Here is a 277,149-nt window from a genome sequence, read left to right as displayed (position 1 = left end):
CACGAGTTCCGGAGTCCGAAGAAATTCAAGCCGCCGGAACGTGAAAGACGTGACGCTTTAACCCGTGTAAGGGTCGTGGTTAGTGGTTTCGGAACATCGTTTTCCCGCGAACGCGAAAGGAAAATAACGAAACCGAAGGTTGAGGAAGTGCGAAGAGGCGTAGCCAGGAATTGCTTCTTTGGAAAGTGGAGGAAGCCAGAGAGAAAGGAGGAGGGAGAGGGGACGTGCAGTGATGTCGCAGAAACTTGTCCAGCCTTTGGGACGGCAGGTAAGATGAGGGGAAGAGGCGAAAACTTTGCTTCTTTTTTGCCTAAGTAAATGCCGCATTATAAAAGGAAGGACATGAGTTGGTGAGGCCATCCAGGTTACCTCTCGATTTGCCGCAGCCCACCCGCTAGTGTGTCCTGGGAGTGCTTATTTCAAGACGTTAGCGAGTACAAGCAGGCTGCGCCATTAGGCGCGGAAAACTGCGAGACGAGAATTCTGAGGCCGCTGGAGTTAAGAGACTTTCCATTTTCGTCTGCCACTAAAACAACATCTTGTCTCGACCGCTCCGTAATTCAACGTAATTACGTAAGATTTAAGATGAGAGCCATTCGAAATAGCTAGTACATTCCTAAACATTTCTTTTTAAAATTTTTCGCAATCCTTTTTTGTACTGTGATAAGCAAGAGACGCAAGGCAATTACGAAACTTTCTAGGCATTTGAATTCAGTTCCTAGCGTGCGGTTTTAGACGCAGCAAGCAACAATGGCTCCAGCAACTTTTTCGACTTATGGCTGTTAATAAAAACAACGTTATCGTTTAGACACTAGATAATCTCCAGATCATCACAACTTAATCAAGAAACTTAACACACGCACAAACCAGTGCTTTCGTTTGTTTTCCTTCTTGTCTTGGTTCCCTTTTTTGGACTATCTGTGTTTTAAATTTGAATCCCTTACATTTGTACTATGCATATTGCCATTCCTTACTCGTTGCTTGCTGCCTTTAGGGCTCACTATCATTATACTCGGTGATGTAAAGTGAATTTAATTTACATCCTGCGTAGGAGATGAACGAAGCACTTGATACTTAAAGATTCATAGTCATTAGCCCGAACTCAAAAGGTTACCGCTTTCATCAAGCGTTTTTCCAGCCCACCATGCGCTAGTTGTGGCTGGACAACATCATAGAGCTTCTGTGGCGTTCCTGTTCGTTACAGTTCGTTTATTCATCTAATATTTATTTTACCTATTAATTTGCGTTGTTCATCAGTGGGAAATTAGTAATGTAACCATTTTCATCCTGGAGAATAAAATTGATCAAAACCAGCAGAAAAAGTAGAAAAAAAAAACACATGCCAGAGGTGAGATTCGAATCCAGACCGTCGTTACAGCGATGAAGCCGCGCCCGCATATACTCCTTAAAGGGGTGGAGACACCAAATTTTGAAGCTATAAAAAGCCTGCTATGGGGTTCCTATGTATGCAAGGGCACTCACAGCCAGGTGTTGGACGCAACAAACGTTTACAAAATATTTTAATTCGGTTCCAAAGATTACCTAAATGCTCACTCTCACGATCTAGACCCATCGCTAGCGCCATCAACCATGACGTCACAAGGGGTGTAGAAAAATAGTTTTAGTGACGTCATACCAAAACACAGTGACGTACGATGAGCGGGGCACAGCCGCGTGAGCGCAGTCGACGCACCAGCGAGCCGCGTTTGCTGCTAACCGCCACTCGCTCGGTTTGCGGCGGGCCGTTGCGAACAGCGTCGCAACGTCCGATTGCAGCTCGTTGCCTGCGTCCGGCCTGCTAGATGTCAACGGCGGGCCGCTCGCGGCAACAACGACGGGAAGCGGCAGCGTCATGATGACATAGGGCGCACTCCTTGGAGCCGGGCGGTCTGCGCCAGTCTTCGTGCCGAACGCCGGCGTCTGAAGAACGCGATAGTATTGTTTGTTCACGTTCATAGCAAACCCTGGGATATATGAATATCAAAAATGCATCGTTTCTGACGATCGTTGGCAAATACCGAGTTCCTGGTAGAAGTGATGACTGCGATGCAAGCAAATTTCATCAGCCGGTTTTGTGCTGCTGCTACCTGGTGCGGTTCGCCTGCCGTCTGCTAGCTCTGTTGCTGAAGACGTCGTGGAAATCGAACATATTTTTTATTATGGGACGAGTTCACAGTAAAGGGGTGCCGAGCGGAGCACGTTTCTGAGCGCTGGCCTAAACGCTGGCCAGTCCCGAAGCGCCCTCAGCTGCGGAGTCGATATGCGAAAGCAGCTAGGCCTAGCGACGACTAGGGCAGTCTGGGACCAGCGCGCAGGTCGTCGGCCGGCGTTGCCGCAGGCAGTGTCGCTGCCGAAAGATCCACTTTAAACACAGTCATGCTGTCGTATCTAAAATCTAGAAAGCATCCTTTCTGGTAGCATGACTGTTTTGTATTTTCTTGTGCGGACGTGAAGTACGCCGAGTCTGCCGGCCGGTAGGTCAGCCTGGATACCGTCTGCCGACGTCATAAAAGCGAGCTAAAGAGTGTTCTTGACGTAAATAATACACCATGGGACAAGATATGTGAAAAAAGTGTCATTTTTGAGGATCGCTGACCAATACTGAGCTGCTAGTAGAGGTAACAACTGTGATATGAGCAAATTTCTCACAACCGCGCCTAGCAGCTGCCGCTGGCGCGACGTTGGGGTCCGGCTCGCCTGGCGCCCGCTAGCTCCGCTGCCGAAGGCGTCGTGGAGATTGACCATACTATTATTTTATTGTGAGATGATTCTGTTAACACTACAGCTATTTGTGAAAAGTAGGCCTTTTATTATAGCGCAGGCAACTTCCGAAGCGCCGGCCGCTTGCTAAACAGGCTATAGGCCTAGCGACGACCACGGCAGCCAGGCAGCAGCAGAGCTCGTCGCCCGGAGCGCCCGCGAGCGGTGCCGTTGCCGAAAGCTCCCAACATAAGCAGACATGCTTTGTCGCTGCTCGAGTATAGCTGGCAGTTCTGATAACAAGGCGATCTTGTCTTTTCTTGTGATATTTGTACACCATCCCAAGCAGCGCTCAGGTACTGCTGCACGGCAGCGAAGTGTGACACCGGTTGTGGGCGCAGCTTGGGTAGAGCGGCGCAGCGATGCTTACTGGCATTTTGCAAAGTGTTTCGCATCCTCACGCGAACCCGCGAAGGCGATATTAGCGTGCGAACAAAAAAAAAGTAGATGTCCTCACTCATTGGAATCAGATCTGTCAGAATCCGAGCTGCTGGGACTAGACGTGCAGTTGTTTGTTTTCATGCGCTGGTCAGCACGTGTGTGGGAAAGCAGACGATGCAGCAGTAGGTGCGTCACAACTTCTGTGGGCCCACGTGACCAAGCGAAGCAGTTGATCTTCCCCCTCTGTGACGTCACTGTGCAACTCGGCGTTCCGAAACCGAAACCGAAAATCGTTCACCTAAAAATGCTATAATAAATTATTCACTGTTAATATATGAATCTTTGAGTGTGTATCATGCTTCCTGGAGCCATAAGAAACGTTTGGAACTAAGAACGCGCGAACCACAAATTTGGTGTCTCCACCCCTTTAAGTAATACGCACATAAAGCGCCTTCAACAAAGGACGTATACCAGACAATGAATTCATCTTCATTATTATTCTGCATTAGAGTTTGAACGGGGAACACATGTCAACAAAAATAGCGCAGGAACAGAACAAGGACAAGAAAGGACACACACGAGCGCTAAGTGTGTGTACTTTCTTGTCCTTGTTCTGTTCCTGTGCTATTTTTGTTGACATGTGTTACCAACAAGCCCAAGCTGCCACCCTAATGAACGGTGAACCTTTTATGAAATCGCGTTTACTGCCTCAGGGTATAAAATGGGTACGGATATATGTAGGCAAATGTTTGCGAATGTAGTTAAATTTGTTGGTCTTCTGTTCGTAGCAAACATGGCGAAAAGTTTGGCAAACACACACACTAGGCCTAGGAACAGCGAAAAAGAGGAGGACAAAGAAAACGCGCACTTTATTGCCGCTGCCCTTTTGCTCGCTCTTGGCACTGCTTTTAGAGACGGGAGCCAAGTGATTCACATTGCTATACTAACGATGAACGTGTTTTTCTCTCACAACAAAGCAGCGGATGCGAACGTCGTCTCGCCGAGGGCCTTGACACGCAATAAACTCAAACCCCGTTGTTATTTCACTAATCTTCAGAAAGGCGGAAAGACAACAAGAGTCTCCGGTTCCTGTACCGCATTAAGGGTTCGCCACAGCTCGCGCGCTTCTCATCCCCGGAAAAGATGTCGGCGGGATCAACAAGCGCGTGTTCTTCTCAAGTGCCGAGCCGCAGGCTATAGGAGGCATCGTGAAGAGCTCTACTCTGGAAGAAAGAAACCAACTCGTGCGTCGATCCGCTAATCTGGACACGATCACTCTCCCGCCCCGCCACGCCCCCCGAGCCATCGCGATGCTATGCGAGAAGCGCGCGAAAAGTGGCGTCGAAGCGTCATGATCGATAACGGCTCACGAGGATTCCAGGGACTCGGCTCCGCGCTTGCGTGTGGTCTCCGGTTTCGGCTACGAGTTGATCGGTGCAATGGCGAAATGCAGGCGCTGAAAGGCTATGGTAAGGGAGATGGAGGCGGGCCCGATTAGCCGTGATGGATTTCGGGGTAAATTGAAGAGGATACTTGCATTTACACGCGTCAGTGCTTTGCGACTTCTCCTGGGAGATGAATTCTCTTCCGCATTCGTGGAGTTTTCTCGTTGCTTCTGTCAGCATCGGAGGCTCTGCGACCGCCTTCAGTCTATAGGTCTAGGCCACTCTTGTTCCAAGCCGGCGCTTTGTTTGTGTTCCGATTTTTAGCGCACGAACAGCACACATATTGTTTACAGTAGAGGTCCTGCTGTGACCCTGAGTTGCTCAAAGCGGCCGAACTGTGCTCTGCGAATCAAAGAAAATCGATAGCTGGCACTACAGCCTCTGAACGTCCCAAAGTGACTCAGGCTATGAGAGACGCCATAGTGAAGGGCTCCGAAATTTCCGGAGCCATTCACTGCGGCGTCCCTATTAGCCCGAGTCGCTTTGTTAAAGGGACACTGAGGAGAGCACTACTAATATTTTTTTTATAGTAAAATCCGATAGTTCGGCATGTCATGGCTTTGTTGCCACTTGGCCGGCAGCGAAAGATGCATTTATTTCTAAGAAATTTGGATTCGAAGTTGAAAAAGTTTTTCCCGCCGCTCTGATTCAAACTTGGGATTCGTCTATGACGACAGAGGACTAAGAGACGTGAAACATGACGTGCACATGACGTAAAGCAGACTCCGTGATTTCTGGCTACCAGCAGTGCGGCCTAGCAGCAGCCGAAAAGAAAGCTACCGCCGGCCGCACGTTGAAGGCATCTATCGGCTATTGCGGCCGTCGCTACAGTCGCTTCGATTACGTTTGCACTGGCTTTTTGCCAGCGTTACGATGGATCTCGTTCTCGAAGTCGTCAACGAAATTCTCGCAAATAGACACCTTTAGCATACCGTGTACCTTGTTACCGCTAGCGGAATACCGGGAGCCCGCCTACCGCCGGAAAACAGGAGCTGATTTGTCCCGATGCTTCAGGAGCGCGCGTAGCAGCCGGGCACGTGGCGCCATCTGGCGACGTCAAGGAGATTTGCGCATGCATTGGCTGCGCCTCAGTGATGCATGGTTCCTCGGTTCCTGGTGTTGCTAGAACCATTCGTTCTAGCAACACTGTTTTGTTCTATGATCTCATCACGCTTGTACTTGCGAGTTTGGCCTGTGGCGGCGATACCTGTATTTTGGTTCTTGCTCTTTTCTACGTTACAAGAGCTTTGTTGTCAGTATGAGTGGCGTTTTTGTAATCAGGAGCTGGTATTCTGTCGATACAAGCCAACTTCAATTTCTCCTCAGTGTCCTTAAACCTCACAAACCAACCAATCTCGGCATCAATGACAACGCACGTGCGCATTCTGCGTGTTGCTCTACAAGTACAGTAGAAAAGATGCCAATGGTCATTGATAGCAAGGAATTCATACGGAATTTTTTTTTGCGTGGTGCTGATTAAAGAAGAGAATAAGTTGCGTAATCGTGTTGAATTTCACAGAAAGTAGAAGGGAAGAGAGCCACATGCCTCCGATGGGATCTGAACGCACGTCCTCGCATGTTGCGGGTGGACATGCGGACCCTACGGACTAAGCTGCAGCGGCGGCTTTCTTACCTTCTACTTCGGAGTGTATTTGTGCTGCTTGAGAGCGCTCTTGGGAGTGTTCTTGAGACTGTTCACTAACGAAGTCGGTAATCGCAGCTGTGGAGTCGGAACACCCTCTCATAGTCGAAACGTCCCGAAGACAGCGATTGATGGGGAAGGATGGCAACTGTGTCAGAGTCCTCTTATGCTACACCTTATAGAACAATGATGAGTAATTGAAGTTGCATTCTAGTGGCTCTCACTGGATAGGGAGATGTGACAAGCTAGAAAGTACCAAACAACGAAACACAGGTGCAGCAATAACCGGCAGATTTCGCAATTGTACGCGATCCCCGAGGCTATGCTACAGCGTCATTCACTTCAAAACCGCGGCAACCACTCCTCGGCGTAGACCTCACGAGTTTGAACCTGGCGGAGGAAAAATTTTGAAATGCCGATTTTTCTGTCATAAATGCGTCTTTTGCTAACAGACAAGGGTTATCACATCCAGAAAAGGCCAGTCAATTAATTTTTACTGTTAACAATGATTCCATAGATATCTCATCAGTGCCCTTTTTGCCTACAGACATGCGAGCAGAAAAGCATTCGAAATGCTTCACTGCTGAATGCTGCAGCCAACGTTCCAGCCAAAGGTACGCAATTCCCTAAAGCTGTCGTTATCTAGGCGCTCCAGCGACTGGCGGCAGATTAGCCTCAACTAAAGTGAGTGCACATCTTATTACATTTTTGAAGACAAAGTGCAAATATTAAAAAAAATGTAGTTATCGTGGGTGCTATCGCGTAAAGTTTACTTTTAAAATTTCACTCTCAGTGTCAGTCAAATACTCCAAACAGAAAGTATTGTTTAAAAAATCATCAAACATCACTTAAAACACCACTGAAGTGTCCAAAATGAGGAATTTAGGAATTATTATTTTCTTTTTGCCAGCACTGCAGACTTTCCTAAAATACGTACTATTAATCGATGCCTGAATGCCACAAGAACTTTCACGTTCGTATTTTTCTTCTGGACTTTTGCAAACTTCCAGTGGTATATCTTCTTCAAACAGGCTCAGTTGAGATGACAAAGGTTTTAATTAGCCCGGCACGGAAATCCAAAGAACCTCATCGTTTCAACAACAGCCTTTCCCGGCTTAGGTACACGTACATTTTTATAACGCACGATAGGTATCAAAGTAGACACAAGTAAAAGACAGTGAATCTCAGTGAGGACAGGATCCTCTAAGTTGTCTATGTAAACATAAACCCGGAAACAACGAGCTCATCGAGGTGGTTTGGTTTCTTGCGTCGCACAGGTCGCTGACCTTTGGTACAACCACAATGTTTACCTGATCACCCCTCGGGTGGATTGAAAGAGATTCAATTCACCGCGGTGGCTTTTTTGCCTTTCAATGCGAAACACTATCTCTCAGTGCACTTGAACTCCGCTTCGTTGATTGTGCGGGCAGGACAGCTGCGTTGGCGTGGCAGTCTGGAAGCCGACAGTAAAGCTTTTGCCGGATCTTGCAATAACGCCACGTCTCGGGATTGGAAAAACACAGCAGATATACGCCGGCAAAGCAGACTATACTAACAAGATATTCTCCTTTGGTCAAATGTTTGGGGAATACCCCAAGGTGGAGTAGATTTGTAATATAGGAATAATTACTCATTGACATCCACCCGAGCGCAGTCATACGGCTACAAAGGAAAGCTATACAGCTTTCTCAGAAACTTCGCAGTTAAAGAAAAATTCGTCCTGGTCTGTGGTTAGAACCCGGGACCACCGCTTCATCGGACCAGGCGCCCGGTAGTAGTATCGAACCTCACAGTGGTATTCGCCGTAATTGCAGCTGCTTTAGCAGAGCGAATTTTTGGGCCAGCCTTAGTTGACTGTCCAGAATCCAGACAAAGTTCGGAGGTTATTGCTGGACCAGCTTCCACCATCTTGCATCGAGATAAAAGAAAATGTTCTTGCTTTTAGAATTTCACAACTGAATTGTCGCTGAAGTTTGACACGAACGACATTCAAGCAAGAAGCTAGGTTTTCGTCTAGGCTTGCAGAGACGCGAAGTTTGTCTTTGGTTCAAGCCAGGGTCGATGATGCTTGATAAACTCTGTCTGACATGAGAGCTGTTGGAAGTAATATAGACTTGATTGCACTGGGTGATTTCGCAAGCCTATTCCGGTTGGAAAGTAAAGGCGCCAAAAACAACACGCACACAAGACAAGAGAACGGAGCAGAGCGTTCTGTCCCGTTCTCTTGTCTTGCGTGCGTGCGTGTGCGTGTGCGTGCGCGTGCGTGCGTGCGTGCGTGCGTGTGCGCGCGCGCGCGTGTGTGTGTGTGTGTGTGTGTGTGTGTGTGTGTGTGTGTGTGTGTGTGTGTGTGTGTGTGTGTGTGTGTGTGTGTGTGTGTGTGTGTGTGTGTGTGCGTGCGTGCGTGCGTGTGTGTGTTTTGAAGCCTTTACTTTACAATAAATTGCCAACTAGCCCAGCAAGAAGTTCTCTATTCCGGTTAAGCACTGTGCTTTGTGCGCTTTCTCTATTGTCTGTCAACGCGCGTTAAAGAACCCTACGTTGTCTAGCATAATCCGGAGCCCTCTGATATAGTGTAACTCATAGCCCATGTGTTGCTTCGGGACCTTAAGCCCCATAACTTAAATTTTTAATTTAATTTGATCTTACACAGTTCTTATTCGTACCTATATCATCCCGAAAATAAATTCTGATTAAGGGTTATAAATCTACGCTGATAATGTACTCCTTGAATGGTTCAAATTTTAAACTTTTCTGAAGGGTAAAGCTGCATTTCCAGTTCGATATGATATATTGCCTTCATTTACGAGAACCTTCCTGCGGTTTCTCGCCAGGACGCCTAAATGAGCCGATACCCGGCGGTTCATAACTTATCGCCAATTATTTACCGTCGTTGGTTCCGCGCTAATGGCCGTGCTTGTGCGCCATACTCTCCGCTCGTGTGTTTGTTACATTTAATAACAGCGGCCTGTTAATATGCCGATAACGAAAAACTTTAGAACAGCGGTGTGGTGTTTGGGAACTCGCCCTAAGAGGTGATATATCAAAAAAGCGCAATGATTCACAGGTCATTTTTCTCTCCTCAAGTTTGTGAAAATCAGTTAGAGGTGTTCGCGCAGAAAGTAATCTAGGCTATGCCAGGCACAGGAAACAGGGAAGGGATGAATGGAAGTGTTTTGCGGGCTAGCAGCTTCACTCAAAAGGTTAACAACAATAATGAAGCCAAGAGTGTTTGAAAATAAAATTCACTGAGCGTAAAGCTACTGAAAACCAAAGGAAGCTATAGGCACGTGATTAAAAAAGGCACGAAACACTAATTCAGGAAGGCGGTAAACTCGGCCGAAACAAGAGGAAAATATCGCATGCAGCAATACCGAACGTCCCATTGATGTTTGGTGATTCCTTTCCCCTCTCTGCAGAGTAGTGAACCGGTACCTTCTTTCGTTCCACCTTTCCATTCATCCTCCCCCCCCCCCCCTCTTTCCCTCTTTCTCCCACGCTCCTCTGAACCAGCAGGAATCACCTTAACCCTGCCATTTAGTGCACTACTCCAGACGTACCAATCCCGCGCAAGAATCTTGTCTTGCATTGTTTCGTCTTGTGTGAAGCACGGAAGTAACTCGGGTAAGCTCGGGTTAGTTCGGAGGAGCGTTGTGCAAGCTGCAACCAATAGGAGGAAGCTCGGGTAAGTTCGGAGGAGCATCGCGCCAGCTGTAGCCAATGGGAGGAGGGCGTCCCGCCAGCTGCCGCTGAGTGGAGAGAGGGTGTGACGTTTAAGAGCTGAGAAACGCGGCTCCCGGCTCTTTCAGATGCCAGAAGAAAAAAGAGGCGTAGAATGAACACACGCTTTCGCATGTCTACTCGGTTTAACTACGTTATAATCCTACGTACTTTTTCTGACCGGACACACATACCAGCAGTACTTGGTGTAATAAATCAATCACATTATCACGCCGCTCTGAAACACCCAAAAATTTAGAAATGTTTCTATCAATACCGCTTTTCATTCACTTCTGAGGGAGAAAGAAGAGGGAATACCTTAGATTTAAATTTTATATTCACAGCGTTTCCAGTAGTCATTGCTTTGTGCCCGTTGCATAAACGCTGTGCTTTACTTCATCTGTATAGTAATGTCATCCTTCGTAGGCTGCCCAGCTATTCACTTCCCTCGATTCAGCAAGACAACCTCACGAGAAAGAAGTTACTGCTTTCAAAGAGAGGCACGAAGGGTAAGGTCCTGCTCATTTGCAGTAGCTGACTGCTCGTGAATGCCTAGTGCCTTGTCGTCAGCTCAGCGGGAATCAAAGGTCCGGCGCCGATTCGGCCCATTATTGTTGACACCGTGCCGTCGCATTCCTCTACGCGCTTGGCCGTTTGTCTTATTCTGACACCCTCTATCCCCATATGCTTCCTCGATGCGCGCGCTCGACAGTCAGGTACGAATGTGCGCGCCTTGTCCACCAAGTACCGTCCCCACTCTGCTGCGTACCTTTCGTCCAGTGATTAACGACCGTGCTCCACCAATTCCGTCCCCCGAACCTCCTGTCAGACTTTTTCGCTTACAGTGTGCTCGATAAAGCTGTCCCCAACACGCGCTCTTTTCCGAGCTCAATTTGTTTCTCAAGACACGTGGGCTCTGTGCAATTGCGTCGGTGCCCGCGGGCAATAAATAAGGAGCCGTGGCTTACGCCATTCCTTGCACAGGTGAGGACGCTAGGCGCGATGCCTGCGTGTTCTTTATATGGGGTTACTTGTTTGGCACGAGTGCGAGAGAAAAATGGGAAGAGGGAAAGAAGCATTTGTTGTTCCAACGTCTTGATGCGGTGAACACTTAATCTAGGCAGCCAGTAGCAGGACTCAGCAATTACAGCCGGCCTGCGCGCTCCCAGACGACGGAGTAAGTGGTACCTTCCTGTGCTACCGTTCTGCGCGGTAGCAGTGGAACGCATTTTGCGTAATACCAATAAAGGCACCATGACCAGTTCCGCCATATCCCTGTGGTATATGTTTTCGGGCTGTTTTTTTTATTACTTGGTCAACTGTTTGCGATGTTGCGTACCTTGAGGAGCATTTCGGGATGATTTTTATCCGTATTTATTTTCTTTCGTCTGCTTTCTCTTGGTCAACTCCATCTCTTCCGTCGTGAAGGTGAAATACGTTGCTGTCTGGGTGAGCAGGCGTTGCATACAGCGTCGGCTAATGGCATAAAAACACAAAAGGACGGACCCGGAAATGAACCTTTCCGATATAAGGCTCTTGCTTTCTTTGCTTTTAAAATTATCTGTTCTGCTTTTGTTTAGCGATAGCCTTCGCATTCCTCGAGGAGATTGCTTGTATCATATTGCAAAAATATGGACCCAGAGTGTTTCATACAATTGCACTCGTGCCTTGTAAGTATTATAAGGCCGCATGCATGATCTATGAATAACTATAAGCTAAAAGTAATAGGGAATAATTTGTAGTTTGTAATTATTCTTTTCGTACTTGGCATAACTGAAGATTATGCCCGCTTGGTCACTTTACACGTGGGGAGAGGGATGAAGGTAGCCAAACAGAAGTGAGAAAGTTCAGTCCAGTTCGTTCTGCATATGAAAGGTGCTCGTGTGGTCATCTGTAGTGTACAATTTCCGGTAGCAATAAAACGAAACAAAACTGATCTCAGAAACTCTCGTACTTCGCTACCGGCGACAATCCACGCTCGAGCATTAATTTTTATCGAAGGTTTTATTCCAAGATGTTATTTTTCGCTGCTTTCGGCACTTCTTGTTACTTTTCTTTTCACGCAGCGGTTCAGTACAAGACCGCTAGGCCCGCAAGTAGTTTGTCCCATTCACAAGTATTTTTTTCCAGGTGCCTTCATTTCCAAAGCATGTTTTGAGCTGTGTAGCGCCCAGCACTCCAGGCGATTGTGGAACAGAAGCAGAAAAGTTGCATCCAGCATGCGGCCTCCGGCTTTGCTTCTCTTATCTCTTTTTCTGAGAAAATAAAGGTCAAAGAGAAGTCGGAAGAGATCGAAGATGGGAAGGCGGAAAAGGACCTAACCGTCATGAAAAAGACGCTGATGTCTAACACACGTCCCATGGGCGTCCCAAGCACGCTCGCGGCGGCCTTCCCACACGCGTTCTGCCGGGCTCCCAAGTGACAGAGAACATCCCCGCGTGCGCGCACGCATCCTATCCGCTCGCGTTTCCCATCCCTGGGGCAGGGGCACCCAACATGATCACGCACAAGTGGGCGCACCGCGAACGACGCGCTCGAAGAAATACCGCCGCTGTAATAAGAGAAACCGAGCGAATGCGACTACCCTCCGATGATCATCGAGCGCCGATTATGTTCGGCGCGCCGAGCACCCGCCGAGGTGGTCGCGGCGAGCACTAGCGGAAATTGCGCACCTCCGGCGGCGCCCACGTTGCCTGCGGATACGGATCCTCGGGAGGTGCTAGAGAGCCGCGCTTCGAACTTGTATCAGAACGACGTACCGACGTAGCAAATGCGCCTTCCTTCCGGGGCAAACCGCTACCACCGCCGCTCCAGGTTTTATTAAAGCCGATCGTGTGCCGAGTCGGCTTCTATTTGATGTTGCCGCTGGGTGCCTCTTGCCTGAGACACATGCAGTAGGAACGCATCGGCATACTATTTCGAGCCTTTGCTCTGATTCATGGATGAGGAAGGTAGAATTGTACTGATAGGTGGGGGTTGGGGGGGGGGGGGGGGGATAGTTTTGCGCTGTAAAGTCGCAAAGTTGCACATGAGCTTTCTGAGGGGCACCGTAGGGCATGGCATCGGAACAGTTTCAACCAATCACGGCTCTTTAAAACTAGCTCTGAAGCGGCAGGCCATATTGGTGTTTTTCATTGCGTCTCCACCGAAATGTGACCATTGTGGCTGGGATACCTTCAACTAGGGTTCAGTGGCCGAATTCCGTAGCTGTGAGTCCTCATAACACTCCTGGCGCAGTGGTTCAGCGGTTAAGCGATGCGCCACTGCCCCGGAAGGTGGCTGTTTCTAACACAGCAACCGGTGAGGCTTATGAGACCCAGGTTGCCCTTCCCGAGCACCATTCCGCGACCAACCATTGATTTAACTGCCACCTACAACGGTGGGCTTGTTGTGATGACGTCACACGGTCACTGACTAAGATTGGAGGTGGGCCAACTTCTGTCGGCTATGGGAGGTGGACCCCGGGAGGCTTAACGCTGTCACGTTAAATTGGATTACAAAGCATTTATTTCGTCAAAAGGCAAAATGCAGATGATGCGTGCTAGGTGGCTATAGGTGCAAATCAATGGTATGCACCGAAAATTCGAAATTCCCGCGGTGATTTTCAGTGTCCAGCGCCACATGCCATGTGGTGGCACTAGTGCGAACTATATAAGCGCTTGGTCAAATTTTTTAGGGGAATCCCTCAAGGTAGAGTAAATTTGTAATAGGGGAGTAATTACTCATTGGCATCCATCCAAGCGCAGCCATACGGCTACAAAGGAAAGCTATACAGCTTTCTCAGAAACTTCGTAATTAAAGAAAAATTCGTCCTTGTCCGGGGTTCTAACCCGGGACCACCGATTCACTGGAGCAGTCGCTCTACCAACTGAACTAACCGGGACGTCAAGCTTATGGTAGGGCGAGAGCGAATTGATCAATAGCTCGAAGTGGGAACAGTGTTGGTCAAATGTTTTAGGGGAATCCCCCAAGGTGGAGTAAATTTGTACATTTAGCTCAGTTGGTAGAGCGACTGCTCCGGTGAAGCGGTGGTCCCGGGTTCGAACCCCGGACCAGGACGAATTTTTCTTTAATTACGAAGTTTCTGAGAAAGCTGTATAGCTTTCCTTTGTAGCCGTATGGCTGCGCTTGGGTGGATACCAATGAGCAATTACTCCCTTATTACAAATTTACTCCACCTTGGGGGATTCCCCTAAAACATTTGACCAACACTGTTCCCACTTCGAGCTATTGATCAATTCGCTCTCGCCCTACCATAAGCTTGCCGTCCCGGTTAGCTCAGTTGGTAGAGCGACTGTTTCGGTGAAGCGGTGGTCCCGGGTTCGAACCCCGGACCAGGACGAATTTTTCTTTAATTACGAAGTTTCTGAGAAAGCTGTATAGCTTTCCTGTGTAGCCGTATGGCTGCGCTTGGGTGGATGCCAATGAGTAATTACTCCCTTATTATATAAGCGCTTGTCGAAATTTCCTGTGCTTAGGGGTTTGAGGATTTACTTCTTTGATTTTACCAAATCAAGCTGAATAGAAGAGAAAGTTGCACATGCTGAACATATGTCCTTTGACAAAACCCGTTTCAAGTCTGCATCCCAAACACTGAGGTGACGCGTCTGTTCTGTGCACCTTAAAACGAAAATTCCAGTGTCGTCGAGCGATTGAGTATGCTTACAGGAAATCTCATTTTCAGCCAATTCCCTCAGCCAGCGTAATTTTATACTGCAGTATTGCGATCTCCTCCACACAAAGGCAGACCAGAACGCAGACTTGCATTCGTGGTTATCTGTCAACTTTTCCAAACCCGCTACCTCACGGCTTCGTCTGCCAGAAACCTAAAAAATATCTTTAAAAGTCATTGTCAAGCTGAACGGGTAATATATAACTTTACCGTCCATGAGTGAATGAGTTCTCAAAGACTCAATGGTACACATTTCTTTTACTCGCATAGCACGCAAAGAACCATTATAGTTGAGGCTTCTAAACGCTCTTCTTACTTGTTAGCAATGATCATTCAGCCGGAAAAAGCTTAGAAAGCGCCAAACGTTCCAGAAATTGTTGCTCAATATTTACTTGAGGTGAGATCTCGGCTATTAGTCACAGTTATAGCACGACTTATAGAAACACATGAAAAAAAAATTGCTCACGAGCTTTAATTGACACAAGGTAGTTGAAGAAATGCGACTTCGCCTTGATCACAAGGAGCATTTTCAACACGACAATGTTCAACTTCGCGTTCGCAACAAGTCGACGCTATACAGAAAAACTGTGGCTCAAAGCAAAGATAAATACAAAAGTGCAAGGTCATTGCAAAAGGTCAACCGGAGGCGGAGAATACTAACCGGCAAAAAACAAAAAGGAAATCAGATTGTGAGGGGCAAGTCTGATGCACCGTGCTCACCCTGAACGCGTTCTGAAAGGAGCTAGCGACGAGGAGGTTGATTACCCAAAGGGTGGGCTACATATGCAGTCACCCAAGTACATAACGCTTAACGACTCATAATACCATTCTTACGCCTACCTCATCACCGTTCATATTGTAATTACACTTAGCTACTGCAGCCTTTTTTACCACCTGGCTCTACTGGCTTGGCGCTGTAGGGGAGGAAGAAAAGCGACTTCTGGTCGCCCAGGCGGTCGACATGCTCGGCCTGTAAATTATGGCCAAATAAAGGTCTTCTACTACTACTACCATGGCGTGCATGCATGATTGTATGTGCGTATTTGTGAGAAAGACCGGGGAGGGGGGATGCAAGGTAGAATGGCCAACACTAACACTTATTAGCTAAATATGCTATTTTGTCAGAACATCACGACGCAGAGCCCGTCGTCTACGTTAATCAGGCCAATTTTTCTTGATTCAAGAGATTAATGGCGCCAGCACTCAGGATGAACTCCAAATCACAGAGGCTCGCTAAAAGTCACGCTGCAAGGTGGACATCCTTAAATGCACATTCTTTCTCCCTGGAAACCTCCTCGAGTTAGCCCACCAAGAAGAAAGACCCCTACGAGCACGCACTTTTTGGCTGTCAAAAGAAGTTAGCTGAAAAAGAGATTTAAAGGTAATTAAATTATGCGCCATACTTACCAGAACAGTTCTTGTCCCAATATATCGGCGCAAATTTTTAGAGCGTGCTTCAGTTTTGAAAATTACTCTAAAGAAAGCACCGGGTCTTTACCGCACAAAACTGCAAATTCCGCGCCGTCATAGTAGGCATACTTCTCATATGTGATCGTGTCTTAAAAAGGCCAGTTATTGAACACCACTTTTACAGTCGTACTACTGTTGTGAAATATTTAAACGCACCTACATTATTCCAAGCATCCCTTTCATTGTCACACACATATAAAAGCGTCCAGGAAGAGAAATACTGAATAGTAAAAGGTGCTTCTAAGACAGCGCGAACGCTGCATCAACTCCTTCCCCCTTTTCTCCAGCAGAACCAGGAGCAGGTTTTATATTAATTTTATCACCAAACAAATAACATATAAACCGAGAACAGGTTGTATGCTAGTTTTTACCAAAGTTGGAAGCAATTTACAGTCTCGTGCAGATAATAAGAGGATAAAATCACTGGTCTTTTCGTAATCATAATTGTCAGCAGAACTATACGGCCGATCACAACTCAACCGGTTTGTTCCTTTGCGTCCTTGACATTGGTGGCTGCGGTCGGTGCTCTAACAAGCAACATACAAGCTTCGAAAAATAGAATGTGGTCAATTCCGCGGCTATCCTATAATTTCTGAGCATTTCGCAGAGTTCTTGCAACGCTCTTACCACTCCGAGTGCGCGCGCGAGCGACAGTGAGTGAGTGAGTGAGTGAGTGAGTGAGTGAGTGAGTGAGTGAGTGAGTGAGTGAGTGAGTGAGTGAGTGAGTGAGTGAGTGAGTGAGTGAGTGAGTGAGTGAGTGAGTGAGTGAGTGAGTGAGTGAGTGAGTGAGTGAGTGAGTGAGTGAGTGAGTGAGTGAGTGAGTGAGTGAGTGAGTGAGTGAGTGAGTGAGTGAGTGAGTGAGTGAGTGAGTGGGTGAGTGAGTGAGTGATGGTTTATGGAAGTTTAACGTCCCAAAGCGACTCAGGCTATGAGGGACGCCGTAGTGAAGGGCTCCGGAAATTTTGACCACCCGGGGTTCTTTAACGTGCACTGACATCGCACAGTACACGGGCCTCTAGAATTTCGCCTGCATCGAAATTCAACCGCCACGGCAGGGATCGATCCCGCGGCTTCCGGGTCAGCAGCCGAGTACCATAACCAGTGAGTCTTGAGAAAACTAAACTGCCATCACCGGTGCATTCACACTTGGCGAAAAAACTTGATTAATTTCTAAACAAGAGCATCGAAGAAGACGCTGACCTCAGTAAAAGGGCGAGCTACCCAGGAATACGAACAAGGGAGGCTAAACAAAATAAAAACGAAGTCTGGGGCGAAAGCTGCCATGTCAGCAACCGGCAAAGCCAGTTGCCAGCAGACTAACTTACGCTAATGTGATGCGCGCCAAAAGAAGAATTTGCGTCCAGCACCCATGTAAAGAGGAATAAGGTGCCGACTAAGAAAACAAAGCTAATAGTTCCCGGGTTAAAGTGATTTGCGCACGACAGCACGGTGGCTCTTCCGTCGGCTAACTTCTGTTTATCCGTAGTAGCTGTTCTAACCGTAAAGAAAGAAGATGGTTCGGCTCGAGGCGCTGACCAGCTTGCGTGTGGGAGGAGTGTTGTGCGCAAGACAGCAAAGGCAGCGCGTAGCTTCCGCTCTGTCGAGCCCTTCAGCAAAAGTCCGGTTCTGCAAGAGTTTGGCAAGATGGGCAGCGTTACTACCACCACGTGGATAGGATAGGATAGGATAGGATAGGATAGGATAGGATAGGATAGGATAGGATAGGATAGGATAGGATAGGATAGGATAGGATAGGATAGGATAGGATAGGATAGGATAGGATAGGATAGGATAGGATAGGATAGGATAGGATAGGATAACTTTATTAGCTCTAGCACAAGTGCTTTTATGCGGTCAGATGAGTCCATCCGCAACAGTCGGTTGCCCCTATTCCAGGGCTCCGCTGGATGCTGCCGTCAGCTGAGCTCGCCGTATCAAACCGATCTGGTCATTGCAGCAGTCGCTGGAGAGCAGACCCTCCCATTGCTCCGCACTTGGGTTCGAAGCCCACGAACCGTAGACGTCTGGTGATGCCGCTGTCTGCGCGCTTCGCGCCTGTGGGACCCACACGGCTTTGTATGCATACGCGTGACCGTCACAGAAATCGGAACATACCTCATAATATAAGAATAAATAGGTACTTTAGAATTGCAAGAAATCAGGAATATAATTGAAAGTTAAAGTACGAAAAAAGCATAATCGATGCCGAAATTTAGTAGTCAAGGTAGCTCTAAACCACCTCTCCGATTCTAAAGAATCGCGACAAAATTCGTTCGTCCAAGTTGCGCCGCTCTACGATATCAAATCTTAAACGAAGGTCCTCATCAGCATCCAAAGGAGCATTGCGTGTCAAATAGATCAACAAGAATAGAAAATTATAGGGGAGACGTAAGCTCCACTTGAGGTTATGGCGTGACAGGGTGATTAATTCCCATATATACAGAAGGTCGTTCTCTGCATTAATAGATCCCTGAGAGACCTCATACCTCCTGACGCAGTGGCGCCGCAGTTAAGCAGTGCGCACTGCCCTGGGATGGCAGGTGCTCCCAGCGGTGGGCCTTGCGCGACCCAGATTACTCTTCCCGAGTGACCAATCATTAATTTAGCTGACACCTGCCACGGTGGGCAGTTTGCTCACTATCCGGTGGGCAGGTTGTGATGACGTCACAAGGTCACGTGACCTGGGTGGCCCACCTGCCCCCTAGGTTGCCCTGTGGGCACCACCTGCCGGATTCATGCTAGTGATTTATCGCTAACAACGCCGACAACGCCGACGCCGGATTTTCTTCGTAACGGGGTCTTTCTTAACGCCATCGCGTCAGTAACATTTATTCGATAAATTGTCGCACACACAAAACTCATAAAGCGGTTAGGAGACACGTCGAGGGGGAGAGTTTTGGATTAATTTCGGACAACTGGAGTTTCTTTAGCGTGCACTAAAATTCCAATACTTGGAAGTAAGCGTCACATGCATTGAGCTCCCATTCTCAGTGAACCCTAGCAAACGTCGTTCCGAAACCGCGGCGAAGCCGATGGCAAATCTGCATTCGCAATCCGTTTAGGAAATGATTGCGAAACACTCTGAAAAATTTCAAAATTTTCCCGTCTGAATGGTACCCAGTAGAACAAAAATATAGCGGGACATCTAAGCACCGCCGTAAAGATCTTTCACTCGATCCTCCCCACTAATTTCGCTGAGCTTCTCGTGCAAGTTCTAGAGCAGGCATGTCCTGCGGCACTTTTTACAGGCGCCCACTTAACTAATTCCACAGAGCAATAGTAATGGTCGGTAATAGCAACCAGCATGCAGTGACCGAACGCGCCGTGGTTTGCACGCGGGAAGCGACCGAAGTAGCGCGCTTGACTGGCGCTACGAGCACAAGGGCGCTCATGCCGGTTGCCACTCAGCGAGTTTGCGAGGTTCCACTGAACGTCGTCAGCCGGCCAGCGGGCCCTCAGGCGGTACGGAGTATGATCGAGAGAAGGACACCCTGGACTCGACACGTCGCGACGGTGCAACAAATAGCCGCTGCTCGTATTGCAGGCGCGGCGATGACACGCAATTTGCCCGTCGCCGCCGACAGGCATGACCGGGTTTGTCGCCGGGCGAACCGGCTGCGAGGACATGTGTCCGCTGGGTAATCACAGAGGGCGCACCCGTCGCTTCTTGACGTTTCGACACGGCAGAACTCTGTCAGTTTGTTTCTCCTTTTTTTTTTATGCACCGAACTGCATACTGTTTCATTTTTATATAGAGTTCGGTGTATGGCAATCGGAGAGTCTCTTGTTCTGAATTTTTGAGGCCCGTGTGCTGTGCGATGTCAGTGCACGTTAAAAAGCCCCAGGTGGTCGAAATTTCCGCAGCCCTTCACTACGGCGTCCCTCATAGCCTGAGTTGCTTTGGGACGTTAAACCCCAATAAACCAAACCAATCTTATTATGAATTTGTGACTACAGCTATCGCTCCCCGCTTTCTCTCCCTCTACCTGTCCACTCCCTGTCTTTTTACTCACGCTAGTCGCAGACCAAGTGCTTCAGGTTTCGATGGCAGATGCTGCGGCTTGCAGCATCTTTTCCTTCGATTGTTACTCTGTTAATAAAGAGTCACAAATAATAATAATAATATTAATACAGCTATCGTGTCACGTTGAGGGCCGTCAAGTTACTTTTTCGGGTTTTTATTTCGACGATGAGCGCCAGTTGACTTAAGCACTATCTAAAGTGCCTACGCGAATGCTGATCATCAGACCACCGTAATATTCAATTTTGCCGGCTGCCTCACAACCGCACGGTGTGGCTGCCGCTAAACGTTCATCATCATCATCAGACTGAACACGCCCACTGCAGGAAAAAGGCTACCCCCATATTTCTCCAATTAACCCTGTTCTGTCTGTGCCAGCTGCGGCCATCCTACACCCGCAAACTTCTTAATCTCATCCACCCACCTAACTTTCTGCCGCCCCTGCTACGCTTGCCTTCCCTTGGAATCCATTCGGTTACTCTTAAGGACCAGCGGTTATCTTCCCTTCGCGTAACATGCCCTGCCCAAACCCATATCTTCCTCTTGATATCGACTAGAATGTCATTAACTCGCCTCTGATCCCTGACTCACTCCGACCTCCTCCGTTAGAGCAGTGCAGAAATGTCATCACATGCGAAGGCAGAATTTGCGACTCCGGCATGCGCGAGACTGGTTTAATCTGCTCCCCCCAAAATTAAGAAAACATTGACGGGCATAACAACACGAAAAAACCACAACAAGACATGCTCATAACACAATGCTATGTCCCGTGACGCCGAACAGCTAATAACGATTGACAGCGGTCATTTGAAGCGCAGAGTTTAAAGGGGGCAGGTGTAAATTGTAACGGCAAGCCACCGGCTATCCCAATAACAGATGTGCTGGACGAAACCTTCTGCGTTAAAGGTGGAAAAGATGACTTATGAAAGGAAAGTAATTTTTCACTTTCAAGAATGAGATACAGCTCACAAAGCCATCGAAAAAAACAGAAGACAGCAACATGACGAACCATACTCGTTGTGCAATCATGGGCTCATTTTCTGTTCTACGGTCCTTTCGACGCAGGTAATTTATTCTGTCCCCGATGAAGCGCATGTACTAGTGCAGAAGCGATTCACTAACAACGTCTCCATTAAGTAATGCTGCTCGCAATAGGCTTATAACAAGAAATGAAAACAAGCAAATGTACCATTTCTTTTTTTTTATTTTTCGTTTCATCACGCTTCCACAGTGCTGAATGTGTCTCCATCTGTGCGCCTACATTCTCACAGCTTTCTTGCGTGCAAACTACTAATCTCGTGTCTACCGTACAAGTACCCAAGATCAGTTATGAACACGCCTTGTACTCTTTGATGCATGTACTCGAACACGCACACACGCAATTGACCGAAGAGAACTGACTCGTTTATCAAGGCCGTTAATCACACTACCGCTGCTCCAACTCCACAAAACAGGCGGCGGCGTTTGAAGAATTGCTTGGGAGATGTATTAAGCGAGAGACGCGGTAAGTTTCTCCGTGGGAGCCCCGCACGAAAGGCGACAAATTGCAACGGCTGGGACTTCAAAGCAGCCACCGCTCGACTAAAATGTCAGCCTGTGTTCCCACTGCCACCGGCTCCACAGTGTCGGGTAGCCACGTCGGTGGAAGAGCAGCAAGACCCAACTTTATAAGCAGCACCAACAATAATGGTCTATGCGGCTATGAAACATGGCAGGCAGGTATTAAATATAGGCGGCGTATTCACGTATCAGCACGTCGCGATCTATGAACATCTTTTCGGAAACGTACACGATTTGTCTCTGACTAGTTCCTGCCCTTACAAAACGGGTTTAGGCAGCCTTGAACGTTCTGTCGTGGACATTTGAAATTTTTCTTCGCACGTAAATATTCACCAAGTATCGTACTAATGTCCATCCGTCTTTCTATTTGAGTTTACACATCTGCCTGCACAAAGTAGATTTTTTTTTTATGACACTCAACGAAAATATTCTTGGATATTGGATTGGAGAAAAAGGTGAATCATGTTTGTTGGTCCTTCCTACAGCGGTCGGAAAAGCCTTTGCTAAATTATCAGTCTGGGCATTCGAAAATAGTTAAATGCGGCATAGCAGTGTCTTGTTTAGGATCTGCACTTACTAAATCATGTATTCATACTTTAGGCAGCAGTTTCGATACGCAGGTTCAAAGGCTAAGGTCAGCGGGCTTCCCCAAAGATGTGATAGCGCTTGCTAGCAACAAGATCCTGAAGAAGATGAAGTCGTTTGGTAGACATGAAGCACAGGAAAATTCCGGTAATGATAGAACGAAGTATGCGGTAATACCCTACATTCATCAGTTATCCCATAGGCTTAAGCAGGTTGGCACTAGATATGGGGTTAAAGTGCTCTTTTCGGTCCCTAATAAACTAGGAAAGGTTTGTGCTATTGTTGGCAAAAGAGCCAGGGAACATAAGCAAATAAGAGGCAAAAGAAATAATGCATGCCAGGTGGATCATGAATCACCCTTTGTGCCATGTGCAGAGGGAGTGGTATATGACATACCTTTTAAATGCGGCAAGAATTACATTGGGCAAACCGGGAAATGCATAAATACACGCTTACGTCAGCATAAAACCTCTTTGAATGGTGCTGCTTCATCAAATCTGTCCCTTCATTACAGAGATTGTCATCTGAACAAACCCGGTGTGTCTAATAAAAAAGCATGCTTTCCACTGCTTAACAGGGCAAAGATTAAATTCAGACATCCAGATCAGCTGACTAGGGAGTTGTGTGAAGCCTATCACATTCACAAGAACAGCGACACGTGCGTTAGCACACCATCTGTAAACTTACATGAATGTGAAATTTTGTATCTAGATTCTTAACTTTCTTTTGCGTGCTTTTTGCGGGAAGCGCAGGCGCTTTGGGTTGTCAGTTGTGTGCATATAATCTGTGTTTTTTCAAATAAACTTTCAGTTGTTAGTAGCGCTTGTCCTTGTCTTCCTTCTCTGTTTCTTGTTCCTAGTCGCAGCGCTGGTGAAATTTTAAAGATGTACCAACTAGCTCAAACCACCATTTTGCTCCAGTTCAACGAAAATGTAGCTCAATAACACTTGCTGCAGAACTGGTTGGCTCATATTTGCTCCTTATTACAAATAAATGTTGCGCACCACAGAAACAACAAGAAAGAGAGAGGCAAGACAAGCGCTCACTGCCTCAAGAGAAGGCACAGGTGATGAATGCTTTCCCAGTCCTGTGCCTCTCGTCTCTTCCGAGTGTTTTATGTATGCATGTTTCATGTATTCCTAAAGAATTTAGAAAATTCTACGCGCTGTCTTTTCTGGGCTGCCCTCGCCGATCGCAGTACATATATGTCCTGTTCTTCCTCTACCGTTCATGACCAACCGTGATTTTGTCATCATTGTCGCTTTTTCTGTCATTGTTATTATTCCCGTTGTTTTCGTCGTGTTATTGTCATCGTTGTGTGTCGTCGTTGTACCTCTGTTTTACAAGAATGCATCACTGAAGGCGCCCACCCCAGCACAGCGAACACGCCGGCCCGAGGTGCTCACGGACCAAGGCCTTCAGCGCGCGCCACGGGAAGAGCGCTAAGCGGGCTGCAGCGTGCATTCACCTGGGCGCCCGCCCACGGTGTCATCATCGCGCACAACTCGACGGGGACGCCCTCATTTGGCATGGCGCATCTTCCCTGAGCTCTCGGGTTGCGTCACTGAGGCGCATCCGTTTCTACTGCGAAGCACCCCGAGCGGAGCTCATCCAAACACGGGTATGCGGAACGCGCGCAGTCGTAAAACCCACCGGGACACCCATGTGTGTTTTCGTGTACGGGCCACCGCTGGTGTCCAGACACGAACGTGATGATGAATTACGTGCTGTTAGGAGCCGGCTGATTACAGGGGCGGACAGGGAGGCGTAATCAGCATTTGCAGTTTTTATTTTTTTTTTTTTTTTTTGCGGCGATGTTACTGAACGCGCGGCTCTGTAGCTCAAAGGTGTCGACATCGGCGTCTCGAGTACCACTAATCGTTTCTTCTTCTCTTCCTCCAACAACCATCCCACCTTTCCCCTCCATCCGATGCACCAGTCTGAAGCGACGAATTCATAGTCGGATTCGTAAAACAATGTCTGACCTTGTAACTGTCGCCCGCAGAGTGGGTTTCATTCTTTATTAGTGCGAAAACATACAATGTAGCCTCTCCCATATCTCTCTAAATTAACTCCGTTTTTATTAACCCACAATTCAGTGATATTTGTTTTCTTCATTTATTTTCTCTTCTTTAAACCTTGCATATATCAGCGCAAATCCTCTATAATCCTTTAAGCTAGAGTTATTTCTTTGCCTCTCGTCATCAAACCGTGGCCAAGTCGGCTCTGAGGGTACGTGCTTTGCTAGAAGAGGCCGACAGCAACAACTCGCACATCAAAAGAGTGGAACCACCTTCCCGCTGCCGTGGATTGCATACCTGATTATGCAGTCTATCGTCAGTCTCTGATTAGGTTGATTTTGGGTGACACCACGAGTTAGTTTTTTGCTTCGTCATTTTCTTCGTTTTATTAGCGCAGTTATTGCAGTTTTCCGCGTCTCACTTGCATTTTTTTTCTTATTTCACGTGGAATATTTTTGGAATACTGTATTTTCTCACAGATGTTACATTTCTTTTAGTTTTATAACACACTGCTTTTTATGTGTAGATTTGACACTTTTTACCTGTTTCTTTTGTTTATTCCCCCTCCCCCTCTCGCTTGTAATTCCACGGTTCTTGATTGGTTTATTGGGGTTTAACGTCCCGAAGCAACTCAGGCTATGAAGGACGCCGTAGTGAAGGGCTCCGGAAATTTCGACCACCTGGGGTTCTTTAACGTGCACTGACATCGCACAGCACACGGGCCTCTAGAATTTCGCCTTCATCGAAATTCGGTCGCCGCGGCCGGGATCGAACCCGCGTCTTTCGGGTCAGCAGCCGAGCTCCGCAACCACTGAGCCACCGCGGCGGGGCTCCCACGGGGCTTGAGGCGGCCAGAAATAAATAAATAGACAAACACAATAGTTTGTCCTAAAGTTCCAAGTTAGGCTCTTCGCTAGCAAGAAACTTTAGTGTGACTCGTCTTCATCTGCCTTCCTGTGTGTTGTGTTGCTTCTACTTGAAATTTTAATTTATTATTATCAGGGGAGCATTCATCGCATGAGGCGCAGCACACTGCTAAGTGTGTGAATGGCTTCCTTCCAAAGAGGCCATCCATTATCTTTTAATCGTGTGTGGAGGCATCGCCCCGTCTGACCGATATATCCACACACATGCCGCGGGAGAATAAACGGGGTAAACCACTCCCATGACGTTAGCATTGAAGGATAAGAGCAAGCGGAAATTGGGAACGCCGTCCGTCAGTGGCCAGTGGCAGGAAACCTGCCGTCTGGGCTACGAACGAACTAGAATATAACGAACGTAAGTATGCCACTGCGTATATAACGAACATTCAAGTGTTAACCTTGGAGATAAGGAACTTTCCAGTGATAACCTCGGATGTAACGAACTATCGTGTGTTGACCTCGGATATAACGAACCTAAGTGCACCGCCTCGGATATAGCGAACTTTAGTAGGTCACTCTCGGATGTAACGAACGTTCGGCAACTAACGCATTCAAACGATCCACTCAGGATCACCTAACAGTTTTTTTTGTTGTGTTCTTTCTTCGTGCGCTGTCTGCCCATCAGAATGAATAACCATTGACAAGCCCCAATCTCTTACAGTGTGTATGCAGAGCAGTTCATGTCCCCAAGTTGAAAACGGGCTGTACGAGCGACGCCTTAGGGCAGGGCTCCGGTTTAATTTTAACGCGGTAGCATAGAGGCTCCCGTTCTACCGAAGATCCGGCGGCGTAGTCGTCGTCGGCGTTGTGAGCGAGAAATCCCCGGAGAAGCAACATGAGTGCGGCACATAGGTCACGTGACCTTGTGATGTCATCACAACCTGCCCACCGGATTGTGAGCAAACTACAACTACCAAGATAACTACCAAGATAACTACCAACATAACTAACTACCAAAAGAATAAAAAATTACATTACAAAGATTACAAAAAATTACATGAACCTTTGGCGGCACCTAAAGATCCGGCACAGCGGGCCGGTGCAGACACAGGGCTCGAAGCTTAGTATCACGTCACATACACCTGCGCAGTAAAAAGGCGTCTGCGATTTCGGCAATCTCATTGCGCTTCGGGTCTCATCCCCAAACACGCAAGCAAACAGGGGGTCAACGTGGCCTCGCAGGGACTCGGCGAACCGCACAACCACCTGCGACAAGAAATCGTGACAGGCCAATTAGTAATGTGGCGGTGCCTTCCAATGCTTTTACATCATCAATAACCGAACGTCACCGGATCGCGCCCACCTCGTATACTCGCTGCTCGAGGGTCTGATGGAGATTAATGGGAGCGCCGCGGGAGGCGGAGCCTGTGCGTCTTCAAACTCCATTTCTCATTTTGCATACACGCAGCATCTATAGAAAAGGCGTGACATAATTCCGATACGGAGCTTTTCGCGAGACCGTGAACTCTCTTATCGCTCAGAATATTTGGGAAGAGCGAAGCGCGAAGAACCAGTTTAAGCAACCTTGAGGCGCGTCTACAGCGTCCACGGTAAAGCATTGCGCGATACACTGCTGCATGCGCTGGCTGTTTGGATCGATGGTTTTACAGCTAGCGGAACAGGGGTCTGCGGATTGCGAAGCAGGCATTAGAGTTGCTCCTACTGAGTCTATATGTAATTATGCGCACAAGATTGTTCGTTTCACGCATGAGGTGTCTAATGCTTGAAAAAAATTGAGCGTGGGCGTAGAACACCGTGTGTCTTAGCTTTCCCGCACCCTTACACAGTGACTGAACTGCAGCATCTGCGAACAGTCTCCTTTTCCACATCACCACTCTTCCACGACATCAATCGCGACGTGTACTGGCCAGAGTATCCCATTTCTGGGGAATACATTCCATGATCTTGTAATGCCAGAGCATACACTCAAACCAAACCTCAGCCTAACCCGAGCCCTGACTTGCCGTAGGAACGAACTGAACTACTCCACTAATGAGAACCAGCTTCCGCTGGTAGATGGGACCAAGGCGGTTGCCGAAGCCGTTAGATATCTCGACTGAGGACCCCGCCCGCGCAAGAAGTGACCACGCTTATTTTCGATTTAAGTATATTTTCTCTCCATTCCTCTACTTGCTTACTATACCTCTCTGTCCACAGATGGTCGAAATTATTCCGGAGCTCTCCACTACGGCGTCTCTTTTTAGAGCGCAGCTCTTTGGCGTCCGTTCCTGGGTTTCGCGTCGTCGTCTAACCAGCTCCGCCCCCCTTTCATCCCCCCAGCGCTAGCAGCGACCGACTGATACCGCTGGATGCCGCTGACGCCGCTAGAGAGTCAAGATAACGTGACTGCATAGAACACCGTCGCCGCCATGCAGAAAGAGGAGAAAAGGGTCCCCCCCCCCCCCCCCCCCCCCCCCCCCCCTGTTCTTGTGTGGCGGATAGGGTGCTCTTCAGTTGCCGACGCGCCGGTTATTTCACGTAGGCCCCGGCACGTCGACGAATACGTGACCACCTTCCCACGGCTAGACCTGGTTCTTAGCGCTGCGGAAGCGAGGGTATCATATTGTTTGTGTCGGCATCGGCGCCGTTGTCCCTGAAACCAACTCCGCAGCTGGGGTTGACTCACTATCGAAAAGGTGAAACAGCTTATTTGCTGCGCTCAAATTTCGCATTAGGAAGTAACGTAATCGTCGGTAATTTTTTTTTTTCTCTTCTTATTCACTCCCACCTTCATTTGGTTGCCCACAGCACCCGCCGATGTGGCTCAGAAGTTAGAGCGCTCGGCTGCTGAGCCGGAGTACCCGAGGTTGAACCCGGCCGCGGTGCCGGCGTTTCGATGGAGGTAACCGCATTAGGCACCCGTGTGCTGCGCGATGTCAATGGACGTCGAAGATCCCCACGTGGGCGAACTTAATCAAAAGCCCTCGACTAGGGCAGCTATTTCTCTCCCTCTTTCAGTCCCGCCTTCCCCTTCTGAATTTCTTTGGAGGAGAAATTCGAGGCCCGTGTACTGTGCGATGTCAGTGCACGTTAAAGAACCCCAGGTGGTCGAAATTTCCGGAGCCCTCCACTACGGCGTCTCTCATAGCCTTAGTCGCTTTGGGACGTTAAACCCCATAAACCAAACCAACCAAACCTTCTCACATTTTGACCCCTCCTTTAGCGGCAGCTGCCCACACTGTAGTGCAGTGTCTTCTGACACTTATCACATGGTGTGGGCCTGCCCCTCCAACCCCGCTATTCCCCCCATCCCCAACCCAACCCGGGAGGACTGGGAGGCGACCCTGCTCGGCTGCCACGACTTACAGGCCCAACAAGCCTTAGTCGGGCGCGCCCGGGCGGCGGCAACCGCCACTGGGGTCCCATACTAGGGACCTCCACCTAGTGTTTGTAAGGATCGGTCCCTTACGGGCTGATCCAAACATACCTCCTGCTCATTCGTAATAAATGTTTTCACCACCACCACCACCTCTCGGCGCGGTTGAGATGCCCACCAAGAAGTGACACATTTACTCCGTCTTTCATTTCCTAATGAAGAATGAAAATTGTTTTTCGAGGAAAGCGAATGACACCTTTCTCACATCTCCGTGGACACCTGAACCGCGCCGTAAGGGAAGGGAGGAAGGTGGGAGTGAAAGAATAAAGAGAGAAAGAGGTTCCGTAGTGGAGGTCTCCAGAATAATTTGGACCACCTGGTGGGGATTTCTAACCCGCGCTTACAGTAGGGGACCACCCTGGAAGATATTTTTTTTTTGTGTAATAAAGTTGCTTCCATCCATCCATCGCAAGCACACGGGCGCCTTACGCTTCGCTTCCACCGAAATGCGGCCGCCGCGGCCGCGACCCGCCGCGGTGGCTCAGTGGTAAGGCGCTCGTCTACCGAGCCGGAGTACCCGGGTTCGAACCCGACCGCGGCGGCCGCGTTTCGATGGAGGCGAAATGCAAGAGGCGCCCCGCGTGCTGTGCGATGTCAGTGCACGTTAAAGAACCCCAGGTGGTCGAAATTATTCCGGAAACTTCCACTACGACACCTCTTTCTCTCTTCCTTCTTTCATTCCTACCTTCCTCACTACGACACCTCTTTCTCTCTTCCTTCTTTCATTCCTACCTTCCTCCCTTCCCTTACGGCGCGGTTCAGGTGTCCGCCGATATATGTGAGGCAGATACTGCGCCATTTCCTTTCCTCAAAAACCAACCAGCCAACCAACCGCCGCGCCCGTGTGCGAACCTGGGAACTCCAGCTCAGGCTCAATCTGGCTGTAATTTGACACATGCGGTGGCATTTAATTGTTCCCCTTATCAGATATCCAGTTTTGGTAGAGTAATTGCCTCATTCAATCAGAATTATAAATCTGCAGCAACGGAGAGCCAAAACATGCAGCATACGCAAGAACAATACTGGTCCATCTCGTTTCCTTTTGATAAACTGCCACTCTAAATTGGTGATTGAGCTCAACTTCTTCCATGGTGACTGGTCGTTCACCAAAAGGAAGTGAAACTGCGCCACCAGAACCATTGCTGCATGAACGGTTTGGGTTAGGGACTCGGTTCTAATTCAGTTGCCCATGTTGGATTTCACCGAAGGGTGGCCACTACCAGCCGTGCCCTAGAGCCGGCAGGTTTGTATAGATAAAGATGTCTATACTTTTGTAGCGTAAAGGTTTTCTGTTGGGTTTAGTGGCGGATAAGCATCTGAGGCTATCATGCACCAAGCTCACAGCGGAAAGAGGCATACGGAGGGGTTGACGACGACGCGATACAGCTCACAACTAGAAGTCTGCTTGTCATTCTCACATGTGGCCCACACCACATAGTGTACAATACAATGCGCCCACATAAGCAGGTTGATGTCAGGGCCACACAGGCAGGTTCATGTCTTCATTAACTTGACATGATTTAACCGTAGCCTCCTAAATACATAAAGAATGATATGCTCGAATATTGCGAACTGGGAAACACGGTAGTCTGTAGCAATTCGTCAGAAACAATTAGCAGTGGCACGCGCTAATGCGGCTGGCGAACCACCATCGCCCTCGTGCGCTCGCACTGTCTTATGTCACGGGACAATAGGTTGCACGTGCCTAAAATTATAAAAGGGCCCGCTTGGTAAGGCTCGGGGAGGTTACTCAAGTCAGTGCAGCAGCAGCAGCTACGAGGATGCCTCCTTGGTTGGATGCGGCTTGCATGACTTTCGAATACAACAAAGGTGAGTGTGCTCCTTGCTGTATGAACGCCTGACGCGAAGCACTGTTTCTACGCCGACCAAGCTACCAGCCCGGATTTAAGCACTTCTCTAGCTATTCCCCGTCATTGCGAGATTTCTAGCCACATATCAAGCGTTCAAACGTGCTTCTGACACATGCGCGCAGCAGCGAATGTGACACGTCGGCATTCCATTTTGCGTCGCGCGCCACGTCATCAGCCATTGGACACTAAACGGTGGGCATATGCGTAACGCGTGTTAGTATCGCTTGATTTTTTTTTCGACTCCCCTCATTTCGTCTTTTTTCAGCCACATCTTTAATCCGGGCAGGGCCATTCCTCGGCACTACGGCCTCCGGACTTATTCGAACAAAGGATGGGGGGGAGTGGGGCAGCGAAGTGGAAGCAACAGCATTCGACAGTGTGCACATATAGTTCTGCGGCTGCTGTGTTGTTGTGCGACTGAGAGAAGGATGAAAAGGAAAAGTGCACGGGCCTGCCAACTGGCTCAAGCCGAGCCACCACCGCTGCCACGTGCAGATAGAAGAGGGTTGAAAGATAAGAGGACAGAGTAAAAGAGAGAGTAAAGACGCGCGACCACTCTAGGAATTTTCATAATGAAAGGCAGATTCCTGAACGCGTCTTACATATTGTTTGAGCGGCGCGTTACCCTTTGGAACGCTTGTACGTGAATGATGTGCGGTCCCCACCACTTTGCTTAGCGAAGAAACGCGTCCACTCATCAGTAAGTGAGTGTTCGTTTTGTCGCCCTTCCTGAAATTCACCTGCGCTGAACGAGTTCATATTTACAGCACTTTACTCACTTTATTCGCTCGTTTGCTCGCCTTGGCGGACACCACACATGGCTGGCTGCTTGTCTGTTGTTGCATGGCGGCGTTTTAGCTCGCTTGCAATTTTTTCTGCCTGGTGTTTGGGACTTACACCGATTTAAGCCCGTTATGCCCCTGGCGACGCGGGCCGAGCTCTGCACTTTGATTCTTTTAGAGCACAGCTCTTTGGCGCCCATTTCTGCGTTTCACGGCGTCGCTGTCGCTGTCGTCCGCTGTAACCAGCAGTGGACACCTTAGTCACGCTTTAAGCTGGGAAATCAATGGAGCGGGAGCTTGGAAAGGAGAGGGAAGGCGCATAACTGCCCTCTTGGAAGAGTGGACACCTCAATCGCGCTTTTAAGCGAAGTGGCGGTGGTGACAGATGTGCGCTGCATGCGTTGGCATTGACAACGTTATGCCATTATAAGGAAAGGAAGTGAGCATAACTGGCTCCCTCGGTGAGTGGATGCCAGAATTGCGCTTATAGGTGCGTGGGGTGATAAGAGAGAGATATGGGCTGCAGGCATTGACAACGTTGGGCCAGAAACGCGGCGCTGAAGCCATAGGCCTTCGGGGTTCATTGTGTTATTGCCGTTGGCATTAACAACGTTTTAAACTCAAATAACTTTAAGGAAATGAAGTGTGCATAACTGGCTCCCTGGATCAGTGGACGCTTGAATCGCGCTCATAAGGTAGTACGTGAGGAGATGAGAGAGAGATGTGGGCTGCATGCGTTAGCGCTCACAACTGTGAGCGAACTCTCGCGATCAAGCATTAACTGCCGCCTGCCAGGGTGTCAGGGTGGGTGGGGACTTTAATGTAGATATAAAGGCAAGCAGGAATTTTTTACCACTTATGCGGGAGACCATCCTGGTTTGGTTTATTGGGGTTTAACGTCCCAAAGCGACTAAGGCTATGAGGGACGCCGTAGTGAAGGGCTCCGGAAATTTCGACCACCTGGGGTTCTTTAACGTGCACTGACATCGCACAGTACACGGGCCTCTAGAATTTCGCCTCCATCGAAATTCAGCCGCCGCGACCGGGATCGAACACGCGTCTTTCGGGCCAGCAGTCGAGCGCCGTAACCACTGAGCCACCGCGGCGGGGCGAGGGAGACCATCCTGTTCCTCTCGCTCGTAACACTTCCCACGGCTGTGACAACCTTGCGGAATACTTGCATAGACCTCGTCTTTGAGAACCAGGCATTGGTGCAGCAGGTCGAGCATATATCCATCCATTTCTCCGACCATAAAGCTTCCTTCATGACAATCAAGAACTGTTAGTGGAGTGTTCCTTGAAGAAGGAATATGTGTGAAAAATAACAAGTTTTCTATAATTGTGCATACATGCCTTGCTCGAATTTTTCGTCCCAGCCTATTGAAAAGCTGAAACAGCCGATGAGCTGCTCCCCAATTTCGCAACAGCAAGTAATGTAATCGTCGACATTTTTTTCTTAAATCCACCGCAAGGCATTAACTCCGTTTATTTTGAGCAAAGGAAAGGCGCATAACTTACTTCCTGTGTTAGTGGACACCTCAGTCGCGTTTTCAGGTTCGTGCCAGTAGTGTCAATCTCCAAAAAAAAAACATGCTTTCGCACATTTCGTGCTTAACTATGTTAAACCGCCAGCCAGTTTTTTCTTGTCTTCGCAATGGCGCGTAAAGTCGCTCTACGGATAGCAGATAGCATACTTGGCAGCTCTCGTCGCCGCCGCGGTGGCTCAGTGTTTATGGTGCTCGGCTGCTGACCCGAAAGACGCGGGTTCGATCCCGGCCGCGGCGGTCGAATTTCGATGGAGGCGAAATTCTAGAGGCCCGTGTACTGTGCGATGTCGGTACACGTTAAAGAACCCCAGGTGGTCGAAATTTCCGGAGCCGTCCACTACGGCGTCTCTCATAGCCTGAGTTGCTTTGGCACGTCACACCCCATAAACCAACCAACCAACTAGTTCTTTTCTTGGTGTCGTTAACATGGTATTAGATAATGATTGGCATGCTTTTTTGCCCTTTCGGTAGACTTCTCTTCCTTTCGCTGTCTTTTTTTTGTCGGTGGTGGTGGTGGTGAAAACTTTATTTGAAACTGGGGAGTTTGGGACACCTAGGTACTTGGGCCCCCGCACGGCCCCACTGCACTCATACGTTCATGTCCCGGAGGCTCATGACGCTGGCAGCCCGGCCTGCGGCGATGGCTTGCTTGGCCGGGTCGTCAGAGCGCAGTAGGGTCTCCCATGCCTCCCAAGGGGTAAGGTGCTCCAGGCCCCGCGGGGGAGGATCCGCCGGGCAGAGGAAAAGGATATGGTCGAGAGTGGCTTTGGGGTGGTGGCAGAGGGTACAGGAATGGTTTGTGTGGACTTGCGATAGCGCGAGCGTATATAAGGGGAGGGTAAGGTGCGTGTTTGGAGTCGCCTCCATTGTCTGATGGTAATTGTCGAGGGAGGGATGGGGTGGGGGGTAGAGTCGACGTTCGGCTTTGCAGGCCTGCGTCATTTCACTGAATGAGTGCGTGCGCTCCCGCAAAAACCTCAGATCGGAGGCCGCCGGTGCCCGGTTGAGAGAACATCGGGCTAAAGCGTTGGTGGCCTCGTTTCCGGTATTCCCGGAGTGCGCAGGCACCCATATCAGCTCCACGTGGCGGGGCGGGTATGCGGTGATGGAGTTCAGTATGTGAAATAATGGGACGTGAACTCTCCCGCGAGCAAAATTTAGTATGATAGTTTTAGAATCAGAAAGTATAAATCGGGCCTCCGTGCGTGTGATGGCCAGGGCAATGGCGGCCTCATGGGCCTCCTCCGAAGTGGCTGCCGGGGATATGTGAAGAGTGGCAATCGGTTGGAGGGAAGGGTTTGTGATGGCTACAACCGCGTCCTCGCCTGTGTATGCGACGTCCAACCATACGGCATACGGTTCCGTGCCATAGTGTTTGTGGAGCACCCGAGCACGAGCTCTGCGTCGGGGTTCGTGGTAGGTGGAGCGCATGTTTTTGGGGAGAGGTTTGATAAGTAGTTCGCGGTGGATATGGCGGCATGTTTGGCGGCTTGCGCAAACTCTTGGGTGCATTTTTCTCACACGATTTTCAGTTCATTGCCGCATGTATAGACATCTCTCATCACCCGCCGCGGTGGCTCAGTGGTTAAGGCGCTCGTCTACCGAGCAGGAGTACCCGGGTTCGAATCCGACCGCGGCGTCCGCGTTTCGAGAAAGGCGGAGCGCAAAAGGCGCCCGTCTGCTGTGCGATGTAAGCGCAGGTTGAAGATCCCCAGGTTGTCAAAATTATTCCGTAGACCTCCACTACGGCACCTCTTTCTCTCTTCTTTCGATCTCCCCTTCCTCCCTTCCCTTACGGCGCGACTCAGGTGTCCACCGACATATGCGAGACAGATACTGCTCATTTCTCGTCCTCAAAAACCAATTTTCCGGGTTACTCGCAGTGTCGCTTCATTGCGTGCTTTCTACACATTACGTATGCATGTTTCATTAACACAATGCTTGTATTCTGACAAATGCTGCACTCAATTTTTTTTTTACCGCCGATTCTTCTCCATGCTCAACAATTTCCCTATTTTGCTTTCGTGTGCACCGCGGACGCTTCTACATTGCCTTCTTTTCTGTTTGATTTGCTCTTCTTTATAGGCTTCATTCCTCGCTACTTTGCATGACTCAGACCGAGGATGCTTGTCTATTGTCATGCCTCACGCATTCTCGATTTCTCAGTACCCTGCATGAATGCTGCTGAGGACGCTTCCAAACTGGCTTATATTCTGTTTGCTTTGCCCTTCTACACATGCTTAATTCTTCGTTACTTTGCATGAATGGGACAGAGAGGATGCTTGTCTATTGTCATGCCTTCCTCGGTGCTTTCTCCTTTTCCCCCAATATGAATCTCTCTGGACAGTGCATGAATGGTGGTGAGGACACTTCTGCACTGGCTTCTTTTCTGTTTTCTTCGCCCTTCCACAGATGCTTAATTGGCCAACGAATGGGCCAACGCCTGCATGCCGGCAAAGCATGGCTGCATGGTGTCTTGTTCAATGGCTTACATTCTTTCATGCTTACTTCATTTTACACTTGCTTCCCTGCTTGCTGAATTGTTTGCTTGATGCCGTGCTTGCTTCCAATTTGGCACGCTTTCTTGTACACATTCTCCCTCGTCCTCGTCTTCTTTCCAGCTACCATCAACGCCCGCATGGTGGAACGAAATGTCTGCATGGTGTCCTGTTGAATAGCTGGCATTCTTCTGTGTTTCCATCGTTTCCCACTTGCTTCCCTACTTGCTGAATTGCTTGCTTGCCGCCGAGCTTGATTCCACTTTGGCACACTTTCTTTCATACTTTCTCCATCTTCCTCGTCTTCTATCCTGCTTCCATCAAAGCCCGCAAGGCGGCATGGCATATCTGCATGGTGTACTGAAAGCCAGATCCTGTGAATATATCCCAATTGCCGCCTTCTCACAGCTCCCGGAAGCATCAGTGGAGAGAACAGCATGATGAGGAAAATGCTGTAAGTGCTGCATGGTGTACTGTTGAATAGCTGGCATTCTTCTGTGCTTGCTTCGTTTCCCACTTGCTTCCCTGTTTGCTGAATTGCTTGCTTGATGCCGTGCTTGATCCCACTTTGGCACGCTTTCTTGCACACTTCTTCTTCAACATATGAAAATGGCACACTTTCTCCCTCTTCCTCGTCTTCTTTCCTGCTTCCATCAACGCCCGCATGGTGGCATGGCATGCCTGCATGGTGTCCTGTTGAACAGCGCTGGTATTCTTCTGTGCTTGCTTCGTTTCCCACCTGATTCCCTGCTTGCTGAATTGCTTGCTTGATGCCGTGCTTGATTCCACTTTGGCACGCTTTTTCGCCCACTTTCTCCCTCTTCCTCGCTTCTTTACTGCTTCCATCAACGCCCGCATGGTGGCATGGCATGCCTGCATGGTGTACTGTTGAATAGCTGGCATTCTTCTGCGCTTGCTTCGTTTCCAACTTGCTTCTCTGCTTGCTCAATTGGTTGCTTGATGCCGTGCTTAATCCCACTTTGGCACGCTTTCTTGCACACTTCTTCTTCAACATATGAAAATGGCACACTTTCTCCCTCCTCCTCGTCTTCTTTCCTGCTTCCATCAACGCCCGCATGGTGGCATGGCATGCCTGCATGGTGTACTGTTGAATAGCTGGCATTCTTCTGTGCTTGCTTCGTTTCCCACTTGCTTCCCTGCTTGATAAATTGCTTGCTTGATGCCGTGCTTGATTCCACTTTGGCACGCTTTTTTGCCCACATTCTCCCTCTTCCTCATCGTCTTTCCTGCTTCCATCAACGCATGCATGGTGGCATGGCTTGCCTGCATGGTGTACTGTTGAATACCTGGCATTCTTCTGTGCTTGCTTCGTTTCCCACTTGCTCCCTGCTTGCTGAATTGCTTACTTGATGCCGTGCATGATTCCAATTTGGCACACATTTTTGCGCACTTTCTACCTCTTCCTCGTCTTCTTTCCTGCTTCCATCAACGCCCGCATGCTGGCAACGCATGCCTGCATGGTGTGCTGTTGAACATTTGGCATTCTTCTGTGCTTGCTTCGCTTCCCACTTGATTCCCTGCTTGCTGAATTGCTTGCTTGATGCCGTGCTTGATTCCACTTTGGCACGCTTTTTCGCCCACTTTCTCCCTCTTCCTCGCTTCTTTACTGCTTCCATCAACGCCCGCATGGTGGCATGGCATATCTGCATGGTGTACTGAAAGCCAGATCCTGTGAATATATCCCAATTGCCGCCTTCTCACAGCTCCCGGAAGCATCAGTGGAGAGAACAGCATGATGAGGAAAATGCTGTAAGTGCTGCATGGTGTACTGTTGAATAGCTGGCATTCTTCTGTGCTTGCTTCGTTTCCCACTTGCTTCCCTGCTTGCTGAATTGCTTGCTTGATGCCGTGCTTGATCCCACTTTGGCACGCTTTCTTGCACACTTCTTCTTCAACATATGAAAATGGCACACTTTCTCCCTCTTCCTCGTCTTCTTTCCTGCTTCCATCAACGCCCGCATGGTGGCATGGCATGCCTGCATGGTGTCCTGTTGAACAGCGCTGGTATTCTTCTGTGCTTGCTTCGTTTCCCACCTGATTCCCTGCTTGCTGAATTGCTTGCTTGATGCCGTGCTTGATTCCACTTTGGCACGCTTTTTCGCCCACTTTCTCCCTCTTCCTCGCTTCTTTACTGCTTCCATCAACGCCCGCATGGTGGCATGGCATGCCTGCATGGTGTACTGTTGAATAGCTGGCATTCTTCTGCGCTTGCTTCGTTTCCAACTTGCTTCTCTGCTTGCTCAATTGGTTGCTTGATGCCGTGCTTAATCCCACTTTGGCACGCTTTCTTGCACACTTCTTCTTCAACATATGAAAATGGCACACTTTCTCCCTCCTCCTCGTCTTCTTTCCTGCTTCCATCAACGCCCGCATGGTGGCATGGCATGCCTGCATGGTGTACTGTTGAATAGCTGGCATTCTTCTGTGCTTGCTTCGTTTCCCACTTGCTTCCCTGCTTGATAAATTGATTGCTTGATGCCGTGCTTGATTCCACTTTGGCACGCTTTTTTGCCCACATTCTCCCTCTTCCTCGTCGTCTTTCCTGCTTCCATCAACGCATGCATGGTGGCATGGCTTGCCTGCATGGTGTACTGTTGAATACCTGGCATTCTTCTGTGCTTGCTTCGTTTCCCACTTGCTCCCTGCTTGCTGAATTGCTTACTTGATGCCGTGCATGATTCCAATTTGGCACACATTTTTGCGCACTTTCTACCTCTTCCTCGTCTTCTTTCCTGCTTCCATCAACGCCCGCATGCTGGCAACGCATGCCTGCATGGTGTGCTGTTGAACATTTGGCATTCTTCTGTGCTTGCTTCGCTTCCCACTTGATTCCCTGCTTGCTGAATTGCTTGCTTGATGCCGTGCTTGATTCCACTTTGGCACGCTTTTTCGCCCACTTTCTCCCTCTTCCTCGCTTCTTTACTGCTTCCATCAACGCCCGCATGGTGGCATGGCATGCCTGCATGGTGTACTGTTGAATAGCTGGCATTCTTCTGTGCTTGCTTCGCTTCCCACTTGCTTCCCTGCTTGCTCAATTGGTTGCTTGATGCCGTGCTTGATTCCACATTGGCACGCTTTTTCGCCCACTTTCTCCCTCTTCCTCACTTCTTTAGTGCTTCCATCAACGCCCGCATGGTGGCATGGCATGCCTGCATGGTGTACTGTTGAATAGCTGGCATTCTTCTGTGCTTGCTTCGCTTCCCACTTGATTCCCTGCTTGCTCAATTGGTTGCTTGATGCCGTGCTTAATCCCACTTTGCACGCTTTCTTGCACACTACTTCAACATATGAAATTGGCACACTTTCTCCCTCCTCCTCGTCTTCTTTCCTGCTTCCATCAACGCCCGCATGGTGGCATGACATGCCTGCATGGTGTACTGTTGAATAGCTGGCATTCTTCTGTGCTTGCTTCGTTTCCCACTTGCTTCCCTGCTTGCTAAATTGCTTGCTTGATGCCGTGCTCGATTCTACTTTCGCACGCTTTCTTGCCCACTTTCTCCCTCTTCCTCGTCTTCTTTCCCGCTTCCATCAACGCCCGCATTGTGGCACGGCATGCCTGCATGGTGTACTGTTGAATAGCTGGCATTCTTCTCTGCTCGCTTCGTTTCCCACTTGCTTCCCTGCTTGCTGAATTGCTTGCTTGATGCCGTGCTTGATTCCACTTTGGCACGCTTTTTTGCCCACATTCTCCCTCTTCCTCGTCTTCTTTCCTGCTTCCATCAACGCATGCATGGTGGCATGGCTTGCCTGCATGGTGTACTGTTGAATACCTCGCATTCTTTTGTGCTTGCTTCGTTTCCCACTTGTTCCCTGCTTGCTGAATTGCTTACTTGATGCCGTGCATGATTCCAATTTGGCACACATTTTTGCGCACTTTCTACCTCTTCCTCGTCTCCTTTCCTGCTTCCATCAACGCCCGCATGGTGGCACGGCATGCCTCCATGGTGTGCTGTTGAACATCTGGCATTCTTCTGTGCTTGCTTCGTTTCCCACTTGCTTCCCTGCTTGCTGAATTGTTTGCTTGATGCCCTACTTGATTCCACTTTGTCATGCTTTTTTGCCCACTTTCTCCCTCTTCCTCGTCTTCTTTCCTGCTCCCATCAACGCCCGCATGGTGGCATGGCATGCCTGCATGGTGTCCTGTTGAACAGCTGGTATTCTTCTGTGCTTGCTTCGTTTCCCACTTGATTCCCTGCTTGCTGAATTGCTTGCTTGATGCCGTGCTTGATTCCACATTGGCACGCTTTTTCGCCCACTTTCTTCCTCTTCCTCACTTCTTTACTGCTTCCATCAACGCCCGCATGGTGGCATGGCATGCCTGCATGGTGTCCTGTTGAACAGCTGGTATTCTTCTGTGCTTGCTTCGTTTCCCACTTGATTCCCTGCTTGCTGAATTGCTTGCTTGATGCCGTGCTTGATTCCACATTGGCACGCTTTTTCGCCCACATTCTCCCTCTTCCTCACTTCTTTACTGCTTCCATCAACGCCCGCATGGTGGCATGGCATGCCTGCATGGTGTACTGTTGAATAGCTGGCATTCTTCTGTGCTTGCTTCGCTTCCCACTTGCTTCCCTGCTTGCTCAATTGGTTGCTTGATGCCATGGTTAATCCCACTTTGGCACGCTTTCTTGCACACTTCTTCAACATATGAAAATGGCACACTTTCTCCCTCCTCCTCGTCTTCTTTCCTGCTTCCATCAACGCCCGCATGGTGGCATGGCATGCCTGCATGGTGTACTGTTGAATAGCTGGCATTCTTCTGTGCTTGCTTCGTTTCCCACTTGCTTCCCTGCTTGCTAAATTGCTTGCTTGATGCCGTGCTTGATTCCACTTTGGCACGCTTTTTTGCCCACTTTCTCCCTCTTCCTCGTCTTCCTTCCTGCTTCCATAAATGCCCGCATGGTGGCATGGCATGCCTGCATGTTGTCCTGTTCAACAGCTGGCATTCTTCCATGCTTGCTTCGTTTCCCACTTGCTTCCTGGCTTGCTGAATTGCTTGCTTGATGCCGTGCTTGATTCCACTTTCGCACGCTTTCTTGCGCACTTTCTCCCTCTGCCTCGTCTTCTTTCTTGCTTCCAGCAACGCCCGCATGGTGGCATGGCATGTCTGCATGGTGTACTGCTGAACAGCTGGCATTCTTCTGTGCTTGCTTCGTTTCCCACTTGCTTCCCTGCTTGCTAAATTGCTTGCTTGATGCCGTGCTTGATTCCACGTTGGCACGCTTTTTCGCCCACTTTCTCCCTATTCCTCGCTTCTTTACTGCTTCCATCAACGCCCGCATGGTGGCATGGCATGCCTGCATGGTGTACTGTTGAATAGCTGGCATTCTTCTGTGCTTGCTTCGCTTCCCACTTGCTTCCCTGCTTGCTCAATTGGTTCCTTGATGCCGTGCTTAATCCCACTTTGGCACGCTTTCTTGCACACTTCTTCAACATATGAAAATGGCACACTTTATCCCTCCTCCTCGTCTTCTTTCCTGCTTCCATCAACGCCCGCATGGTGGCATGGCATGCCTGCATGTTGTCCTGTTCAACAGCTGGCATTCTTCCGTGCTTGCTTCGTTTCCGACTTGCTTCCCTGCTTGCTGAATTGCTTGCTTGATGCCGTGCTTGATTCCACTTTCGCACGCATTCTTGCGCACTTTCTCCCTCTGCCTCGTCTTCTTTCCTGCTTCCATCAACGCCCGCATGGTGACATGGCATGTCTGCATGGCGTACTGCTGAACAGCTGGCATTCTTCTGTGCTTGCTTCGTTTCCCACTTGCTTCCCTGCTTGCAGAATTCCTTGATTCCACTTTGGCATGCTTTCTTGCGCACTTTCTCCCTCTGCCTTGCTTCTTTCCTGCTTCCATCAACGTCCGCATGGTGACATGGCATGTCTGCATGGTGTACAGCTGAACAGCTGGCATTCTTCTGTGCTTGCTTCGTTTCCCACTTGCTTCCCTGCTTGCAGAATTCCTTGATTCCACTTTGGCATGCTTTCTTGCGCACTTTCTCCCTCTGCCTTGCTTCTTTCCTGCTTCCATCAACGTCCGCATGGTGGCATGGCATGTCTGCATGGTGTAATGCTGAATAGCTGGCATTCGTCTGTGCTTGCTTCGGTTCCCACTTGCTTCCCTGCTTGCTGAATTGCTTGCTTGATGACGTGCTTGCTTGCACTTTGGCACGCTTTCTTGCACACTTTCTCCCAATTCCTACTCTTCTCTCCTACTTCCACCAGCGCCTGCATGGTGGCATGGCATGACTGCATGGTGTCTTTTTCAATGGCTTGCACTCTTCCATTCTTGCTTCGTTTCAGTCTTGCTGCCATGCATGCTGAATTGCTTGCCGGAAGCCGTTCTGGCTTCCAATTTGACAAGCTTTCTTGTATACTTTCTCTTCTCCTCATAATCTCTCCTGCTTCCAGCAACGCCTGTATGGTAGCACGAAATGTCTGCATGGTGTCTTGTACTTCCTTTCTTGCTGAATGAATTGCTTGCTGCCGTGCTTGCTGGAACTTTCGCCCGCTTTTTTTTCCTCTCTACCTCGTCTTGTTTCCTGCTTCCACCAACGCCTGCATGATGGCACGGCATGGCTGCAACGCGTCTTCTACTTTCTTCGTTTCGCACTTCCTTCCCTGCTTGCTGAATTGCTTGCATGGTGCCGTGCTTGCTTCCACTTTGGCACGCTTTTTGCATGCTTTTTCCCTCTTCCTCGTCTTCTTTTATGCTTCCAGCAACGCCTGCACGTTGCCATGGCATGTCTGTATAGTGTCTTGTTCAATGGCTTGCATTCTTCCGTCTTGCTTCGTTTCACACTTGCTTCCCTACTTCTTGAATTGCTTGCTTGATTGCCGTTCTTGATTCAACCTGGCCTGCTTTCTTGTACACTTCGCTTTCCCTCGTCTTCTCTACTGCTTCAACCAACGCCTCCATGGTGGCACGACATGGCTGAATGGTGTCTTGTGCTTGCTTCGTTTCACTCTTGCTTCCCTGCTTCCTGAACTACTTGCTGGCAACCGTGCGTACTTTCACATTGGCCCGCTTTCTTGTGCACTTTCTCTTTCACTCGCCTTCTCTCCTGCTTGCACCAACGCCTGCATGGTGGCACGACCTCATTGCATGGTGCCTTGTTCATTCGCCTGCATTTTTCCGTGCTTGCTTCGTTTCCTACTTGCTTCCCCGCTTGCTGAATTGCTTGCTTGATGCCGTGCTTGATTCCACTTTGGTACGCTTTTTGCCCACTTTCTCTCTGTCACTGGCCTTCTTTCGTGCTACCAACAACGCCTGCATTTTCGCACGGCATGGCTGCATGGTGTGTTGTTCAATTGCTTGCATACTTCGGGGCTTGCTTCGTTTCACAGTTCCTTCCCTGCTTGTTCAATTCCTTGCTGGCTCCCGTGCATGCTTTCACATTGGTCCGCTTTCTTGTGCACCTTCTCTTTCTCCCATCTTCACTCGTGCTTGCACCAACGCCTGCATGGTGGCACGGCATGACTGCATGATGCCTTGTTCAATGGCGAGCATTCTTCTGTGCTTGCTTCGTTTCACAGTTGCTTCCCTGCTTGTTGAATTGCTCGTTGGCTGCCGTGCATGCTTTCACATTGGTCCGCTTTCTTGTGCACCTTCTCTTTCTCCCATCTTCTCTGGTGCTTGCACCAACACCTGCATGGTGGCACGGCATGACTGCATGATGCCTTGTTCAATGGCGAGCAATCTTCTGTGCTTGCTTCGTTTCACAGTTGCTTCCCTGCTTGTTGAATTGCTTGCTGGCTGCCGAGCATGCTTTCACATTGGTCTGCTTTCTTGTGCACATTCTCTTTCTCCCATCTTCTCTCGTGCTTGCACCTACGCCTGCATGGTGGCATGGCATGACTGCATAATGCCTTGTTCAATGGCGAGCAATCTTCTGTGCTTGCTTCGTTTCACAGTTGCTTCCCTGCTTGTTGAATTGCTTGTTGGCTGCCGTGCGTGCTTTCACATTGGCCCGCTTTCTTGTGCGCTTTCTCTTTCTCCCATCTTCTCTCGCGCTTGCACCAACGCCTCCATGGTGCCACGGCATGACTGCATGACGCCTTGTTCAATGGCGAGCTTTCTCCTGTGCTTGCTTCGTTTCACACTTGCTTCCCTGCTTTTTGAATTGCTTGCTGGCTGCCGTGCATGCTTTCACATTGGTCCGCTTTCTTGTGCACCTTCTCTTTCTCCCATCTTCTCGCGTGCTTGCACCAACACCTTCATGGTGGCATGGCATGACTGCATAATGCCTTGTTCAATGGCGAGCAATCTTCTGTGCTTGCTTCGTTTCACAGTTGCTTCCCTGCGTATTGAATTGCTTGTTGGCTGCCGTGCATGCTTTCGCATTGGTCCGCTTTCTTGTGCACCTTCTCTTTCTCCCATCTTCTCTCGTGCTTGCACCTACGCCTGCATGGTGGCATGGCATGACTGCATGATGCCTTGTTCAATGATGAGCATTCTCCTGTGCTTGCTTCGTTTCACAGTTGCTTCCCTGCTTGTTGAATTGCTTGTTGGCTGCCGTGCATGCTTTCACATTGATCTGCTTTCTTGTGCACATTCTCTTTCTCCCATCTTCTCTCGTGCTTGCAGCAACGCTTGCATGGAGCCACGGCATGACTGCATGATGCCTTGTTCAATGGCGAGCATTCTTCTGTGCTTGCTTCGTTTCACAGTTGCTTCCGTGCTTGTTGAATTGCTTGTTGGCTGCCATACTTGCTCCCACTTTGGCCCGCTTTTTTCGTACACTTTCTCTCTGTCGCTTGTCTTCTTTCGTGCGACCAACAACGACCGCATTATGGCACGGCATGGCTGCATGGCATTGTGTGTTGTTCAATGGCTTGCATCTTTTTCACACTTGCTTCCCTGCTTCATGAATTGCTTGCTGGCTGCCGTGCGTGCTTTCACATTGGCTCGTTTTCTTGTGCACTTTGTATTTCACTTGTCTTCTCTCCTGCTTGCACCAACGCCTGCATGGTGGCACGACCTGACTGCATGGTGCCTTGTTCAGTGGCTTGCATTCTTCTGTGCTTGCTTCGTTTCACACTTGCTTCCCTGCTTGTTGAATTGCTTGCTGGCTGCCATGCGTGCTTTCACTTTGGCCCGCTTATCTTGTGCACTTTCTCTTTCATCATCTTCTCTCCTGCTTGCCCCAACGCCTACATGGTGGCCCAACCTGACTGCATGGTGCCTTGTTCAGTGGCTTGCATTATTTCATGCTTGCTTCGTTTCACACTTGTGGTCCTGCTTGTTGAAGTGCTTGCTTGCTCCCATACTTGCTCCCACTTTGGCCCGCTTTTTTTGTACACTTTCTCTCTGCTGCTTGTCTACTTTCGTGCGACCAACAACGACCGCATTATGGCACGGCATGGCTGCATGGCATGGTGTGTTGTTCAATGGCTTGCATCCTTTTCACACTTGCTTCCCTGCTTCCTGAATTGCTTGCTGGCTGCCGTGCGTGCTTACACATTGGCTCGTTTTCTTGTGCACTTTCTATTTCACTTGTCTTCTCTCCTGCTTGCACCAACGCCTGCACGGTGGCACGACCTGACTGCATGGTGCCTTGTTCAATGGCGAGCATTCTTCTGGGCTTGCTTCGTTTCACACTTGCTTCCCTGCTTGTTGAATTGCTTGCTGGCTGTCATGCGTGCTTTCACTTTGGCCCGCTTTCTTGTGCACATTCTCTTTCCCCCGCTTCTCTCGTGCTTGCACCAACGCCTGCATGGTGGCACGACATGAGTGCATGATGTCTTGTTCATTGGCGAGCATTCTTTTGTGCTTGCTTCGTTTCACACTTGCTTCCCTGCTTCCTGAATTGCTTGCTGGCTGCCGTGCGTGCTTTCACATTGGCTCGTTTTCTTGTGCACTTTCTATTTCACTTGTCTTCTCTCCTTCTTGCACCAACGCCTGCATGGTGGCACGGCATTACTGCATGATGCCTTGTTCAATGGCGAGCATTCTTCTGGGCTTGCTTCGTTTCACACTTGCTTCCCTGCTTGTTGAATTGCTTGCTGGCTGTCATGCGTGCTTTCACTTTGGCCCGCTTTCTTGTGCACATTCTCTTTCCCCCGCTTCTCTCGTGCTTGCACCAACGCCTGCATGGTGGCACGACATGAGTGCATGATGTCTTGTTCAATGGCGAGCATTCTTCTGGGCTTGCTTCGTTTCACACTTGCTTCCCTGCTTGTTGAATTGCTTGCTGGCTGTCATGCGTGCTTTCACTTTGGCCCGCTTTCTTGTGCACATTCTCTTTCCCCCGCTTCTCTCGTGCTTGCACCAACGCCTGCATGGTGGCACGACATGAGTGCATGATGTCTTGTTCAATGGCGAGCATTCTTCTGGGCTTGCTTCGTTTCACACTTGCTTCCCTGCTTGTTGAATTGCTTGCTGGCTGTCATGCGTGCTTTCACTTTGGCCCGCTTTCTTGTGCACATTCTCTTTCCCCCGCTTCTCTCGTGCTTGCACCAACGCCTGCATGGTGGCACGACATGAGTGCATGATGTCTTGTTCAATGGCGAGCATTCTTCTGGGCTTGCTTCGTTTCACACTTGCTTCCCTGCTTGTTGAATTGCTTGCTGGCTGTCATGCGTGCTTTCACTTTGGCCCGCTTTCTTGTGCACATTCTCTTTCCCCCGCTTCTCTCATGCTTGCACCAACGCCTGCATGGTGGCACGACATGAGTGCATGATGTCTTGTTCAATGGCGAGCATTCTTTTGTGCTTGCTTCGTTTCACACTTGCTTCCCTGCTTGTTGAATTGCTTGCTGGCTGCCGTGCGTGCTTTCCCTTTGGCCCGCTTTCTTGTGCACTTTCTTTTTCATCGTCTTCTCTCCTGCTTGCCCCAACGCCTGCATGGTTGCCCGACCTGATTGCATGGTGCCTTGTTCAGTGGCTTGCATTCTTCCATGCTTGCTTCGTTTCACACTTGTGGTCCTGCTTGTTGAATTGCTTGCTTGCTGCTATATATGCTTCCACTTTGGCCCGCTTTTTTGTACACTTTCTCTCTGTCGCTTGTCGTCTTTCGTGCGACCAACAACGCCCGCATTATGGCACGGCATGGCTGCATGGCAGGGTGTGTTGTTCAATGGCTTGCATCCTTTTCACACTTGCTTTCCTGCTTCCTGAATTGCTTGCTGGCTGCCGTGCGTGCTTTCACATTGGCTCGTTTTCTTGTGCACTTTGTATTTCACTTGTCTTCTCTCCTGCTTGCACCAACGCCTGCATGGTAGCACGACCTTACTGCATGGTGCCTTGTTCAGTGGCTTGCATTCTTCCATGCTTGCTTCGTTTCACACTTGTGGTCCTGCTTGTTGAATTGCTTGCTTGCTGCTATATATGCTTCCACTTTGGCCCGCTTTTTTGTACACTTTCTCTCTGCCGCTTGTCTTTCGTGCGACCAACAACGCCCGCATTATGGCACGGCATGGCTGCATGGCATGGTGTGTTGTTCAATGGCTTGCATCCTTTTCACACTTGATTCCCTGCTTCCTGAATTGCTTGCTGGCTGCCGTGCGTGCTTTCACATTGGCTCGTTTTCTTGTGCACTTTCTATTTCACTTGTCTTCTCTCCTGCTTGCACCAACGCCTGCATGGTGGCACGACCTGACTGCATGGTGCCTTGTTCAGTGGCTTGCATTCTTCCATGCTTGCTTCGTTTCACACTTGTGGTCCTGCTTGTTGAATTGCTTGCTTGCTGCTATATATGCTTCCACTTTGGCCCGCTTTTTTGTACACTTTCTCTCTGCCGCTTGTCGTCTTTCGTGCGACCAACAACGCCCGCATTATGGCACGGCATGGCTGCATGGCATGGTGTGTTGTTCAATGGCTTGCATCCTTTTCACACTTGATTCCCTGCTTCCTGAATTGCTTGCTGGCTGCCGTGCGTGCTTTCACATTGGCTCGTTTTCTTGTGCACTTTCTATTTCACTTGTCTTCTCTCCTGCTTGCACCAACGCCTGCATGGTGGCACGACCTGACTGCATGGTGCCTTGTTCAGTGGCTTGCATTCTTCCATGCTTGCTTCGTTTCGCACTTGTGGTCCTGCTTGTTGAATTGCTTGCTTGCTGCTATATATGCTTCCACTTTGGCCCGCTTTTTTTTGTACACTTTCTCTCTGTCGCTTGTCTTCTTTCGTGCGACCAACAACGCCCGCATTATGGCACGGCATGGCTGCATGGCATGGTGTGTTGTTCAATGGCTTGCATCCTTTTCACACTTGCTTCCCTGCTTCCTGAATTGCTTGCTGGCTGCCGTGCGTGCTTTCACATTGGCTCGTTTTCTTGTGCACTTTCTATTTCACTTGTCTTCTCTCCTGCTTGCACCAACGCCTGCATGGTGGCACGACCTGACTGCATGGTGCCTTGTTCAGTGGCTTGCATTCTTCCATGCTTGCTTCGTTTTACACTTGTGGTCCTGCTTGTTGAATTGCTTGCTTGCTGCTATATATGCTTCCACTTTGGCCCGCTTTTTTTGTACACTTTCTCTCTGCCGCTTGTCGTCTTTCGCGCGATCAACAACGCCCGCATTATGGCACGGCATGGCTGCATGGCATGGTGTGTTGTTCAATGGCTTGCATCCTTTTCACACTTGATTCCCTGCTTCCTGAATTGCTTGCTGGCTGCCGTGCGTGCTTTCACATTGGCTCGTTTTCTTGTGCACTTTCTATTTCACTTGTCTTCTCTCCTGCTTGCACCAACGCCTGCATGGTGGCACGACCTGACTGCATGGTGCCTTGTTCAGTGGCTTGCATTCTTCCATGCTTGCTTCGTTTCACACTTGTGGTCCTGCTTGTTGAATTGCTTGCTTGCTGCTATATATGCTTCCACTTTGGCCCGCTTTTTTTGTACACTTTCTCTCTGTCGCTTGTCTTCTTTCGTGCGACCAACAACGCCCGCATTATGGCACGGCATGGCTGCATGGCATGGTGTGTTGTTCAATGGCTTGCATCCTTTTCACACTTGATTCCCTGATTCCTGAATTGCTTGCTGGCTGCCGTGCGTGCTTTCACATTGGCTCGTTTTCTTGTGCACTTTATATTTCACTTGTCTTCTCTCCTGCTTGCACCAACGCCTGCATGGTGGCACGACCTGACTGCATGGTGCCTTGTTCAGGGGCTTGCATTCTTCCATGCTTGCTTCGTTTCACACTTGTGGTCCTGCTTGTTGAATTGCTTGCGTGCTGCTATATATGCTTCCACTTTGGCCCGCTTTTTTTCTACACTTTCTCTCTGCCGCTTGTCGTCTTTCGTGCGACCAACAACGCCCGCATTATGGCACGGCATGGCTGCATGGCATGGTGTGTTGTTCAATGGCTTGCATCCTTTTCACACTTGATTCCCTGCTTCCTGAATTGCTTGCTGGCTGCCGTGCGTGCTTTCACAATGGCTCGTTTTCTTGTGCACTTTCTATTTCACTTGTCTTCTGTCCTGCTTGCACCAACGCCTGCATGGTGGCACGACCTGACTGCATGGTGCCTTGTTCAGGGGCTTGCATTCTTCCATGCTTGCTTCGTTTCACACTTGTGGTCCTGCTTGTTGAATTGCTTGCGTGCTGCTATATATGCTTCCACTTTGGCCCGCTTTTTTTCTACACTTTCTCTCTGCCGCTTGTCGTCTTTCGTGCGACCAACAACGCCCGCATTATGGCACGGCATGGCTGCATGGCATCGTGTGTTGTTCAATGGCTTGCATCATTTTCACACTTGATTCCCTGCTTCCTGAATTGCTTGCTGGCTGCCGTGCGTGCTTTCACATTGGCTCGTTTTCTTGTGCACTTTGTATTTCACTTGTCTTCTCTCCTGCTTGCACCAACGCCTGCACGGTGGCACGACCTGACTGCATGGTGCCTTGTTCAGTGGCTTGCATTCTTCCATGCTTGCTTCGTTTCACACTTGTGGTCCTGCTTGTTGAATTGCTTGCTTGCTGCTATATATGCTTCCACTTTGGCCCGCTTTTTTTGTACACTTTCTCTCTGCCGCTTGTCGTATTTCGTGCGACCAACAACGCCCGCATTATGGCACGGCATGGCTGCATGGCATGGTGTGTTGTTCAATGGCTTGCATCCTTTTCACACTTGATTCCCTGCTTCCTGAATTGCTTGCTGGCTGCCGTGCGTGCTTTCACATTGGCTCGTTTTCTTGTGCACTTTGTATTTCACTTGTCTTCTCTCCTGCTTGCACCAACGCCTGCACGGTGGCACGACCTGACTGCATGGTGCCTTGTTCAGTGGCTTGCATTCTTCCATGCTTGCTTCGTTTCACACTTGTGGTCCTGCTTGTTGAATTGCTTGCTTGCTGCTATATATGCTTCCACTTTGGCCCGCTTTTTTTGTACACTTTCTCTCTGCCGCTTGTCGTCTTTCGTGCGACCAACAACGCCCGCATTATGCCACGGCATGGCTGCATGGCATGGTGTGTTGTTCAATGGCTTGCATCCTTTTCACACTTGATTCCCTGCTTCCTGAATTGCTTGCTGGCTGCCGTGCGTGCTTTCACATTGGCTCGTTTTCTTGTGCACTTTCTATTTCACTTGTCTTCTTTCCTGCTTGCACCAACGCCTGCACGGTGGCACGACCTGACTGCATGGTGCCTTGTTCAGTGGCTTGCATTCTTCCATGCTTGCTTCGTTTCACACTTGTGGTCCTGCTTGTTGAATTGCTTGCTTGCTGCTATATATGCTTCCACTTTGGCCCGCTTTTTTTGTACACTTTCTCTCTGTCGCTTGTCTTCTTTCGTGCGACCAACAACGCCCGCATTATGGCACGGCATGGCTGCATGGAATGGTGTGTTGTTCAATGGCTTGCATCCTTTTCACACTTGCTTCCTTGCCCTGAATTGCTTGCTGGCTGCCGTGGGTGCTTTCAAATTGGCTCGTTTTCTTGTGCACTTTCTATTTCAGTTGTCTTCTCTCCTGCTTGCACCAACGCCTGCATGGTGGCATGACCTGACTGCATGGTGCCTTGTTCAGTGGCTTGCATTCTTCCATGCTTGCTTCGTTTCACACTTGTGGTCCTACTTGCTGAATTGCTTGCTTGCTGCTATATATGCTTCCACTTTGGCCCGCTTTTTTGTACACTTTCTCTCTGTGCCTGATCTTCTTTCGTGGTACCAACAATGCCTGCATTTTGGCACGGCATGACTGCATGGTGTGTTTTTTTTCAATGGCTTGCATCCTTCTGTGCTTGCTTCGTTTCACCCTTGCTTTCCTTCTTGCCGAATTGCGTGCTTGCGGTAGTGCCATCTTCTACTGTGCGCGCTCCTGTACTTGCACGGTGGCATGGTATTACTGCAGAGTTGCTTGTTCAGTGGCTCGCTTTGTTTCTCTCAGAGGAGGGAGATGCCGGGAGAAGAATCCCTGAACATGAAAATGAACTAGACAGCATCAGGCCTGCGTGTAAGTTACACGGCCACCCGAATTACTATGTGTGCGAGAATGAGGCCTGCGGGAGCAATTTTTTCTCGCATTGCTCGCGAAGAGTGACCTGGGTCTCGCATACCCCATCGGTGTCCGTATCACCTGCCAGTGCAGTGGCGCATCGCTTAAGCACTGCGCCACTGTTTCGGCAGTGGCATGAAGACTGAATCTAAGAATGTGGCACATTTAACGTAGTTGCATTTAAGGAATTGGAATAGAATCAGAATTGGAGTAGACTCGAAAGTAAATGGACAATGATGTCAAAATTGCAATATAATCAGGACTAGAATAGATTAGAAAATGTAAGGAGAATTCTGTTGCATTTTTTCGGCACCGATCCAATTCATCGCCCCTAATTTTTTTGTATGCTTGCTTCACATCACATATCGTTGCCTTCTTGCTGAATTGCTTACTGACGTTGTCGCTGCCACTATGGCCGCTTGCTGTCCCCATTCTTTGCATTTGGTGGCTTCCTCACTGCTTGCTTTTTATGCTTATTGCGTTCTTGCTTGCTTTATTGAAAGTTATTTTGTTGCTCTTGCCAAAGTTGATTGCTTGCTAACTTGTTTTATTGCCTGCTTTCGTCCTCGCTCGCACGCCTTTTATAGCCTGCATGTTTGGTATGCTTGCTCGCTCCTTGATTTTTCACGGAAATGTGTGTCTTGGCTTACTGTTTTTTGTTTCCAAGCTTTACTGGCTGCATGTAGGGGATAAGCTTGTTTGCTTGCGAGTTTTATGTCTAGCTTATTTCGTGTCCCGTCGCATGCTAGGCTGCTTGCTTAGTAGTATGTGGAGTGCTTGCTTGTCATTTTGGCTTCTTGCCTGCTGGCATGCTTGTTGACAGCCTTTGATTGCTTGCTAAGTTGCTCATGCTCTAACGATCTGTAGCATGTGTGTAACGCAGCACTCACATTTTTTGGGAGGTCGTGCGGTGCGCCCAGCCAGCTCTTTTGCATGTAAACTATGACGTGGATGCGTGGATACCCTCTATTCGGTTTTGTAAAACTTTATCTTCACCAAAACGCCTGTTGATGTGCTAATGCTGCATGTTCCTTCATTTCTTTTGCTTGCTGGCTGGATTAGTTTTTGAATTTTTTACAAACTCGTTTGCATGTTTGCCTGCTCACCTTTACTGAGAGCTGCTGCATTTCGTTCGTTTGCTTAAAATTTCTGCACCTTTAGGAGCACCCAGTCTTCCAATGGTCTCCAGAGTGAAATTGCGCTCTACTTTACATCTTGAAGGATGCAGTTTCCAGAAAAGGCAGTAGAAGCAGCCTTATCGCAATCAGGTTTTTTTTTTGCCTCCGTTCACTTCCCGTTTGATCCGCGAGTCTAAACATTAACTGTAAGACTTGAAGGCTTATTTCACCAAATGTGCCCCGTCTGAGACGATCTGCTTGCTTGACGACAATGAAATCTGCCCGATATTTAGGAGTTCAAATGCGGCTTTTGTGTCACAAAAAGTTATGTACGATATTTATACCTTCTTTGTCAAAAGTGAAAACTGCATCTGGCTTAACACTAGCAATAACTTTCTCTCAATAGAGCCGAAGATCCAGAGCAAGTATATGCAGTCCAGAACCACATTTTCTCTTTTTTCTACAATGCAAATTTTTGTGCTTCACGCTATGCAACATTCTCCGAAATAACAAGAGCTGTGTCTGTACCCCTGAACTTTTCGCTCTTTTCATTGTCGATAAACAAGCTAACTGTATCTGATGAGGCAGAAGGTTGCACCTCTTTTGCAAGAACCTCCACCATTCACATTTGATCTGCGTATCAAATAGGCGAACAAACGGATGCATGAAAATTTAGTACCACAGTCGACAGTGACCATTAAGCCATAGGAAGACGGCACAGGATGTTGTCATAAAGATAGAGGCCATGATTCTGCTACAGCTGGCAAGACATCAGAGTTCTTACGAGATCTAGCGCAGGAGACGTGGCGCTGCAGCTTTCTAGAGGACCTGCGAAGAAGCATCGGCCAGGACCTCTCCAGCGGACCAGCGACGCGAGATAGCGGTCGAGGAAGAAAGGCAGAGAATGAGTCTGCGGGCCACATGCGGGAACAAGCGAGACGGCTGCAGCGGGCGAAGGGCCAGAGGCGTACAAGCTCACAGCCAGCGTGCGGTGACAATGACGGCAGATGCGTACTGTAGTGCCACGTGGACCAGAGCATCAAAACAGTGAGATCGCTCAGTGTCATTTGTTTTGTTTTTGTCTCTGTGTGCGCGTTCGAGCCTTCAGAACAGTTTAACTGGTGCGCAAAGCGCTATGGAAAACTGTCTGCGGCAGGTCATACGATATACAAAATGTAGGTGACTTACAGGTCGTAACGATGGGTTGTCCGCCTGGGTTGGACACAGATAAGGAGCCAACCTCCAAGGCAGGTCATTAGGTGGAACGCATTAAATGAGTCGTGTTGCTCCCAGCCACGACATGCTGCGGCTTTGCGCATGCTCCTGCGATCATTTCGAAAAGACTGTAACCCTTTTACAAAACTTCACAGTGCAATATGTTAGCCAGCTGTGCGGTATCATCTGAAGCTCACCTCCCTTGATGAAAAATGAAAGAATGTGCGGTCACAGTCAACGAGCGATAGTACGGCTTAAGGTGGCAGCCATAAACGGACTACGTTTCGTTAAAACTTGCACGTCAAAGAAGGATCGCACTACCATGGGATGCTGGGAATATGTAAAATACACTGTGATCAAGTCCGCTGATAAGGCGTCTGTTTAGTTGTAGTGTACCATGACTGAGATAGAATACGAGATCACGAGTCCGTAGATGTTGAGAATGAGCCCACCAGAAGCCAGCACAAGTAAATTCCGAAAAAGATTAGCAACAGATATTACTCTCTCAACCTAGAGCAAGCGGTGATTTACTGGTACGCATGGTTTCGAGCACAGTATGTGATTTGAAAGACAGTGATTACAACAGCAGGACGTCTAATTTAAAGGCTCAGATAAGATTCAGATGAACGGCAAAAAAAAAAAAATCGCCATGCGTAGAAAGCGCAGTGCAATACTTGTCAAATACGCCCGAAGAAAGTCCAATTGTGTCCCAGAAAGACAGGGTTATGCCCGGCGATGTGCTGCGAGACTGTTTTCAGAGGGATGACCGAGAGTTGCCTGATCCTGATCAAACTTCAGAGTGAGGTTTACATAATTATACATTCCTCGCTCTTACTCCGGAACGAGAATTTTTTTTGTTAGCTATAGCCATGTTCTCTGTTTTGCTAAAGGTGTTAGCAAATTGAGTGCTCAAATCTTTGTTGTATTCTGCTTAAAGTATCTGTTTGTACTCTTAAAACTCTAGACATTTTCATCGTCATTTAGGAAGCAGACCTTCTTTCAAGGGGCCACCTTTGATGCCTTCGCGAAATCCGATAAGACACGATATGTGCAGCGCAATAATGCTCATGAGGCCTGGGTTTGTTTTCATCAGTTATTTCTGCACCGTGGTACTGCATAGCATTGTCACAAGAAGCTACTATAGTAGCTAGCAAGTGGCAAAGGTTTTGAAAAAGATAAACCGACACAGCGCAATTAGTACACCTTGCTATTTTCAGTAGCAGCAAGGCTTTCGCATCAGGTGTTCCAGAGGCTCCTGAAGGACAGCAGCCTGCAAAGATCATACGAACCATCTCAGTGTAGCTTACAGGTTAGCCGCTGTGGTCCCTTCTCATTGCAGGGGTCAATTGCAAGCAAACTGTTCATTAGTGGGCAGGAAAGGCACGGTCAGATGAGGCACTATGACATGTCGCTAGTAACACTTTTAGTTACTTGACAGGAGTGGTCGCATTCTCTATTTATTTTTCAGTTACCTACAACCCCCAATATTTAACGCAACAGCTATAAGCGTCCCTTTCAGCAAAAAACCCGGCGTTGTCCCAGCGATGCTGTGTCGCGAAACCAACGCCAGGCGTGGATTTCTGGGATTACAATAACTGAAAAGAGGACTTGGAACGTGAGTTAAATTCGACGCATGTCTCAAGCGGCGTAACTTCATACAGTTATTAATTTTACGCCAGAGACCTATCTATAAATTTCAGTTGGAATTCGAACCAACGACCTTTGGGTAGACAGCCAGGCACGCTACTGACTAGGCCATGCAGGCACGTTGACTTGGCTAAGGTACAAGGGGAGTGGGGTGTATGATGTTGGCCTAATTTGAAGCTTTGTAATGTGATAATTAGTGGAGTGCTAGAGACGCGCTAATTTTCGAGATACTAATTAGACTAACATTATGTGCGTAACCTGCCGTGTGGAACAGTTCAAAGAAGGCGGAAACTGATAATTGCGATAAATATGTGAATGCGAACAAAGAACATTTACTACGTCCCTTTCCATCCCGGCTTGCTCTTACGAGAGAATGCAGTATAATACTTATCACGAGTAGTTATATATCTAAAAGAAGGAAATGTGTTAAGCAAACTAATTTTTTTCAGAACTAGTTGTCCGCCAGCACAACAGTGAGTCTTACCAACCCTGTGTTTGATGCATGATAGCCTTAGAGGCTTATTCGCCATAAAACCCAACACACTCATAGTGTGTGAAGAGAAACCGCTGGGGGTTCCTTAAAGGGACACTTAAGGCGGAGCTTAAGTGCCCGGAATTTTTTTCTCGCCGCCTCCTGTCTTCACCCTCGTCTTTCCTTTGTACAGCAATGCCCTGCCATACATGACGCGACAAAATCAAAGCCTCGAAAATATTGAACTGGTCAGCGTAACAGATCCTGAACCTTAGTGCCTCCAGAGCACCTCACATTTGGATGCATGTTGAAAACCGTACAGAAAATCTGTGGGGCGACAGCATTGTGAACTTTTACTTTACCCTTGCAGGTGCAGGGCAGGAGACGTGGCAGCGCTTCCCCTAAGCCTCGGGCAGTCCATCCAGCCGCGGAGACCACAGCCTAAAAAGGCAGATGATCGGGGTAAAGAGCGTCGTGGAGCCAGCCAGGAGGGAAGCCGGGACTTGGCCGCAAGCAGACCGTTCTCCGGGTACGTATCGCTGTCCCAAACCAAAACTCCTCCCAGACTTTCCGTCTTGGGCAGGGGGCTGCCTGAGGACAGCGTAACTGAATGATGATGACGGAAGGCTCGGCTATTCAGGCCCACTTTGTGGGCCTTTAGCCACTCCCAATCTGACAAGGCAGCCTAACACATTCACTTAAGGCGGCATGAATTAGTTAAAGGTGAAGCAAAGCATTCCTTAGATGTTAAGTGAGGGGAACAGTTGGGAGCCGCATAAAATAGACAAATCAAAATAAAAGGTATGTACTGCCCTGTATCTGGTCAGGTGTTCATTATCACCAAATACCACGAATGAACTTCGTTTTTAGCGATTCTTGTGGGCTGAGTAGCCCACAAATCAACTTCCATCTTGTTTGGAGTGGGTGCGTATGCACCTCTTTTATGGAAGGACAACTAGTGTTTTCTCAAGAAGCTTGATAAAAAAAAGCCGAAATTTGTCTCAAAAATTGTGATTTGTTTCGGCCGTTAGTTTTATTGCCAATGGTACAACGCTCACGGAGGTAAATCCTTCGCGAGTAAATTTTTTCCTATGTAAAACTCGTAAGTAAAGCTGATTTCCTTTGACGAAGACGTCTTTGCATACTGCATCCTCTATGGGCCGCACAAAACAAATCCTTTTCCTCCCTCAGCTCTACATTTAAATCACACATTATCGGTCTAGTGTGGGAAATGGAGGCGCGGACGCGTTCTTGTCGGACGTGTAATTCTGTACGCATAACCTTCACTGCCCTTCTTCACAGACACTGCCATAAACCTGTCGACTGGTATGCCCTTTATACCTGTTCCTTGCTTACTTTCCGAGATATTTCTTCCCTTCTGAACATTATGAGGCGTAATTAATGCGCCGTAGCCGTTCCTCAAAAAGGGGAGTGAAAACTCAGCTGAAGCGCCCTGTTTTAACGTTTTCCTTTGGACATCGGCACATCTGTGACACTGCACTGGCATCAGACAAGCGCGTTAGACAAATCGTGGGCACTTGCATGAGACTGTAATGAGTTCTTTGGGTTAAAGCGAAACAGTGTATTACGAAAATGGGAGCATCATGCGAACAATGTTCAACAAGCTGCGTACCATCAGCGTGAAATGAGACGCGAACAAAAATAAGTGCAATGCGAGCACAAAAAATAAAAAAAAAACATTAGCTGCTGCCGAAGAAATAAGGCGTGGCTTAGTAATGCTTACAAAGTGTTACTGTATCTCACCTTCAATGCGAAAACCAACCACTCTAATATTCTGCCTCCCTAGTATATTTTTCCTCCCTGGGGTATTCTGCCTTCCAGTTGTGCAGTTTGCGTTTCAGTTCTTTTGATCGCGTTTCAATTGACCCCGCCGCTGTGGCTCAGTGGTTACTGCGCTCGGCTACTCGCCCGTAAGACGCGGGCTCGATCCCTGCCGCGGCGGCTGAATTTCGATGGAGGCGAAATATTAGAGGCCCGTGTACTGTGCGATGTCAGTGCACGTTAAAGAACCCCATGTGGTCGAAATTTCCGGAGCCCTTCACTACGGCCTCCCCCATAGCCTGAGTCGCTTTGGGACGTTAAACCCCAATAAACCAAACCAAATAAACCAAACCTTATAGCACGCGCGAAGTTTAGGGTATTGTTAACCGATCGACAAGCGCCGTCTTTAGGTCTAGGCGCTGGTCGTATACAGCAATCTAGTGTCGAGCAAAAATGGAACCAAACATTCTCATTTCTCAGGAAAAGCCGCCTCTCGAATAAACTAGCGCAGCGGCTATTTTATTACATATGCCTTCGCTGCCGAGGTGAGTAGTGGGTGACGCTCCGTCCAAAGCATGCCAAGTTTTGCGCACCAGTGAAACTGCTCTACTACCTGTGTTATCATTTTCCTTGCACGAATTTTCTGAGCACCCTTCCTTTCCGTCAGTCGCAGGTTTAGGCGTATTCAATTGAACCTTAGGAAGATGGGGACGGGGCAGTCCGCTCACTCCTAATTTTGACATCTAATAAGTTCTAAGTGAGAGCATAAATCAAACCAATCTTGTGCTGCCCGCTTTTGTTCGTGCTTGTGCTTGAGAGTGTGCATGAGTGTGCGTGAAAGCGCTGAATCTCCGCATATTGAGACTGACACAGAAGGCGCTTTTTTTTCTTGCAGCTTTGTGAACAAATTGGCCGGTAACGCTTTTGCTGATGATGCCTTATTCATTTAATCAAGTGCGCGAAGCTAGTAACGACCCGAATCGATCCTGGCCATCTGCTTTGGGCGACAAGGGTCAATAAGATCGAAATACGCGCAGGAAGTGTGAAAAAAAAAAAAGCTATCGACCCTCTTCGCCACGAGGAGTGAGAAGTGACGGGGGCAGGAAGCTTTATCTTCACGGCCATCTTCAGAAATCATCTTTAAAAAAAAAAAACGGGTTTAGAAATCTATGGGACGAGCGAAGATACAATTGTAGGGCTTTGTAGCAATGTACAGTGAATTGCTTTTGTTTTTTTAGGGTAGGGCTGGGTTAACGAGGGCGGAACGCTACAGGCGAAAGTTTAATGCCACAGGCGGCGGTTGTTGATCAGCCCGTCAACAGGCGAACTCGTTATAACAGTTTAACCTCGTTATAATGAAGTTGAAGGGGCCCGGCGGATACTTCGTAATAGCCGTATCTTCATTATAGCCCGTGTTGACCGAGCTTCCAAGGGGAATCGTCATTACTTCGCTATATCCGTTATTTCGTTATAAACAGTTCCGTTATAACGAGGTTCTATATGAATCTTTGTCTTTGCTAACCGTGGTCATGTACTGTGGATACGGTTGATCGTAATTTCCATCTCATCACTTCTAATTCCCTCCTTCCCCTTCCCTCCCCCTCCCTGTGTAAGTTGGCGAAATGCACCTTCCTGATGCGTAACTAACTTTCCTGCCTTTCCTTTCTTGTCCAGGTCTGAGCAGTTTCCATCTACCGCTAACACTCGCGCTACGCCAGCTCGCCTTGAGGTGCTTTAAGTGCGTGATGCCATTGGATAGACCCGTGGCTCCATCGGTGCAGTTCTGGTGTAGGAATCGAGGCGCCCACGCTTCAGTTAGAAACCTTGGCCGGCGCTGTGTGCTTTTTCCATACTAACCCCTGCCCCGCTGACGGATCGTGTCTGAGAGACTGCATAAGAACTCCTGGTCACTGCGACAGCTTGGCTGAAACTGGTTGCCGCTGCCGGTCAAGCTCCTTTTAAAAACACGACGCCACGCCATAAGCGATCAGTAATGCAAGAAGCCAGGTGGCAGGATGATTGATCGCCGCCGCTGTCGCTACGTCCGCTTCTTTGTCTCCTGACAGCCGCTAAGGGCGTTCAGGGCCACTCAGCGTAGGAGAGTAAGATAAAAAAAGGGGGGGTGGGGGGAGGGGGGGGGGGGGGGGGGTGGTAAGTACATGTTTCTGGGCTTGGGACGGATATCCGGACGAACGAAATAGTGGAAACGCGCCTAACATGACTTCAAGTGATGGCGAAAAACTTTTTATTAGAAGGCCTAAAACAAAACAAAATTACGAAGCAGCATTGTGAGCGGCCTTCAGGCTGCCGGTTGTGGCGTCCAGGCTGTGCCTAGTCGCGACGTCCTCTGCCCAGGTCACCAGCCGAAGTTGGAGATTCGGCTCGGTGCTGGACAAAGCAGCCTTCCACTGCTGCGGACTGTTTAGGTGCCAAGAGGCAGGGGGCAAGTGTGCTGGGCAGGAGAATAAGATATGAGCGTAGTCGGCTCTTGGGCTGTCACATAAGCGGCAGGCCGGCGAGTACGCTCCGGGGTGGAGGAGGGCAAGACGTGCGGGGGTGAGAAAAGTGTGCGCCTGAAGGTGGCGCCACAAGCGTTGGTGGTGCTGGAAAAGGGATTTGTGAGGAGGGGGCAAAGTGAGACGAGAGAGGCGGTAATGTAAAATGATCACGTGGTACGAGAGGAGCGCGTCGCGCCTATCCACTCCCATCGGGGGCGGGCTTGCTCGGTCGGTCAAATCGAGAGCGATATAATTAGCTGCCTAGTTGCCAGGATGGGCCGCGTGAGCGGGCACCCAGATGATTTGGATGGGGCGAGATGGGATGGTGTCTGCACGTAAGATGCCGATGGCCGGGTGTGCCACACCAGGCTTAATACGAACGCACGAGCACAGATGGCAGTGTCGCGCAACGCTGAATGATGAATCTGAGATAGTGGCTCGGTTTACAATTTCAATTTGCACAGGAACGCCTTTTTGCTGCTCCTTCTACAAGCGCTCTTATGAGCTATGAAATATTCCTCAACTTTAAAAATACGGCTTCAGATACCCGCCAAAAAGCAGGATCTTGAAGTCATGCAGTAGGACTGCTACATCCACACTCCGTACTGCATGACTTCAAGATCGGCGTGATCCACTGCCTTAGACACGCCAACAGGCGACTGGTCATTGCAGTCAAGGCAAAAAGAGGGGCCAGGTGATGGTTCACCGTATTGTAAAGAGTGCTGGAGAAGCAATATAGAAGCGTGCGTCCTGTCTTCTCTTTGAGCCCTCGACTGAAGCCCAAGCCTTTTTATAATATGGCTGCTCATAATTATCATCATCAACCGGAACACGCCCACTGCAGGGCAAAGGCCTTTCCCATGTCTCTCCAATTAACCCTGTCCTTTGCCAGTTGAGGCCCACCGTAACCCCGCAAACCTTATCCGCCCACTTAACTTTCTGCCGCCCCTACTTCCAATGGTGGCTTGTTCGGAGCCATACATTAATATGGCTGCTCAGTTATTCGCTTCTCAAGCGTTCAACCACTCCCCAGAAGTAACTCAGCAAGTCAGTAATGCGTTCACTGTGCTTATGAAATTATGTTTGTGTAAACTGCCTGCACTGTGCTTCGTTTCCTTAGCCTAAAATCATCTTCATAAGACGAGTCATTCATTCATTCATTCATTCATTCATTCATTCATTCATTCATTCATTCATTCATTCATTCATTCATTCATTCACAAGTGAAATATTTGCCCCCCCCCCCCCTTTCGTGCTTTTTGGCTTTTATCTGAAGTCGTATTTTTAAAGTTGAGGCATATTTCATAGCTCATAAGAGCGCTTGTAGATGGAGCAGCAAAAAGGCGTTCCTGTGCGAAATGCAATTGTAAACCGCGCCGCTACCTCGGGTTCAACGGTCAGCGTTGCTCGGCACTGCCATCTTGTGCTCGTGCGTTCGTGTTAAGGCCACACGCCGTCAGTACATTTTGTCCTCCGCCTGCAGAACTTGTCACTCAGGCAACACGGGCGCCACGAACGGCATCCAGTTATCTGCGTCTCAGTTAACGAACTGTGCGAGCCACGAAATTTGCTTCAATACAGCGTGCCTGCGTGGGCGATCACCGTCGCCAGGTTATCCAAACAGCCGAAGCACATGACAGCGGCAGTTTCAAGCGGTACTTCTTACGAACGCCTACGCTATGCACCAGAGCAGACCCAGCATAGCCCACGCACCTGCCCGCCCACGGTGGGATGTCATGCAGATAAGAGAGCGTGCAGAACCCGCGAGAACTTCGCTACGAGGAACAGAGCAGCGAATATGCGGCATACAGTTAGTCCCACGCATGCACGTAGGCGCGTATAACGCAAGCGAAAACGCTCTAAACCATAGATTCTGAACCTCTCAGGTCGCAGGCACATGAGAGGTTCAGAATACAAAAGGTTTAAGAGGATTTAATGCGGAGGGCATTGCACTCAACGGAGTTGATGGGATTAAGCAAGTCATGGCAGGTGGGCGGGCAGACGTTCCTACTGCAGACTTTGAAAGGTAGCTGAACTCAACGCTGTTTTATACATATATAAGGACCCTTTCCAAGCCAATGCAGGCATTGTTTTCCGCCATGAAGCGGTAGGGATATGTCGGAAATTGCATTTCCCTCGAGATCAGTTTTGAGCTGGGGCCGCAAGAACAGTTCGGAGAGCATGTTCTACAGCGCAGTCGGCTTTCCTTTTCCTCCTTTTTTTTCGCTTTCTGTAAGCTCCTTTGTGCTTTCTTTGCGTCTCTTCTCGATAGTCGACCATCTTTCTTTGCCAGTGTTCAAATAAAGTTCTATGCAGACGGCTGGGCACTAGCGATATATACTCATCAATTCTGGAGAAAAGCATTTTTCAACAGTAAAAAGTTTACGAACAGAATTTTTTTCATATATTGTAAGATTTCACTATAGCAATCAATATCTCCGCAGATCTTCTCTCGGCAGGCTTGCATTTTTGGCTGTTTAGGCTGTAGCTCCAGTCAGAAACATTCCCCAATGGTTTTCTATGACACTCAACTACTGGCTACGAGTGATGGAAAAATTTAAAAGAAGTTTTGCTGCGCATCGGAAGTATGGACCAATACCTTCAATATTTCCATAACAGTACCTTACAATGTTCCAATATTCGAAATTTTTGTCTGAGAATCCTGGACGTGAGGCGCGCTTGGCTTGCGTCAATCAGCTCGCCGGGTATTAACCGTAGACACGGCCTTTCTGACACTTTTCCGGCTTTCCGCGCTGAGTCGTTCGATGTCCATAGCTGAGTGATCGGCCACGTATAGCGGAGACGATGCTTGAAAGCCGGTGTCACTGCGACGTTCTCCGAACATTTTTACTCTGCGCTGTGGTTCATTGCTCGCGCACCTCTGCACCATGCCTTTTCTTTTTCCTCTCTTGCCCCAGTGCTCAAGGCACGAAACCAGCTACTTTCTCGGTTGACTACTTCTACCTGCTTTTACGCGAGGATCACGTACAAGTTACATAGCGGTGTGCGAAAGGGTACGTCTATAGGGAAAACGAAGGAACACGGAACCAACGTGACAATTGCACAACGGGTAATTCATGCGCTTTGAGCCCTCTCTGTGTCTAATTAATGACACCAATATCCGCTGCAAGCTGAGTTGCCGCACGCAGTTTGGTTCAGAAGGGCGAGCGCGTCCACTTATCTACACGCGCATGCATTCCGTTAGAGGGCACCCACGCCTTTCTTCTCTCTTTCAGTTCTTCTTTGCATCACGGCTGTACGAAATGCAGCAAGGAAAAGCTAAGCGGAATGAATGGAACCAGCATAGGCTGTGGTGTACGGCAGGCAAGTCCTGTGGAGATTATACGCTTCATGGCGCGAGGGGTGCGGCATGGTTGTTGTCCACAAGGGGCAGCGATGTATGGCCTCCTGTCTTCCGTCTAAGAAGCGTCCCTCGAAACCGTCCTGGTCATAATTGAATGCGAGCAGTAAGGACGCCAAAATCACGGCCTATATAGCTGCGTCTAAATTATTTTTCGCAATTATCCTATGGCAGTCGTTCACTCTCCAGAGAGCCGTTGATTGTTTAGTTCGAGTTTCCCTTGAAGGCGCGTACATTAAGCACGGCAAAATGCGAATAGAGCACTTACAGGCGAAGGCTTTGGTGCTGTAATACTTCTGTGCTCTCTTGGTTTGCGTTTTTTCGGTCCCACTTGTGAAGTGGCCAAACACGACTTAACAGGTTTTGATTCCTTGGGGTTAGCCTGACTTTTCTTGTATTCCATACGTCATGCAAGCGCAACCTCGCAGCTCTGCGCGCTTTAATTGGTGCTCGCAGAAGACAGCTTCCAAACATGCCTACCGGTTCTTGTAATAAGATATCCATTCTTATGACATATAAAACAAGGCCTGGGTAAAATGGAAAACTGCAACCGCAGTATATCGGCCCCCAGAAGATAGGAGCACGAGACTGACAGCGTTCTAGAGTCTTTATACATTGGGTGCCTGTCACTTCTTTCAGACATTACCGGAAACATCTGCTATTTCTCACGAAACATTTACCGATTCATTGTTTTAGTATGCCTTATTTATCTTCATCTTCACACGTCTCTTTGCGGTCAGATGCGGTGATCACAAGAGCTCCATGTCACATGAACAATTTAGAGTTGTTTGGGGCAAGATGAAGCGACGGACAACAGAGTGATGACTGTTTTAGACAGAGCCGTTGGACCGCGTATGCCACATAGTTACCGCTGACAATCATTGGTCTTGAAGCAGGTCGAAAAGTTTGGAATTTTCACATTAGGTGTTTGAGGACTTCCTCCAGGGCACATGGCGCCGCCGGAGTAGTACGCCGTAACCAATAACTCAACCTTCGTCTGCTTGCCTTACTAAGCTTACCAAGCATACCTTACAAATGCACTCGAATCAGTCCAAAACAGAGCAGTCAGATTCATCCATTCATCGTATTCTTACGACATCAGTGTATCAGCGTTGAAAGCTGAATCTGACTTATTGCCCTTGTCACTTCGTCGCCGCATTGCCAGCCTTTGGTTGTACCATAAATGTTTCCATAGTTCACTAGGGCCGCCGCGGTGGCTCAGCGGTTATGGTGCTCGGCTGCTGACCCGAAAGACGCGGGTTCGATCCCGGCCGCGGCGGCTGGAATTTCTTTGGAGGAGAAATTCTAGAGGCCCGTGTACTGTGCGATGTCAGTGCACGTTAAAGAACCCCAGGTGGTCGAAATTTCCGGAGCCCTTCACTACGGCGTCTCTCATAGCCTCAGTCGCTTTGGGACGTTAAACCTCATAAACCAAACCAAACCATAGTTCACTAGGCCGTGCACCCTACATCGTCCCTCCAGCCCGCATATCCCATCGCACTCGTCATCCTTTTCAAGTTTCCAGACCTCGTGCCCGTACTACCACCTTTGCCGCATCATTTTTTTCCCGTACTGCAGCAGACTGGAACGACCTACCCAACGATATCGCAGCCATCATGTGCTCATCCAACTTTTCCAATAATGTTACCAGTCATGTTTCGTTGTGTTAACACTTGCTCACCAAAATATATCTACCCACCCCTTATGTAACACCCCTCGTGGGTCTTTAAGGTAATAAAATGAAATGAAATGGGAATATCATCTGCATGAGCCCTAGCCCCTGATAGATATGTGGATGTGAACCTTTTCGGCGCAACTATTGCAACTCCTTCGTCCCGAGCTATGGTGTGGGCAGGAAGTTTCCTTTTTCTTTTAATCCGATAGCGTTAAGGCTCCCAACATGCCGAAAAGCCGATGTCGTCGTCGTCAGTGGCGAGGGTGACGTCATTGTGAACGAAAGAGCAGTTGGCCCACCTGCCGCCTAGGTCACGTGACCTTGTTTCTTCTTCAAAACCTGCCCACCTTAGCAGGTAGCAGTTAAAATAATGAATGATCGCGAGAGGTTGCTGGGGAAGAGCAACCCGGGTCTCACAAAACCCGCCGGTAGCTTTGTTTGAAACAGTGACCTGAGGAAGGGGGAGGGGGGCTGTGGTATAAGGCCTCTGAGAGATGAAAAGTGAAAAGTAGCGAATGACCAATTCCGAGTAGGCGGGCATTAACCCATTAACACTGTAGCGTCATGCCCTTGAGGGGGTCTTAAGTGTCTCCTTCAGTCTTTAAAGCGATATCACTTACTGGTTATCGTCTCACAAAAAAAATTTCGGCTTCTCTGTCACGAAATTACTTGATTGGTCGGGAAAGGTCACGTGACCACAAACTACCCACAGTAGCAGGTGGCAGTTAAATTATTGAGAAATCGGGAAAGGTGACGCCTCTGATATATCATCCCAACCTTGGCCACCATTGCACGTGGTAGCCTGCCCACCGGGTTGTGAGCTACCTACCCCTCATGGTGCGTGGCACTGAAGTTCAAATAAAATCAATGCAGTTGCCACTTGCCCACCTTCGCACTGCGTGCTATCCAGGTCGCGTGCCTGCGTGCGAGTACCCCCAAAACTTCGGAAGTAGGCCCCCCAGAAAAATGAACCAAGGCGGATTAGTGGGGATCAGCGGGTGAATAAGGTGGCTTAGTTGGTCGGATTAGTGTAATCCCGGGGTGGAAATTTGGGCAAGTCGGCAATGATCCATAACATAAGAGCAGCGCCAAACCAGGACGACGGACAAAATGGGAGAGAACACACACCCACAACACACCCACAACACAGTGCCTGTGTTGTGGGTTGTGTTCTCACCTCTTTTGTCCGTCGTCCTGGTTTCGCGCTACTCTTATGTTAGTGTAATCCCATCTTATATTTCAATGGAAGGAACTCGAACTTTCTAGAAAGTGATGAGACATGCATGACATATAAGCACAATGACATCGGTTCCGACCGGATTTCGGCGGAAAAACCGTAGACACCCTAGCAGGTAACTTAAATGCTATCGCATTTTATTCTTCTCCCCTCAAGTTTTTTTTTTTTCTTCTAAAGCTTCCGCCACAAGGGTCGGGTACGCTATTCTCACCCGTACGTGCTGTCAATTCATCCGAGGAAGGGCAGCGGAGCAGTTAAGGGCAAGCGTTCAATTCTAAAATACGCTCGTTAGTGGTGGTACTCATTAATTGCGTGGTGGAAATTCCTCGACCTTACATATGGAGCTTCTCGTCAACTGGAGCAATTTTGACGCCTGCACTTCATCGGGTGGTTGCCATACCCATGACGACGCCGAAAACTAATATTTTGCATTTTATGGCGTTTCCTTGGACGACACGAGTTATAGAGTGCTGCCGTTCGATTATAACCCTCGTTGATCCTAACTTCGCCACTGAAAACTGCCGCTATCTAACTCGCTAACAGCCGCCTTTCATCCAATTCCTTATTCAAAAGTTGATCATTAACGGCCAGGATAGCGCAACGGGAAATTAGCAGTTGTTTTCCTTAAAACAGACAACCTGTTTGCCTGTTTACTTCAAGTCCAAGATACTTGGACATCAATTCTAGTTGTGAAGCAACTGTTGAATATTGTAAGGTACTGTGGTGGAAATATTGAAGCTAATGGTCCGCTTTTTCGATGCGTAGCAAAATCTTCATTTTGAAGTTTGTCGATCGCACGCATAGAGTAGCTAAGACTGCCATAGAAAACAAACAAGGAACACTTTTGACGGTAGCAAAAATATTATTAGCAAAAAAATGCTAGCCTGCGGAGGGGAGATCTGAGCATACATTGATTGTTATAGTGGAACCTTACGATGTATGAAAAAATGGCGCTCAAAAACAACTTCCCGTTGAAAAAAATTCAGGGGCCACTTTGACGATCTAAAGTGCACTAGGCGAAAGCCTTTCCACGCAACTTTGGCCGCACGGCCGTTGGCACACACAAGGCGGCTATAGGGCGACTTGGTCTGGCTAGCCATGACTAATTGGATCATGACTAATTAGTCATTTCCCATGACTTACTAGTCGTGATTGGTTATTGGCTAACTAGTTATGATTGGTTAATGACGAACTAGTCATGTCTGGTTGATGACTAGCTAGTCATGGCTAACCAGCCATGACAAACCAGTCATGACTAGTTAGTCATTAACCAGTCATGACTAGTCATAATTGGTTAGTCATTAGTCATGGTTATTCGTGACTAACCAGTCATTACTAACCATGACAAATGACTAACCAAGCATGACTAGTCATGACTGGCTAGTGACTAACTAGTCATGACTAACCAAACATGACTAATTTGGCTATGTCCCATGACTTACTAGTCATGATTCGTTACTGACTAACTAGTCATGATTGGTTAATTACTAACTAGTCATGCCTGGTTAATGACTGGCTAGTCATGACTAACCAGCCATGACAAACCAGTCACGACTAGCGATGACTATCCAGTCATTAACCAGTGATAAGTAGTCATGACTGCTTAATGACTAGCCAGTCATGACTAACTAGTCATTAGTGGTTAATGACTAGTTCAAATGCGAAATGAGTAGTTAATGACTTCAAATGCCAACGGCCCTGGTTTGATTCTCAGCCTCGACACTTTTTAAGTAGTGGCGCCGAAACGCGGACACATCTGCCGACACATCTGCCGACACGGCTGCTAACGACAGTATGAGGCATTAAAGGCTTTCGCCTTAAAATACGCTTGTACAGATCTGCCCATATTTTCTGGGTGTGTAAAAGGCAGCGTCGGTGGGTCAGGCAAGCGATAAAGAACTGTGCTTCTCGTACCCGAACACTGCACTTGAAATATGTACCTACGTAAATATGGATTGTGAGGGGGAAGGAAAATAACATACCTAACTTATCTGGCTTCCTTGAGGTAGCTCCAGAACACAAGCAGAAATTCAGCGTGCGAAACATGACAGCATAGCTTCCTTACACAGGAGTTGCTTACCCAATAAATAAACCGCGTTCTCCTCTATGTTTACAAGTTTTTCACTGTCGCCGATTCGCCACGCTCGCATATGTATTGCACACAGCGGCGTCCCACACCGATTAAGCCTGCTAGCTCCCTCGCATTTGTCTGCCGTTGGGTAAGCGTCCTGTTTCAGCGTCCTCCCGGACTGTGTGTCTTCGGCCCGCGAGGTGTAACGGATGACTGCGCAGTTCTGCGTTGTTACGCTGCACAGTGATTCAAGAAATATGCATTCCCCTCGGAGGCAGGTTTGACCGCAACCAAGAGCACATACTTATAGGACACTGATAAAAGCCGTGAAATCCTAAGCCGCGGTGCAGGAACATCCTTAATCGAAGTATGGTGTGACACCGCGGCTCCTGGCGCCTAAAGCCGGAGCGATGCTAGCCGTATAAATAACGGAGCAAGTACTTCGACGCGGAAGACGTTGCCACTGAGAGATATTTATCGTGTCGAGCCGGGCTCCCCGCACTAACATCGGAATGGCTCGTATTCGTGGGGATATTTATGCGCCTATCACCTTCGCCTCTTCGCGGCACGTATGCTGGCAGCCCTAAGCCTAACTGCAGGAATCAAATTAAAGGGATGAAAAGCTAAGCCGCCTATCTTGTTCGCATCGAAGGCATGCATCGTATTCGACTTTTTGAATTGTCGTTCAGTCGTTTGAAAAATGACAACGGGGCTTGCAGGTTTTTTGTGCTTGTAATAACTCATGGCGCAATCTGTTTCATGCGTATACAGCATTCGTTTCCGGAATAACTCAGATGGGTGAATTAGTTGCCAGAAGTAATTTCTCGAAAGTATGAGATTCTGACCGCCTACGGGAGATAAGCTGTGTTTGTGCGGCGTAAAGATTCAAAGAAACGATAGGTGGAACGTCAAGAGACGCAAACTAAGAACCATAAGTTAGATCTACACGAATCGGAACAATGCTGTCTAAATGCTGCACTGAGCGAGCTATAGGGCTAGATAAACCACGAAGGCACCATAACTTCGAGTTTTCTTCAAACCTATTAGCACAAACCGGCTGCCATCGAGTTACGCACGGACGCCACTAAGACCGACCAGGTGGCGCTAGTGGGCAAGATGCGTAGTGTTGCTGGCTGTGTTCGTGGCGAGTCAAAGCATAGTAGCGTGTTGTTGGAGCACCGAGGCAGCAACAAAAATTGCTACCTCTAAACAGGAAATCTGATTACGTCCGAAAGCTCCAGAAATTTACGATTCGTAATCTCACAACAAGAAAGGCAGGGGAAAAAGGGGGTGGCAATGACAACGGAGATTCTAAGCGACGCCACAATCTCCGATCGAGCGAACTAACAGCGCTGCGCGTGAGGCAGGTCTGAGATCACGGATGCGCTCAGCGCAAAAAAAGCATTGCGTGGTATTAAAGAAGCAAAAAAAGGACAGACTGAATCATGAAACAAGGAAGCAACACCATCGTGAAAAGAGCCCGTATCGGCGTCGTTATCATCCACGCCCCCAATCGGCCCTCCGCCTCTCCTAAGAAGTGGCACCAAAGGACTAGCTCATCGTTGAGCGGCTCCATAGTGAATAGGCCGGTTATTATGTACTGAACGGCGCTACGAATGCCGCCTAAGCGCAGGACGTTTATCTGCGATCACACCCAGGCGGCAAGCGAAGCCCATCACGTTGCAGAATTGCAGTACGCGCCGCCCCTTGTCAGAGCCGGAGGTGGGACTGTTGTCTCCTATCAACAGATGCTATGGCGAGATACGCGCACCAATCTCGCCGGCGTGATACGAATCGTTTCGCCTGTGCGGAAGTGGCGACATCGGAATACTCTGTTCCTCGTTTGAACTGTGCAGATTTATTGGTGCTGGATCCTAATGTGCTCTGGATGTGCACTGAATGAGGTGACGTAATGTGTTTAATGGAGGGTCATAGTTATCTCACACTACTGGTCAAGTAAACCAATCTTAACCTGTCCCCTCAGCTTCTACTAGATCTTAGGGTTAGATGCAGAACTATGAAGTGAGCGGCTACTCTTACTGGCTTCACAGTAACGAGAAAATGTGCGCGGAAGCCCTTTGCTCACAGCGCGAAGCTGATTGACTCTCCTTCCTAATCAAGCTACGAAGGAGGCAGTCATGGGTGCTTCTTTCGGCGCGTGATTTGTGTAACTTTGGTACGCAAAACCGAACTGGACTCGGCAGGAGTAACAAGCTTAGGGATTACTTTTGTGTTATGTTCTTTTTTTTTCTTTTCTCATCTTAACCCGGACTTTGTAAGCAGCTTAGTGAACGTTGCAGTCGTTAGTTAAACTTACAGGCCTCGGTGACTACCTAAGGCATGAAATTGCAACAGACTTAATTGCTCCTTGTTACGATTCCTTACGGAGAGCAGTCGTGCATGTGAGCTGTTACGTAGAAAAACCAAACTTCGAGAGAAAGCCCTCTGTTGGAAAAGGAGTAGGATTTATTGGCCCTTTAGGAAAACACGCAGATTCGAACTGATCCGACGCCTACTTCGTCTCACGAGTAAAAACACGAGGCAACGACATTCCTCGGTGACGTCACTATAATCCTGTTTGCGGATCTCACGAACGCATTGCAGGCTTATTACCGTCACCGTGCTTTTTCCCTTTCAACAACGGAGCGGACGGGGCTGCGGTCAACGAAGAAAAAAAATGCTGAGGCTCAGCTTGGCTAAGCCTGGGGAATGCGAAGCATATTAGTGGCTGGGCTTGGTAATACATGGCTTTCCTTGGTTGAATACTTGGTCATTTTAACACAACCACTAGAAGCCTTCGTCGTGGGGGAAGACAACGGCATGGCTACAGCGGAACGCCGACTAACCCCGAGACGCGCGTTGGGTGAGCGCCTGGATTGCCACGGAAGCCGCGTCTGCCTACCCGGTGGAGCGAGCGTTTCACCTACACCGAGTGTGAACGCGCGTTCGAAATGCGCGGGAATACGCGGGTGTGACGGCTAGGGGTCCCACGGCGACGGCGCGAGGTGGAGGCCGGCTCTCTCATCCGATGTCACGTGGTGTGACGTCACGGTGTCACGTGGCGTGACGGCTAGGGGTCCCACGGCGACGGCGCGAGGTGGAGGCCGGCTCTCACATCCGATGTCACGTGGTGTGACGTCACGGTGTCACGTGGTGTCACGGCTAGGGGTCCCACGGCGACGGCGTGAGTGGTAGCTCTAGCAATATGCTTCGCATAAAAAAGACGATGGTCGATACCTTGAAGAGTGGGCCTGCGCTCTGATAGGTTAGCCGGTACCTTTTCCCAGTGTTTCTACCCTATGGAGTACCCCCAGGCAAAGAGATTATACGCATCAGAACACGAGTGGGTCTCTCGCGATACATAGATCTGAAAACCGCACTTGCACTTCCGACGGATGAAGCGAATTCTTCAAGCCTTTCTGTTTGTTAACGCTTGGTGAAATGAACTGTTGCTTGTTATCCTGTTTTTTGTCATAAATGTGACGTGGCTCACCTCGGACAGCCTTTTTGTGATCTTCGTAAGATACTTGCATATTTAGAAGCTCTTCCCGCGATAATGAAACCCCTTAGGAGGAACTTTTCAACAAAGGATCAATAAGCATATTCACTTATAGTAAATCAATGCTGTTTAAGGATCAATAAGCATATTCACTTATAGTAAATCAATGCTGTTTAAGCTATGATATGCTAACGGTGATAGTAAATCACAACTGTTTAAGCTATGATATGCTAACGGTAATCCATACGCCATGAGTTATTACAAGCACAAAAAACCTGCAAGCCCCGTTGTCATTTTTGTCATAAATGTGACGTGTCTCACTTCGGACAGCCTTTTTGTGATCTTCGTAAGATACTTGTATTTTTAGAAGCTCTTCCCGCGATAATGAAACCCCTTAGGAGGAACTTTTCAACAAAGGATCAATAAGCATATTCACTTATAGTAAATCAATGCTGTTTAAGCTATGATATGCTAACGGTGATAGTAAATCACTACTGTTTAAGCTATGATATGCTAACGGTAATCCATAAATCTCCCAGTAATGAACAAATTTACATTTCTTGCCATCTGAGCGGTCTTTTGGATGTAGCACAGCACATTGGTATAGTGCTGGGTCAGATCTGTAAAGATGAGCTATTATGCTGAATGTTACTTATCTGCGCAAGAAATGAGAGCGCTTTAACACTTCTGAACAATTTTTTATTTAATTATCTATTTCATTTGGCCATGACGTGAGTCTTGACGGGTTAGCTCCAATATCAATCCTCACGCGTGCCAAACACGTCGTCGTCGGCGCCGGTCCGCCATTTATACAAGGGCAGGGGACGCATTTATCTAAATAAGTGGCATCACGTGCGCATTTCTGTCACGACCAGCTTGACGTCTTTTCTCACGGCCTATGTCACTGGGAGTATCCACCAATTTCAGAGGTCCAGATGAAGGGAAATGAAATAGATCATATAATATACTATCCATACTGATTGAGACTGAGATATACTTCTTTTATTTAAGGTGACAGGTTTAATAATGTCTGCGAAACAGTCACAACTGTAAGAAAAATGGAACTCCTTCAGGTCTACGAGCCAGCGAAAGATACCATATCACCAAATTAATGAAGGATATCGACCAACCGACATCTATTTGAGAGCTGAAAGGATTTCCAAGCCTATTCATAGGCTCTCACTATCCATATCCATACCTTCCTTGCCCTGAAGATTCATTGTTTATTACATCCGAGGAGAGAAAGAAAGAATACAGGATAGAGAGATTTAGATATGGCTGCGTAGAGAAAAAAACGTTAAAAACAATGTAAGAAAAAAAAAGTGAACGGTGATGCGCATGATACCCTCGTGTCTCGGCTTCATATTGCAGAGCTCAACTCTGAACAGCGCTCACCATATATGTATTCACTTGCCAATATCGTATCTCAGACCATTTGATACGCATCATGAGAAACGATGAGACCTCATGCCATGCAGGATCCGGTTTCAGCGTCTGCTTCGTACTTTTTCCTTTGTCGACTCTGCTTATAAGACTGAAACCAAATTTCTCGTCCACTCTCATGTTGCGCATATAGATAGAAAATGGAGCCAGGCCGGGGTATTTGCATAATCATTTTTTCTCCGTCCGTGCTCGCAACGCTGACTTTATATAAGGGCCTCCTCTTGCAGGATCTCATTTGTTCGCATGGAGCGCTCGCGACACGACGCAAAATGGAATGTATTTCAGACCAGTGCTCCCGCGTGTAGCCTACGCATCAGGGAACGCCGCTACGCTGTCAAGTAAAAGCTTCTTATTTTAGTTTTTTTTTTAATTTTCGCTCTCTCACTTTCCTCGATTGCTGCGAATAACCAATCTGCGACAGCGTGATGCAAAGAAAAGCACGTAGCGGTGGAATGACAGTGAAACCAACACAATTCCTCATGAGCCACGAAGAAAGTTGGGGCATGAAGGGACGCCGATTATCCAAAATTCCAGTCTATCCAGACCCGTCGTTAAAGGCCCATCGTGGCACCACAGTCCTCGATGCGTGGAGCGTTTCTGCCGTTAAGGCGAATGTCCTCTCTTGCTATACAGGACGACTGTGTTTGTGGCTGAATATAACAAAAGAATGCCAGCTATTGTTCAATAGTGAAATAAAAAAACTTAGACAACAGTGATGGAATCTTCCCTCTCTTCAACCCGGGATGGATTCTGGCGCACAATAGAAAGCACGAAGTAAACGAGCGTCAGTTAATTCAAGTTAGCGCTGAATGCAAAAAAAATAGCAAATGAATTCATCTCTTTGGTTAGAAAAGGGGGAGTGAAAGAAGCGGTAAAAGGAAAAGATAATTTTCGAAATGACAAAAGGGTTACTGACTAAAAAATTCTCGCCGCTGCTCGAAAACGAATTCCGGTGACTAATATAAACGCCTGATGATATCTTTTATTTTGTATGGGGCGTGCCACACTGTCATTTAACAAAAACTACATCAGCAAATATGATTCTATTTAAAAAGCCTGAGCTTATTCGGCAAAAAGGTCCAGTCTTATCCTAGACCGCAAAGCAGACTACACTTAAAATTCTGCTGAACTTAGCGCGCTTGTTTCGTGCAAGTGGACCCTGTCCGTGAGAATTTATTAATTGTGCTGTGATATAAGATAAAGGCGACCGCGTCATAACAAAATTTACCTGATAACTATGAGCGATTTGCGACGGAATTGACACAGAGTAATCATTCATTGTAATTTGAATGTAACCTGACATGGGGATAACCATTTGTTTCAAGCCACAAGCGATAACTTTGCAGCAATTCTTATTCGAAAAAAAAATTGTGAACTTCCCATTAGGTTATTTCTTTGTGGGTGGCGAGAACACTCTTTGAACAACAGTAATTCATGGCGTTTACGCCAAAGTCTTTGATAGGTCAAGCAAAAGTTTCGTAATCGTTCCTCCCCACAACGGCTCGATTACTGCAACTGCTGTAGTGAACGAGTGTCTCCGTTTTCGTCTTGTTTCCTACCAAGCTTCGTGATCTCATCAAAAGGCTTCATCAGATAACTACAAAATTAATGAGCTGACGTCAAGCGAAGCTTTCTTCGAAAAATGGTCCTTCAGTACGAGGGCGATAAGCCTCGTACAGAACTGCGGCTTGAATCAAGAATACAATCAGCACTGACTCTGCCGCCTCGCCTCTTAGGCTAAGCAGTTCCGCATTTTGTCGCTCATTATAAGATCCGCTGTTATTCGCCACTTCCTATAGCAACCACAAATCATCTCTGAGCGGAGTGTAAGATACAGACATGTTGTTAAGGTTAAGTGAGTCGTAAAGCAAGGACCAGAGCCGCCTTATTAGATGGCGATCGTAGTATCTTGGAATTCGGCGTACCACCACCATTTCCAGGCGAGGAAGTGCTGCACGTAACAAGCATGACTGCCACAAAAACTAAAGCCTTTATAGTTCGGCGAAAGCACTGCGAAATTGTGATCAGAAGAGAGCGACTGGCTGAATCCAATTAACTAGTTCGCCAATGTGCAGTTGTAACTTGATGGTAAAGTAACAGAGAAGTGTAGATGGACGAATAGATACGAAACTGCAGACCCCAGCTCCGACTATCGGCTGTCGTTTTAATTACCGCGCACAAATAAATAGTAAATTATATGAGCAGGAAGTTGATTAAGACGCTAGACCTATAATCTGGCACGTATTCCAACTCTTGAGAACTAAACTTTGAAGAGGAAAGGTACGTTTAGCAAGAAAAAACTGACGGCATTTCAGGTGGTCGCTCGAGGCACTTATGAGTGTTATTTCTTAGTTAATTCCGTCGCTCTCATCCAAACATGTGACGTTGGCGATGACGTCAAGAGCATAAGGCACTCCTTGATCACTGTAGTCGGATACAACTCAAGAACGAAATGGCTTTTCCCCTTCAAAATACTCTCTTCCAGCCAATGGCGTCGGGAGATTCTAATGAACCTGCTAGCCTTGCAATGCAGGGAGGAGACTATCCCCCACCAAGGAGGCAGGGGATAGTCTTTCATGTGCCACTCCCTGCATTTCACGATATCAGACCCATCAGAATCCCCCGACGCCATTGGCTGGAGGAGGTCTTTTTACGGGGAAAAGCCACCTCCTTCATGAGTCGTGTCCGCCTATAGCATGATTAGTCAAAATGGGTGGAATAGCCTACGAGATCTCCGAAAAAAAAAAACGGCGTCATCGCTGCTTGCTTGCGAAGCTGTAGGTGGTGGCAACACCTGTACTTCCTTGTCTAGTTCATAAAAACTCCGTTTTCAGTTAAAGTAGCCTGCTTGCAATTAAAAACCAGCAGTGAATCGATACAGGCTAACTTCGATCTGCCCACAGTGTCTCGTTAAGCTTTCACCTGAAATTATAAAGGCACAAGCCTTTTCAAACTCTGCAAAAACTTGATCGAAAGCCCCACGTGTTGCGCGGTGTCTTCTCTGCCGCGTCGCTACGCATAAATTCCCCAGGAGCATATAATAAATAAAGATATTCCCTGTGCCAGTTTGCTCAAAAAGCCCCGATTGTTGCGCACTATAAGGAACCCGCGTATCTGAATGCGCTAACGGGTACCTTGCCCCTTTTTCTTTGTGTACCAGTCTGTACAGTTCTTCCAGTGCTCTCTGTACTGGGCATCGTGCGGCGGAATACGCAATTAGTGCCACGATGCGTGCAAAATCAGCCTGCATGGAAAGCACGGAGCAGCCCGCGCTCCGTTAGGCGTGCGCCGGTGGCCAGCGATGCGAGCGCTAACGAAGACGAGCGAGCGCTCAGCACCGGAATGACAAGAGCCGCAGACAATCCTCTTCGCAGAGATGCCGCGCTCACAACGCATGCGCGGCGCGAGAGCCGGTAAACCCGGAGGTACGCGGCCAAACATCGCTGCGTGCGTCCTATGCAAATGTCAGGAAGAGAAGTGCCTCTCCTACACCCACGCTGCACATGCGCTCCTAGAACATCTATAGCGCTCCTTTCAAAATGCAAGTTTGCTTTCTGGTATATGGAAATTTTACGTCCCAATGCGACTCAGGCCATGAGGGACGCCGTAGTGAAGGGCTCCGGAAATTTAGACCACCTGGGGTTCTTTTACGTGCACTGACATCGCACAGTACACATTTCTCTAGAATTTCTCCCCCATCGAAGTGCGGCCGCCGCCGCCGCGATCGGGATTCGGGCCTGCGTCTTTAGGATCAGCAGCCGAGCGCCATAACCACTGAGCCACCGCGGCGGTTTTGAGTTCGCACCTGAGGTGTAATTATCTCTGAAATATTAATCACAGTGCGCCTTCGCATTACGTACAAGCCGAATTGCGTTTTCAAATTTAGTTTGACTTGGTTTCTCCAGCGAAGCAGCATTGCTGGTCTGTTGATACCGGGACCACGACAGCGCTCGTACTTCTCACCGGTGCACGCTACCTGTAACTGTCGGAACGCTTGCCAGAGGGCAGTGCAGTCGACAGCTGTGAGTAGCAGAGCTAAAAAACGCGTTCAGCATGGCCTTTTTTGATGTGGCCTAAAACCAGTTCTTATTATGTAACCGTCCACGTTACAACCAGCCGCCACTGATGCTCCGTTTAGGAAGGCGTTCAAATTTTAAACGTAAGAAGAATATTTACAATGTAATAACCATCATCATCAGCCTAATTTCGTCTACTGCAGGGCAAAGGCTACGGCTATTCATCTCCAATTATTCTTGTCCTGCACCAGTTGCGACCACTTCATCTTCACAAATTTTCTAATCTCATTTCCACACCTGACTATCTGCCACCCTAGCCTGTATTTGGCATCCCATGTAATCCACTGTGTTGCTCTAATGGACAGTCGGTCTCCGTCTTCCTATACTTGCCCCGCCAAAGTCCAATGGGAGCGCTGTCACTTGTCATATAGTCAGCTGGCTCGTACGAACGACTGGCACGCTGCGTTTAGAGGAGTTTTGCAAAGAGCGCTGCGAAGTTATAGATGACAAGTGCTACGCGGGGCAGAAAACATTTCGCTCTTTACAGCCGCGCAAGCACCTCGACATTAGCGAGGTTCCCGAATCAATGACTGTTCCTGTGGGCGGCTAGAGATTTGCACGTGTCAACGCACGGACAAACATGCACCAAAAACGGACCGTGGCGTAATTAGTGGTAAGCGCCGCCATCGAACCGCCATTCGTTAGCGCGCAATCGATGTGGCGGACGCTCGCTGCTAGGAGCTGCCGACGATTTCTAGAAACCCGTTAGAGGGGCGCGCACACGGGGTTTAAACGTCACATCTGATCACCAACTAGCCGGGCCACGCGTTAACGATGCGGCAGCAACAGCTTTCAACGAGACAGCATCGCCGGCGTCCAACCTGTACGTTCCCAGGAACGTTTTAGCCGCTCGGAGACTTTGCTCCTCGCTCCTGAAAACTTGCAGCCATATAATTGTCAAGGTCATTGGTCTAAATTGTTGCCTTTTGCTATCGAAAGAGCAATGAAAGGCTAAACATGAACGAAAAAGTATACACGATCTTAGAATCGCCAATCTCTGCATACTTTATTTCCCGAAATTAAATATTTCTCAAGCAACCAATGGCAACATAGTACGTGCACTCTAAACGCGAATACGTCTATATGGGAGTACAGAGGAAGTGCGCTGTCGTCAAGCCTACTTACTCCCTTTTACAAAAGCGAGTGCGCTAGAGTACAGCTTGCTCTGTTTTTACTCCTCTCTTTAGAGTGTATTGGGCATAGAAAGAAAGGGCCCCCTCCTGTGTACACTCATAAGCTTTGCAAAACGACACACGCGAGTGCATGGTAGATAATCTCGAACCCTACTTGTGGCGATGCGCGGCGGCTGCACTTCGCAACGGGGTGGAAAGGGTTCTGTTGCCTTGCTTGCTTCTGACAAACAGAGGATCGCGCCTCCTTTTCCAGTTTACTCCTGAAAGAGGCCGCCGCTTACCTCCAGGATTCGAGGCCATCTGCCACGTGTTCCTGTGTTCCCTTTCGTAAAACATATGACTGCACTCCGTGTCGTGTCGTATGCTCAGGGTAATAGTCCTTATCATTTGCGTCTGGAGAATCCTGTCAGGTCTATCACCGAGCTAATTCCTGGAGTTCCATTGAAAAGTCTTCCCCTGCTCCCCCCTCCTCCGCCTAGCAAACCTGATAATCAACTCGCCGAGTTTTTTCGAGTCATGTAGTGACCGATGGGACCTGGCTGTCATTGCGGTCCTCGACTGATATGCAAAGAGTGATTACGCGGGATGCGTAAGGGTGGATCAGTGAGGCTCAGTCTTTATGAAGGGCGATTCGCTGACTCTCAAGCAGCCAAGCTCTGTAGAAAAAGGGGGTCATAGTGGAGATGCTCGAACGCCTCTAGATTCACGGGCTCCGCTCAAGCTCATACAACTTAGTGCAGATACCCGACAGACTAGACATGAGTGTGTGTGATAAACTGCGGTAAGAGGCATGTTAAATTGGAACATGACAGCTAGCACACCCACTAAGACGAAGAAGCCGAAGAGTAGCCACGGAAGAGCGCAAAGAAAATGAGCGACGGCTAATAAAAGTAGAAGGTAGCAAGCTTTAGCTTTGGCGAAATAAGGAACGCACCTGCGAGCATCCAGCTCATACAACTCATCTCTCTTCACACCCGGTGTGCCGCAAAGCAGCGCGGCGGTCTTCTATGGCAGGGTAGGCAATAATAACGGGTTATTTGTTTGCCTGTGTCTCCTTGCTGTTTACAGCAGTGCAATCGTGTATTGCACGGGCCACACGACTGTGCGCATTATAGTGGCGGGAGCCTTGAGAGCTATATTTGCTGATGTCGGACACGAATAATCTTTGCTACGCCTTTTCTAGCACTATATACCTATCATTTCGGAGAAATAATGGATGAGTGCACACTTATGTGCCATTACAAGAGATTGGAGCTCTGCTGTATTCTATAACGGGCACTGCATTGACTGCGAGCCTAAAGAATACAGTAGGCAGCTGCGCGGGAGAAGAACCCTCGAAATCTATCGCTTCAGAGCCAACGGCTACCTCTCCTTGCACGTTACAAGCCGGAGCATTACGGAAGTCATTGAATCACAGCCGTCGAGCACCGCATTGCGCACAACCTCTGAAGACAGAGAAGTATAATTGAGCTCAATATATAGACGTGGAATACGCAGGTGCTGACAGCTGTTCCCATTTCATGCGATGAGATAGTGCTGTCTTAATAGTGGTTTCTTCGCATGAACACTTATACGTTCGTCTCAATCGCTATATCGCTGCGCGCGTATCGTGCAACTTCGTTCTTCCGTGACAAAGTCAAAAAAGACCATTACGGACTTCCTGAAACTCAAGTGAAACACATCAGAATCGGATTGGTCCCAAATTGTTTGTAATGTACGTCTTTCAAATTCTAATACACAGCTCGAAAATAAAAACTGCATTTGAAACCTATTCCAGCAGGTAATAAACGAGTTCGAGCAAGCGAGATCCCTATTACCTCGCAGTGTCAACAGCTGCTCGAATCTCAACCAGCGCATCAAATCAACCCAGCGATGCAAGAAGGAAGTGTAGTAGCCTATGCCAACCACAGCCTACAAAACTGAGCACCCGAAGAAGCAGCATCACTTAAGAGCCGAGCGAGGGGGTTGAATTGGCGGTGCCATCGACAACGCCAAAGCACTGGCGCAATTATCGAATCAGGGAGAATCGCGGCGAGCGTTCCAAGTGGCGATTTGCAGGACGATGAAAAGTGCGTAGGGTTGATCGAGGCACGGCCGGAATAGTGTCTACGAGCAAACAAAAAAAAAAAAAAAGACTGGGCAAACGCACTAAACAGCGGGGTAGGAGAGCGCAGATCGTAAACTGTCCGTCGGGAATGCCCTCCTGCGGCGCCGCTCTCAAGCTGCAGTATTACCACGCTGACCAAGACAGCGTGATTATACGCAGTGTCGACAAATGCTACGTCAGGACTGATTAAAGAATGAAAAATAAAAGTATTCCAGCCCGTGCCACTAACGCACTGTCGACAGGGGGCGTCGAAGACGCTACTTAGCCGATGACATCGAGGTCGAAGAGCCAATGAAAACCGCAGCTCGGTGTACATATACATAAAGTGGCGCTCCGCCCACTGTCGGTGTACGCATTACAAGCCTGCCTGTGCTCTGCTCATTTGTTATTGAAAACCGCAGTTATACAGATAGAAGCCATTCAAGATCGGCGATGCGATTCGAATACGCCCAGTTCCGTTTGCATCTGAGAACTGGTAGACGAATGCACCATGTAGTACACCGGAGGCGTTCTAGCTCTTTGCCGCGTTGCTTTCGATATCTTTTTTTGGTTTGTTATGTGGGCGCTGCTTCTTGAAAACGCTCGGTTCTCACACCTGCTCATTGCTGAATTCGGCTGCGCCCGCTTATCACGTTCGTGCAGATAGAACGAGTACGTGCAAGACACCTTGGACTGGCGATTATATCGTGCGCTACTACAGATCCATTATAATTACGTGCAGGTTTAGGCCTCCGTCCTAAACTAATATAATCCGCACAGCGCACATTGTGCCGCAATGGAAGAGGCCCGATGAGTAGGGAAGGGCGTAGTGCAGGCATACGTCTTTAACGACCATATGTCATCCGTTTTACTACTTCGGTTGAGATGTAATCAAGCTAGAATCGCATGGTAGCTACCAAGCCGATAGCGTCGACCGACTAGTTTCACGACAAAAAACTAAATATGTAAAAGTAACTTGAGGCAGTGCGCAATTAATGGACACAAGAGAAGACACATAGGTCCCGAAAGGAATTCAAAGAGCGTCTGGGGTCCTCTACTTAAGTATTTTCTTCGTCGTTAGCACGTTCTGCAGTCTCGGTTTTTAGGCAAAGAGAGATTTAAAAAAAAAAAAAGTTCACATCAGACCATCTGAATAGATGACGACGCTGCTAACTTCGATGTTGTAAGTCTTTCGATTCTCATCTGGGTCTCGAAAGACGAAATGGTTTCTAAATTACTCTTTGCGGATCGAAGAGGTGCTCTGCCCTGGAGTGCGTACTATGATTAATGCTACAACGATCCGGCTTCTCATGTCTCCATTCACCGCCGGCATGGCTCAAAACAAACGACACAATCGAAAACAAAGAGAGGCATATTGTTCCTCCTTGCCACTCCGGAAACCGATGAGCTACATTTATCGAGCGTCGTATCGGAGACGTGAGGTGTCTATAAATTCTGCAAGACACTTGCTCACAGGACGAGAGGTACGTCGCAGGAGCCCAGCGACAGAAATCTACCGGAACCTTAGAGTTTTTACGCCCCATGCTTAGGACGTGCGGTACTCAGCGGAAGACACTGGGACAAAAAGGAATCGCAAGCACGAGATACATTGATTTCGTACCTGCTAACTGCAGGAATCGCATTACTGGCAAAGATTTCTTTTTGACGTTCCCCGTCTAAGGATCTCCCTCTTTCCTTGCGCTTGAAATTTCTCTTCCTCAGAATGCTGCTTCCCATTCGTTGTTATAACCACTGCTTTCTTTCTTTTCTCTTTTTATCTATAGTGAAACAATCGTATCATTATCATTATCGTGTCAGTAAAAAATAACACTGTAGTCACAACGTAACACTCCAAAACAAAACAAAACAGACAATATTTCTAGTTAGTAGTGAGATGAAATTTAAAATATTACAAACGAGTGAAGGATCACAAGAAAATACAATGATGACAGCAGTTAAATCACAAATCTCAGATTACAAATGACATGAGAAGACGAAGTTTTCAGGGTTAAGGTTGTCGCCACCGGCGCTGGACAGGGTTAACCGTAAGTCAATGAGAGCGACCCTTCTTGTGCAATAGACATAGTGAGGCTGAATTATGATGACGATCTCATCAACGCGGTTGTTACAAATATCCCGAAAAAAAAAAAGCAAACGATTGCACTCTGCGACATAGCCGTATCTTTACGATCACCTCTTAAGAAGCATGTCACACTCCTCTTTGAAGTTGGTTTTCTCTTTAACTGAGTGAATGCACAAGATTGACACCATTCTTGTTACTTTCGACGCTACGAAAAAGGACAGAGTTACAAGGTGACATGAGTGAACCAAAAGCGAAATTAAGAGACAGTTTAAAAGACGTGAAAGTAAAATGCAAAATATGCAGTGCAAAAATGTTTAGCTATGCGGCGAAACCACGTGGACAGAAAGGAGGAGCAAATAAAAACACATGGAAAGGAAAAGGAAAGCTTTTAACAGAATTTCAAGCCATATCTCCAGGTTACCTAACTATATTAGTTTGGGTAACTTGTTGTTAACGTACCAGCCATGGTTCTTCAGAAAATGATTGTTTCTGCCCGACACAAAGTCTGCGTTCGAAGCTCCAAATTCTTACCAAAAAGTCAAGAGTTCCAAGATAAAGACTAAAGAGTAAAGTTATTCTATTTAGGCCTTACATTGCCTGCGTCAGAACCAAACTTGAATATGCGGCCATCGCATGGGATCCGCACAGTATAAGGAGGATACATAGGAGCTCGAGCGAGTTAAAAGAAAAGCTGTTCTGTATATTTCTAGTAAATATAGAAGACACGATTCCCCCTACATATTGACGCAGCAACATGACATATAGACTTTCTCGAATCTCGTCGGAAATTCAGTCGGCTCGTGTTTTTGTACAACTGCCTCTCAGATAAGATGAACTTAAACTTGCCGGATTGCATAAAGCCGCATTCTAACAGAATGACTAGACACACACACCCTCACTCCTTGGCTTCGATTCTCGCAAGATTTTAAACGCACTTTCCCCAGAACTATCAGGGAGTGGAATTCTTTGCCTTCGCATACTTTCGCAGCTAGCAACATTATCGAAGAATTGGAGCGTCAATTCTTGGGTTGGTGATTGTATTTCGCTCGTTATAAAATTTCTTGTCTTTTTTTCCTTCCTCTCCATTGACTTATATGCAATTTCTTCTTTTTTACTGTCATATGCTTGTCATGTACGAGTTCACATTTTCTCACCGATATCCCTCCTGCCTGGACCATGTAATATACATGATCTGCATCATCTGCAAGAAAATGAAATAAACCGCGTCTGATAGCCAACTTTCTTATTGGCTACAAGTCAGAGCCAGTGCGAATGCATAAAGTTCGCTGGGCTGACTTACATGGCAACGAGTTAAGCAGCATACACAGTGAGAGGGCAAAAATCAATGAAACATTGCGCCGAGCGCAGGTACAACTGGAATTTTTCGCTTCTTGATTCGAATGCCGATGTCAAAAGTATTTGTGTGATTCGAAATGTCTTTTACGGTCGTTGCATTGAATTCCGATCTCAAGGAATAAATTCCCTCCGGCATTTTTTTTTCTCTTACAAAACAAAGCGCCAGAACCAAAGCAAAAAAAAAAAAAGATCACTGTTCTGAACTACGCGCGCTTGGAAGTGCTCAGTGAAATTGCATTCCTGGCTCACTCACTGCCTTCTAAATCTCCTGAATTTCGAATCACGTGAGCCATGCAGGCGTCTACAAACTTTGTTATGTCCGTCTTATCAGTATCGCTTTCAGTAGGTGTTCAGTACTAGTTACCAGCCATATATCCCCAAAACGAAAATACAGGGACTTGCTAGAGTGGTCTTTTTTGTTACTTCGCAATTTCGTTTTTGAAGCGCGCTAACCTATTTTTTGTCGGCCCTTCATTGTAGTTAGGAGTCATCGCTGTAGCTAGAACCGAGTTCACCACTTTCAATCTCTTTTCCTGTTTTTCAGGCACGCAGCTCCGGCTTGGTTCAGCACAATGGCTATTCTCCGGTTACATGCTATCCACACATGCCCGGCTCCCTCGCGAAATGGCTGCGAATGAAATTCCTCCTAGCGGAGCGTGCATGGCCTACATAGGGGGCGCGCCGAGCGCGTTGTGCAACGCAGGGTATTCAGGTTTCGCTTCCGTTGGTCGGTGCGTATCACCGACGTAGCGATAGCGCGGCAAGCGAGAGAAAAACTATTACGGCGTGAAACAGGAAGCTGTGCTGGAGGCGCATGCAAGTCGGGAAAAACAAGTAAACGAACGAACATGCAAACAACAAGTGAACAACAAGATGCTGGAAGTAGTGATGATCGCAACGCTTCGATGCATGGGCTGGTCGTTAAAGCGGCGTTAGGGAAAACTGTTTCGCAGTACGCCTTGCTTTCGCTCCGAAAGCGCTGTGCGCTTTTCTGGTTCTGCAGATGACGAGGACAACAACGACCGTGTTTAACGGTTCACAATGGAAGAAAAACGAGTCGTTGGGACGCCGTAGAGTTACGGTCTAGTTGGCGATGCATCTTACGCGCGCAACCAAAAAGTCACGAAAGAATCGATCAGTGGCCCATGCTGGGGTGGAAGAGGGAAGCGATCTCGTCTGCTTATGTGTCTTTGGTTGCGCTTTCTGGTTCTTTATTTCGTAAGTAAGACGTCTTCGGAGCGTAACAGACGCCGTGAGTTAGAAAGAGAACTAGAGGGAGCGCGTGTTATTGTGGCGAAATGTGCGTTTTGAATTCTGTGACAAGAATCGAGCTGTGCGGAGGAAGGAAACACATACTGTTCAGCGATGAAACAGTAACACCGTCAAAAATTGCACAAAGCTGGTCGTTTGCTTCGTGTTGCCTGCCCATAAAATATTAAAAGTAACAGAAGTCTCCCCATTAGGCATTTCAAAGTATTCAAGAATGGAGGTATTAGTGCAACTTTATATTTCTTTTAAAAGGGGGAAGAGGGAGGGGGAGGTAATGAAATTGCTTATTCTGAAAGAAAAGAAAAGAAAAGAAAAGATGCACTTATTACAGCTATCACAAAGAAATAAAGATGGGAACTGATCGCACAAGATACTACTGGAAGAGATTCGCTGCCTACCAGGGCTAGCAATTATCAACAAGAATGTAACCAGAAGGCTAACAAATTATTACATGCCGACGATACACGTAGTCAATCAAGAACACCGTAGCGGAGGGCTCCACGTTTCTTTCTACCCCCTGTGGCAGGGATCCCGGAACCGGGGCGCGGGAAGTGGAGGGGGGGGGGGGGGTCGGCTGCTTTCCCAACATTTCTTCAGAGGGGGAAGCCCCTTCCTCCGGGCTCCAACTACTTGCACTCAGATCAAATTTCTGGTACATACTTTAATTTTAGGACGTTATTAAGGTAAAACAGAGTAGATGTGAGCTCGTTGGCTTCACAGCCAATCGCAAAGCATTTAATTTGAGTATACCTAAGCCAATCATGTTCCAACAGAAATCGTTCATCGAGTGGCCCCTGTTCATGAGAATGATTACAAGAACTGAAACAGAGTATGCGCGAACTTTTCTAGGGCAGTCGATCGCTCCTCACGTGTATATCTTTATAAAGCGGCCCATTTCAATCTAAGTTTTCTATACATTAGCAAATATACTTTTTAACGGTGGCATACGAAAAATATAAACAAAAAGTAAACGAAATACAATAAATATGTAAACAAAACGTGGGATAAAGAAACAAATAACTAAACAACTCGAAGTCCTGCCCCCCCCCCCCCCTCCCCCCTTTAACTTAAAGAAAAGTGCTGGAGCCCCTTCCCTGGGGTTTAACATGCATATTTTGAACGCCTCTGTAGCTCTGTATATTTTTAACGCCTCTGTAGAAGGGTGATTTATGACACTGCTAGTCCATCTGTATTCCGCTGTCCTCGCGCGTGTTGTGTACAGTTGTGGGCCTCAGAGCTTGCCTAGACTTTTTTTTTTTGTTTTTCAACGAAATGCTTCCCTGTCCGTAAATGCGGAGACAGCGCCACGAATTCTCAACTACGCGCTGACCCTGTAAACAAGCAGATAGTATACGCCGCTATAGACCTGTTCCTGCTCGGAAAGAAACTTCCGGTGTCGCTACGCCAACCCGTATCACGCACACGCGTCTTCGGCTAACTGGAATCCGGAAACTCGCGGTATTGTTCGCAAGCCAAGTAAGCTTGATGGATGGCGCTGTGAGGAAAGTGTGGTGCACACTGTCCAAGAAGTTCTGTGCAGCACCATGAAATCTATTTCCGTCTAAGTTCTAATTACAACGGGAAAATTATAGCGCTAGAAAAGATAGAAATGGCGCCGTGCCTGTGACTTCTCATGCTCGTCTTAACTGCGCTGTAATTTTTCCAGTATGCTAAACCGATTAGCCCGAAGTTTCGCTCGTAATCTCATCATATAGCGCCTGGAAACCAGTAGTTCCCGAATGTTGTAACCTTGCATCGCTACATTGTACCGTTTCGGATAGGCCTCACAGCTCTCTGGTTTGTCGTGTGGTCCTTACCGTTTAGACGCCTCATTACCGTATTGGACGTAGTAGTAGGCATAAACTCACCCCCCGCAGGGCTGCACACAATGAAACGAGGCCCCTCGAGAGCACCATCGCCTGTGTGCAACAGCGCGCATGATTTGGAATAGATGGGGCGCGAAACAACGCTGTCCGACAAGACGCACGATGAGTGTAGTAATGCGTGCAGACGCACCCGTTCTCCTTGAACACACACTTGAGTGCGCTGCTGGTACGCAACAGTGGTGCACCAAGCAAATTTTTCCATGCACTCGGATATGTGTCCGAGTCCTGGGGTGTAGAAGGAAGCGAGAGGAGGAAACTGCACTCCCGGGTGGGGCATGAAGTGCTAGGCGGTGATGGCGGGGTTCATCGGAAAGTAGTACCAACCCCCTGCGCCAGGTGTCGCTGCAAGCTGCATCTTTGGTGTCCGTTTAAACACCCGTCTCTTCCTCGCTGGTATGTGCCTCAAAAGTCGCGGCATACTGCGCGACCCCCTTGAAACGAGGAGGCCTCGTGAACGGAGGATGCATACGTATTACTGACCATTGATTCGCCCGCTTCTTCACCCAAAAAGGTAGACATCGACACAAGACGCAAAACGGATATACTCTCCAATACGGCGCAAGGCCCACTTCCTATTCCCCCTCCCTCCCCCCATCCTCTCACATCCAGCTCACCGCCTCCGTCATCAGAACTAAAAGAACAGCTTCGCTAATCCTAACAATATACAGGATAACGTTTACCTCGTTCTTGTCAGACACATCAGTTATGCTTGCGCGAATAATGACAGGAAATTTATAGAACACCCGAGCTGATGCAAAGTTTTTTGCCCAGTTTCTAGCTCTGCCTCTTTTTTTCTTTCTTTATAAAGAGAGGAGGGGAGGGGGGGGGGGGGAGGGGGGGGGGGAGAGCGCTGCATGACGAACAGGACAAATAAGAGTGAACAGAGACACAGACACTAATCTTGTTGTAAGTCTGCATCTGGTCTGCGAGACGCCCCTATTACTCCTGTTATTGGCGTTGTTCGCATGCCTAAAATACGATTCACCAACCGACTCGAAAATCTCCGAGCAGCGGGCTAAAAGATAGATAAAATTTATTCTCTCTCTCTCTCTCTCTCTCTCTATCTCCATGTGTTCAAGTAGTTTTCATCGGTGTTTTATTCTGCTTATGTAACCATAAACTGTTCCCAGCGCCACAGCTTGCACTCATACTGACAGTGCTCCCTCGGCGTCGTGATATGTGCCATTAAATGCTGGAGGAGCGATTGCATTCGGTGGAGGCAGAGGCCTTCGCTAAAGGCACATGCAATCAATTTCGGGTGCGCACTGCATGCGGCAGTGGAAGCAGCAACAGCGTAACAAGTTGTCCTGCAACAGGAAAGGTTATCGCAGCTCGTCCTAGCTCAAACGTGCTCATAGAATGCACTCAAACGCGCACACACAAACACGCACGCACACTATACAGGAGGGGGAGGGGGTAGCACTTTTAAACAGACGCACACACAAACGGGGCCACGGGCTGGCCCTCAATGGGAAACTTTCTCACATAAACTAGTACATGTAGGTGAAATCAGGTGGGCATGCAATGTATTTCTATTACGTGTCGCACTCTCCTTTACCAAAATCGCGCAACTCTGTGGAGGCTACGGCCGGCGACAGTTGATCAAAGGCCGAACTCGGGAACCTCTTTTAGCATGGCGTTACCGAACACCTCTACTGCTCCCTCAAGTGTTGGGTGCTTCTCAGGCACGGTTAATCTGGCAGGTTTGGTAGGGGCAGTTCGGTGACGGTAAGTTAAAACGTTATACTACGTTGTACTACTGGCTCATGCACGCAGTACATGTGTAAAGCTAGCGTCTGGCGGCAGCAGTGCAGTAGCGGTGAAGATTGCTCTAACTGTAACGGTATACGTAATGGTCGGACTTTCCGGCTGTGTTTATTGAAAATTGGGTGCACATTTTTGGATTATTCTTTCAGTACTCAACCTTCGAATTATTTCTCGCGAATATTATTTCAAGGAAAGGAATTAGTGTTCTTTTGTGTGTGTGGTAAATCAGGCACCCTTTTGCACTCAGAAGTCACGTATAGTTTATCTTGGGTGGTTTATTAGCAAGGTAGTTTATGTACAAGTAATTAACGCACGAATGGTCATGTTTAAAGCAATGGCTGCTATATGAAACTCTATCGCCGAAAAAAAATAATACCTCGAAGCTGCGTGATCGGGCCGTGAGAAAAAAATGTAAATGTAAGTTTACTTCTAAAACCTGGATTCCGCAAAAGTCTAAATAAAGGGAAAAAACAAGCGAAAGCAACAAGAGAACGACACTCAAATAACAACCCTGGGTTAAGCAAATGGAACCAGGTTTCTCTTTCCAGTCGCCTTCATATCTGAATAGTTTTATGTTATTGTAATATATACACGTGTATTTGTTTCCTACGCCGCACTGATCGCTCCTTCATTCACAGAACGAAAAGTGAAAGCACCAAACGGTTCATATGAACAATGTTTCGGATTAGAAAGAAGCAAAAAGTGACGGCGGTTGAAATTCAGAGAAGCCATGGGACCTCGATTGCGTATTCCGCGTGATGGATGTGCAGCTGAACCTTCGCGGAAGAGCGCAATATTAAACATGGTACTTTTTCGTCACGCTTAACTGTGCATGCTTTTAAGTTGAAGATCGCTTGTTACCGTTGCAAGTTCGTCCAAATTGTCGGAGTTATGCTTCAAAACGTACTGACTTTGTCAAAAGTTTAGAGCACAGTGTCTTTGCTTCTAAGCCGTGTGGTGAGGCTTCTGTAGCAAGCATTCTTACCCGTTGGAGGGGGCAGGACCAGAAATATTTTTACTTTCAGGTGATTTTGAACGCTGGGGATGCATTACGAGCCAAACGGTGCGGCTCAGAAGCAAACCCCCTGGGCTCTAAACTTTTGGCAAAGAGTGCACCTCTGTGCTTCTTAATAGAACGATCCCATTGCCCCACCACGTTCCTGGCTCCCGCACTTCGTTAATTCTCTCTTCTGGCCGATTATAAAACGCGCTCAATAGCCAGTAGGCCATTGAATACATATGTGAATGATACTGATCCTTCCCGGTTAAAAACTAATTTGAAGAATTGAATTTGGTGTACGTTTATCGTTTTTTTTCGATATCCCTAAATTCCAACCCCTAGTTATACGGTACAACGATACGCTAAAGCTCTAGCTTTAGCATACCGCGTTCTGCTACCGTAACCCGCTTACCAGGGGATTCTGTTGCCCGTGAGTAGTGAGTGCCAAGTGCCTCTCGAGGCTATACATGCGCTCGAGCATTCGCGCACCTCTCGGAAGTGCGCATGCCCAGATGGCTCCTGGCGGATTGCAGTAACGGTTCGCCGACAGGGCTCCTAAAACACTAAGCCCAGCGCCCGCAGGCTGGCAATCCTGGAATGGTTGCGAATAGCGCTTTGAGTACGGCCACCGACGCAGCTCAAAGGATCCCGACGCAGGCGTAGCCACAGTTCCTCTCTCCATGGGTGGGGCGGCGTTTGCGCGGACACGCTCGCAAGCGGCGCGGCCGGGGGACGCGGTCGCGCCGCAATTAGCGGCAGAAGCCGTAAACGAAGCCTTATTCATTATCGCGCCCCGCTCGACGTGGTTGATGCTTCCCGTCAGCGCACACACTGCGCGCCCCGTACGCTCCGTGCGAGCCAGTTTGTGCTGCTTGAGCGGCCCGTGGCACATGTGGCGGTCGATCGAGAATGTGGGAAGGCAGGAGCAGTGGTCGATCGGGGACGGGGTGATAAAGTGCACAGAGGATGTTGTGCAAACTCTCTGCAGCGCTGTCAAAGTACCGACAAGGATGTTTACGCAAAAAAAAAAAAAATTACGACTCGCTTCTTCAACAAGCGTTGGAATTTATCGAAAGAGATTTCATTCATTTGAGCTTTCATTTGAACTTTGAGCTTCACGTCTACCCTTGTAAGCTTCATTCATTTGTGCTTCTGAGCAGCCTGTTCTTAAAAACTTAGCAGTAATGCGTTTTGTAAGATAGTTTCATTGAAAAGTTTTGACGCAAAGGACTAACGGACGGCGACAAAGAACACGCACCACACCGCACACCTCTCCACACCATCACATCACATCACATCACATCACATCACATCACATTACATCACGTCACAACACACCCTATCACAATGTTATATCAATCATGCCCGCACCAAATTTCGTGGCAATAGCGGCTGTCATGGTACTGCCAGCGCCTCCTGTTAGCGCTGGTACTACTTAAATCGTAGTTGCCAGATTAGTAACTTGTGCGCTTCGTCCGCAAAGTAGCGGCTTCTTGTTAGTATAATTGTTTTTGCTTTGAAGAAGGGAAAGGCGCAGTAACTGCCTCACTATTCGGTGGCCACCTCAACCGCGCCGTGAGGGATGGGAGGAAGGTGGGAGTAAAAGAATAAAGAGAGAGAGAGAGGAGCGTAGTGGAGGGCTCCCGCGTGAGTATAATGGCTGCCTTACGGCTAGCAAAAATGTACAAAGGGTGTGCATGAGAGTATGGCTGCCGCTTCCCTGTAGAGTCAGCACATTAAGATAATGAACGAGGTGCCGCGCAGGTTGAAGCCGTCAGTTGCTTTCCGAAAGGGGCCGATACGTCACCGTCTCTAGCCGCGGTCACAGAGGGGGTAGGCGAGCTCACTCGTTCCATTCCAATGCGCCTCTTCAGTCGCAAAGGAAGCGCACCATACTCCAGTTTGGAAGCCCAGAGTGGCGACGTAATGTATTTCTCAGCGCGTTAAAATGGGCCGCACTTGCCGAGACACGCGGCAGCCTCAAAGGACTAACGTAAAGGAGGCGGTCGTTCGGCTATTTCGAAATGAGCTTTCGTGAGCCAGAAAATGGCAGTCTTCATTTTTTACCTCGTACTGTGTTTACAAAGCCTCCTTGGCTGAGCACGTCTTTGACATGTACGGTAAAACGGGCAAGGAATGTGGGTGGTCTTGGTATTGCCGGGAATAAATAACCGGAAGACCTTTACTCAAGTGCGTATTTGTGGTTACAGCACGGCAGGTCTATAGCAGAGGATCTATAGCAGAGCCGTGGTGGCATAGGTAGTAACTGAGTTTGTGTGCAGTTGCGTCTCAAATTTCATTTCCCCTCAGTGTAATTACACCAGGCGCTTCAGTGAAGGTGAACCAGAATTTTTAAAAACGGGTTCTCTAAGATATGAAGGCTTCTGCGGCACAATAATGCCTGCGTTGGCGGACGTCAGCAAACAGGTGAATAATGTTAACTAGTTAGCCGCTTAACTAATTTCTAATAAGTAACTTTCGACTATTACAGTTAGACACATGGTTGCAACAAGCAGCATTCTATTGCTACACGATGTCAATGTGTGGAATGAAGAAGGCTAGCTGCTCAAAGAGATGGTTCAGACGGTTCAGGTTGGTCACAAAGCGAGTCTGCACTGTAAAGGACATACTAAAAAGCTATCCTTTCAGAGCACGGCTTCTGCGATGCGTTCCAAAAAAGAGACGCCTTCCACGTCGCTTTCCTTCGACGTTCAAATTGCATAACGTGTACTTGACTGTTTAAACTTCGAGGAAAATGCCAACAAGAAAAGCAAGTACGGGGTTTAAAGAAAAGAGGAAAAAAAGGCGTGGTAACCGCCTCGTTCTGCGTAAACGCCTTGACCGCTCCTTGAGAGGGGGGATGAAGAGAGTCAAAAGAGGGCAAAGGAAAATAATTAAGATATACTGAAAGGGGATTTATTCCGAGAAGCTGGGGTCAACGAGAGCAGCAGTGAAAGTTCTAGTCCGCAGTCAGATAGTCTGAGCGAGGTCTCGCTCTGCGTGATGGCAATGCGGCTAGTCGAATGGTCATCGTCTTCTTTATAAACACTTAAGCTGTAAGAAGAAAGTGTAGAAGTAACCGGGCAACGTGTCCTAAATAATGCGCTTCTAAACTTCTGAGCCTGCTAAATCTAAACGCGGTTCTAAAGGTGCAGCCTCGCCGGCAGCTCATGCAGCAGCATCAGCTCTTCGGCGTACGAAGCATACATAGTGCGACCCTAAGTTCAGCAGCTGCCCGTGACTTTCATGTAACATGATTCTGCATGATCGTCCATCTGCGTTAGTTTCAATTTATTTTTCCATACTCGCAGATGCAATTGAACTTGAGTACAAAGAGAACGTGCTGCCGTGAAAACAACGTAGTAATATGTGTACTGATACAGCTCGGCGATATGTACTCACAAACTCTCGATACAAGTTCCACGCAAATGCCTACAGGTTTGCGGCAACTCTTTATTTCTTGGACTCTCCTCTCTGTTTCTATGTAATCGAGTTTCTGGAAAAGACGAGTGCCGCGCAAACACAAGGTCACCGACCTGAACTTCCACTTTGGACACGTCAGTCCTAATTTCTTCTGCGGACAGGCCTCTTAGTGTAAAGCAAAAGCCTCGAAACACGTTCATCCTCTCTCTCTCTCTCTCTCTTTCTTTCTCTCTGTGCAACATGGGACTCAGTTTCAGCGCTTGCGCGTGCGATAAAAGCCTGCGGAAGAACCATCCCTGCTCTTGCTTGAAAAGCATCAACAGCGCACAGCGCGGCTTGCGAACACACGAGATAGATAGACAAACCAACTAGCGAGGCGGGCCGCGATGTTTGGCTTCAGCCTTCTCCCCTCCTTTCCTTCCCCTCGTCTCGAGTCTGTATGTAGATTACACTGCACCCCGTAAACTGTTTCGGCAGAAGCGAATAATTGCAATCTAATTAGTTTCTCAGCGGAACCTTGCCCGCTGACACGCATCTTACTCGAAAACTACGTGCACAAAGCGGTAACGAATCTGCAAGCTTTTACCAGCACGTATAACATGAACCACGATGCTTCGAGAGGAACACGCGAGCGGCAGGGTGATATGGTCTCTGAGTGCATCGTCTTTCTTTCTTTGTTGCTTAATCAATTAATCCGGCTTCCACAGCACTGCACAGAATTAAGAGCGTACCATGCGGGTGACTTCTGGTTTCCACCAGCGCTGAGGAGACCAAAACCGCTCCCACTGCGCCTCAAGCGGAAGCCAGGGTGGTCTACGCTCATCAGTCTACTCCGCCAGGTGTCGGCAAGCTATGCCAGCTTCTCGCATTTTGCAAACGGCGCCTACTTCCTCGGAATATGCTTCCTTCGCCCGTCACATGTGATTTCTCAGAAAGCTGATTCTTATTGTGTAAAAGAATACTCGTATATAATACCCCTCTCCCCCCTACTCTTTTTGGCTGTTCCCTCACCAATTTCATTTCATTTCTCCAGTCTGCCTGCTATCCCTCTATTTCCGCTGCCCCAGCTCAGGTGCTTCCAGTAACAATGGAAGATGCCGGGGCTAGCAAAAATATTTTCCTTCCTTTTAATTATTATTTTAATAAACCACTACTACTACTTTTTCCGCTTTGTGTATCGCCACCGAGTGTGACGTGCCATACATTCGCTATTTAAAAGAGTTTTTTCGAAAAGGAAGCACTCCTGCGAGTCTACGTCTCCCTCTCGCATTCCAGTCTGGAGCATAGGCTGTGAGCGTAAAAAACGGTCTTAATGTGCCTTCGACAGCGAAGGAAGTTGAAGTCGAAAGTTGGACTAAATCTCGTCTGGTCGGGGACAACCATATTAAAACTTAAAAATGGACGCCGACCAAGAGGAAAAAAACAGCGAACGAAAAACGACGTTTCGGCTCCCGTATGGGGGCCTATAGTTCACAATGAGGTGACACAGGCAGTGGATCGGGATTAAATACGTTTGAAAAGAGGGCACAGGGAGCGCGCGTGTACAGGGGTTAGATTTCCAGTGTTGCGATTGAGGATGTGACTGGTCGTTTGAATGAATAATGATTCGAGGTGAAGGCGACGGAGCGAATTCTTTTCAGTTGCCAGCACATGTGCCCTATCCTTGTCGGTGTCGTGGCTGGTTGATGCGGAGTGTTCGGCGACAGCACTGGAGTTTAAGGCGAAAGCCTTTAGTGGCTCATACTGTCGTCCTTTAACAAAGCATGTTACGCGCGTCTAACTCGGGAACTAAAAATGATAGAAGAAAACCAATGGTTGCTTCAGATAGAGGCGGAAAAAATGAACATAGAAGCCAAGTGGGATGACTGTAGATTAATTAGTTAATTAATTATAGGCAAAAATGTCGAAATTGTGTCGAAATAGCGCGGACGTCGATATAGCCACGAGAACGGTGTGACGTCACATCCTCTGGAAGTCGTCATGGCGTAGGGAAAATTGTGACAGAATGGTCGGAAAAAGGTCGGATTTGTGCCAAATTAGATAGAAAAATGAGTAATTAAGCGTAATTAACACTTAAAATCCCCGAAAGGTGTATAATTTGGGTACCGATACAGCCACGGGAACGGTGTAACGTCACACCCACCGGAAGTCGCCACGTCATAGCATCCTCGGCTTACTTTAGTCGCCAAAGTGTCCTCGCAATTCTTTTGTTTTTTTTACATCGCTACACTGTTATTTTAGGCGCTTTTCAAAATCACCAGTCTCTCCAATGTAGACGCCGTCACAGCCGGAACACGGGACGCTGTAAACAAAGCCAGGGCACTTTTCTTTGGAAAGAACGTCTTTTACGTTAACCAGCGCATGTCGCAGTTTCTTAGTCGAGACGTGGGTGACGCGGACCTTGAATGTGCGCTGAATGCGTGCCAAGGCCTCGCTTATTCCGGGTTGTAAGGAACAGAAACACGTTTCAGAGGGGACGACCAGAGCCGAAGGGAATATAGGGCTCTGGGGACGACACGTGAAGCTCCCGTGCCGTCCCCTCTGAAATGTGCCGCTGATCCGTACACCCCCGGAATAGGCAAGGCCTTGGCGCGCATTCAGCGCACATTCAAGGTCCACGTCACCCACGTCTCAACTAAGAAACTGCGACATGCGACTGCGATCATAACCAAGACTAATTATTACGTCACGACTTATGTTCTGCGTATACACCGATTAGTTTTTATGGAAAGTGTTTATCTTTTAATTCCTAAGAATGGACAAACCATTCTTTACCTCTTCCGTTTAGCTGTGAGCCAGGCCTTGATCCTGCAACCTTGGTAACTATTTCCCTAACTCTTCTGGCATAGAAAAAAAGCTAATAACGTAAGTTGCACGGTAACCATCATTCGAAGATGAATTAAAACAAACATGCACTACGAAGAAAGAAAATGCGAAACGCTCTTAATATGCATGACAGTAATAAAAAAAGGAGACAGTTCCATCTTGGCGAAATTAGGAACTATTTGCGGCTGCAGAATTGCGCACTTCTTACAGCACCGTAACGAGGCGCATGCCATTTACGTGAACTAAAGAGCGACAGAAACACAAGGAATATCAAGAAAGGGAACTCTACAGAGCACGACGGACGGAGAAATAAACCGTATCTCTGACGCTTTTAAGCCTCCCGATGCAGGGTTCATGTTTCAAAGTGGGCATGCCCAAAGTGCGTCGTGCGTAGTTTGCGCAATGACATAACGTCACAAACTCAAGAAACTCGCCAAATATTCTCCCCGCTTAACATTGCAGAACAGCGCTTTGAGCGACAGTCTTCGCCCGCTCAGGCACTTTCACTCGAAATCCGGGTACTTGAGTGCCTCACCGGCAACCGAAATTCGAACTGAAGCTTTTTTCAGAAAAAAACTTACACAGCGGGCGCGCTGAATGCATGGTTACGCGTAGATGCCGCATCCCAGATTCAAGTAACACTTAAAGTGTGCTCGCGTTTCATTGGTGCTGAACAGAGGGTTGAGAGCAACACATCTACTCTCACGCACTTTTCGGGGGCGGCCAAGACACTTTCACTAGAAATACGGGCACTCGGATGCCTTTGCAGGAAAGCGAAGTTGGCATTTACAAATAAAAAAGTAAAGTAAAACGTCCTTGGAAACAGCCTATGGAGGGCCGTATGGAGAAACGGAAGAGATTGCATGAAAAGGGGTAAAAATGCGTCTCGGCAGACGCAGAACAAGTAGAGCAATAAACGATCGGAAGTAATCCGCGGATTCGTGAAAGCATGAAAATCGCGACGTTATGGCCTCTTTATCGCCTTCCAAACTCTCTTCTCGCGATTCCAAAATCCGTGCGCTCACTATGAAATGCGCTCGGTCTCCTTCTGCATCCCTGGAGACGAAGAAAGGGCTGCAGCGAGGGCAGCTCAGAAGAAGAGGGCAGGGAGAGAGACCGGCCGCACAGCAGGCAGAGAAAGCAAATCTCCAGTTCGACATGGCGCCGAACGGCTGCGACGCCGTACATCAAGTGCCACGAAGCCTCTCCGCGCGAGCTGAAAAGAAGTGCGTTCGGAGGCACCGTACAGCAAGCTCGAGCCGTTGTTTTCTTCGAAAGCTTTATGCTTTCTATATTTTTCTTCGCGCTATTTAGGTTTCTTTGATACCGTTCCAAGCACTTCAGTTTTCCTGCATGCTTTATAGGTCACACTCATCCCACTTCGAGTTATTGATCAATTCGCTCTCGCCCTACCATAAGCTTGCCGTCCAGGTTAGCTCAAATGGTAGAGCGACTGCTCCGGTGAAGCGGTGGTCCCGGGTTCAAACCCCGGACCAGGACGAATTTTTCTTTAACTACGAAGTTTCTGAGAAAGCTGCATAGCTTTCCTTTGTAGCCGTATGGCTGCGCTCGGGTGGATGCCAATGATTAATTACTCCCTTATTACAAGTCTACTCCACCTTGGGGGATTCCCCTAAACATTTGACCAATATGTGAACAGCTCCTCAAAATTTCGCCGTTTTATTTCTAGTTGTTTTGATATACTCTGTTGAAAAGCTGCCTAGCAGCTTGTGTGCTATGTTCCTGCATTGTAACATAAGGTGCGCATTCCTATTACTTTATTAGGTACAGTTAGGGCATCTTTCGTCAACTTATACGTCTCACTTCGCGTCTCCTGTTGCACCAGGATTTTGTAGCACTTCGAGTAACTGCACTCTAAACACGAATAAGCCTAAAGGGGTAAAAAGAAAGTAATCTGTCCTCTAGCGCATTCCCTTTCACTGACAAGGTATGCTGACCAAGTACCGGGGTAGCTTTTTTTTTTTTAATTGCGCAAATGTACATTTCGGCATAAGAGAGTCATATGCACTACATATGCAACCAGTGTCGGCTATAAATGACACCAAGGCCCGATGTTGGGGCCCACGGGTCGAGATTCGTATGTCTGGTGGTCGGCTGGGGTGGTAACCTTGGCTGCCGAGGTGTCACTTGCGTGCCTCCTGAAATCCGGGGCAAGTTAGCAAGCTTTCCATTACTAAAAATACAGAATACTTACGGTTCGCAATAGAAGCAGAACCCCTATTCAAAACATGCGAAGTCATAATAGTTACGAATATTTTAACCGACATTTCAATCTACTTTATTTTCTAACCTCAAGTCCTGCGGTACCACATCTAAAATCATCCTTCCATTGCAAACTGCACCAAGTTACTATGTTTTGCGCTGGGAACGAGCCTCCGTTGCCAAGAGCTAGCATTTTGCATATTCTGTGATCGAACTTTATCCCAGCACCTGGGCAGCATACCCAGCCTCTAAAAGGGATTGTGCTTTAGGACAGCTTACTCCCTCCCATATTCACCGTGAGAACTGGTACTCTATCTGATGGAGTATACCGGCTCCTGTACTCTGTCCAGCAGCACTTCACTCCGCATAAATTATCCAAAGAGTGAAACGATTCCTTCGGCAAAGAGTAAAACTGCCAGTGCACTCTCTCTACGGCCAGAAGGAGTTGGAAGGTGTTTATTTTTTTCGCTCGGGTAATGCAACGTAGCTATATGGTCACCTATGACCCGCATCTCTACAGACTAGGTTCGTCCCTGGTTCCACTGAACGTAAATAAAGAGCTCTTTTTTCGAGTGGCAGGGAAGAAGCGATATGACTGTACAAAGGTTCTGAATAAGTACCACACAGCGAAGGCATGCTTTTCTATACATGCGTATGAGAAGAGGCTGTCTTGTAACTGTCCCAGTTTCTCCGAAATATAGCTCTAGCTCTGACGCTGAGTGAAAATATTTTATGCGTTATTTTAAGCCCTCCGGCGCCGCCATCCAAATTTTTGTATATCGGTTTCGAAATAGCGACCTTCTGGGGAGAAACGCATCGCAGAAACAAGGGACGCTTCGGTTCAGGAGAAACACGTCTGTCAGATCCCGTGAACCTTCTCAATTCGCCGCAAAACATCAATCTAGGTACTTCGTATTTCGTACTACGATGTGAATGCTCGACAAGAGCTTAGGCTACACATCATTTGTTTTTTGCAAAGAATTAGGCATCAGAATACCAGTTATCTCATTCTCGAAGGGCGAATCGTCAACATACCGTGCGCCCTGAAATCGCTTTCAAGCGAAGGTCTTCTGCGGCGTGCAACTGTTGCCTACACGGTTCCATCGCTTACCGAGCTGTGCCAACTCTAACGCGACAGCGATCTGTGTAGTTTAACACCAGATGTCCACTGATGAGGGTAAAAAAAGGGCATCTCACTCACACTTCCAAGTCATCCAACCGCACTTACCCTGACACGAATGGCGAAGGCATTTTAGCGCATGATATTTTTCACAGTACTATTCTCGCATTACTGAAACTCGGGCATTGGAAGCACGTGTAAACGGCAAGCGTCATGCGGCCGTACTGTTGCACTCAGTCTTAACTACAACATGTAATGCGTGCTCGGAACCCATGCTACCAATTGGCCGCTAGGGGGCCGAGTAGTACAGACGCACCCCACATCGGCTCCGCACAAAGACAGCGGAATTCGCCAATCGCCAGCACCATCGGCCCAAATTTCACCATCCACATAATTTAAGCAGATAATAAAAAGGAAGGAAAAGAAATTGAGACATGGTTTTAAGGGAATGGATGAATTATACATGGATGATGCGATGCGTCCAGACCTCTCTAGTCATTAGCTTACTTCCTCTTTTTTTTCTGCGCATAATTAAAAAAAAATATAGGGAACCGACTGCATTCGAAGACTGGACGAATCGACGTCGCCGCTTTTCGACTCCTTCGTAACCCGTTCCGATATCGATCTGTGCCCCGACATGCGAATTGAAGCCCGAAGTTTTCTCGGTGGATCGACGCCGCAGCCATCGCTCGGGATCCGTTTAGCATACGGAAGCGATTAACACCCAAGCGACCAAGTTACGCGGTTGGTGACACTGACGCAGGAAATGGGGCGATGGAAAACATTATAAAAGAAAAGTGGTGTGTCTCCTTCTCTCCTCTTCCCTTGCTGAGCTGTGGGAAGCGCAGCAATGAGGTTATCGAGCGCGATTTCGTAATATCGTCCGCGAGAATGAGAGACACACGCCATCTGCGCTTGACGATTTACTCATCTGACGAACGCAAATAGATGCAGATAAAAGAAGCTCGAGCAGTGGGGCCTTCCGACAGCGCTTCAGTCGTGAATGGCAGTTGTCTGTCCGTGACACCGAGGGCTGTGCTGTCGACAGCGGATTATGAGGGACGTCGAGTTTTCCTTCATGGCTGCGTAATGTATAACGACCAATTCATACTGCTCTGCCCCGTCGGACCTTGAATTCGCAGATCATACGTCATTGTCACCTGTGTCAAATTGTCATCATCCGCCAGCTTATTGTACTCAAAAAAGTTATATGTCCTAATTTTCTTTCTTTTTTTTTCACTTTGAAAACAACTTATAGGACCATGCTTTGTACACAACAGCGGGAAGAAAAAAAATGACTGAGGCTTAACTTGGTTAAGCCTGGAGAATGCGAAGCATCATCGTGTCGCGTAATTTGGAGGCGCACAACAACAGCGACGGCGCGAGGTGGGCCCCCGTTTCTCCACTGTCGTGACGTCATCGTGTCACGTGGTGTGACGTCATGTATCACGTGATTTGGAGGCGCACAACCACAGCGACGGCGCGAGGTGGGCCCCCGTTTCTCCACTGTCGTGACGTCATCGTGTCAAGTGGTGTGACGTCATGTATCACGTGATTTGGAGGCGCACAACCACAGCGACGGCGCGAGGTGGGCCCCCGTTTCTCCACTGTCGTGACGTCATCGTGTCACGTGGTGTGACGTCATGTATCACGTGATTTGGAGGCGCATAACCACGGTGAAGGGCTGAAGTGGTAGCTAAAGTAGTATGCTTCGCATAAAAAACGACATGGGTATGCATCCGTGCTGGACGGTTAGTCCAGTGAACTTTTTACTTTTTCCTATAATGTTCTGCTCACTATCCTCAAAACAAGCTCGAAAGAAACAAAATTAATTTCCTTACCCACGAAGAGAGCTATATGAGAGAAAACTTGGTACTACCTGAAGGCAGTCGGTAGCAAGGGTAAGAGCTCGAGGGTATCAGACACAAATCAAGAGGGAACAACAGGAAGGTGGCACGGGCGTTTACTTTCGGACACATGAGTGTAAGCCGTGAATCGCTTGGAGCACTACTGTGGAAGAGAATGAAAAATGATCTAACGTTGGCGCTTCGGTATGAAAGCACATCACTTACTTCAACGTTGAAAGGTACCAGTTATTGGCATCGATACTCACAGGCTTCATCATGCGCAGAGCGGCACAGGAGCTAGATGCACTCGATCGTTACCGAGAATATTCTCTGCCCCCATAGTAGATGGCCAAAGGATGCAGTAAACTACACCCTCCGACTTACGGTTCTAGGAGCCGAAAATGGCGTCAGGGTGATCCATGGACAGTACAGAGAATTTAATACGCAGGAACCGTTCATCATTGCCTGGCACCTAGGTTATCATGCCGTTGATTCTCCTCACTAGCCGGTGGTTGATCACGTAACCTACTCGCCTGAAAACAGGTTCGGAAAATGTACGTCGACAGGCTGTCGCCATCTGTATAGCTTTCTCAGCATAGCACAAAACAAAGTGAAGAAGGGTTAAGGGGGAGCCCCAGTCCGCTAGCCAACCTTTCGATGATAGAACCCCTTCAGCCCCTGTTCATTTTGTTTTGTGTTGTCAATAATCATATCTTCCTGCCCACTCTCTCTCTCTGTCATTTCTATGTATAAGGCCGCCGCGGTGGCTCAGTGGTTATGGTGGTCGGCTGCTGACCCGAAAGACGCGGGTTCGATCCCGGCCGCGGCGGTCGCATCTCGATGAAGGCGAAATGTTAGAGGACCGGGTTCTGCGCGATATCAGTGCATGTTAATGAACCTTAGGTGGTTGAAATTATCCGGAGCTCTCAGCTACAGAGTCCCTCGTAGCCTGAGCCGCTTTGGAATGTTAAACCCCATAAACCAGCTTCAATGCTTAAAATGGTTTCACTGAGACAGATAACAGTGCAAGAAGGCTCCGATCAAAGGATACGAGCAGAAGGCTTAGTGATTGAAGGATGACAGGAGGCGTTGTTGTTGTTGGCCTGAAATAAAAATGGCACATACCAACTGCGGGGGAGTGGCCAAGACACAGGCGTTGAATTGCAGGAGACCGAAATGTTTTCAGGAAAACAAACAAGGCAAACCAGCGAGCACAGCCAAACACCAGTTTCCGGGTGCTCCTTCAATAATTTTTTTTTCTGTTGGTTTAGTTTATCGGGGTTCAACGTCCCAAAGCAACTTACGCTATGAGAGACGCCGTAGTGAAGGGCTCCGGGAATTTCGACCACCTGGGGTTCTTTAACGTGCACTGACATCGCACAGTACACAGGCCTCTAGAATTTCGCCTCCATCGAAATTCGACCACCGTGGCCGGGATCGACCACGCGTCTTTCGGGCCAGCAGCCGAGCGCCGTAACCACTGAGCCACCGCGGCGGGGGGGCGGTCTTTATTTTTTTTTCTACTCACGAACGAGAAGCTGGTGAAAGTCCAACCACTTCCGCTATGTCATTGCATACGCACCGTTTTGTGCCTGTACTTGGTTTAGGTTATTTTTTCTGTCTTTCTTGCTCTCACTTTTTCTCTATAGTTTTCCTCCTTTCTCGCTTTCTTTCTGTGAATGACACGGCCGTTGCATGCTGGGCGCAGAGAACGAGGTGCGAGAGTAAGAAGCCCATGGACAGGCGCTATCCTCGCATAGGAAGACGCTTGGGAGGCAGAACAAAAAGCCCATAACTAAGCGTGAGGAAAGGCAGCACCGAGTTTCTGCTAGCGCTCGAAGCAATTAAGAACCAGACAACCGTGTATTCGCGCGCCTTTATTTGTATTATGTATACGGTCTGCATAACCCTAGCTGGTCACTATTCAACCTCAACCTCAAATATCACAAGCCATTTCTTCAAAAGGCATGGAGCTTAGATATCATGCTGTTGCTGCAGGAGTCATTAAACTGCACGACGGACCAGTGTGATTGTTATACATTTTTTCTACATCGCTAAACGCGCTGTCGCACTTCCGCCCCCTCCCAGACGACCTCGGATATGTATTCTACGAATCGCTAATCGGCGCACTGCCTAAGCTACACGACTAATTACGCTAAAACCTCTTTGCATACACTCAGTCGTGCCATTACGATGTTAGCTAAAAGTATAACTTAACTTGTTCGCGTAGTTTCTTTTTTGTTGTCGTTTTTTTCTTTCTTTTTCTACTTAGTTTTCTGCGATTATATTTCCACACCATTCACATGGCGGTGCGTAATGACTTGTTCTCAACAGAGGCTTCATATTTTGTTGCGCTGAGCTCTTTTCGATTGCGACGCGCCTCTGACCATTAACCAGAGCAATTTTCGTTCGCTTTCTGCTGTTCTGTAATATATATGTTTTAAGGCGGAAGCCTTTAATGCCTCATCGTTGTAAGCAGAAGCTGTCGACAGAAATGTCACGCTTTTCAATTGGTCGAAACGGTCGTGACGTCACAGTGCACGAATTTCAAACGGGGCTAATTGTACTTTGGCAACTAACCAGGTGTCCACTGAGATGACAGAGAATTCAGCCCCATTTCCTTTCCTCAAAAAGCGTTGCGTTCAAAGGGCAACGCATCGCGCCGAACGGATGGTGGCGTTCCTTGGACCGTGGCAGCGCTACAACACGCTGTCGCGTTCCACTCCTAAAGTCGAAGCTTAAGCGTCATTAATTGACAGTTAATTAATGCACCAACAAAATGTGCAGTGAACAATCGCGTAGCGGAATGCAGCACTCAGGCTTTCGCCTTTCATCACTTTAGTCGCTAAAGTTGCTCGTAATTTTTTTAAAAATGTACCAAGAACGAATGTTTCCTTTTATTTAACCAGAAAAAAAAAAACTTATAGCAGACAACATCAAACCGGACCGGCAAATGTAATTAATATTTTCTTTAATTTAGACCGCATCTGTTATACTATTCATTTTTTTAATAACCGCTCATATGAGCAGCGACACTCACTCACGCCTGTCTCAGAAAACCACGCTCTTATCCGTTCACGGAGGAATTAACTAAATATGTTGCGTGGCGCGATTTTTCGCTTTTGTCTTCCTTCGTTTACACAATTAGCATTTCGAAAGTATGCGTATTTTTGCTATCAAGCGTGCTTGGAGTTGATCAGCTGCGCGCTGCTTAATTAACGAGATAACCCTGCTGCTGCATGAAATTGCAGCATTTCTATATCTCTTTTTCATAGACATAGCAATTGCGACATACGCCGTCTAAAATTAAATTTCGATGGGTCTATATCTACTCACTCACTCACTTAAATGAGATCAAGAGAATCGTTGCTTCGTTACCTTCGGCTTTTTTATAGAGGCGTGTAAACTTAATATCGTCATTCTCCTAGTCATGTCATATATATATATATATAATAAGTTGGGGAAGTCACATTGAAAAACTTAACAGATTTATTCAACGTTTCGACAAGGGTCTGGTCTTGAAAGACCAGTCCCTGGTCAAAAAGTTGAATAAATCTGTTAAGTTTTTCAATGTGACTTCCCCAACTTATATTTTTAATCAGTTGCCTTGAAGATTTTGTTATCACTTATATATATATATATATATATATATATAGAGAGAGAGAGAGAGAGAGAGAGAGCGAGAGAAAGAGAGAGCACCGGACGCGTAATTCGGAGGTCGTGGGTTCGGATCCCACCGGCGGCATGTGGTTGTTTTTTCTTCTGCTTTTCTAATCAATTAGTTTAAGCGACAACATATTCAGTAATATTCTTACTTGGTCAAGACCACACAAAAATAAATTGATTAAAAAAATTCCCTGTGCGCCTTGCTTTCTGTGGCTGTTGGCTTCTCTCATATATATATATATATATATATATATATGGTTTGGTTTGGTTTATGGGGTTTAACGTCCCAAAGCGACTAAAGCTATGAGAGACGCCGTAGTGGAGGGCTCCGGAAATTTCGACCACCTGGGGTTCTTTAACGTGCACTGACATCGCACAGTACACGGGCCTCTAGAATTTCTTCTCCAAAGAGGGTCAGCAGCCGAGCACCATAACCACTGAGCCACCGCGGCGGCATGCGTGCGTGTGTGTGTGCGTGTGTGTGCGCGCGCGCGCGTGTGTGTGTGTGTGTGTGTGTGTGTGTGTGCGTGCGTGTGCGTGCGTGCGTGTGTGTGTGTGTGCGTGTGTGTGTGTGCGCGTGCGTGCGTGCGCGCGCGCGCGCGTGTGTGTGTGTGTGTGTGTGTGTGTGTGTGTGTGTGTGTGTGTGTGTGTGTGTGTGTGTGTGCGCGCGTGTGCGTGTGTGTCGGAGTACTAAACAAACGCTAGAGTGATTACTCTGTCTTACAAATGGTGCTGTAATAATACGAGCAGATGATGAAAGATGTACGCACACACCCTAAATTTTCTTACCACAAAGTGCATCCATTATGCTTTATAATCGCTAGTTCTCCGGTACGGGCGCAGTAATTTTATGAACCGCCGGTCATGAAACACCCGGTATATTAGATCTCATTCGATAATTGGTTGTTGAGAACTGTAATTGACTGCAAACAGGATAATTTTCAAAATCGCAGTGTGTCAAAATTGCGTCTCATTAATCAACAACACATAATATTGTTGTAATTGCTTTGGAAAACACACGATACGTCATTTACCAGCCCATCCATCTCGCCATGCATGAGGGCTCCCTGGGCGTCGCGGTCATTGCACTTGCCCCGGCAATTCGAGAAGTTAACCGAGCAAGCGAACTGGACAGGTTCCTAATAAGAAACTGGTATGTTTCAGGGATCGCTTGCTACCATATCTGAGCATGCCTAATTTTACCTTATCATTTATCTAAATGCTCAAAAAGGAGTTGACGTACACGAAGCGTGACCACTTCGCAGCTGTAAACTTCCGCTCCGTGGAAAACGGTTTGAGCCAGGTGTGGTTATGAAGTAAAACATTACCAGAGGAAAACACCACTACGTTATGTAACACGCAATCTTTGAGACTTGTTCAAGGCAGGAGGCCTCCTATCAAAAACCGATTAAGACAGGACCTCACAGCAAGTTGCCTTGTGGACACTGCATTCATCGCACAAGGCGCGCCTGCTCAGGGGACCACTAGGTGGCGGACCAAGTCATAAAATACGCTGCCGGCGGCAAAGACATGTATCTCAGTCAATCCGGCGGCGAAAACGATGTCATCAGTTATCCTAACCTGGAATCGCCTTAAAAACGGAGAGCGCCGCAAAGAAACCACACCACTGGAATAAATCGTCGGTTCTATGCGGACTGCTTTGGATTGTACGAGTTGTAGTAGGAGACGAGGCATAAAACTGCATTCGGTCGAGCCTGCTACGAAGACTGATGTATATTTGCGCCGTCACTTTGGTACAGTTGAATACCATAATGGAATGGTATGCATCCCAGTGCAGCCGTATTTCATTCTTGGCAATGTTGCTGGCGAATATTAAGTACAGTACAGTACAGTACAGCAGAGTACAGTACAGTACAGTACAGCAGAGCACAGTACAGTACAGTACAGTACAGTAAAGTACAGTACAGTACAGTACAGTACAGTACAGTACAGTACAGTACAGTACAGTACAGTACAGTACAGTACAGTACAGTACAGCACACTATGGTACGGTTGGGTACGGGTGTGGTACGGTACAGTACAGTATAACATGATACAATACAATACAATTTGTTATACGAGATATGCAGATAGGTATTCTATACAGGTAGGTATTCTACGCCGCTGCTACGAGCCAGCAGCTTCACTGTGAAATAGTGAAAGCGACAAAAACAGGTGGTCAGCGGAAAACGTCGACCCCGCACAGCAGTATGCCGAGTTTAGTCTGATCGAAATGTTCTCCATTGTCCTAAAATTTAGAGAAAGGTGCAATGCTACGCTGCAAGTTATCGACGCAAGTGCCTCCGATTTATTCTTGTCCGCGTTGTTTACTCTGACGTTATGACTATTCCAGACTATATGGGATCGTATAGGGTGTTTCAGTGAAGCCCGCCCGTAACGTTTAGAGAAAGGATTTCTGATGTACAGGGATAGCTTTTGCGGCACAGTAACAGAGTCGAGCCCGAATATATCGAACTCGAAGAGGATTGCGATAAAGTTCGATATATCGGTAGTTGTATATATACAGATGAAAATAGATAAGCTTATCGTTAACCTAGATGGAAGAATACATTGCACCCACACTAATGACCCGTTTCTGGCTGCAACTTGCCGCCCACAAGGCGCTGCTATGCCCTACCTGGTTCGTATTGAAACAGTAGCAGACGGTGTTTTGGAACGACCTACTGCCTATCATAAGGTGCCTAATCCTGTTACCAGTGTAGTATAAATAGAATATCCTCATTAAAGTAAAGTCAAAGTTGGTTACCGCAACGCCTTCGGCAGCGAAGCACGCCAGGCGAGAGCCGCTGGTAGGCTTTAGTTAGGTTGTCTTCGCCGCATCAAAGCAAAAAGTTCAAGGGGCACTTTGGCTCTCTAAAATGCTGCAAGGCGAAAGCCTTTCCTGGCGCACTGTTTGGCATTGACTGCGAGACTGTTTGTGCTGTACTAGTGCTTTATTTGACTACACACTTTGACTACACATTCCAACTACACACTTTGACTGCCGACTTTGACCGCTTCTTTAGCACGACTCTCTCTGCTTCGATGAGTTCGGTTGTATCCATGACTCTGTTCGCAGTAATGAGGTATGTAATGTGGTCACCCACGGACACCTTACGCCCCCTGTAGGAGCGGACGACAACTATTTTATTAGTTGTCGTCTGCTCCAAAAGGGGCGTAAGGCATCTGTGGGTGACCTCATTACTGCGAATCCGCGCACTCTGACGTCATAACCATTTCGACCAACCGAAAAGCGTGGCACCTCTGCTGAAAACCTGCTGTCGAAAAGCTTCTGTCGACAGTGATGAGGCATTAAAGGCTTTCGCCTTAATAAGGCGTGCCATGTGTTACACCAGTGCTTCAGCCAATCTAGTTATACGTAAAATCTAACCCGATGTGTTTCCGAGTTCACAGGAGAGTACTGAGTGCAGTCTTCAGCATATTGCCTAATTTTAACATTATGTTCACCAACAATATCACAAAAGTTAAAAACAACAGAAGGCCCAACACATAACCTTGTGGAATGCCAGAGAGAACCGGTGAAATATATCCGCGGGCTTTCGGTTCGAAACAACGAACTGATGATGAATGCTATCTTTTGACATGATTACTTTGTTTCTTGCACTTGCGCTGGTTATTATAGTACTGAGTGAGCTAGAAACTTATTGCTTTCGCGGCAGAAAATAAAAGAGCAGAGCCCTGAAAAATATGTGGCCAGCTTAACGCCATCGCACGGCGGCACACCTGAATACACTCACATCTCTATCGCACCAGTAGTTCCAGGTATGAAATAAACAAGCGAGAAATATGCGTTGAGTCCTTTATCCCCAGCTATCAATCAGAGGTGCGTTTGTTCAGGAGCTCGGCGGAAGAGGTGGCTGCAGCGAACATTTTTTTGGCACTCTGCCATTGCCTGTGGCGTCGCCAATGATTCATAAGAGGGCGCCCGAGCGCTCCTGGCGGACTGTGCTCGAGTCAGCCATTCCAAAAAGAGAGTATCTCAGTGTGTTACGTGGAAGTAAGATGATTGAGACGAAGTGGAAAGCGCTTCTGGTCTTGTCCACGGCGTTCAGTGGTGGAGTCCTGTGCTGCAAGCCTTTCGAAGTAGGTCAGTGTTCCGTTTCTCTGTGAATAAGATTAACAGTTAACGTGTTTAACATATCTGGACGAAATTTCAACACCCATAATTACACATTTCTTCTCACTGCTTCCATTCAGTCGCATTCTCATCTACTACGCATCATTTCACAGTAATTTTTTTTTTTCGATTTAGTTCATGAATATTGAGCGCTACGTGTAATGCATGCCTCTGAATATAGAATGTTCGCTTCAGTCCGCGAGCTATCTCATGCTTACTGTCAGCTCCATCGTCATCAACAATGCATCGCTACCCAACTAGTAAAGCTGCCTTTTCGTCTGCATTTCTGCAATTTCCACTGTCAAGTCAGAGGACTAAGGACGCTGTCAAGCCTATATTAGATACTTTTTTTTTCTACTGCGTGCAATATTTTTTTCCGGGGGTGTTGGAGTTGAAAATAAACTATGTCCTTGCTAACTGCTACGGCAAGGGTGCATGCTTCAAGGAAGACACGTGAAGAGCGTGACGCGAAACGATGTAAGCTGGGTGTTACCGATGCCAAATTCTTATTTTTTTTTTAAATGAGAAATCATTCTATGTCTGCATGATTGTGTCGTCTAATAAGGATAAATGTGCCGAAGTTTGATTGTGTTAGTGCGTGATGAGATACTGCTGTGGCAAAAATTTGGTTCATGAGTTGCAATTAGTTAATTAATTACACGCGAAAATTACACTTCGACGTCAAAATAGCCACGGACGTCGATATAGTATGCGGATGTTTTGCTTTGGCATTGCTCCAGTGCGGGTCACCGCAGTGATCTCAAAATTTTTTCTGTTTTTTTTTTTGCAGCTCGAGGAAAGAGACTAATGCAGATTAAAGCAAATTTCATAAAAATAATGAATCAATGCAGAAAAGAAATTCAGACATCAATTAAGGAGGCTCCGCGGGGTGGGCTGAGACACGTAAGTTTTTTTTTTTTTCTCGCGCATTCGGGACTACAATTAGCAAGCTCGTCATTCTGACGTGTTTCGAAAGATGAAATTTTTTTTAGAGCCAAGATTAGCACTTTCCTAGATGTCCGTTTCGGCCGCGATAGATTACAATTTCACCAATAGTGGCCCTGAATAAAAGAAGGAGACAGCCTCGACTGATTACACGAACTTCCATGACAGCTTCTGTTCTAATACATACATCCGTCCTTAATAAAATAGCCGCCGCGGTGGCTGAGTGGTTATGGTGCTCGGCTGCTGGCCCGAAAGACGCGGGTTCGATCCCGGCCGCGGCGGCTAGAATTTCTTTGGAGGAGAAATTCTAGAGGCCCGTGTACTGTGCGATGTCAGTGCACGTTAAAGAACCCCAGGTGGTCGAAATTTCCGGAGCCCTTCACTACGGCGTCTCTCATAGCCTTAGTCGCTTTGGGACGTTAAACCCCATAAACCAAACCAAACCTTAATAAAATACTTATGCTCAAAATACTTTTGTACGTTCATATTATTATCGTTGTGGCCAATAAACATTATTATTATTAGTAGTAGTAGCAGTAGTAGTAGTAATTAACTGTGGCGGCAACAAAGATATTATTATTGTAATTATTATTATTCCGCCCCCCATCCAAGCTTAGAAGCTAACAATATTTTCAATATTTCTCAGCACGGGTTTCGTAAGACTGTTTCTTGTGATAACCGGCTACTCTCCTTCACTAACAGTGTACATGCTTACATGGACTTAGGGTTTGTCACTGAATTTTTCTTGCTTTCGCTAAAGCCTTCGATAAAGCTAACCGCCCTTATTCATACATAAGGTCAAAATGCTATATATTGACCTATAGACACTTAATTGGATTTGTGCCTTCCTTCCAAACTTCTTCAATTTGTTGTTATTAATGGCACTACTTCACCTTCAACACCAGTAGACAATGGAGTTCGCCAAGGATCACTTCTTGGCCCATTATTACTCCTCATTTATATCAATGACCGACCAAATTTGTTCATTACCAGATGACTGCGTCATTTTTTCGCAGAATAATTAACGATTCAGACAGTTTATTTCTTCAAGATGATCTAAATCGCATGTCAGACTGGCGCAATACGTGGCGCATGCAGCTAAACACTAATAAATGCAGCCGCCGTGGTGGCTCAGCGGTTATGGTGCTCGGCTGCTGACCCGAAAGACGCGGGTTCGATCCCGGCCGCGGTGGCTGGAATTTCTTTGGAGGAGAAATTCTAGAGGCCCGTGTACTGTGCGATGTCAGTGCACGTTAAAGAACCCCAGGTGGTCGAAATTTCCGAAGCCCTCCACTACGGCGTCTCTCATAGCCTTAGTCGCTTTGGGACGTTAAACCCCATAAACCAAACCAAACCTAATAAATGCAAGACTGTGCGAATCTCCTGTACTAGCACAAATTGTCCCAACTACAATCTCAATAATAATGATCTACAATCTGTCGCATCATACCTTTACCTTGGTGTCACCATAACAAGAAATATATCCTGGAAAAAAGCATATTGAGTATTTAACGTCCAAAACCAATTCTACACTAGGGTATCTCAAAAGAAACTTCTTTTCTGCACCGTCTTACTTTAAAGCTACTGTTATATACGACTTGTGCACGTTCACAACTGGAAAACGTATCATCTGTTTGGGATCCGTATCACACAACACTAATCGATAGGCTTGAAGCCGTGGAAAATCGTTCAATCCGTTTCGTTTTAAACAACTATCACAGAAGAGCTAGCGTAACCCAAATGAAGACTACTTTAAACTTATCATCACTATCAATTCGGACGAAGATATCTCGTTTATGTTTATTTCACAATATATATCGTCACAATCCAGCTATTTCCGCTGTCTGAATCCGGTCAGGTGCCGTGATCATAATCATAAACTCAGCATACCACATTGCCAGACATCAAAACGTTTACACACATTCATCATTCAGACAAGTAACGATTGGAATCACCTACCTTCAGCCTGCACGTACATTAAAGACCCAAAACATTTCAAAAATGTGATTACTAACGTAATATTATCGTGTTTACGTCCCGTTGCTTTGCGTTTATGAGTTCTTTGAAGGTTTTGTTTTCTTGATTTCTCCTTGTATTATAAGTATATTGTTACAATTTTTCTGATTGTTGTTTACATGCATTGCAATTTTTGCTACTGCCCTGTGAAATGTATATGTACAGCCTTTGTCAAAAGTTTGGAGCCCAGGGGGTTTGCTTCTGAAGCACACTGTCTGGTTCGTAATGCATATCCAGCGCTCCAAATTTGCTGAAAGTAAGAATATTTCTGGTCCTGCCTCCTCCAATGAGTAGGACTACCACGAATATTACAGGAGTCCCACTGCGAGGCTTAAAAGCAAACCCCCTGGGCTCTAAACTTTTGACAAAGACTGTACATATACCCTGAGGGTGAAAATAAATAAATAAGCAATGTGAGCCGTCTCTTGCTTGAACAAGACAGCCCCCTAAAAGGTTATAAAGGTGAAGACATGTTGCGTCTCGCAGGTGACTTGAATATTCACATTTAATGACCTTCCAAAATATATGTGACTGACTACGTTTCTATCTTTGCGTCATGGGGTATATAATTCGTAATAAGCAGTGCAACTCGAGAGGGCATCAAAAATAATCATAATCAATTTGTGCTTTGACCACGTAGTGGCACGTGCATCGAATTTTGAACTGACTTCTGCAGTAATTCCCCAGTGCATAGCCGACCACTATTTTACAGCCTGCCGATTCACGGCTCGCAAATACTCGCTGACAGTACAAGTCAGGCAGCATCCGGTCAGACGAATGTTCGGTAGTGGATCAGCATAAGTATGACAGTCTATAGAACAGTTCGGTTGGTTATCGTTGTTAAAATCTGGCATCCTCGAAGTTGTTAATGAAAAGTTTTATCTTCAGCTGTGTATATTTGAGCTGTAACGACGGAGAAGTTCCTATTCAGGCGAAGACGACGACGAACTTGTGACCGTTGTATTGAGCGGCATTGCCATCGCTTTGTGCGTGTGCTCTCAGTGCTCGACCTCTGTGTCTATGGACCGCCGGCGCCCAGTACCTCTAACCATCCCAGTACCCATCTTACATTGGGTGGAGGTGAAAAATGCAACGCACAGTGAGAACTATAAAAGACCATTAATTATTAAATAAAAATATAATTCACGCGACTGTATATCATGACTGGCTTTCGAAACGTTGCAAGCAACCTCCACGAAGCGTCAACCTTCGTGCAAGCATAAAATAGCAAGAAATAGTATTGCTGCGCTTATACGCTCAGCAAATTGCGCCGTAGCTTTCAGGAACAGTATAGGCAAAATTCAAGAAACCCTGCAAGAGCCTGGTCATTGACAGCTCAATTGAGCGGCAAACAGGAGTCGAACAGGTCCCTTAAAAATTAACTTCCAGGTGATTCCAGAGCCGTTACAGACGCTTTTAAATATAACTTTGCGCACGTTGAGGCGGTTTCGTCGAGCTCTATCTTAATGCCGTGTTGGTTGCGTGACTCGATTTCAGCGTCGGCGTTTTTGCACTCGTTATCACCCAGTAAACTGCAGCGGCTCATTCTTCTGTCGCGACGTTACAAAAGAACTGCCATGTCCTAACGGATATAGTACTTTTTATGCTCAACAGATTTCTTGATATTCCGGACTTCGGCAATCTTTTTCTCTCCTTTATTGCTCACAAATGGTTTTGTAATACAGCGTCTCTCATAGCCTGGGTCACTTTGGGACGTTAAACCCCCCAAAGCCAAACCAAACCAACCCCCCCCCCCCCTCTCCCTCCTGCTGTTTCCATTTGTTCCACATATTTTACCTGCTTTTTAATCTTCCAGAGAATGGAACTATTCTGCGAAATACACGACGCCTGTTTAAAATCTTTACAACAAGAAACAGCGGGCGAGGTAAGGTTTCTTATTTCGTTCCTTTTTTTTATTTCGCTTTTACTGTTGGCAAAAAAGGAATGCTGTTCTAGCCGAAAGTGTGATTTCATGGCGCAGCTCCTTGACTGCTGGATTGTCTCTACACAAAACGAGGTAAGCTGCCCACGACGGCTTTGACTTCACATCTAGGACTCGGTAATGGACTTCGCAATTATTAATTTAAAAAAAAGAAACAACAGTCCAATTTGCAAGTTCATGTTACTATTGAGGCTAAACCGCGAAACAGTTTCGCGCCGGAGCAGAACGGTCCAATTTGAAAGGTAACACCTACTCCATATTCGTACTTACACATTACCCCCGACTTATATCATAGCCTCATGCGAGGCTGCAGAACGTAAAAATAAATAAATAGGACCAAAGCTTATAACTTTCTGTCCCCTCAAAAGTTTTCCCGTAGAAAGAAAAGTCCTCAGGCTGCTTTCCCCGGTTGCAAGGCCAAGTGTGAAGATTCTGGCTAAAAAAAGAGAATGGTGAAAAAAAAAACTCATAAGGGAGTGTGACGTCACGCGACCGGCCATCGCAAGCCATGTTGGCATGTTGGGCTCTATTCAAACCATTATATTTCCGGCGCTCGGCCCTTGCAGTAAAACCCACCATGAGCCGCCACGTGGGGCCCATTTTCTTCGCGTTATTTTAAATGACATGACTTCGAAGTTTTCACGTGAATCTTTCTCCTGCGGTTTGTTTTTGTTACATAACAGCTAGTGCTATAGCAGTTATAGCGCTATAACAGCGCTAGCTGTTATAGCGAAGTTCGCCGGCGCCGTAGTAGTAGTGTAGTCAAAATTTGGCGTCCGCTATCACGTGACCATTTCGTGCTCCCAGCCTGCGCCTCGTGTTTCGCGCTACTTTGCAGTCATCACTTTTAGCGCGAGGTTGCAAGAAGGCGTCGCCAAACTCCTTGAAACAGCAATAAACAAAACATCTTGAAAGGACTGTACGGGGTGGCGTCCTGCGCGCATGCGCAGTAGCAGCCACCGAAGTTTATGATAAAGCCGCCAGCGGCGTCGTGGAACATCATTCGCGTTGCGGAAGTGTCGTGGATGCAGACAATATGGATCGTCATGCTCTGAACGCTGCTCGCGAACTCGCTGCACGACAAGATACTCGAGTCTATGCGAACACATTTCTCGCAGTAAAAAGTATGAACACAATCTTCACGCACTCATGCGTAGTAGCAATATTCAAGGAGAATTCAGCAATTGCGAAAGCACAATGTAGACCAGCTAGCGCTTGTCATGCGCACTGCCACTGGCGTAATAAATCACCATTTAAGTAACGCAACTCGAATTTCGGTCCGCCGTCTCCTTGCTTACACAGCTTGCCGTCGCTTCTGTCGCGAGGCGCCCTTAATGGTTCCGAATGTATGACGTCCTCTCCACGCACGAACGTATTTTTGGGCGCTTCGATGGAGTTTTCAATAATAAAAAAAAAAAGTCATCCAAAGTACTTGGGCATTCACCTGCTTTAAGGATGGTTGGTTTGGTTTGGTTTATTGGGGTTTAACGTCCCAAAGCGACTGAGGCTATGAGAGACTCCGTAGTGAAGGGCTCCGGAAATTTCGACCACCTGGGGTTCTTTAACGTGCACTGACATCGGCTTTAAGGATGGGTGTTCTACTTGTGCTTCGTCGAAATTAGTTCAAAATCACCAAAACTCGAGTAGGTCACACGCGGTATTGGTTGTATTCCTTCTTATGTCACTACATTACAGTTTGTTTATTGGGGCTGTTCAGAGGTGCTTTTCATTCTGTAACAACTAATTATAATCGAGGGTCCCATTTCAGTTCGTGACTCTGAGACCCTCTTCCATAATATCATTGTTGATTGCATGACGTAATAAAATTTATTATAACAATAAATAGAAATCTTGGAACTGAAGTGATGCTGTTTACAGATATTCGCACGACTACGTAAAGTGCCATTTGTGTCCGTGTGAAAGGTAACTGCGTGAGGCCAACGAAATTTGGAACCCAATCTTTATCATCCCAAGAATTTTTTTTTTTGCCTTCCGTCATATTTCGTCCCATTTTTTTTTATTTCTTTTTCTTGTCAACAACTTCGTTCTTCCAGACGCAAGCCTTCGGCTTCCATATAGATTTTGGCTTATGGCTTATGGCGTTTTAGAATAACGTCCCAAAGCGACTCAGGCTATGAGGGACGCCGTAGTGGAGGGCTACGGAAATTTCGACCACCTGGGATCCTCTAACGTTTACTGACATCACACACTACACGGGTCTCTAGCATTTCGGCTCCATCGAAATTCGGCCGCCGCAGCCGGGATCGAACCCGCGTCTTTCGTGTCAGCAAGGCGAGCACCATAACCACTAAGCCACTGCGACGGCAAGCTTCCGCGTAGAATGACCGCTAGTAAGCACTACACACGTTAAAAACACGTTAAGATTCACGTGGCAAGCATAGCAGGGGGATTCTTAGAGAGTATTTGCAGCGTATGTATTCTTATGTGTGCCTTTTCTTCTTAATTTGCCATCGTAGTCTGGCAGGTTCTACACAACTGAAGAGATTGGTGGCAGATGGTACCAGGCCGTCGGAGATACCTTTGTGAGCAAACTCATTTTCCGTCATACTCTTTCTTTCCTTTTCCATTTTCTTTTTTTTTGCAGTGGGAGAAGAGGTCGAGAAATACAACAGAGTCGGGCCCAATATACAACAAAATGCTTCGTCGTCCTGTCGTAACGACAATTTTTTTCTGTATTGTTCCGAATTCGCTTGTTGTCCCGACAGAACTGGTTCTGTCGCTACGACAGGGGACCACGCAATACTAAAGAAAGTTCTGCTGTTAATTCAGTTTCGTTTGGTTATTGGGTTTAACGTCCCTAAGCAACTCGGTGTATGAGAGACGCCGTAGTGGAGGGCTCCGGAAATTTCGACCACCTGGGGTTCTTTAACGTGCACTGACATCGCACAGTACACGGGCCTCTAGAATTTCTCCTCCAAAGAAATTCGAGCCGCCGTGGCCGGGATCGAACCTGCATATTTCCGGTCAGCAGGCGAGCGCCGTAACCACCGAGCCACCGCAGCGGGGCCGCTGTTAATTTCTATTGTTTCTACAAAGCCATGCTCCAAAATTCTACAAAAAATTGGTTCTAACAGAAGTCTGTTACATTTTTTTTTATAGGAGGGAGGTTACGTTGTTTTGCCTTGAAAATTTGCGCTTACAGCGCAGACGCGCTGACAACACCAAAGGATGGTAATCATTCTCTCCTTAATTTTTCTCGGCTTACAGGCGTGCGTTCGCAAGACCGAATTTGTGAAGCTGCCACTGCATATTATCGACGACCTGACTGCATTCGGCAAACAGTACGTCGACACTATCGGCTGAGAAAGTGCACTTTCGGCGCATAAAGGGCCGCAGGTCAAATAAAATATACCTATAAGCGACGAATACATGTTTTCACTTTTATTTTCTCTCGCTTTTTTACTTCTTCCTGGCACGCTGTCATCGCCCCGGGGAGGAGCCTGCTGTATAGGAAACCGAAAACGCTGTTGTGGCAACATTTGCAGGGCCAGTGAGTAGCTGCGGTGCTACGTGCCTAGTTAATAAGGAATAATCCTAGCTCTGCAATATTCCTGATTTCTAAGATAAACAGATATTCCTTATACTTGTTTGCCTCTGAAATATTCCCAGTTTGTTGGCGTTGTTGTTTACCCAACGAATTAGCAATCATCCTGGCTCTGGCAAGGAAGGACGCAGTGCCTTTTTTTTTACATGCGCCTGCTTTGTATTTTGACTGCTTTATTTACGTTCACGGCCTCCGAGTAGAGCAGGTATTTTTGGGCGCAATGAAAAGGCAATGTGTTGTTTAGAGTTGCTATAATATCTGTTTTCATTTCGTGCATATGGTTTTTTTTCTAGTACTCAATTGTTTTCTACTTTTTTCCTTATTTTTCCTGCATTCTTTATTTTCCCACCTTTTTCGTCCTATCTTTCCTCCTCCCATCATTTCATTTGCTTTTTCTTCGTTTATTCCTTTCATAAATCTGTAATCAACCTTAGGAAAACATAAGAACAAAGAATAAAGATGCAGGTAAGTGTAACACATTGAAGAGGCAATGCTCAGGAGTAAAGTATAGGAAAGAAGACAGCAACCTTTTATTTCGTTTGTATTTCATACTGCAGCATTGCTATGTGTAGCTGTTACCTCCATGATTCTTCTTTCTTCCTCGATGTTTTCTTAGTATTGAATGCGCTTGTATGTAGGCGCAGTAACTGTCCCACTTCTCGGTGGACACGGCACCCAAACCGCGCCGTGAGTGAAGGAATGAAAGAGAGAGAAGGTAGAGAGAAAAAGGCGTCGTATAGTGGCGGATTCCGGATTAATTTCAGCCACTTGATATTCTACTGACATCGTGCAGCACATGTTTGCCTTTTATGTTTTGCCTCGAGTAAAATGCAGCCGCCGCGGCATGGTATCGATCCCACGACCTTGTGCTCAGTAGCCAAACTGCATAACCATGAGCTTACCCGCAGTACGCGACTAGCGGTTGCTGTAAAGGGACGGGAGGACGCAAGAATGACACAGTCGCCTAGAAGAAAACCGAAATGACAACTCTGATGCACATGGCATGAACGTCCATACAACGTTTCCGCGAACGTCTGTTTTATCTCATTTCTCAAATTTAAGCAGAATGGTTGTCGCCGAATCCTCTGTATACCGCGATATCTCGTACGACGCTCCGCGCCTTCCCGCCGGTCCAAAAAACGCGATCATTGCCCTTGTGAGACTACAGTGCGTTAGTTCGGTATAACGTATGACCCTTTGGAAGTTTCCAAACAGGTTTGGTAATCAGCGATGATCGATGCCAGTATGCCGAGCGATGCGGTTCGAAAAACGCGTGTAGAAGCGAGATAACGCGCTAATTCTTTAACTGGTTCGAGCAAAGAAAAAAGTTACGGCGCTTCCATAGTTCGCGCCTAAAGGTTCGGAGGGCCATTAGTTTCCGGGCAGCGTGAATCTTGGACTGTGGATCGCAAATCAGGTTACGGCCGGAGGCCATGCCAGCCATGCGGCCGGATTCAAGGCGTGGCTGTCAGGCTGCGGAAATATGAACGCCAAAGGAAGAAGAAGCGTCCCGAGATGCCAGCTGAATAATAAATGGCACATCATTTTATACAAACAACTTCAGAATTTCGGTTTACGTTCTAGAGCACGTCAAAGTATACGACGGTAGGACGCCACAAGCAGATTTATAAGCATAATCTAGACCACAGGAAGCTTCTTAAACAGCAGTTAAACAGGAGTTAAACAGGAGTTGTGAATCAATATTGCATTATTACGTACATTTACATGTTCGCTTCATTGTCTACATTATATTTAGGTTTCGCATAAATTCTGCAACACTTAGCCATGTCAAGGAGTTTTTTCATTGCCTGGTCACATGTATTTTGGGATGCCACTCTTTCTAGACAGCTGTACAATGCTTCCGCATTATAATATCGGCGTCTACAAAGCCGACGTATGTATAACCCGTGCATGCACTCAGTACACAGGTGCTTTCGCTATTTTCTTTGCGCCCCAGCCCTCGGACGCTTTTTCGCGAAGCAGATGTGCCGGGAACTGACAGTCACTTGCCTGTTGCCATAACCCCGTTATTTGTCACCTCGGAAGCTGGCAGCATTCAGAGACTTTTACAGCGATAGCTGTATTGATGTTCTGCGAGATCGCGTCGTCGACCGCGCACGCCGCAATTCCCCCCCCCCCCCCCCCCCCCCCCGCCAATATCCCAGCCTTACCACATGACGCCTGTAGCGCCTTCGTAAGTGGCATAAGGTTTCTATAAGCGCTTACGCGCATGTAGTGCGTCACCAATAAAACGGAATCGACAAGCAGTCATAACTCGTTACTCAGTCCGGTCCCCTAAAGCACGCGTAGTGAAGCATTTTTTTTTTTTTTTGTAGAAAAAGGCGACGAGGAAACGTGCGTTGTACTTTTAACGTTATGGCTGCAAGTACAGATACGGTGGTAGTTGACATTTATGCGGAAGCGGCGTACAACTTCCAACATTGCAGAAATTCATATTTCCCCGTGCATTAAATCTCATTATAACCGCCCATACGAGAACTGTTCACCGTATATATTTAGCCGTCGCTCAGAGCGCCGCCTACAAATCTGTGAAAAATAACGGCGCTGGTAAACTTTGTGAACCCGTCGAGGGCTTGGTGCAGTTCACGTCTTACGAGGTAAAAAGCCTCCACGCCATACGAGCACAGACTTGTTCGCCCCTGCACGACGCGTCTAAATTTTAAATGACATTAAAGATGAGTTTCTGCTTAGTGCATTTGTATAAAACTTGAATTTAGTATCCTTGGGCTATTTTCAATGCATCTTGCGCAAGCTGTGATGCACTTCTTCTCCTAGCAAAAGCGTTTCTGAATAGGTAGTTTCTCCTTTCCGTGCTCTCAAACTTGTTTATGGTGTCACTTGTTTATGGCGTCACTTGTGAATTGTGACATCATATAGGTACTTTGCACCGAGAAGCGAAACTGAAACTGCTTGAAATAAAGCTCCCAGGCTAATCCTGGAGGGGCGTCATGGTAATCAAGGAGCTTTAGCTAATCCGTACTATCCGCGATTCGCTTGTGGTTTTCCATGAAAGAAAGTCTCAAACAAAGACAGTTTTCTTCGGTGAAACTCACCAATGATAAACACCTGGAAGGCACTGCGCGTCAGTGGAACGCTATATAACTGGAAATTCTGGGTAATCACTAAGTTGATGCCCTCTTCCATCATTTAGTCATTCGTGCTCACTTTTGGGAGAGTACATTTTTGGTGCCTTTCATTCCTGTTCGTCCTTTTCGACATCATCCCCGTTTTACGGTACCTCGCTGCTACACTCACTATGGCCACTTCACTCGTAATTATTACATACCAAAAATGTTTAATTCTCTGCCTGATTCAATTTTTTCAGTTTCTTCGTTGTCTCTATTAAAGAACTTCTTAAAAACACATATGTCGGTAACCTAAACTGTTTCTTTGTTCTTGTTTGCCTTAGGTATTGCGGTTTATCATTGTTTGCTTGCTTTGTAACACCTATTGTTTAATATATCTGTCTTTCACCGATTGCCGAGTACTGCCCTACAAGCCTTTATGGCTTGGGCAGACTTGTCTTAAAGACTGTATTCTGTTCTCTGAAAATAAAGGTGTTTATTATTATTATTATTATTATTATTATTATTATTATTATTATTATTATTATTATTATTATTATTATTATTATTATTATTATTATTATTATTATTATTATTATTATTATTATTATTATTATTATGAACAAGGGAGGGGAAAGCCTCAGAATATGCTTGCCAACGTTTCGACAAGTGTACTTGTCTTCGTCTGGGCAAAGCGTTCATCATTGGCGGGTTTAATAGACCTTTTCACAAATTCCGCCGCGCCACCAAGCGGCCGCGCAAAGCACTCTGGGAAAACGGAGCGCCGCGGCGCCCGCGGCGCCGCGCTCGCGTCTTTTCGTCCGTCTCTCCGACTGCGCCTGATCACCGGAAAGCCTTCCCCTGCCATCTCGTCGCCATCGCTGTTTCTTATACCTGTGCTACACGGGAACGTTCGAATGACACCTGAGTCGAATGACATGCGAGAACTGGAATGACATTCGGACTCGACGGACGCGCGCGGTGCTACACGAAACCTTCCAAGCGCATTCGAAAGCCTCAGCTCGTTTTCAGTGTACAACGACGGCGGTGGTCACACTGCTCCGACAACGACACTACCACGGTCAACAGCAGCATGCGATTATAGTGAAATATCTAGTTTACTATAATATGATTGCAGTGGGACACGTTTTTCAGGCCAACGACACCGACGAATCCGATCGGCGGACGGTCAGCCTAGTCGGCGGCTGAGCGAAAGCACGGTGATGAGGCGGCGGTGCAAATATATTCGCGCTTCTAAATGAGCGAAACGAACGGCCATATTTCACATGTGCATACCTGAACAGTCACCAGCGATAAGCGCTGGCAAAATTAATTTCAGTCGACGGCGACTCCCTTCCCTTCCGCGACGACTAGGCCTAGCGAGTCCTTAGGATATGATCTGTGATTGCGGCGGTTGTGATGAGCGAATCACTAGCTTTAGCGAATGAAAATGGTCACCGAGTGTAGTTTTGGCAATAGTGACCTGAAATTAATTATTGCTTACATCGCTCGGCACGCATATGATGAACGTGAAACGCCGGTGTGACCCAGACTGCCGAGCAGTGCTTTCCCTGGCGAAAATCTTTCCCAGCCCAAATGGTTTATGGAACAATTTCCAGTTGGTTCCAGTTGGAACCATCTGGGTTCCATTTCGTTCCAACTGGAACCAACTGGAAATTGTTCCATAAACCAGTTGAGCTGGGAAAGATTTTCACCCGGGTTACGGCCAGCAGCAGTCGTCGCTAGCTTCTGGATAACAAGTTAGGCCGTTTCAGTTAAAGCGAACGGTCGCCAAACATACTTCTGGATAAAGTAGTTTAAAATAAAGTACTGGTCACGGCGAAGGAAGCCGGGACAAAAAACGAGAAGCGCCGGTCCTGCGCGATGTCAACAGCCCGCGGTTGTTAAGTGTTTCTCAGGCGTGCGATCGCATCATCGCTTCCCACACATTATCGCACTGCGTAAACAAGCACGGCTACAGCCGGTAAAAAAGAAAACAGATTGATTAATAGAACTAAAGCGCCGATTGCGTCTTATGTCATGAAAACGAGTACTAACTTTTCGTACTGCAGCGATGTAAACAACAGTATGAGTGCAGTTGTCCTCATCGGCACACTCCTGCGGAAATTTCGTTGACGCGGTAAATGTTCACTGCTGTAATATATAATCTTCAAGCACTCCCTTAGACAGAACACGAGCTATTTGCTAAACATGACACAGTTGGTTGACACAGTAAGCGTGAGACAGTCGGATGTTGCGTTCCGCGGCCACGGATCATCAGCAGACGCTATGACCGGCGTTCTCCCAATGCATGTATACTCAGAGCCCTCGCCGCTAATGTGACCATGGTGGTGGTGAATAACTTTATTCATAAAAGCCCCCCCCCCCCCCCCCCAAAAAAAAAAAAAACGAAAATTATGCAGCAGCATTGCGGGCGGCCTTCAGGCTGCCGGTCGTGGCGTCCTGGCCGTACCTAGTCGCGACGCCCTCTGCCCCGGTCACCAGCCGAAGTTGGAGATTCGCATGTGCCCATTGCTCTGCGTAATCACAGCAGGCGTCCGTTCCGCATACGCTCGGTGTGGAAAGATCGTGGAGAGACGATCCATGTATCCCTTGCGCCCGCTAGTGTTGAAATGCGTACCACATATTTTGTGGTGTTTCGAAGGCTTCCACAGGGTAAATCGCCCTTGCGAACCTTGCCGGTTTATCCTGCGCACCCATTCTAGCTTCAGCTTCTTGTCCTTGGGGAATACGTGGTATAAAATGTTGATGTCCTTTCTCGTGTTGTTACTACAGCCGGGCACGCAGCACCTTTGACCGCCACCGCGATTCTAATCTGCAGACATGTCGAATGTCTAAAAAAATCCCTACATAATTCCAGAAAGACTAAGAGATAACCACCACAGCAGTGCGCTCCAACATTTACAACGCGCACGAGAAGACGCACAACGCCTGAACACGGCGGCACAACACAGCAACACGTTTGGCAGCAGACGACGCGGGCGGCGACCGCTCCTTTCTCCCATCATGCTTTGCGCGGATCCGCTAGGGGATGGCGCGGCGCTGCAATTTGTGGAAATTGTGTGCAATTTGTGCTGGCTCCGAGGAGGAATGCCTGGGGAGGGGGAGGAGGGTGTGAAGTGGGTTAGGATAGGGAGGATGAATCTTGTCCAGACATGACGGCCGCTAAGGATGATTAACCGGTTGACCTGCAAAACTGTGAAAAAAAGGCCAGATCAGCAGATAAAGAAGGCCCGTTTAAAGGACCATAGGCACCTAATTTTAGTAGCATGTTTCTTTCCTTCAAGCGATGCGTTAGACATTAGAATACAGGGTCTGTCCTGAAAGTAGTGAGACAAGTCGCGGCGTGACGCGTGCATGCGCTAGATCGGGAAACCGCTTTTGTAGGAAGGAGGGGGAACCTTCAGCTTCACAATGCAAAGACCTCAGTTGGCTTCCAGCAGGTCAAGCGAGTGGACGTGTCCGAATGTGCACCCCTGTTTCGTCGCTGCGCCGAGGGAACCATGGAGCGAACGTTGAACAGCGCACGCGGTGCAGCTTTGCAATAAACTGAGTAAATCACCTACCGAGACATTTGGCAGCATGTGCGAATGAAGCAGAGTCCAGGTTGCAAGGGTTCGAATGGCACAAATCATTTACAAATGGCCGTGACCACACAGGACCACACAGTGAACATTACCGTCCGTAACCATCATCGACGGGCGCCCGGACCGTTGCCCATCGTGAACGTCTTCACGGCCGTTTGTAAATGCTTTGTGCCATCAGACCTGGACATCGCATCGTTTCCACACGTTGTCTTTATCACGTCGAATGACTCGGTAGGTGATGGCAAAGCTTCACAGCGTAGCGCTGTTCCTCAGTTCGCTCCATGGAGGTTCGCTCCATGGTTTCCTCGACGCAGCGATGAAACATGGGTACACGCTCGAAGACGTCCACTCGCTTCGCCTGCTCGGAGCGAACTAATCTGGTCGCATTGTGAAGCTTAAGGGCCCCCCCTCCTTCCCCCAAAAGTATACCCAAAAGCGCTTTCCCAATCTAGCGCATGCGAGCGTCACGCCGCGACTTGTATCATTACTTTCAGTCCACCGCGTGGTGTTCGCTTCTCTCATGCTGTTTCGGTTTCGGTTTTGTCTACCGAACGACTGCTGTGACGTGTAGTTGGTGTACCGGTCATGTAAGGCACTAAAAAAAACTGAAATATAATCTCTGATACATAGCCTTAGTTCACTACAGCACTTAAGCCAGCCTGCTTCAGGATGTGGAGTCACAAAAAATGACGTATCAGCCGTTTTTTTCATGGCTCACGTGACCTAAACATACACATCCCAGCTATCGTTCGGCTGATGAAATCGAGACAGCATGAAGAAGAAATTAAATTATAAACTATTTAGCTGTCGTAGGTGGACATCACGTGGTGATCCATGTGCACTAACGTCTAACACATCATTTCAAAGAAGAAAACGCGCGTCGCCAGGGATTGCTGCAAGAACCGGTCAGCAAACTCACGTCATACAACTCTTAGCGTGCACGGGCATGCAGTTACATGCGGAGAAATTGGAAACGGACTCAATCCTTCCGTAAAATTGCCAGCTTGCAAGAAAGTATATGAAATTCTTAAACCGATCGAGAACGATAGCTACGTATTCGTTTCGCTCTTGAGCAAAGTCCAAAATTCTTGGACAAAAATTTTGAATACTGAAAAATTGTGAGGTACTGTTATAGAAATATTAAAAATAATTGTTCATTCTTCAGATGTGTAGCAAAACGCTTTTTACGATAGCAAAAAAGTTAATGCCCAAAAAAGCGAAATCTTACAATATATGAAACCATTGCGTTCATTTCGTTCAAAAATGCTTTTGTGCGGCTGCTTAGAACAACGTCAATCACCGAACAAATTGCTGTGATATCATCTGCTCGCCAGAAGGGTTCTTTTCTAGTCATCTCGACGCTCACGCTGCTCGTGTCACCGGCTCGTGCTACATGACCTCCGAGATAATTTGAAAGAAAATGTTCCACCCAGACCAGAAAGGAAAAAAAAAAAATGTGTTGATTCATACCTCAATATCTATGACTATTTTTACTTTTAACAAATATATATTTTTTTTGCATCTGAAACCTTATTGGCATGCTAGAAAATACAACACGATTTAATGAAGCATAGACACCTATAGTCGGATACAACTTAAGTCTGCAGTGAAGCTCCGCCCACACCCTCATTACCGCCAGCCACTGTTCCTCCGCGAGGTTGCAAAATAGTCCGTTGTTCAAGCTTTCCTTGTAACCTAAATAAAGATCTAATCACAAAAAAAAGATTATACAGGCATAGATTTTAACATTTTGACTCGATTATTAGAGTGGCGCATTGAAAGCTTATTTCTTGATTGAGCTCAAATAAAGCGTTTGCAACGCAAAAACCCGGCGCGCGCCACGCAACATCGCAAGAGGCAAAAACCATAATTTGAAACATTTTGTGCGACAATGGAAATACTGTAACTTTCTTCAATAAAAATTAATATATAATAACTCTCATTACTGTTTACGGCGGTATAAAAAAAAATTGTTTGTGCTAGAGGTGCTAATGACGCTTTTCACTGCTGAAAACAGATGGCGCCACTGCCGCGTTTCAGCGAAAAAACGGCGTCTGCGGGTTTTGGTTTCACGATCTCTACGCAGACCACTACGATTTCGTTTCATGCACGGCTCAACTAAGTAAATAACGTTGTAAAACTTGCTACGATACAAAAGTTACCGTATTGCGCAAGCTCTGTGTGCAGTTTCACCGCAAACGATCGAGCGGTTGAGGCGGGAAAATTTTTGCAAGTCTTTACGATAAAAACGCACAGTACCCCAACACACCAAAAACCTCTCAGAAACGTCTAGCTAGACGTCTCTGAGAGGTTTTTGGTTTGCTGGGACGGTACTTCTGTTTCCAACATGGATGTCATTCCTGAGGACGCGTTTTTGGCTGAGCATAATTATGCTTCTGCCGTTCCTCCAAATGCTTCGTCGAGTTCGCCTTCATCGACTGCGCAGTTATCAGGTACGCCTCAGGAGCTCCAGGACAGCGCGACGACACCGAAGGGGTTATTCAAAAAGAACAGAAGTGGAAATGCCCTCTGCAGTGCCGCTCAGCAAATCGTGCTGAATGTTTACATGAGGCTGCGAGAAGAGGAACCGAAAGCATTGATAACGGAGATCTGCGAGAGGGTGAGCCACCTAACCGGTGTGAGCTTACGCAAGGTTTTCGATATCAAGAGCGCTGCGAAAACAATAGACGGGGAGCTACGGACGCCTCCACGGAAGCGGCCTAAACGTGACGGCTGCAAGAGGCGCATTCACACGTATGACAGCTTCGTATTGACCGCATTAAGGAACTGCGTGCACAGCTTTTTCCGGCGCAACGAGGTTCCAACAGTGCAGAAGATTGCTGCAGAATTTGCATCCGCGGACGCCTCAGAGGAGCTGCCTACACTTCAGCCATGGACCATCCGCCGCCTCCTCCTGGACATCGGCTTCAAAAACGAGAAACGTGGGCGGAACTCCTTGCTCATCGAGCGCGAGGACTTGTTGCGGTGGGAACATAAGTACCTGTACGAGATCGCCCGCTACAGGGAAGAAGGCCGCAAAATATTTTATCTCGATGAAACGTGGGTAACCGCTGGCCACACAGTGAGTAAGGTGTGGTCCGACAAGACAATCGAGTCGTCACGCGACGCGTACTTGCGCGGCTTGACAACGGGGCTCAAGCAGCCGTCAGGAAAAGGCCAGCGGCTGATTGTGACTCACATCGGTAGTGAGGATGGATTTGTTGATGGCTGCTTGGATGTGTTCTTGGGGAAAAAAACAGGCGACTACCACGAAGAGATGGACGGCGACCGTTTTGAGACGTGGTTTAGATCCGTCCTCGATAAGCTGCCAGCTCGAAGTGTTATTGTCATGGACAATGCGTCCTACCATTCCAGACGCGTGGAGAATGTCCCGACACTCTCGTGGCGGAAGGCAGACATTCAAGGCTGGGTGGCCTCGAAGGCGATACCGTGCCCCGCCACCATGACGAAGAAGCAGCTGCTTGACCTTGTAGCCACCGTCAAGGCTCAGTTTGTAAAGTACAAGGTTGATACAGCTGCTGAAAGTGCTGGGTGTGCTGTCCTTAGATTGCCTCCCTACCACTGTGAGTTTAATCCTATAGAACTTATTTGGGCACAGATTAAGAATGGAGTGGCAGCGCTGAACACCACATTCAAGACGAGGGATGTGCAGGCTCTTCTGCTTGCCGAAGTGCAGAAGGTCACGGCAGAAAACTGGGCCAATGCTGTGCGGCATGTGAAGGACATCGAAATGCTGTTCCGGGAGAAGCGTGGGTTTAGCAACAAGCTGGAGCCAATCATCATCAGCTTGGGAAGTGATGACAGCACTTCCGAAACCGAGCTTTCTGGTATCGAGCCGTTGTGGTGATCTCAGCATTGTCACAAACAGCGAGTCATATGCTTTTATCACCATAATGTACGATCTTGCTTCAATGCCCCTAGTTCTGCCATCTGATAGGTGTAGAGGGTTTAACGTCTCAAAGCGGCTCAGGCTATGAGGGACGCCGTAGTGGAGGGCTCCGGATATTTCGACCACCTGGGGTTCTTTAACATGCACTGACATCGCACATTACACGGGCCTCTAGAATTTCTCCTCCATCGAAATTCAACCACCGTGGCCGGGATCGAACCTGCCTCTTTTGTGTCAGCAAGCCACGAAATAAATTTTACCCATTGTATCACTGGTGGGTACCCAATTATGCCACCTCTTGAGCCTACCTCTGCATCACCAACCACGAGGCTCCTGAAGCACAAGCTCACTTTGCAGTGTTGTCCTGGAAGCCTCATCGTTTCCATATAAGATGAACTCTCTGATGTCAGCGGTGCCCCTTCGATCGCTCTCAGTGCCGTGAGAGATGCAACTGTAGGAGAGCACGGCATGCCTCTTTTAAGTGATGTTCAATGTTCTGTGTTGCTTGGTGGCGCTGGTCCATTGCGATCATCTCCCCTTTGAACTCTCTCTTTCAACAGTACGCATTAACAGTGGGCAGTCACTGTGTGAATGTAATGTTGAAGTGTAAATGCAGTGTATGTGTATCTCTATATGTGTGAATGTCATCCCATTCTTATACAGGCTCTTTCATCTCCCTGAAGCCACTCAGTCTCTGCTCTCTTCCCTCGAATCATCCTGCACAACACAACAATATTGTTTATTAAATTCAGCAGTAAGCATGAGGTCTTTCTGCTGCCCATGTCTCATAGGTGTTTTGCTGCAACTCGAAACACTGAGTTATTACAAACAGCAGTGAAAAGTTGATCCAGCAATATTGTGTTGTGGACTCCTATATATTGGTGTTCAGCATAAACCAGTTTTGTCGCAGTTGCTGATTATTAAACATTACCTGTTCATACCACGTGGTATGAACAGGTGCGCTAAGCAGCTGCAGCTGCTTAGCGCACCTAACCAAGCAAATAAATTGGGCCCAAGAGCTTTCCAAATTTCTAATCATATGCAGCTTAATGTTTTATATGCAGCAGTATACAAAAGCATACAAAATTGCACGGCATCTACGAATCGTCAAACGCAGCTTACGACTCCGCCGTCGAGTACGCGGCCGTCTCGTGTTTCGCCTCCATTGAAACGCGGCCGCCGCGGCTAGGATTGAACTCGTCATCGGGCTCAGCAACCGAGTCAACAGAACGCCCGCAAAGACGGCACTCACCTTTGCTCAGCGACCAGTTCGGACAGCGCTGAACAGCTGATACAATACGCTCGAAGCTTCGGTTTAAACAGCGAAACAAGGAGCACTACAGCAGTGTATGCGTGCACTTGACATGGAAAGACTTCATTACGAGTTGTCTCTGCAGTTAATTTGTGCCGTGCTTACGCTGCACAGTCTATGCGGGTGGGAAGTGAGGAACTGCAACGATGTCGAAAATACTGGCTTTCTTCGCTTCAGCTATTAGATTTTAAGTATCACCCGCGTGATCGAAAACTGCGACCGGGGAAAAAAAAGCGAAGCTCGCTTAACTCGACGTAAAACGAGCTCAGCAAGCAGCGACTACGAAGCGCCAGCGATGAAATGAGCTCTACCGCGGCCTTTTCAACAGTGAAGTGTTCACACTTTGTTCATGTCTGCTGTACACGCACCGTTTCCACTGATGAAAACACACTACAACAACAGCAGACGATGCGGAGTACAGTTACAGTACAGTGAACGAGAAGTGTGGTATCAAGTACGACGCCATTTTGAAAAGGTCGCATGACGTCGATTTTTTTCCTTTCTGTGATTGGCGGGCGGAGCAACACAACGCACACGGACTTTGTGCCCAGTGTTAACAACTGCTGTTTTTTTAAGTTGTATCCTACTTATAACTTTGGTGGCATGTTTTATTCTCCGCAATGATGCCAAAACACTATGCATGGATCGCCATGTAGTATTGGCCTGCAACGGCTATATAATTTATAAGCGAATTTTATCGAACGATGTTGCGATGTCAAAGTGTGGTTATGTGTCACTATAGTGTACTATAGTGTCACGTGAGGCATGGAAAAACTACAATATAATCATTGCTTCATCATTTTAATTCAGTGCAGCACTGAAGCCAGCCTTCCTCAAGAACCAGAACGAAAAATAATGTAGAAGCAGCGATTATATTGCAGTTTTTTCAGGTCTCACGCCCTTTGACGTCACAGTCATCGTTCGACTGTTGAAACCAACCGAAACGAAATAACACAAGAAATAAATTTGATTATTAAGTATTTAGTGGTCATAAAAAATACAACGTAACTGTTCATGTATAATATTATCTTACGCATTATTACAGAGAAGAAAGCACGCACCTCTAATGCTGCTAGCGACAAACCGTCTACAGTGACCAGAAGAGGCATTCAGACACATGTCATACGCAGCCAGCGTAGAATCGCGGGAAACATAAATCTTTGTTGCCCTCGTTGCATGCTTGTTTCGGAGTCATGACTCCAGTGAAAGTGCAGTTTTAGGAGAAACAAAAAATGACTTGGACCTTTGCGTTCTCTCAGTGTAATCACGTTGAAAACGAAGCAAACCATTATGCAAGCTTCAAACGACCATGGGGAGAAAGAAACGCCCGTTCTACTACCGCAAGGCAAGTAACGCGCTACTGTCTTCCCGGCCGCTTGTCACACCTGCAAGAGTTACTAAAACAGCAGTGGTTGCTTCATCTTTCAGATGCTCGCCACCGCAAACTGAAGATAGCTGTCGCCATGGCACTGATTCGCGCGAAGCCCAGCGGCGTTTCTGCCCGCGATTACGTGAGGAAACTGGCAGAAGATATGCGCAACAGTGACGTTAAGGTTTTGGAGAGATTCAAAAGCCTTGAAAATGACATCCTTCATTTACGGCAAAAAGTCGCGTTAATGCACATCAGGGGCGGCGTCCGTCCGGAACCATCAGGTAAGGCCTTTCCTTTTACTGCGTTTGGAAATAAATTTAATCTGCTTGAAATCAATTGTGGCTACCTTGCTAGATCACGCAAATCCAAATGTTGCATTCATACGCGGTCATAAAGCAGTGTTTGCGCACTTACCAGCAGTCAGAGTCGAGAACTGTGAGAACAAAAAGGCCATGGTGATCACCTTTGACCTTTCGAGAGTTTAAAACCCATATACCGTTAAATAATCTAGTTGTTCGTATGCCGGCCTATTGCGCGCCACAGGCAGTCGCGTGGGCCAGGAAAGGATTAGGGGCTTAGGAGCGCACTGGCTTTATGATGATGTGCTCTTTCCCTCTACTGTGCTAGCCTCGTTAGCGTGCTGGAAGCTACCAGGGCGCACCGTGCGCAGCTTCCGGCAATCAGACGAGGCTTCGATGAGAGAGAAAAATTCAAAAACCAAGAAAACGACAAGTGGATCAAAAGCTGGCATGGCAGGCAGCTTAATGGCTGCACCCATGATGTTCCATCAGAATTCAACTGTACTTTGTGCCCTGTTGCAGCTTTTCACCGCGGACCACCGGAAACCTGCCCAGAGGAGCTTTCAGATTCTGCAGAACACATCAGTCAGCACTGGATGTTCTTGCAGAACTACCTGTCAATTAAATCCAACGTAGCCCTTCTCGGCCAGTCGGACAACGACGCCGAGTCTGAGGAACTCTTGTTACATTCCGCAGATAATCTCCTGCGTACCATTCGCGAAGGCGCACCCCTAGGACACATCGAAATGGACCTCTGCAGGAAGGCGCTGTCGGCTCTAGCAAAGTTGTGTGACGACCGGCGCTGCAATGTGAGACAGTCCCTCCATGCAGCTGCAATGAATTTCATCACCGAAAGTGTTCACGAAATTGTGGTCTGGAGAGAACCCTTCAACGTAAGTTGACTACAGTTCTACAGTTAGAGAAGACATACACCTAACACTTACTACCCACCAAGATTACAGAACCTAACACACCGCTTTACACCAGCAACCATTACAAAATTCATCTGAACATTTTTTACATTGCAGCATATTACGAGTGCTCCCAACCAAAAATGCAAAGTGCAATTAAGAACAAAATATGTTGTGGAGTTTTACCGAACAAAGACAATATTTGCCAAATGTGCACAGAAACCAGAGATGTTGGCCGAGCCAGGAAGTTTGAAGTATGGAAGTGGCAGCTCAGGTGTGCAGTGCATGTACTGGCAGAGATGCAACACTGGGCACTGGCAACAGTCTCCAGCGCTGCTCATTTGCATAGTCTCGACCTGTTGAAGTAACTGACAGGGTGGGCCAACTGGCCTCAGGTTGGCATGACAGACCCTGTAATTGCCATGCATTTGCTGCTCTTAATTACCTACTGCTCTGATAACCTCTTGGTAACCTACTTCAGCAGGCAAAACACTAACATAGGCGCCACCTTCTCCATCGATTTGTGAATGGGCTATCTGATATACTGTGATCTTTCTTTTATGTAATTTTCCTTCAGGTAACCACTTAGAGGAATTTTTCTGCACTTAATGACACATGAAAAACAATTTCAGTTATTCTTGCTTTCTTTCCACTAGTTCCTTGTCAGCACAGTTATCTGGGAAAAAAAATTGCCTACCGGAATCTTAAGTATTAGGCTCAAAAGAGAATAACTGCTTACAAAGCTCCTTTGAACCAGAAACAGGAATAAGTCTCCTTATAGGCGCTTTTCCTCTTTCCTGCTTGCATTTCACCTTTCCAGGCTTCTTTTCATGCCTTTCCTGTAACTCTCTCCAGCGAGACGCACTTGCGTGCAGTGAACATTGACCACTCCTGAATTACTGCAAGGTGCAGCACCCCACAAAGGCACAGTTGTTTCAGTTTCCACCTTCTTCAAGCTCAAAATATCGCAAAAACAGCTTAGTCACAAGGGCAAGAACTCGCAGCAGCCATTGAAAAGCCGAGGTTCATCTGCCGGCCGGGGTGGCCGTGGTTCATCTGCCTTTGGCTATGGGACTGATTTGATATATACATAGTGTCTATTCGACCTATTAGCATTCTCCTAGATTCAGCGAAACATATCGCAAGCACTGTGAATAAAAATGGATTTTTATAGAAAGAAATGGGGCTGCAAGGTTGCCAACTACTTTCATTTGGAAAACATGAAGTGCAGTCTTTTACAAGCAACACATGCCATTTCATTTGGAACAGAATCAATACAAAAGAAATGGAATCGCCACCCTTTCATTTGCAAACACCCTAAGAAATGTAGTCAACAGCATGAACATCAGTTTCCTTCATGCTATCTGTTAGATTCCTAACATGCTGGCGAGTAACTTCGATCTCCCAAATCAGTAAATTTCCTTAACATATTTACACCGTGCAAAGTCCGCTAAGCAGACACTGCAGATACTTCATAACGTTTGGTGTGGTAGTAGTGCCAGATTTATGAGCATGCCGAGAAAATTGTGTTGCTGGGCCTTGTGTTCTTCTCATGGGGTACTAATAATGCAACATATTCTTATCACATTCTCAAATTTGATCCCCGTTCAAAAACCCAGCAAGCAGCTACAGGCATGAAAGAATAAGAAATTTTCTGTCTAATAAGAAAAAGTGGCCAGATTGCTCTTTTCTTTTTTGCCTCAACACTTGTGCAATACTACTATATCTCTCACATACTGCACTCCACAAAAACTTGCAACCTTGTAATTCAATGTCTTCTTTCCAATTCTAGTATACACAACTGGAGAATCTTGCAAGCTGTGTGGCAGCCCTGGCCAGCGGACAAGCCCTTGTGCTTCAAACCACCACGCACCTTACGGACAAGCTGCTTCAGTTTGCAGGCTACATAAACACATTACAGGAAGACCAGCGAGGCCTGGAAGCAGAGTATTTTGACCGCACATTCTATTTGCTGCAGTGCACCGAGACCGTTGTAGAGTCACTAAAACAAATTTCCCATCTTGACTGCTGCAAGCTCTCTGATACAGCAAAGACATTGATGGAGTTCTCCATCAAATGCCAGGAGACGCAGCCACTCTTTGCAAACTACCTGTACGAAGTTGTAACAAAGCTGAACAGCAGCTTAGATGCATGCTACAAGAGTAAACAACATGTAAAAAGGTATGTGTAGCACTTCAGTTATTGAGCTCCACCAGACCAGTTTAATGCTCTGAAGTTTGAGGTCGGTGACATCTGTAGGAGCATCGCTGGGACTTGTGGTTTCAGTAAGGGAAACAAACGTCAAGTCAGAGGTGTATAATAAATTAGATTTATTCAAACAAACCTCTTTCTCTCATGAAAATGTCTATATACATGTAACAGTCCAGGTAATCACGAGCTTGTGCAGAGAGGAAAAAAATCTGCTTTTGTCTGGTTTTTGGTTACTCTAGCGCACAACACTGACCTTGACAAAGCCAAGCACTCCGAAATTTGAGCCTGGAATGCAAACATGTCAGGTGCATAAAAACCACAACATAGTTAAATCTGAACTGTACGGCTTAGGAAAACAGAAAAAAAAAAAAAGGTAAGAACACTAGATCTTGGCTACATGCCAGAGATGAACCTCTTGTCCTTAGTGTTATCACACACAGCGCACGAGGTTATACTAGTATCTGTGAGTCAGCATGGACTAGAACAAGGCACACTGTCTCACCACAAGGGCAAGTCTATCGATAAATGATCAAAAGGCAGCTCGGACGCAACCGCAAATATGAAGACAACAGAAAGCTGCGTGCAACAGGCTTAATCACTAAGGCAGAGTTAAACCAGAACAAGTGCATAGTAACTTTGAGACCAGCTCGAGCCACAAAATATAAGCACTAGACTAGCTCGAAACTAAATGAGAACAATGGAAATGGAGAAGGGAAAAAAAGAAAGATGGAATTCGCAGTATCTCCCAGTTGCCGTCTACCCGACGACACTGCGAGAGTGCAAGATTAAAAAATAAACCTTGTTGTGCTCAGGTAAAGCTGGATTCGCTTAGAAAACCCCACAGTGCAGAAGAAATCTGCAATGCGCACAGATCACTCCAGTGAGAGGTCAGTTATCACAGTCATCACGTCCAACCAGAAAGGTACTTGCCGTGGTGCATCACAACGTTATATACTATCTTGCACCCTGCCAACAGTAATAGAAATGTCCGTCTTTTCCCTTTGCCTTTCCTTATGGCTCAATCAAGAAAATAAACAACTCAAGAAATGCCTTAAACTAGAGGGCTTTGAGAAACCAGAAAGAACGCCGTGAACCCGGACAACCTACATCACGAATTGGAACTATAAGACTGGGCTCTTAAACCCAGCGGCCTTATCAGGCATGACGCTTTTCCGGTTTCTAGCAAGTCCCTGGAATAATAAAAAATACATCTTCTAGGTTAATATGTGCGGGTCATTTGCTTCATCGGCAGAGTTTATGGATGATCCCGAAGTCAGGAGCTCCGTGTCACCATTTTCATCTGTGCTCCGCAGCTGAGATGTGGTCTGCAAGGGAACAACAAAGCACTTGCCACAGCTCTTGCAGCATTGCACATCGACAAAACAGCTAACGACAAAACGTTTTCAAAGATATAACAAATCTAACCACAGCTAAAGGGTGCAGGTCTGCAGCATGCCATAAGAGTTAACCGCAATGCAAAATGGCCTTCTTGCTCAAGTTCTTAGTTCTTCAGGTGGCAATAGTGAAAAATCATAAATTTCGGGGCATTCAAGTCCTAAACTGGCTGGATGAACAGAAGAAAACCTAACAGCACTTCCATCATTTTTACTTGCCGCAAATGGACAATCTGGCTATTATATCTCAAAAAAGTTTCAATGATGAATCTACACTCCTGCATGTGAAAACTAGATTTCCCTTCCATGCTGTTTACCATGCTGTGTAGTGTACCATCCCAGCCAAACATAACATCAGTGTGGGTGCTGTGTGTGTGTCCATCTCGTTCACTGTCCCTGATGACCTACAACTCTGACATACGAGTTACAGTAACAGCACAAGGACCTTGGATCTAAACATGAAACAGTAGAATTATGACCAGGTGCCATCACCCATCATACACCAAGATTTTAATTCCAGGGCACTGAATTATGTATAATGTACTATACCTATAAAAAGCCTAAATGAAGTGCAGTTTAAACCGTGTCGGGAGAGCTACAAACCTTCGAGTAGTGGTACTGAGGCACTCTTATTGCTCCAAGGGACTTGTAACATGTAAGGTCAAGCAAAGTCCTGAAAGAGAAAGCCAGGTTTGGTAAGTTTTACACTTTTAGCTGTGGAAAGGAGATTACAGTACATAGAGCTGGCAATAAGATTACAAAACATTAGGTGATAAAAGCTACTAGCTACTTATTATTCAGGTGCACAGCACTAGTAGATAGGAACACAAAACACTCCAGCAGTATGGTTTGCACACTACCACGTACTGCAGTACACACACACATAGCAAGCAGCCTACATATCAAAATCATTGAGGCCCAATGCACGGTCAGATTTTTCAAAAGCTACTCATTTTTTTTAACAGGCGTTCTGAAAACACAACCATGTAAAAGAAGTTCATGAACATACCTCAATTTATTCCTCATCAGGTACAGGCCTGCTGATGCAAGCACAAAGACAATAACTGCAGCAGTGACGATTCCAATAGTTGCACTGGACGATGCAGACGCTGGGCTGACAAGGCGGTCAGAGTCTGGTCCAGCAATCCGCCTAGAAATACAAAGAACGGCAAGAGGTATTAAATACTTGTGGTTACCGCTAAACACTAAGGCCGCACTGATACATTACAGGGACAGCTCGTTGGTAACCAGAGAATGTGCCTTACAGTCGCATTTTGATAATCAGAACTCAAACACGACAGAATATTTGTTTTCATTATCCAGAATTCGAATCGAGTGGAACTTGACAGCTTCCCTCAATACATGTCCCGTTAATAGGGCCAAAGCATAATTCCGAACGAACCGGAAGCCTAACCTGACGAGATTTCACCATCGATTTACCATGACAATGCTGCCCCACACACATATGCCGTCCATTGCAAGCATTGTGGTGGGTCTGGTCCAGCAATCCGCCTAGAAATACAAAGAACGGCAAGAGGTATTAAATACTTGTGGTTACCGCTAAACACTAAGGCCGCACTGATACATTACAGGGACAGCTCGTTGGTAACCAGAGAATGTGCCTTACAGTCGCATTTTGATAATCAGAACTCAAACACGACAGAATATTTGTTTTCATTATCCAGAATTCGAATCGAGTGGAACTTGACAGCTTCCCTCAATACATGTCCCGTTAATAGGGCCAAAGCATAATTCCGAACGAACCGGAAGCCTAACCTGACGAGATTTCACCATCGATTTACCATGACAATGCTGCCCCACACACATATGCCGTCCATTGCAAGCATTGTGGTGGGTACCGTATTTTCCGGTCTATAAGTCTCACCTGTTTATATGTTGCAACCCCCTGCAAACGACAGTATTCCAGAAAAAAAATCGCACACAAGTCACACCAGTGTATATAAAACACACCTGTTCATTCTTATACTCAGCAGCTCATACTCAACAGCGCACAACTAGAATTTTGCACTAGCTCCTTCGCCTCACAGGTGGCATCACACTCATGTTAACCCTTCGAACGCAGCGAACTATCAGCTTTTACTAACAGTGAGCTCCACCTAACAGTGATTTCTTTGTTTTAGGCGAATTCAGCGTACTTCGTGTCACCAATACGGCGTTATTTTTTGCTTTTTTTTTCATACAGCGAACGCAGTAAATAACTCGCAAAACAGTGAGCGGGGTAGCATGGTGTTCACCATTTCTGAGCAGAAAAATTTTTCCACCAGTAATAGTTTCAATTTTTCTTGCAATATCAAGCTTAATGTGCATCTTCGAAACACAAGCTGACTGCACGATTCTTTGCACGTTTACCTGACAAGTGCTGGCATTTTGGTGTAGCTGTTTTCATCAGTTATGACAGTTCGTAGGAAATTTTCCACGCACCAGTAAAAAATTAACTGCTAGTACCTTACGCTGGAAAGCTAACAATTATCTTTCACAACACCTGAATACACTATTTACGTGGTAAACACTTGTTTTCGAAGGAAACAAAAAATTGAGTCTGAGAGGGCTGGGCAAGAACAATGCACGACACTCACGACCATCAGAAGTGATGCCAAAATCAAGACTTCCGAGAATAAGGCTGAACTAGATGATGTGGTGCACACTTCGTTCCGCCGTTGTGTTCAGTCCATTTGTTGCAAGGTTATGCGGTTCTTATGTTTCGAAGAATGACAAACAGCATATTTGCCTTTTTAAATGCATCAGAATATTATACAACTTCTCCACTTATCTTACTGCCTTTGTATTCGAGAACACATTAGCTCTGAAAATACATTTGTGAACTTACACGAGGGCATCGTGGCACACAACAGCAGTTGGCCACCGGAAGAGGTAGTGACACTTGCCGGACTCGTACAGAAACTCTGGCGAACCCTGGGGGACAAAAGGAACACCACAAGTTGGCACAAAATTAAAATGGCCAAGTGCAATGAGTACAGCCAGTGGCAGCAGCGTTACCTAGCAGAAAAAGCAAGGACTTCACGATCGACGATATAAACACCATAGAGGGGTTTCTGCACACAGGGTATGCCAGTTCAAACCCTGTGTGGTGCTGCTCACATTTCCGAAACTGGTCACCCAGTTTATGATTTGCATTTTGCTTTTCTTGCACTCAAATTTAGCAGCCGCACATTTCCTTCAGGGTGTGTGGCATACTTAATGTCAAGTCCAGAGTTGCGTACATGACTCATCAATTATCAGCTGTGAGGCATGTTAGCAGCAACCCTGGAAAATGTGCAATCCTGTCAATAAGGTGAGACTAGCACATTACACCGAGTAAGCACTAGAAAGTGTTGGTTGGTTATTCGGGTTTAACGTCCCAATCCAACTCAGGCTATGAGACTGTTTAGTCCATCAAGTACAATAGCAGTAAGCTAACAATTTGACCCTACACGAATCTGGGTCAAGAAGGGCAGAATAAGCACAAGTGTCTTACCAGGCCAGCAGTTTTGGAGCACTCAAAACTGATGATGGACTTCACACTCTTTGAAGTTCGGCCGCATTTCCTACCCAGGGACTCCATTTCAAGCAACAATTCTGAACCTAAAAAATACAACGATACCATGTTGTGAGAAACAGCAAGCACAGAAGGCACTAGATTGATATGCCTAATACACCACTTGAGAGGTTGCTCAATACACTACTGGTCTTCAATAGTAATATTCTAAGCACAACAAAAACTATTGCTTTCTCCATATGTTGCACTAGCTTGTTGGTTCAATGATTGAGAAGTGCACTGTACTTTATTTTACTTTACTTTATACACTGTACTTTATATCCAAAGCACAAACTTTCCTTTACCTGTTCAAAACTGAAGACAAGTTCATAGTAAGATTCAGCCTCTTCTCCACAAGGATGCCATCCTTTTCTACAAAGCTGGACTCAGGTATTTACACAGAACAGAAAATAGGCCCCGCAACATGCCATGAAGTATCCAGGTGCCTTACCTCGGACAACAAATTTCTTGGTGCTAGAGCTGCCGATGTCCCTGTAAAAGCCTGCGGCGCTCTTGGTCTGGCACACACTGGCTTCAGCGCAGACTCCTGGAACACCGGTGGCCACAGGCTCTCCCAGGCTTACCATGTAGACATAGCCATCCTTGCCCCTTTGTTCGGACACGTTGAAGGCACTGTAGGCAGTGACAAGCAACCGGTCGGCACACGGTGCAGCAGGTGAAACACAGAACAAGTTTAAAAGAGCATACACCAAATGAAACGAAAAATTCGCAGCCCTGTGCAATTTCATACGGTAGTGCACATGAACACTTAGGCCAGAACATAAAAAAAAGTGAAAGCAGTACTAGTATATTTCACACCTCAAATGATAGTTCAGAATGCAACAGCAAAACTGATACATTGAAATTAATCGAAGATGCTGTAAACATCAATTTTGGCAACTTGGAAGGAACGCACTGTTTTTATCCCCAACACCATTTAAAGTAAATGTTGCAACTGAATTTAGCTGCTACTATTATATTAAGTTACTGTTTAAATATTCAACCACTTAAAGAAAAGAACTACCCATGATCTAAGCACAACATACACACGCCACATATCCAAAGCACAAACTTTCCTTTACCTGCTCAAAATTGAAGACAAGTTCATAGCAAGGTTCAGCCTCTTTTCCACAAGGATGCCATCCTTTTCTGGAATAGCCACATCTCTGCAAAAGAATTTTTTTTCCTGTAAGTAACAGACCTACTTTTTTTTGCAGCAAATATAGCTTGCACTTGCAAGAAAGGCACACGGAAAAGCAGAATGGCCATGACCACTCAACAGATACACTAAAATAAAGCCTTGGTCAGACGTGCAGTTACAATCTCAAACAGCAAAGGTTGATTTCAGCTTCTGAAGCTGGGAACCATGGAAGAGACAAGGCACTGTTCACTCATAACTAGACATTTGTAACACGAACATACTGTCATGCTCAATCATAAGGCACAGCTTATCCATGGGATCAGTATCCATGGCACTACCATTCCAGTCTGATACAAGTTTAGTCTGCAATGAGTGCCACGCAGAAATCCTCCGTGACAAAAAGTAATCCTCTTCTAAAGCTTTTCTCGTTGCCCGAACAAAAAACTAACCACCAGACTAAATTATGAGCTCAAGAATTTCGATGCACCTTGCTTGTCTGATGTAGTCGAAAATTGGCTGTGGCTTAGCTAAGGTTAAGCCTGGATATACGTAGCGAAAAGTGCCATAGCGGTGGCCATAGCACGTCGTTCGGCCTCTTGGTGACGTCTCTTTGCGAGGCGTTCCTAGTGTTGTTCATAATAAGCAAATGGTTTTTACATCTGTGGCAGTTATAAGTGGGCTCTGCAGTATAGACTGATTTCATCCACTGAAAGACTTCATAGTGGTCAAATGTTTAGGGGAATCCCCCAAGGAGGAGTAGATTTGTAATAAGGGAGTAATTACTCATTGGCATCCACCCAAGCGCAGCCATACGGCTACGAAGGAAAGCTATACAGCTTTCTCAGAAACTTCGTAGTTAAAAAAAAATTCGTCCTGGTCCGGGGTTCGAACCCGGGACCACCACTTCACCGGAGCAGTCGCTCTACCAATTGAGCTAACCGGGACGGCAAGCTTATGGTAGGGCGAGAGCGAATTGATCAATAACTCGAAGTGGGAACTGTGTTGGTCAAATGTTTAGGGGAACCAGGACGAATTTTTCTTTAACTACGAAGTTTCTGAGAAAGCTGTATAGCTTTCCTTTGTAGCCGTATGGCTGCGCTCCGGTGGATGCCAATGAGTAATTACTCCCTTATTACAAGACTTCATAGTGCCTTCCAGTTGTCTTGTACCAAGCTAAAGGCCAATAAATTTCCCAGTGCCATCACTCCATACTGTCCCCCTCAACTTATTTTCCCTTTCTCCATATCGACTGTCACTCAAACAGGCTGCCGCATTACATGCACTGCTGGAGCCCCTTTCTCAGAAAACAGTGAAAAACCCCTGCACGTATGGCACAAATTCAAAGAGCAAGCAGCATTCCACAGAGTGAGGACCGGCAACGGCACTCACTCAACAACAGGACAAGCGGTCCTCGACTTCCATCGGAAGACAAACAAGCACTGGTCGGGCGTGGGACCTCTCACGAACTCCAGGACTCCAGTGCTGCTGCCACCAGTGACGCACTCGTGCTGGATCAGCGTGGTGGGGTGCTGGGAGGTGCGGTCGTGGCAGACATACGGGTCCCCTCCGCCATAGGCCATGTCAACACGGCCAGGGGCTGCAACACGCAGGAGTGGGGCTGAACGAGCTTAAAACTGATGTCAGAACAGGCTTGACAAGTACCATTCTGAGATGGGCGGAACTGGTCCAGTCAGTACACGATCATGCCATACAGAACCAACACAAGGAACTCTGGCCTTCAACCTGAATGCACTCTGCAAACATAATTTCAAGTCCAGCACAGTTCCAGGCCATTGTGTTGTGTTTCTCACACTGGTTTTGTTCCCAGTCATCAACATGAGAAGTTTGGTTTGGTTTGGTTTATGGGGTTTAACGTCCCAAAGCGACTGAGGCTATGAGAGACGCCGTAGTGGAGGGCTCCGGAGATTTCGACCACCTGGGGTTCTTTAACGTGCACTGACATCGCACAGTACACGGGCCTCTAGAATTTCTCCTCCAAAGAAATTCAACCGCCGCGGTCGGGATCGAACCTGCGTCTTTCGGGTCAGCAGCCGAGCACCATAACCACTGAGCATGACATGAGAAGTGATGCCAGCACAACTCACCAACAACAGACAATGTAAGCGACTGTGCTTTTCCAATGGTGAAGTCATGTTCACTGTCGCCTTTGCTGCGCATGCAGACAGCAGCAGAGCTGGGGCAAGACTGAACATTCTGGTGGTCTGCATTCATATCGCTGCACACATTCAGCCAGTATCTGAAATTGAGAACAAAAGTGCACACACGCACCTTTGCAGATATACTGAGCTGTCACCAAGCGGCAACATCAGTTCACCACCTGAAAGACCAATAACCTTGGCAATGCGACTGAATACCGTTAGCAGAGGACTACACCAGACTCCCATGACAACAACATGCAGCAGATTCATTAAGAGATGCAAGCTTACATGTTTCCTTGTTCATCAGTCACATTCCACACATGACTAACGGAGGCCAAGAGGCCGAAGTCGTAAGTGTCGTCACCAGATGTAACCACACACTGTCTGTGGTCTGGCACACACACCAAACTTGTCTTCCAGATGAAAACTGAATGGCAAGCGTGCTTCTGTATTAAAAAAAAAAAAAAAGACCATACAGGTTAGAAACAATATCAATATTTGTGGCACAGCTCTGCACTTGCCACAAACCACTTGGAACTACAGTGAAACCTCATCAATTTCACCCTCGATTCGATAATTCGACATTTGGATCATTTGAATATTTTTTTATACTCCCCTAAGATCTGAAATACTGAGGTTTTACTGTATATGGTTGCAACAGAGCAAGTGCTTGGGAGTGCACAAAAGATGCTACAACCTTTTGTTAGATACGTGCAAAGACTGTCACTTACAACAGGCTTGCACCTCACAGGGGAGCAACCCTCAATATCTGGAACACTTTTCTATTGTGCAGAGTAATCTTTCAAGGCAGAAATGTAACTACATAAAGCATGCCATGGCTTAAAGCTGCAGTGCTGGACAAGAAATTAGAAATCTCCCCAGCTTACATGTTCCAAAACTGGCCAGCCGATTCCAGCATTTTCATCGCACTCAAAGCTCACTTCAGCTGATTGGGCCACAGCCTCTGCAAAGAGAAATGAAAACATCTTGCAAGGCACTGTTTGCACTAAATATAAAAGGGAGACAACAGGAAGTATAAAAAAAAACAAAAAACAAAATACAAGCAAAAAATTTTCATGAGAGTGCATTAACTTCCACTACAGAGGCTACAGCAGCTGCACAGCTGTTGCTTGACTTCAGTTTATCCATATTAAGTGAATAAATGGACGGGAACCATTCAGGTTAAACATTTAATTTTTGACAGATCTTGTGAGCACAGGCCATACAGCATCAGTAACGGGAGCAGGAACCTCCAAGCCTTACCACTTCCGGTGCATGTGCTTCCATTGGTGTACAGGACCTTGAGGCTGCCTTGGATGTAAGTGAATGAGCTGAGCGTCCCATAGCTGCTCTCTGAACCAGCAGAAACAAGGCAGACTGAGCCACCGCTACAGCCAGAACCAGCAAGCTTTGTTTGGCCACAAATGTCCAACAAAAATTTCCCTTTTCCATCCTGCTCAGCCACCTGTGAAGAATGGTGAGGAGACAGGCAAGGGATCATCAGCATAATGATACCGTGTGAACTGAGGAATTTTTAAATGTTTGCCTCCCAGTAACCCATTATCACAGTTTGGAACCAAGACTTTCTGCCCTAGTAGAAGACTAAGAGCTGTGCCAGCTATTAAATCTTGCATTTTGGCTGCAACACAAGTATGCCCATTTTAGCATGCAGCAATTTCATTTTTCTTATTAAATTATTTTCCGCATGATTCCATGCCATCCCAGGCCACTACTGATCAAAATACCCAGCTTTAAGGAAAGAAATACATTATAAACAAATACTGCTGCTAGTTAAAGTGATACAAGGTCAGAAATGACAACGACCGAAGACTATTGAACTATGTTACCCGCATGACGTTCAAAATTTATATTATGCACTTTAATACAAATAAACGCTCAAGACAATTTTCAGCCAGAAGGCCATAGGGCAGTCAGTGTCTCACCACATACCTCGAACACAGTACTGTTGTTAATTTATATTATGCACTTTAATACAAATAAACGCTCAAGACAATTTTCAGCCAGAAGGCCATAGGGCAGTCAGTGTCTCACCACATACCTCGAACACAGTACTGTTGTTGCGCTTCAATCCAGAGAGATCAAAGCTGAGTCCGTGCTGAGGAATGCTGAAGATGCACTGTTCGCCGGGCACAACCTTCCTCTTGACCTCGGGGCAGACCAGGTTGGTCCTCCACTCAAAAATGTACAGGCAGTTATCTCTGTCAATGTCCAGAAGCACAGGCTGCTCCTAGTGAAGAGAAAGAAAGAACTCTCATGGGCAACATGTCTGGGGACTGCTCCTTGGCTTTTAGTCAATTCCCACGCATTCGGAGCAGCAGCACCTATATGCAGTGGCATTCGTTTCTCCCTCTCTAGTCGGCAGTGCACAGCAAGCAAAATGCTAACTGGCTGCAAGTACTCAGGAAAGCTGTACAACTGTGGATCTCAGAGCCACTGTGAGACTCCAAGGCCGACAACAGCTTGAAACAACTTGCAAACTCATTACAACATAAGCCTGAACTCTTAAATGGCACATCCACTTTAATATGGCAGCCCCGCTGCAAATAATGGGCATACCTAACTGAAGAGATGAAAACGCTAATTCATTAAACTATCCCCAGCAAACAACGTTATTTTAATGATAATGGGTTCATCCAATGAATAGGTTTTCCGTCACCCCAAGAATTCACCATGCCTTGCAAACCAAGTGCCAACCGCAGACAGAATGCCAAAGAATATCAAAGAAAAATGAACGCAGCTGAAAGGAATATTGCGACAGCGCACTCCCTTTAAACAAAACTTGACAGGGACAAGAAAACCTGTTGCATTTCCTGGTAGTTCAACTGCCAAAAGAGGCTGTACAACGTAGTTTGCTTCAGGTTACCATGCCACTGCCATGCCTTTTCGCGTATACAATCAAACCTCATTATTACGAATGCGGATAATACGAATTATTGGCTACATTGAACTGATCCTAAACATTTTTAACAAACACGCGTTTCTTACTTTATATATCGAATGCGGTTTGCCATAAAACAGATTGAATTGGCAAACGCTAAGCTGAACCTGCTCAGATTGCAGACGGCAAGCTTTGCCGCACTACACAAGTGACTGGTGGTGGTGCGACAAGCGTTCGTGCTGTGGTTGGTGCTGTGGTTCACGCTTTATCTCTCATTTGCCAGCAGTGCCACGGAAGATATAGTGGCGAGAACAGCCGGTTAAAAGGTGGTCGGCACCTGTTTTCACCTCTCGCACCTGTCAATAGTGCCCCGAAACCAGCGACAAGGTCGGTTGTTGTAGGTTTCCAGCGGCCATCCTTTGCTCACATCAACTGTCATGGAACGGAGGTGGAGAAAACAGCAATAGCTTTCGTCCCCAACTATGATTTTTACACGACACCACTGCAATGTGAGGAAGCCAACCTAACTGCTGTTTGCCCCTCAGTTTTTTGCGGTCTCCAATATCATCACGTGTGGCTTCAAAACAGAGCTAAAACTATGAAAATGGTCTCTACCAGTTGTTCTCTCAATAACTAAATTTCACTTCTCCAGCAACAGTTCTTGGCAAAATTTTTACGTTGAGAATTCTGGCTACATCGAACTATTTTACGATTTTTTTTGCCAGTTCACTATAACGAGGTTTCACTGTAGCAGTCTTCGACTCCTTGGCACACTTCACATCATCAAGAACTTTCACCTTGGCTTAAGACAACACATTATGGGGATGCTTTTAAGCAGTTCCTTCCATACTGTACACATATTGTAGGCCCAATGCATATCCTAAAGCTAAGAAAATGCCTATAAAATCATTTCTTTGATCATAAATACATAACAAAGACAAGAAAAAAAAAACTATGTGGCAGTAATTACCCAACACTTGACCTAATCTATCATGTTTAAAGGAAAAAAGGAAAGCTTTATGATGTGAGCGAGGTCTTTGGAAGTGTCAGCATATTATTAAAAAAAAAAGCTGTTTTTAAATGATAAATTACCATATAGGCACATAAGGAATGACCTGATTAGGATGTTATTTTGCCATATATTTCCTTCCAGGTAAGATGATTGAAATCTAAATGCATATTTGAAATCAGCATTTTGAGTCTCTCATAGCCTTAGTCACTTTGGGACGTTAAACCCCATAAACCAAACCAAACTGATATCAGCAGTTTATGATATATCTTCATGCTAAGTTTCAGCAAAATAGGTTCCCGAATAAAAGTTTTTAAGACCCTCATTTCCCCTCAAACAACGCAGATGTGGTAGGTACAAGCAGGATACTGATAAAAGAAATCTTACCACAGTCGTTGATGGGTCGCACACAAATATCACCCGAGCTTTGTTGGATGCCGATGTGTTATAAGCGCACTGAGATCCGTTCACATAGAGGAGGGTGACATGCCCTTCAAAGTCATTGAAAGGCTCCATGAACACCTCCCCCAAGCTCTGAAAAGGAACATTTCACTCATAAACAAAAAAAAATTTCTGAAAGTCTGCCAAGAACTGCCCACACCTGTCTTTCAAGCTCCAAAGCAAACATGCAACTACTTTTATAAACTGCCGAACTAGAAAGTTGGCAGCATGGACAAGTTAGATCTCTGAAACCCTGCCACCATCATAGAAACTAAGATAAGCTGTGTCTTATAGTTGTTCTTCGGTAGATTACATGAACACCGACTATTATCCTATCCGTATCATTAAGGACTAATAAATAAATGGTCACAAACGAAAAAAAAAAAAAAGCTGAATGGCTGGCAGCTGCATACATTCTTGGGAGCCAAATTAAGATTGTGAAAGCATCACAAATGTCACACTGGAACAAAGGTTCCCTTCAATTTTCTTTCTTTAGCATGACTCCTACAAAAAATAACTCCAATACGAAGGTATACAGAAACAGCCTTTCTGACTACCTGTCTAGTTGCAGACATTTTGCCTGGTTTTGTAGAAAAAAAAAAAAAGAAAGGCAACCGAAATGATCGTTCTTTTGTACCTCCACTGAGCTCGTAGTCTTGGACATCCTGATGAGGCCAGCATTGGTGAGCATGTGGTAAGGTGCCACGGCGTGAACGGGCTGGCAGACGTTGATGTAGTACGTGTAGCCAGGGTCCCTGAGGTTCAGCACCGTGTGCCTGCCCGTCGACTTGATGAGAGGTGACAGGTCGTACTGCTCAGTTCCTTCGTCGACGACACAGTGCAGCTGCATAGAAGCACACATCGGGCAGACATCAGGCAGGGATTGGTGCAGGGATTGGTGCAGCCAATGGGCACGGCGATTGGCACAGTGATTGGCACGTTGCTTACGCTGCAGCCCATCTGGTAAGCACTGATGACTGCACACCTCTGCCCAGTCCCAGGTCTTTTGACATGATATTCAGGCACCAAGTCCTTGTGTTAAAGTTGCACTGCATCTACGTTGAGCACAGTGCCAACCACTAAGTTACTGCTCACACTCATCTGATAAACGCGTGCAAATCAACGGCAGTGAAAAGCATTTTTGGCACAGCCACGCAGACAAAGCCCTTCCAGCTACTACAGAAGCCTGGCTGCAAGACAGGAGATGGATACTCACCACCCTACGGCACGCCCTTTCCGTGTACCACGCGAAGTAGTAGGTGCACCCATTGTCCACGTGCAGAAGTTCTGGCCCCAAGTGGGAGCGACCAGCCGGGGCGCACACAAACTGTATCATGCTGCTTCGCCTCGCAGCAGAGGACGAGGACGCAGAGAGGCCGAAGCACGCATCGCCGTCCTGATACTTGAGGAACATGACCCCATCGCCGAAGTGGATCTTCCCGTTGGCCTTGCCCAGGCTCACATACTTGTTGCTCGAGCCTTCCTTGAGGCACATGCCTGGCACAAAAGAACAGGAAAAGGTTCTGAAAAAATCTCCCTGCAGGGACACTCGAGAGCATGCAAAGCAGATTTAATCATATTGAAATAAAAGGAGTCTTAAGTTAGCCACTTGATGTGCGTGCATCTTCTTAGCAAAATGAAGCAAGGCTAGGTTTTCTAATGCACTGTGCATAAGTAAACTCATTCGTATCAACTAACATGCGACAATGAAAGCGGACACAGAATGCCACACATCCTTGGACGTAACCACAGAAGCCTCCGCTTTCAAACATAGCCAGAAGCTACATGAACCTGGAGGTACTGATGCCCTGCCTGACAAGAAAACAGCTATGTCAACTAATGATCGCAGCAATTGCAGTACCACTTTTGCATCACACTGCAGAGTGCTAAACAATAAGCATGCCACGCAACTAAAGATTATCGCTACACAGTTTGACCAGTAACAAGTCAATGAACAAATGCAAAAAAAAGCAGAGACCAGCCAACTTCAGACAACTTCAAGTCTATATGTAATGGAAAGGCTAACGGAATGGCAAGGAGCATATTTTTATTATTCTTGCATAGTGCTGCCAAACTTTACTACTTCAAACACAACTTCATATTTTGCTTCCCTGCCTCTGATCAGCAAGGCCTCCATAAAACTGTGCTTGGGTCGTTAAAGTGGTCATTCAAGTATTTTGGCAGCTATGCTTCTGGCCCAAACAAGCAGCACCCCAAGCTGGATAGTGAAGAGTCTTATTCGTTGCAGCAAGCTACTCATTATACAACGAAAGCTAATGTTTCCTCAAAGCCTCGCCACTGTTTGTGATTACAATGTTCAATGAAAGGCCATTTCATTCTTGAGATGTATGGGGCAAAAAAAAAAAAGGAAGAGGGCGTCTCTGCACAATTAAATTCCTATCACATTGAGGTGATTGACACAACTTTACACTGTGGGTCATTAATGAATAACTGTGGGTAATGAATGAAGTCAAAGAATTATGGTACGATGGCGAACTTTATAAGGTATGGAAAACCCAACAACGGCAGCCAAGGATTGAAAGGCATGAAAATTATGTTTCACAATGCTTGACATCTTGCACAGCCCATTAATTGCATTCAGGTAGTTGGCAGACACTTCATCTTAGTGCAAGTTTATTGCTTCCAAACAACGTAAATTTAAAATAAAAAATGCTAGCTCGCGGTAGAAAAATGCAAGAATCATTCAAGACATTCCCAACCCTGCCCATTCCCAGCACTGTCAATGAAAATGCAGCAACTGCCTCTGCCACGAACTTCGGTACGTCAGCCTCTTAGTCCCACCTCGAGCTTAGATGACAATTTGACAGTGACAACATAACAATAAGACTGAAGTTATCAAGGTTGGCTCTTGCAGGTGCACAAAATGAATACATGAAACAAAACAGAAAAACAACAAGCACAAACAAGCCTGCACTGAGCACAATGTAGCAGAGGAATGAACAGAGCAAGACTTGCACAGCTGTACAAAGGAACCAATACTTGAAACTCTTGCAGATATGATACTGCATTCTCAAATGTACCGAAAAATAAGTTTCTCCAGGGCAGTCTGTATCCACTGCTTTTGCTCTGAGCACAGAGCCTGAGATAGTTAACAAAAAAAAAGCAATTAGTATTCTGTTAAATGCCCACTGAAAATCAGCCATGTGACACAGATCAAAGTAGCAGCCAAATAAATGCTTACCAGCGCCTGGGCCACAGAGGTCATCTGGCAAAGAGCCACACACGCTCATGGAGTAGGTGTCCCCATTGTCGGTCACATTGACAGGCAATGAACTTTTCAGCACAGACAGGTCAAACTCCTCATCTGAACAAGGGAAAACGAAGGAAGTGCTTCAAGAACATATCACACATGAACCCTGCAGATTGCGCAAATCATAACTTGTCAGTAAAAACTGACAGCAGAAAGAACAAAAGGTACTGAAGTCTGAGAATGATGTACCGTATAAACGCGTGTAAGGGCCGCACTTTTTTTTTCCAGATTCGGGGGCCAATTTTCAGGGTGCGGCCCATACACGCGACGTACGAAAAAAATTTTTTTTTTAAAGCGAAAACACACCAATCAGGGAATGAGCGGCATTTATTATACGTTCAGTCGTCACTCACGGAGTATTTCGTCTGAGCTGGTGCTGTGCTCTGGTGCACGCTCATCCCAAAGAAGCCGCGCAGCATGTCCGCTGTCAACGCGCAGCCGTTGTTCCGCATCTCCATCATATAGCAGAGCAGCTCTTCTTCCAGTTCAGGAAACTCTCACGGCTCGCCTCAGAAAGCGAGCTTTTTGCAGCTTGTTTTTCTCAATGCACCCTTTTGATTGCACGATCATCGGACGCACTTCTCGGCCACGTCGAATTCCCTGTCCGCCGCACGCTTGCCGCATTCGAGAGCTAACTGCCACCCGCGTAACTGATAAGGTGCTTGCCCATCGTGCTAAAACTGCATTATCCGGCGGCAGCACGCGAAAGCCACAACTACGGTGAACGCGCTAACACGCCATAAAAGGCTGGAGCTGGCGATACTGATGCCGATGTAGATAATGCATGGAGGAAGGAAAGATAACGGGAAGGCGCGGGGGAGAAAAAATTGCCGATGCTGATGGCTGCGGCCTCGGGTGCCATCCATGGACGGTTTTTGGAAGCTCTTGTGCGCGTGCTTGGCCTCCGCGATCAAGCGCTCCGCGATCGAGCGCACCGTTGTCCACAGGCGGAGCCGATCGCGGAGGCCACGGCGCGTGCATTTAGAAGCCTATTCTCGCCTGGGTCATGGAAAGTTCGGGTGCGGCCCTTACACGGATTTATTTTTTTTTTTTAAGATTTCCTTCGGGAAAACGGGGTGCGGCCCATACACGGGTGCGGCCCTTACACGCGTTTATACGGTATATACTGAACAACTGGGCATAACGAAATGCGTTAGAAGTAGAGCTGCGCGAATAGCAAAATTCTGTGTGTGAAGCAAACTCGAATGTTAAAAACTGAGCATGAACAGAATCAAATATTTTTCTAATACTGCCAACTTAAATTGCAGATGAAATGTTCTGTGAAACATGGCCAGAAAAAAAAAAAATAGAGGTGTGCAAATATCAAATTTTCAGGTGCGAAGCAAGTACGAATAATAACAACTGGTCACAAATTGAACTGAATAATTTTGATTATTAGTGCTGGTAGTTAAAAAAAAATAAATAGAAGCGCTTTTCCACAAAATACAGCTAAGAAACAGATGTTGCAAAAAAAATCGTTTTCATTTCATTTCATTTCATTTCATTTATTTGTCCCTTAAAGGCCCGAAGGCATTACATAAGGGGGGGCGTACATACAGGTTGGAGGGTAGTGGCAGAGAACACACACAAAAAAAAGAAAGGGGGAAAAATACACGGGGTACAAAAGGAGTACAATAATATACAAACTAAAAGCAAGAAATAAACATACAAAAAGAAAACAAGGAACAGTTGGCACTTCGGTGTCGCAGTATGAATATGTTTATGAGAAGTGATTAGCCAGTTTCTCGCGGAAAAGGCGGCGATCGGAGCATGTTATGATGTTGTCGGGAAGGCCATTCCAGAGCACTATGGCGTCGGGAAAAAATGAACTGCATGGTTTTCACCCATCATCAGCATAGTTTGATACACCTGTAAGCCTACCAGGCATTAAAGTAAGGAAGTGAAAACCATGTATGAGTCTATAGCAATAAACTTATTTTTGTAGACTAATACCCTGTTGACAATTCTTTGAATAACAACTGCTGTCAGTGAAAAAAATTCTAATAACCTCAGTTTGACTTAATGTTCAAATGACAGAAAAGTTTACTGAATGCTGCCATGAAGCATTGTAAGGTGGCCAAATACCTCCTTACTGGAGGAGAGACATCAGTGTTCGAATAACGGTGAGGCAAGGCACTGCTAGCAAAACAGAACAAGACGAGTCACGAAACAGACAGAAGAGCAGCAATCTGAGCTGGAATGCGAGCGGAACGATCCCTTATGCGCTCCCTCTCGACGCCTAAGACAGTGCAGACTGTGGAAAGCCGCCCGTAACGCAGCGTACATGACAACATGTAGCCCGTCTAGCTCTTGTGTATCGGCCTCGCCGGACTGCAAATGTCGTGATGGGCCCCAAAATGTCCAAGCGCTGCTGCCCCAGTGTGTGTACTGCACTGTATGCAATGCGGTTGTGCGGGCTGGCTTCGAGCCAGACCTTTCTGTTTCATGCTTTTTTCTTGCCCTCCGTGGCCTAAGACACGCAGTTTCTAGATTCTAACGGATGAAAACTGAGAACAATCAAAGCGGTTGCTGCAAAACAACCAGCAGCAGCAGCGCATGTGAGCTGCTACTTCACCCCTTCCACTACCCTCTCCTAGTGACCTAAACCGAGAGGATATTGACCACATATGCTTTAGTAAGTCTTGTACCTTGTAACCATTCATTTAGTGCCCAAGCTTGCTTAAGTCTCAAGTGCCTTTAGGAGCTACAATTAAAGTAATGTTGATGGTAGAATAAGCCCAGTTACAAAGGATGATCTTAAATTATTCTATCTGCTCTCCAGAACAAATGATCGGGCAACACTACAGACAACCGACTGATACGAAAACAAGTGTGGCAGCACACTTGACAATGAAGGCAATTCATAAGAACAATCAATACTGCTTACTGGTGAGAGGATGAAGCACCGTGCAGTTGTCGTACACCGACTCCTCTGCCATGGGACAGGCATAAGCAGTGCGCCACTGGAAGTAGTAGGTGCACCCTTCCTCACGCAGCAGGATTGGGTAGCCACCCTGGAATGTTTGCAGTAGTCATGACTAGACTGCAGCATGACAATGTTTGTTCCTTATGGCATTTCGTCCCCCTTATCATTTCCTGATGACCACATAGCAGTATGAAGGAAATTCCGACATCTGCAAACAGCTTAGGTGCCGAGCTTCCTTGCCATTAAGTTAACACAAATGCCTCAAAGAGCCCACCTAAACACTTTTACTCAAGCTGCCATTTCGTTGTTGAGAGATCTGACTCTCCCGTTTACATTACAGCCAGGGGCTCTTCATCTTTCTGGACTTGGAGAATCCTATCAGCTTTCGAAAGGTGCCGAGGATTCCCCACACGTCTTGGTTTCCGTCCCTGTCCATCTAGCATGCGTGTAAAAAAGGGCGCGTAGACATACAGCCCCTTGAAAAAATCCCCTAATTCAATTGATAATGCCCAACTGTACGGTGAAAAAGTCTGCTATAAGCATTTATACAATGTGACCAGTCCCAAAATAAGGTGAGAGAAAGGAAAAGTGGCAGTTAAGTCATGCACAGATTCAAGAGCTCGGAAACCCAAAATGCCTTCCAAAGAAAGCAAGGAGTCTGCAGAATCCAGTTTCAAGAACCTGTCGTGTAGGCAAACACTCGCTTGTAAACCCTGCTAATGAGTTGGACGTCCTAGGCTCCCCGTGTACCAATTCAGAACTGCCCCTTGTCAGCTCTTAGCCAGCATTACTGTTTTCAAAAGCAATAAATGCCATTTGTGTCAGCACATGCCATCTTTCCTTGCTTTCAAGAAACTGGCCTAGCATAGTCAGATGCGCCTGCAATGACAGGCAGTGGATGGCCTGCTGCAGAGAACACGTTTCCCGCCCTTTTCAACATCGCAAAGGCAACATGGCCATGAAAGGGCAGCGATGTTGCCAAAAACAAGTGAACAGAGTAGCTCTTGGGGCGTTAACGAATTCCTTCCAGTCCTTTGCTCTAGCACAGAGCGGAGTGCATCCTGAACCAGAAACACGCAGCCAAATAATGTCTTGCTAGCACAACTCTATCCCTGGTCAAGTTTCCAGCTGGGATGAAACACCCTTTCCTTTCCTTTCGCAACTACCCGAATAGTTTGCACACTTATTGACGAAGAAATCCAGAACAAAGAGAAAAAGTGGATGCCCACCTTTATGTTGCGGTCACACTGAAACTCTATCACAGTCTGCATCCGGACTGGGCGGCTGCGAGAGCTCCTCAGGTTGCAGATGTCGCCCGACGTGTACTTGATCTTGACAATGCCGTCCTCAAAGACGGGAGGCGACTGAACCTGGCCTATGTTCTGGGTGCTGCAAACCAGAAGAGAGATGGTTGGCATACAGCTCCATGTTAAGGTCCACGCCACCATGTGATCATGCAACTTCCGTGGAAAGTAGCAATTATGCACCAGCCAACATACAAGGCAGATGAACGGAGAATGTGAAAAAAATAAATCTGTAATGGCAACAAAGAAGGCACACAAATGCAATCCTCAAGCACAATGCATAACAAAGTGACACAGTGAAATGCAAACAAAATATATCACAGTTTAAAAAAAAAAAAAGAAAAGTATGTGCGTTGTATATCAGACTGCCCTTTGAATATGCCACCTTAAATTCGCTACCACCGTACACAACGGTAATTAGCCAAAGCGTGTTATTTTTTTTTTTTTTTTAAGGCAGCAATCTCAACAGCTTGTTGAAACAACAGTTACTTACGGAATCCAACCTGTACAAAAAGAAAGCAGAAACTTAGAAAACCGTAGCACATCTATTGGCATGTCCAAGCCAGGAACTTACATGTGGGGCTTCAGAACAGCACAGGCACCAGCTGTTTTCACGCAAGCAGAACCTGAAAGACCAAGACCAACCCAAAGCAGGAACAATAAGACACAAGTACAGATCAACTAAGATCGTATTCTGGATGATAGAAGAAGATGAAGAGTGCAGAGTTGAATTTTCGGACAGAAAATCTCCAATTAAAGGATGGCAGCCTCAGTCCCATTCAATTCAGTGAACAGAGAAAGAGCTTACTGTGGCTTCAGACGCCCTCATTAAAGAAAATGTGAAAATTACTACCCTACAAAAAACAAGACCGTTACTCACGGGGATGAGCTTGAAGAAGTGCAAAATGGACAACCAGAAAACAAATATGAGAAGCACGAAGCAAAAAACAATGCCACTAATCCACATCATCAATTACAACACACGATCAGCAGCCTTGCCTTGCAAACAGTGTACAAAAGCAGCACAGGTCTAAAAGCATGAACAGTTTTGGTAAAAAATTTTTTCAGGGATTTAGTTAAATCAGTAGCGCAATAGAAGACTTTTTTTGCTTTGTTTTGTTTGCTGTAGCGATTGGTCTGCGGAGTAACACAGGATGCCACAGACCATGGCCCAGTGTTAGAAACTGCTGTGTTTTTAAGTTCTATCTTCCTATAGCAGCCCTTACTACTCCACCCCAAAATAAAAGTCAACGCCCCCGTCCATGAAGTATTTCCAGTGAGATCTACAGAACCTATGAACTCCAGCTGGCATATTAAAGCATGGCACTATCTTAAAGGCACAGTAGTTACATTATTTAAAAGTACTGCATGTAATATATCACAAGAAATGCAACGTAAAGAGTGACGAAAATATGGAACATTATTTGACACGAAATACCAAATATTAACACTAAGAATACAGTGCACAAGCAATAGCACCTCAACCAGCTGCGATCTCAAACAAATTTGAAGGGGAACTAAACTTTGACCAAGCAGAAAGCGCGCTATAACGCCATGTTAGGGACACATCAGTGTCACCTGCATGCAGTCAAATACCAAATTTTTTGCTTTTGAACTTGTTCATGTTTTTCTTGTCGAAGCTAGTTTTTCAACTAACAACAAAAATAACTAACAGCAAAAATAATTTCTCCCTTGAAATCTATGCAAAAAGTGCTATCAGAGTGATTACTTCCACTATACCTCAAAACAAGCTCTGGGACAGTGTCCTACTTAGTGGCACGTCTCACTGGGTATGCCAACAGATTGATTGATCACAGGCACAGGTATCACAAAGGTACTACCGTGCCACTATGATTACTACTACTGCTACTACAATGAAAAGAGTAGCTTAATCCTTTCAGACATGCATTGAGTCCTACTATCAGGAAAAATTTGAAAACCTGTGTATATTTCGAACTCTATTTTGCACAAAAATAACAAGAATGGCTCAAAATCAGAAATTCACACATGCCACACACTACCACACTTAAGGAATTTCAGACGTATTCTTCAAAACGTAAACATTTTTGACAAATTACTTAAGTTTATAATTCGAAGCTGTTCTCATAACGAAAAATCAGCTACAGTGTCATTGAGCAAAACATTCCACACCGTGAGCACCAGACACCACTCCCTAGGCGCACCGTCGAACTTCGCAATGCACACCTTTATTTCTTGTCTTGAAAAGAGAGTCTCTTTTCTAGGCACGAAATGGCCCTACCATTCTGTCCAGCAGGAATTTTAAATGTACCAAGCATCACTGGCTTCGTGAAAATAGCTCTAAACACTTCAAACAGTTTGGAAAGTAGCGTCCACAATCATACGTGCCATGCCACAAGGGGTTAAGCACTTTCATTTCAATAAACTTTGTCAACACAGTGAACTGGCAGTACTGGGTAATGCAGAAAATGCCAAGGCAATCTGAAACGCACGTACCTGGGCTATAGATGACACTGCGGCAAACGTTGAGGACGTACTTCACGCCGGTGGCTGTTGTGACGACGTAGTTCTCTCTAGGGTCTGACAATGGTGACAAGTCAACGATGCCCGCACCACCGAGGGAAATGCTGCATTCACTCTTCACAATTGGTGGGCAGGCCAGCATCGTGCGCCACTCAAATGTGTAGGTGCAGTCTTCGGACTCTGACACGAATTCGGGACCTTCCAAGCCCATCGTGGAATGGTCGCACACGAAAGTGATGATGGTGGTGCGGTTGAAGCTTCCCTTGCAGCCGCCTGCGCCTTCGCCGTAAGTGAGCGTCACAAGGCCATTCCTGTACACGAGCGTGCTGTTGGGCTTGCCTGGAAGCAAAATGCACCAGACACGCATCATCAGGATCCTGACCAATGTGCATCTGATTACTCATAATGCCAACCGTGGTACGCCGCAAAAGGAGGAGTTTACCAGACACACCTTTCATATTATGTTATGGCTACAAAACAGCCAATACCGTATTTACTCGCATAATAGGCGCACTTTTTTTCCAGAAAATCCGGGGCTCAAAGTTTGAGGTGCGCCTATTATGCGGGGTAAAATTTCCGGATATTTTTCAACTCGCAAAATTGAACATACCGCATAAACGCACTCATGTACGGGCCGCACCCCGTTTTCCCGAAGAAAATATTTAAAAAAAAAAACCATATACGGGCCGCACCGAAACTTTCCACGACCCACGCGGGAATAGCCTTCGAAATGCGCGCGTCGAGACCTCCGCGATCAGCTCCGGCTGCGTGCAACGGGCGCTTGATCGCGGAGGCCACACACGCGCAAAGGAGCTTCCAGACGCCGCCCACGAAGGGCGCCCGAGGCCAAGCCTATCATCATCATCAACGTTTTCTTCCGCCGCCTGCGTTCACTATCCATATCGCCATCAGCATCACCAGCTCCAATTTTTTTTTTTGTTGCTATCAAGTGCCGGGATCTGCGGTAGCGCGTAGTTCATTGTGGTTTGTGGCTTTGCCGCCGAGCGTTGCTGTTTTAGCTCGACGGGCAAGCACCTTAATAGCTACACGGCCGGGAGGTTGCTCTCAAACACGGCAAGCGTGCGGCAGGTCAGAAACTCGACGCGGCCGAGAAGTACGGCAGTTGCGCCTGCGGTGTGCCTAAATTTTCGCACGCGACTCCAGGTGCCGAGGTTTTTGCGGGCCTAAGTCGGGAACGTTTCGGGCTGGAGATGAAACTTTCCAAACAGACGTTTAAAGTGAGCATCCCTGAAAACTGTGTGCGGCTGTTCTACGCGATGTCGTTGTACATGCTGTGGGTCCGCAGCAGCTGCGACGGCAGCTGCACTAGTGAGGACGAGTAGTCAGTTCAGCAAAGACTTTGTTAAAATAAAGATTGGGTGGGGGTGGGGGGCGGCGAGGCGTCGGCTTGCAATCGTGTAAATACAATATTGATCACAGTGCCAAGTTCGGGGTGCGCCTATTATGCGAGTAAATACGGTACAATACGCTGGTCATGACAAAGTCTGCACTGCTAAAAGCAGGCCGTGTACAAGAAATGGCAGTAATTTCCTGTCAATGAATATCACAGTTAAAGCAAATAATAGAGGATTGGCTGGAGGGAGGATGGGATAGGCTGTAAGTATAACACCCAAGACTGGAGCAGCAAGAATAGCTGCTAGAGTGTGAGCTTTTGTTTCGAGAGCTACCTTTAAAAGCCAACTGCACAGAAATTTTACTTTGGCTATATATCAATGTGCTTGGCATGCCATAAAACTAAATGTGACAAAGTTCCATGCTTGTTAGAAAACTGGCACAGTTAAACCTGGATGTAACGAACCTTCATGTTGCGAATTCCTCGATATTGCCAAGTTTCTCAATTACCCAACACTGCCCCCATTGAAGTGTGCGTACTTGAGACTTCCATGTAACGAAGGTGATGCGGCGGTTGACCTTGATATAACGAATCTGCTATGCTCAACTATCTTTTACCTTGTGCTGAGTTAAGAACTTGGCAGAAAAAGTTCACGATGGTAAAGCACAAACAGATGTGAGAGGAAAGTCTACGACTGCACCGAACGAATGCAGCTGACACAATGTGCGGAGCTTCAGCACAGTTCGCACACCTTTGCTGCTTTCACTTTTGGGAAACCATACCACGTGGCCCTACAACAATTCATGCTCAAAAGCAGTGAAAAATTATAAGATGTAGCAAAAAAGACTGAGCATGAGCAGTGCATGTTCATCCCCGTTGCACGGTTGCTCACATGATTCTGGGACAGTGGAGCACGCCAACAACGCAAAGCTAAGAGTCCATTTCCTGGAGCAATGGCAGCGGGCAGACAGAGAGATGAAGAAATGGATGGAGATGGAAAAAAAAAAAGACTGACCATAATCCAGAAACTAGATCTTAAAAGACACTTGACACTCCATTTTATTTTTTTTTTTGTGCAGTCTCCAAAGCTTTCCCATGACCAGGCATCTTTCACCTTAAATAAGGCCATCTGCATTTTAAAATAAGCCTGATGGGGCCTCCAACATTATTTGCGACTAAAAAACCCAAAGAGCAAGGTTTTGGTGATAATTATGACAGAAGCCCAACAATTTGCACAGACTGGTCATGCTGGCTTGGCTAATGGCATGACTGACTACCAAAGCCAAAATGATATACAGGACATAAGTGCCATTTCTGGCTCTCCAAAAGAAAAGCCCTGGAGCAACACTCCAGAGTTCCAGCTGTCAAGTCAAAATCACGTTCAATCTCTCATCCCCCCCCCCCCCCCCCCCCCCCCCTTCCACCCCACCTTTTAAACACTGCATCCTTGACAGCCCCCGGGAGCACTGTAACTTACCGGCATCCACACTGAACTGGGCGTCCTGAGGTTTAGTCTGACACACTGCACTTCCAGCACAGCCAGCCTTGTCAGTCTTCAGAGGCTGGCAGATGTTGATCAGGTACGTGAAGCCGGGTGCATGTACTTCATAGTCGCCGGAGACATTCTTGAGAAGGGACATGTCGTACACGTAGCCGTAACGAGGATCTTGCACCTGGCAATCAGTTCCTTTTGCCACCTGCGATAGGCGGGGACACGTATGCTCACGACCGCACTCGACTTCAGTCGAGAATGCGTTAAAATGAAGCTCAGCACCCAAGAGTAAAAGAAAACCTTAAATTCCACCATACTGCAGCTGCTAGAACAAGGTGAAACCCCACCTGTCAAACACTTGCAACTTGGTACAACAAAAAATCATGCCATCGATTATCCAAATATTGCGAGCAATTAACTAAAGTACGTCAGTAACGACATGCCACTAGTACTTCCATCTTCTACCCTGCCCCCAACAAGGTCACTGTTGTAGACTTAGCAAGAACATTTCAGGGAATCTGTGAAGAGAAAAAGAGAGAGACAAAAGGAACCCACTTTCAATGGACACGCTGCTGGTGTCTGTAAGTCAAACAGCAATTCGCAGTCCTCCGACTCTGCCACATAATTGGGGCCAATCTGCAAAGAGTGAACAGGGGTGCTTGCAGCAACAAAGGATACCAAGCACTGCGCAAGCACTACCGCCCAGCAGAACAGTACCCTGGTGCAGTAACTCTTACTCATGATGTGTACACCTCCAACTCCCCCACCCAACAGCTTCGAGCCCTTCGTATCTGAATAAATGCCCCCATTCATTCGTTCCAAGTTGCAGGATGATGGCAGTGGTAAAAAATGGCAAAGTGCCCGGTGAGCACCGATAGACAACCGGAGCCAATTGCAGAGAAGTAGCAATACTTGAGCCATTAGCTGGAAGAAGAAAGGCTGCCCGGCTGCGTTTTTTTCACTCTTTGTATCTTCAGAAGCTAGGCATTCAGCCACAGGACTACTTCGAAAGGGACACAACCAGACCTTCGAGACATAAACATAGTCATAGCATCAGACCAATATTTGCCCGCACGAATCTCTACAAATATTCATTCTTCCCAAAAACAATATCCGAATGGAATTCTCTGCCTCATGATTCACCTCTCCTGCCTTCAACCATTTGAGAACCTACATATCTGAGTGTATGGTTGGAAATGTTTATCATTCATTAGCAGTGCATAGTGTGCTTCGTTGCCTATGTGCCTGTGTTTGGGGCATGTACATTCACATAGTGTATTTGCTTTGTAACCTTGTTTATTTTTGTTATTATATTTTCTTGTCGTGATTTCTAACTTCACCATTGTTGCTGATCCTAAGGCATTGTATTTACTAACAAATGTATGTACCCTCTCCTGCTTGGACCGACTCGGTCCGCAGTATTCTGTAAATAAATAAATAACTAATACTTTTTTCATGTGGTTCTGACTCTGCCACAGTGAAACGCACACCATCCCAAACTGCTCCCACGAGTGTCCACAAATTGAAAATGTGGTGTCGAGAGAAAGTGCCACCAATAACCAAACAGCTGCATTCCCTCAACAACCTGCAAAATATCACAAGCTCTAACAGAGAAAGTGGTGTCGTGAGACGAAATTGGGGGGGAAGAAAGATTTGAATGAGCATCATGAATTTTTCTGAAGCTGGCAGAAGTAAATGAGAATGCACTTCTTTCAACTTCGATGTTTACACTCAGCTCTGTTTTGGGTCGCACAGATTTCTAGTGAAACGTGAACTTTCAGAGGTCCTAGAAAAAGATTTCCCTGCATCTCCCTACGTAAAGGTCAATGACAAACACAAAACAAAACATTCCTTTAGCCTAGAAGGCCTGTTCATTTCTAAGGACCAAGCCTAATGCCACCAGCAAGCCCCTGCACCAATAGTCAGTCCCAGGTGATGCAGGCAAGCCTATAAACCAATCCACACAAGAACTACCATTTCTTTTCTGCATTATTACTTAAAATCCTTCCAGGCTGCTTTTACTCTCACTACAAACACATCTGGCAAGAGAAAATGCATAAAAAAATGCCTGAAACGCTTCAAGAAGCATGTTTGCGAGTAACTCGGTTGGTGAAAAATTATCTGTTCCAGAAAGAATCGGAGAGGGCTCGGCGGCCAGTCAGATCACTCACTCGGCAGACATTAAAAAAAATTCAAGAAGGCACTGACCCAAGCTAAACAAAAAGTAGACTTTGAAGCTGTACATAGTGTCTGAACTTGACCCCTTCGCTTTCATACCGAGTCCGGTATACATCCAGGAGACAGGTACAGTCGGCCAAATCTTTAGCTGGCGTGCGTGATGGCAGTGTTTTCCGTGCTCCTGCAGCCTATGACAGAGCAAACTTGCGAAAATATAAAATTTAAGCCCAGGCTCACTAAGCCCTTGCTTAATATTTAGCTTTCCGCAAGTTTGATTCGTCCCAAAGCGCAGGAGCACAGAAAAAGCGGCCATCGCGCACGCCAGCTAAAGATTTGACCGGCTGTACGTAGTCTCTCACTTACACTGCAGGCTATATATACTAGCACAAGTTTGCCGATAAGTTGGCCCCATCTCTATGCCACTTGCCTGCTGGTCATTGCAGATTAGAGAGATGACAGTCTTGCGGGTGCGCTTCCCATGGGAGCAGGGAGAACCATTTGGGTACTGCAGTATTAAGGAGCCCCCATCGGTAACCATGGGTGTTCCGTACGTGCTTCCCCAGCTGATGCCTGGCCGACTGGGGTGCAGAGTGTCTGTCTCGCAAACTGCAGCACCAGCTGTACAAACATACCAGACACAAAACTGCCTCAGAATACACACGAGTTCAGTTTTTACACACGTGGTCACAGCTCGCATATTCATATCATCCGCAGTGAAACGGGGGGGGGGGTCCTAACATCCGAATTTCTGCCCATTGCTCACAATGCACTTTTACACAATGCAATTTTACTAATTCGTATCATCCTGAAATTCGCATCAACCAGGATCGTATCACAGATTCTACCGTACTGCGCAGAAACGTTCATACAACAAGCTATCAACCGTGTCTTTCACTCTCCTGGCAAATAAAAAAGTGAAAAATTTTTTCCCAGCTAGACATGTTTTTTCAGACATCTGGGCAATGCCTGTAGTCTGAAAAATTGGTGGACAAAATTAGGCAACAAGAGGTAAGATTTTCATTCGACAATACGAAGACAAAACGGCAATGCAGCTGCTAACATATATTAATAAAACTGCAGCAAAAAAAGTAATCAAAGCAGACCCATTTCTGGTAACTAACACTATATTCATGCACTACAGAGTGCAATCTAATTCTCTGGTCTGATTTTGCAACGATAAAGCTTCCTCTTCAGCCAAACTTTCCGCATGCCCTACGAATTTTTTAACAGCTAGGTTCGACCAAATGCCATTGCTAATGCAAGGGCACAAAGCTTGAAATTCTGTTCAAAGCATTTCAAATTCAGTAATAATGACCGAGTCCCAAGGATGAATTTGTGCAGTTCTAAATGCTTCCAGGAATGAGGATACTGCTGTGTCCAAACAAACAAACTGCTACCACAAGTGAACTGCCAAGGCAAGTTCCAAGAACAGATGCCCAAGCTAACAAAATGCCGCAACAAAGAGCAAAGTATCTGAACACCCCTAGAATCATATGCTGACACCGAAATCTCACGTGCTATGAACTTCTGAGAACGCTTTACTGTATCTATAATTATTTGCTGTTATTTAGAGCATGGGCCTTATCTATGGCCTCTTTACAAGAATGTTTTATGGCTGCTGTACTCCTGCATGAAACAAGATTGAAGGCCAGCAATAACGGACAAATAGATTTATCAGTTGTCACCGTAATGAAGCCCAGTTTAATTATCAGATCTTTATCAATACCCAACACATTCGGTACAGTCAGGAACAAAAGTTTAAGAGATGCAAACGCACAGATAAATTTATTTTGGCATCATCACATAAGCCAGTTGCCTGAAATGCCAGCAAGTATGAAGCGACACGCACGCTCCATCCGCCGGTATCAAAACCAGGCACCAACATCGCAAGTCAGTGCTACAGTAAACTTGTTCCCGAACACATACATTCTTTAAACTTTTGCTGCTGACTGCACATTTGTGCTGGAATAGCATGGTAGCCAAAGGGTTGAAGACCTTTAATGAATAGTACAGAGTTAATGGAAAATTCTGACTTCCGGACGACAAGTAGAAAAAAATGAGCACAAAAAGAAAAAAAAAATGGAGACAAGAAATGAAGACTAGCATTCTGTGAAAGATGAGCCCAAAAATTAAACAAGAAAGACATGAGTACAGGTGAGAGTGCCAGTTCTGCAATCTTATTCACTTTTTCTTGCTGCGCTTAATTTCCACGTTTCTCAACAATATGTGTGCCTAGTCATGACAAAAGCTCCACTAGCTGTCAACCTGTCAGTGGCAACGCTCAGCAACGGCAAGCAAACAGTGTTCGTCCACTCACGTGGGCATGAGTAGGATGGGCTCGGATTGAGGGACTGGCAGAAGGAGAGGTGGAAACGACGGTTGTTCTTGGAGTGGTACACCTCCCAGTTTCCGCTGCGAAGCTGGAGAGGCGTCAGGTCGTACTGGTAGCCGTAGACATCATCAAAGATGCACCTGGCAGGCTTTGGCTCGCAGGCCAGGGGTGTGGACAGACCAAACACCACCAGCTTAGCCTCCGCCCGCAGCAGTGAGAAGTGGTGGCCATTGCTGCCTTCGTCGCATGTTGCATCAATGACAACCTTGACAGCTTCCGCTGAACAGTGCAGAAAAAAAAAAACAAGGCGGAGGAGGGGTTCACGTTAATGTGCTGCCAACTTGGCAAGGTCTCAGCTCCCAGCTTGAACTGTCAGTAAGAAAAAGATGACAGAAGCCAACAGCCACAGAAACCAAGGGGCACAGGGGATTTTTTTTACTATTAATTTATTTAATTTGTGGTGTGGATCAATTTAGAATATTACTGAATATGTTATCACTTAAAGCTAATTTATTAGAAAAGCAGAAGAAAAAACAACCACATGCCGCCGGTGGGATCCGAACCCATGACCTCCGAATTACGCGTCCGGTGCTCTACCTCTGAGCTACAGCGACGGCTGTCAAATCTTCTGTTTTCGGGGGTATTTATATTTACAAGTAACCTAACCTTTGAGAGTGTTCATCAGCGCCGCCCACGCTCATAAGCGGCGGACGTAGAACGTCCTGAGTTACCGCAGGTGTGACGTAGAACGTCATCGAACGGAGAGGGTGGAAGCTGCGTGAGAACCCTCTTATGCTTCCTATGGCGTCAAGGCTGCCAGAACCGAGGCCCTCGCTAAGCAATTAAGCAAACAAGGGAAGGGGAATGAGGGGCTCGTTAAAAAGAAGTTACTGAAACTGCAGTATCCAACCACCATTTTTTTTTCTTACAGCAAAACAGATCAGTGGCGCCAGTATACAAATCAGCTTTTCTTATTTGGCCTCTCCTAATGCCCTCTCATCTTTTTTAAGCGAGTCCCACCACACTTTCCTCCTTCAAACGGCAAGTCCCAATGCTAAGAGTGAATGCACACACTCTCTGCTACTCAAAGGAAGACTCCACTAGTCAACTTCATTCTCCGGATGCATGCGCTCAAACCACACTGTGCAACTGCTGGCGGGCTTCGCATGAAGACTAGACTTCCTATGCAGTTGGTTGCAGAGTACAAAAATAATGTGACTAACAAGCATTCCGGTTGTCCCGGCACTATTACAAAACAAATTTAACAGCTGCTTTTTCCCGCACTAATAAGTTTTAATCTTTATTTTTAATAGGACACTTTAAGGTTAATTTAGCTTGAAGTATGGATTTTTAGGAGAACTAAGCAAGGGGTTTAGCAAAGAGCAACAGTTCTTGATAGGTAACAGTAAGTAGCCAAGAAGTGCCTATACCTACACCGAGTAATGACAGATCAAGGTTATCAACGACGTAAAAGAAGAACTACAACCAAGTGAGGTGCACATTAGTCACTCCCGTATTATGCAGAGCAGAGTACGTGTGTTTTTGAAAAAGAGTGCACAGCTGAGGTATGCTATCAGAACTCAGCTATGTGGCTGAAACTAGGGGGGGGGGGGGGGGGTTCCAATGGAAAGAAAAGTTAAAGAGAAGCGGGACAAATGATGGAAAGGAAAATAAAATATTTCAAGGCAATTCGTTCCGTGTATACCCAAGGATAGGCCACAGCAGCATTTACTTCCAGATGTGATCATGAAGCCCTTTTCCATCTTTGTCACGAGTATTGGATCATGTGGCGGGAAAATTTTTATATACAATTTTCTAACAATAAATGTGACCCTTGCTACTGGACAAACATAAACACTGACGAAAAATGCTACAGAATCAATTTTAACTATGAAAAACTGGATGGAGTTGCCCTCTAAGTTTCCCTTAAGACAGAAACCAAGCAGCTTAGACTTTAGTCGAAGATACTTAGCTGAAGTCCAAAAGAAGTAATGGACTCTGGCCGAACATGCAATCTACAGAACTGACCACTAATGGTCTAGTATTCGGCGTGTCAGAGTGGATAAAAAAAAAAGGAAAATGGAAAATGTAAAAAAGGGCCATAGAACTTTTTCACATGACCATTCTACACATGCACGCCTCTCCTCCTCAGCCTTTCCCCAAGCTCCACTGGTTGAAAATAAACTGCCAGGTTCTAGTGCACATGCGCATTTCATGCTGGTGACAGGTGCAAGTGACTGGTGGCGGCAGCAGTCAAGCATGGCACCTGCCACATCACGTGTGCAGATGGTGCTTCGTGCAAGCTGATCATGCCTGCAGTTTCCAAGCGAGTTTGCTTTCAATCAATCTCCTGGGTAGCGGCTGAATTTTCACGCACTCCCGAAAGGGCGCTGCAACTTTTGAAAAAGGTGGATTGAGAACCTCAGTGAACGATGAGATTAAGAAATGTGCTGGAAGGCAGTGGGTGGAGCAAAACGGACAAGTGGAGGTCATCGTGAGAGGTCTCTGTCCAACTATGGACTGAACATGCACAAAAGAAGAAAAGGAGTAGGGCAATCTTAGAGCACACAGAAAGAGTGCCACCTTAAGTAAAATGTGCTATCTAACATCATGACACATTAGGGATACTGCACAGGTCACGGCAGAAGCCATGACAATGATTTTGAACAGAAAAAAAAAAAACGAGAAGTGTACGACTATCAGAGTTAGTCTGAATCCACCACATCATTAGAGTGCAGCTTTGCACTGCAACTCCAAACTCGTTAGCATGGAAATCTGGGCAAACGCGGTCAAGCCAGCATGCTGTCCTCACCCGAGTGATTGGTGTAGTTGCCCACGTAGGTGAGGCGCAGTGAGCCGGGGTCCTCCGACGACAGCGACATGCCATTAGTCCTGGCCAGTTGTTTGGCGACATTCCCCTTTACAACACACACACTGGTGTTACTCATGCCGGCACAGTGACCTCCATGCACTGGTCCACACATGTTCAGCTGCAAGAGAAAGCGAATGGACTGGCATCAGCGTAGGCTCAGAAGAACCTGCAGGCAATGCAGCTTCCAGGTGACAAGCATGACGAAATGTGGGTTCAACACCCTGCAGTAGAACGCTAGCTCGGGGAGATGGCCGTGCATGCTGCAAAGATCTGCTCACTCGCAAATTAATGGCCGAGTGCGCAGCTACCAAGAGCAGCTGTGCAAATGGATCATGGTACCATAGAAAGTCTTTTCTACGCTCAAAAAAGACAAAGCAGATATACAGTCAAGTCCACTTATAACAATGGTCGGTCATGGCACCATCAGCTTTGCCATGTGTTCTATGGTAAAATAAACTGCTTATAGCAATGCTGTCAAGGCACATTATTGGTTATAACAATTAAATCTGGTAATTGAGTGTTAACCATTACAGAAAAAGAAAAATGCTACAACCACACCAGCAAAACCATGCTTACAACACAAAAGCGTGCATGTGTGGGGCCGACCAATGGACTAAGCTGGCGCAGCAACGCCACGAAAGCAAAAGAGGCAGGCGTCATCGAGTCAGGAGAGCTGCTGCATTGCTGCATTGGCTACACATACCATGCGTACCCCTAATCAGTCAGTGCAGCGCGCGTGCATGCAGCCAGCGCGGTTTTTCTCTTGTCAGCTGTCACCGCACCCTTGGTTCTGCATGCTTCTTGAATTTCCCATAAGAATAGCTTCCAAAAAGGCGGCTTGATTCCTGTGACGTGGAGGTGCACAAAGCTCCCGGTGGCGCAGTGATGGCGGTGCTTTGGTCATCGGTGAGCAGTGAACATTGTTCCGGTTCCCTGAAGTTCGATTTAACGACCTTTTACAGGCATTAGAACAATCAAACCCCTCTGGGTATTTACTGTCAATAAATGCTCTGAAGTTTGTCATCCTTTCTTTTTTTTTCGGCACAACCCTGTTATAGCAATTATTGGTTATAACAATGGTATTTCCATGGCACTTGAATATTGTTATAAGTGGGCTTGACTGTATGTGCACACATTTATGCGGGCCTGCCTAGATGCATCTTCTTGTCACAAACTCAATCAGAAACACCACGTGGTCGCCAAGAGACATGTGCCTCCTGTGAGGCACTTTGGTACATGTTTAGCCTTTGTGTCAGCCTATCTTAAAGACCACCTTTGTAACATGTCGGAAGTGATGAGAATGGCTGCACAGCAATACAGTACACGCATATAATGCACAATTGCCTTTCCTCATTGCAGATGAATTGATGTCAGGTCTTCAATCATTCACAGGTCGTGTTATTGAGCAAAGAATGACAACTTTCCAATCTGCTGTTACAAGGCTTTCCATGTTTGATTGCAGAAGTAGATGAGCGGTATAAAACTACGCACTGGAAGGCAAAAAAAAAATAACAATAACCAGGCCACTGACAATGCAGGTGATGTAAAAAGTCTACAGACCTACTGCACACACTAAGCTGAGATTGTCTGAACATTGCACCCAATCCTTGTATTTGGAATCAACTCTTTTTCGGCCAGCAAAGACTACGAGTTGACGGTAGACTTTTACATGGCAATACTATATGGTAACGGCAGAGTTCATCCTGTAAAGGTAGCATGTTCCCACAATGAACACTTTACCTTAGTCCATTTTTTTTTGCTGCGGTTGGTCAATTCGAAAATCCGGTTCATTTGAACAATTTTCGTGGTCCCAGTGACATCGAATCAACAAGGCTTTACTGTACACCCATGAGTTACACATGTCCCTCTCAAAGCTAAGCCTCAAGGAAGTAAACCTTTTCTCACCTCATACATGATGTCTCCGCTGGTCACCGTGTAGAAGCTGTCGGGCAAGTTTAGAGATGAGAGGCTGTACGTCATGCCCTGGCTGTCGCTGAGTGTACAGGAGTCGCGTGACTCCAAGTGGCTCACAGGGCAGGCCATATGCGTGACCCAGAGAAACCTGTGCTCACACTGGTTCCTCTGAGGGTTCATGTACAGAAGATGCTCCTCCTTAAAAAAGAAGGAAAAGCAGGTGTGGGCAGGCTGCACTGGAAGAACTTGTTCCTGTCTGGCCAGGCAGATTTCTCCATCATATGAGCACAGAAGTTATGCCTTCCACCCTCTGCATAGCCCACATATTCAAGGTCGCATATTCAAGGTCGCACATTCAAGGTCACATATTCAAAGTCACATATTCAAAGTCGTATTGGCATGCCTACAAGCAGCTGCTTAGGCTACTTTTGACGACCCATATTGGCTGTGAACAATGCCACTCTACATAGGCTTTTTAAACAGATGGGAGAACTGGAATAACCACACGGGGCTTCCCAAAAAAAAAAAAAAACACCATCCAACAAGTCAAGAACACATTCAAATGAAAGCTGTAGTGGATACGCTAGCAGACTTGGCATTGCAAAGGATATTTCCTCCCGCTTTTCTGTCATCAAAGAATGTCAGTTAGCTAACTGTGCCATAGTGACCATGTTCTATCCTCCATATTTTTTGGCTGCTTCGCACTGAGCAGTCAGCTGGGAGCAGTGCTCCAGTGAGAAACGTCAATACAGTCATCTGCCCAGAGACTGTATTGACATGGACACACCACTTCGAACTCACCTGGTTGGGGTCACAGATGAAGTTAATGAGGGAAGAGTAGTTGGTGTTCTTCTTGAAAGGGCACGGGTCGCCCTGGTCAAACAGCAGTGACAGATGCTGTGAAATGTTTTGAGGTGCATGGCGTGCCTGACCAGCATTTCCAATGACAACCTTGTTCTGCAATGAAAAGAATTGGGCAACATAATGTACATTACGGACGCTGCAACACACACACACAAAGCAGTTCATGCAGAGGCCCGACAGTGCTTGCAACAATTTTTTTTCATGTGCAATGTCTGAGCAGCAGCAGCACATGCACATAAAATGGAAGAACAAATACACACTCCAACTTTCTGAACTAAATGTAATGGGATACCCCAGAAGGTAAACAAACAATAAATTACTTTTGCATGCACCTATTTCTGAACTAGATTTTTTAACCTTTAGGCTGTGATAAAGGCTTCAGCAAACGGCTGCAATCAATTTCATCTATCCTCTTGGGCATGCACCTCTGGTGAAACCTCAATATTTGGGCATTTTTCGTTTGTTCAGCAAGCTGTTCCCCCCATAATGACAGGGAAGCCAGCAAACGTGAATGTTGGAAAGCAAAGGCAAAATATATATAACACCCGCCATGGTGGCTGAGTGGCAACACCACTTGGCCGCTAAGACCGAGGTCGCATTATCAAATCCAACCCCAGTCTGATGGAGGTGAAATGAAAAAAGAAACACCCATGTAGTGTTCTTCAATGTCACTGCGCACAAAGAACCTCATGTGGTCAAAATTTCAGAGCCCTCCACTTGGCATTCACCATAGCTCACATGCAGCTTCGAGATGTTGAACTCTACCACAGCACACCACGAAAATTTTTTTTTTTAATTTAGGTGCGAACAATAGGATTGATGCAGAGGAAATGTGACAGCATGCTTCTCTCTCTCTCCAATCTATTCCAATTCTGATTCTATTCCAATTTCACTGCCCAATCTATTCCAACCCTGATTCTATTCAGATTGCGCCTACACAACTACACATAATGTGTCGCATTCACAGGTCACTGAGAATCCACATAGTACCACTACTGGCGCAGTGGCACAATGGTGCACAACTGCACTGGCTGTTTCAAATGCAGCCACCAGAGGGGTTTGAGAGACCCAGGTTGCTCTTCCTAAGTAATGCAAGAAGTAGTTCCCGCAAACCACATTTTTGCACATACAGTTCTTCGGACATTTTGCACCAGAGACATTTTCTTTATTATAGTCATTTTCATTTTTGCCAAGTCATTCATTCTTATCTCAAACCTATTCTTATCTTACAAAGCTCTTGTAACGTAGAAAAGAGCAAGAACCAAAATACAGGTATCGCCGCCACAGGCCAAACTCGCAAGTACAAGCGTGATGACGTCATAGGACAAAGCAGTGTTGCTAGAACCAATGGTTCTAGCAACTCTAGGACCCGAGAAGCCACAAATCACTGAGGCGCAGCCAATGCATGCGCAAATCTCCTTGACGTCGCCAGATGGCGCCACGTGCCCGGCAGCTACGCGCGCGCCTGAAGCATCGGGACCAATCAGTGCCTGCTCCCCGGCGTTAGGCGGGCTCCCGCTATTCCGCTAGCGGTAACAAGGTACACGGTATGCTAAAGGTGTCTATTTGCGAGAACTTCGCTCACGACTTCGAGAACGAGATCCATCGTAATGCTGGCAAAACGCCAGTGCAAACGTAAGCGAAGCGACTGTAGCGACGGCCGCAATAGCCGATAGATGCCTTCAACGTGTGGCCGGCGGTAGCTTTCATTTCAGCTGCTGCTAGGCCACTCTGCTGGCCGCCAGAAATCACGGAGTCTGCGTTACGTCATGTGCACATTATGTTTCACATCACTTGGTCCTGTGTCGTCATAGGAGAGTCCCAAGTTTGAATCAGAGCGGCAGGAAAAACTTTTTCAACTTCGAATCCAAATTTCTTAGAAATAAATGCATCTTTCGCTGCCGGCCAAGTGGCAACAAAGCCATGACATTCCGAACTATCGGATTTTGCTATAAAAAAAATATTGATAGTGCTCTCCTCACTGTCCCTTTAACAGGTGGAAGCTTCACAGAAACACCAACGAACAGTTTTCATTGCATTAAAAAAAAAAAAAATGGAGCCGATAGCAAAAGTGGAGCCCCCTCACCGTGCCATTGTGGTAGGAGTGCATGATGCAGACAGCTGCCTTGGAAGAGCAGCCTGGAAACGGACGCCTCAGTGGCCGACACACACTCAAGAAGGCGACAACAGTGTGGTCAACTTCGTCCTGCTGCGCTATCCAGTTTCCATCAGGATTCACTTGGTTCAGCCTAGCAAGAGGGCGTCAGCAAAATGATGAAAGTTCAGAGTACTATAAAAAAAAAAAAAACTGAACAGTATTGAATCTGCTAGCGTGGGCACCGATAGCAAAATGTGCAGTCAACGGCTGCTGAAAGCTAGTGCGTAAAGTTTCGGTCCACTGTGAAACGAGACCATGCTGCACAAAAGACAAGTCTCTGGTAGGCTAAATGAGATCCACAAAACTAAGCTTGCACTGATAGTCCTTAATGTACACTGGACAACCAACAATAAAATTTAAAAGCGCTCGTGCATTATAAACAAGGCTCTTGCCAGTCACTTTTCTGGGTGTTATTCAAGAACTTACTACTACAAACAATAAGAGGTGAATCAATCAATGTCTTTACTTACAAGACGGACAAGACATATGCATATGCATGAAATCAATGCTTAAAAAAAAACAGTTCCACAATAAAACATCTGCAGAGGCTAGACAAAAAGTGCTAAGAGTAAGCTTGCATGCCAGCAAACATCAGAACTGCCCACTCATACATAAGAGGGCACTAAACCGCCTAACTGGTTTAGATCGCGACATTGCTCCCTGACCTCAATTCCAACAACTCCCAACTCACCTGGATAAGTCATAGCTCATGTTGGTATGCGGGTCCCTGTACACGCAGCCCACAAAGAATGAGGGCGGGCAGGCATAGCTGGTGTACCAGACAAAAGTGTATGTGCGGTTTGCCTCATCCAGGAACTTGGGCTGGCCAATGCCAGCCTCGTAGTCACAAAGGAACATCAGGCTAGAAGACCGTGGAGTCTTGGCGGGGTCATTGTACGGGGTGCCACCCGTGTAAGTCAGGTTCAGCATGCCATCTATGTACGTCAGCTCAGAGCTGGCCTGCCCAAGGGACCAGAAGCGCCTGCAACGAGAATGACGAGACGACGAACCCCGCAGAGATGAAGTGACGACAACGCCAAACAATGCCAAGCGGTCCACCGTTCCACCTTCCCATGTGTAAGAAAAGCTTTTAGTCTCGAAACCCGCGATTCTGCATTACATAAATTCAGCCCCTAAACAAAATTTTTCATAGCTCCCACAATCCTTCAACTCCTGCCAACACAGACTGCACACAGCAAGAATCGATCCTTTTTAGTCCACAGCAATAAAACCAAGCTGAAGCAACTATCATCACCACTTCAACGAATGCAGCTGATGTGACAAGTCTTTCCTTTTCATTTTTCCTCCCAGATCTCTTTCACCTTTCTGTCGGCACACAGCAGTGGTAGTGGCCATGTTGCCAGGCGACAGGCACACACACTTTACTCATCTTTCTTTGTGAAGACAACGGAGCAGCAGCGATAAAATCGCATTGTGCACGAAGATTCTAAATGCACTGCAATCAGGTAACAGGTTCCCAGTTGCCAGTAAACTCACCCATTAGAGATTGACACTTGACATACTGATGCATTCGCATTCTTGCCGTCAGCACTGCACGGAGTGCCCTCTGCAGCGCCACACACATTCAGAAGAAAGCTGTACCCCTTGTGCTTCACTTCATACGGCTTGCTACTCCTCAGTGGGCTCAGGTCCAGCTGAAAGCCTGCAAAGAAAGGAGAAAATGTAAACACAGTCATCCGGCAGCGAAGGCCCCGCAACGAAAACCGCAACTGTGGGGTTTAATGCCCCGAAGCAACACTTGGGCTATAAGGGATGCTGCAGTGAAGGACTCGGGATTACCGTAAAAACCCGCGTATACTAATACGAGGTTTTTTCCCATAATTAGCGTCCTAAATTTCCGCCTCGTACTATTTGCGGATCCGAACAAAAATTTTCGAAGTTGCTTGAAGTTTTGGTTTCGTTTTTCCGGCGTGGCTACGGCTTGGCTTCGCTATTGGCGCGTGGCTACGGCTTGGATTCATTACTTTCGACAAACGACGTCACGACGTCGTTTCTTTGTTGATCCATTGGGTGCGCCGGGGGGTCGCGGTGTGCCATGCGCCTGTTGACAACGAACGTGCTCGCATGTAAGGCACGCTTCGTGAAGTGGATATTGTTTTAGACAGCACGATGTCACGGTCTCGAGAACAGTACTCGGCTACTTTCAAGCGATTTTGGCTGCGGAGAACATCGGCAACGGTGCGGCCGGGAGGCAGTTTGGTGTCGTCATAGGAAGCATTCATGGATGGCCACAACAGAAAGAAGCCCTTTTCGCGTGCAGCGGAACGCGACAAAGCTTTCGCGGCCGTTTGATGGTTGTGTAAACAAACCGTTCAAGGACGTCGTCAGGCGGTGCTACGCAGAGTGGATGCGCTCAGGTGAGCCTGCAGTGACACCAACCGGGCGGCTGAAGCGGGCTTAAGAAGTGCGGCATCTCGAACGCCCTCGATGGCACGGAAGACGAGGAGTACATTTGGGATGATTTGTCGGACAAAGAAATGTCCGAAGAAAGCGCTACTGAAGAACAAAGTAATTGAAGTGAAGTGCGGGATGCGATTTGAATAAATTGTAAAGACGAAGACGAACATTCTGTGCAGCGGCGGCAGTGCCATCGCTGCACAGAATGTTCGCAGGGCGGCAACAGTCTGCAGTCAGCCAAAGCGAGCCCAAAGCACGCGCAGCGATGGCACTGCCGCCGCTGCACAGAATGTTCGTCTTCGTCTTTACAAAATGTCTTCTATGAGCTTGTGTTACTCGTATTATACGCGGGTGAAACTTTTTTTCCCATTTCGCGTCTCTAAAACTTAGCCCCATATTATATTCGGGTTCGTATTAAACGCGGGTTTTTACGGTAACTTTGACCAGCCGGGGATCTTCAACTAGCACTGACACCGCAAAGTACATGGACGTCTTTCGCATTTCGCCTCCTTCAAAATGCATCCGCCAGAGCCGGGAATGAATCCGGATCCTCCAGATTCATTCCATTAAACCACCGTGGCTAGTCCACGAATGAGGCAACATGTGAATTTTGCCGAATGAATAGTAAAATGCTTCAGATATGATGAACTGCGAGGTATGTTTCAATTGCATGCTCAGAGAAAAAGAGCAAGCTCTCCGCTCTTCGAATGTGCAACCTGTAGCTAGTTGGTGCCTTGCACATGCATTCATTTCCTTAAAGGCCCTCTGAAAACATTCAGTTTGCTAGCCTGAACGTCCTCTCCTTAAGCTTACTGAACAAAGGTATCATGTCTAACACACTTAAGTAACATCTAGCCTTGTGAATGGTTTACTTGAAATAACTCTAGACCACAAAGAACAAGCAGGAAACTTAGAAAATAGTCAAGAAATCTAGAATAGCAGTAAAAATTAAAATTGTATGCAGAGCTGTAAGTAGGCACAACTTAGTGTCCCTCCGCATGTGTCGCACTGCATATATATATAAAAAAAAAGAAAACATACTGAATAAAAATCAAGACTCGAAATTCAGCACTTCCCAGTATGGTACCAGGCAAATCGAATATTTTCCAGCACCTTCCTAATGGCTCAATACTTAAATTGACAAAACAATAGTAAGTAATCCTACCTCCATAATGCTAGCTACCAATATTGCTTAACCTTCATTCTTGCAGAAATAGGTCAGCTTTTTCAATCAAGCTTCGTCAAAGTCGCATGAAATACTGTCTACAGGACAGCACAACAAAAACGCACCTGTCTGTTAGCTGAAGCCAGCACGTACCGCATGGCTTTCACAAACATCTGTATGGCAATACATAGCTGAAAGCCAGGCTTCCTTCTATACTATTAATGTTACAATGCAGTTAACTCTCATTAATGCATTCAAACCTTTAACCCTTTCACTGTCACGGACGTACCGGTACGTTTTCGCGCTTCCCCCCCACAGTGTCACTGACGTACCGGTACGTTCTCTATCGTGCGTTCAAAATTTCGCGCTTGAGCGCAAAGCTGACGCTCTTGGACTAGCTGCGCCATTTGTTGAATTTTTGTACAAGTTCGTATTTTCGACCCTTACTGTTTTGGTACGTGTATTGAAGAGTACGGAACGACTGCCATCCCAACCCTCCCTCTTTGCTGAGTGGTGCGGTCGCTCCGCGTTCGCCGGATCATGACGCGTGCGTGTGGTTATGGGTCCAAGGGTTGTTCTGCCATCTGCCGCTGTTTTGAAGGTTTTTATTTTTCTTCTGTCGGCGTGCGAGCTACGGCGCTTCAAGTTCAAGGGCGCGCGCTGTTGCCACTCCGAGAGTCAAAGAGACTGACACATGACTCGATCGCTGCTTTCGCTCTCTCGTCGCACCCTCGCTTGCGGCTGGCAGCAGCAAAAGCAAAGCCCCTCAACTTTGTTTTAGCCTTTTTCCATCTCCCTCTCTCATCTTTATTACACAGCATCCCATTTCTCTCCGTTTTGCGGGCCACTGAAAGCACACCCCCGCTGCGCGCGGTTACTTTCGGATATGGCTGACCGCGCGGGACCTTCCTCTGCACATTGGAGCTGTGGCTCTTCAGATTCTAAATACGAGCCCAGCTCGGATTCGGACTCTGACAGCGTCTCATCCGAGGAAGAGGCGAGTTCCGCATCGTCAGATTCCGACGTTGAAATGGCTGGACCATCATCCCGGAAGTGTGCGACACTGGGGGTGCGTCACGGGCAGAAACACCCGACAGCGAAAGGGTTAAGGGACCGGCATTTTTAATGCCCTTGATGCCAAAGGGTCCAAAGAGAGAGGTCATATACGCCAGCTGTTCAAATTAAACGAGTTAGAGTCAACGAGAGTCTATGTACTGTACAGGATAAGGTGCATACTAAGCGATGAGTTGTGCGGCAATTTTGACCGGGTGAGGCTCAGTAATGTGCACCGTATAAGATTGGTACACAAGCATTTTTGCACTTCCTCTCCACCCAAGCACAGCCACCATGTTGCAGCTGGCTTTCAGCCAGAAGTCTCGTTCTCAGCAGCAGAACACTGCAGCCATTTAATCACCACGGAGGGTCAGTCACACCACTCCCTCAGCACTCCCCTAAAGTGCTCCCTTAAATGTTCGCTTAGACTCCAAACACAGAAGTGCCGTACCCAGTGCATCGTCGTTAACCCTGCAGTCTTGGCCAACGTGGGATGCTCGGGGGCAGGCGAGGGCAGAGTGCCACTCCAGCTCCAGCAGGCACTCCGACTCCACTTCTCGCATAACCACTGGGCTGGTTGAAACGGCACCTGAGAAAGCAAGCACAGAGTTATTAACACTTGGCTCACAAAGGGAGGAGGGGAGAGGCTGGCGAATGTCATCAGAAGGGGCATAAAATCTGCCTGCTAAAAAAAAAATAGAAAGAATGTAGTGAACAAGAGAAGGGAGGAAGCCAGAAGAAACAATGCGCACTAAAGAGCTGCCAGTGTAAGAAACAAACAAACAGCATCAGCATGCCAAATATAACATAGAAAATGAAACCTAGAAGCGTAAACAATGAAACTGTAGAGGGCTAGGAAAGCGAAAGCTTAGAACAGCAACACAAGTGTGCCTTAACTCTTTCGCTACCGCGCTATAGGCAATCGATCGCATATGATCGATTCAAATCGCCCGCGCAAAATCGCTCATTTTGGAGCGTCGTGGACGTGCTCCGCCATCTAGTTGTCTAGCTCAACAACTGCTCTTTCGTTTGCAGCCTTGGTTTTAGTGTTTTGACATGAGGGGGCGCCGTGAAAAAAAAAGTTTGAACGGCCGCAGCAGCGTCGGCCGGAGAAAATGGCGTCCGCATCGCCGCGCGCTCCTCGAAAGCGAAAGCTGACACCGAGCACGTCGGCCGGTTTCGGTTTCGTTTTTTGCGATGAAAGCAGTGGTTATTAGTCGGGCAACAATGTACAAACGTCTGATTTCGGTTTCGACAGCGAGACTTCGCCTCGGGCGCCTGGAACGTCAGCGCGTACTTGCATGTAAGTTCTGTTTTCGTTCGCTGTGTGTTTTCTGTGGTGGATACGGTTTGTAATTGATGACAGTGGTATATTTTTGTGCTTCAGGGTCTTTACAACGTATGGCGAAGACAGTTTGCCAAATGCTCAAGGTCGCGTCGCGTTTTTCGAACAAGACGACAGCTAGGTGTCCCTATCGACACATCGCTGCGGAGCGGCGCTCGGAGATTCGCTCGAGCTCTCGACTTTTTTTGATGCTCTTCACGGCGGAAATGATGAAGACCATGTGCCGAAACACTAATAAGTATGCATGGATGAAGATTTTGAACAAGCACACATACGCTCGGCGTGACGGCTCATGGGAAGACGTGAATTCGTTGGAGATGCTGAAGTTCATTGGAATCATCATATACATTGGAATTGTTGACCTGCCGCAACTTTATCTCTATTGAAATATCGGAATAATCTATTCTGGCCCTCTGCCATCAAAAATAATTTCCCAAAATTGTTTTTTTGCTTTTTTGTTTGTTTTTTTTGCACGTAACGGACGCGGATGTTTCAGCGGCGGCAGCATCTATTATCAAGACTTGGAAAGTGTCCTGGCTTTTGAACCACATCGATAAAACTTATTTCATCGATCTTGATGTTTTAGAGATTGCCTAAAATGCCAAATTTTATTAGATGGCTTTCAGGGAGCAGCTCATTCAAGAAATCTTTGGGTATGGTGAGGGAAAAGAAGTCCACGCCCCCAATCCTCCCATAGAATCCATTCAACACCAACCAAAGAAATGAAAAAAAAAGAAGAAACTTCAAGCTCGGCTATCAGAGAACAAGGGAGGAACAAAGGTAAAACCTTATGTGAAGCACCTGTCAGTCTACCTCTGCTTCACATCTTCACCCCTGATTGCTCTTCACAGCGGCACCACAGTCATGACCCCTGACTTGACTGGCCATGCAGTAATTTTTTCTCATGGCTGAAACTGTGAATAATGACAGCTATGAACATGTGCAACAGTTTGTATATTCCAGTTTTCGTCTAATCAAGTTCTGGCTTAGTGCAGCCCGTAATTTTTATTTTTGCTATATACTTTTTTGTGTTTTTGGCAAATTTCACAAATAAATGTTCATTCACTCTTGCGCACACAACTCTTCTGTTTGTTTCATTCAGAAGTGTAACTAATAAGCTACAGTTTCATGCATTGCAATATGTGCTGGGTGTATTAGTTCTTGTGAAAAAAATTTTTCTTTCAGTACACTCCAAATCGTCCATTTTTCCGCGGTAGCGAAAGAGTTAACAATAACAGTACTAGGCAGGTACCTGCTTGCCTAATACTGTCGAACCCAATTATACCAAACTATTAGATCAAATTATATTTATATCAAATAATTTCCAAGCGTCGTAAAGCTACAATGTGCATGTAAAGAATGTAGGGCTACATTGTACAAAATTTAGTCGCCACATCCAACAGATCAAACTTGCGGGTAGCACCGGGCAACTCAAGAAGCTGGCTTTCCTTCAGCACATCTCTGGAGGTTAGCTTTTTGGTACGGACTTACGGGTGCTATTAATGCTATGGTGCTACGACATAGGCAGCAGATGCGTACCCAGCCAACCAGAGTAAGAGTTTTTAACGCACTGGATCAATTGTGCTCGCGCTGTCACAGTTCACACGCACAGTGCTGCCATCAACAATTTCGCATGGTTTTCGTTGCCTCTGAGGGCATGATGGCAGCCATGAAACGGCAGAACCTCCCCTTTTCCATGTAACTGGAAATTACCGAGAAAGTTGAACGAGGTGAGGAGCACCAGTTTGATGAACAAGGCTGATGTTCGGGCTGAAGCGGAGAAGAGACCAATCAGAAAAGGCAGAACATGCTTTCAGTTCCAGTGACCTACAGGTCCAACTGAAGAGCATGGATGACCTGTGAACTTTCCACCAATAGACAACGGCTGTGTCCACTTTGCTTTGGACATTAGGATAGCCAGTGCTCCCCCGCATCTCCACATCAGTGATTTGATCTGACGGGACACTTCTAGCATCAGCGTGAAAGTAGAACTATGCGGGCAGATCCCAGAAAGAAGGGACCAGGAATGGTACCTGGTTTGCAGACGAAGTGGATCACCGAACGGTACTTCTTGCCATTCCAACAGAGACCTCCTTCCGAAGACAATGCAGCAGTCCTGCTTGTCTTGTCGTACTGAAGCCTAGAGGGTTCCATGCCGTAGACTGCTTTCTTTCCATTACTTCCTACAATGAAAAAAAAAAAGTTTGCAGCAACGTGCTGCCACTCAAGTCGCACACATAACATAGCAGCACTTGTTTATCTGCATGTTTTTACAAAAAACAGGGAGTATGCAGCTGTTCATTAAAAGCGCCCCGAAGCTGCTGTGCATTAGGTTATAAGACTCGTAAGTCATAACCAATGAGATGAAGTTTAACGAGGAATAAGACCTGGTATGTGGAAATCGAACAGAAGTCCATGAATTCATATGAGGTATCCCCATAAAATGCCGGCACATCTGTTCAATAAGCACAAAGTTTCTCAAGGTAAAGTGCCAAGTACAGAACCAAGAGAGGTGGAGTTCTGTGGTGATCTTTGTGCTAACAGTTCATTAAAGCTGACTGACACAGCACTCGTTTCTTTAAAAGCCCGAAACAGGAGTTAGGTATGCCCAAAACATGCCTGGAAGTCATAACCAATGAGATGAAGTTTAATGAGAAATAAGACCTGGTATGTGGGAATCGAAAAGAAGTCCATGAATTCATATGAGGTATTCCCGTAAAATGCAGCATTCATCATTTGAAAATGCCGGCACATCTGTTCAATAAGCACAAAGTTTCTCAAGGCAAAGTGCCAAGTACAGAACCAAGAGGGGTGGCATGTTAGTTCTGTGGTGACCTTTGTGCTAACAGTTCATTAAAGCTGACTGACACAGCACACGTTTATTTCCCCAAAACATGCCTGAAACACCAGAGATGAACACACATACGGATCTGCCTCCTTTTCTATGACAACATCAATGACCAGTAAACACACCACAAATGAATGGGGGAGTGGTCATGTCATCATGCTCACACATGCTTTGCGAGGCATTGCATACACCACGTTGAACTGAGGACAACACAGTGAGCCACGGAAAGGAAAATGATAGGTGCAACCTTAAAGCTGCACTGAAGAGGAATCTGAACTCGTCTTTTTGCCGCGGGAACTCAATCTACACGTTCCGAGCATTCTTAGAAACTTCGATTTATTGCCCTGTGTGGCCGATTTCCCTAATTAGATCAAATTAACGCCCCGCGCCCGCCTTTTTTTTTAATTCTCCCCCGTACGGTGGGCAGAGTCGACTAACGCAGGGAGTGCCTTTCACCCAGTCCCGTGGCGGCTTGCCGCTCTGCCATCGGCGGAGTAATACGTAGTAGTCCGTAGAAGCAAATAGTCCGCGCGAATTTTTATTTCTGCGGGCTTATTTTGCGGTTATATTATCTGCAAATGAAACTATTTATTCGCGGAAACCTAAAAAACAAAATGAAGTGAAAGCAAAGCCTCCACGGAGCTGGCTGAAAGGCACTCCCCGCGTTGGTCGACTCCGCCCACCGTACGAGGGAGAATTAAAAAAAAAGGCGGGAGCCGGGCGTTAATTCGATTTAATTAGGGAAATCGGCCACACAGGGCAATAAGTCGCAGTTCATAAGAATGCTAGGAACGTGTAGATCGAGTTCCCGCGGCAAACGGACGAGTTCAGATTCCTCTTCACTGCACCTTTAAGAGACAGGAAGAGGGTAGAGCAGGTCAGGAAACAAACGCAGGTAAATGACATCCTAATCAAAATCAAGGAAAAGAAATGGGCATCAGCACTACATGTAATGCAAAGGCAAGATAACCATGGTCATCGAGCATAACAAAGAAAAGAAATGGGCATAGGCAGTGCATGTCATGCAAAGGCAAGATGGTCCTTAAGCATAACAGACTGGATTCCGAGAGAAGGCAAGCATAGCAGAGGGCAGCAGTAAGTCAGGTGGGTAGATGAGATTCTGAAGTTTGTGGGGATAAGATGGCTGCAGTTGGCATTCGACAATGTTAATTGGCAGGATATGGGAGAGGCCTCTGTCCTGCAGTGAAATCGGTTAAGCTGATGACGACACTGAATCGTGGAATTTGTTTTCTTTTTGACAATACTTACTCTTCACACAAACTGTGCTGCCTGACCCACAGTCCTTTCCCACGGACGTCTTGCCCAGGCCCTCACAAACGTTCACCACAATGACACTCTCCTTGTCACTTTGCAGGCTGCCCAGAGCAGTCCACGGAGTGTCACCTGCAAGAGGGAAGAGAGAATCTGTCAGAGCCAAACCACAAAGAGGAGACATAGTGAACTGTGCTTTACATAGATATTGCCGCCAGGTGTCCCCGGGCGGCGCCGAAAGGACGAAGAAGTGAGGAACTCGCGTGCTCTCGGAGCTGGGACTCTGCTTCTCTGTTGGCGGCTTGCGCCTAGCCTGTGTGATTAAGGACCCATCCGTGACATTTCTGGTGGAGGTGCTGGGTGCATCGCCCTGGAATATGTCGCACACCCCTCCTAACACCGAGGACCCCAGACCTCTCCCTATCGACACGCCAGTGCATCGGGTCAGTCGCGGCAATCTAGGACTGCCCCCTGAGCATAGGCTGTTGGAGACTACCTCGGCACCTGGCCGGCTGCCTCCTGAGCTCAGGCCATTTGACACTACCTCGGCGCCTGCCCCTCAACCAGTCATGCAAGGCGCCGCGTACTACACCCTCCAAAACCCACGGCTACCAAAATCCTTTCACGGGACTCAGCTGGAGGACGTGGAAGATTGGCTCCTCCAGTTTGAACGGGTCGCCGCATTTAACCAGTGGGATGACGCCGCCAAACTGAGGAATGTTTTCTTCAGCTTGGAGGACGGTGCTCAGACGTGGTACGAAAACCGTGAGGACGCTCTTTTGTCATGGCATGAGTTCCGACGTCAATTGCTCGCCACGTATGTCAGCGCTGATCGTCGGGAGCGAGCTGAACGCGCCCACGTTTTTGCTTTCTTTTTTGGGGAGGGGGAATAATGCCGCCAGGTGTCCCCGGGCGCCGCCGAAAGGACGAAGAAGTGAGGAACTCGCGTGCTCTCGGAGCTGGGACTCTGTTTCTCTGTTGGCGGCTTGCGCCTAGCCTGTGTGATTAAGGACCCATCCGTGACAATATGTAACACACAGATGCATAACACACAGCGCCGATATTTAAGGCATCGCTGGGCAGGTTCTGGGTGTGCCTTAGCCGAGCAATGTGCTTCCCATCACACCTCCTTCAATATGACAAGTGATGGGTTGCACTGAATAATTGAAATTGAAATTGAAATTTTATTCCGCAACAGAAAAGGAATGTTGCGATAATGTGCTCGGTAGCCAATTTTCTTAAGGTAGAAATAAAATACTACTGCCACCAATAGATGTTTATTATAAACACTGAATGCAAAGTGAAACCTGTTTGTAAGTCACCTTACGTGTGCAAGTTAAACATGCAACATGCTTTATATAAGAAAGTGCAACAATGTAGGAAGCTGTGAATAGTACTCAACAGCAGTGGCCATGAAATGGACAAATTAAACAAAAGAAGTTTTGCAGAGGGTGCACACATCACAATTTGCACCTTAGGCCTGCTCCCATAGAGCAGAAATTTTTTTTTAGAATTTTTCGAACCACTATGCTAGATTCTTGCACACTGCTTCACTTGTTTCGATGGCTACCTGAATGTTTGTGAAGCTTCAGTGCACGGCAAGCACAACTTATAGCAGTTTTAATCTTCATAACCTGGCCACTTCCTGAAGCCCGCTGACCAAGCCTACTTCCTCAGTGTGTGGTAATGATCACACCATTTCTGCTTTTGACAAGCAAGCATTAGACTTCAGGGTGGCTATGATTAGGCATGGCTAAATTGCACAATTATTTTTAACAGAAACACTGGCAAGGAAAGAGACTTGCCTCCGGTACGCGACAGCGGCCTGAGGTCAATGCGGACACCATCCTGCTCGATGACACAGTCCTCTTCTCGTGCCTTGGGACATGCGTGGACAGTCTCCCAAATGAAGTGGTAAGTGCAAGCATCACCATCCACCCAGCCAAACTGCAGCTCACCATCACCTAAAAGACATGAGCATTTTGTGATTCAGGGCACACGGGCAGACCAGAGCAGTGCTGCCTTTGCTAAACCAAAGGCCCAGTTGACAGATCTCTGATCCCCACAGCAGTCACAAGACCGTGCAGTACTAAAGAACGCACATACACAACATAACCAACCCTTGGCAAACTTTTTCCATGTAAACGTACAGAGAGAATTACAAAATTTGACGCAGATTGTAAGCAAGAAGGATGCTGCAAGTATTACGAGGATTCAGGTGACAGGTAGCGCCAAAATACCAAATCCTAGTAGGCTAAACAAGGCCAATGGCTAAGCACGGCCTAGCTTCAGTGAGTTGAAGCATGTTTGCCTACAAAAGGTGGCAATCGCACCCCGATGGTCAATGACAGACCAAAACAAATGCACCACCATTTAAAATTGCTCAGGTAAGAGGATGGCATTGATAAATTGAAAAGTACAAAAAGGTTTGGTTTTTTGGGGTCTAACGTCCCAAAGCGACTCAGGCTATGAGGGACGCCGTAGTGAAGGGCTTCGGAAATTTCGACTACCTGAGGTTTTTTAACGTGCACTGACATCCCACAGTACACAGACCTCTAGAATTTCGCTTTCATCGAAATTCAGCCGCCGCAGCCGAAAAAAAAAGTTTTCACATAATTTTTGTAAAGTAATATACACAACTACGAGGCCTCTAATGCCATCATATAAAAAAGCAAAACATGCATAACTCATTACATGACGTGAATGAATTACCTCGTTCTTTGCTGCACACAAAATGAATGTTGCTTGACCACGGAGACCCAGATGAAGAAGAACATTCACTGCCGTCCGTGAACCGCATTGTAACGACGTCATCAACAAGCCTGCAAGCAGCAAAAAAATTAAATATGAGGAGAAAAACACACCAAGTGTTCCTGACCGAATATTGCACAGAGTAAAAACATCTATGACATACCAAAGTGCAAGGCAAGTATAACATGACATTTGGCAAATATACAAGCGCCCATGTCACCAAATATGAAACTGAGGAGCAATTTCAGGGGCATCACCAGGCTAATGTGGTAAGTTATAACAGATAGAGTGAAAAAAAATTTGGCCCACCACTATTCCCAAGTATGTTTGAAGTTGAGCTAAATGTCCTGATCAATCTATGCAGTCTCCTTCGAGTTTATGCTGAAATGTTCAAGCGATTAGCCATATGTTACTCTCAACACATTCTGCAAACAAGAACAATGTCCTTATCTAACATGATCTTAAACGTGCCTAATACCTGTGCCAAACGAATGAATTTAATGCTTAAGTTTAAATGAAATTTGTGCAATGCCCCATGCATAAATGTAACGGCATTAGCTTTACTTCCATTCACAACTTACCAAGTTTGTCACAGCTTGTTCTGCCACGAATACGTGTACTGTCGCCCCCATTCAACACACAGAAAAGCATGCAACTTCGTCAATAACTTCCTATCAAGAAGCAAGGGTTCACTCGCAACGCAGTCAGATGAGGCACCTCTACTACACTTTCAATGCAAATGGCACCATTTTTACTGACAATTCTGACAGATACTCTTGGCTTTTGAGCTGGCATGCGAGTTTATGGCTACTTCTTCAGCTTGTCAACCAAAAACAGCAGCATTTTCTGCACAATAATTTTTATATTAAATCTGAACAACACTGCTGAGATTCTGTGCACATTAGCGTTGTTTATAATCAGGCACAATTTTTGATTCGCTTGCAAGCTTGATCGTCACCGCGACTTTTGTACTATAATGACATTAAATACGAACATGTAGCACCAACTCCAAAAATAATTGCATTAACAAACTTAAGGCATTAGGCATTTACTGTCATTTCTTGTGCACATGCGGCACAGATATAGGGAAGCAGTGTGACAGCTTTTTAAAGTCTGATGGTAAAAACTGCCACATCTAGGTGAAAAGAAGGCAGATGACAATTTAGAAGGCTACCTCCAGAAGTAGAATGTGCTCCTACTTTGTAGCAACTCTCAGTAAGTGGTCAGCAAACTCACTGCAGCGTCTGCTCTTCCTCATGCCCCAGAGAAAGTGCCTGCCCGCCGATCTCGGCGCATATGGCAGACTTGGAAGACCTCTTGCTCCCACATTTGGCCGGGCTGATGCCAAGGCTTTTACCACATATATTGTAATAGAAGATGGCCTTGGTGCCATTGATAGTCATTTCCGTTGTGTGGTAACCTGGAAAGCAACGTCAGCAGGCAATGCTCAAGTCTCGCAAAAGGAACAATAATTGCGCACGCCACCGACAACACAAAAGGCATTTTCAGACAAATACTATAAGACTTGGCGGGTAGCATTATCTAAAGACACTAACAGCCCGAGCCTGCACTGTAAGTGACATCAACTAATGCATAAAGTAACATCCCACACTCAGGGCAGATGTCAGGTAACTTGTCTGACGGAGGAACTTGCACTTTGCAAACCTTAAAAACAGCACAACTATTGAGTAGGGCTTTGGCTTAGGCCAATTGCGTCCTTTGTGAAGCAGTCATGTAATAGACAACAAGGCGCAAATGCGGCAAAGACAGACATAAAGATAAGGTTTATGGGGTTTAACGTCCCAAAGAGACTCAGGCTATGAAGGACGCCGCAGTGAAGGGCTCCAGAAATTAGGCCACCTGGGGTTCGTTAACATGCACTGACAACACACAGTACATGGCCTCTATATTTTCAGCTCCATCGAAATGCGACCGCTGCGGCCGGGATCGAACCCGTATCCTTCAGGTTAGCAGCCATGCAGCATAACCACTGAGCTACCAGACAAAGTTAAAAGAGCACCTGTGGGCAATTTACACTCAGACTGCAATGTAAATGAAAACTTAAAAACTGACTATAAACAATGCCAACAACTCCGAAGCTAGATTAGTTGCAAAAACATACAGGCACAAAAAAAAAATTAAAAATTTGACACTAAGTGAAGCCATATTAGGTAACTTATTAACACTATCAATATTTATATGCAGCCAGAGCAACTTTCGGTCTCCTGGAATTCCCATATTCCATTTTAACTAATGACACATACAAAAGCAAACAAATATATACAAGAAAAACACACTATAAACACCTAAATCAAAACACAGAAGCCATACAATTGACTTCTGAGTTAGTACTTTATACACATGACAATGAAGGCCAATGCTGGATGACAACACAATTGCATTACATGGCATGTACACCCATGACACTACCTACCCCTCCCCTCACCTCCCCTCCCCTCACCTCCCCTCCCTTCTCCTACCCTCCCTTCTCCTACCCTCCCTTCTCCTACCCTCTCCTCTCCTCTACAGGCCCTCCCTACATAAGCGCATGCAATGTGCACATGCATGTACACACCATGTGTTTGTTGACTCAGTCCATCCTGCATTTGCAATGTCACCGTGCCTCTGCTCAAGTGTAAGACGCACTCAGAAAGAATGTTCTTACACCATAATGCCTGCACAATTCTCTCGGATTACAAAAGTTCAAGAATGCATAACCGCAACCACAAATGAAGGCCATTAGCTGCAGTCATCCAGTCTTGGCTGCAACAGCGCCTGCCAGCTACGCCATCGTAACACTTTTCCGTACATTTTCTATCAGCTGGGCTCTGCCTCACAAAGCAGCTGATTTTGAGCACTGACACATTCCGATTACAAGACTGGCATTACCAGAACATTGAAATACTGTGAATCAAGTAAGTAAAAGCCAAGGTTTGGTCACTGCAGGCCGGCCAGGATATAAGGCAAAAAGTAATAGCCACAAAAAATGAAGCAAACCATTTTCTAGCTGCAGAGGAGTGAGATCAACGTCAACGCCGTGAACTTCGCTTGTAAACTTGCAGGATTCAGGACTTGCTTGAAGGAGGTCCAACGAACACGCATACTGCGTCTCCCATTCAACGTAGTAGTGGCAGTTCACATCCGAAATAAGCCGTGGAGCTCGACTCTGCAGGAAAAAGGAAAAAAAAATTACACAATTTACTGAGCTCAACAAAAGACATGAGAAGAAAACTTTAGGATTGGAACATGTAATCACAAGGTACAATATTTAAGAAAAACCTACACTGTATGCCAAAAGAAAAGTGGCCAATGAGTACTCATCAGGCATGTCTCAATAACAGGTAGCAAAGAAAAAGTTGTGGAACAAATGAACAAAAAAACAGCAAAACTAAAGACAGCTAAAATAAAGTGCTTGTTAGAAATGACTACTTGCTCTAAAGGCCACCTCAGATTTCCTAGATCCTCAAAGCTTTCACCACCCACGAGTGAACAAAGGAACCTGGCAATTTTACAATTTGGCAAGGTTTTTAAATTCCATGCCGGGCTCATGTACTGGTTTACTCTATGAATAGCCTATATAAAGACAGAATTTTAAGGCATGCTTTCCTGAAGTGCCATTAAAAAGCACCTACCCTTTTTCTGTTGTCTCTGAAATGGCGACAGCTACCAACTTGCAGTTACTTGGCTGGTGACTACGTCGTAGTTAGAGAACGAAATTTTAATTTAAAAAAAAAGTAATGAAAGATGACTGCATACTTCACTGAAATTCGGTTTTAAGGGGACCCAGGATCGCAGTGAGCCAGTGGGATCATTAAACTGTTGTACGTTTCGATACAATGCTTCACTATTTCTGACACAAGGCAGTGCAGGTCGGTCCAGAGCCATCACTTTCTCACCAAGCGTTGTCTGCAGCACAGATGTCAAACTAAAGCCAGTATTTTTTAATGAGGTACTTTCATTACATGAAAAGACTGAAAACATTTGTAATCGTATGAAGCCGTTGCAAATGTGAAACAATGACGAAGCATCACGAAGAAAAATAATGACCTGGCTTCCACCATTCGGTCATCACTTGAACCACGTGATGCACGGTTTTTTTGGTTTCTTCCGGATTTCTGATGTACCAACATTATCTTTGTTTACAGTCTGAAGTAGTTTTTGTGAAGTTTTTGGTGCTTTCACAGTTCTTTCCATGAGTGAAGCAATGATCAGCGAACTGCAGGCAAGAAATACAGTCGAACCTCAATATAACGAAATTGTTTATAACGAAATAACAAAAAAGAACTAAAAAGATATAACGAAGGAATGAAGATTTCCCTCAGAAGCTTCGTCAATACTGGCTACAACGAAGCTACAGCTATAGCGAAGTATTCGCAGGGTCCCTTCAACTTCGTTATAATGAGATTCAACTGTACATCTAAATTTATCCCCACCAATCACAGTGATTCCGACATAGTTGACTAGCCAGAAAAGTTTGAAGTGACAAGCTCACTCCAGCACAGGGTCACCTGCCAGCTATGCTTACTGTTTAACAGTGCAATTTGTTCTCCAAAATGACAGAGCTTCATCTACCTCTACATTTCTGAGAGGCCAGTGAACTGTGCTGCCCTTGCGTCATTTCTTTGCTTCTGTGTTGCAGCTTTACAGTACACAGACATCACGATAACACAATGACAATGCCAGCATAAAAGTTCCAAGCCGCGACTACTTTGAGAACACGAGCTATGACAGGCAACAAGTTATTAACAAGCACAGCGCCTGCCTCACGTGACACACTCCCCCGATTCTCAGTTCAAAACAAAGTACCACTGACCCTTGCACGACCTGGACATCGGAACTGGATAACAGTCCTGGGAGGCTCTGTGCAGCCGGGTCTTGGTTGCGACTCGGGGACAGCTGCATACTCCAAGTAGAGGCCAGTGTCATTTGCAAGCAGGCCGGACGCGAGCTGACCCACAGACTGGCACTCGTTCTTGTCATTCAGAGTGCAGGCACCACTTCGTGGAGGATACGCAATGCCGTAGGCTGATTGCCGTACATGCAAGCAAAGGCCAAGAGGGTCAGTGGAATCACCCTTGCGTACCCATTACCATGGTTCAGTAACAACAATGACGACTGCGTTATGATGTGAAGCAGCTTCAACGACGACATTAAAACTAAAGGAGAGCTTTAAAAACAAATACTGCATCCAGTGTATGGTAATTTGCCCGAACTTAAGCTAGTTATGGGCTTCTTGTTCTGCCTACCATATACTGCTGTGTATTCCTATTATAAGTCAACCCCCCCAAAATAGCAGCCCTCGCAGACCAAAAAAAAAGTTGATTCCTAATATAAGCCTATCTCGGTCAAAGCTACCTTGAATGCATCCTTTCCCCCCCCCCTCTCCCCCCGCCCCAATACCTTCCCCCCTTCCTCCAGCAAATAAGTCCATATAAATATGTCCAGCATAAATAGGTACCCCCAATTTCAGATGGACATTTTAGGAAGCAAAATTTCGACTTATATATGGCAATATATGGTAACTAAAAGCAATTTACAAGCACTTTCCAGTTGCAAACATGAAAAACAATGTGAGAACCTCAGCTTGCCCTTTTTCATTGTGGATGCATGCCAAACATAGATAATCAATAAGTTTACTGCCGAAGTTACGTTCAAACCAATATGCCTGCTTTATTGAGTTGAGAAGAGAACGCTGATGACTAGATAAGTGACACAGACGAGTTGAGGGAAATAGAAGCACCCCTGCTTTGACAAAGCCAAAATGTCCAATGGACTAGGCCTATCGAGTTGGAAGGGGTGGTAACACTAGAGAATGAAGACAAGTGAGAAATTAATGTCTGGCACTTCAGCTATCACACAACAGCCCCTTTAATAACAATGAAAAAAAAAAAATAGTCCACAGCATAGGTGCTAAAGCACCAAAGTGATAAGATAAATGAATCAATTCACATTTCTATTTTATCACGCTCAAACATGGTTCGCAAACAGAGAAAGCAAACAGAGAAAACAAACGCAAGCTGTTAACTTCTGGACAATAGCGTTTTTCATGTCATCACTTTTCCCTACAAAGCTTTAATCAATTTTGATTCATCTATTGTCAGAAGATAAAATAAATATGAACAGATATGCACGCAATCCAGAAAAGGAAGTTACATTCCTTCCTTCACCCCTCACAGCAGGGACAAGCTGCACGAATCATTCTCACACATTCAAAATGCATAGTTTTTTCAAACTTAACGATGAATGTCTGTTGTGAATATTGTGACCATCTTAATCTTTCTTTCCCTGACTTTCCTTTCACCTTATTTTCCTACCATCCTCTTCCCAGAGCCTGTCTGTTCCCGATTCCCCTTTCCACTAAACATAGCACAGAGACAGTTATGTGACTGCTCATAAACAAAATGCCTCCTCCGACAACCTTTCCCTCTGCCTTTCAAAAGGAAGTCCTGGAAGACAAAAGATATCTATGAAGCCTCACCTGGCTGCATGTCAGAACAAACATTAATGACCAGTCTTGTTGATGGGTCCGTTGTTTCAACTGTGTACCCTCCTGTGGTTTTAACAAGACCCGTGAGATCATGGCGTGATCCATTTGTGGAGTAGGCACTGCATGGAACTTCAGTGCGAGTTGGTTCCTTGGGGCACACTGCAGATGTTCTCCACATGAGGAACATCTGGCACTTCCTGTCTATAAAGTACTCCGGAGACCCCTACAAAAAAAAAGGTGGAAGTAGGTAAAGTTTAATGAAGCATTTGATAAATTTCCATAAAAATGAACTCTACGGTGATCCAGTCACTCAAAGGTTTCACAAAAGAGACTGTGAAGGCCTTTTAAATCTACAGAAGAGCTGACCAATCCAAGATGGACAGTCAACATTCCTGCTTCACTCAAAGAGATAATCGCAAGACTAGAAAGAAAAGATAGAGGGAAAAAAAAATGAAAGGTGTGTTCATAAGGTAAGTAAAGTCAATAATCATTCAACAGTCAGCGCATATCCTGTTTTCTTATCCTCGTCGTTTGAGTTGCACTATGAGCCAAGTGCAAGTCCTTGCTAACAATGCAGCTCGTACTGCGCTTGTTGACAACTTTTCCCCCCACTCCAGAGCTGAATGAGAAATGATGGTAGCACGATGCGGCTACAAAAGCATCACTGAAGAGTTCACATCATAAATGAAGGCCACTGCCCTATGTGCTGATCAAAAAAATTACGAGGAACTTTAGCGGCTAAAGTGGTGAAAGGCGAAAGCCTGAGTGCTCCATTCTGCTACGCGATTGTTCACTGCAAATTTTGTTGGCGCATTAATTAACTGCCAATTAATGACGCTTAAGCTTTAAGCTTCCCCTTTCAGGGAGTCCAAGGAACACCACCACCAGTTCAGCCTGATGATGCCTTGCCCTTTGAACACACCGCTTTTTGAGGAAAGGAAATGGGGCTGTAATTCTCTGTCATCTCAGTGGACACCTGAGCACACCATACAGGAAGGGAGGAAGTGTGAGTGAAAGAAGAAAGAGGGGCCATAGTGAAGAAAATGAAAATTGTATTTGAGGAAAGGAAATAGCATTAACTGTCTCACATATCTCAGTAGACACTAGTTGAAAATTGTATTTGAGGAAAGGAAGTTGGGCAGTAACTGTCTCACATATCTCCATGGACACCCATCAAAATTCTCTGCACCTCACCACAATTTGGACCAATCAGAAACACAGACAAATACACCTTGCTCCTCAGTAAATTGGTTTTTAAGGAAAGGAAATGTATCTGTCTCTCATATCTTGGTGGACACCTAAACCTCACCCTAACAGGGAGGGAGGAAGATGGGAGTGACCGAAGACAGCCACCTTTGTTCACTCCATACCATCCAGCTGGCATGACAGAACTCCGGAGACCGGGGTTGATTCTCAAGCTCAGCCAATTTCTTACTCGATTTTGTTTATTTATCTGGTCTGACTAGAAAGGTTAATTAGACTAATTGGTTAAGTAAGCAATTAACTAAACTCAGTCAAACTTGCTTGGAGCATCACTGTATGATCCCTTTAATTGGTTGCATGGTTGGTAGCCAAAGTACAATTGGGCCCGTTTGAAATTCGCCCACTGTGACGTCACGACCATTTCGACCAATTGAAAAACGTGACATTTCTGTCGACAGCTCCTGCTTATAACGATGAGGCATTAAAGGCTTTTGCCTTAATAAATTATTTTTTAGGCGCTGCAAATCTCGTCTCAAGATTACAGGAATAGTACAGGCTAGCAGTCCATTCACCAGGGACAACTTGTCTTCAGAGCTCGTAAGTATACAATCACAATATGCAATGCCTCCCTTCATTATTAAAAAGATCAGAATTTGACAGTTCGCCAGAGTAAATTTTCCAGAAGAATAACAGTCGCACGATTTAACAACAGCATTCTAACGTAAAGCTAGACTTCTCCCCCTCTTAATTAACAGCAAGGTAGTAAAAGGGCTAGCTGCCATGAATTCTCTGAGAGACAAATTTAATATCTTTTTGAATCTGTCCTGTGTACTTCTCCTTGTGAATGCGTCCTTTTCGCTGGTTTTCTACATACCATGCATCAACTGGCACAACAAGCTACGCTTCTTCATTACCACCTTACCTATTTTTTTTTTTTTTCTGTCTAGCGTTTTCATACCATATGCACTCTGTTAAAGCGGCCATGTGATCCACACTCACTTTTTACATGATACCTAAAGGACTCTTAAAGCGAGGGTGATTGCACCTCTTTTAGTGAAGGGTTACACTACAGAAGCAACACAACACAATTAAATTTACATGCTTTGCTTCGGTCGTGCCAAGTTCCCCCCTTGGAAGCCTGCCTGAAAGTGCCCCTCGTAGGCACGCCAATGCTGCAGAGGACAAAGAAGGCACTTACGAGGTGACTTGCACAGCTCAGCCTGATTGACATTTTGAAGTCCTGAGGATGGCCTTCCCCACACCTGTTCCCCTTCAAAAACATCCAGGAATCGGTCATCTCCACATTGGAGGCATTCGCACTGAGGTCCGCAAGCACTTCTGCCTTGCCATCTGTCACCCGACAGATGGACTTGCCATTGCATGGGGCGGCTGGAGAGTCGGCCGGAAAGCTGAGCGGTTCACACAGAGACAGGAACATAAAGTCCGAGCGGGTGTCCGCTTCTCGGGGCAGGGCCACCTGCCATGTGTGCCTGCAGAATGAACAAAACACAAGAGCACACATTTTGTCAACACATGGGCATCTTGCAAAGAACTGTTGGCTCTATCATTAACATTATTCTTTTCTTTTGTACAAAGCGTATGCGAAAAAAGGATGTTAAGACTCCTTATGACTGAGCGAAGAAAAGCAAATTGTGGGGTTTAACATCCCAAAGCAACAAATGGGCAATGATGGATGTAATAGTGGAGGCTTCCAGTTTAATTTGGACCATCCGGGTGCATGGTGCTACAATAAGTTAGGTGCACAAATGAAAATCGCCAGTGTGGCGCGCCACAGCTCATAGCAGAGTACACAGGGTCATGCGGGACCACTCGGGCCGATATCATCATATCATCATCATCCTTACTATGCTCAGTGCAGGGCAAAGGCCTCTCCCATGTTTCTCCAATTAACCCTGCCCTTTGCCAGTTGCGGCCACTGTACACCGCGAAAAATTTGAAACGTTTGATCCTGCCAAACAAAAACAGCATAGCTCCAAAGTTCAGTTCTTTCTGAATTTAACGGTATAAGATTAATTGAAATTGAACTACAAAAACATAATAAAAAAAACTTCCTTAAGGCTAGTGATGTTGGCAAAAAAACATGAAGCTGAGAAAATCACATTTGAAGTGTGAGCGGCAGCAGTTTGGAGGTCATTGTAGAGGTCTAAAAAATGGCAGTGGCTTAGCTCAGCTAGGCCAGGATATATGCAGCGAGAGTACGGTTAAACTTGACTGGACCTTGTCGTTTAGCTTAGCGCACTTTCCTAGCCATGTTGCTCTTCCATCTCTTTTCGAGACGCTGAGCAAGCTCTTCCTCTGTCTCCTCAGCTCGCCGCTGTCTCTTGCCTTCGTTGCGTCGTAGAGCCTTGGCTTTGACCCGAGACGACCAACTAGACGACGAAGCACTACATCTGAGTCCGTACGTGCCACTCGCCTGGCTGTGTCGTCCTTATGACGCTTCTCGAGGCATACGGCTCGTTCTTCCTTCGTCTCCTCGGCTCGCTGCCTTCTCTTAGTTTCATTCCGATGACGAAGCCTGGCTTCTTTCAGTCTCTCCGACTCACTATCCATATCTACCGATGGCTCCACCGAGCTGCCTTCTACATACTGGGTGTTTCAGCAAAAGTGAACCAAAATTTTGGGAACAAACTGACTACAGCTAGGATGCTTCTTTTGCCATAGTTGTGCTGAGGACGTTGGCGGCCACCATAATATCGGAAAAAGCCTCAATTTTTAAACTAAATAAGAAAAATGCTGAAATTATCTTTTAAACCATTTAATTTCGGCGGCCCATTGCATACGCAGAGTTGAAGAGCGGCCTCCGTATACCCTAATGGCATTGTTCAATACGACTATAAAAAATAATAGCGCCGACAGCATGGAGCTGAATTTCGCATGTCTCCGCACCTCCAAACAGAAACTGAGCAGGCAAAGAGCGCCTGTGACATTTATGACTCAGACTGTCGTTTCGTGACTCGGCTGACGTTGGTCACGCGCGGCAATTGAGCAGGCATATCGCGACCGGCTACAGCGCTTCGTTCAACACGCAGCGAGTGCCAGCGTCAAAAAGTAAGCGGTGTCCCTGCGTGGGTGATAAGCCGGCTCGGTGCAGAAGAACCTAGGTATAAGTTATGGGGTTTTAAATAGGGGAGATAAATCCGTTCTCCCCGTTTAACCGCGGCTGAGCCAGTTCAAAACCGCGCGGACAACACCCCGTGGTCGCGTACGCTACCGAGCGCACGCCGACCACGGCGGGCCTTGCTCTGCGGGAACAAAGGAACAACACACTGGCTGACACAAACAAAGCATTTATTGCTATAACAACAATAACGCCAGCTAGCAACAAAATACACTGAGGAATCGAGGATGTCCGACTCACCAGCACGGCTATGAGCGAACATTCGCCCACGCTAGGGCAAAGGGAAGCTCCGAGACCGGACGGGACGAGCTGAGGGGAACATGTTTCCACACGAGGTCACCCGCCGACAAAGAGCGAAGCTGCGAGCGAAACATCCGCTCGCTTTCCGATCCCAGGGAGAAGATAGCCAGCTATCCCTCACGCGCGCGCAGCAAAACGCCATCCGTGGCGCTGGTGTCGCTGCGACGCGAGCGCCCTCCCCTGTTAGTTAAAGGAGTGCTTTGCGGGGGAGCTACCCACAGGGAACTAGTGCGTTGCGGGAAAGCGAACGCAGGGGGCGAAGGCGTCCCCACAAAATGCGCCGTCACATGTGCCTGTAGTGTAGCGAACACCTTTCGCTTGATGAGTTTCTGATTGCTATCATCAATTTTCAGCAACACATTGCTCAAGTTTCTTTTGAAAGGGAGGTCGTTGGTTTCGAACAAAAATACCAGGTGAGGCCAAAAGCGCTATTGTGCAGTGCGTTTCAGCCATTTTTTTACAGCCAGGCATGAAAGCATCCTGACATGTCATATGGCATGCAAATAATCTAACCTAACTGCTTGTGAGTTCGTTAACATAACATGATAAAAATAAAACATTACGCCATTAAAGAATTACAAAAAGTTCTAGTTTATCATAAACATATCTATAAAATTTAAAGTAAACAATGATAAAGTGCTGCTATAAGTGCTGATGTAATGTTGAAAGAAGAAACTTAAATAAACAACAGTATTCTATTTCATGCGCTGTTTCCCAGATGTTTTTGTAGTGTGTGGGAATCTGGCTTTCCGCCGTCGCCTTTGCGCGGCTGTGCCGGCCTACCGCGTTGTTTCTCCTCTTTCCCTTGCTCCCGCCTCAGGCGGTGGAGAGGCGGCTAGGTGACTAATCACTGTCATTTGGCCACAGCTCCGCCCCGGCTCCCCAATGGCCTTTGCCATTGGCGCCTTTTGGCGGGAATTCCGGGACCCGCTTTGGTGGCCGCGCACTGCGCGACCGTCCGAGCGGGGCCCAGAGAGAGAGATCCCTCCGAGACAGCGTAAGGTGCGTACGTTACTGTTTTGTCCGTGCCGGCCTTTGCCGTTCGGACCAGTGCTTACTCGAGCTCGCCCGCACGTGTCCTTTGACCTGCAGCGGCTCGAGCCTGTCCAGCGGGGTCCAGCGACCTCCGACAGGCGTACCTTGCGTTTATTGCCCACTCTCTCTCGCAACCGGCCCAACGGTCGACACGAGAGAGAGATCACAGCACTGCCGCGGGGACATTCTCCCGCAGCGGCGTGCTAGCGGCGCGCATTGCTCGAGTCGCTTCGTGCGCGCAGCGGAGCCTTGCTCCTCGCGCGCCCCCGGGACGGGGTGACGATTGAGTGTGTGTGTACTGCTGAAGGACGACGTGAATAAACGTCTCCTTTGTGAACTTGGAGGCCTATTTCTTTGCGGCGAATCGCTCTCCTCCCAGCGGAGGTTGAGTGCGCTGCAACGGTGTCCTAGGGTGTGTGTGGTGACAGCTGATCGGGGCCCTTGGCTCGCGCGAAGCTCGAACCCGCGGTGGGTGGTGGCCTGTGTCCACGTAGAAACCCACAAGTGCTGGTGGAGTAATCATGTTCAGCAGTTAAGTGTGTGTTGTGCGTAAATCCCTTGTGCATGCCATAGCTTGCATAACATGCTAAACTTGGAAAGGGGAATGAGGGGCTCGTTATACATACATATGAGAGAAGCCAACAGCCACAGAAACCAAGGGGCACAGGAGATTTTTAATTTTTTATTTATTTATTTTGTGGTGTTGATCAATTTAGAATATTACAGAGTATGTTATCGCTTAAAGCTAATTGATTAGAAAAGCAGAAGAAAAAACAACCACATTGATCAACACCACAAAATAAATAAATAACAAATTAAAAATCTCCTGTGCCCCTTGGTTTCTGTGGCTGTTGGCTTCTCTCATATGCTAAACTTGAGTGAGAAAACATCAACAATTCACCTCTTCCACTTATGTGACTTCTTCATAGCTCTTTATGTAGTCCTCTGCAGATGGTATCGGCTTGAAGGTGTGCGAGTGACATGAACGTTTTAAGCTGCATTTCACTGCTCATTTGACGCCTTTGGTACCACACCATTCGCAGAAATTACTGGCACAGTATGCGGTTTTAGTCGAGCCCATTTAAAAGTTTGTGAAAGGGGATTTCAATGTGCACTACCGGGAACAACGGTAACTGACCCCACCTCTTAGTTCCGAACTGTGCCGCGCTACGTGCGGGCGCCACATGTCGATGCACTCCTGTTCTCCAGACCAGTGCACTGCTAAGTTACTTTTGTCCCCCATTTTCCCTTATAAACGTGGCGGCGACATTTAATTACGTTACAAAATATGACTTAACTTGTCATCAAAAAGAAAGGAGAAAGAATAAAATGTAGTAGTTGACCTAAACAAGGAATAAACATTACTACGACATTCCACATGCGGCACTGGGCAGATTGTGCGCCTAAATTTTACTTGTGCTTCCAAGTGCCATGCCATTATGCGCGTCACAAAGCAAGAAAGTTGGCTGCAAATGCCACATAGAGGCTGAGCGCTGTCTGTTCTATTACCTCGAGTGCATGCAACACATTATGTGCCATACCATTACAGAGAATTAGCAAGCCAAGCACCATAAGTATATTATGAGGTGGTCTAACCTTCATTGTGATTTTACTGCTGCCAATTTGGAGTGAAATGAGTTTTTTTATACTGTGTTTATTAAGAAAGGCACACTAGCACATTTAATAAAACAATTTTTTTTTTTTGCAATTAAGACTAACAAAGAATACAGCACTTAAAATTGTGACTTAACATGTAGTTTACCTTTCATTGGCCTGAAAAAAGACCAACTTCGCTCTCATAAGAAAGATACGTGCTGCATAAAGTGTTCTAAGTGCTGTCCCTCCATACCAATACACATCATTAGGCGATGCCGCATAGAATCGAGCACCCTGGTTATCATCTGCGGTTGTATTTCAGCGCGTGCAGCAATGATCTTCGGCTTGAGGTCTTCAGGGCTCTCCGGTTCAGTCGCGTATATTTCATTCTTCACATAACCCCAAAGGAAAAAATCTAGGGGGCTGAAATCTGGAGACCTTGGCGGCCAGAGAATGGGGCCATTCCGTCCAATCCACTGCTGCGGAAATTTTTCATTTAAGTAGGGTACGGTATGTGATGATGCATGTGCTAACCCCGTCATATTAAAACCAGACTTCTTTCACCACGCTGAGTGGAAGGCCAAGAAAAGTATCCTCTACTACTCCCTTTAAAATTTTCTCTGTGTAAAATTTTCTAGTCAGTGGCCCTTCAAAAAAGTATGGTCCCAATATTTTGCTGCCAAAGATGCCACACCACGCATTCAGCGACCACCTTACTTGATGTTTATGCTGTTGTAGCCAATGAGGATTGACGTCCGACCAGTAGTGCACATTGTGCACGTTTACAACGGAGTTCCGGCAGAACTGTGCCTTGTCTGTCCATATTACTTTCTTCAAGAAGTCAGGGTCTGTTTTTCTTTGAATTAGTGCCCAATTGCAGAACTGTTCACATCGCTGGAATTCCATGTTGGTTAACTCCTGGTGCAAACTTACATGAAAAGGATGCATACGATGATTTCTCAAAATCCTCCATTAAGCGCATTAAGCTATCTCTCTAATGCTCGCCTCCGGCTTTGCTCTTACCAAAGCTAATATGTCGATTTTTTTTTTGTCTTTGCCAGCCCATACTTGGCACTGCCGTTTCCGCATTACTGATCCTATGGAGAGAAAGTTGCGAAAAACACGCTCGAAGGACGATTCTCCAGGAATATGGCAGCCGGAGTGCTGGACAACATAAAGCTGAGCGGCTAAGCACCTGTTTCTTCCTGCACTTATGTAGGTAACTACCATGTCCGTCTTCTCTTGAAATGACAGCTTTAGTTAACTGGACGATGCCATTTCGGAATGCACACTAAACTCCACCTTGTCAGGCCGAGACCTGCGTGCAACCAATTTAAAAACTGGACAGTGGACCTAAAGCCCAAGTTTGAGGGGCTTTAAGTGGACCCTCTTAGCTCAACCAGTTTCCCACAGACAGTTACGCTGCACGTTTTGTTCTTGTGCTGGCCTGGAACAACCCACTCAGTGCTCATTGAATGAAGCACGTGAAGCCACTCGCGATAACCCGGCAGACTTCAGCTGAGTCAGAGCAGCAGCGGGCGCCGCTGCTCGCTCTTCAGACAACACAGCAGAGTGAGCACACGATCCTTGCGTCAGTGATTGGCGTCGCTTTGCGGCGCAATGGCAACGCGCGCTTTTCGAAAGGGTGCGCGATCGCCGGAATTTGTTCAGCCGCAGCGCCAAGGGAAGGCACATTTCCGGAATTCTAAAAACTGATATGGATACTACTAGTGGCGGTCTGCAGATCTATTACAATCAATCACTTAACTCTAATAGTTAAAAAAAACTATCCAAAATTAGTTAACCAGCGTACTACCTAATATAATTCACTTGTTTTCTGATGCTCACCAACACTAGGATTACAACGTTGACGTTGCTATCTTGATAGCTGAAAAAGCCTGTTCTTAAAAATTCTGGTTCACTTTTGTTGAAACACCCGGTACATATGCAGCTGCACCAACCCTCTTCCTCCTATGGTGCATGCGCACAGTTGTTGCAGCTCGGTTTCGCCGGCACGCCGCGGCACCGGCTCCTCCTGTGACGTCACGCCAGATGGCGCGGCGAGCGGCGGCCGCCAGCTGCGGCGGTTGCTAGGTAACAGCTCAACGTCACGGTGCGGCCACGCCAAAACTGGTGCCACGGCGAAACGGCGAGACTTGCGCGTAATGTAGCTCTTGCTACAAAACAGCCGAATGCGGAGCGGGCATTTCAAAACATTTCACAGTAGTGAGCAATACCAGGTAGTGGGGAAGAGGCCTAGTTTTCAAACAAAACCAAGATGGCAGCCATCGGGGATGGGGTAGCGGGAAGCGACAGGCGCGAAGTCCAGCCGCATTTCACTATGGAATCACTATTTCCGGGCTTCGTAGGCGCGAAATATACACAGCGTGTTTTGTTTTTTTAACCGTTTACGGATTTTTAAAAAGAAGGCGCTGATGCCGCCTTCACGGAATGTATATTCGGCTCGGCGGACAAACGGAAATAATGGTCAAAGTTAATTAATTGTCCAAAATTTTGCTAATTACTTTTTTAACTTCACTTTACGCTGCATATCGCAATCGCAATTTTGGAGACTAATGATTCAAAGCAAATACAATATGCAGCATGTCCCCAAGTGCAACAGGTATTGAGATCGAGACTGAATTTTCGTGCTGTACCCCCCCCCCCACCACAATGAATTATTACAAACTTGCCCAGCTATCCATCCTTCTTCAATGTATTTCTATTGCACAGGGCACCTTTCCGTGTTTCAACTTCAACCTCAGCGCTCATCTGTGCAGTCTTTTTGCTTCGTCCTTCATCTTGTTCGCGCTGTACCCCCCCACGATGAATTATTACAAACTCGCCCAGCTATCCATCCTTCTTCAATGTATTTCTATTGCACAGGGCCCCTTTCCGTGTTTCAACTTCAACCTCAGTGCTCGTCTGTGTAGTTTTCTTGCTTCGTCCTTAGTCTTGTTCGCGCTGTGCCCCCCCATGATGAGTTTTCAGCCTTTTCGGATCCGATTCAGGAACTCAACGCTCAGGCTCAGAGTGCGCCGGAAATCCCGCCCATGATACTACATAAGAGATTGACGAAATGATGACAACTGACGGCGCCAGGGCTATAGCTGCGACTGCGGCAGGCAGGCGCTCATGAAGAGCGCATAGTCACTGCTTCCGTGAACAGCACGCGCTCTTTTTTCATCATTGGCACTGAACTTACGTTTCCTGCTGTCAGCGGATTCGAAAAAACAGCACAGTGATAACGCGAAAAATTTTCCTTTCCACTCTGGCTCGGCCAAGAAAGGAACGGTGTGCAAGTTGTTTGCTTGTGCTTTATTATGTTTCATCCAAAGTAATTTCAAAAGACGTGAACTGATGACTGTTGCCCCGTCGTATCTCGATGGCGAGGTTTTATGCATCAGTAATGCTCAAAGTGCTTGCCTTCAACCGCCACGCATGCCATGAATATCTCTCCTTCATGGACTGCAGCACTCGTTTCACAACCTGCGGGAGTATATTCACACATGCCTTGACGATTCTTCGAGGTCTGCCATGTCTTCGGGTTCAGTTGCGTAGACTTCGTTCTTGACGTAACCACCAAAGACAGAGTTAGGTCGGGTGGCCAGAACATGATTCCACGGCGCCCTATCCACTGACCGGGGAAGTTGCTGTCGACCCAATCCCTTCTTGCAGCAAGTACGGCGCCACTACTCGATTTGAGTAAATGCCACACCAGACATTCACTGACCACTGGACTTGGTGGTGGCGTTCCCAGAGCCAGTGCGGGTTCTGATCAGACCAGAAGTGGGCGCTGTGTATACTGACTTCCCTATTACGGCAAAAGTGGGCCTCGTTCGTCCACAGAACTTTCCTTGAATGAAGCACAGATCCTGTGGTCCGGACCAGTTGGTGCATTTTAGTGAACATCGTATGTGACGGAACCTGGCGGCCAGGATTCTCGGAGGCGTAGTCTTGACGCGAGCTAGGCGAGCGTTGCCAATCGTGTTTACACAGGCGACAATCATCTGCACCTTCTCTATCTACGAGTATCGCGCTTGCAGCTGCCCTGCCATTCCAATGCTCGTTATGTATAGTATTGCAGCAGCCTTAATTGTTCGTTCTGTTAACAGAATCGACAGCCGGCAGCGGACCAGTGGAGATTCCGGTCAAAATCAATAAATCGCAAGCCAATAAGCCATCGGTCCTTTCTTGTCCGAGCCACAACGGAAAGGGAAATCTTGCGCGTTATCACCGTGCCGCTTTTTCGAAGCCGCTGATGGCAGGAAACGTGCCTCTCAGTTCAATGCCAATGACGAAAGAGCATGTGCCACTCACGGAGGCAGTGACTATGCACTTTTCTCGAGCGCCTGCCTGCCGCAGCTAGCCTTGGTGTCGTCGGTTGTTGTCATCATTTCGTCACTCTCTTATGCAGTATCGTGGGCGGGATTTCCGACGCACTCTGAGCGTTCAGTTCCCGAATCGGATCCGAAAAGGCTGAAAATTCAATCACGAATATCTCAATATCTGTTGCACTTAGGGACATGCTGCAAACTGCATTAGCTTTGAATCTTTACAGTCTTCAATAATGCGATTGCAATATGCAGCGTAAAAAGAAGAGTTACAAAGATAATTAATGAAATTCAGCTAATTAAATTTGACCGCTATGTCCTTATCTTATGTCTGCCGAGCCGAATATATATTCTGAGACGGCATTCACGATACTATCAACACCTTTTTAAAAATCTGTAAACGGTTAAAAAAAAACACCCTTTACAGATATCTTAGCAGTTAGAGGTCGAATCTAGACCTTAAAACTTCTTAGGCACTAACTTTACAGTGTATTAATCCGAATATGCCTTTTTTGCAAAATTGAAATTTTCACATTTTTTTTTATCATTTCAAGACCTGAGTCTCCCCTTAAATGAAGCAGGAGAGAGAGAGATTCGATTTTATGGATATCTAAAAAGTTCAGTATAGTACACAACCACTGTGCTGCTTTGAGGACAAAGCCGGCCAAACTTAGCTACATGACTTATCTACATGACTTATATTCCGACTTGCGTGCCGAGAAATGTCAGATGCCATGTTTTGTAACTTCTGAAGGTATAATTTTTATCTTTTCTGACTTTAATTGCCCATCTTGCTATATGTGCAATTTTTGTTATTCTTCAAGTACCTGTTCCTAGCCATTTTTCCCATTTCTCTCATTCATGTGTAACTGACTAACTTGCTTATTCCTGTTTTCAGCCCTTTGTATATTATGTTGTATATAAGTTTTCTTTGATGAATCCCCCCAATGCATTACCCGCAAGGTCCCTTATACCCGTGCCACACGGCCAGATTTAATGCCATTAAGTGCTTGCTGCCTTACGTTTTAATGGCATTCGTGCGGTGCCACACGCATTAAATTAAATGGCATTAGCCTTACTGTCATTCGCAACCTACTGAGTTCACCACAACTCATTCGCCCGAGCAATGCGTACTCTCGTTCCCATTCCACACACAGAAAAGCATGAGTAACAACTTCTTAACCAGTAGCAAACGGTTAATTCGTAACTTTGTCAGATGAAGCATCTAATATATGCTGCGTTTTCGATGCGAAGAGCGCCGTTTTAACCAGTCTTTTTGACAGGTACTCTCGACTTGTGTGCCAACATGCGAATTTATGGCTATTTTAGACTTGTAAAGCAAGAACAGCCGTATTTTCTGGAAAATCATTTTTACATTACATTTGAACAACATTCCAGATATATTGTGCTCATTAGCACTGTTTACAATGAGATGAAACTTCTGACAGCCTTGCAAGCGTTATAGTCATCCTCACTTTCGATAATGGCATTAAATGTGGACATGTAGCACCAACTCCGAAAATAATGGCATGAACAAACTTAAGGCCTTAAGCATTTACTGTGATTTCTTGCACACGTGTATTAGGGTATTGAAATGAATAAACAAATATTGTGCTGTTCACTGTCTTATCAATCATGAAAACAATTATTGCATCAATACATTGTAATAGTTATGTTTCATGCACAACAGCCCTTTTTTTTGAACTCGAGCACTGCACTTAAAAAGACCACTTTCAACAGCACTATCCACTTCCATGGCAAGCCAACGTCCTTCATCAAAAATTTTTTCGCCATGCACAATGGGTGTACAACGCCTTTTGGACTTTGACCTGTTTCATGTTTTGTTCCACTGTCCAGACAAATCACCGATGGACACCAACTAGGCCAGCAACAAGTACTTTTGTGCTTGTTACATTTCTTGTGCTTTTTGCTTTGATTTCAAAAGGCAGCATTAAGCAACGCGTTTAAAATGTCAATAGCCCTTTGGATAAGCTCATATTTTATTGTACAGAATATGTTCACATAATTTGTGTGCCTATCTCTTTTCTTCTTTCAGTAAAGTGAACCTCTCTTTATTTCAGTAAAATGAATATCTTCCTCACCCCAAACCTACACGATCATAAGCAGCCCTCATATAAGCTCCAAATTAAGCACTTGAAGTCTCCTGCACAAAGCAATGGACATCATGGTGACCTACACTTGCATCCCTCACAAGCAGCAAAGTAGCAATTCTTTGAAACAGTATTAAATGTTGAACAAATTTATATTCGAATACAGTGAAATCTCGCTAAAGACTGGAACCATTAAGGGATGAGGGCTGTGGGAAGGGGGGGGGGGGGGGGGGGGGGGGGCCAAATATCACTTCCGCTTTAAAATCTGCGCAGCAAAATTCCCTCCATCGCAACCAGGTTTTGGCTGCGTGGTGCAAAAGCAGCTGTTGACATACAACTACCGCGAATTCAGAACAGCTGTCCTCTTTTTCCCCAGATCTAGCCTGTGACCATGTGACACAGAATCCTGAAACAAGAACATATGGAGCAAAAAAAAAAGGCCAGTAGCATTAGAGACAAGGTACATGAAAGCACAAAAAAAAAGTGAATCATTCCCACACCTAGACTGAGTCACAAAGAGCCAGCGTGAGCAAGCTATGGGGCAGAGCGAATCACATGACAAACGCCTCTCATATATCACCTGCACGACAATGCCAGCAGATGTTGGGGAAAAAAAAAAGGAAATAAAGCAAGCTCAGCAAGAGAAGGACCTTTCATCTACCCGAGGCAATATTAGCTTCAGACAGAAAGCATTCCAGACAAAAAGATTGTTTTACAGCTCAGCCTCAGGGTGGGATGCATTCATCAAGCCTGCAATAAAACTAGAGCAGCGACACGGATGTGGAAATTGATTGTTTATTTCTTTATCCCACCGCCAAAACAAACACAATAATATAACTTTATAACTTTAAATGAATATAATTTTACAATTTATTCAGAAGAAGAAATTCTTACTTGGCAATTAGCAAAAAGTGACAGCTTCGAGTTAGGTTTGGTTTGGTTTATGGGGTTTGACATCCCAAAGCGACTAAGGCTATGAGAGATGCCGTAGAGGAGGGCTCCGGAAATTTCGACTACCTGAGGTTCTTTAACGTGCACTGACATCGCACAGTACACGGGCCTCTAGAATTTCTCCTCCAAAGAAATTCAACCGCCGCGGCCAGGATCGAACCCGCATCTTTCGGGTCAGCAGCTGAGCACCATAACCACTGAGCCACTGCGGCAGCAGCTTTGAGTTATGCAGGATTAACAAACAAGGAGAAAATTGCGAATCTATAGCAATCAGTGAAATCTGACCACCTATCGGCAGCTTGAAAAAAAAGAAACAGCAAGGGCAGAAGGAGGAAGCCCGTTCCTTCACGAAAACCTAGTTTCAACAAAATTTATTTGAACTTACTGCAATGCACAAGGAGAACTACATGTGCACCATGAAGTTCAGTTAACGGTGCGCACATGTGCGCTCAGCAAGGAAGAAATAGGTGAACGGCAACAATAAAAGATAACATTGCCTTGCATAAACTCATCAATGGAAAGCTGCAAGCATAGAACATGTTATTCACAAAAAACAATGTACTGCATCACCTATAAGCAAAACATTCCTCCATTCTAGAAGATAGTGACATTTATTAAAGATAAGAATTGTGAGTTTGCATCTGCAATCCTATGCCAAGAATTTTTAACCTCTGATAATAGTCACATTACTATGAATGATACAGTGAATGACAAAGGAATGAATACAACCTTTCCATTATGCACTAGCTATGTAGGAGGTGATTATCGAATGCTTTGTGGTGCAACTTATGGAGCCTGCATCTTCGCAAGTTGGCAAGCAATTAACACGGCAGAGTGCGCAGACAGAACAGCTAAAAACAACAGATAAGCCTGCATTGTGTTAGCAGAGAAAGTTATTAAGCCCCATGACTCAAGCACGAGAGCCTTCCCCCGAGATAGTAAAGAGCAGGGTCCGCCGATTTTCACTGCCGCACACGTGCTCTCTCTGTCAATACACGATAAAAGAGTGACAGCGCTGAGATAGACTCGATACAGCAATGTGACAGACCCTAGTGCCGGCAAACAGCTGGGTAGAGGAAACTAAAGTTTTGCCACGTCGAAGGCCTGGTATAGACTTCAATAATTCAAATTTCAAAAAGAAGTCAGCACCATATCAAGGTACTATCAGCAAGAAATGAAACGCGAACAAGACAACTGAACCACGCACTGCAAAATAAGCAGCTCTTAGCCAGGGGAAGCTGAATACTAGCTCCTGCTATATTCATTTTGAAGGCACGAAGACTCTTCTTTAGAAGTGTTATTCAACCGCGCTTGTATTTCCAATACAGGAGGTAATACGTTGGTGTTTTTGTGTTGCCACCTCAGTTTTCTTGTTCGCGTTTCATTCGTTGCTGATAGTACAATCATGGGTCCAGCATGCATATCTCTGCTTGTAATGCCCAGAGTATCTTCCTCAGTGCTCTTCCGGAAACTTGTTCTTTTAGTACTGGTGTTCCAGAGCAAAGCCAGTACTAAGGCAATGTTTACTCTTATAGCATGCAAAGCCCCATCTAATCTTCTTTGCTTTGCTTTATGGGGTTTAACGTCCAAAGCGACTCGGGCTATGAAAGACGCCGTAGTGAAGGACTCCGGAAATTTCAACCACCTGGGGTTCTTTAAGGTGCACTGACTTCGCACAGTACACAGGCCTCTAGAATTTCGCCTCCATCGAAATTCCGGGATCGAACCCGACATCTAATCTAATCTTCTCCAGGAGTAAAATGCTTGGCTACTTTAGTTCACAGTGTAGACACTGGCCAGTTGCTCGAATAGCACTGGTCCTGTGCATGCATGCTTTGCCCATCTCTTAAAAGAGATAATTTTACAATCCTCACAGCCGCAACATATTTCTTCCTGCACAGCAATAGTACCTGCTGGACACGCCACAAAAGTTTGCCTTGCACCGAAAAAGCAGAAAATTTCAGTGATCATACAAGAGACAGATTTGCTGCACATGACAGAATGCACGCGTGAGTGTTTTGTAGCTCTTAAGACATTTAGAAACTTTACATGCGGCAAGCGTTTACATGCACAATAATTCATTTTTCACTCTTCCATTCATGTTTCACATTCTCACAAAACAGAAACTACCAACGGGAAAGATGTTCAGAACGCTATTAGGACGCTTTCGTGACGTTTCAACATGAAAGCGTGGAAACAAAACAATCCCCGTGGTTGCACTTGCGAGTGCAAAACCGGCCAAATGCGCGGCTTAAAACGGTAAGCACGCAAGCGGATGTGAAGGGAATCGATGAGATCATCCGGCCGGCGTGAATTAGCCGCGCGTATACATGCCGAGACGTAGACAGGAAACGAGACTAATACGAACGACAACCGCAACGACTGAAAACTCAGCCGCTCCAAGCAAAGCCCAACAGGTAATAAAACTGTGGAGGGAGGGATCTCTGAAGTAAAACGACCTGGTGTTTGCCTGCGAGCAGACAACGCCGACACGCCGCATTCGTGCGCAGTCAGTGACTAGAGCGAGGCCTTAGCTTTATTTTTGAAAAAGCTATAATTCCACCTTTCACTCCGTTTCTCGTCATAACCGGGAAACGACGCGCGAAGATAGTGCACTATAAACTACTAACGCACGGCACAACTTACGCTAATCGCTTAACGGAAGTGTCCGGGCCTTTTGCTTAGCATGTTTCGGCAAAAGCAGTTTGCTACCTGTGTCAAGCTTAAGTGCGAATATAAAAGCAGGCATGAAGATGATACAACGAAAGCACCTCGCGCTGACGTTGAGTAACCGCATGACGCCACGAATCCATTGAAACGCACGCGCTCGTGATGGGATTGCATGAGTCATGGGCATACGCCAAACCGTCAACTCCGTTTCAAGAGAACACCTCGAGCTCTTCCGTTAATGCATCGGTCAATGGGCGTAAACTAGAGAAAAGCCTTGACCAACCGCCAAGACAGCGCGTGAAGGCATAAGCTATACCTCGGAAGGTCGCTGAGGCAACAAAAAACACGGCTAGACAATTTACCTGAACATGACGGGCCCGTTCACGGCTCCAATGCGGTCCGTGCAGACGTTTCCCGCTGCGGCATACGAAGCGCAAACAGAAAGAACGAGAAAAAGTGGTGATAACTCGCGCAAATGCATAGTTGCATGTGTCTTGAACACTGTCAAGCTGTTCAAACAGACCACTACAGGCAAAACCAGCAATACTGCGAGTCGCCCGCACACATCTCCAGCGCTCTACAAACCAACCGCTAACTGCGCCCTGCGCCTCAGTTTTTACTTGTTTATTTTTCATTTTTGCTTTATGGACAAAGTTGCGGGTCGTACGCCACCTACGTGTCAAATGCGCATGTTAACCATCGTCACCTTGCACTTAAAGATTTTTCTAGTAATTTTATAAAATTAACAATGTTTTTTTCACACTTGCATTATTTAAGCATAAGTTTCTTGAGTAGGTTATCAAAAAAATAAATAATGCGTGAGAGAGTTTTGATCAAGAAGCCAAACTAATCCAAGCCATTTTTTTTTTTTGTATGGATTGGTTTGGTAGAAGGTTAAAAGCATAGAGTTTCTTACTACTACCTAGAGGGAAAGCTGGCGGCGCTGCACTTCAGCCAACATGGACGCTCAAAGCATCATGGGGCGGTGAGCTACTTGTTGCGGCACAGTCGTAGTTTTTCGGGAACACAGAGTGGCAGTACTAAGGCGTTTCATTCCGAAAACGTAGTTCGTGTGTGCGCAGACGACTTTCGCGCGAACGCAGTGTGCAAAAGCCATAGTAGTGAAGACGCGACGACACACGAGCCAATAAAAGATTTTACTCTTCCGAAATGCCATTAAAAAACCTCTTAAAGTATCTAAACAACAACATTTTTTTTGAAAACATATTTACTTTTAAAAGTGCGCTTGTTAATTACGAAATATTAGTTTTTTTAGTGTTCATCTCTTGGCCAATAGGAAAGCTAGTCATGTCTTATTTTAGGCAAACTTTGCCTTTAAATGCTTTTCTGCTCGTTTGTTGCAATCATTAGACAAGATATTGAATGTTAGGACGTTTGTAGTTATCAAACAGCTTTATTTTTTTATTATTTTTTGGCCAAAAGTTACAGTTCCGCAACAAGTAGCTCACCGCCCCATGATGCTTTGAGCGCCCATGGTGGCTGAGGTGGTCACGTGGGGTCTCCATGCAAACTCCCATAGACGGCTTGCCAGCTTTCCCTCTAGGTAATAGTAAGAAACTCTATGGTTAAAAGAGAGACGATCAAAAAAGACAAAACTTAGAGTGAACTAGTTCACTACACTTGAATCAACCTGAATCATAGAGTTAATATAACCAACTCCTGAATTAAAGAAAGACTGGATTGCTGTAAACAACAGCGTACCACGTTTTAAGCTTGTGACCAATGAGGTTACGAGGTTGCGCGGGCTCGTACAAAGACGGCAGTTATGGCGGCAAAGTGGTCCGAATTGAATTGGCAGATGTGAAGAGTACGAAGTTGGTTGAAGTTTGGCGAATTGGCAGCTTTGAAGAAGATATAGGCGTCGTGTATGTTGGTGTTCCCATGTTTCCGCCTCGTCTGTGAGTGCCATGGCTACCAAGAAGCTGGGCAACCAGCATATTCAGTTTTTTTTTTACTGTGCCGGTAGAGCGGTCGATGCTCTGCAAATCGTTCTCTTTTGACAGTGTTTGGACGCGAATCAAAACAGGTGAGCATGTAATCGAGCCATGCATGCTTTTGTTGTGCACTGACTCTTGTTTGAAGCTCTTCTGGCCTTGCAGACAGAAGTGTACCGGGGTCATGGGGCCCACCATAGCAGAGGTCGTGATGTCCTACAACTACACTATGTTCGCGTGAGTGTAGTGAAAGCTGTGGCTCCATATTGTTGCCGGCGTGTACTGAAATTTACGTTACGTTACTGATTTTATCGGGATCACTGCGTTGAGGTCCCAAAGCGACTCAGGCTGTGAGGAACACCGTAGTGAAGGACTCCGGAAATTGCGACCACCTGGGGTTCTCTAATGTACTGACATCGCACAGTGCACGGGCCTCTAGAATTTCGCCTCCACTGAAATTCGACCGCAGCAGGTCGGGATGGAACCTGCGTCTTTCGGGTCGTGAAATGTTTTACCTTCATGAGGAACACCGTCTGCTCATGATGTGCCTATGATATGTAATGAGCCAAAACGAATTAGCGAATGCGCTGTTTTGTAAGGCTATTTTTACTTTATATCTTCGGCTGCAAGTTTTTAGCTTTAAAACATTAAATCGTCCAGCTCAGTTTCACTGTTGCAAGCCCTGTCCAAAACCTTACATATTACATTACGTAAATTCACATTGTGGTTGCCGTAGTAGTTTCACTGAAGCGTCAGCAATGTGTTGAACTCAGGAATGTCAGTGGGTTCAGGGTAATTCAAGATGGAATCCTCCAACTGCAAAGATTTGAGAAAAACTGTGTCGAGATGGATGAATATTTCAATATTTCCTAAGTATCCAACATCCTCGTACATGGATGCTCTGTGTTGTTAATGCCGTTATTTGCTTATCTTACATGCATTTGGCTTATTTTCTTACTTCGTCACAGATCCTCAAATGGTGTTCTAATAAATAAGTCAAAAGTATGCTGCTGCTTTTCTGATATTTATATGGAGTCATATAGAGATTTATATAGAATGTTTATATATCGCGTGTTGCACAAATAAACGCATGCCGTAGAATGCTTCTCCCAGCTAAACGGGCGCATTGTTCGAGCTCAAATTTTGCACAGAAATGGCATTTGGTCGGCGGAATCGTTTTATGCTACATCTTTTTGGGTTACTTGCCTAAATCGATCAAAAAAAGTCGCATATTCAAATCGTCTGCGGCGACGGCGAAGTAAAGCTGTTCCCATCTCGTTTGTTGGCCGTCAAGATTCAGCAAAGGAAGGAGATTTGGGAGGTTTGAAGGCGCTTTTTCAACTGGTTTTTTAATGGCCACAGAAAATTTAGTTTGCTGAAAACTTAGGTTGGCCTTCATCCGTCTGGCACCATATGCTAACAGCTTTGAGAATTGCAGCATTAGGCCTTTAGTAATGAAGTTTAGAGGCACATTTAGAGCGTGTTCTGATTTCAGCATTTCGGCACCACGGATGGGCTGGTAGTGTCCTCAGAGGGCCTCTTTTCCAATGTGGAAACCATTCAGCAAAGCTGCTCCAAGGCAGCGACTACTTGGCAAGAGTGAGTGAGCTCACTTATTTGAGTCTGTACTGTGGCGATACCAGAGGGGCACTCTGGTGATATACAGGTGCTTAACACAACTGTTTACGGACTTGTTCTGTCGGTACACACAACAGAACAACGCAATAAAAATGGCACCAAGTGATTTTTGAAGTTTGTCTGTGTGCTATGCCACTACATGATTTCACTGGACATTAACTATGTTGTTCTGGAACTTTTCTGTCATGTCTTTCTTTTCTGTCATTTTAAAGGGGCTCTGAAACACCTTCCGAGGAGAGCACATCAACTCGTTCAATCTCTGCATTGTGTTGTCATGAAAACATGAGCCAAATAATGCACTTCTACACGCAACAGAGGACCCACAATCATGTGCAAAAGTTGGCGAGCCCTTCCCGGCGACTTTTTCATTCTCGCACCATAGCTCCGGCGGGTCGGAAAGCTTCACTCCTGGAGGTGAGGCGGGCGGAGGAGCGCCGACCTTCCAGCGTCAGAAAAGTGACAAGGGGAGAGGGAAAGGTGCAAAGGCAGTGAAATTAAAATTTTGACTAGAGATAACTTGGCTTCTACAAAGCATATTAAAAAAATTTTTGCTGGACAATATTTCCGAAGCAGCGTGCTGTAACATGCCAAGCATACCGCAACTTTATTTGAGGCCCTTTAATGAGACAACGTTGGAGTGGACATTCAGAGGAAAAGCCGTGCTCGTTGCCGCGCTAATTCAGGATTGGTCAATAGGGTTGTGCAGTTTGCGTTTAGCTGTGGATCGAATGCAGATGATTAAAATTAGAGTTAAATTTTGATTTGGGTCACAGCATGGCTCAAATGTCAGGACATGTAAGGGTGTAAGGTAAATTACTCTGGAAAGAAAATTGGGGTAATTGGTTGGGATTTGCACCCATGACCCTTGGGTAGAGAGTTGGAGACACTGTCCCTAGGCTACTGAGGCACATTTGTTTGACTTGGTTAGGGGAGGCCTTGTGTGTTTGTGGTGGATCACTTGGTCTAGTAGAATTGCTTGCGTATGCTAATGACTGCGTGTTATTAGAGGTGCCGATCTAGAAAGAAGCCAATAACCATTAACGCGTTTTTTTACTATTTGCGTACTGTACCTACCCCTGGCGAGGCCCAAGCAGGGCTTCCAGTATGCATAAATAGTAAATAAATGTCGACGTTTGTTCGGCTATGTTTGTTTGTTTGGCTGCAAAAGATTCATTTACTGCTTTTCTTCCCACCACTACATTCAGACTCGTGACGTCAATGACTCCGTGATGCATGGAAGAAATAAATGTGGCTTACCCTCGGAAATCTGCAACAAAAAACAAAACCTGCACTTGCATCTCCAGTGTGCTTGTGAAAGTGGCCAGGGGCTCACAAAAGCTTTGTTTTAATGCAAGAGCATTACATTATCAGCGCAGGCAAAATGCAAAAATGATGGTGCACTCTGCGATGTTGGTACAGTTAAAGAACCCCATATGGTCAGAATTCATCTGGAGCCATTCACTGTGGTGCTTCTCATCATGCGTAGCTTTAGTAGAACAGCGGGACATGTTATCCCATATGCTTGAAGTGCCAGCAAACGGACAATGGTGCACGTCTATATTATTTGCCTGCTGAAATACGAACTCTCAAACAAAGCATTTATGTTTTTTGATAATAGCTAGGCCTCGTCCATGTTTTTTTTTAACTAGGGGCGTGTGATTATTGACATTTTCGAATATAAATAGAATCCGAATATGGAGAAAAATGCTTTGGACTATCGAATCAAATATCTATTCAATATAAAAAAAAGTTAAAAATTAATGGGCAAATGCTACTGTCCTTATTTTTCAAAAATAGTGTATGGTCTTCACAAATGCAATGAACAAACCTAAGCTGACTCAGCACCATACAAAAAAAAATGACATGCACAGAAATGTCTTACTACATACTTGATTAGGTAGCATAACAGTATGCAGCTTGTTGCATCTTGAAACATGAGTAACTATATAAAGTACATGAATGACACAACTCACGTTATCGAAGTTCGAGCTATTATGCCCCCTGCCCCACCCTCAAAAAAAAAAAAAATCTGCAGAAAATTTGAAAACGCATTGAAGCCTTGTGAGGAGGAACCATCGCACAAACAGTGAAAAGCTTGTGACGACTGATTGCTTCTGAGGAAGGGAAATGGCGCAGCAACAGTCTCAGTTCTTGATGGAAACCTCAACCGCACCATCAGGTGAGGAAGGTGGGAGTGAAAGAAAGCGGTGCTGCAGTGGACGGCTCTGAAATAATTTCGACCACCTGGGGATTTTTAATGTGCACCGACATCACACAGCACACAGGCACCTTGTGCATTTCGCCTCCATCAAAATACAGCCACCGCACAGTTGGGTTCAAACCTGGGTACTCCGGCTCAGTAGCCTCCTTCACTGTTTTCTTCACAGCGCTGTTCAGTCTTTGAAACCTTCATACCCGACACAGACTTTCTCAGCATTGCAATCGCATACTTGTTCTTGCAAAAGGTACCCATGTGCTGTGCAATATGTCAGCGCACATTAAAGAAAGATCTCCAGGTGGTCGAAATTTTTCCAGAGCCCTCCACTATGGCACCTTTTTCCCTCTTTCACTCCCATCTCTCACGACGCAGTTGAAGTGACCACCCAGAAGTGAGACAGTTACTGCACCTTTCATTTCCTGATGGCCAAGCCTATTTTTTCTAGTTTTTCTCAGTGTATCCGCTTTCGCAATATCATTATTAAAAGTGACATTAAACTTGTGCGTAGTTGGCACAACTTCGGGGATAATGCGACACTCAGAATAGGCAGCAAACAACATTTCTCTTTTTTTAAACTTGTTAAAGCAAGAGCTCTCACATGAAGCAGTTCCTAGAGGAAAGCCCCTGCCTCCGAGGCTTTGGAAGCTCGCCACCCTGTGAAAGGCACCTGCAGATGACATTTGCTTGCCCACCAACATAGTACCATTGGGCTCCTCCCGGCACGGTGGCTCAGTGGTTAGGGTATAGTTGGTATAGTTAGCGAGCTCAGCTACTGAGCTGGATTGCCTGGGCTCGAACCCGACCGCGGCATCCATGTTTCGATGGAGGCGAAAGGTGCCCCTGTGCTTTCCCTCTTTCCATTCGACGGGAGAGAGAACGGCAGGAGTGAGCCGCTGATTAGTTTTGAAGAAAGGAATGGCACAGTGGCCCATCTCATCTCGCTTCACACTGGACACCTCGATAATAGCGTTAGGGCTGCCGTTGTACCTCCTAAATCGCTAATACAGCTTTCGCTATGAAAGATACAACTGAAGGAAGTATCAAGTCATGGGTGACAACAATTACTTCCACTGACCTTGTCGGGGCTGCTCCCGAAAACATCCATCATCACAGTGTGTGTGATGCTGCACTTTGTTTTTTGCCATTCAATTTGGAATGGAAGTTTGGAATTGAAGTGACTGTGCTCTTCTTAGCATGTTCGCTTGCCATCACTACACCAAATCAGCCAAGCAGTTACCATAACCAAACCAGTCACCATGGCGATGCAATATGAACTACGCTCAGATTCTGAGGTTTTGATTCACATACAAAAAATAAAGCAACCATCAGTTATGTGTATAGAACATGCTCTTGCTTGGCACATGCTATGGCACAATTGAGGCACAAGCACACTATTCTCCAGAAAATTTTAATGCATATGTACAAAAGAAAAGCCAAATAAACCTGATTAGCTTCAAGTGTTGTCTTGTCTAGCCGTGGCTTGTGTGCAGTTACACCAGAGAACTCTTTCTCAAAGAAAGATTGCCATAAAAACAAATTCGCATGCTTTGGATAAATGCAGCTTCCTTTACCAGATCGGCACTATTACAAGTGAAATGATTCTACAATGCAAAGCAGGGTGCAGATACGTTTCCCACCACGATTTGTCGACTTGTTCCTGGAGTGAAATGGCTTGAGAAAGAATCGAGTCTATTAGAATTTACTACTATTCCGATATAAAGAAGTAAATTGCACAAAATCTTACCTAAAAAGAAGGGAACTACACAATTTCCCTTGAGGCCACAGCATGGCACTCTTGCTTTACCATGGAGCCACACGATAGCACATGAAAATAAATAAAATGTGGCTTCTTTCTACCAGAGTGCCAAACCTATCATACAAGTGGTACAAGAAGACCATGAATGCAAACAATGAGAAATGCAAAGACCAGCGGCGCATCCACAAAAATCAATGCACGCCAAGAAAGAAGATGAGGAAAAGGCATATGCCCCGAGATAATGAAGGGCCTTCCCTCAGCGAGCAACTGAAAGGGAGAGGCGCGGCAATGCTTTGTTTAGTTTTGTTCGTCTCATTACTCGTCATGACTACCGATACCAATGCAAAGAGAATTACACACAATGGGTTGTACAACAGCCAGATTCGCGTTGATCACACGATTAAAAAGGTGTGCGACGACATCAAATCACTGATTGGCCAGCAAGCACCGCTCAATGAACAGAGTTCACGCAAGACCAAGTCACCCGAGTGGTTGGAGTTGGCTGTGCCACAATATTCTACTTATTTTATGCTGTTGCAATGTTCCGCATGTTTAATGTACATGTACACACTAAGCGGGAAGTGACGAGAGAACACAAACAGTATGCAATTACATGGTGAGGAGAAGCACCCCCATGATCTAGTAATACAGGTATTTTTTTTTTCCTTTTATGGTTTTTATATAGGTTCTTATATGACATTCAATGTATGTATATATGTACAAAGGTGTCCAAGTGCTGGGCTGCTGACAGTTACTTCAGAGAGGAAAGCTGGCAGGTTTTTGAGTGTGTGTGTGTGTGTGTGTGCATGCAGTGTCCTAACACCTTTCATCAAGGAGACCCTAGCAACATTCTGCCAGTGATACAAGCACAGCAAAGTGGCCTGAACGCCTCAACAGAAAAGGTGGTTGCACAGAGCTCGTGTGGTGGAGCGTAGCAAGAAACAAGAGGGCAGCTTAACTAAAACATGGTGCCGACAGACGAGAAAAAATTCCCCGAGAATATTCCAAGGAAAGAACAAAGATGACTTGAGTTGTGCCACATGCAAAGGAAAGCAGAAATATAAGAAGGGACACTGCACACAGGAGGCGGACATGCCTCCATTTCTGACACAAGGGACAACAGAGCGCCACTTGCCCGCTCCAGAGCAGGAGACCACACACACACACACACACATGGGCAGGAATCTGGAACCCCACAAGACAGTACTATCGAACACCACTTTGCCAAGGAACAAGCCCTCGCCAGAATCTGAATGGAAATGATGAACACCATGAGACTGCCCCACACAACAGTGGTGGCCACACTTTTCACAATCTCGCTACTGACACACTTCACTCCCACTGCACACCCGTACCTAATGCTCAACATTGTGGTTGCGCTCATGGTCAAACGCAGCGAGCACAATTACTGCCCCGACTCACTCCCAACAGGAACAAACTAGACAACGCTTCACACAGCAGCCGACACAAGAGGCGCAGCGGGGGCGGGAGGCTTTGTGATTGTGGTAACAGTTTCGCCGTCATCTTCGACCTCTGCAGCAGCGGCCGGTGACGATGAGTCAGCAATTTCTTGGGACGATTCAGGCGACAGCTCCTCACCACCACTGCCATCGGCCATGTCTTCTTGACTGCTGCCATTAGATCGGCTCGTGGCCTTAGCCGTGTCAGGCCGACTGCACTGCGGGCAGTAGTAGTCCTCATTGTCTTTCACCTCATTCATGCTAAGGCCCACACAGAGCAGGTGGAACCACTGTTCACAGCCTCCGTCACACTGCACCCAGTTGACCGCCTCACCTGCAAGGAATAAGGACTGCAATGAATCCTTTCCTCATAGCAAAACTGCTGCTCAACCTAAAGAAAGAAACAAAGGTTATGAAAAGCCAGTGATGGCTGCCAAGTTCATAAAAACAGGCAGGCAAATTCTTTCACTCCAAACACAACAATAGATTAGCTACATAGGACTTAATGCTTGTTATAAAGAACATGCCACAAAAACTAATGCTGCGTTAGTTGTGGTGCATCATCAAAGCCACATTTTTTTTTGTCCATATGTTGCCCATTCAAGAGCGCTCTGTAACTTAATACCTAAAGACGCTTAGTTTAATAAACGAATAGTTACATTGCAGAAGCACAGATGTATGGGCCAGCTTGTGTCTTGCATGTTAGAAAAATTCGCAGCATGAAATAAAGGGAAACGCAGAGGGGATACAAACATTCTGTCGTAGCAATGTTTGTACCCTCACTGTGTCTCCACTTATTTCGTGTTGTGAACTATTCTAAAGTATAGCTGGAGTTCAACATGGAGGTGCCCGCTGTATTAATGACCCTGCAGGTTTCCCCATTCAAGACCGTAGCTCAAATAGAGAGTTCAAAGCAATCTGGTCCTTTGGTCCAGATTGGACCACTGATTTTTCAGACATGCTTGATTATTCGAACTTTTTGACGGCACAGTGACATGGCCCACAGAGAAAATGTACAAGAGAAAATATATTGAGTTTCGAACAAACCGCAACCAACTGCTCGATTTTTTTAGAGCTTGTCTGCACTCGCCGCCAATACCCAAGCCACTATATAATGCATAGAGTGGAACCTCGTTAATTCAAACTGTGAGGGAGATCGAACAAAATGAAATTAAATGCGCTTTGTAGAAACTGAGTTATCTGTAGTCAAAATTTGCATTTAAGCGTCTTCGTGCCTTTCCCTCTCCTCTCGTCACTCTTTATACGCTGGAAGGTCCGCGCTGCTCCGCTGGCCCCACCTCCGGGGGCGGAGCTTCCTTGCCTGGCGGAGCTATGCGGCTTATTGACCGCGTCCGTGGCAGCAGCCTGACGTCTGAAAGAACCGAACCAACAGCCACCTCTCGACTTGTACACGCAGGTGCGAGCGACGGAGGAGGGTGCGAGCATGAAAAAAGACGCCAAAGAAGAACTCGCCAACTTTTGCACATGATTGTGGGGCCTCTGCCGCGTGCAGAAGTGTATTACCGTATAAACGCGTGTAAGGGCCGCACTTTTTTTTCCAGATTCGGGGGCCAATTTTCGGGGTGCGGCCCATACACGCGATGTACGGAAAAAAAATTTTTTTTTTAAGTAAAAACACACCAATCAGGGAATGAGCGGCATTTATTATACGTTCAATCGTCACTCGCGGAATATTTCGACTCTGAGCTGGTGCTGAGCTCCGGTGCATGCTCGTCTAAAAGAAGCCGCGCAGCATGTCCGCTGTCAACGTGTAGCCGTCGTTCCGCACTTCCATCACATAGCAGAGCAGCTCTTCTTCCAGTTCGGGAAACTAGCACGGCTTGCCTCGAAAAGCGCGCTTTTTGCAGCTTATGTTTCTCAATGCACGCGCTTCTCGGCCACGTCAAATTCCCTGTCCGCCGCACGCTTGCCGTGTTCGAGAGCTAACTCCCTGCCGTGTAGCTGATAAGGTGCTTGCCCATCGTGTTAAATCTAAGTTACTCGGCGGCAGCACGCGAAAGCCACAACCACCACAACTGCGATAAACGCGCTAACACGCCACAAAAGGCTGGAGCTGGCGATACTGATGCCGAAGTAGATAGCGATAAGTCGCGACGCATGAATGTCGCGGCGGGGGAGGGGGGGGGGGGGGATGACGACGATGATCGCGGCCTCGGGCACCATCCATGGACGGTTTTTGGAAGCTCTTGTGCGCGTGCTTGGCCTCCGCGATCAAGCCATCCGTGATCGAGCACTCCGTTGTTCACAGCCGTAGGCGATCGCGGAGGCCACGCCGCGTGCATTTAGAAGGCTATTCCTGCCTGGGTCATGGAAAGTTCGGGTGCGGCCCTTACACGGATTTATTTTTTTTTAAATATTTCCTTCGGGAAAGCGGGGTGCGGCCCATACACGGGTGCGGCCCTTACACGCGTTTATACGGTATTTGGCTCTGGTTCTCATGACAACACAATGCAGTGATTGAGCGAGTTGATGTGCTCTCCTCGGAAGGGGTTTCAGAGCCCCTTTTAAGAGCACGTGGGAATGCCTGCAACCCAACTCCACTGCTACTTCTCAAGCAAACCCACAAAAAAAAAGACCCTAGCACAAACATTCAGCAAAGGATGGTCCTCCCACCTTGAGGCTGTACACAGTTGGGCGCAGAGCAGACCTCGTCAGCCACTTCTGCTTCCTCGGCAGAGGGTGACGAAGCGCCCTGTCCACGGTGGGCCACTCGCCGACGCTTCACCACCTTCTCGCCATTGGCCGTGCTGCCAGGCCCAGAATCTTCCCGACGCAACTTCTTGACAGGCCGCACCTGGGCAATTGACCGGGCATGGCGTCCTTGTTTCATGAGGTGCACATACAGCTAAGCTGGCACTGCTCCATGCGCAACATTTTTCGACTTGGCAAATGTGCATCACAGCTGATGGAAACTGCCTCCTTCTTCACCAGAGGTCACCCTCAACACCTCCAAACTGTGCTAAAGCACTTGCTGAGCACTGAACATCTGCAGTGACTGACAACATGTAGCGCGAGGCCTCAATAAATCCGTTTTGCTAATACCTTGCAGCGCTCTACATTTCAGCGAACAAACAAGGGTTGCCTGATGGATTTTTATGCACTAAAGCAATGCCGTCAGATGCGGGGCATAATGTAATGGAGGCCTCCGAACTGCTTTTGGCCGCCTGCGGCTCATTATTACGGTGCACCGAAAAATCTGCACAGACGCCTTTGCATTTCACCCCATGGTCAACCACAGAAACTCAAGCACAGCAGCTGAACAGAAGGAATAATCACAGACACCAAACACGCTAAACAAAGGTCACTCCTCCTCAGGCACCCACTCAATTTAACCTCAAGCCACCATCCACTGTATTTATTTCAGCGACTTCTGCTCATACCACAGCTTCTACACAGTCTGGTCCTTGTCCCCATTTCAATGGTTCCATGCCCATAACTTTTTGGCTTTGAATATTAAAACCTGGGGAAGTTGGCTTCACTGATGCACTATTTGTAACTTGCTGTCAGAAACTTTTCATTTTCTTCACTGCACACACTTATGGGGTGCAAATCCGCTTCACCTTCCCGCCACAGAAAGCCATTCTCCACTTCAAAGCCCAGCACAGCTAGTTGAGCAGTGTAAAGTGGAACAACGTAAAAGCACAGGCTTTTAGCATCAGAATTCACACAAGTCCAGCTGCAGTGTTTGTCCCCCGTCTCAAGAAGGCTGCTGCGGAGAAACAGTTGCACCAGAGAGCAGCAGAGGTCGAAGCAGTTTCAGCACTAAGCCTACCCGTGCACAAAACGGGCTGCCACTACACAACAGCTTGCATGCCCCGCTTGCTGGTCATACAAAGGAGGGAATAAGGAACAGCAAATGAAAGCACAAACCTTGCGCTCAGGCTGCCGCCCTGCATCGGCAGTCCCCCCTCGAGCGACCTTCTTGACGCCACCAGGTGCTTTGGTGGAAGAGTCGGCTCCCCCCGAAGAGCCCTGGCTGGCTGTCGTCGTGGACGGAGTGCCAGGCTCTTCCTTAACTGGTGTTCGCTTCTGCAGCTTTGGCTTGGGGCGCGGCTGCAGAACACATGACAGCATGAAAATGAAACCACACGGCGATAAGGACAAGCGTGGTTGTTGCTGCTAGAGCAACAGTGCTAGGGCAAAGGCACAGGGCAAAGCAGTGTTAGTACAACACATTTAGGGGGATCCCCTAAAGCTGAATTCACCCAAGTGCAGCCATATGGCTATGTTTTCATACTGCAAAACCCATGCTGATACCCATTCCCAGCAGAATGCCTTGTAACTTGTACACTGGTTTCGATAAAAAAAAAAAAAAAAAATTTGAACTGCGCATTCTGTACCCAACCTTGCTCGTGCTGGGATTCGCTCTCCCAAACAAACAGCTGCGAGTGCAGCAAACTTCCTGCACGCACCTGAATCCGAAACTACCAAAGTATTTGCTGTGCAGCTTGCTGCTCATCAGCCGTGAGCCGCACGCGAGGGTGCCGTTTTATTGCCTTTATAACTCCATTTGCCTCTGACTGCTGGCTTTGCAACTGTGTATACCGTAAAAACCGGAATATAGGTCGAATTTTTTTTCAAAAAACCATGCCGAAAAGTCGACCCCCGTCTTATATACCGGTCATTGGCAGAAAAACTATGGAAGTCTTGCAACAATGGGCTACTGAAGTCAACAGCCTTCATCGCCATCGCCATCGGCAGCAGTGCTGTGTTTCGTGGCACAGCCATTTTGCGTTTCCGTTGACAAAGTTATTTTGGTTACCCTAAACGCTGCTTTCCACCTTTTTTTCAAAATGAGCGGAAGCCGACGGCAGTTCACCGTAGCCTTCAAGAAAAAGGCGATAGAGTACGCGGAAGCTCACGGCAACCTGGCGGCACAGCGCGAATTTGGAGTATCGGAAAAGAGCGTTCGATACTGGCGGAGGCAGAAGATGCGCATTACAACCTGCAGCAACCAAAAAAAAACATCATTTCGTGGGCGGACCGCAGCTTATCCAGAGCTGGAGGAAAAGGTTGCGGAGTTTGTCCGGGAGCTGCGTGCGAGATCGCTGCCTGTGACTGCTGAACACATCCGCGTGAAAGCGATAGAGATCGCGCGTGCGTCTGGATTCTCGAGGGCGCAGTTTAAGGGCTCGCCATCCTGGGTGCGGCGATTCATGAGGAGGAAGGGCTTCGCACTACGGCGCCGTACTTCTGTGTGCCAGAAACTGCCCGAAGAGTTTGAAGATAAGCTGGTCGAATTTCAGAGATATGTGATTGCACTCCGGCACCGACACGACTACATGATGGGTCAAATCGGAAACGCCGACGAAACGCCAGTTTGGTTCGACATGCCCTCAAGTCGTACAGTTTCAGAAAAAGGAGCTAAGCAAGTGAAGCTGCTAACGACTGGCAACGAGCACTCGCGATTCACAGTGATGCTCGCGTGCACAGCTGATGGGTACAAGCTGCCCCCTTTCATCATTTTTAAACGGAAGACACTACCAAAAGAGGAGTTCCCACGCGACGTCATCGTCCGGGTTAGTGAAAAGGGTTTCATGACGGAATCATTAATGCTGGAGTGGATCCGGCTCGTGTGGAAGCGGCGACCTGGTGCTCTCTTTGAGCGAGCAAACATGCTCGTTCTGGACGCGTTTCGAGGTCACCTTACAGCCAACGTAAAGCGGGCCCTGGGCGATGGCAAGACGGACCTTGTCGTCATCCCTGGTGGACTGACATCTGTGCTGCAGCCACTAGACGTTGTGCTAAACAAGCCGTTCAAAGATAGAGTGCGCGAACTCTACAATGAGTGGATGCTGGGCGACAACCCCACCACCCCCACCGGCCGCCTGCGACGTCCACCTCTTGCGACTGTTTGTGGCTGGGTGTCGTCAGCGTGGAAATCTCTGCCCGCAGAGATGGTGCGCAAGTCATTCAGGAAGTGCAGCATTAGCAATGCGCTAGACGGCACAGAGGATGACGCTCTGTGGGACGTGGGCAGCGATAAGATATCGTCATCCGACTCAAGTTCGGCCGACTCTGACGACTCGGAGTAGCTTGCTCACTTTGTGCCCTTCTCTGTGTTGTCGCCTCTCGTCCTCTTCTTCTCTCAAAGCTCCTTTGGGAGCTTTTTTTTTTCAACGGTCCCTCTCGGGGCCACCAATCACGCTTCGGCAGAGCATGCAGGCACGAGGCTTCACGCTGTGTCTCACTCGAGTTCCTCTCTCTACACCAAGTCGCCTATGTGCAGACACTCGCGTTTCTTTCAAGGTAAGGGTGTTTTTCGGTACTTCTGCCATTGAAAAAAATGTTTTTCATTTTTAGAATTGGTGAGTTGGGGGGTCGACCTATATTCCGGTCCGACCTATATTCCGGTTTTTACGGTAGCTGAGCTTACTGCTTCGAGGTGCACACGCACCATGATGCCATCCCACGGGGAACTACATAATGTGGGATGGGACGGGAGAGGGACGCTTCCACCCATATTTGGAGTGAGCTTTTTAACGCGACAGCATCTTAGTGCAATTTGTGCATTCCCTTTTCGAAGTCTTTAAAGAAAAAAAAAGGTGCACAAAATACGATAAGTCAAAAAGTATTGGCAATGAAACAATGAAAGAATGACAAAAGGAAGCATCCACAAAGCCCACCTTGGCTGCGGCTTCAGCTTGGTCGACCTTGCGCTTCTTTAACCTCTTCTCTGGTCTCTTGGCAGCCCCCGAGTAGTCCTTGAGAAAAAAAAAGGAGGGGCAGAAGAAGACAAAGCTTATAGGCAGCTGGACAAATACTGTCAGTCTGTTGGCAGTGAGGCTGCGCATGCCAGCGCCTCTTGGGACCCAGCCAATGCTGAAAGGATACATGCCAATGTCTGAGCAAGTTTCGCCTGAATAGCTGCTGATTTCCAGTGCATGGACAAAGATTGTTTTGCAGTGAAATAATACAGTCACTGAGGGTTTACCATTCTACAGAACCACTGCACATTACAAAGCTGACCAATGCATGCATCCTATTGGCAACTTAAATGCCCACTGAATTTGCAGTCAACAACAGATTTTTCAGACTGAGTCTGATAAATCCATCAGCTTCAAAATCATCACTTTACCGAGATAGAATCCGCCTGAAACAAAAATAAAAACTAAATCTGCCCTCTACACTGTTTCGCCTATGAGTGATAATATTAACTTGTATTTGAGTCGATGGCTCCGCCCTGCCCCAGACCACAGGTGTCTGCGGCACACTGCAAGCTACCGATACAATTTACACAGCCTGCAGGTCATGCTGCAAATCACGTCATAGAAGAGATCAGCAATTCTGCAATGCACACCCCTAGCCACTGCTCTGCACAAATACGCTCCGTGTGAGATTTAAGCAAACACACATCGTGCGAGCCAAGGACAGAGTTCGGTTCTAGGGCAATGGTGGCTGGGTGGACCAAGCGGTGACAATAAGAAAACAGACGTGTCCCGAGCGCCTCCATGTTACGAGTGCGATCGTGCACTTATGTTCATACACTGTATTTCTTGTGCTGCCGTCACTACTGGAGACCTCAAAAAAAAAAAAAAGTATGTGCCATTGCCAGGAGCGGCAACAGTGAGGTACAGAAGTTTTCATGCCTATCCCCGCCAATCCATCTGTTCATTGAATCCAGAATGGCATAAGTTGAACCTCGTTATAACGAACACGGATACAACGAATTATCGGATATAACGAAGTGAAAGAAAAGTTTGGTTGGACATGCTTTATTTTTATGGGAGTTCTATCTGTATAACGAAACAAAAAATTCAAAATTTGACACTGTATCGGTTATAACGATGCAGTTTTTGTATTCACGGGGCTCAAAATGCGCAAACAAGTAGGAAAAAATTTCAAAACACGCTAAATTTTGATCTTTTGAAGCGCCCGCACCTAAAATGTGTTTGAATCACCCGCGCTTCCGCACGCCACGCCATCTAGGGAGAGCGAATGAATCTAGCATCAACGGCTGCCTAGCACATGATCGAACCGACGCCCGCTCCCCGGCCACCCCAGCCGTCGCAATTTCCGACCCGCGCGCGCTATCTCTGCAGTTCAATCTGTAGACGCCGTCGCGGAACGCGTCTTAACAAACAGTAGTCTCGCTTGAAACGAAGATAAAGATATTCAGGGCAGTTGACAGCGGGCGCAAGGAAAAGTCATTGCCACGGACTTCGGACTTCGGTGTTGCGCCTAGCACTCTTATCTATCTAGATAAGATGGTTATCTTGAGCGCAAGGCAAAGATTGCAAACGCCCACTCTGCAGGCGCTGTGAAGAATGACAGCAAGACAGGATGTTGAAGATGCCTTGTTTGCATGGTTCAAGGACGTTATAGCGCGTAACCTGCCTGTGTCTGGTGCCGTCCTTCAAATGAAGGCGGGAAGTCTCACTTCCGTCTGAGGCCACAATGACTTTCATGCAAGCAGTGGCTGGCTGCGGCGATTTAATGACCGCCATCGGATCGTTTGCCACGTCTTTGTCTGGCAAAGAAGAAGCCGTAGGCGCCGAGAACTGCGAGAAGTAGGCAGAAAGCTTCCGCATGCAACTGGGAGGCAAGCGGACAGTTTCGGCGAGACGACATGGCGTCAGCTGGCGGTTCCGAACGTTACGCTCAAGGAATTCATCTGTGCAGATGACAACTTGGCTGTGGCACCCGAACTGACCGACCAAGAAATTGCTGATCAGGTGGTTTCTGCAGATGATGCTAGAAACAGTGATGCATGTGAAGATGGCGAAGTGCGAGCTCTCAGCAGCGCCGAGGCCGCTGACATGGCCAGGAAGTTGAGGGGGTACCTCGGGAACCTACCTGTGGCCAAATCAGCTGACATCGGGAAAGCGCTGCTCTGTGTTGATTTCGTCGAGAAATATAACCTGCCAAATAGTGTGAAGTGCCGCCAAACGGAGATTACGTCGTTTTCTAAATAAATCAGTTTTTGCACCTGGCCATGCATCCCGATTTGTGAGTTCGCTCTTGCTTTCCAGTACGAAATGCAAGGCGAGGTTTGATATGCTTGTACCACGCGTTAAATTCAAAAATAGTGCATTTTTTTCAACCCTGTGCTGTCCATCTTAAAGTACTCTTGGGTTTATTAGCGACCTTTTCTGCGGGAATTTGCGTGCACATTTTTATAACTAATATTGGATATAACGAACGAATTTCCGCGCAAAATGCGACTTCGTTATAACGAGGTTGGACTGTATTCCCAGCGGCAAAAAATCGGCTTGATTGCAGCAGCAACACCCGCCCGCAAATAATTTAGTCCAAGAAATCTATTTCTGAGCTCTACAGAGTCTGAAATATCAACTGTGAATATGGACATGTTCTTATGAGGTGCGTTATGGTTCCACAATGAAGTCCAGAATATCGCACAGGTACAAATTATCGGAGTCAGAAAAATCGGTCGGCTACTGTAACTGAACCCCTGACCGCAATCAACATGTGTGCTACTGTACATGGCATCCTGGGCCTGCCCACCCCTTCAGCGCACTGCAGTCCAACCTCGTTATTACGAAGTCGCATTTTGCGCGAAAATTCGTTCGTTATATCCAATATTCGTTATAAAAGTATGTACTCAAATTTCCGCAGAAAAGGTCTGTTAATAAACCCAAGTAAAGGGCACTTTAGGATGGGCAGCAGCACAGGGTTGAAAAAATGCGCTATTTCTGAATTTAACGCGTGGTATAAGCATGTCAAACCTCGCCTTGCATTACGTACTGGAAAGCAAGATCGAACTCACAAATCGGGATGCATGGCCAGGTGCAAAAACTAATTTACTTAAAAAACGACGTAATCTTCGTTTGGTGGCACTTCACACTATATGACAGGTTAAATTTCTCAACGAAATCAACACAGAGCAGCGCTTTTCCGATGTCAGCTGATTTGGCCACAGGTAGGTTCCTGAGGTACCCCCTCAACTTCCTGGCCATGTCAGCGGCCTCGGCGCTGCTGAGAGCTCGCACTTCGCCATCTTCACATGCATCGCTGTTTGTAGCATCATCTGTAGAAACCACCTGACCAGCAATTTCTTGGTCGGTCAGTTCGGGCGCCACAGCTGAGTTGTCATCTGCACAGATGAATTCCTCGAACGTAACGTTCGGAACCGCCAGATGACGCCATGTCGTCTCGCCGAAATTGTCCGCTTGCCTTCCAGTTGCATGCGGAAGCTTTCTGCCTACTTCTCGCAGTTCTCAGCGCCAACGGCTGCTTCTTCGCCAGACAAGACGTGGCAAACGATCCGATGGCGGTCATTAAATCGCCGCAGCCAGCCACTGCTTGCATGAAAGTCATTGTGGCCTCAGACGCAAGTCAGACTTCTCGCCTTCATTTGAAGGACGGCACCAGACACAGGCAGGCTACGCGCTATAACGTCCTTGAACCATGCAAACAAAGCATCTTCAACATCCTGGTGATGACAAAGCCTTGCACTCTTGCTGTCATTCTTCACAACGCCTGCACAGTGGTCGTTTGCTATCTTCTGCCTTGCGCTCAAGATGGTTGATAGATTGCTAGGCGCAACACCGAAGTCTGCGGCAATGACTTTTCCTTGCACCCGCTGTCAACCGCCTTGAATATCTTTATCTTCATTTCAAGCGAAACTGCTGTATGTTATGACGCGTTCCGCAATGGCGTCTACAGAATGGACTGCAGAGATCATAGAGATAGCGCGCAAGTCAGACCAGGGAACACGGGCGATGGTTCGATCACGTGTCAGTCACATGCTAGGCAGCCGTTGATGCTAGATTCATTTGCTCTCCCTAGATGGCGTGGCGTGCGGAAGCGCGGGTGATTCAAACGAATTTTAGGTGTAGGCGATTCAAAAGATCAAAATTTAGCGTGTTTTGAAATTTTTTTTTCCTATTTGTTTGTGCATTTTGAGCCCTGTGAATACAAAACTGCTTCGTTATAACCGATATAAGTGTCGAATTTTGAATTTTTCGTTTCGTTATAGAGATAGAATTGCCATGGAAATAAAGCATGTCCAACCAAACTTTTCTTTCACTTCGTTATATCCGATAATTCGCTGCATCCGTGTTCGTTAAAACGAGGTTCGACTGTAGTTACACCAAGAGAAGCCACTGGGACGAAGAGACGGGAGTGTCAATCACAGGCACTTTTTGGCAGCCCCTCACCTCAAACTCGGGAAAACCCTCGAAAGGTGACAGGGGATCCCGCGGGGGTTTGGTGGCCTGAAGGATTCGCCAGATGTGGCCAGTTTCGTCTAGCGACACTTCCAGCAGGTCCCCTTCGGTGAGCAGTGCTTCGAGGCGCGTCTTGGCACCCGAGCTGAGCTCCAACACGGGGCTCTCCACCTGCCGCGGCACAAGCGGAGACTTGCGGGCATGCTTCCGCGGCGATGGGTTGCACACTGCAATGGAGCAGGACAACACATGAGTACATGGGTCCCAGTGTGGCTGAGCTTTGCCACATTTAATGTCTATCACCCACATGCACACCACACAGATTTTACAACATCAGCACTCAACCTAACAATTAAGGGGGGATGAGGGGATCGAAGGCAACTTCTCTATTTTTCGACTTAGAGGGATGAAATTTGGCAGACTGGCTTAAAACAGTATCAAACAATCACATATAAAGTTTCACAATGACAGCTTTAGTAGTTTCCCTTTTATCATTGTTTATATGTTGTCCCATATTGCTTGCTTGTGGAAAGCCTAGCATGACAAAAAAACAAGCTACAGGTCTGTAAATGCTTTTAATAATTACCATGAAGTGTAGTGTAAATCAAGACTCTCTTAATTTTTTTTTTAAACTTCCCTGCTTTTTTTTACAAAGGACACAATATGCACCTTTTGTGTTTAGAATGTACCATGCTCTAATTGCCATGTAATAAAAACATGAGAGCCTAAATGGTAAATCTGAGACTGTCTTGACGCAGACCACATTTCAGTGATTACAACAAAACAAACTGGGTAAATATCCCTGCACCCATTGCTGTGCTATGCTTTCCACGAGCAAGGTATTAAGCTCAAAACAAACTTTCAAGAAAACAAGCCTGAAAGTTCTAAGCCAGCACACACTGTCTGTGTAGATGCCGACAGATATATTTATTTGGAGCGCTTAAAGTTTATTTTTGGGTGAAATATTTCAGTACAGCATAGAAATAGTGTTGGAGATGCCAAAAAGTGTACTTTTCAAAAATCGACTTTTTTTCGCAATTTTTGCGATCTGATCCCCACATTCCCCCTTAAATTGCATTCAGTTCACAGTACTCTGCAAGCCACTGGTCAGATCTCACCACTTGAATCGCATTTTAGCACACCTCTGGCATGGCACAAAGAAAGTGGCCAGTCCCACTATGCCCAAGTGTGGCATGACTGAGAAAGGGATTTATTTTCCAATTTTGCCTTATGCAAACTTGCAACAAACTCTTCTAAACTACAGGTGAAGTTTGGAGACCAAGAGTGACAGAATTTTTTACAAACTGCAAGAACTTTTTAAAATGCACCAGAATATACTCACATTCTGCATGCCTTCAAATTTCAAAACCAGACAGCACAGTGCGGTCTGTTTGGTCTCATTTGAAAGCACAGCTCCTACGAAAGTGGAATCCTGTGCACCAATTCAGAGATGAGGAAACTGCCACAAATAAAAACGATATGCAGGCTCGCGACTGGCTTTGGATGTAAGATGCTCTTTGCAATTCTCTCAAAGCACAAGCTTCTGTCTGCTGTTTTGAGACCTTTACATCTCAGCACCTAAAGCAGCTAGAACTGTAATTCCTCTTGCAACAAGAAATTTGTTGTGATGTGCATGCAATGTAGAGAGCAGATTTTCAAATTTCATGAGCATGATTAATTATTTTGTAGCAACTGAAACTACTTGGTCACAACAGTTTGAATAGTAAACCCACTGGGCTGAAAAATTACTAGTACTGGCCATATAAAAAATCTAACATTACAATCCTTACTCACTTGGCAATTTATCCTCACTTTAAATTCAGGTTTTTGTGGGGGCCACCTTTTCTGCTGTGGGCACAAAAAATAACATGAATTTCTGACTATATAATGAAAATCAATTGATGAATCTGAAAACTGACAGCACATCTAAAATCAGAAAAAAAAAAAAGGTTGGTTGATGGTTGGTTGATGGGGTTTAACGTCCCAAAGCGACTAAGGCTATGAGAGACGCCGTAGTGGAGGGCTCCGGAAATTTTGACCACCTGGGGTTCTTTAACGTGCACTGACATCGCACAGCACACGGGCCTCGAATTTCTCCTCCAAAGAAATTCTAGCCGCCGCGGCCGGGATCGAACCCGCGTCTTTCGGGCCAGCAGCCGAGCACCATAACCACTGAGCCACCGCGGCGGCAAAAAAAAAAAAAAAAAGGAACTGCACAGAAAACTCCAACTCCATCAAGATTCGCGCAAACAAAAATCCTGAGAAGCAGCCTCTCTGCTTGAGGTAACTGGGTACACTAAATGCTGGCGTCACCCAAGATTTCACCCAGCAAAGGACGCCACTCAACCAGCAAGGGCACAGTGATAAGAGGACTAACCAGCACTGTTCTTGGACGCAGAGGAGTAGGCATGCTCCATGCTGCTATATCTTTCACACGGGGGCTGCTTTTCTTCATCCGCTGATGTCTTTGTGTCGCCATCTGCATCTGCAGACTGGAGGAAGGAGGAATCAACATTATTCCACAGGGATGGCATGAGGCTGCTAAGGACAGGAAAGGGGCACAGCAGTGAGAATGAACAGGTGGGAAGACAGAACTGTGAACATGTTACAACCAGTCCTGCCCCCGCAAATAGTCCACTTTGCCACCTAAACAGGTACACAATCGAGGCCAGCAATCTAAAAGAGCAACTCAGGGGGGGGTTTCGAGGTCTGCAAATTTCAATGCAACTTTTACCGTAAAAACCCGCGTATAATACGAACCTGAATATAATACGGGGCTAAGTTTTAGAGACGTGAAATGGGAAAAAAAGTTTCACCCGCGTATAATACGAGTAGCACAAGCTCATAGAAGACATTTATTCAAATCGCATCCCGCACTTCACTTCAATTACTTTGTTCTTCAGTAGCGCTTTCTTCGGACATTTCTTTGTCCGACAAATCATCCCAAATGTACTCATCTTCCGTGCCATCGAGGGCGTTTGAGATGCCGCACTTCTTAAGCCCGCTTCAGCCGCCCGGTTGGCGTCACTGCAGGCTCACCTGAGCGCATCCACTCTGCATAGCACCGCCTGACTGCGTCCTTGAACGGTTTGTTTACACAACCATCAAACGGCCGCGAAAGCTTTGTCGCGTTCCGCTGCACGCGAAAAGGGCTTCTTTCTGTTGTGGCCATCCACGAATGCTTCCTTCGACGACACCAAACTGCCTCCTGGCCGCACCGTTGCCGATGTTCTCCGCAGCCAAAATCGCTTGAAAGTAGCCGAGTACTGTTTTCAAGACCGTGACATCGTGCTCTCTAAAACAATATCCACTTCACGAAGCGTGCCTTACATGCGAGCACGTACGTTGTCAACAGGCGCACCCAACGGATCAACAAAGAAACGACGTCGTGACGTCGTTTGTCGAGAGTAACGAAGCCAAGCCGTAGCCACGCCGCAAAAATGAAATCAAAACTTCGAGCAACTTCGAAAATTTTTGTTCGGATCCGTAAATAGTACGAGGCGGAAATTTAGGACGCCAATTATGGGAAAAAAACCTCGTATTATACGCGGGTTTTTACGGAACTCTCTTTCCCGCACCTTCCATATAGCCCCCCCGATGTCATCCCTTACATTCTAGCCTGCTCAGCCATCGTTGCCCTGGGAAAACAACTCTGTCCCCGCCCATCATATCAAATTGAATCAAACATTTATATTTGCTATGAATTCTCTAAACTTCCTGGCAGCGTGCAAAGGATGTTGGGGCTGTAACCACACTTAGAGCGGGTCCACGCAGGTCACTAGCTGTCCACTCCTTTCGTATAATTTTCCCAAACCAGATTTTGGCAGATTCCAATTTTGCCAAATCACAGAAACACGTGGACTTACAAAGCCACAAAAGCAGCGTACCCATTCTAGTTCACTTCGCTAAATGGAGAACTGATCAATTAAATGATACTTAGGAATTCGCGAGCTCAATCTCGAGGGCTTACTGTAGCTGTGCAATACACCCAATAATAACTAATCATCACGAAGGAGGCAAAGGACATAAGAGTTACAAATATTACAAGGGACAATTAGAAATGAAGGATAAGAAAAAAAATGCCGCAAACCAGAGACACCTCCTGCTCAGCCGCTACCGTTGGAACCGCATCCTCAGGTACACTGGGTGTCTCCACATCAGAGGCGGTGCCATCACCTGCACATAATGAGCCCACCCATAAGGACACGGAGTCCAACCCTCTCACAAGAGAATGGCAAAAGAGGCAAGCTGCAATCACACAAGTGGCAAAACGTGCGCGGCCGAGGCCCAGCATTCCAATGTCGGCAATGGTCGATAAAATGGGCTGCTCACTTTTTTCCTGCGCCCGAAGACCCCCAAAGGCTGACTGTGCCACGCTCTGAAGGTGTGGCTGCAGCTCTGGCTTGCTGGCCGCTCGCAGCAGCTCCGCGCTGATGATCTTCTCGGTTTTCTCGCGGGCGGCCTGTTCCACCATTTTCTGGGAGAGGACCGACAGCTTGGCCAGGGCTGCCGCCAGCTCGTCAGTGGCCAGTGCTTGCCGGGCACGGTCCTGCATGGGCACAGCCAATTGCTTTCGCCACTTGGCCACGCTAAACCGCAAAAAGTGCTCCTAAAAGGAGCAACCACCTGTTCTGACACTGATTCCCTGCGGAGCCCGCCTACATATGAGGCTGAAAACGTTGTACCACCTCAGTTGCGACAAACATGCAGTCACAATATTCGCATTCGCTTCCCGCTGCAACTGAAAGCGAGAAGCATGCTCTGGTTGCCGAAATCCCCGCTCACAAACTAAGAAAGCAACATGATTTGCAACCACATAATATGTCTTTATTGTGTACCTGAAAAATTATTACCATTCACAAATGTAAAGAGGCAACTTTATCACCACTGTTTACAAGCTGGTGTTGACATCATGGCACCGGAGGAGGAACTCGTGCTGTGTGGGCTATTATGCATCCCCAGTGTTCTATATCTAGTGAAGGTGAGACGAAGCCTCACCCTCACCCCTTCGGATGCAAGGACTTCCACGGATGCCACAAGTGCCCCACTACACGGCTTAGAAACAAAATCATTGGCTCTTTACTTCCGATTCCAAACATGCCATTTAATTCCATGTGAAATGAGCAACTATGCGTTATGTAATATACCATATTTACCCGCCTAATTTGCAAACTTTTTTTTCGTTAGTTAAATTAAGGCTTCAGATAGGTGCGAGAAATTACACTAAAATTTTCTGAACACGTCCTAAAATATGCTACAATGGTAGTAAAGCGCAATATAAACTGTATATTGCAGCCTATATGTACACTCCCTATTGCGCACCCCTTGCTGGCCCCTCAAAAAAAAAAAGAGAAAGGTATTAACTGCAACCGGGGAGACTATATTCTATAGCACAGGTGCGGACAGGGTGTGTTTTGGCTCTCTAGCTTTGGTCATAATACCAAAAAACGTTGTCACAGAGTACAGTACAGTCCCTGCTCTAATTTCATGCTACCGTTTTGGCAGCTTTCGATAGCTCTGGCTGACCTGTAGTCTGAACAGAGGGAAGAGGAAAGCTGTGGGCCCATACCTGCCAGGACATAGCCCGCTCTGTGAGGCACTGCAACGCTTCCCCTTCGGGCAGCCGCACAGGCAGCTTTTGCAGCGCCACCAGCAACGACAGGATAGTCTCGAGGCGAGGCCGCCGCGATCGTAGGCACGCGGGGCACAGGAACTTGCAGTCTCGGGGGGAAGAAGAGCTGGAGGACACCCCCGGTGAGGGAGAGCCCAGTGGGCTGCCACCTCCCCCGGAGCCGCCAGACTTGGCCGCATTCCTCGACTTGGGCACCGGTACGCAGCTGGCTGCGTGAGGCAAAGGGAAAATCCACCTCTCCTCAAACAAAGGCAATCACACCAAGCCATGCTGCGTAGGCAGCAAAAACTGTGCTGCAAAGCTTTTTTTTTTTTTCCACTCTGGCTCTGCTTATCAAGGCTTTGGTTCAGCCTTGCTGGCGTTTAGTTAAGTGCTCACACTAACACTTTCTTTCCACTAACATAAACAAACACTCACAGGACGCCCACTCACTATCAGTTCTTGAGCTTCAGGGAACTGCTGGAAAAACCCCCCTATGTCTTGGCTTTCATCACTTCATGCCCAAAATGCATGCAGAAAGGTGCAGGGCACCTCAAGAAATGCCCCAATACCATTCATAATGACTGGCTGTACAGTGAAATAGTATGCAGTGAACAATTACCGTGGGATTAGTCCCAAACAAGTGGCTACAGGAAAAGCAAGGGAGTAGGCTTGCATGGATTGAGGTGCTTGAGGAACCCCAAAAGCAGTCCAAGGAGCGCCCTGGTTTCACAGAACCTAGTTTGAGAACCCCCTAGCTAGATCATGAGTTACACTATGATTTTAACGCCACAACTTGTCTTCTATGGCAAGCTGGAAAATCAGCACAACCAACCAACACTGACCATATCTTCTGGTTCTTGAGCTCAAGAACAGGAAGGCGACTGGCATCGAAGTGCAGGCCTCTCCCAAGCCTTTATTAGAGTTTCACGAGCATCCCGCAGCATCACAAGTGCAGTAAAAACTCGTTAATTCGAACCCCGCTAATTTTTTCCGGTTCCTTGAAGCAGTTCAAATTAGCTACCTTTTACCGAGTTGCAATCTTGACTTTAGTGGATGCTGAAATTCTCTAGCTGGTTTGCAGGGTCAAGACATCCAGCTACCGCACAAATCAAGAGGTCAGCAATTTGCACCCACCGTGGAACCAGTCCTTGCAGAGCTCGCAGTGCAGCATGTAGGTTCCAAAGACGTTGTTGCAGGTGCAGTAGCGTGCCTGGCCCGTGTCTTCGAGGCGCTTGCGCAAGTTGTGCGCCCGCAGCTGCTTCATGCTCTCCAACTCCTGGGCACCAGACTCCTTGAAGGCAGCCACCTGCCAGCACCAGGGGAACTTTTAGGAGCGTGAGCTCTTACTCATCCCGTGAAACGCGGGGTCTGCTACCACCCTGAGATCACAGCGCCATCTGTGGCAGCAACTAGAAAACAGCACACCTCGCATTTCATTCATATAAATTCTAGTAAATCAAACAGCTAACGCTCATTACTTCGTCTTCCAGACGGTGGCGGCCTTTTTTAACTCTCAAGCAGCAGAAAAAAATACCAAACCATCACTCAGCAGCTGCTGTAACTTTTACATGCCTTCACTGTGAATCCATTATCAAGACAAATTAACTCCACAACGTAAGTTGCAATTGACACCTCTCTAGTAGCAGTACAAAAAAAGACCAACCGGACCTGGTCCAGATCAGACTCTCACGTATTCTCGTGCTGCTCTAACCGGTATTTGCACTTCCTTTTATTCAGTGTTGCCTGATGTTGCCTAGAACAACCATGGGTTCCACAGGTTTTAGGAAGAAAATCTGAATGCTTACAATGGAGGCTGCATCCTTAGCCTCCGCCACATGGATACCAGGTGCCTCTTCCTTGTCTGGCAAGAGCGGACCATCCCGCACGCGTTTCTTCTTGCCTCGTGCGGTCACCTGGTAGATGCCGATGTCTCTGCGAGGCGACAAAACCTGCAAAGCACATCGAGGGCTTGCAACGGAAGCAAAAGTCCAATGTTTGCACTCCGTGATTTGTGCCTTGAAGCGCGTGCTAGTGAAAAAGCCAAAGAAGAATGCAATCACTCCAAAGATACCCTAGCACAGCAGCTGGATGGAGAAAGGAGAAGACAAGGTGGCACCCACCTCGAGCAAGGAGTATGCCGAGTTCTTCTTGAGGAAGGTGCGGGCCGTGCGCTCCTTCCAGGCCTTGGCCGCAGCCACCTGCGACTCCAGCTGGGGCAGCAGCTCAAGGCGCACGGGGATCGGTCGACCCCGCTGCACCAGTGCTTCCAGTGCCTCCAGATAGGGGTACTTGGACTCTGAGCCCTGCAACCCAAAGTTCTGCTCCGTGACTCTGGGAACAACTGCTGTGCTGCAAGATGCGCACTACTAGCAAGGGTGCGATGTACTCTTGTTTCTGGGTATTGCCATTTTCTATATGTAAAATTATCCGCATATATAAGTATGTATATAAACTATTTCATGAACCCGTCTCAGTTCAAAACAGTTTGGACTCTAGGAACAGCAAAAACGTCTAAGAATCACAATTCATAGAACAAAATCAATAACTCATTGCCAACATGCCAGAGGAAGAGATCAGTAGTTTTGTGCAATCTTGCCACATGTTGCGCACACAGACAACGGCTGGCAACCTTTTCACTAGCTCAGCGTATGATGACTGCCCCAGTATGAAGGGCCCAGAATGAGAAGGCGAAGGTGGCAAAGCGATAAGAACCAACGGCCTGAGCAAGCGCTCAGTTGGCATTGGCCTAGCAACAAGAGCCAAAATCAGCATCGTAACCAGTGATACACACTGCGGTGGCTAGCATATCAAAACGCGTTGATGATGGTTTTAGGATAGAAAATTCAGGGTTGTGGTGTGTACTGCAGCGGGCATGCTGACGCCGCTTTGAAATGCACAATTTTTTTCCGCACTCACTGTCTTTGTGAAGCCTTATGCCTCCCATGCGCTTCACAGCCACCTCTGCCCATATTCAAGACAAAAGACTTGGGAGTTTCGTGAACTGTAACTATAGTTAAAGTTTGTGTGGTGGACGACGCAATGTGCCGACTCACAAGAATATCAACCTCATCATAGACTCCCTTTTAGCTGAAATTTCATTTTGTTTGATAAATTAATGAGGGTCCGCTGTAAAAATTATATGGCGACATGGATATTAGATGGCAAGTCCGAAAAAGGCGCAAAAAAATTCAGCAGTTAATTTAGGTGCAGCCAAAACTTCAGGTGCTCTTATACACCTGTGCTATGTCATGGTGGAACAAAAAAAAATCGCATAATCAAGCATTTGGTTATAGACTGTATAACCGGGCTCTACTGTAGCCCACTTTGAACTGAAACAACCTCATTAAGAATGCTGTCACAAAGAGTTCATTCTCACCACTTAAAGATATACCTCCAGCACGGGTCTACTGTAACTTTCACTGACAAATTCCTTGCTCTAGTGCTATGTTCTTAACAGAAACGCAGCGCAAAGACGGAATGAAGAAAGAAGTGGACAGGACGGTGCTAGCACTGTCCTGTCCTCATTATTCTTTGTCTCATCTTTACGCTACATTTTTGTTCATAATGTCCGACTAATTGGCTCTACAGCGTACTTTGTTACATTTCATTTCTTGTGGTATGACCTCCTGATGCTGCAACATCAACTGACATATGACTTTGCTCTACAACGCACTGCACCGCACCTGGAGAACCTCAGCGCGGGCAGTCCACTCGTTTGCCCTGCGAATGGCATCCTTGAGGGCTGCAAGAGTCGGCAAGTGGACAGGGATGGCCTCTCCTTCGTCAGCCAACGCCTCGCATGCAGCCAGTGTCTGCCGCGGCTGTGCCTGTACGCAGGTCCGTGCGCGTTCCTCCCAGCGCTCGGATGCCGTCAGCAGACCCTGAAGTTCGGCCAGGGCCCGCTCAGAGACCGGGTGGGGAGGCAGGGCCACCCCCGATGCAAGCAGGCGACGCAGCTCTTCCAGCGTCGGTGGGTCTCTCTCCACTTGCGGCTTCGGCTGTGCTTCCGGCTCTGACTGCGGCTGCGGCAACAGGGTGGCCTGCACCTCTTCCAGCCACTGAGCCTGCTGCACCTTCTGCTTCAGTTGAGGAATCTGCACACGGGGCCACCACAAATGCACCACGTGGAACTAAGACTCAATGCCTTAGCTTTAAGCCCAAGTTGTGGGTGGTTTTCTGGGAAGCCGATGTCCCAAAAGCATCACCCAAAACACTCCAAAATACAAATTGTGCTTCCATGAAACTAAAAAAGGAAAGTTAGCAGCATGCAAAAATAAAAAGCCACAAAGGAGCCTAGGCGGTACTGCACGCTAGTCGCTGCTCTGCAACCCACTTTGTTTTAATGGGACAACACGTGCAGGACACAAGAAACAAGTTCAAAGGACGGATGAAGCAATTCATACTGCTAGCCTGTCATTTCCTATGTCTATTTTGTTTGTTTTGCTAAAACACAGTGCACCCTGAAACAATAATTAGCTGGCAGCATGTAAATTCTCTCCATTTGTTGCTCAAACATTCTTCATGTCTTTAGTGAACAGACAAAATGGCTGCAGAAATAAAATTATTGTGGGTGACATAAAACATGACGCAAGCCGCACAGCCACTCTGGCTGAGCCATGTCAGCCTACTGTCCAACTCAAAATAAACTTGTGCCATTTACGAGAGGATGAGACTAACCTGGAGCAATGAGCCAGTTAAGACAACCCTTGCTAATATACAGTAAAAACTAATTCGAAATTCAAGGGATGTGAAAAAAATATTCAAATTATCGAATGAATCAAAAAAAACTTTCAAGAACTGCTTGCACCATGTTTAATTTATTAAACTGGACAATGCCTGCTTGCTTCTTAGATGAGAACAGTGTGGCAGTGACTATTTTTCACTTTTCCATCACTGTTTTATCGCATGAATACTGTCGAGAGCATCGAAGCAGAACTACTACAATATCATATGGGTTTCCCAGGCATCCTTTACAGTGAAGCACGGTGGAGCACCACCAGTACCACGTCACACCCCATAAAAGCAGCTTCAACGCTTGTGAGGAGGCTTCACCGCACGAACAATGGCATGAGATGAGTGTGCAGTTTCGGCGCACTGGAAGAATGGACGGTCGCACATGGAAGCAAAGGGAACAGCTCAGCGGCGAGGGGGTTAATATTAGCAACGTGCCACTAAAACGGTGCTCAGCTGGGTTAGGTTAGCTGGCTGATGCTGGCTGGTCAAGACGCCGTCCTGCGGGCTGGCGCGAAGCTCAGAAAAGCAAAACCGAAACTAAACAGCTGTCCTATGCTCCGAGACAGGGCTGTCCGTTCATTGTCATGCGTGCTCTCGTGCACAAGTGAGAGATGCACGAGGGACTCTGCAGCTCCAGTATTGAGTAAGGCTATTAATAGATGATCTCTTTTTGCACCGATCATACCTGGACACGGCCTCCCTTCTGAAGCCCATTTGAATGGACAACTTGCAGAATAACGAGCGCCCTCTACAATTTTCCAACCAAAAACCCTCGTACGCAGACGGCAATCTCGCATTCTTCTTCGAAAAGGGAAAGGAGAGACGTCCCTTTATCTGTGTGGGAGGGAAATTGTTAAAAGGGCACAATAGAGCCGAGGCCCGACGAGACAGGTACTCATCAAGGGAATGCATCATAGTAACCTTTGCACAACTTTCCTTTACACTCTACCTCGAAAGCTTGCAATGTCCGGCGGGGCTTCAGGTTCACGCAGATTTGGGGGCAGTACCCCTCACCTTTTCGAAGGACACAGTGCAGGGCTACTGACTCATCTCCCCTCGCGCTAAACCCTTCATGCAGCATTGCAGGAAGCGAAAACGTGTCTGTGAACGAGGGTTTTTGGTTGGAAAACATCTTCCTGAAAGTCACCTTTCCCGCAATTTTGCAAGTTGTCCATTAACCGATGCGGGATCTGTAGCGTCCGAATTACCGAGCATCTGACACCATAGATTTGCATAGACGTAGGCCAGGAGTGAGCCGGCAGTTCAAATCATCCAGATTTCCTGAATTAATGCAGGCTAAATAAACGAGCTTTTTACTGTATAGCCAAAGAATTGTGCTTAACAAAGCAATCCATCCGGAACAGATGACTACTAACACAGAATTGCAGAAGGAATCCAATATAAAATATGTGCACTATCCTTATAAGAAACAGTTCTTTTATGGAAGCTGTCTTGGCTGTATGCAGAACAGATCATGCAAGAGCGCAGCTAGGCATACAGAGATGAAGGCGCTTGAGAAGAAGAATACCACTGATTCTGTGCTTTCCTATGAAATTCAAATTCCTCAGACTCTTAAGCATATTCCTTGAGCTGCTAACAAAGTTTAAAGGTGCACTGAAGAGGATTCTGAACTGGCCTTTTTGAAGCGGGAACTCGATCTACACGTTCCTAGCATTCTTAGAAACTGCAACTTATTGCCCTGTATGGCCGATTTCCCTAATTAAATCGAATTAACGTCCGGCTCCCGCCCTTTTTTTTTAATTCTCCCTCGTACGATGGGCGGAGTCGACCAACGCGTGAAGTTCCTTTCAGCCAGCTCCGTGGAGGCTTTGCTTTCGCTTTATTTTGTTTTTTAGGTTTCCATGAATAAATAGTTTCATTCGCAGATAATATAGCCACAAAATAAGCCCGCAGAAATAAAAATATGCGCGGACTATTTGCTACTACGGACTACTATGTATTACTCCGCTGATGGCAGAGCGGCAAGCCGCCACGGGACTGGGTGAAAGGCACTCCACGCGTTTGTCGACTCCGCCCACCGTACGAGGGAGAATTAACAAAAAAAGGCGGGAGCCGGACGTTAATTCGATTTACAGTAGACTCCCATTAAGACGAACTCGCTTAAGATGAACCCTTGGTTAAGATGAACAGTGGTGGTGATTTGCTTGGTTTCCCATAGAGTCAATGCAAAAAAAATCTGCTTAAGATGTACACTGCACACGTGCTAATTGGTTAAGATGAACTTTCACGACCAGCCGTGCCCAAGCCATGCAGCTTTACTCGACCATTCGAGCAGTATTTCAGCGGAAGGAAAGAAAGAAAAGCTAAAAAATTGAAAGCTTTTTTGCACCGCCGACGATCCATGCAACGCGGGGAGGCACAGAGACCTAACCACGTCTCCGTTGAAGGGGCGATTCTGTGAAAGCAGAACTGTCGCTGCTCCTCCCCTGTGAGGGCACTGAAGGATATCTTGGAAGGTTAAGTGATATGCCTACGCTTGTAGCAAGCAGACGATTTTCTCGACAGACACAAAAAAAAAACAGACTGGGCAACACTCAACAGTGCCTGATGCACTGCACAGTAGTGCAATAAATGCGTATGTTGCAATTATTTTTTTCCTAAAAGACTATTTCATGGCTTTGTTCACATATACAAAGTATTTGGACACACACTGCATGCTCGAACATCATTTTAAGAAGCACTCCTAATTAGATGAACTTCTGATAAGATGAACAGTCTTCATGGTCCTTTGGAGTTCCTCTTAAAGGGAGTCTACTGTAATTTGGGAAATCGGCCATACAGGGCAATAAGTCGCAGTTTCTAAGAATGCTAGGAACGTGTAGATCGAGTTCCCGCGGCAAAAAGACAAGTTCAGATTCCTCTTCAGTGCACCTTTAAGGCCAGCCATTCTCCCAATTACCCCATGCTATTTTTGGAAACCTTCTTGAATCACGCACGCCACTGTGGCGTCTTCATACAGTCCAAATGTGAAAAGTCGTTAAGGATACAAGCAAACGCAAGTACGGATGCTTGCACTCGCACTAACAAAAAAAAAAAAGAAAGCTACTAAGCTAGGGGAATAATACGGCTTGACACTGTGTAGTTTTTCAACCCTGGTGCCTCGAAAATGTGCGATATGATACAGTATTTCATATTTAAGTACACCGTATAACAAGCAACTAAAAAATAAAGGAGAAAAGCATTAACCTCACTGACCTCTCAACATCACTGAAAAAATCATGCAATTCACCGCAGAAGATGCACTTTTTGTGTATGCGAAGTCAAGAACATTGCACACTGGACACTGTCTAGTTCCGGGGTTCTCAATCGTTTTAGCCTTGGGGAAGCCCACATCTTGGCTTCCATCCCTTCTTGTTCGACATGCATGCAAAAGAGAAGCATGCAGACGTACAGCTCCTCACAAAACGGTCAAATTCAATTACTACTGACTGTGTAGTGACACAGTCTGTGATAAACAATTATAGTGAGCTTAGTACCAGAGTATAACTGGTAAAGGAAAGGTGGGGCAGAGGCATGCATGGATTTAGAAGCTTGGGGAACCCCAAGGAGCACTTCAAGGAACCCTGGAGTTCCTCGGAACCCAGTTTGTGAACCCTTGTGGTCTAGTTGTTGCTTTGCTAAGGTCACGTTTCAAGTGAATTCTGGGCTGCAGCACATCTGAATACTTGCGTCAGTTCCCAGCCAAAACTTACTTCCCAGACAAAATTTATTTTATAAAAGGTCTAAACCTTGTGAAAAACATTTTAAAATGGGTCAGCTGATATATCAATACGTTGCAGCTTATTCAAAACTTTTACTTGAGAACTTAAGCTTGGTGTTCGCGCCCAAAAAGAGAGCACGGCAGGGGAAGTGCACCTCAGGAAGGTCCATGTCGAGGGCGATGCCAGCTTCGAGCAGTTTCTCAAGGCGCCACGACTCGCCCATCTCGTCCAGGGTGAGCAGGTCACGGGCCTTGCTCTGAAAGTCGACGACCCTTTCCACGAGCTCACGAACCATCAGCGACTCCTTGATCACACAGGGAAGTTTGCAGAGCTGCTCATAGAACACCTGCAAGGAACAGACACAGTGAGCAGGAGCAGAACTACGCACACAAACAGTCGAAAGTTACTGCGCCCTAGGGACAAGCAAAGTAGCAAAGAGGGAACGTTCAACCGATTTCCTTGATTAAGGGGGGACACGGGTCTTTCGGGCCGAAAAATGCCGAAAAAATCGGTTTTCTGAAAATGTTATTTTCGAAATCAGCAGCTATCTATCTACCTATCTGTTAAATTTCTCACCTCTAAGTCCAGTATTTTGGTCATAATACCAATTTATATAATCCGTGTCGCCATAATCTGAGCTGCAATCTGCGCCGAAACGGCAGTTTTCCGCGATGCGTAGCGTCCGTTCCATGCGCGGCACCGTAGACATCTTGGTTGCATTTGAAAGAGCCGCCTTTTGCCTTCAATTTCCCGCCAGTGCTGCTGCTTTTCGCCCGTTGGTTGGCGAGAAAATACCAAAAAAAAAAGGTGGCACTCTAAATCCTATTGGCTGTCGCGGCGCACGTGACACCTGGTCGTCATCCGATTGGCGGAGCTGGCTGGCAGCGTCTGCTCGGCGCGCCCGAGCCGCGGGGAGACGCGTCTTTGTGCCTGACCGTGCAGTACACGAAACGCGCTACGATGCCTGGTTCCGCTCGCAAGGTGCATTCAAAGCAAAAATTTGGTGCCAAGAAAAGGAAGAAGTCGCTCATCGATAACTTCAAGAGGCGCCATGCTCCAACTGTGCGCGCCGACAGTGACGAGACTCCTGCGCCGAGCGATCGAGTCGGCGAGGCTGCGCAGCTAGGCCTAAGTCGCTCCGAAGCACGGGAAGCCGCTAGCGGCAGCGCCCGCATCCGCCACGATACAGTGATGCTCGAGCCATCAGATTTGCTTGAAAGGAATATGAAAACTAAAAAAAAACTCCAGGAACTCGCCTCAACTCCAGCGACGAAGAGGAAGTCTGCTTGTTTCCGCGACGACAGCTCGGCGGACTGTCCGCGCGACGAGGCAAGCTTCACGATCGTTTGCCTCGAATCGCTCAACAGTGCGATGCAACAAGTGAAGTGTAAAACGTGCGGCGGCGACGACGTTAGCTTCGCAAAAGGTGAGCGGGAATACGGCCTCGCCGTTAAACTTCTTCTTCAGTGCGCAAACTGCGGGGACACATCGTCTACATGGAGTTCGCCGCGGGTATGTGGCAGTCAGAAAGCCAATCCTTTCGTCGTGAATGTGCTCGCTGCGCGTGCAATGCAGAGCACTGGGAACCAGCAGACAGCTCTGAATGACATTTTCTCGTCACTCAACATATCCCATCGCGGTCTTCACACTAAAACGTGGCAAGGCTACGTGAAGAAAAAGTTGACGCCTGCAGCAGCCCGTGCGGCCAAAGAAGTGACAGAAGAGAGTGCGCGGTCAGTTCGAGAACTTTATAATGAACTCGACTTTGGGAACGCCGGCAATATCGCAGTGTCATACGACGGTACTTGGATGACACGCGGCCACACATCCCACATAGGTGTGGGCACCGTCATTGAACTTTTTACAGGACTCGTGCTTGATTACGTTGTGTTGTGCAACTTCTGTGCCGGCTGCGAGCGAGGTCCGAAAGAAGATGACCCATCTTACCAGTCCTGGAGGGCTGGGCACCTATGCCAAAAAAACACCGAAAAAAAGGCTGGAGAGATGGAGGTTGAGGCAGCTGTTATACTTTTTGAAAGGTCTTTGGAGAAGTATGGGCTTCGCTATACGACAATGCTTTCAGATGGTGACAGTCGGGCCTTTCTAGCAGTGCAAGAGGCTGATGTGTATGGATACATCAAAGTGCAGAAGGAAGACTGTATCAACCACGTACAGAAACGTATGGGAACAGCACTGCGTACTTTGTTGTCTAAGCACAAAGGTACCGAGAACCTTGGAGGCAAGGGGAAATTGACAGGCAACCTGATCACAAAACTAAGTTCCTATTATGCCTGGGCTTTGAAATCTCATAATGGAGATGTAGAAGCAACTCAGAAGGCTGTGATGGCCACCTACCATCACATTACCTCTACTGATGAGATACCAAACCACAGCCTCTGCCCATTGGGACTGGACTCTTGGTGCCGACACAATGCGGCAGCAGCCCGAGGGGAACCTGCTCCAAAGCACCGCTACAATATTCCACCTCATGTTTCTAAAGCTCTGCTCCCTGTTTATGAGCGGCTGTCGGAAAGGAAGCTGTTGGAGCGGTGCCATAGGGGTAAAACCCAAAACAGTAACGAGAGCCTTCATTCCCTAATATGGGCCTTGGCACCCAAGGAGCGCCACGCATCAAAGTTTACTGTTGAAGCTGCCGTGGCAGAGGCAGTGATGCGGTTTAATGCAGGCAGTGAAAAAACGTCTGCAGCGATATTAAAGGAGCTAGGCCTCAATACGAACGCAAGGGGCACAAAAAGAATGGCCGAGAAGGACCAGCGCCGAGAGCAAAAATGTGCTCGAAAACATTCCATTGCTGAGAATGTTCAAGGAGTCCTCAGGAAGCGGCACCTGGACAGTAGGAAGCAGAAGGACTACATCCCTGGAGGCTACTAGCCATTTCCTGTTGTAAAAATCTCACTGCACCTGCAAATATTTATTAAACTGTCTCTTGCTTGTTTTTTGCACTTTTCTCAAAATGCATATTGTCGACTACTAGCAGTCTTGCGGCCTTGATATCTCAGCAACCAGGTCACATAGAACTGAAATTTTTTTTGCAATGGAAAGCCTAATGTATGCTGTGTGAAATGTTGGGAGCAGATTTCTTCATTTTAACCTTAAAAATTAATTGTTTTGATTAATTTACTGTTACTTGGTACACACATTTTGTATGATGAAGTTCAGAAGGCTGTAAAAAGATTAATAATTGACATATCAAAAAACTGCTCTCAACATTTCACAATTCACTCTTCTGGCTATCTAACCATGCCTTGCAATCAATTTTTGATGAAGCCATTATTTTGTCATTTGGGCCTCAAACAATGGACATTAATTGTTAATTATCTGGAAATCTAATTGGCCTAAAGTAAAAAGAAATGCATATTTGAAATCAGATTAAAAAATTAAGCAAGTCTGTGCATTCTCATTAAAATCTGTCAAAAAACAAAGGAAATAGCTTTAAGACCAGTGTCCCCCTTAAGGGGGGACATGGGTCTTAGATCATTTTTTTTTATTTACAGACCAAATACAATGAAACTGCACAGACTTATTCAGTTTTTTCTGCTGATTTCAAATATTCAATTTGTTTATTTCTAGGCCAATTAGTTCCTTAGATATTATATATATCATGCCATTATCTGCTGAAACAATAGAAAAGAAATGGGCCACCAGAAATTTAATTTTAATGTGTGGGTAGATTATACTACAATGTGTGAGGAATGCAACGCTGGAAGTAGTTTTCAGTTTTTTGTCCGTGTGGACAAATGGGCTTAATAGTTAGTTTCATGTGTGTCATGTTTTCTGGCACTGTATGTCTGGTCAACTCACTTGAAAACTAACTATTAAGCCTATTTGTCTACACGGACAAACAACTTAAAACTGCTTCCAGCGTTGCATTCCTCACACACTGTAGTATAATCTACCCACACATTAAAATTAAATTTCTGGTGGCCCATTTCTTTTCTATTGTTTCAGCAGACAATGGCATGATATATATTAATATCTCAGGAACTAACTGGTCTAGAACTAAACAAATTGCATATTTGAAATCAGCAGAAAAAACTGAATACGTCTGTGCAGTTTCATTGCATTTGGTTTGTAAATAAAAAAAAAATGCTCTAAGACCCATGTCCCCCCTTAAGCCTGACAAGTCATTTCTATAAAAAAAATTTGCAATGAATTTGGTACGCTTTTTGCTAATAATTTGGCAGTTACATAAAAGGTTAGATAGTGGTAGATGTAGCATTTGTATACAAACCCTGTGACCCACCATCAGAACAGCTACTGCTGCCTCTGCCCAAAGCAAAGGCTACTACTCACCTGCAGCTCATCTAGGGTGAGCCGCGATGTGTACTTGGCGTCCTGCGACTGTCGGTTGCGCGTGCGCATTTTCTTGCTCAGCAGCTGCTGGGCAATGGTGGACGTCTTCTCGGACTCTTGCACAGCCACCGTCAGCGACTGAAGCAGCTCGGTGGGCGGGAAACGCTTCTCCTCGGCCTCCTGAACCAGCTCCTTCAGCTCTGACAGCTCGAGCTTCTCCTCATCGTCTGTGGCCTCCAGGGCAGCCTTGACCTTGATGGCCCAGTTGTCAAATGATTCGGCCCGGACCTTGAGTCGGTGCAGCATGACAGGCAGCTCGTCTAGAGTGTAGCGATACCTACACAACAGCAGTTCTAGTCAGTATGAACATTCTTTTTTTTTTTCACGTGTACATGGTACGGTTGGATCTCAATACGGTATAATCTCATCATGCCACATCCGGTTTCAAAAGATATTCGGATATATAACATGCCAATCTGCCACGTTTGGTCCGCCTTAACATTTCTGCCGGCTGCTTAGCTTCATTTGCCACAGATTCAGTTACTGCGTACATTCGAACCTAATGGACTAAATTAGAAGCTAGTTCTTGCTTCGCTACCCTGGTCTTTGAAAAAAAATTTTTATTAATGAAGTCACGGTTATGAAATTTCCAGGCCACATGTAGTTTTGTGCGCTGATTCTGGATATGTCATTTAATTTCGTGTAAAACAATTCCTTGAGCACTTGTGCAATTTTTTTGCAAGTAATTTGGAAAAAGTTTTGCAGAAAATTTGCTGCAGGAAACTTGCTGAAATGCATGCCATTGGGTTCTCCTGACATCAAGGAATGCAATAAAGGTAAAATTATCATCCTGGCTATCATAGAACTTGAGTTATAGAGTTTTGAAGTTGTCACTTCAGAAATGAGAAGAAAAGTGTGTATTCCTGTTTGTGAAGTGGCAGCTTCAGTACCCTGTAACTCAAGTTCTATGATAGCCAGGATGATAATTTTACCCTTATTGCATTCCTGGTGTCAAGAGAGCCCAATGGCATGCATTTCAGCAAGTTTCCTGCAGCAAATTTTCTTATATGCTCTCTCCAAAAGACTTGCATAAAAACTGCACAAGTGCTCAAGGAATTGTTTTACACAAAATTAAATGACATATCTAAAATCAGCACACAAAAATACATGTGGCCTGAAAATTTCATTACTATATCTAAATTAATAAAAAAATTTTTTCAAGACCAGGGTCCCCCCTTAACAATGGTAAATTTCAAGTTTTCCTCAATGTATGTTGCCGACACAACGCAACAGCAGAGGCAATGACGGCAGCGGCCATTTTTGCTACAGTCCGTGTCCGCTCTGAATGAGTCGGCCGATCCTCAACTCGCAGCCTTCATTAGCCAGAAAAACAGAGAGCAAAAAAAAGCATGTTCACTGCGAAATTATTTTCGGGGCCCTAATCCCTGTGCGTTGCGGCTCACCAGTGGGCCACCCTTAGATTTCCTTGGGTGCAGCATGACCCACCAGTGAGCCTCCGGCGATGTCAACTTATAAAAAATGACAAAAGATGGCAAAGTTTCACGCTGTTTTCAGTTATGGCATTCTGCCCCTTTGCGCAAGGTTTTTCTGCAGTCCCACGGGTAAGCCTTAAAGGAATCGACAATGAATTTCAAGCGCCAAATTTTTTTTGCCCCAAAGGAAAACTTACTAAGGTTCTCTATTCCGCACAGTTTTGTTAGAAACACCGCAGATTTTTTATGGGAATTTTTCAACCAGTGCATGTGCCCTTTTTAACACGCAACTGCACGCCAGCAAAAACCCACCAGGCAGTAAGTAATCAGACAGCTTTAGTATAGAGTGGCACCCATCTTAGTTTTAGAGGACTGCGGTTACCGCTTCCTAGAAATTAAAAATGCCGTAGCACCATCTGGTGACAAAAGCTAAAAGCACTTCATTGGCAATGCGAAATCAACACTGCTTTTCATCGAGGGACACACTGGAGAGAGAACAATTATAATAGGATATGACAAACACTCCTGGAAGAAAAAAAAACATTCTGCTCTTAACAACAAATCGGTAATATTTTAGAGATGTGGTCACGTGGCGGGACACACCGAAAATGGCAAGGTTTCACCGTAAGTTGCCACTTGTTTGTTATATGCAATTTTCAATGCCACATCAAAATTACAAAACCTTGTTTCTTCGATACTGCAGTGCTCAACTCTTACAACATCTTTTCATTTCCGCCATAATTTCATGACATGTTTCAGTCAGTTGGCGCCCCCTTTAAAAAGCTTGTGCTGTATTTAACCGCTTCTCTATTATGCATCAGTCAAAATGTAGGCACCAATGCCAAGAGTTTGATGCGTGCACGTTTTATACACAAAAGCACAGTATTTTACATTTCTCCACCGTAGTTTAAGACAATGGCGGTCAGCACCTGAGGCAGTGGTTGCTGGGAGGGCAGTCGCAGAGGTGCTCCCGGTGAGGGATGCAGACAAGCTTCGAGCCGTTGCACGAGCACGTGACAGCAGACAAGAAGCACGTGGTCTTGCAGTATTCGCACTGCCGCTCGTCGTCAGGCAGAAGCTCAAACGCCTCGCGCTCTGCGTCCGTGATGCCCCACTCCAGCAGGCACCGCCGCTGCTCCCGCTCGGTCTCCACCATCTTCAGCATGTCCTGGATGCAAAGGTCACAACCCAAACGTTTACAAAGGCTCGCTGAAGGAGGTATGCGTAACGGTCAGCCAGCATGCATGCATGCATTCTGGTCGACCGTTACTCATACCTATGCACAGAGATAACAAATTGCATCATTTTGTTGGTCTTTGAAATTTTGTGCCTACCCCTTCACGAGCTCGCTCATTATTATCAGCGGCAAGCCGAGGTCATTGCATCACTCTTCCATCTCTTCCGTTTCATCCTTCGTTCGCAAGTTGCCGTTTTTACTTTGTCTGGGCCGCTGAAACTGCTCTCTCCTTGTGGGTGCGTTACTCCCAGAAAAAAAAAACCCGAGACCGAAAGAGTTAACCAACCTTTCACGCGTGTTTATGCTCGGTTACATACAATGTTACTGGATGAACAGTAAAGGGGGGGGGGGGGGGGGGGGGGGATTGGCTCAAGGAGACAAGTCACCTGGTAGGTGGAGGCCGCCAGGCTGATGTCCAGCCGCTCTGGATCGGCCGCCATCTTGCACACAAGCTCATCATGCGAGAAGACGCAGAAACGCCGCAGCATGCTGTAGTGCGATACGCACACCCGCCCAATGGGCAGCTGGAAAAAAACACAATGCAGAACGCGACACGTCAGCACTCCCACAGCAACAGGACACATTCTTCCAACTTTTCTCTTCAGAGCGTCAAGAAGGCATAACAGTGTTGTGGGCATGCTGTGACGGCAGTGTTAAGTGTTTTCTGTGACTCTGTTATCAAGCAGCAACTGAAAGTAGATGGATTCAGTGCTGTGACAAGCGACTCAAATATCACATTAAAAGCAGACACAAGACGCGTGCCTGCTGTTGCGCAAGGACACTCGCAGAAAGAACTGTTGGCGCAGCAAGCAAAACCGACAGAACATTCTGCTGCGAGTCAGAACTTCACTTCGCCACCATGCAATTTCTCACAGCGCACTTTCCCGTGCACTCACAAACCCCAGCGTGTTGCTCACAATGACAGTGTTGTCAAAGAGAAGCACCATCCTTGCGTGTTCCAAGTTAACAGACTCCAATTCTCATGTCAGATGCTTGTAGTAAGCAAGCGACACTCAGAGGTGCTACCTTGCTACTCAGAGGTGTTATTTCCCACTCCATGGCACCTGCAAAGCATATCCTCCTAAGCTGCCTTGTAAGGCATGCCACAGTACACAAGAGGAGAAAGGTATGAGTGGTCCAGCCGTCCCAGTAAAAAGAAAAACGAAGCTGACGTACCCAGTCAGCAGGAGCGAAATTGACAGCTTCGGCAAAATTGTAGCCCTGATTGAAGCCAGCATGGTAAGACCTCGGGAATGTCACTACAAATTCTCCTGCTTTCTGGTCCGTTCTGAAGATCTGGAAAATGGGAAGGTGAAACAAATATTGTTTTGGTCAAATGTTTAGGGGAAACCCCTAAGGTGGAGTAGATTTGTAGTAAGGGAGTAATTACTCGTTGGCATCCAGCCAAGCGCAGCCATATGGCTACCATATGGTAGATAGCCATATGGTAGATAGAAAAAAATTCTTCTTGGTCCGGGGTTCGAACCCGGGACCCCAGCTTCACCGGAGCAGTCGCTCTACCAACTGAGCTAGCCGGGACGGCAAGCTACGGTAGGGCGAGAGCAAATGATCTATTACTCGAAGTGGGAATAGTGTTAGTCAAATGTTTTAGGTGAATCACCCAAGGTGGAGTAGATCGCATTCTGTTCCGGTTCACTCAGTTAGTAAAGCAACTGCTTCGGTGAAGTGGCGGTCCCGGGGTTAAAACCCCAAACCATGACGAATTTTTCCTTAAGGGGGGACACTGGTCTTGAAGAAAAAATTTTTATTAATGAAGTCACAGTTACGAAATCTTCAGGGCATGTGTATTTTTGTGTGCTGATTCTAAATATGTCATTTAATTTCATGTAAAATAATTCCTTGAGCACTTATGCACTTTTTATGCTAGTATTTTGCGGAGAGTTTTGAAGAAAATTTGCTGCGGGAAGCACACTGAAATGTATGCCACTGGGTTCTCTTGACACCAAGGAATACAATAAGGGTGAAATTGTCTTCCTGCCTATCACAGAACTTAAGTTATAGAGTTTTGAAGTTGTCGCTTCAGAAATGAGAACGAAAATGTGTATTCCTGTTTCTGAAGTGGCAGCTTCAGTACCCTATTGCTCAAGTTCTGTGAGAACCAGAATGATAATTTTACCCTTATTGTATTCCTTGGTGTCAAGAGAACCCAATGGCATACATTTCAGCGAGTTTCCTGTAGCAAATTTTCTTCAAAACTCTCCACAAAATACTTGCATAAAAAGTGCATAAGTGCTCAAGGAATTGTTTTACATGAAATTAAATGACATATCTAGAATCAGCACACAAAAATACATGTGCCCTGAAAATTTCATAACTATGGCTAAATTAATAAAATTTTCTTTTCAAGACCAGTGTCCCCCCTTAACTACGAGTTTCAAAGAAAGCTGTGTAGCTTTCCTCTGTAGCCATATGGCTCCGCTTGGGTGGATGCCAATGAGTAATTACTCCCTTATTACAAATATTTTTTTGGCAAGCTCCACAAAACAAGAAGGAACATTATGATATGAGTATTAGCAGAAGGAAAAAAAAAAATGGTTCTTAACCAGAGGGACATTGGCCCTTACAAGCAACCCTGAACTCAGAGGTAAAACAAAAAGACAATTATACATCGATTTTCCTCACATACAATGCGTCATCTTTTAAACCACATGCTGCCTAAATATCACTGAGACTTGTGCACAAACAGCAATACCGGAAAATAAACATTGTACAAGTTGTTCTTACACAGTTGTTTTCTTTCGCAGCGCCCAAAATTGCCAAAATAATTTCAGACTGGAGTGGCCACAAAACGGGTAATAGTCTCCAACTGTAAAGCTGTGTCCCCCCTTAATCACGAACAACTGCTGAAAAACTTGTGAAACTGTTTTTGCAGACTAGAAATATGGCACATCAGTGAACAGCCCAGGTCTTACAGAATAAAAACCTGCCTGCGCAAGTTCACAGCAAATGCTGCTCAAGGTTTCTTTTTTTTTTTTTCAGGGTCAAAAGTTCAAAGTTACCTCCAATTCTACTCCAAAAAAGCATTCAAAATGGTTTGGTTGGTTTATGGGGTTTAACGTCCCAAAGCGACTAAGGCTATGAGAGACGCCGTAGTGGAGGGCTCCGGAAATTTCGACCACCTGGGGTTCTTTAACGTGCACTGACATTGCACAGTACACGGGCCTCTAGAATTTCTCCTCCAAAGAAATTCTAGCCGACGCGGCCAGGATCGAACCCGCGTCTTTTGGGTCATCAGCCGAGCACCATAACCGCTGAGCCACCGCGGCGGTTAAAGCATTCAAAATGCTCTTCCTCCATTGGCATTCCGGCTACTCACGGGCACTCCCGAAGCCTGGAGGATGTTGGGGTTCATAATGGTGACCAGCTGGTGAAGCAGGTCAGGTTGTGCCTGGAACAATTCAGGCGCTGCACAGCGCATGGCGTCTTCAAAGACCTCGGCCTTGCCACCCGGGACCCCATACCAGGTCTTGGGCTCACCCCTGAAAGGGCCGCGAGGGCAAGGCTTAAAACAAAGCTGCGGGCTGTGCCAGCCAGTTGCTGAATGTGGTAGCAGCGAAGGCATCATTTTTGAAAAACAAGTACACTAACAAAGCAACAGATGCTTTGGCCTCACTGTGTCCTAACTTACATGCTCATCAGTCATCCATACTAAATGCAGGCACTAAGAAATGCAAGCCTGTGACACCTCAGGTTTGGTTGGTTTGGTTTATGGGGTTTAACGTCCCAAAGCAACTGAGGCTATGAGGGACGCCGTAGTGAAGGGCTCCGGAAATTTCGACCACCTGGGGTTCTTTAATGTGCACTGACATCGCACAGTACACGGGCCTCTAGAATTTCTCCTCCAAAGAAATCACCTCAATAATTGCAGTTCTTTCAAGAGTGTAATGCTGTAACTAGAGCTAACATACCCCCCAATTTCAGCACGCATTCACCTTTAACAGCTTTCACCTACAAGAAAGTGAGCAGCTCGCTTGAAGACAAACACCACCATCATTTGAGATAGAAAGCAGTTGGAACAACATTCGGCCAACCAAAAAAGGAACACAAAACATTCCAGTTAGCCATGGCAAGTTTAAGCCTAGCAAGCACTCCGGTCACCATAGGAGCATGCTTGTGCACAAAGATCTTGGCACCATCCACAACTCTCTCCAAGTTAAAAGCCATTGAGTGAACTTGTGCACGCAAAGACAGCCCCACACAGCTACCATGTTGTGTTGAAAAGGGAAAGTGGTTACACCACCAGCAAAATTTTTCACCCATTCCAATGGCCGTGCTGCAATAAGATAAATTATGCCAAAAAAGGGATACATATTCAAGGCATCCAAACATAACACATATTGCGCAGCTTCTAGCCTGAAACATTGATAAAGTGGCGAACTCTGAGGCACACTTCAAAGCAACAACAACAACAAAAAAGAAATGTCGCCTCAAGTTGTGCACATTATTTACCGCAAAAACCCGCGTATAATACGAGGTTTTTTTCCCATAATTAGCGTCCTAAATTTCCGCCTCGTACTATTTGCGGATTCGAACAAAAATTTTCGAAGTTGCTCGAAGTTATGGTTTCGTTTTTGCGGCGTGGCTACGGCTTGGCTTCGTTACTCTCAATAAACGACGTCACGACGTCGTTTCTTTGTTGATCCGTTGGGTGCGCCGGGGGGTCGCGGTGTGCCGTGCGCCTGTTGACAATGCACGTGCGTGCTTGTAAGGCACGCTTCGTGAAGTGGATATTGTTTTAGGGAGCACGATGTAACGGTCTCGAAAACAGTACTCGGCTACTTTCAAGCGATTTTAGCTGCGGAGAACATCGGCAACGGTGCGGCCGGGAGGCAGTTTGGTGTCGTCGAAGGAAGCATTCGTGGATGGCCACAACAGAAAGAAGCCCTTTTCGCGTGTAGCGGAACGCAACGAAGCTTTCGCGGCCGCTTGATGGTTGTGTAAACAAACCGTTCAAGGACGCAGTCAAGAGGTGCTACGCAGAGTGGATGCGCTCAGGTGAGCCTGCAGTGACGCCAACCGGGTGGCTGAAGCGGGCTTAAGAAGTGCGGCATCTCGAACGCCCTCGATTACATTTGGGATGATTTGTCGGACAAAGAAATGTCCGAAGAAAGCGCTACTGAAGAAGAAAGTAATTGAAGTGAAGTGCGGGATGCGATTTGAATAAATGTCTTCTATGAGCTTGTGTTACTCGTATTATACGCGGGTGAAACTTTTTTTTCCCATTTCGCGTCTCTAAAACTTAGCCTCGTATTATATTCGGGTTCGTATTATACACGGGTTTTTACGGTAGTTTTACATAACTACACTTACAGCAGCATAGTGAGTGTCTGCTTACAAGTCACTGGCTCAGTTTCAGTTTCATTTTACAAACAAAAATCTGGCTAGAGCAAAGGCAAAACAGTAATCACATGGGTGCTAAATTTGAAGTTGGCAACTGCCAAGGAAGAAGAAGAGCTTCACTCATGTCAAGCAAGGCCAGGTCGCCTAACTGAACAGACCAACCGTGCTCACTGCCAAACTGCTCACCAGTGCAAGTAGTTGATGGAGTAGCTCCAGTGATCTTCATTGTGCCAGCAGAATGTGGCAAAACACATGCCCACATACATCCATGGTATCTAAGATAAAGATCACCAGAAAGAAAAATAAAGAAGAGACCACACTTCCCTGAAACTGCTTGAAACTTATTCCACCAATTCAAATATTTTCATCCTAGACTAAGACAGCAGCTTCTAGCATGCATAATGATTAAAAAAAAAAAAAAAACTTGAGGGCCTTCTCAACCACATTCTTAATGGGGGAAGCTGGTCTTCAAAAAAATTTTTTTGTTAATAACGGAATCTTCAGGGAACATGTATTTTTGCGTGCTGATTCCAAATATGTAATTTAATTTTACGTAAAACAAGCCCTTGTGGACTTATAAATATGCTACGTAACTTTTTGCCAAGAGCTTTCAATAAATTTTGCTGCAGTAAATTTGCTAGGACGCATGCCATTGGCTTGTCTTGACATCAAACTATGCAGTAAGGGCAAAATTATTATCCTGCCCATCATAGAAGTGATTAACAGGGTTTTGAATTTGCCACTTCACAAACGGGAAGAATCTGATGATTTCAGAATACTGTAACTCACCTTCTATAACAGGCAGGACGATAATTTCACCCTTATTGCATAGCTTGATGTCAAGAGAAACCAATAGCATGCAATCTAGCAAGTTCCCTGCAGTAGAATTCCTCTCAAACTCTCGGCAAAAGTTACTTAACATATTGCATAAGTGCACAAAGACTTACTGTACATAAAATTAAATTACATATTTGGAATCAGCATGGTGTCTACAATGAGCACCTAATGTTCTCCTTGTGATTTTGCAGCCAAAACTCCAGCTGGAACTGGTTCCATTGCCCTTATATGGTACGCAGGGGTCATCACCTTCTATATAATGTTCAAGTACCTTACACTCGGTTGTCATGCAGGATTACTGTAATCCGACCACTAACTCACCTTAACCCACCCATCAATCCCCACTGATCCACCTTAACAGAGTTTCTGGGATGAGAAAACAACACAATGTATGCAAAGGCCAATGAATAAGTCCATAGATAAGAGTTAAACTGCATTCCACAGCCACCTAGGGAGACTGAGTTAATCTGGTCTCCAGCCCCCCCCCCCCCCCCCCCCCCCCCCAGACTAAGACTAGAAGCGCATAAACACCTTCATGCCAGAGATGTCTGCATTGATGTGGCGCAGCACAGAACCATCCACAACGGGCAGGTTGTTCAGGTTCCAACCAGAGTTCATGTAGTCCTGGTACAAACACACAGACAAAAAAGAGAGAGAGGGGAAGGAGGTAAGGGTCTATGAAATTGTGAGTTGCACACTGAAAGGCTTCCCAGCCACTCACAACACTGGCACATCCAAGGTTCAGTACAAACATGCGAAACCTGCACTGTCCAGGCACACCACTATTTGACGCTTTCCAAGACGTAAAACCTAAAGCAAAACCTAAAACAAAACCTAAAGCAACAATTTCTTACTGTAAATAACATAAAAAGTTATGTAAGGGCCACACTTTTCCTTTTTTTAAATCCGGGTGTGTTTTTGAAGGTGCGATCTATACACGAATTAAAAAAAAAACGTGCAACCGTAATTTTTTCTCAATTACATAGTCCAAAACAGGGTGTGGCCTATACACAGGTGCGGCCCTTACATGAGATTATACGACAAAAAAACCTCGCACTATGGAAGCGTGATGTCTCGCATCTGAAATAAATCTCTCGAGTACACGAAATACTTTAAAAGATGTTACATACAAGCTGAAAATAAGTAACACATGATGTTTCTCAAGTGGCACAGAATATAAAGGAGAAAAACTATGTGACCATAAAATAAGCCACTTTTGATTTGACAGTATGCCAGCTTCACAACACAAAGCCACTGTTTGTGTTCAACAGGTGCTCTAACGAGACTCCAGACCACGTGAGTATCTTCAATGAAGCACAGAAACATCACTGCAATGGCATTCTTGCATTTACGTCCCATTCACGATACAAGCGCTTACAGATTCAATTCAAGAGGTGTGCACTGTTTTCACGCGCCCGATGCTTGTGCGCACTGCTCACCTCATCGCCCGGCAACAGTTCAGCGCTGTTCTTTGTGGGAAAGCCCGAGCCGTGTTCCACTGAGTGCAGGTCCGCTCCATATTCCACCGTGACATCTTCGTCGACGGCAGAGACAATCCTCCAGAACTCTTTCTCCACCGCGCCGGTGGAAATCGCCTGCGCCAAGAAAATGTGAATTAACAGAGTGTGGCACGTGACCAGATACAAAAAAGGAGGCTTAGCAATTACACGAGGAAAGAGAGATTAGAAAAAAAAAAAAGGACACCACATTTTCAACCCGATAACCGAGGCTCTCGTCTTTGTTCATCTAAGGAATGACTATTTCCAGCAAACTACTTCACCGCAATTCTTTTTCAGAGAATGCAAACAAAATTACATGACACAATGCTTCTAAATTCAATATTGCATTCTGCTTGAAACATAATAATGTATAATGATCAAATTTCATGGTGCTTTCAATAAATCAAACATCCTTTTCTGCCCCAGATAAAGGCTCCAAATAATAGCTTTTGAGTCAGCCCGTCAAACAAGCAAGCAATCATGTAATAAGGAGTGATGAGATAAAGGAGAGCTTACAGGAGTATAGACACCTAATTTTGATGGCATGCTTCCTTCTCTATAATGATGTGGAAGGCACTATTATGCATGAATCAAGATGTGGTATTCACCTGCAACCTCTGTGCCTAATGTGCCTAATATACAGTACAGCCCCGAGAGTAAATATTCTTTTGTCAAGCAGGTCATACCTCAACATGGCGCCCCGTCAGGAGACCGTCCGAAGTCAAAAATGCTAGCACCGGCGCGTTCAAATAAACGAGCTTCCAACGCCATAGACTTACATGACCCTTTAGCGGAACGCCAGCGGCAGTCCAAGTGATTCGAATTTCCAAATTACCAGGGTCGATTTAATGAGGTTTTACGCTGTGCAGAAATTTAGGTAATTCTGAACTCTTTCCTGCACTAATATAGATTATACAAATGCGGCAACAGCAATTGCAGGTCCACTTCACCAACACTGCTATTCTCTACAACTCCTCCAGATCTGCCACTGGCATTTACTATCCGTCACAACAACAACAAAAAAGGAGCAGCCAAGCTAACCAAAGCAAGGCAACTGCAACTTACGTGTACTGGCATATTGAAGTAATTGGATTTGAATCTGTCCGCCATCTCGCCAAAGTCTTGGAGGGTGTATTCGCGTATTGCCTGCTCAAAGCCGAACGCTTCCTGGGGTTTCCGCACTTCCTGGAAATGCAACAGAGCTCAATCACTCTTTCATGCTGCACAAGATGAAAGCACCAAGCACGATCCAAGACACTCATGCTCAACTGTACAGTCTAGCCCAGTTATAACGAAGTTCGCAGGAATTGGAAATTACTTCACTATATCCGCTATTTCGTTACATCTGAACTATAGAAAAACAAAATGCACACACAAATATGGGCAAATTGATTTACTGCCGGTGGTAGAAATGGCCCAGTGTTCCCTGAACACGCTTCGCGAGTGCAGATTTCAGGATTGCGGCCCCAATGTCTTCCAGCTGTGAACAGAAAATTCTGGCCGAGCTCTGAACCTCCAAGGTATATCTGTAAAGTGTCAACTGCTGCAACGCCACTGCGGAGGTGGCATCTATCCAACGTGGTCGCTTCCATGACTCTCCCTGCAACTTCATCAGTGGTCGAGCCTTCCGTGGCAATGGAAGTCCATGTGGCCCAGAGCCGAAGGCACAAGGTCCAACCTGCTAGCAAACTCCCAGAGCTGCTCCAAGCAGGCTGTTGTGGCGGTGCTATCAGCTGCTGCAGAAATGTCAATCACGGCAGCTTTGTCCCCAACAGGTGCTGTGTCTGCGCTGCTGCTTTGGGAGAAGCTGGCTTTCTCGAAGCAGTGAGCGATGGTCTGGTGCTTCACATGCCTCCTGGCTACACTTGCAAAGAAAAATCACCTTCAGCAAAGAGGCTTTCATGTCGGCCACATGGCCGGCACAGCAAATATTGATCGGGAAGTGTTCAATCACTCAGCACCGGTAGTTGATCTCAGTTCGCAATAACCCATGGGCTACAGCTTGGCAGCAGTTGTTGAGGCCAGGAACAAAACCTCGACAGCGCTCAAGTGTGCGTTGATGTGATGCGCACTGCAGAAGCAACATCGGCACCTTATGCTTCCTTCGGACAATTTCTTTGTCAATTCATCAGCATTTCCTCATCGGAACACACACGCATCTGATCGCGATGCCTGGCTATCCACTGTTGGAGGGATCCCTCGTCAACAAATGCGGCCTCCTCGATGTTTTTACGTGCCATGTTGCGTCTCTCCTTGAACCCCTGGAGCCACCCATTTCCTGGCTGGAAGTTGATTTGGTTTTATGGGGTTTAATGTCCTAAAGTGACTCAGGTCATAAAGGACGCCACACTGGAGGGCTACAGATAATTTCCGCCACCTGAGGTCCTTTAACATGCACAGACATTGCACAGTACATAGGCCTCTTGGATGGAAGTCTTCCTGACCGAATGCGAAGCTCTAGTCCTTGGACATTACCAGCACGATGGGTCCATTGAGAGAAATGTCCTCTGATCATGCATCCATGAACCACTTGTAAAGAGCGGCATCTATGTTGCCGTACGAGGCACACCGGATACTCTTTCTGTCCCTGCAGCTAACATCACAGTCGAGAACGGTGTTATCTTGCTACCATTCTTAATTATTGTTGAAAATGTGGACTGTGCACTTTCATACCTCTGAAGGCTGCCATCAGCCGAGTTTTGCCCTTATTTTTACACAAAAATCTGCCCCAAAAACGTAAAAATGTTCCGATTGATAGATTATTTTTTGGTCGGTGTGAAATCTCTTCGCTATATCCGATGACGCGCTTTTATTTACTTCATTAAAACCGGACCCAAATTGTACTGAAGATGCAAAAATAGGAACAAGAAAGTAAAACCTTTTCATTACAGCCGTTATTATGCAATAAGTGACTTCAATATAACCAGGCTAGACTGTATCAGAATCTGCACAGCTGATACTTCCTCTCTGGACATGCTCAACGGGTGCAATCCATGCTACTGAAAAAAAAAATGAGTCACGACAGCCTTCACAACAGTGGCCTCCAGGCGTTTCAACGTAAAACTGCCAACCTTCAGTATGGTCTTAGCAGCAGCGCAAAGACATTGCTTCAAGGAAAACAGCTGTTTCAGACTTATTGGAGAAAGCCTGCAATGGGCAGCATAAAACCTGTCATATACGCTTCTTCCCCCATGAAGACTGATCGATTTGATTGATTTTATAGAGTTCAACATCCAAAAACGACTCAGGCTACGAGGGATGCTGTAGTGAAGGGCTCCAGATAATTTCGACCACCTAAGGTTCTTCAGCGTGCACTGGCATCGCACAGCACATGGGCCTATAGCACTTCGCCTCCATCAAAATGCGACCACTGTGGCCGGGATCCAACCCGCGTCATTCGGGTCAGTAGCTGAGCACTATAACCACTCAGCCACTGCGGCGGCACTTGACCCATGAATTTTTTTATCCCTTGCCCATCCCTTTGCTGCATCCAATGAACTGCATGACAGCAAAGTTCCACAACCGCAAACTCCTTTTCCAGCTCCGTCATTGTGTCTGTGCTAAAATTTAGCTGCATTAATACGCAATATCTAGGCAACCCAAACAACTCTTGCTCCTTGAAAAACGACACTCGAGGTCACAGAAGGAAAGCCAAAATCCCACACCAATGCACCAAAGGGTGGCCCATGTTAGCCAATAGGCATCAGCGAGACTTATTCATTCAGCGAGTGTTATGCGAGGTTTTAAAAGTTCATATGATGGGCCACGACAAAGAAGGAAAGACAGTAAGTATACTGACGGCAGCGACACAGCGCGGGCATCGCCAGTCTCCGCGGGGTATCTCAGCCAACGGGGGTAGCAGGCAGAAGGTGTGGTAGCTGTCATCACAGCCATCGCACAACAGCATGCTTTCTTCATCGTCGCCCCGGCCACACGTGTGACACACTATCTGTTCAATCTGCAAGCGACATACCCGAGAAAGTAAGACGGCGGCTTTAAGGCGCAGGAAACTTCGCCAGAGCGCACATTTTTACCATGCAAACTCTTGCAAAGCGGAGTGGTTACATGTCACTAAGTTCAAAGAATTGGGTACCAGTTGCATTCCCACCGATGCGCTCAGTTTTGGTTTTCAGCCTTAAAGGGACACTGAGGAGAAATCGAAGTTGGCTTGTATCGACAGAATACCAGCTCCTGATTACAAAAACGCCACTCATACTGAAAACAAAGCTCTTGTAACGTAGAAAAGAGCAAGAACCAAAATACAGGTATCGCCGCCACAGGCCAAACTCGCAAGTACAAGCGTGATGACGTCATAGGGCAAAACAGTATTGCTAGAACCAATAGTTCTAGGAACACTAAAACACGAGAAGCCACGAATCACTGAGGCGCAGCCAGTGCATGCGCAAATCTCCTTGGCGTCGCCAGATGGCGCCACGTATCCGGCAGCTACGCGCGCGCGCCTGCAGCATCGGGACCAATCGGCGCCTGCTCACCGGTGTTAGGCGGGCTCCCGGTGTTCCGCTTACGGTAACAAGGTACACGGTATGCTAAAGGTGTCTTTTTGCTAGAACTTCGTTGACGACTTCGAGAACGGGATCCATCGTAACGCTGGCAAAACGCCGGTGCAAACGTAAACGAAGCGACTGTAGCGACGGCCGCAATAGCCGATAGATGCCTTCAACGTGCGGCCGGTGGTAGCTTTCTTTTCGGCTGCTGCCAGGCCGCACTGCTGGCCGTCAGAAATCACGGAGTCTGCGATACGTCATGTGCACGTCATGTTTCACGTCACTTAGTCCTGTGTCGTCATAAGAGAATCCCAAGTTTGAATCAGAGCGGCGGGAAAAACTTTTTCAACTTCGAATCCAAATTTCTTAGAAATAAATGCATCTTTTGCTGCCGGCCAAGTCGCAACAAAGCCATGAAATGCCGAACTATCGGATTTTGCCGTAAAAAAAATATCAATAGAGCTCTCCTCACTGTCCCTTTAAAAGCAAGAGATTTCCTCATGCTGCAGGGCTTTAGCGAATTACTTTTTCCTCCATTTAAGAAACCAATCCGGCACCGTCTCGTCCATGTCTTAGAAGTCTCTACTGGAACTAACTACCAGACTGTGCCGATGTAAAGTTCGCTACTAATCTTTAATTAGAAAGCTAATTAGAATTATATTTAAGTTATTTGATGTCTGCCATGGCTGACAGTGTGTTCCTGAGAGGTTTTTTTCCTCTATCTCCCCTCTAATAGTTTCATGTGTTTGAGGGTAATAAAATAAGACTCCCACCTCTGCAAAGGTCCCTGTAGCTGCATAATAATTTAACACTAAATATGCATCTATCTGCAAAACTATCATTACAGCTTTCACAGGCATTTTTCCACTGCTTCAATATTCAGCATGAGAAATATTTGTAACTTACCCCCAAAACAAGCCTCAAAACAAGCTTTCACAAACACTTTTTACAGCCCTAATTTGGCACAAGTGACGACTTATCACTTACCTCAAAACAAGGCTGCAAAGAGGAAGAAAAAGCTACGCTTGACACTTGAAGAGAGGCAATTTCAAGCGCGCTTATTCCACTGCAATGCTCCGTTGCCAGAGAACTACCGTATTTACTCGCCTAATTTGTGCCCAGGTGTAATTTCTGCGTGCGTAATTTATTACCAGGGTTTTTTTTTAAGAACTTTTACTCAAACATTTTACGCTCCATGCTGCGCCAGACTAGAGTTAGAGTGCATATGGGTGCGTGAGGCAGGCGTAAGAAGATCGGCACGATTGTCGAGAAAAAGAATGGTGCACCGTTTACCCGGCTCGCTTGCGCTGGCGGTCATTTTTCCAGAACAGTTTTGTGAAAGCAAACTTCCGATAATCGCCGGCAAGCGCCAGAATCCAAAGCTACCAAGCAGTTTGCTGTACGGTTTGCCGCTAGACATCCGGGCCATATGCGAGAGTCATCAGTTTGTCGCTTATTATCTCCATTTGCCTCTGACTGCTGGCTCTGCGATTGTATTGTTGTGCATTTATTGCTCCGAGCTGCGCACGCAAGGGGGGGGGGGGGGGGGGGGGGATATGCACTGTATATTTTGAGTCAACTTTTTTCTGGCCAGAGTGGGGTGTCAGTTTAGGGGTCAACGTACAGGCAGCAATGCACAGTATATATTGCATGTTACGACATTGTAGAATTTTTTTTAGGAGATGTTCGTGAAATCTCTACATAATTTGCGCACCCCCCCCCCCCCCCTTTTTCTTTAAAGAAAAAAAAAAGCGCAAATCACGTGAGTAAATACGGTATATACAATGCAGGGACGCGACTACACTGCACGACTCTGGCGAGGTCCGACTGCCCCGGACACAAATCACGACATTTACAAAGGCACTATGAAAAGCAAGGCCCTCACAGGTTTTGGTTTGCGCTCCTCTTTCAGTTCACAGCATTCATCCTTCATGTCTTCGCCAAGTCCTGCAGACCAAAAAAAAAAAAAAAGTAATTTGAATAAAGCCAGTATTTCACTAAGGAGGGTACAATAAAACGGGCACAAGAACACTATAGGCTGTACAATTTATTCACATCTACCCGAACCAGGGCAAAGCTAGGAACAGAGAGATGAGACTACAAACAACAGGACGTGAGCATAAATTATTTATAAACTTTCTTTTGTTTGATATGCACCACTCAATTAAGGACAGCTTTACTGTAGATAACAGCATGAAATGACAGCCACGAGGATTATGCATGGTGCCCCTAGTTTCTAACGTTTCCGCAAGAAATCATGGATTTTAGCACTTCTGGGAATTCTGCGCAAGCAGCCACATTCTTTTTTTTATGATACTGATGTTGGACATCAGATGGAAATACCATTAATGATCTGATTCTCTTGAAATCTGGAATATGGTATTATTTTTCATTAAATTAGTTAGTTCCCAGGGTAATTATTATTATTTAGTCACTGATTAGCAGTTTGCCGCAAAAAATGGGTCAATCAAAATAATTTTTAATGCATGGCTGCATCATCTAATGAGTACAGGGCACAATAATCAAAGCTAGTTTTCCATTTACCTTTATTAGTAATAGCAATATTTCAGGTGCGAAAATCATGCATTGGTAAAATTTTCAAAGTCAAATTTTTGAAGCATAAGTGAGCAACTGTGCTTTAATTATTGCAAACAATGCACCTTCAGCTTCTTTCAGCAAAAAAAAAAAAAAAGGACACCTATACCTGTCCTAGATGCCGGGACATCGACACACTAAGACAGCCAGATGTCCAAAATTTTCATGCCGTTAAATCATCTGCTGCTGCACACACACAGCCCAAATGATGATCTAAATTCAATATTACGGTCAAAATACTGATTTCCAGAAGGAAAAAAATTAGTATAGTTGGGGCACAAGAGCTGTAGACTCCAAAATTGTCATGTTTAGAAAATCAGTTTTTGGATCATTTCTTGGTCCCACCAGCAGCAAAACACAGCCTTAGTGTCAATAAACCCCCCATCATCCACAATGGGGCTTCTTGTTGGAGCATCAAGGCTGTTCAGAAATGAAAACTATCCGCAAGCGGGTGCAAAATTTACGTGGGGCTGCATCCCGCTCGCAGGCAGTCATCGAAGCAAGGCATGCGATTCTGAAGGCAGGCATTATTAATTAGGGGTGTGCGAATATTCGAAATTTTCGAATATATTTCGAATATTATATTTTTAGTATTCGTATTCGATTCAACATCCAAGTATTCGTATTCTTTCGAATATTCGACCCGACGTGAATATTCGTATCCAGCCGAATATTCATTGTGAGCACCGGCGTTCATTTCGGTTCGCAAGCCCTATCGACAGAGACATAACAACATGGCGGCGCCCAGAGCAATGCGCATGGATGCAGGAAAATTTTTCCTTCGTATTTTTCCTTCGAGGGAGGAAAATTTTTCCTTCCTCTAAGGGCCATGTCGTAGCTGACTGCGCTGGTGAGTTTTTTTGTGAATATAGTACCTGCGAAGCTGCTATAGTCAGAGCTGTGCACGAAGAACCTCGCAATACGTGTCAGGTCAGTGCCAAGTGAGAGGGAATTTTCTGTGGCTGGAGGGGTCGTTTCAGCTAGAAGGGAACTACTTCTGCCTGACCATGTGGAGCAGTTGGTTTTCTTTCACGACAACCTTTAATGTTCATCCCAGCAACGTGCCTTGGTGCTGATGGCAAGCTAGCCTTAATAAATGCCGTGTACTAGCCATCCTCTCTAATATTTCCACTCTTCTAAGAATAATGTTCGAGACTTTGATACTTTTTGTGCAGCCACACACACCTTTTGTGTTCATTTAATCATCGATAGTTGAACTGTGATGTTCTTGGGTGCTCAAATAATTGTTTTGTAGCTGTTAAATGCGTCTGTCCTGGATTATTCGATATTCGATTCGATATTCAGAATCAAGTATTCGTATTTGATTCGTATTCGAAAAATCTGATATTCGCACACCCCTAATTATCACAGAGACCATTCGGTCATTGCGGGAAATTGTGTCGAACATGCGCCATTCAAGTGAGCATACCAAGCACTACCTCATACTGCATTGAAAAACAGCTGTCTTCGACTTTAAGAAAACACAGGTCCCTCCAATATGAAAGAGAACAACCAGTCTGCAACAGAAGAAGCTTTTTTGGCTATTCCTCTACTAAAGTTGAAACGACTATTGAATATTACATGCCAAGAGGAAAACTAGTTTGAAAACACGAAAAAGCATGCTTGTCACACATAACCATTAAGTAACAATTAATTGAATGCTTAAAACTTTGCTTCAATTCCATATTGGAGGGGACCTGTAGACAGCAGCAAAACGCAAACTTTTTGCAAGTAGCAAACGCAACTCGGGAGCATAATGGAAGGGGGGAAAAAAAAGAAAAAATGCAAAGATCTAGAACATTCTTAACTTAAAACAAAGCTGCTCACCTTTTGGGCAGTAGCCTGGCATTTTTGGCCCTGCCCCGTAAAATTGCAGCTTCCTCAGCTCACTGTTGCTCGAGTAATCGACGTCATCATTCTGCAATGCAGTAATTCGTAAGAAAAAATATGCACGTTTTGTCATTGTCCAAACGTGTCACCCAGTTTTGGCCAGCAACAGAAATGCGCAGCATGATCACGCACGAAAAATGGAGCACTGGGATTGCCACAGCTGTATGTAAAAAAAAAAAAATTTGCAGCTGCTGTGTATTTGCATCTTTCGCAACCACGCCCCTGACAGCACAATGTGCTGCAACTGAACGCAATCAACGTTAGGCTGTCAGAAGTTGCAAATCACATTTCTCCTTTTTCTTAACTACAAAAAATGAGTCGCGATTAACCCTTTGAAGGTTTTTGCCGTATATGTACGGCGGCGGTTTTCTGTCCCGCAAGGTCTTTGCCGTACGGGTACGGTTTCGATCTTCCGTTTGAAATTTTGCGCCAAAAGAACAATGCGTGCTCACTGGGGGGTGCTGCCACCTCTTAGGACTTACAAGAAGTGTTTGAATTTTGTGCTGCCTTCTTACGGAGATAAGCAGAACTTATGTCTAGCTTTAGCGCAGCGGCACAGACTGCGGCAACACCCCTTTTGTAGTTTTGGTTTCGCCGTGTGATCACAACGGAGTCGCGCGAAATTTGAGTTTTCTTTTTGTCAGCACTATCTTGCAGGGGCTGCCGAAGTTGATTTCTATCTTTATTGGCGCTGCTCTTAGCTTGCTTATCACCGTTGCTCGCGAGGTATTCTCGGCCTCTGTGGCAACGCGCCTATGCGGTTTCGATTCCGCGATTCCGCCGCGGGATCGCAACGGAGTTGCGCGAAACGTGTTTTCTCTTTGTGGCCGCTGTCTTGTAGAGGTGGCGAAAGTTGATTTCTATCTTTATTGGTGCTGCTCTTAGCTTGCTTATCACCGTTGCTATCACCGTTGCTATCAAGGTGCTCGACAAAAATTATACGTTTTGCAATTCTTGCACTGGCAATCACTACCAAAGGGTATAAGCATGGCATATTGGTGCTAGATTCTAAAATTTTATATTCGCATAAACTCCACAATTAAAGAATGCTTTTAATTCTTTTTTTTTAGCTACCTTAGGCTTTTAGACAATGAACACTTACAGTTGCAATGCCAAGGCTCTTAGCATGAACAAAAAGATGTGCAACAACAGTGGGGAAAAAAATTTTTTTCAGCCATTTCGCATGGCAAGTAATACGTCTGTACAAAGCTAACCTCACAAGCAAACTTGCAGACAAAGTATGTTCGCAAATCCTCATAAGTGTAGCAAGGCAAATTTTGCCCAACGTGACCAGCACTATCCATCCCTAAAATGGAACTCATAAACTGTCCTTCGTTGAATGAAACCTTGAGTGCACAAAAAAAAAAAAAAGCACCCCACACAAGCATTCAAGTCAGTATTAAATATTAACTGGCTTTTCAAGGCTCCTGGAACACTCTTGACACCCTTCACCTGTGTTCCTTTCACGCCTTTGTCACGCTTGGTGGCTTCTGTACCTCAGGACAGGCTTAGCTGTGCCACCAAATACAAACCATCACCACTTGCTGGATTTGCTTTCCCTATGTAAAAGGCAATGATGGGTGAGGAACGCAAAACCGTACTGCAAGGCAAAGCGTATTTCTGAGCTTCTTAGGGACTCTTCCCCCCAAAGTGGACACTGATCACCAGGCTCAAAGGCACTGTGATGATGGCACTGATTTATATTCAAGGTGCAAGGGGCAGTTACGACAAAAAGAGCCACAATTGACGAATGTGGTGCCTGGTAGCTAAACAGGTACCAAACTAATCCGGATGCTTGTGTACCTGGTACCTAAAGGCTAATCAGGTACCTAACTAATCCAGATGCTTGTGTATGAGCACTTGTCGCTTTTCTGCCTCCTTTTATATGCAACGTGACCGACACGCACCGTGGGTGGGTCCAAGCACTCTGGCGGCTCCTTGCCATGACGCTTGGACCGGCGCGCCGACCGGTCAGGAGGGGGCTTGATAGCTTGCCGTGAGGGAATCCCGTGGGGCACATAGTCACGATCCTTTTTGTCACAGTCTTCAGAGTCTTCGCTCAAGTTCTGCAGTCCACAAATTCAGGCCCCCGTCACGTGCAACCGAGGGAAGGTAATATCTTCCATAATGAGATGGATTGTAACCACCTAAAAATTTCCTCGTTACTTTGCAACCAAAGTCGCAAGGATGGTTTCTACTCCTCACATATAATTACCAGAGTAAGCAGGTCAAAGACAAAATATTTCCAGTCAAAACCAAACGAAAAAAAAAAAAACGATCGTGGAGTGAAAGATAATCGCTGACAGCCCTATCGTGGACAATGAAAAGCAAACTCCTCTGCCAATTTTCCTCAATCATTTTTTTTAGCCACATCAAGCCCTGTTTATTGCTTTCCATAGAAGATAGCTGGTCCCAGTCCCCCCTTCATGAGAAAAAAACAAGATGTGCAAAAGGTGCTTTTTGAATAAAGTGGTTGCAAATGTATTAACGGACGCCTGCAGCCCAACACAGTTATACACACATCAGCCTGTCGCAGCCAGCCGAGATAACGGTACAACAAAAGGCATTCATGAAAGGTATTCGACACCCAATAAATTAAGAAAGGGTATGGCTTTTCTATGTTCTGCACGCAATAACTCGTTCACTTGCCACTTATCACCAGTTCTGCTTTTTACACATTTGGTAAAACATGCCCTTATTTGAATACTACTCCTTACATACCATATTTGCTTGCTTAATTTGCGCGACCTAATTTATTACTCAGTTTTTTTTTTTTTGCTAAGCTTTTACTATCACATTTTCCGCTCCCTGCTGCACAAAACCAACAGCATGCAAGCAGGTGCACACAAGGCAGGATTGAGAAAGTACTATCCACCCTGCCGCCCTATGTGGCTGCGAAAAGTGTTAAAGGGGCCCCGAAACACAATCTTAGCTGACTGTTTTGCCTCTTGGTCGCATACAGTGAGGTACAATGGTGCTATTAGCGTCGGTAATACCGCGTATATTCCGTTTTTTAATATTTAATGTCCTCCCAAAAACAAATTCATGGCTCTGATGGTGTCCCCACACAGTGGCAGGTTTTTAGCAGCGGATATGACATCACCTGGCGCGAGCTTGATGATGGGACAAACAGTTAATATACTGCAAATTGTGTGAATAAACAGAGACACATTTTGTCACCTGTCGGTGTTTTATATTAGATCGACAAAAACAACTTGTTTGTCTTAAATAAAAGCCCTGCAAAGCAAGTCAAATAAAAATACACCGCCAGGGGCTCTGGCATGGAAACGACGCTGCCAGTCTCAGCAAGAACGAGTTACAGAGAGCAGACAACCATGGAGTGCAAACTTCCGCGACGTGCTCTGGCAGGCTGTTTTGATTGGTTGCGCCAGGTGCCGTCATTGGGAGAGCGAAATAGGAGTGGGAAGCCCCGCCAAAATCGAGTTGAGGGCAGCGTATTGTTTGCTTGTATTTTGAAATTTCTTCATTGAATAACTCCCGTTCCTGTGCATCGATTCCTGTAATTCTTTTTAAGTCAGCATCTGCGTGACATAAAGAATCCACCTGAAGTATAGCCGGTATCCCCCCAAGCAGTGTTTCGCAGCCCCTTTAAGTGTGAGTGGCGAGGGGAGGCACGCCATTTACCTGGATCGCTTACACTGGCAGTTGCTTTCCCAGACTAACAGTTTTATTTATTTATTTTTATTTACATGATACTGCGGACCTTTTTGGTCCAAGCAGGGAGGGCAAAAGCAAATTACAAGAAATGGTTACAGTGCATTGGACAAATAGCAGCTTACATACATACACATATGTTTAAAATTCATGCATGTAGATATAAAAGCACTCCGAGATACATCTTCGTCAGATCTAAAAATAATCACAAATGCAAGTTTCAGAAGACATTGGTAATGGCCTCTTTGAAGTTAGCACACGCAAAAACCTCTTCAGGTAGTGAGTTCCAATCACTGATTGTTTTAGGAAAAAACGAAAACCTATGGGAATTTGTTTTCACAAAGTGAGGAGTTAAGCTGTAGTTGTGTGTGTGTGTCGTTTTTCGAGCTGATGCTAGAGTAACATAACATTCCGTTTGCACTTAAGGGATGCAGCAAAATGCATAACAGTACCTCAAAAGAAACCTTCACAGAACCCTTCACTGCAAAAATCTTCCAAATTTAAAAAGGGAACATAAGCAAGCATCATTTTTCGGACAGACTCTGCTATTAAACGCCTGTCATTTCTGGATTCACTTGAAACCAACACTCTTGCATAACAACGAAAACAGGGAGGTACATACAATCACAGCACTCAAAAATGGCTTCACATGAATGCATGCCGTGAGGAATCGTATCACAGAAGAATGCTGCGACTCACAATGTCGCCCAGGCTGGCCCCGCTCTGGAAGACATCGTACGGATAGAGGATGCGCTCGTAGTGCTGCCGCAGCAGTGAGCCTATGGTGCGCATGGGTGCATAACCCATGCGTGATGCAACCCTGGTCCACTTCCTATCCCGGCACACCTGCTCCATGCCCCCTTCATCGTGGACAAACTGCACGGACCATCGTTAAAAAGTAAACACCCGATGCAGAAGCCTTCATCGCTTCAATTTAAAACTCAAGGTACAAGACAACAGGACCAAGATGCAGACCGGCACTCTGCTGCGATAAAATCATTCAATTACAGCGCGGATAATGTCAGTGCAGGAAAACAAATTAGCGTTCTTTGATCACAGGCAGCAACTCTGCAGAATGCAGCTTAGTGCTAGCTGCCACCACATCAAGAAAGTTGACTACCTCAGGAGCAATACCAGTCACCTTAAATAATATTTGAAATTGTCGCCGGACTGTCATTCTTCCGAGTTCTGAAAACTGTATTTCGAACTGTTTCTGTGCAACTGCGACAGCTTTTGGGCCAATGTGTTTTCTAGTGCATAGCACTTCTAGCCGCAATCACCAGTTGGTAGCCTGGGCTGGCTTGCACCTCTTTTGGTTTTGAGAAAAGGAAATGTGCATAGCTAGTTCACTTTGTCAGTGACACCTCAAGCTCACCAGGAACAGCATGAACACCAACTAAAAACTTGGTAACAGTGTTTTAGTGGGCATTGGTGGCCTGCTTGAGGTGTCCACCAACAAAGTGAACTAGCTATGCACATTTCCTTTTCTCAACTGCAAATAGACTGTGTTTTAAAAAAAAAAGGAAAGGCCCATAGCTAGTTCACTTTGGAGTGGTCCACCAACAAAGTGAACTACCTATACCCCTTTCCTTTTTCTCAAAACCAAGAGAGGTCTCACACCCTGAATAAGATTAAATTGGAAATAAGGCTATCTTATTTGCTTCATGAAAGCCACCCCTGCTCTCTTTCTCAGTGGCCACACTGTATCACACAGTCTAAGCCAATACGAAGAAGGAGCAGCCTCATAGAATGTTTGCATCACTTATAAAAGCATAGCAGGGGTAGGCAGTGCTAGCACACCTACTTTGCATTTCATTAACTACGCAAATCGGCTGAAATTTTTTTTTTCAATTTTATTTTGGCCGATGTGCAGTTAGCTTTATCAAATTCCTACACTGAACCCTGCAAGGTAGTGCCTCACAAGCATTGTGCACGAAAAAATCTTCCCGATATTGCAACACTGCCTGAACTATAAGAAAGAATACTGACAACAGCTCAATAAAACCAAAACACACCAGTTTGCACAAACAAAGCTGCCAAAGGTTTCTCATGACAATGCTACATGAGGAAAGACAAGTCCCAGCAGTTACTCGCTCACTGTTGTCTATATTGTTGTTATGTATAAAAGTTTGCAGAAAGCTGCTTGCTTCATGTGTCAAGTGCAGAGCATTGTTACAGTGTACAGGGTTCAAATAAATGGCAAGACTCAAATTAACTCATCTGCACACAGCTAATACAAATGGAAAAACCGACTGAACATGTAGAGCTCATAATTATGGCCAGCTTCAGCAGGCCGTCTTATGCTACAACAGCCCTCATTCATAGAAAGTGACAGCATTATCTCAACTACTACTATCCTCCAAACCTCGATACAGACATGCTTTTATGGGTAATTAAGCACATTCATTGCAAAACAGCTAACATAGCGTAAATGCAGACTATTAAAATTCACCCGCATGACTACCCCCCCAGAAACGGTTAAAGTACAGTAAATTCAACATCGTAATCATGCAGCTATTTTAAAATAATCCAATATTTCCTATCTTCGAAAAAAAAAAAAAATTGGCTGCGGCTCTATCTAAAAGTGATGGCAGAACTATGAAAATGTAATACGCCATTCCTCATACATATTACTACCAGAACGAAGTATGCAATGAGGATTTCCAAGTCTCACTCTTTAGTGTTTTATAAACTGAAAAACTGGCAGTGAAGCCATGCATGCAGAAGTGATTCATCTCTGACCAAGCCATCACATGTAGACACGAGAGTTTCTACATGACAAAAGGTGCCAGCCCTTACCCTCAGAGTGCACTAAAAGCACTACAATAATGATCACCCCCTTCCCTTCCTCTAACACACACTATTTAATTACCTAGGCCTCGAGGCTTATTGCATGCTAAATAAGCATTAGGAGGCTTTGCAACAATTGCAAGACAGTGCTAGTTAGAACACAAACGCCCTTTAGAGCAAACTGAACAGAAACACAGAAGTCCGCATAAGCAGGTAATATAAATGGTGCCAGCACGGCGCTAGTGGTAATCTAGAAAACGCATGTTTACTTCGTTTCAGTAGAAACTCAAGGTAGCATGGTCAAAACTAGGCTCCCTCAAACTGCAATACTCAACTAAGAACACGTATATAGCTTCACAAATACACACTTTACACCATGTAAAAATTAAAAAAAAAAAAGTTTCATGCTTCTCCACCTACATGTTCAAAGCACCACAAACAGCACGAAAGTGAAAAACTCACAGGGTTCTATTTAGTCAGAGAACAAGATCTACAAAAGGTTCATCTCTTACTCTATAGAGGTTGTAGAGATCAAGTGCCTTCTTTTCTATGTTGGGTATCTTCAGCCTTGAACCCTGCAATAAATCAGAGAAAAAAATGTTGCAAATCTAAAATGAGCATAACGCTGTATATTTTGCCACATATACATGATTCACCAACATCATCATCATTTACTAAGCTTAAGGGCCCCTGATGGGGCACTACATAAGGGGGGGGGGGGGGGAGAAAAGGCAATTCAACTGTCTGCATTTTCAATAAGCATGCATGAAAACAAGCATGATACAAAACATACAAGCAAAAGCATAGTGAATGTACAAAAATAAAACCTAGTGCTTCTCACCTGGAGATCCCAAAATTTCGCTATTTGGTCTAGAAAGTTCAGCTTTATCCTCGTAGTTGCCTGTAAGGAAAGGCACAGCCGTTGTTGCAGAGAATACACACTTGCACATGGATAATGCATAGCAAAGTTACGTTGCCAACTATGCTACAGCATAGTCTATACTGTCAAGTCTTCTTGAATACAGCTTCAGACCTGCTATTTACTAGGGAAACATTTGTACTCAGAGCTTCTGATTCTGAGAACACACAGGCAGTTAAATATAGCAAGCTAAACTCAAAATTAAATGAACCTGAGTGAAACACACCAGCCAGATGAAAGCTACCTCACATTTTAATCAACATATGGGAGCATAAGAGAAGACTCTCAACGAAGACTCACTTCTAGTTCGTTTAGGCGCTGTACCCTAGGTGTGAACTTGAAGTTCTCAACATCCACTGCAAAAGGTGGCTGCCAATCCTGTAGGAACATGTCAAGTACAAATGAGTCTCAGTTTAAGAAACACAGACCAGATAGCAAAAAGCCAAGATAATTATTTCACCATGTGTTCAGGCAATGTGGTGCACAAGTTAGCAAAAAAAATGAAGGAAGGGTGTGTCTCAAATGTGTCCTCTACAATGTGAAAACTCAGAAGGATGAAATACAATTTCCCAACCTGTTGTGTATGAACATTGAACATTGCAGGCACCTATGGGGTCTGCAGTGTATAATAATGGGATTAGATAGGCCACATGTTACTGGTAATGCAGCTGGCATCTGGAGCCCATCCAGCGCTACTGCGTTGCTCTGATATAGCTAGCGAAAAATTTATGGCCAAAACGTAAGACTTCCACCTAATTACGGCATCTAATTGCTCTTTTATATATATATAATTTATTTTTTTCATGTGTGCGTGCATTACGCAGTGGCACTTTGGGGAGAGAGCCAGGAAGATCATCGAGGTATAATATGAAATCGGACTTCACGAATTTATTCGATTCGGAACGCATTAGAGAACGGCTCCGGGCGCTGTCCAGAAAGCGATTGTGACGAGAATCGACGGCCTGCCCCCGCAGAAGTGCCCCTCAACTGGCGTCCCCGACCAATGAGAGATGGGAGAGGAGGGACAGCCCTCCCAGCCGACGCAGTACGCTGACGCCATTTTACAAGTCGGACATGTTGAAGAAAAAAATGCAACCAACACACACACAGGGCAGGAAGCAAAACCTGCGACAGTAGTTGATGTGGATGTGAGGAGATTGACGAAGGCTATGCCTCAGCTCCTAATTAAGAACACAGCAATTAGCTGATGTGCTCTATGTGGTCAGCTGTATATTTAGCTATCACAAATTATTGCTTCTGTTTTTGCTTGGAACGCATGGTTCTTCATCCAGAAGCTGGCAATGCGTCTCTGCCACTGTCTTGGGGAGGTGTCAGGCAACTTGAAATGACCCCTCAATACTGTGGCCCCTGAGTCACACACCCACAGGAAATGTCCTCTGTCGGCCTATGTGCACACCTGGTAGCGTGCATGAAGGGAAAAAAACGTTTCCTCTTCTAGATTCTGCGCAGGTCATTTCTTTTTTTTTCTCATACAGCAACGATGCTAAGATTCCTTCAGATAAAATTTGCTGGCTCCCAGCGTCACAATGTGCCACTGAGCTGCACCCACGCCACTGTGGAAAACACGCCTTCGGGGATTTAAATCCCCGCATGAAAACAAAAGACGCCATGTTCGTATTTGATGGCGCATCTCAATGGCATAGTGTTCTTATTTCCAAGCATTACAAATGAAAATTCACTACATAAGAATGAGAAATCATGTTGGCAGAAACGTGAGCTATGAGTGAAAGTGTAGAACAGAACAATATTCGAGTACTAACCGGGGGTGGCCTGATTTTGCAAATCCCAGTCTGTTCCGCGATGGGTCGAATTTTCGCTATGTATGCCATGGGGTCTTTAAACTCTTCAGCCGTCGGCTCGAACACGGGTGCCTCCGGGGGAGGAACGAATTGACCTTCCGGGTTCGTCATTTTTCAGGTACGTTGTCCTTAGGGGGAAAAGAATACGAAATTATTTACTTCGCTACGAGACATGTCCACGTCTGTCCATTTTCTTCTCACGCACGAGTGACTCGTCGCGGTGCGTTACGCCAGAGAAAGTAGGTCTAAAGTCTGATCATCTTGACAGTAGCTATTCAACGTATTTCTTAAGCAGCAAACCACCGAACACTAGCAGAATGACTACGCATTGTCGCAAGCGATACACGGGAAACAGTGGGCGCTATGCGCAACGTGGAAATAATGCGCGGAGGAATACGAGTGCGAACTTTTCGTTTCCGCGCTGCCGCAGTTCGGTGAACAATCACGCTTCCAAACGTTACTTGCTTTTTACCGCAGGCTAGGCTTCTCCGTGCATGTAGCTCGTATGGAAAGTGCCCAGTTTTCGATGCCGAAGTCCAAGCCTCGAAGTTGTGGCGAAACGGTAGTTCACAGGCCTATAACGTGGTACGGGAATCGTCCATTGCATGCACTTCCAGTTTTGGCGTCCCGATGTCCTGACGGTGTGTTCGTTGGCATATATCTCCGCTTCTGTCTCTCGTCATTGATTGGAGCTCTCCTTATCGCGCAGAGCAAATCTCGCTCTATTTACCACTTTGTTAGTCAACTAGCGTTGGGTGGAGGGCCGTTCGTTTGAATGTGCGGAATCTCCTGCCCGCAGACTCGATTTCGGTTACCTGTAAGTGCATGAACCAGTCTTGCATCAGCGCGTTCCTTCTGAAATTCCTCGAATAACCTTTCGTTTTCACTTGAATCGATATCTGCAACTCTACGGTGCCGGGGGCAGTATGCAAAGTGCGTTGCCGTAAATATTTACTGTTTCTCTTCTAATCCGGAGACATGCTGGCGGAGCTGCGCCCCAAGATCCGAGTTGCCAAAATCGAGCACATGACTCACCTGTGACGATAACGCGTGCTGAATAGGTCATGAAAATGTAACTTAATGCCGGGTGTGACTCTGACTCGTCAAATATGGTCACAAATGCCAGCACGCGCCCAACTTGCAAGCTGCGCACCGCTCGAGGGTGGCTGCTTCTATGGTCTTCCCAGGTTGCAAACATGGATGGCTGCTATTGGTGGTTTGGTATTTGAGAAGACGCCGCAGAATGTTCCAGCATGGCGCGTAAATTTTGTAAGCTGCGTAGAACTGCTTGGCCGATTTGTCGTGCTAACAGGAAGTACTCTTTTCTTCCCCTGTGTCGCCTGATTGGCAGAATTGCGAAGGGGCTCGTGCATGAACGGTTTTGTTGCCGGAGTAAAGCAAATCATGTTGTAACGTGCTTTCCCATAAGTGAAGAAGAAAAAATGCTTCATTAATACTTGTTCAACTATAGTTGTTGCATCCGCGTTTAGCTGGCGGCATATAGGGGATAGTAGGAAGTGCGTTTAATTCCTGCTTGGTCCCACCGATTAAGGGCACATTATGGTGGCTCAGAAGTTACCTTTTCGGAAAGTGTTGTGTCTAAGCTAGTGCAATAAATGAAATCAAATTGGGCCGTACGCCCCCCACCCTTCCCCAACAGGAATAAATAAATAAAAACAACGCTTCAGTTACAACTTGTTTGGTTTGGTTTTATGGGG

General features: G+C 46.5%; 6 protein-coding genes across 17 annotated transcripts; 4 read left to right on the top strand and 2 right to left on the bottom strand.

Moving 5' to 3' along the window:
- The first annotated feature begins 108,436 nt into the window (after positions 1–108,436).
- LOC149358588 (uncharacterized) lies at positions 108,437–116,918 on the top strand. Of its 5 annotated transcripts, XM_089568865.1 has the most exons (6): positions 108,437–108,598; positions 109,419–109,531; positions 113,406–113,474; positions 113,571–113,606; positions 116,009–116,074; positions 116,760–116,918. In XM_089568865.1, exons 1-6 carry the CDS (start codon positions 108,514–108,516, stop codon positions 116,853–116,855), a joined length of 465 nt encoding a protein of 154 aa, XP_089424991.1. In that variant the 5' UTR covers positions 108,437–108,513; the 3' UTR covers positions 116,856–116,918. The 5 variants fall into 5 exon arrangements, with proteins under 5 accessions (XP_089424991.1, XP_089424996.1, XP_089424992.1 ...); XM_089568870.1 differs by lacking the exon at positions 109,419–109,531 and having other exon boundaries at positions 108,437–108,594; XM_089568866.1 differs by lacking the exon at positions 113,406–113,474 and having other exon boundaries at positions 113,532–113,606.
- A 9,219-nt stretch (positions 116,919–126,137) lies between these two features.
- On the top strand, positions 126,138–127,658 carry LOC149358587 (uncharacterized). Its single transcript, XM_089567567.1, has one exon. It carries the CDS (start codon positions 126,138–126,140, stop codon positions 127,656–127,658), a length of 1,521 nt encoding a protein of 506 aa, XP_089423693.1.
- A 2,468-nt stretch (positions 127,659–130,126) lies between these two features.
- Positions 130,127–133,924, top strand: LOC149358586 (uncharacterized). 2 transcript variants are annotated; one of them, XM_089570710.1, is made up of 4 exons: positions 130,127–130,357; positions 130,441–130,665; positions 131,380–131,576; positions 133,387–133,924. In XM_089570710.1, the coding sequence occupies exons 1-4, from the start codon at positions 130,303–130,305 to the stop codon at positions 133,783–133,785; spliced, it is 876 nt and encodes a 291-aa protein (XP_089426836.1). In that variant the 5' UTR covers positions 130,127–130,302; the 3' UTR covers positions 133,786–133,924. The 2 variants fall into 2 exon arrangements, with proteins under 2 accessions (XP_089426836.1, XP_089426835.1); XM_089570709.1 differs by having other exon boundaries at positions 131,206–131,576.
- On the bottom strand, positions 133,901–208,856 carry Lerp (lysosomal enzyme receptor protein). Of its 2 annotated transcripts, XM_089570707.1 has the most exons (42): positions 208,612–208,856; positions 193,312–193,603; positions 190,902–191,133; positions 189,237–189,448; positions 187,421–187,589; positions 185,660–185,843; positions 184,385–184,494; positions 183,478–183,636; positions 181,670–181,804; positions 179,586–179,735; positions 176,659–176,796; positions 173,069–173,234; positions 172,263–172,553; positions 171,500–171,662; positions 169,351–169,506; positions 168,541–168,747; positions 166,576–166,753; positions 163,749–164,042; positions 161,859–162,049; positions 159,809–159,889; positions 159,239–159,458; positions 156,381–156,746; positions 154,480–154,531; positions 153,831–153,990; positions 152,563–152,689; positions 149,607–149,729; positions 147,621–147,901; positions 147,042–147,248; positions 146,351–146,497; positions 144,115–144,303; positions 143,319–143,520; positions 142,943–143,019; positions 142,344–142,501; positions 142,002–142,153; positions 141,286–141,493; positions 139,838–139,921; positions 139,207–139,388; positions 138,696–138,802; positions 138,048–138,133; positions 136,209–136,349; positions 135,803–135,872; positions 133,901–135,130 (listed from the first exon to the last, which is right to left on the bottom strand). In XM_089570707.1, the coding sequence occupies exons 1-42, from the start codon at positions 208,728–208,730 to the stop codon at positions 135,020–135,022; spliced, it is 7,077 nt and encodes a 2,358-aa protein (XP_089426833.1). In that variant the 5' UTR covers positions 208,731–208,856; the 3' UTR covers positions 133,901–135,019. The 2 variants fall into 2 exon arrangements, with proteins under 2 accessions (XP_089426833.1, XP_089426834.1); XM_089570708.1 differs by lacking the exons at positions 133,901–135,130; positions 135,803–135,872; positions 136,209–136,349 and adding an exon at positions 136,400–136,711.
- Positions 208,857–215,452: 6,596 nt separating this feature from the next.
- Kdm5 (Lysine demethylase 5) lies at positions 215,453–276,700 on the bottom strand. 6 transcript variants are annotated; one of them, XM_089570702.1, is made up of 33 exons: positions 276,467–276,700; positions 275,393–275,559; positions 273,912–273,989; positions 273,534–273,593; positions 273,205–273,267; positions 270,602–270,778; positions 268,135–268,293; positions 266,165–266,255; positions 263,628–263,689; positions 261,037–261,195; positions 258,303–258,422; positions 257,178–257,333; positions 256,270–256,362; positions 255,088–255,176; positions 252,878–253,040; positions 250,717–250,836; positions 249,927–250,064; positions 249,233–249,471; positions 246,811–247,147; positions 242,651–242,842; positions 237,724–238,134; positions 236,161–236,343; positions 235,846–235,989; positions 235,175–235,346; positions 233,996–234,267; positions 232,759–232,975; positions 232,517–232,602; positions 230,804–230,918; positions 228,418–228,653; positions 223,924–224,001; positions 221,168–221,350; positions 219,911–220,091; positions 215,453–217,610 (listed from the first exon to the last, which is right to left on the bottom strand). In XM_089570702.1, exons 2-33 carry the CDS (start codon positions 275,540–275,542, stop codon positions 217,267–217,269), a joined length of 5,268 nt encoding a protein of 1,755 aa, XP_089426828.1. In that variant the 5' UTR covers positions 275,543–275,559; positions 276,467–276,700; the 3' UTR covers positions 215,453–217,266. The 6 variants fall into 6 exon arrangements, with proteins under 6 accessions (XP_089426828.1, XP_089426827.1, XP_089426830.1 ...); XM_089570701.1 differs by lacking the exon at positions 276,467–276,700 and adding an exon at positions 275,897–276,190; XM_089570704.1 differs by lacking the exon at positions 276,467–276,700 and adding an exon at positions 275,904–276,190.
- LOC149358584 (uncharacterized) lies at positions 243,275–245,448 on the top strand. The gene has a single exon (XM_089570700.1). It carries the CDS (start codon positions 243,457–243,459, stop codon positions 245,386–245,388), a length of 1,932 nt encoding a protein of 643 aa, XP_089426826.1. The 5' UTR covers positions 243,275–243,456; the 3' UTR covers positions 245,389–245,448.
- Positions 276,701–277,149: the final 449 nt, after the last annotated feature.

The sequence above is a fragment of the Amblyomma mixtum genome, chromosome 2 (genome assembly GCF_055824585.1).
Source record: "Amblyomma mixtum isolate Tamu chromosome 2, ASM5582458v1, whole genome shotgun sequence".
Lineage (NCBI taxonomy): Eukaryota > Metazoa > Arthropoda > Arachnida > Ixodida > Ixodidae > Amblyomma > Amblyomma mixtum.
This window is presented reverse-complemented; position numbering and strand designations above follow the sequence as displayed.

Coding starts and splice junctions, on each gene's coding strand:
- Lerp (XM_089570707.1), bottom strand. CDS start 208,730: ATGCATTTGCGCGAGTTATCACCACTTTTTCTCGTTCTTTCTGTTTGC. Junction 179,736..181,669: donor CAGCACAGTTTGTGTGAAGA/GTAAGTATTGTC, acceptor TTTTCATTGTAG/GAAGTAATGGAAAGAAAGCA. Junction 142,154..142,343: donor ACTGATGAACAAGGAAACAT/GTAAGCTTGCAT, acceptor TCTCAATTTCAG/ATACTGGCTGAATGTGTGCA.
- LOC149358587 (XM_089567567.1), top strand. CDS start 126,138: ATGGATGTCATTCCTGAGGACGCGTTTTTGGCTGAGCATAATTATGCT.
- LOC149358586 (XM_089570709.1), top strand. CDS start 130,303: ATGCAAGCTTCAAACGACCATGGGGAGAAAGAAACGCCCGTTCTACTA. Junction 130,358..130,440: donor GCCCGTTCTACTACCGCAAG/GCAAGTAACGCG, acceptor TTCATCTTTCAG/ATGCTCGCCACCGCAAACTG. Junction 131,577..133,386: donor TCTGGAGAGAACCCTTCAAC/GTAAGTTGACTA, acceptor TTCCAATTCTAG/TATACACAACTGGAGAATCT.
- LOC149358584 (XM_089570700.1), top strand. CDS start 243,457: ATGCCTGGTTCCGCTCGCAAGGTGCATTCAAAGCAAAAATTTGGTGCC.
- Kdm5 (XM_089570702.1), bottom strand. CDS start 275,542: ATGACGAACCCGGAAGGTCAATTCGTTCCTCCCCCGGAGGCACCCGTG. Junction 270,779..273,204: donor ATCTCTACAACCTCTATAGA/GTAAGAGATGAA, acceptor TGGTCCGTGCAG/TTTGTCCACGATGAAGGGGG. Junction 242,843..246,810: donor TCACCCTAGATGAGCTGCAG/GTGAGTAGTAGC, acceptor TGTTCCTTGCAG/GTGTTCTATGAGCAGCTCTG.
- LOC149358588 (XM_089568865.1), top strand. CDS start 108,514: ATGATTGAGACGAAGTGGAAAGCGCTTCTGGTCTTGTCCACGGCGTTC. Junction 108,599..109,418: donor CTGCAAGCCTTTCGAAGTAG/GTCAGTGTTCCG, acceptor TTTTTTTTGCAG/CTCGAGGAAAGAGACTAATG. Junction 113,475..113,570: donor AACAAGAAACAGCGGGCGAG/GTAAGGTTTCTT, acceptor TTCATGGCGCAG/CTCCTTGACTGCTGGATTGT.